Source organism: Salmo salar, chromosome ssa22, assembly GCF_905237065.1.
Source record: "Salmo salar chromosome ssa22, Ssal_v3.1, whole genome shotgun sequence".
In the NCBI taxonomy this organism is placed as follows: Eukaryota; Metazoa; Chordata; class Actinopteri; order Salmoniformes; family Salmonidae; genus Salmo; species Salmo salar.
Genome location: NC_059463.1, coordinates 21,727,830 through 21,965,438, shown reverse-complemented (window position 1 = coordinate 21,965,438; position 237,609 = coordinate 21,727,830). Strand labels below are relative to the sequence as shown.

The following is a 237,609-nucleotide window of genomic DNA, read 5'->3' as shown; positions in this document are numbered from 1 at the left end:
GGACAGCTGATCGTCCTCACAGTGGCAGACCACGTGTAACAACACCTGCACAGGATCGGTATATCCGAACATCACACCTGCGGGACAGGTACAGGATGGCAACAACAACTGCCCGAGTTACACCAGGAACGCACAATCCCTCCATCAGTGCTCAGACTGTGTGCAATAGGATGAGAGAGGCTGGACTGAGGGCTTGTAGGCCTGTTATAAGGCAGGTCCTCACCAGACATCACCGGCAACAACGTTACCTATGGGCACAAACCCACTGTCACTGGACCAGACAGGACAGGCAAAAGTGCTCTTCACTGACGAAGTCGCGGTTTTGTCTCACCAGGGGTGATGGTCGGATTCACGTTTATCGTCGAAGGAATGAGCGTTACACCAAGGCCTGTACTCTGGAGTGGGATCGATTTGGAGGTGGAGGGTCTGTCATGGTCTGGGGCAGTGTGTCACAGCATCATTGGACTGAGCTTGTTGTCACTGAAAACAATCTCAATGCTGTGCGTTACAGGGAAGACATCCTCCTCCCTCATGTGGTACCCTTCCTGCAGGCTCATCCTGACATGACCCTCCAGCATGACAATGCCACCAGCCATACAGCTCGTTCTGTGTGTGATTTCCTGCAAGACAGCAATGTCAGTGTTGTGCCATGGCCAGCGAAGAGCCCTGGGTCTCAATCCCATTGAGCACGTCTGGGACCTGTTGGATAGGAGGGTGAGGACTAGGGCCGTTCCCACCAGAAATGTCCGGGAACTTGCATGTGCTTTGGTGGAAGAGTGGAGTTACCCCCCCCCTTTGTTCAGGGACACATTATTCAATTTCTGTTAGTCACATGTCTGTGGAACTTGTTCAGTTTATGTGTCAGTTGTTGAATCTTGTTGTTCATACAAATATTTACACATGTTAAATTTGCTGAAAATTAACGCAGTTGAGAGGACGTTTTCTTTTTTTTGCTGAGTTTACTTGCCATGGTACGATCACACCGTAGACATTCAAACCAGGTTTCACACCTGTCTGGTGTGCATTAACAAATTAAAAAACGGACTCAATAAGGACATTTCCGCTTTGTTTATTCCCTGGTAATATTATACATAAAGACGAACTTTGTACCATTCCTAATTGTAAAAAATTGCTGCAAAACCTTTACGCACCACTGCACTTTATATACCATGGTTGGCTGATCTTCTCTAGTCACTCGTATGCTCAGTCACTGGTATACTTTTATTTACAAAGCCATTTTGGGTTTACTATCATTTTATTTGGGCATTTTTATTGTTCAGAAATGTGTTCGGTACTCTCTTCGTTCGCAGGACTTTATCCTGCTAAATGTCCGAACTGAATTTGGTAAAAGGGCTTTTATGTACTCTGCGCCATCGCCTTGGAACGCCTTACAAAATACTTCTGGAAGAACTTGTCCTGATTGGTGTTTTTAAATTACTGATGAAGGATTTTGAGGCTGATTCCATGACCTGTCAGTGTTTTTAATTTGCTGTTTTATGATTTTGTTATACTCTTGTGAATTCTATGGTTTTTACTAGATTCCTTGTAGTTTTTCATGTTGTCTGTCTGTAATTGTGTAATGACTTGGTGCTGCCTATCTTGGCCAGGATGCTCTTGAAAAAGAGATTTCAAATCTCAATGAGCCCTTCCTTGTTATTAAATAAAGGTTAAATAAAAATAAAGTAAATACACATCCCTGATACATTCATGTGCTACACTGTTGCATTTTATCCTGTGTGTATAATTTACAACTTTACTCTGATTTACAAATGTTATCTGAAGACTCAACAAAGGTGCTGGTAAGTGAGTTTGGTTCTCGAAATAGTTTAATAAACTAACCAAAATGCAGTATGACATTATACCCCATTTTGTTGATGGTGAATATACATTCCAGACAAAAGTGAGAGTATGAGACAATAATGACTTTATTTGTATTGGTCTAGTCATGCAGAATGCAAACCCAATCATGGACAGGGGAGGCAACATGCTGTGATGTGCCTTGTCTCCCCAACAGGTATACACTCATCATTTTCCTATCATTGGTAACCTATAGATTCATATTATGTAATTTTGTTGGTATTCATAGTGTAATATGTTTACTTCTCTCTCTATGTGTGTCCATGCTCCAGGAGACCCTCCCAAACCATCACTCTGATATACACTGCTCAAAAAAATAAAGGGAACACTTAAACAACACAATGTAACTCCAAGTCAATCACACTTCTGTGAAATCAAACTGTCCACTTAGGAAGCAACACTGATTGACAATACATTTCACATGCTGTTGTGCAAATGGAATAGACAACAGGTGGAAATTATAGACAATTAGCAAGACACCCCCAATAAAGGAGTGGTTCTGCAGGTGGGGACCACAGACCACTTGTCAGTTCCTATGCTTCCTGGCTGATGTTTTGGTCACTTTTGAATGCTGGCGGTGCTTTCACTCTAGTGGTAGCATGAGACGGAGTCTACAACCCACACAAGTGGCTCAGGTAGTGCAGCTCATCCAGGATGGTACATCAATGCGAGCTGTGGCAAGAAGGTTTGCTGTGTCTGTCAGCGTAGTGTCCAGAGCATGGAGGCGCTACCAGGAGACAGGCCAGTACATCAGGAGACGTGGAGGAGGTCGTAGGAGGGCAACAACCCAGCAGCAGGACCGCTACCTCCACCTTTGTGCAAGGAGGAGCAGGAGGAGCACTCCCAGAGCCCTGCAAAATGACCTCCAGCAGGCCACAAATGTGCATGTGTCTGCTCAAACGGTCAGAAACAGACTCCATGGGGTGGTATGAGGGCCCGACGTCCACAGGTGGGGGTTGTGCTTACAGCCCAACACTGTGCAGGACATTTGGCATTTGCCAGAGAACACCAAAATTGTCAAATTCGCCACTGGTGCCCTGTGCTCTTCACAGATGAAAGCAGGTTCACACTGAGCACGTGACAGACGTGACAGAGTCTGGAGACGCCGTGGAGAACGTTCTGCTGCCTGCAACATCCTCCAGCATGACCGGTTTGGCGGTGGGTCAGTCATGGTGTGGGGTGGCATTTCTTTGGGGGGCCGCACAGCCCTCCATGTGCTCGCCAGAGGTAGCCAGACTGCCATTAGGTACCGAGATGAGATCCTCAGACCCCTTGTGAGACCATATGCTGGTGCGGTTGGCCCTGGGTTCCTCCTAATGCAAGACAATGCTAGACCTCATGTGGCTGGAGTGTGTCAGCAGTTCCTGCAAGAGGAAGGCATTGATACTATGGACTGGCCCGCCCGTTCCTCAGACCTGAATCCAATTGAGCACATCTGGGACATCATGTCTCGCTCCATCCACCAACGCCACGTTGCACCACAGACTGTCCAGGAGTTGGCGGATGCTTTAGTCCAGGTCTGGGAGGAGATCCCTCATCCGCCACCTCATCAGGAGCATGCCCAGGCGTTGTAGGGAGGTCATACAGGCACGTGGAGGCCACACACACTACTGAGCCTCATTTTGACTTGTTTTAAGGACATTACATCAAAGTTGGATCAGCCTGTAGTGTGGTTTTCCACTTAAATTTTGAGTGTGACTCCAAATCCAGACCTCCATGGGTTGATAAATTGGATTTCCATTGATTATTTTTGTGTGATTTTGTTGTCAGCACATTCAACTATGTAAAGAAAAAAGTATTTAATAAGATTATTTCTTTCATTCAGATCTAGGATGTGTTGTTTAAGTGTTCCCTTTATTTTTTTGAGCAGTATATACATTTTTTTAATTTAACCTTGACATTTTTACTTTGTCAGCTTGGAGATTCAACCCAGCTACTTTTCAGTTACTGGCCCAACACTCTAACCACTAGGCTACCTGATGGATTTGGAGAATTGTGTTTCCAATCTCAACCTTGCACATGAGATAGTGATCAACAGAGACTTCGTCTTCAGAGAGAACAGCCCACCCAAAGACCGGTAAGAAGTCAAGCTATGAAACATACAATTCCTGTGTAAATAAATATTTCAGTCACTTTGAAGTCACAGATTTTTTTTTCATTTCCTTTTAGCTTGGAAGGGAGAGTGACTGACATAATCCCAGAAAGCACAGTGAACTGTCTTCGTGAGCAGCTTTCGTGCAGCCCTCCAGACTATACCCATGTAGTCATTCTGCTTCAAGAAGTGAAAACTGTAAGTATGGTCATGTACCCTCCTCCTCAGTTTCTCAGCATTGACAGTGAAAAAGTAGCAACAACTAGATGTTAATTTAAGTGACCCACTGTGTGGTTGTCCCCTGTGTGGTCAGACCGTGCTGTCCCTGCTCCTGCCAGGCCATGTGCGTCTGAGGGCTCAAGTTGAGGAGGTTCTGGACCTTGATCTGATCCAGCAGCAGGCAGATCATGGGGCCCTGGTCCTGCAAAGACTGTCAGGCTACATCATCAATACCATGGCCTCCCTGTGTGCCCCTAAAAGAGACCCAGAGATCAGGACTTATCGGACCCAGTGGAGCTCCTCAGGTGAGGGGCAGACTCAATGAACTCATTTTATGGTTAAAAAAAAGTTTATATGTATCATATCAGATATTGAAATGTAACCAAGTTACCTTGTGAAACCCCACATAAACGGTAAAAAATAGTTATAGTAGCTCATGTTCAAATTTCTCCTCTCCCTCCACAGACAGTTCTGATGGACAGAGCCCGCTTGGAGGCGCTGGAACAGAGACTGAGCCCGCTAGTTCTTGAGGCATCAGTTCTGCTGTTGACCAGCACACAGCGTGGGGACGCTGTTTTTTCTTCGTAGGGCTTTGTAGGTAAACTCAAGATAAGATAATGCTTCAGCATTCTAGAGTAACTACTGCATGAGTACTGTGTTTATCCAGTGATATATGGAGGTCAATATAATCTTTATTGATAGAATTATAAGTCCCATACAGTTGTACAGTTTAGGAAGATATGTAAGTCAGATGGGCGATGCAGCAGGCTGATTTCTCTCTTTGCGTCCCACACATACTGTAGTAGAGAGAGTACAGGGCTACCTCCAGGCCATGCTGGATAGAGGCCCCACTGAAAGGAGTCGACCCATGTCCCCTGATCTGAGGCTGCTAAGCTAGCAGAGCTGGGAATGGCCTTTGGGCGAATGGTCCATATTAACTGCACAGTCTTTGGACCCTTTTACGCCCCCATCCTTAGGAAACTGCTGTTCCCACTGGGAGAGGCCGAGATAGTCTCCCCCCACCCCCAACACCTTGGTCACCTGCATACGCTGCCATTCAACATTTACAGAATGAAGAGTGTATACTGTTTATTTAGAATTGAGAAGGATGTAAATACATTAGCTAAGTTTGTTAAACAAAAACATATGACAGGCCATGAGATAGTGGAATATATAGACAGTACCAGTCAAAAGTTTATTATTCTACAATGTAGGAAATAGGGGAAATAAAGAAAAACCCTTGATTGAGTAGGTGTTCTAAAACTTTTGACCGGTAGTGTATTTCCCTCAAGACATACCGTATGTAATATATAAACATTTCAAATTCCATGTCTTCAACACTGTTTACAGGTTTGGCAACCCTAATAATAATTTTACTCATATCTAGAGTTTGCATGTATGTCAGCTACTGTCTGTACATTAGCTGGAGAATTTTGAGTGGATGTAGGATTGAGTTGCTTCTGAGCATGTTTGATTGGTATGTACTCTAACTTAAAGCACCTACCAAAGATATGTATATCCACTTTTGAAAATGTTAAATACATTTGTATTTTTTTAACTGTACATTACATCATTTGTTGGGGTATTGTTGAGTGAAATTTCCCCAAAAGGTTCATATTTTTAATACATTCTACCCAAGTATGATACTCCTCAAAATGTTATCATAGATACGAAAATAGATTTTGTTCCATTTATCGGATCATCAAGAACTTCAAGGAGAGCGGTTCAAATGTTGTGAAGAAGGCTTCAGGGCGCCCAAGAAAGTCCAGCAAGCGCCAGGACCGTCTCTTAAAGTTGATTCAGCTGCGGGATCGGGGCACCACCAGTACAAAGCTTACTCAGTAATGGCAGCAGGCAGGTGTGAGTGCATCTGCACGCACAGTGAGGCGAAGACTTTTGGAGGATGGCCTGGTATCAAGAAGGGCAGCAAAGAAGCCACTTCTCTCCAGGAAAAACATCAGGGACAGACTGATATTCTGCCAAAGGTACAGGGATTGGACTGCTGAGGACTGGGGTAAAGTCATTTTCTCTGATGAATCCCCTTTCTGATTGTTTGGGGCATCCGGAAAAAAGCTTGTCCAGAGAAGACAAGGTGAGCGCTACCATCAGTCCTGTGTCATGCCAACAGTAAAGCATCCTGAGACCATTCATGTGTGGAGTTTCTTCTCAGCCAAGGGAGTGGGCTCTCACAATTTTACCTAAGAACACAGCCATGAATAAAGAATGGTACCAACACATCCTCCGAGAGCAACTTCTCCCAACCATCCAGGAACAGTTTGGTGACGAACAATAATTTTTCCAGCATGATGGAGCACCTTGCCATAAGACAAAAGTGATAACTAAGTGGCTCAGGGAACAAAACATTGCTATTTTGGGTCCATGGCCAGGAAACTCCCCAGACCTTAATCCCATTGAGAACTTGTGGTCAAACCTCAAGAGGCAGGTGGACAAACAAAAACCCACAAATTCTGATGAACTCCAAGCATTGATTATGCAAGAATGGGCTGTCATCAGTCAGGATGTGGTCCAGAAGTTAATTGAAAGCATGCCAGGGCGGATTGCGGAGGTCTTGAAAAAGAAGGGTCAACACTGCAAATATTGACTCTTTGCATCAACTTAATGTAGTTGTCAATAAAAGCCTTTGACACTTATGAAATGCTTGTAATTATACTTCAGTATTCTATTGTAACATTTGACAAAAATATCTAAAGACACTGAAGCAGCAAACTTTGTGGAAATTAATATTTGTGTCATTCTCAAAACCTTTGGCCACGACTGTACAGTTAAAGTCAGAAATTGACATACACCTTAGCCAAATACATTTAAACTCAGTTTTTCACAATTCCTGACATCTAATCCTAGTAAAAGTTCCGGTCTTAGGTCAGTTAGGATCACCACTTTATTTTAAGAATGTGAAATGTCAGAATAATAATTTATTTCATATTTTATTTCTTTAATCGCTTTCCCAGTGGGTCAGAAGTTTACATACACTTAATTAGTATTTGGTAGCATTGCATTTAAATTGTTTAACTTGGGTCAAACATTTCGGGTAGCCTTCCACAAGCTCTCCACAATAAGTTGGGGGAATTTTGGCCCATTCCTCCTGACAGAGCTGGTGTAACTGAGTCAGGTTTGTAGGCCTCCTTGCCCGCACACGCTTTTTCTGTTCTGCCCACAAATTTTCTATAGGATTGAGATCAGGGTTTTGTGATGGCCACTCCAATATACCTTGACTTTGTTGTCCTTAAGTCATTTTGCCACAACTTTGGAAGTATGCTTGGAGTCATTGTCCATTTGGAAGACCCATTTGCGACCAAGCTTTAACTTCCTGACTGATGTCTTGAGATGTTGCTTCAATATATCCACATAATTATCCTGCCGCATGATGCCATCTATTTTGTGAAGTGCACCAGTCCCTCCTGCAGCAAAGCACCCCCACAATATGATGCTGCCACCCCCATTCTTCACGGTTGGGATGGTGTTCTTTGGCTTGCAAGCATCCTCCTTTTTCCTCCAAACATAACGATGGTCATTATGGCCAAACAGTTCTATTTTTGTTTCATCAGACCAGAGGACATTTCTCCAAAAAGTACGATCTTTGTCCCCATGTGCAGTTGGAAAGCGTAGTCTGGCTTTTTATGGTGGTTTTGGAGCAGTGGCTTCTTCCTTGCTGAGCGGCCTTTCAGGATATGTTTATTTATAGGACTCGTTTTACTGTGGATATAGATACTTTTGTATCTGTTTCCTCCAGCATCTTCACAAGGTCCTTTGCTGTTGTTCTGGGATTGATTTGCACTTTTCGCACCAAAGAACATTCATCTCAGAACGCGTCTCCTTCCTGAGCGGTATGACAGCTGCGTGGTCCCATGATGTTTATACTTGCGTACTATTATTTGTACAGATGAACGTGGTACCTTCAGGCGTTTGGAAGTTGCTCTACAATGTTTTTTCTGAGGTCTTGGCTGATTTCTTTTGAATTTCCCATGATGTCAAGCAAAGAGGCACTGAGTTTCAAGGTAGGCCTTGAAATACATCCACTGGTACACCTCCAATTGACTCAAATGTTTTTTATTTTTTATTTCACCTTTATTTAACCAGGTAAGCTAGTTGAGAACAAGTTCTCATTTGCAACTGCGACCTGGCCATGATAAAGCAAAGCAGTTCGAAACATACAACAACACAGAGTTACATATGGAATAAACAAACATACAATCAATAATACAGTAGAAAAATCTATATACAGCATGTGCAAATGAGGTAGGATAAGAGAGGTAAGGCAATAAATTGGCCATGGTGGGGAAGTAATTACAAAATAGCAATTAAACACTGGAATGGTAGAATGTGCAGAAGATGAATGTGCAAGTACAGATACTGGGGTGCAAAGGAGCAAGATAAATAAATAAATACAGTATGGGGATGAGGTAGATTGGAAGGGCTGTTTACAGATGAGCTATGTACAGCGTGCAGTGATCTGTTAGCTGCTCTGACAGCTGGTGCTTAAAGCTAGTGAGGGAGGTGAGAGTCTCCAGCTTTAGTGATTTTTGCAGTTCGTTCCAGTCATTGGCAGCAGAGAACTGGAGCTGAGATAAGGCGAGGCTTTACCTAGCAGAAACTTGTAGATGACCTGGAGCCAGTGGGTTTGGCGACGAGTATGAAGCAAGGGCCAGCCAACGAGAGCGTACAGGTCGCAGTGGTGGGTAGTATATGGGGCTTTGGTGACAAAACGGATGGCACTGTGATAGACTGCATCCAATTTGTTGAGTAGAGTGTTGGAGGCTATTTTGTAAATGACATCGCCGAAGTCGAGGATCGGTAGAATGGTCAGTTTTACAAGGGTATGTTTGGCAGTATGAGTGAAGGATGCTTTGTTGCGAAATAGGAAGCCAATTCTAGATTTAATTTTGGATTGGGCATGTTTATTGTGAGTCTGGAAGGAGAGTTTACAATCTAACCAGACACTAATTAGCCTATCAGAAGCTTCTAAAGCCATGACATAATTTTATGGCATTTTCCAAGCTGTTTAAAGGCACAGTCAACTTAGTGTATGTAAACTTCTGACCAACTGGAATTGTGATACAGTGATTTATAAGTGAAATAATCTGTCTGTAAACAATTGTTGGAAAAATTACTTGTGTCATGCACAAAGTAAATGTCCTAACCGACTTGCCAAAACTATAGTTTGTTAACAAGACATTTGTGGAGTGGCTGAAAAACGAGTTTTAATGACTCCACCCTAAGAGTATGTAAACATCCGACTTCAACTGTATATACACACTTACATACACTACATGACCAAAAGTATGTGGACACCTGCTCGTCGAACATCTCACTCCAAAATCATTGGCATTAATATGGAGTTAGTTTCCTCTTTGCTGCTATAACAGCCTCCACTGTTCTTGGAAGGCTTTCCCCTAGATGTTTTTTTACCTTTATTTAACTAGGCAAGACAGTTAAGAACAAATTCTTATTTTCAATGACAGCCTAGTAACAGTGGGTTAACTGCCTTGTTCGGGGGTAGAACGACAGATTTTTACCTTGTCAGGTCGGGGATTCGATCTTGCAACCTTTCCGTTACAAATCCAATGCTCTAACCACTAGGCTACCTGCTAGGCTAGGCTACCTCCCGCCAGGACTTGCTTTGCATTCTGCCAAAAGAGCATTAGTGAGGTCGGTCACTGATGTTGGCCAATTAGGCCTGGCTCGTAGTCAGTGTTCCAATCGTTCCAATTCATCCAAAAGTTGTTAGAAATGGTTGAGTTCAAGGCTCTGTGCAGGCCTGTCAAGTTCTTTCAGACCGATCTCGACGAAACATTTCTGTATGGACCTCAGTTTGTGCACGGAGCATTGTCATGTTGAAACAGGAAAGGGCCTTTCCCAAACAGTTGCCACATAGTCGAAAGCACAGAATCGTCTAGCCCCAAACCATTATTCCTCCTCCACCACACTTTACAGTTGGCACTATGCATTGGGACAGGTAGAGCTCTCCTGGCATCCGCCAAACCCAGATTTGTCTGTCGGACTACCAGATGGTGATGCGTCAATCCAGAGAATTCGTTTCCACTGCTCCAGAGTCCAATGGCGGCAAGCTTGACACCTCTCCAGCCAACGCTTGCATTGCGCATGGTGATCTTAGGCTTGTGTGCGGCTGCTCGGCTGTGGAAACCCATTTCATGAAGCTCCCAACGAACAGTTCTAGTGCTGACTTTGGTTTCAGAGACGGTTTGGAACTCAGTAGTGAGTTGCAACTGAGGACAGACGATTTTTACGCGCTTCAGCACTCGGTGGTCCCGTTCCTTGTGCGGCTGAGCCATTGTTGCTCCTAGATGTTTCCACTTTACAATAACAGCACTTACAGTTGGCCGGGGAAGCTCTAGCAGGGCAGAAAGTTGATGAATTGACTTGTTGGAAAGGTGGCATCCTATGACGGTGCCACGTTGAAAGTCACTGAGCTCTTTAGTAAGGCCATTCTACTGCCAAGGTTTGTCTATGGAGATTGCATGGCTGTGTGCTGGATATTATGCAATTGTCAGCAATGGGTGCATAATAATTTGAAGGGGTTTCAACATACTTTTTATATATATAGTGTATCTTATAAAGAACTTCTGAAGTATAAAAGTGTCGGAATAATGCCATATGATCTTGGTTAATAATGTATTATTACACTGAACAAAAATATAAACACAACATGCATTCATATAATGAAATCAGTCAATTGAAATACATTCATTAGGCCCTAATCTATGGATTTCACATTACTGGGAATACAGATATGCATCTGTTGGTCACAGATACCTTAAAAAAAAGGTAGGCGCGTGGATTAGAAAACCAGTCAGTGACCACCATTTGCCTCATGCAGCACGACACATCTCCTTCGCATAGAGTTGATCAGGCTGTTGATTGTGGCCTGTTGTCCCACTCCTCTTCAATGGCTATGCAAAGTATACATTTTACATTTTAGTCATTTAGCAGACGCTCTTATCCAGAGCGACTTACAGTAGTGAATGCATACATTTTTTCCGTACTGGTCCCCCGTGGGAAACGAACCCACAACCCTGGCATTGCAAACACCATGCTCTACCAACTGAGCTACACGGGACCAAAGTTGCTGGATAAGGGTGGGAATTGGAACACGCTGTCACACACGTCGATCCAGAGCATCCCAAACGTGCTCAATGGGTGACATGTCTGGAGAATTTGCAGGCCATGGAATAACTGGGACATTTTCAGCCTCCAGGAATTGTGTACAGATATTTGTGACATGGGGCTGTGCATTATCATGCTGAAACATGAGGTGATGGCAGTCAATGAATTGCACTACAATGGGCCTCAGGATCTCGTCACGGTATCTCTGTGCATTCAAATTGCCGTCAATAAAATGCAATTGTGTTCATTGTCCGTAGCTTATGCATGCCCATGCCATAACCCCACTGCCACCAAGGAGCGCTCTGTTCACAGCGTTGACATCAGCAAACTGCTCGCCCCCACGACGCCATACACGCTGTCTGCCATCTGTCCGGTACAGTTGAAACTGGGATTCATCTGTGAAAAGCACACTTCTCCAGCATGCCAGTGGCCATCGAAGGTGAGCATTTGTCCACTGAAGTCGGTTACGACGCCAAACTGCAGTTAGGCCAAGACCCTGGTGAGGACAATGAGCACGCAGATGAGCTTCCCTGAGACAGTGACAGTTTGTGCACAAATTCTTCAGTTGTGCAAACCCACAGTTTCATCAGCTGTCTGGGTGGCTGGTCTCAGACAATCCTGCAGGTGAAGAAGCTGGATGTGGAGGTCCTGGGCTGGCGTGGTTACACTTTGTCTGCCGAGGGTGAGGCTGGTTATTAAATGTTCTGCCAAATTCTCTAAAACGACATTGGAGGTGGCTTATGGTACAGAAATGAACATTCAATTCTCTGGCAACAGCTCGTAGTGGACACATTCAAAGATGCCAATTGCACACTCCCTCATAACTTGAAACATCTGTGGCATTGTGTTGTGTGACAAAATGGCACATTTTAGAGTAGCCTTTTATTGTCCCCAGCACAAGGTGCACCTGTGTAATGATCATGCTGTTTAATCAGCTTCTTGATATACCACACCTGTCAGGTGGATGGATTATCTTGGCAAAGGAGAAATGCTAAATAACAGGGATGTTAACAAATTTGTGTAAAAAAATCTGAAGCCTCCCGAGTGGCGCAGCTGTCTAAGGTACTACATCACAGTGTTGCGGTGTCACTACAGCCTGGGGTTCCATCCCAGGCTGTGTCACAACTGACCAAGGGTCCCATAGGGCGGCGCACAATTTGCCAAGTGTCTTCCGGGTTAGTGGAGGGTTTGCCCGGAGGGGCTTTACTTGGATCATCACGCTCTAGCGACTCCTTGTAGCAGGCCGGGCGCCTGCAGGCCAACTTCGGTTGTCAGTTGAACGGTGTTTCCGCCAACACATTGGTGCAGCTGGCTTCCGGGTTAAGTGAGCGGGTGTTAAGAAGTGCCGTTTGGCAGGTCATGTTTTGGAGGACACGTGACTCGACCTTAGCCTCTTCCGAGTCCATGGGGAGTTGCAGTGATGAGACAAGATCGAAATTGGGGGTAAAAATAATAGGTTTTAAAAATAAAAATAAACGTTTTACATGAATAGAATTGAGATAAGTAAGCTTTTTGTGCGTATGGACCATTTCTGGGATCTTTTATTTCAGCTCATGAAACATGGGACTAACACTTTACATGTTGTGTTTATATTTTTGTTCAGTATATTATGCCATCAATGCTCATAACAAAAATTAAAGGGTGCCTCCCAGCCTGATGGAATACAGCATGCAATTGACATCTAATTGCAGAGGTAAACATTATTATCATATAGCCAACTTTATTATCGGAGGCCTTAGCCTGGTGCAACAACCCTTCTGAAATTCACTACATACATATTGTAGTATGACAGTATTTAAAAATCCCAGAATCTGCTGTACACCCTTTACCTACCGGTACATGATTTAGACCTACAATACCATGCTAAGATCTCACACGCTTAAGTAAATAACAGACACTACAGCCTGTAGAAGCTAAACTCAGCAAAAAAATAAACTTTCCTTTTTCACGACCCTGTCTTTCAAAGATAATTCGTAGAAATCCACATAACTTCACAGATCTTCATTGTAAAGGGTTTAAACACTGTTTCCCATGCTTGTTCAATGAACCATAAACAATTAATGAACATGCACCTGTCGAACGGTTGTTAAGACACTAACAGCTTACAGACGGTAGGCAATTAAGGTCACAGTTATGAAAACTTAGGACACTAAAGAGGCCTTTCTACTGACTCTGAAAAACACCAAAAGAAATATGCCCAGTGTCCCTGCTCATCTGTGTGAACGTGCCTTAGGCATGTTGCAAGGAGGCATGAGGACTGCAGATGTGGCCAGGGCAAGAAATAGCAATGTCCGTACTGTGAGATGCCTAAGACAGTGCTACAGGGAGACAGGATGGACAGCTGATCGTCCTCACAGTGGCAGACCACGTGTAACAACGCCTGCACAGGATCGGTATATCCGAACATCACACCTGCGGGACAGGTACAGGATGGCAACAACAACTGCCCGAGTTACACCAGGAACGCACAATCCCTCCATCAGTGCTCAGACTGTGTGCAATAGGATGAGAGAGGCTGGACTGAGGGCTTGTAGGCCTGTTATAAGGCAGGTCCTCACCAGACATCACCGGCAACAACGTTACCTATGGGCACAAACCCACTGTCACTGGACCAGACAGGACAGGCAAAAAGTGCTCTTCACTGACGAGTCGCGGTTTTGTCTCACCAGGGGTGATGGTCGGATTCACGTTTATCGTCGAAGGAATGAGCGTTACACCAAGGCCTGTACTCTGGAGTGGGATCGATTTGGAGGTGGAGGGTCTGTCATGGTCTGGGGCAGTGTGTCACAGCATCATTGGACTGAGCTTGTTGTCACTGAAAACAATCTCAATGCTGTGCGTTACAGGGAAGACATCCTCCTCCCTCATGTGGTACCCTTCCTGCAGGCTCATCCTGACATGACCCTCCAGCATGACAATGCCACCAGCCATACTGCTCGTTCTGTGTGTGATTTCCTGCAAGACAGGAATGTCACTGTTCTGCCATGGCCAGCGAAGAGCCCGAATCTCAATCCCATTGAGCACGTCTGGGACCTGTTGGATAGGAGGGTGAGGGCTAGGGCCATTCCCCCCAGAAATGTCCAGGAACTTGCAGGTGCCTTGGTGGAAGAGTGGGGTAACATCTCACAGCAAGAACTGCCAAATCTGGTACAGTCCATGAGGAGGAGATGCACTGCAGTACTTAATGCAGCTGGTGGCCACACCAGATACTGACTGTTACTTTTGATTTTGACCCCCCCTTTGTTCAGGGACAGATTATTCAATTTCTGTTAGTCACATGTCTGTGGAACTTGTTTAGTTTATATCTCAGTTGTTGAATCTTGTCATATTCATAAAAATATTCACACATGTTAAGTTTGCTGAAAATAAACGCAGTTGACAGTGAGAGGGCGTTTCTTTTTTTGCTGAGTTTACATGTGGAGAAGCTTCCAGGTTTTTTCAAGGGTACAGAGTTTGTAAGTTGCATTTTCTACCTAATTTGAAACAGTTGTTTCTCCATTGAATAATGTATTTTAGCCTACCTTAGTTAGCCATATGAAAATAATGTATTTAAAAAATGCATCAGTTTATTTCCACCATATTTTCTGTTCTAAATGTCTGCTAGACAGGGAATATGACTTTGTACACTCGTCTGCCAGTCCCTGGGCTAGTCTTTGTGACGAAGAGATGCAGTTAACTCTCATAGAATATATTGTCTACCAGCTCCATCAAACTCTCATGCAAGGAATATGCCTTAAGACACAACCAAATACCTTAAGAATAACATTTTCCATTGTACTATTTAATTTCAAGTATATTTTGCTTTTAATTGGAATAAATAAACATCACATAATCATTGACAAACTATACTCTGTCCACAAATACATGGGCATAGCACTTTATGCTGGTACAGTAGTGCTACATTTGATGAATGTACTCTCGTTGACTCTCCTAGATCCTTACAGTAACAACATGATTATCTCAAATAGACCTAAATCAATAAAAATTGTCATTACTGACCCAGCATTGTCTATATTCTGTAGATTACAGTACCTACATGAAGTAAGGAGTGGAGGTAAAGACAGTCAGTGTGAGGCCAGGGAGGAGATTTCAGACTGAACTTTCTCGAGATAGGAGTGAGAGACAGGCCATGCCCAGTTGAGACAGACAGCTAGTGTAAGGTTATCCTTTATCTGTTACTTTGTATTCAGGTGGGGTTGTAGAAGGCAGCAGACCTTATCAAACAGTCATTCATAGACCCGCTGCATGCGTCTCTGTTTGTCTCTCTGTCTCTAGTCTACACACACGCAGACACTCACATTGGCTGCTCCACTTCAACTCACAGCTTGGTGTCCGGAAACTTGAACGCTGGAGTGAGCTACACAAGGAAAACACTGGTGTTAAAAAAGACAGAAACATGCACAGCCAAATCATGCCACCACATTGTGTCTGCTTAAAATAGCTTCTGCTCTCTAAAATGTAAGGCATTTATATGCACCCAAACCAGAGCAGGTTGAATGTGTCTTCATGATTTCAACACATAACAGGGAAGAACATACTTAGTGCACGAGAAATGACAATGCTGGAGAATGTAAATGAGATGAGGTGCTGTATTTGTGTTATAATAATGGATAAAGTAAAACAAAAGGCAAACGATAAGAAAAAACTAAACAGACACTGCTACATATGTACACCTCAATGGGCCAAGTGCATCAGAGGACGAAACACAAATACTGCCACATGCATCAGTGGTAGCTACAGTATCAGTCAGAACAGAACAACGATGAGACACAACTACAGTACCACACAGAGACTGTCAAGTCTTAACACTCATTCTCCAGTCAGCCATCCTGTGTCATTTGGAGAGAGGCTAAACATAACATATCCTGCAGCAGGGGACACAGAATGAGGACAGAGACAGAACAGGCCATCCTCACAGGAGGACACAAACACAAGGCAACACAGCACACAAAATAGGTTGAGCAAAACACAAATAGATAGAACCAACAGATAGCTCCTGTAGACCTGCAGTATTAGTCACAGTGAAAGCAAAAACAAGAATGCCGTTTCAAAGATATTTTCAGCCCAAAGTAAATTTGCATAATAAAACCATATCTAATTATATTTGGATCCCTCAAATTTAAAGTTCAAACTATAAGTAAGCCTGAATCCTTGGCACTGTTGTTCATTTTCTAGTGACACATTTTACCTCATGCTGAATCAGTGGCATGGATTGCAACCCACATAATGTTGACAAGATGCTAGGAGTCCGGCAACACAACCTGCCTTGCCTCATATAATTTTTTTTAAGCAATGTTATTGGAAATATCTTATACCTTTCACAATGAATTGGCAAATTAAATTATTGCCATCAAATGTACCTTCATGAGGTGTTTTGGCAACTTGTCATGAATTTTTATTTACTATGGCAATACATTGTGGTGTTGCTACGATTTCCCTTGGTTTCTCTCACTAAATACATTTCAGGAAGCCCAGTTATTTTTTAAAAGCATTCCTTATTAATAATGGTTAAACAAAATACATACTGTATAATTTTGAAACAAACAAAAATGTTTTAAAGGGTATAGTGCCATGTTTTAACACAGTGTTCTCTGATGAGCCGAACTGTCTCTCTTGGTAATAAAAGGACTGGTGAGGCACCATGCACATTGCGGAGCTACAGAGCATCATATACATTATTATCTGGACAAACCTGTACCGTTACAACACCTTCACTGCAGCTCAGCCAAAGTGTTCATGTGTTGTCAACTCAAAAGTGTTGTAAGTATTTTAAACCACGAAAGACGCGTGCAGCAGTCAGCAAGTGTGGAGAATGTGTGATGGTGGCAAGGATGCTCAATTGATTACATTTAGATTTAAACTGATAGATTGCCAGATTGAAGTAAGGCTACTACTGTTCTTGGCAGAGCGATGGAAGAGTTTTCCTGTCCATTTGTGCACAGAATCACACAGGAAATGTAGGTTCAGTTTTTGATCCATTATCAATGGAAAGGGAAGATTCCTTGACGATCCATCATTGTACGATTAAAAATGCATAGAAAAAAGTTGGTTCATTGTTTTTTGTCTTATAGATTTTGTCCTTCATGCATCCCAGGCTAGATATGTCTCCTCACAGTGCCTCACAGTGGTAGATGCCTGGTAAGACAGGACAAGCTACAGATAGGGAAAGAAAAATATTAAACTTGCCTGAGGGGGAAAAAGTGAAATACAAAAATAAACAGCATTAAAAAGATGAGAAAAATTGTTAATCCCTTTGGGAAGGGGATAAAATATTGTTTATGACTGAGGAGGTTGTTTGGAAGGATAGGCTGAGTTTGGGACATGATAATGTTCTTTATTCCACTCTGCATGGGACCAAAACTCTGTGGATAATAGCCCAAGAGCAGTACTCCTTTGGTATTAGATAAAAAGAGGAACTTATGAAGGTTTGCAATTTTCTTGTTCACATTGGCAGTACAGCCAATGCAAATCATGTTACTGTCAGGTAAAAATGCAACAGGTAGCTCAGCAGAAAAAAAAGTCAGGATTGTTTCGACTGAAGGGAGTCACTTGGAAAAGAATAGCATGACAGGAAGAGAACAAAAAAGCCACAATCTCTTCAATGATGATAAACGTAATAGGGGTGGATGCAGATGAGTAGTTGGGGGGAGGAGGAGGAGGAGGCAGTTTGGTTGAGAGAACAGGGCCATTGTAGGTTCACTCCAGGTCCATCCACAAGTCAAGGGGCCCCATCAGCGGCTGCAGCAGTGTCAGGAGGAGTAGGGTAACGGGCTGCCTAGGGGTGAGAACAGGACAGGAGAGAGGGCTGCAGGGATGTGTGATGTCAGAGCAGTGCAAGGTTTGTGTAGGTCAGGGCAGGGCAAAGGAGAGGGGGCAGCCCAGGGGGATGCTACCATCACAGTGAGAAGGCACAGGGCTCATGAGACAGAGAGAGAGGGTGGTGGAGGTCAGGGGGCAAACTGGGTGCTAGGACAGGGTGAGGTCGGTGCAGGGGATCCAGCCTCAGAATATGGTGGTCTCGTACTTGGTGCTGACAGGGCGCTTGTTGGAGTCTCTCTGGTTGAAGAGCCAGGTGGCGCTGCCCAGGGATTGCATGTCTGCGTCCATCTCCAGAGGGTCAATCTGCCGGGGGGAGGGGGGACGAGAGACGGGCGTGAGACTGCAGGAGTGGTGGAGGCCATTGCACACTCAAGTCCTCAGCCCATGTGCAAGTGGATTAAAGGCACAGTCCAGTGATATTAGAATCACAGACACCAGGGCTCAATCCACAACATAGAGATGTCTGATAGCAAAACAGGCTGCTGGAGACCTAACAGACCACACACAGTCCCATCTGTCTCTTAATCTGGGTTTTAAATTAAGTGAAAACTTGAAAACACCATAAGGATCCAAACATGCGCTCATAACATGCTCTCACCCAAACAAAAGTCTCTGTTAACACATGAACAGCCATACACACGTTATAGCTGTTCCATGTGAATAAATTAATTTAAATTAGTAGTCCTGTATGTCTAATTACATGAAACACCACTGATACACCCCAAGTTAAAAACATTGTGGCAATGCAAAACTCGGGTGTACAAGGCCATCATTCAATTCTAGCTGTCCAATATAAGACTCATCAGAATCCAAAAGCTTAGTGATATAGGAGGACTAAGACTCAATAGGCCACCTCAAGCATGTTGCTATTTATACTGATCACACAGCTATGCAATTAAAGCACTAGATCATTAGCAGCAGAACTGCAAAGCCATGAATCTTCCATAGATGGTTAAGTCTAAGCTAAGGTATAGCCTACTTATCCTCAGGCAAGAATAATGAGAAAGAACTTCTTATATTAAATCAGCTCAAATGGAATGACTATGAGAATGTGGCAGAAATTCAGTGTAGGCTATGTCATATCAAAAGGGCAAGTATTGTGTAGCTAGATGAAGTGCCTGGAAGCAAACCAAAAAGTGGACATGGAATGATGAGAGAGTTAGAGGTACGTCAGGTAGGTTAGCAGATGGATGATGAAGGATAGCGGAAAGGAGGAGAGAGCAGGACCTGGACTCCAGGGCTAACAGAGTGCAACGGGAGGAAGGAGGGGCGGTGGGTAGTACACGTGTGACAGTAACAGCAGCGGCATTCTAGCAGAGGGGCACCCTGGGAAACAGGAGGACCAAGAAGACAAGAACAAAGAAATGTTAAACAGGGAAATAGAAGGATAGAGCATTTATAGTGGCACTGAACTGACCATAGTGGTGGAAGATATAAAAAGTGAATAACCTAGGTAATTTATCACAACCTACTGGTGTAGACAAATAACGTTATAAAGATTTATCTCAGAAAAAAATGTATACTTGACAGCAGCTGGCATAGCAGGGCTTTATCACATCTGTCAACTAGACTGGACTGTACTAGCCAGGCTCCTCCCGTATCGAGACACATCCAGTACAGCACAGTACAAAGTGATCAACTGCACAGTGATTTATGCCACTATTTACATTACCGTTCAAAAGTTTGAGGTCACTTAGAAATATCCTTGTTTTTGAAAGAAAAACACATTTTTTGTTCATTAAAATAACATTACTGTCACGACTTCCGCCAAAGTCGGCTCCCCTCCTTGTTCGTTCGGCGGTCGACGTCACCGGCCTTCTAGCCATCGCCGCTCCATTTTTCATTGTTCCATTTGTTTTGTCTTGTTCCCCGCACACCTGGTTTACATTCCCTAATCACACGGCATATATATATTCCTCTGTTCCCCCCATGTCTTTGTGTGGAATTGTGTTGTTTTGTGTTTGTTGTATCGCGCCAGTCTGGGTTTTCACCCTGGGCATTGCCTGTACCCTATTTGTGGAATTATTGGTGAACCTTATGGTTATATTATTGACGGTATTTTGCGCTTGTCACTTTTGCCGGTTGGCTTGAGTTGTAGCTGTTTGCGCCCGTCTGTTTGTTGCTCTTGGCTAATAAAGTCGCCTGATCACCTATTCTCTGCTCTCCTGCACTTGACTCGAATGACCAGCAGCTAAAAACCCTGACAATTACATTGATCAGAAATACAGTGTAGACATTGTTAATGTTGTATATGACTATTGTAGCTGGAAACAGCTGATTTTAATGGAGTATCTACATTGGTATACAGAGGCCCGTTATCAGCAACCATCACTCCAGTGTTCTAATGGCACTATGGTGTTAGCTAATCCAAGTTTATAATTTTAAAAGGCTAATTGTTGATTAGAAAACTCTTTTGCAATTATTATAGCACAGCTGAAAACTGTTGTGCAAATTAAATAAGCAATAAAACTAGCCTTCTTTAGACTAGTTGAGAATCTGGAGCATCAGCATTTGTGGGTTCAATTACAGCCTCAAAATGGCCAGAAACAAAGAACTTTCTTCTGAAACTCGTCAGTCTATTCTTGTTCTGAGAAATGAAGGCTATTCCATGCGAGAAATTGCCAAGAAATGTAAGATCTCGTACAACGCTGTGTACTACTCCTTTCACAGAACAGAGCAAACTGTCTCCAACCAGAATAGAGAGAGTGGGAGGCCCCGGTGCACAACTGAGCAAGAGGACAAGTACATTAGGATGTCTAGTTTGAGAAACAGACGCCTCACAAGTCGACAACTGGCAGCTTCAGTAAATAGTACCTGCAAAACACCAGTCTCAACTTTATAAGAGTATTTTTAAGATAAATACACAATGCAGCGGACGAGAGGACTAAAAACTAGAGTACTAATGCTCAATAGAGAATTGAAAGTACGAGTTGGGTTTCAGTTCAACAGCTGTTTAGAATCTGTGGAATGTCACTCCTGAACTCAGAACTACGTGTGCTACGTTCCGTACATTGAGTCTGGAGCAGGATACTGGTTATTTGGCCATTGGCCTAGTTGTACTGCAAGGACTTCTAATTGGTCAACCCCAGGCTAAGGTGGGGGGGTTATAAACGGCATCCTGTTCCTTTGGTCTGTGGAGAAAAGCTGAGGACAGGGGAGACTGAACATCTACATACCAGCATAACATCTATGATTTGTCCTTATCAAATAAACCAATTTTTCTCCCCCTGATTTGCTTTGGAGTTTATGTTATTGAAGAATAACATCAACTGCTAATAACGTCAACAATGAAGAGGCAACTCCGGGATGATGGCCTTTTTTCATCTTAATCTTTTCTTCTGATTGGCCAGTCTGAGATATGTTTTTTTCTTTGCAACTCTGCCTAGAAGGCCAGCATCTCGGAGTCGCGTATTCACTGTTGACGTTGAGACTGGTGTTTTGCGGGTACTATTTAATGAAGCTGCCAGTTGAGGACTTGTGAGGTGTCTGTTTCTCAAACTAAACACTCACTCTAATGTCCATGTCCTCTTGCTCAGTTGTGCACCTGGGCCTCCCACTCCTCTTTTTATTCTGGTTAGAGCCAGTTTGCGCTGTTCTGTGAAGGGAGTAGTACACAGCATTGTGCGAGATCTTCAGTTTCTTGGCAATTTCTCGCATGGAATAGCCTTCATTTCTCAGAACAATAATAGACTGACGAGTTTCAGAAGAAGGTTCTTTGTTTCTGGCCATTTTGAGCCTGTAATCGAACCCACAAATGCTGATGCTCCAGAAACTCAACTAGTCTAAAGAAGGCCAGTTTTTTGGCTTCTTTAATCAGGACAACAGTTTTCATCTGTGCTAACATAATTGCAAAAGTGTTTTCTAATGATCAATTAGCCTTTTAAAATGATAAACTTGGATTAGCTAACACAACGTGCCATTGGAACACAGGTTGCTGATAATGGGCCTCTGTACACCTATGTAGATATTCCATAAAGAATCTGCAGTTTCCAGCTACAATAGTCATTTAGAACATTAACAATGTCTACACTGTATTTCTGATCAATTTGATGTTATTTTAATGGACAAAAAAATGGCTTTTCTTTCAAAAACATTGACATTTCTAAGTGACCCCAAACTTTTGAACGGTAGTGTACATCGGACCAAAATAGTGCATACCTGGCAAGAATGAAAGTACATCGGAAAAAAGGACAGGTCATCTCAAAATTGTGAAATTAATCTACATTAAAAGCTTCAAATGGAGTTCTTTTGTTTTAGATGTTCCTAGAATTCCACTGCCTAAAACTAGATAATAAATACTGCCAACCCTGTGCATTATGCAGCGAACTGATTACCTCATAATATATTATGTTTTATAGCAGATAATAAAGCATAGTGATTTGCGTGGATGCATAAACATGTTGAGCAGTGTGCATGCACGATCCAGACGGTCCAGCTTTCTCAGGTGACTGTGATCACTGAGTGTTCATTATTCAGGGTCCTGAAAGGCCAATACATCCATACATGGCCCAGGGCATACCTAAACATTTATGTAACATTCTCAATCAATATACTGTGTATCAGTGGAGGGGCCGGGCGACCAGCAGAGAGATGCACAGTTCTCCCTCTCTCTCTTTATTTCCAGATTATATCATACGTATCCTGCCTGTTAGCAAAAAATAAGACTATTCATTCATCAAGTTTCGCATACTGTATGGCTGCAGGAAATTCTACTCCGATCTGAGTGACTCAGAGTCGGGGAGGTGAGATTGGTAGCAAAGTAATGAGTCATCACTTTCATCGCACTACAAATCTTCCTTTTTTTTATAGTGTGATCAGTGGTTTAAAATCAGGAGGAACGTTTGGTCACGAGGACTGTGGAATATCTGATTGTGCATATTTATGCATACATGCCTACGCATGTACACATACATACGTAACGGAACAAAATAAAGAAAACACTTGAGTAAATGAGGGATACAAAGTATATTGAAAGCAGATGCTTCCACACAGGTGTGGTTCCTGAGATAGTTAAGCAATTAACATCCCATCATGCTTAGTGTCATGTATAAAAATGCCCAGTTGCCCATTATTTTGGCTACCATGGCTGGAAGAAGAGATCACAGTGACTTTGAAAGAGGTCTTAAAAGAGCATAAGAGGTTTAAAGTGTGTGTGTGTGTGTGTGTGTGTGTGTGTGTGTGTGTGTGTGTGTGTGTGTGTGTGTGTGTGTGTGTGTGTGTGTGTGTGTGTGTGTGTGTGTGTGTGTGTGTGTGTGTGTGTGTGTGTGTGTGTGTGTGTGTATGCGCACGCGTGCGCATCTCAGTCAATCCAATTGAACACTTATGGGAGATTCTGGAGCGGTGCCTGAGACAGCGTTTTCCACCACCATCAACAAAACACCAAATGATGGAATTTCTTGTGGAAGAAGGGTGTCGTATCCCTCCAATACAGTTCCAGACACTTGTAGAACCTATGCCAAGGAGCATTAAAGCAGTTCTGGTGGATCGTGGTGGCCCAACGCCCTATTAAGACATTTTATGTTGGTGTTTCCTTTATTTTGACAGTTACCTGTACATACTGTATACACAAACACAGTATGCACATAATTTAGAAACACACACACAGCTACATTTTTTTGTTTGTGGTCAGTGTGTGGTACTCACTGTTGATCTCCTCATGCTGCTCCATTGTTGTGACGTGGGCCGGCTGGATTTGGTCTCAATGACCTCTGACCCCAGAGACGATGGGGGGACTGGGACATACTGCCTGGCCTTGGTCTGGAGAGCCAGCTGATAGGCCACCTCAAATGCCTGTCCCAGTGTCAGGATGATCTCATAGGTCTGAGTCTGTACCGAGGGAGAGAGTAAAGAATGAAGAGACAGTTGCAGTAGTGACTGACAGCTACTTTGAATGAGGCACAATCTGCATTTTTATCATTGAGTTGTCAATCATAGCAGTGGAACTATGTTAATCGAATATTTAATTAGATAATCAAGATGTAGCTGTGTCGTGTGCCAGGAATGTTTGGCACATGGCTTATAAAAGAGACTAATCAAGATATTATGTTACTTCCATGACAGCAGGTGCATTACCTTAATCAAGACATTAAGGCAATTTAATTTATCAAGAAGCTGCATGCAGTTTTGTCAATAAAGTTTTTCCTTTCAAGATTCTTTTATGATATGATATGGCATTTAGAAACAAATTAATACAAATCAGAGTACTTTAGGTGGGAATTGGGTGATTGTATTTTGGCATAGTCTTATGGAATGATTGATTGAGGGGTTTGGGCTGGTGTCATCATTGTGTTCCTCACCACTTCCACAGTGCTGAAGACATGGCAGAAGTGGTGGTCACTCTTACTATCCTTGGTGATGTAGGCGAAGGTGCAGAGGTCATCAGGGTCCTGGGCCGCACAGGAGATGTTCCTGATCTCATGCTCGGCTACTATTGTCTGGTGAGAGGACAAAAGAACAGGTTGGAACTGAGGAGCAACAGGAACAAAACCATCGACCAGTAACAACCGCTGACTTCATCCGAACCAACAGTGCTATCTTTATTGTAGGGGAAATAATGTGAGAACGCGAGAGAGAAAAATAATGCAGTTGAGCTCATCATGCATCTCTCATTGCCAACAGGCTCCGATTACCTTAGTGGCGGCATCAATGAACTTGACCCCTTTATAAGTGATGGAGAGGATGACAACAGGACCCTTTTTCGAATGGTCCTTTGACTTCTACAAATAGAAAGAAAATGGCGAGGGGATCCATATTAATATGGAGTGCTAGAATAGAGTGATTGAATATTGATCTGTAGTATGACAGTGAGACTTACCCTAATTTTAGCACAGGCTTCTTGAGTGGACTCAATCCCCCTTAGATCCCTGATAATCATTGATCCCATATACTGGAAAAGAAGCAACAAAACAACCTATTATCTCTGAACTCAGTGGGTACAGACGTCAATTCAATGTATATTCCAAGTTGGTTCAAGGAAATGACGTGGAAACAACGTTGATTCAACCAGTTTGTGCCCAGTGGGAACTATCAATTCTTGATACATCAAGCGACTATCAAACACGGATTGAGGACTTTTCTAGTGGCCGAGATTCAAGGGGACTTCCATTGACACAATACGACAGGAGATTGACCATTGACATGACTTACACTGGCCTCATACCCACAAGACTCTAAGATAAGTTTCTCAGGCTGGTGATGCCAAGCAGAGACCGTGGTGTACGTGGCAGACTGGCTCGGCGGCCGGAGGGTCAAACGGGGTTCCCTGTGTCGGTCACTCTGCCTGTCCTAGAAAGACAGATAGACATGGATTGATGCTGTAGTGTACAAATATTTTATGGCAGAACATTTAGTCACAAAATATTACAGGATTCTAAAACTAAAAAGATGCTGTAACACTTTGACTGATCAAAGGTTGTCTGGATGTCCTTTGGATGGTGGACCATTCTTGATACACAAAGGAAACTGTTGAGTGTGAACAACCCAGCAGCTTTGCAGTTCTTGACACAAACTGGTGCGCATGGTACTTACTACCATACCCCGTTCAAAGGCACTCACGTGTTTTGTCTTGTCCATTCACCCTCTGAATGGCACACATGCACTATCCATGTCTCAAATGTCTCAAGGCTTAAAAATCCTTCTTTAACCCGTCTCCTCCTCTTCATCTACACTGATTTAAGTGGATTTAACAATTGACATCAATAAGGGATCATAGCTTTCACCTGGATTCACCTGGTCAGTGTATGTCATGGAAAGAGCAGGTGTTCTTAATGTGTTATATACTCAGTGCATATTTAATACAAGCATGGAATGACTTCAATAATCTGTTAAACACATAACAGCTTCTGTTTCAGATCACCCCAGCAGCAGATAGCTCTCTTAATAACATGATTATCCCAAGCACACCACAGAGACACATACTGTATTTCTGTTACTTCATGAGGTACAGGTAAAGACAGCGTTTTGGCAGGAGGACTAACGTGGGAGCGGGGTCTCTCGCTGTAGGAGCGCAGGGACACGCTACAGTCCTGGTCCATGGCTCTCCTCCTCCTGCCTGCCTCTCCCAAGGGCAGGAGCATATCCATGGAGCGACTGGTGGAAGGGTCCATCTGACTCAGAGGAGAGGTCCCTGTCTGGGACAACAGGTCCTGAAACTGCCACATACAGATTGATTGATCAGATTGATGACTGATTGGATGTGAAAGATAAGAAAACATAGTGACACAATACAGATTTCAATAAGATATTAGAGCATTATGTAGTGGCATACAGTACAAATGAGATCCCAGCTAGCACATAATGTTCTGAGAACCATGTTTCTTAGAGCTTGATTGTTCTATGGTTATTTTGCATACTACCTTCCCACAACTTTCTGAGAATGGTGCAGGATAGTTGCTTGGCTTTGAAACATTCTCAGCACATTTAAGGAACTTGACAAAAAAATATATATTTTCTTTGTATTTCATTAACAGAACATTTCCTAAAAATTCAAACATGGTTACATTTAATTGCTCCGACATTTTATGGTTGCTAAAATTCTAATAATTCGCCTAATTTCAGTTTATGTGACAAACATAGTGAGAAAATAGTATAGTGAGAAAATCATTGTACCATCTAAAGTGCTGTAATATATCCATAATCAGAAATATTGTATTTTCAGCTGTTTGAAGCTGGTGTACGGAACCTAAAGTAGAAGACGCAAAAACGAAACTTAAAAACGGGAGGATTAGAAATAGCGCACATAGAACAGATCTACTGATTTTTAAACTTGCTTTCAATGAGAATGACAGATCTATAACTCACATTTCGATATGGATATTGTCGGGTCACCCAAAAAGTTACATATTGCAGCTTCAATTTACATTTTGGTAATGTTCTAGGAATGTTCTCCAACTGGTTTGACATTAGGAATGTTTAAATATAGTTCAGAGAACTTTAAGAAACAACATTCTTCTGTGAGAATTTCAGTACTTCAGCATAACGTTTCTTACAGGTTTCCACATGGTTCTATTTAAAGTCATGTTCTCAAACTGTTCCGAGAACATTATGAAAACTTTCCATAAAAACCACAATAAAACTTCAGTAACATTCAGAGAACATTCTAAGAATGTTATTAAAAACATACATTCCATTCTCAGAATGCAAACAATTATCATTATGAGTCGTCCTCCCTTCAGCAGCCTCCACCGATTCTGTTCTCAGCATCAACAAACTCTCTCTATTCTCTATCGTGTTAACTGTGTTCAGGTGTATGGCCTCGACAACTAATTGGACACACCTCATCTTAATGAGTGCTTGTTTCCTTTGAAAAGGGGTCTGTTTTAATATACTAAAAGGAACAGCTTTGTATGTGTAATAAAACATGGCATGCTAGCTCCATCCTGGTGGTGCAGTGGACTAATCCCATGCATAGAGAGCAGAAGATTATAGGTTTGAAGCTCACTGATGCTGTGTCACAATTCAAAATAAATAAGTTTGCATGATTAATGCCTAAGGAAATTCATTTCTATCTGTACTTGGATTAAAAAAATTTAATACAAAATAAGCTAACAGTGTTATTAAAAGTCTTATTGAAACATTCAGTAGTAGTTTTAAGGAAGTTATTATAAAAACTACAAATAATAATTTTTGTTCTCAGAGCTTTAATAAAACTTCCCAGAAAAACCTTCAAGGAACCAGATTAAAACGTTCTCTGAACCTCCCTGCAACCTAAAAATAAATGTTCACTTCCCTTTAACCAGTCAGGAAACTTATGGCTTCGTTTCCAGATCCAGTGGGAAACCAAAAACGTACGTTCCCACAACTTCCAAGGAACCAAATGTGCTAGCTGGGATTATTGTTCAACTGTAAGACCCTGAGGACTCTTACTAACCCTGATCTGTGAGAGACGGTGAGAGATCTGTGATTTGGTCGGGGCCTCCTCATAGGGCCGCTCTGCCAGAGACGCTATGATCCTCTTCCTGTGGCCCAGAGGGCTGATTTTCAACACCTGCAGAGACGGGCACAGATAAGACACAATGATAACTACTAGACCGTACATAGGACTATGTTCATATGAACAACACAGACACTAATATTGACAAACAAGTACAAACCAACAAATATGAATGGAAAATTTTCATTATACACTCAAACTGACTGTATACAGTGAGTCTGACACCCATGCTGGCACTAGACAAGCAGACAGAATGGACTCTCCTCAATTATTCAGCTCAAATCTGTTTTGCCTTAAGCTCAGTACAGTGCTGTCTCTTCCCTGAGGCACTACATAATTCACTAACAAAACATTGGCCTCACATTGACAATCTCCAGCTCCCATAGATTCTTCACACAGTCCAAGGTACGGTAGCCACTGGACAGGAAGTTAGGCAGGTACTCCTGGAGGCCTAGCACATCCAACCAGGTGGACAGAGAGGTGCTGCCATCACAGCCCAGGGCTTTCACCTACAAAGAGGGACAGAAAGGAGATCAAATTACATTGAAATAAAAGCAGGATTTCATCATTTCTTTCAAGATTTTTAAACCATACCCAATGTCAAAAGGCTTGTTCACATGATTGCTATTGCCACACATAGCTACAGACTAGATCAAAGCTACTTTACAATACATTTCATTATCATGATTGAAAATACTGTGCACAAACATAGATAATGCACACTCCTTGACACCTTGATGTACGGTGGCTTCTTAGACAGGAATGAATGGTCAACCAGGCACAAGGTTGCAGGCAGTGCCCTGGACTGATGATAACTACTGTACCTTGGGCAAGCTGCGTGCTGCACGGATGATCTTCTTTCTGTGGCCAGGGTCAGTGATTCCCATATCTCTAAGGTCCATGTCCTCCATCACGTTACTGCCCTACACACGCATCAACGCACGCATGCACACGCATAAATTAATTACACAAGTACCACAAACTGCAGACACTTCCCAAAGTCCACAGTATACCGAAACATTTATAAATCCCTTAAGCTAACTATTAACATAGACATTACAACATCTCCTACACACTATAGGTCCCTATATGCAATCAATAATACACACAGACACAGACACATACACACGAACACAAATGAACACACAAGTAAAAGCACACACACACACTTATTTATGTCCTCAGACAAACAAGAATTGGAGGACATTGGAGTCAAATAAATTGTGCATGCCAAAGGTAATCAATCTATTTTAATGAAAAACCACCAAGGAAAAAGCTATCAAAACTGCAGCAGCTTTTACATCTGAGCTGCAATGTTGCAATGAGACATTACATTTGCTATGAGGGAAATGTTTAGGACTACGCATCTGTGTGTGTGTGTGTGTGTGTGTGTGTGTGTGTGTGTGTGTGTGTGTGTGTGTGTGTGTGTGTGTGTGTGTGTGTGTGTGTGTGTGTGTGTGTGTGTGTGTGTGTGTGTGTGTGTGTGGTGTGTGCACCTGTATGCAAACAGCTGTGGTGTTGGAGACAAGGAATGAGGATTTCACTGCATATATAACTTAACATTTCCTATTTTCCTTTACAGTAATGATTGACAACAATACATGTGCACCATTTGTTTTACGTAGTTCTCCATAAGAGGCACAAGCTTCGTCATCTAATTCAGGTTTATGGGGGGAATAAAGATACAAGGAGACCCTTAAAAATGTGGAGCTCAGCATTTTCCCAGTGGACTGCTGCAGATTGATTCTTCCTGGCCAAGAATGTTAAAGTGGAGCTAGTCTTTTCTAAATATGGCATCACTGCTTGTTTCTGGAGCACAATGCAGCAGTTACAGTAACAAGGGATGACAGTAGGAAATTACACACTGATTATCACTAGAACGAGGATCAAACTAATGCAGTGACTGACTTCAGGAATAGCCTGAAATAGATATTTCAACTAAAGTCATTGTTGGATGTTCCAGGAGGTCCCATGGGAGCTTGTCATTTATACTTCATCAGGAAAATATGATTAAGTAATGAATATCTATTTTTGTCCATATCTATAACTGCTTATTACATAACTGCGCTACATACAGTCCCTCATCACAAAGGAGGAAGGTGTCATGAAATGAGGAGGCTCTAAAAAACATGTATTTTATGATTTGCAATATAAAAAGCACCCAAAACCCCATAAGGGAAAAATGGTAAGCCATATGAGACATGAGAGACCAATTTATGGTTGATGAAAGCAACAAAAAATTATTATCATCTTGTAAAAATTTGGAAAATGGGGATACAGCGGTTTATTATTTATGATCCCTCAAAAGCTGCACTTGAAGCAATCATCCCATGCAGAGACAAATCCCTACAGAGTGTATGTGAGCCTGTGTTCTCTGATGGTAGTCATACTGTATCTACAGTTATAGGTCTGAAGGGTAGTCTAACTCTGATTTCTCAGTAATGAAGAATTTGTTCTATGACACTCTTTCCTTTGGGGTCAGCAGGAAAATGAGGCATTCAGATTACTCAACTGAGCTTTAGTATAAAAGAGAGAGAGGATTTGATTTCTCTCCTATTTCTTTAATGAAGATGACATCTTTATATTTGCATCTTTCAGGTCAGTTGTTCACCAACTAATGTGCATCTCTGGCACAGTCACCATTACCTTTGCTCCTCATGGCTTCATGATATTGTATTTATATGTGATTTATAAATTCATTTGATGATAGGGTTGAACAATATCTCACAGAGAATGTCAACTATTCAACAAAAACGATGCAGGGCAAAACCCAGCACACCACCTCTCCTGATCCAGAATCAGCCCACCAAGCAAATAAAATAATTAACACATCAGCTCTGCAGTGATGCAATGAATTTGGCAGACAGACAGTTCAATAGGACACCATTGAACCTTTACAACATCTCTCTGACTGCTCTGACCTTTTCAGACACAACCTACAAGTCCTTGTAAGTATCTGAGGATAATATGTCCTGCAGGGAGCTAATCAATTATCTGCTTGGTGCTTCTACACATCAGACACATTAGTCAAGTGATTAACATTAACATCACAATGCTAATGACACATTATCCTCATCCTATTATTACCTTATTAAAGAGATTCTCCGGTACTTGTGTATGGTTTTTAGCCAGTAGGTCTGAAAGTAGGCCTTATGGTCCCTGAAAGTTTTACTCTCTTTTACTCTCTGTTCCGAACGTACTAGATGACCAGTTCTTATAGCCATTAGCCGTACCCTCATCCTACTCCTCCTCTGTTCCTCTGGTGATGTAGAGGTTAATCCAGCCTTGCAGTGCCTAGCTCCACTCCCATTCCCCAGGCGCTCTCATTTGTTGACTTCTGTAACCGTAAAATCCTTGGTTTTATGCATGTTAACATTAAAATCTTCCTCCCTAAGTTTGGTTTATTCACTGCTTTAGCACACTCTGCCAACCCGGATGTCCTAGCCATGTCTGAATCCTGGCTTAGGAAGGCCACCAAAATCCCAGAAATTCCCATCCCTAACTATAACATTTTCCGACAAGATAGAACTGCCAAAGGGGGCGGAGTTGCAATCTACCGCAGAGATAGCCTGCAGGGTTCTGTCTTACTATCCAGGTCTGTGCCCAAACAATTTGCGCTTCTACTTTAAAAAATCCATCTTTCCAGAAACAAGTCTCTCACCGTTGTTGCTAGCTATAGACCACCTTCTGCCCCCAGATGTGCCCTGGACCCCATATGTGAATTGATTGCCCCCCCATCTATCTTCAGAGCTCGTACTGTTAGGTGACCTAAACCGGGACATGCTTAACACTCCGCCCATCCTACAATCTAAGCTTGATGCCCTCAATCTCACACAAATTATCAAGGAACCTACCAGGTACAACCCCAAATCCGTAAACATGAGCACCCTCATAGATATCATCCTAACCAACCTGCCCTCCAAATACACCTCTGCTGTCTTCAACCAGGATCTCAGCGATCACTGCCTCATTGCCTGCGTCCATAATGGGGCTGCGGTCAAACGACCACCCCTCATCACTGTCAAACACTCCCTAAAACACTTCAGCGAGCAGGCCTTTCTAATTGACCTGGTCCGGGTATCCTGGAAGGATATTGACCTCTTTCCATCAGTAGAGGATGCCTGGTTATTCTTTAAAAGTGCTTTCCTCACCATCTTAAATAAGCATGCCCCATTCAAAACATTTAGAACCAGGAACAGATATAGCCCTTGGTTCACTCCAGACCTGACTGCCCTTGACCAGCACAAAAACATCCTGTGGTGTTCTGCATTAGCATAGAATAGCCCCCGCAATATGCAATTTTTCAGGGAAGTTATGAACCAATATACACAGACAGTTAGGAAAGCAAATGCAAGCTTTTTAAAACAGAAATTTGCATCCTGTTCCACAAACTCCAAAAAGTTCTGGGACACTGTAAAGTCCACGGAGAAAAAGAGCACCGCCTCCCAGCTTCCCACTGCACTGAGGCTAGGAAACACTGTCACCACCGATAAATGCACGATAATTGAGCATGTCAATAAGCATTTTTCTACGGCTGGCCATGCTTTCCACCCCCCATAGCAACTTGCCCAAGCCTCCCCCATTTCTCCTTGACTGAAATCCAGATAGCTGATGTTCTGAAAGAGCTGCAAAATCTGGACTCCTACAAATCAGCCGGAGTAGACAATCTGGACCCTCTCTTTCTAAAATGATCTGCCGAAATTGTTGCAACCCCTATTACTAGCCTCTTCAACCTCTCTTTCGTATTGTCTGAGATCCCCAAAGATTGGAAAGCTGCCGCGGTCATCCCCCTCTTCAAAGGGGGAGACAATCTAGACCCAAACTGTCACAGACCTATATCTATCCTACCCTGCCTTTCTAAGGTCTTTGAAAGCCAATTTAACAAACAGATCTCCCACCATTTCGAATCCCACCGTACCTTCTCCGCTATGCAATCTGGTTTCCGAACTGGTCATGGGTGCACCTCAGCCACGCTCAAGGTCCTAAACGATATCATAACCACCATCAATAAGAGACAATACTGTGCAGCTGTATTCATTGACCTGGCCAAGGCTTTCGACTCTGTCAATCACCACATTCTTATCAGCAGACTCAACAGCCTTGGTTTCTCAAATGACTGCCTCTCCTGGTTCACCAACTACTTCTCAGACAGAGTTCAGTATGTCAAATCGGAGGGCCTGTTGTCTGGACCTCTGATAGTCTCTATGGGGGTGCCACAGGGTTCAATTCTCGGGCCGACTCTTTTCTCTGTATACATCAATGATGTAGCTCTTGCTGCTGGTTATTCTCTGATCCACCTCTACGCAGACGACACCATTCTGTATACATCTGGCCCTTCTTTGGACACTGTGTTAACTAACCTCCAGACGAGCTTCAATGCCATACAACACTCCTTCCGTGGCCTCCAACTGCTCTTAAATGCAAGTAAAACTAAATGCATGCTCTTCAACCGATCGCTGCCCGCACCTGCCTGCCCATCCAGCATCACTACTATGGACGGTTCTGACTTAGAATATGTGGACAACTACAAATACCTAGGTGTCTGGTTAGACTGTAAATTCTCCTTCCAGACTCACATTAAGCATCTCCAATCCAAAATTAAATCTAGAATTGGCTTCCTATTTCGTAGAAAAATGCTTATTGACATGCTCAATTATCATGCATTTATCGGTGGTGACAGTGTTTCCTAGCCTCAGTGCAGTGCTGCCAAACATATCGTCGTAAAACTGACTACCCTGCCGATCCTTGACTTTGGCGATGTCATTTACAAAATAGCCTCCAACAGTCTACTCAGCAAATTGGATGTAGTTTATCACAGTGCCATCCGTTTTGTCACCAAAGCCCCATATACTACCCACCACTGCGACCTGTATGCTCTCGTTGGCTGGCCCTCGCTTCATATTCATCGCCAAACCCACTGGCTCCAGTTCATCTATAAGTCTTTTCTAGGTAAAGCCCCGCCTTATCTCAGCTCTCTGGTCACCATAGCAGCACCTACCCATAGCACACGCTCCAGCAGGTATATTTCACTGGTCACCCCCAAAGCCAATTCCTCCTCATGCCGCCTTTCCTTCCAGTTCTCTGCTGCCAATGGAACGAATTGCAAAAATCACTGAAGCTGGAGACTCATGTCTCCCTCACTAACTTTAAGCACCAGCTGTCAGAGCAGCTCACATATCATTGCACCTGTACATAGCCCATCTGTAAATATCCCGTCTAACTACCTCATCCCCATACTGTTATTTATTTATTTTATTTGTTTGCTCCTTTGCACCCCAGTATCTCTACTTGCACATTCATCTTCTGCACATCTGTCACTCGTGTTTAATTATTACATTGTAATTATTTCGCCACTATGACCTATTTATTGCCTTACCTCCCTTATCTTACCTTATTTGCACACACTGTATATAGACTTTTTCTATTGTGTTACTGACTGTATGTTTGTTTATTCCATATGTAACTCTGTGTTGTTGTTTGTGTCGCACTGCTTTGCTTTATCTTGGCCAGGTCGCAGTTGCAAATGAGAACTTTTTCTCAACTAGCCTACCTGGTTAAGTAAAGGTGAAATATATATATCTTTTAAAAAATTATGTATTACATCACATGTCCAGATATGTGCACCACGTCATTGCTCTTTCTCTCGCTCTGCTGTGTGTGCATCTTGCTAGTTGTCACTCAAATAGCGAGGAGCTGAACCTCATTGGCTAGAACCCTAATTGCTAGGGGGCTGGCCCATGTGGGGGGAAATGTAGGGAAAATGGCACTACACAGCTTCCAGTAAACAGTCACTTTCAAACTAGGGATTTTGTGGCTAATAGAGTTTAGACAGTAATTCAGATCATAGATTAAGCATGTATGAACTACAAATTGACACATCCATCCCAAAGCGGGAGGCTTAAAAAGACTTACTAGTCGCCAAAGTTCCGGAGCATGTCTTAAACACCTTATGGTATTGGTACACTGGACTGACTGACTAGCTATTCCCAGTCCATACTCAGTATATCAGACCTCTTCCATTGGTTATGTGACCTCTCTAAAAGGTGCAGTCAGTTGCCCCTGACCAATCTCTCATCTATGGCAACCTCCTGTATACTACAGTACTGAAGTAGCTGTGTTGTCAGATCGATTGTGTTTACTTTAAAGACCATGTTATTCACCCTTTACAACAGCTTTTTCAGAGTTACGCAATCAGTGGAAATGTAAGTGTTGTTTTGTACATTCATAATTCCAGAGACTTTAGAACAGCACAGCCAGGTGAATCTGTCTATGCTTTTCAAAAACAAGACACATACAGATGAAGGATCTTAATTTGAGCCAGTTTGCTACAGCAGGAAAATAATCCTGCAGCAACAGGAAATGTGAATTATTATGTGGATTATAATGAATGGACATTTTTGTAGGGATTGAAACATTTTTTTGTGTATCAAGTCTGTGTAAATTGTGTAAATTACAAACTTTAGAAGCCTTTTTAAAACTCAAATACACTACACCTTTGCATTTCCTGCTGAGTAGGAACATTCTCAGCAACAAAAGAGTGATCAAATTAAGATTCTGCATCTACAAGAAGCACAAAGATTTTTCAGGACTACAAAAATGTCATTTTTTAAAATCAGTATACAATTTGACCATGACATCACAATAGACAGTCACTACAGCATGATGTCACTACATCAAAAATTATTCATGCCTCTGAAAAATAATCTTAACTTTTCCACAATATATCTCATAGAATTGCAGTTGACGTTAGCAGAAATTGAAGTAACATCCATACTGTGGCCTCAACAGAGCCACTTGTCGTATCTGCTGATGATTGGGTGAGCTATACTCTGTATGCTATCTGGCTAGGCCAGCATGGGGGTTGAGGTTGTAGAACATAAATCAGCCTGCCAAGATAGTTGGGATGGTGGTGACTGGAATTTTACTGTAAATGAGATGGCATGTTAATAGGTTTTGTTGTGTCATAGAAGGGAGATGGAAACTGGGAGAGAGAGAATAAGATGGATGGAGAAAGTGAAGAGGGAGAAAAGGAGATGGAGAGAGATGGAAAGTAGAAAATATCTTAGACATGTTGACTCACCATGTAGCGTAGGTCGTCGAAGCCATTAAGCAGCAGCTTGCTCTCGTACTGTGGCAGCCCCACATGCTCCAGCCACTCTCCCACAGGCTGGTCCAGGGCTTTGCTGCAGGCCCCATCTGCCGAGAGAGGGAAGCGCTTCAGCAGGGAAAAGCCCTTCAGCCGGTAGCAGCGGCACTCCGAGGACGAGACATGGCATTGCCACATCATCCTCGGCCAGCACAGCCGAGTGCAGGAGCACCAACAGGGCAGAGGAGACAGGGTCCAGGCTGGGGGAGGGCAGCTCCCACAGAGCAGGAGGGGCCCGGTTACTCTTACACTGGAGATATAGTGGTGGAACCAGCCCGCCGTGATATACTGTACACCCACTGTCGTTACTGTGAGTGTCAATGTCAGGCAAGGGTAGAGGTAGAGTTGGATATGTAGACCCTTTGAATATTGATAACCACGTTCAATTGACTGAGCCAATCTGGCATCTTCCATAAAAATGTTTAGCTAATTACTGACATGAAAATTGATCCCTTTGGTAGGTACATCCTTGACTACAAAAAAGTGTTTGTTACTTTGCCTATGCCAAAAAATGTGTCAATATTTCCAGTACACGAAGCACTAAACAAAATAACTTTCAATGGCACACAAAAATGATACAGTATTACTGGATATCACCTTCCACATTGTGTCCTTTGTCCTGGTTAAACCATCATCATAATCATCATCCTTGAAACAGATAATATTCCGCTAAGGTATGATAAACCACAGTAAGTTACAGCTCCACAGAGTACACTTTGTAGCACTTGGTCACCTCTGTCTCAGTCCCATGGCTTAAGTGGACAACCTGTCTGAGAGCTCTGACGTGGCTCATTGAATAAAGGTAGAACCATGATAAGGTAAGGTATTAATGTAATCTGGATCATGATATTCTCTATAGGATTATTTTCTTACTCCACAAACGGAATGAGAGTCCAATCTCATACATCAAAACTCAGGTCTCCCTTGTGGCTCCCGACTGTTGATGAAAAACTGATGGAATCAAATCAGAATTCAATTACCAGCCCATTGATTAAACTCCAGCGCCTGCCCACCTGCTTGCCTGTGAAAAGAGGCTCTATGTCCTTGGTGTTCCCAGAGATCCTGGTGGTAAACCTGGTGCTTCCCAGCATATAGACACTCCTCTGGAGGCTGGCTCATTCAGAGAACATTCTTATCATATCTCACACGAGTAAATCCAAGCTCAGTTCCAACAGAGCGCAGGTGAGCCTCTTGACTCTTGGCTGAGATTTCCACAGGACCACCTTGGTTCAGTTTGCCCCCTCCCCATGCGATAAGCCCCCTCCACCCACCTGGCTCTCCCCCGCTGTGGATACAGCTAGCTCCAGAAGCCCCTGTGCTCTGGGCAGAGTTTTGCTGCATCCCCTGTCTGATGCACGTACTGTCACAAAGAAGCTGCTCTCGGCTCACACTCTCCCCACACTGCTCCCCTCACAGGGCATAACGTCCTGATGCTGGATACTCACGAGCCCAGAAAGCAGCCTCAACCGTGCCCTTCCTGCATCCACAACAGGCAGTCATCCCCTTTCCCAAATCCCTCAAGATTTCTCTTACCCTGTCCCTCTTGCTCTCTCTCTTCTGCTCTCTTTCTTGCTCTCTATCACATTCCCTCATTCACATAGTCTCAGTGCACTGCAGGGCTGCCGTATGTTGCCTGACGGAGCAGGGTACAGCTCCACGTATCAGCTCTCTGTTCCTTCCTCTATCTCTCTCTGCCTCACACTCTCACTATATCAATCCCCCTCCCTCTCTCTCTACCTCACAGTCTCTCGCTCTCTCTCACCCTCCCTCTCCCTCTACTCATAGCCTCTCTCCTCTCGCTCACAGCCACTCTTACCCTCCTCCCTCTACCACATAGTCTGTCTCTCTACTTTACCTCTACCATACAGTCGTTCTCTCTTCCCACCCTCTGCACTGATTAGAATTGCACAGAGGCCCTCTGATCTTGCTAGTGCAGAAAGGACACCACCATCAGAGGCAGGGAACAGATCTGGGAGCCCCAGATCACAGACCTCTGTATGGAATAAATATGGTATGTAGGTTTTTCCCCTTCTCCCGTTCTAAACTCAGCAGAAAAAGAAACATCCTCTCACTGTCAACTGCGTTTATTTTCAGCAAACTTAACATGTGTAAATATTTGTATGAACATAACAAGATTCAACAACTGAGAAATAAACTGAACAAGTTCCACAGACATGTGACTAATATAAATTGAATAATGTGTCCCAGAACAAAGGGGGGGTCAAAATCAAAAATAACAGTCAGTATCTGGTGTGGCCACCAGCTGCATTAAGTACTGCAGTGGATCTCCTCATGGACTGCACCAGATTTGCCAGTTCTTGCTGTGAGATGTTACCCCACTCTTCCACCAAGCAGTATGGCTGGTGTCATTGTCATGCTGGAGGATCATGTCAGGATGAGCCTGCAGGAAGGGTACCACATGAGGGAGGAGGATGTCTTCCCTGTAACACACAGCATTGAGATTGCCTTCAAAGACAACAAGCTCAGTCCGATGATGCTGTGACACACTGCCCCAGACCATGACGGACCCTCCAGCTCCAAATCGATCCCGCTCCAGAGTACAGGCCTCGGTGTAACGCTCATTCCTTCGACGATAAACGCGAATCCGACCATCACCCCTGGTGAGACAAAACCATGACTCGTCAGTGAAGAGCACTTTTTGCCAGTCCTGTCTGGTCCAGCGACGGTGGGTTTGTGCCCATAGGCGACATTGTTGCCGGTGACGTTTGGTGAAGACCTGCCTTACAACAGGCCTACAAGCCCTCAGTCCAGCCTCTCTCAGCCTATTGCGGACAGTCTGAGCACTGATGGAGGGATTGTGCATTCCTGGTGTAACTCGGTCAGTTGTTGTTGCAATCCTGTACCTGTCCCGCAGGTGTGATGTTCGGATGTACCAATCCTGTGCAGGTGTTGTTACACGTGGTCTGCCACTGTGAGGACGATCAGCTGTCTGTCCTGTCTCCCTGTAGCACTGTCTTAGGCGTCTCACAGTACAGACATTGCAATTTATTGCCCTGGCCACATGTGCAGTCCTCATGCCTCCTTGCAGCATGCCTAAGGCACGTTCACACAGATCAGATGAGCAGGGTCCCTGGGCATCTTTCTTTTGGTGTTTTTCAGAGTCAGTAGAAAGGCTTCTTTAGTGTCCTAAGTTTTCATAACTGTGACCTTAATTGCCTACCGTCTGTAATCTGTTAGTGTCTTAACAACCGTTCCACAGGTACATGTTCATTAATTGTTTATGGTTCATTGAACAAGCATGGGAAACAGTGTTTAAACCCTTTACAATGAAGATCTGTGAAGTTATTTGGATATTTATGAATTATCTTTGAAAGACAGGGTCCTGAAAAAGGGATGTTTATTTTTTTGCTGAGTTTACATGGACAGTGATTTCAAATCTTGGCTTCCCAGTGCTTAACAAGGGATATTAAAACAAAGACAATTTTCAAGCGCTAGCTTATTAGCAGCTGGCTTTAACTCATTTACATTTCTCTTTGATGATAGGACTTGGGGGCAACACTTATTCAAGTCAGTGCAGCGCTCACTCACACATGCACACCTGCGCACACACTCGCACGGACGCACACCCGCATACACACAGTGCTTAAACAGAGTGACTCTCATACTGTCAAACATAGTGACTCTCAAGTCCTTGTCATTAGATACCCCCCATTCTACAAGATGACCGGAGAGACATATTCCATGAACTTCTGTTTTCATGTTAGCACATATCACAAACTGTTTTTGGAATAAAACAGTTGATGCATGAAGTTTACAGGTCAGATTACTGCTGGAATCATACAGTGAAATGCAACAGGATGATACAAATGGGCACACAGACTTCTATTGACATAAATCCAAATAGGCATTAGCACCCACCTACGCAGGGCTGCTTACTGCTTCCATCACTAGTGTTATCTGGATGCAGCTGCAGGCATAGGGTAATTATTCAGGCTTTCAGTCTGCCTGTGAACACCTCACACATCACATCCCCAGCCAGCTGGCCAGAGGAGGAGAAGTGATGGTTACAGAAGCAAAGTGAGGAGCAATCGATTGAGCTCCTGCCATAATTGGCCAGCTGTGACCCAGTTGCTGTGCCTTAACGATCAGGCAAAGGTCAGGGCCCAGATTCACAAAACCTTCTTAACTGCAATATTTTCTTAACTATAGACTTAGAAAGTTGAGCAAAGTTCCTATTCTTCAAAAAGGTTATTGGAAATGTTCTTGCGTTATTTCTTATGTTTCTCCTTAAGCAAAAAGTTAAGAAGAAATTCGATTCTTGAAAAGAAAGCTCTTGGATTTGCTCTTGGAAATGTTTTTAATTCCAAGATAGCTAAACCCTTGTCATAAACTCAGGGCAGTGAGAAAATAAGCTAATGAAAGCAATTGTTTAATTCACTCACAAACTTCATCTGAAAGATTCAGTATTAATATTTGAAAATCAAGAGCATGTTTTAGAATTGTAATCTCAGAATGAAATATGCTAACATGATTGCCATTGCTAGCTAGATAGCTAGCTAAATTGGTTGCCAAGCGAGAATCATCTTAAGAAGATATTTAAGAAGTTTGTAAGAAGATATTTGAGAGGTTCGTAAGAAAATCATGAAATCTTAAGATATTGTGGAGGAATTGCACTTACAAACAATCTTATGAACTGCTTATTTTTTTTCTTAAGAAGCTTCTTAAGTTTTAGCCTAAGAAGTGTTTTGTGAATCTGGGCCCTGTCTTTGTGACCACACATCCAAGCTAAGAGCAAGAGCTAATGCTTATAATTCATAATCAAGAACAGACAGCCCTCCTATTAGACACACTCTGAGATAGAGAGAAAGGGAGGGGGAGAGAAAAGGAGAAGACAGAAAAGAGACACACAGAAGAAGATGAATAGTGAAGGTGATGAAATGTGCATGTGGGGGAGATAAGATGGTAATGAAAAATAGGAAAGATTGGAGAACACTCATTATGTTTCCGTCAGACCCCTCTCCTTTCCCCCTTCCCCCCAAGCTTCACCCATGTCAGCTCCTTTACTATATCACTCAAACAACGCCTGTATAAAATACCAACCCTCACCACCCAATTACAGCCATTCATTTGGGACGACAACCCCTCCCAGGGACCAGCGAGCCTAATTACTGACTGACAGAGGGTCACTCCATCGCTCCTGTTACTGTTAGGGGGAACTGGGTCACCAGCTCAGCCTGGTAAATGGGTCTTGACATCCAATTTGGGCTAGTGTGCTTTGCATAGGGAAAGAGAAAGCTACCTAGGTCTAGACTTGGCTCAGAGGGAAACCAGACAGACCTATTTAGGGAGAGGTAAATGCTCTACTGCCTAGATGAAGCACTGCCTATTTTATCAGCGTGAGAGGAATATTTGCTCCCTGTCAACACATCAACAACTCTACCAAAATGAGCCGCAGAGTTGAATTAATTCACGGGAATGGAAGACGGACTCTATTCCTTTGAACGTCAGAAGAATGGCATACACAAACTGAGCTGCAGGATGTCTCCTCTGTGTTGTTAGGAAAGCGCTCTCTCTCTCCCTGCTCCCTTTAAGCTCATTTACTCAATGCTCATGTAACAGACAATTGAAGCACCTTCAAACCACAAATGCAAACAGCACAATGCTTAAGCATTCAAAATGCCACATGGAATTGCAGGGATGTTTCTAGAGGCAACTTGGCACAGCAGTCTCATATTAAAAAATCGTATAGTTTAGAATTAATTAGCACAACTTGGCTCCAGGCCATCCCTGGGAAATGATCTATGGAGAGAGGGGGATGGGAGGAATGGGAGAGAGAGGGATGGAAGGAATGGGGGGAAATGGAGCTATTTTACAATGGTGGGATAAGGGAGGGTAGAAGAGTGACAATTTAGCTTCTCCCTCCCTCCCTCATTCTCTCCCCCTCTCTCCCTTGGGGTGGGGGGGGGGCATTGTCCCATCCCCTCTCTCCCCCTCTCCAAGTCCAATGACAGAGTAATAAGCCTGAGTACAATCAGGAGATAAAATCAGCAAGCTATGACTCAGCTAAATCTGTGACAGGTTCCTGCTAAGTCCTCTGTATGACAAACGTAAATACAGAACTAGTCTAGTAGCACCATCTACATCAACAATATCCAGTGGTATCAAGAAATTGGGATAAAATATATATTTTTAAGTGAAGGAGTGTTACGTCCTGACCAGTATAAGGGGTTATTTGTTATTGTAGTTTGGTCAAGATGTGGCAGTGGGTGTTTGTTTAGAGTGTTTCGGGGTTTGTTGGGCTATGGTCATATTTTAAGAGGGGTGTTTGTTTAGTGTTTCGGGGTTTGTTGGGCTATGTTCTTTGTTAGTCTATTTCTATGTTAGTTCTAGTATATCTATTTCTATGTGGTGTTTGTTGGGTTGACCTTCAATTGGAAGCAGCTGCTCCTAGTTGCTTCTAATTGAAGGTCCTATTTAAGAGGGGTGTTTATCTATGGGATTTTGTGGGTAGTTGTTTCTTGTTTAGCTGTGTGCCTGACAAGACTGTTATCGTCGTTATTTTTGTATACGTGTGTTATGTTTTGGTTTCCCTTCTTTCTGCCGAATAAAAGAAGATGAGTACACACATTCCCGCTGCATTTAGGTCTAATCCCTACGACACCCGTGACAGAACTACCCACCACAAACGGACCAAGCAGCGGAGGAAGGAGCAGCAGCAGAGCTCTGTGGAGTCATGGACATGGGAAGAGATTCTGGATGGGGCAGGACCTTGGCACCAGGCTGGGGAGTATCGGCGCCCTAAGGAGGAGCTGAAGGCAGCCAAGGTGGAGCGGCGCTATTATGAGGCATTATACGTACCGAGAGGCAAGTGCGAGAGGCAGCCCCCAAAATTTTTTGGGGGGGGCACACGGGTAGTTTGGCTGGGCCGAGGGTGAGCGCTAAGCCAACTCCCCATGCTTATTATGGGGAGCGTATGGAGTGGAGAGCACCGGTGTATACGGAAGTGCGACACGATCTCGCCCATGCGCACGCACAGTCCGGCGCGAGCGATCCCAGCCCCTCGCAAGTGCCGTGCTAGAGTGGGCATCCAGCCTGGAAGGAGGATGCCTGTGCAGCACATCTGGCCACCAGTGCGCCTCCTAGGCCCAGGCTACCCTACGCCTGCTCTACGCACGGCAGCCATCAGGCCTCTGCACAGCCCAGTTCGCCCTGTGCCAGCACTCCGCTCGTGCAGGGCTACTATTACCATCCAGCCAGGACGGGTTGTGCAGGAGGTGCGCTCCAGACCTCCAGTGCCTACTCATGGCCCGGTGTATCCAGTACCTGCTCCTCGCACTAGCCCTGAGGTGCGTGTCTCTAGTCTGGCGCCTCCAAAGCCAGCGCCACGCACCAGGCCTCCAGTGCGTCAGCCCAGTCTAGTACGTCCTGTTCCCACTCCTCGCACTAGCCTTGGGGTGCATGTCTCCAGTCTGGTATCTCCACTACCAGCCCCACGCACCAGGCCTCCAGTGCGTCAGCCCAGTCCAGCTCGTCCTGCTCTTGCTCCTCGCACTAGCCCTGAGGTGCGTGTCCCTAGTCTGGCACTTCCTAAGCCAGCCCCATGCATCAGACCTTCAGTGCGCAGTCCCCGTCCAGAGCTTCCGGCAACAGTGCCCTGTTCAGAGTGTCCGGCGACAGTGCCCTGTTCAGAGTGTCCGGCGACAGTGCCTCGTCCAGAGTGTCCGGCGACAGTGCCTCGTCCAGAGTGTCCGGCGACAGTGCCTCGTCCAGAGTGTCCGGCGACAGTGCCTCGTCCAGAGTGTCCGGCGACAGTGCCTCGTCCAGAGTGTCCGGCGACAGTGCCTCGTCCAGAGTGTCCGGCGACAGTGCCTCGTCCAGAGTGTCCGGCGACAGTGCCTCGTCCAGAGTGTCCGGCGACAGTGCCTCGTCCAGAGTGTCCGGCGACAGTGCCTCGTCCAGAGTGTCCGGCGACAGTGCCCCGTCCAGAGCTTCCGGCGACAGTGCCCCGTAGAGAGACGGCCCACAGTCCGGAGCCAGCAGAGACGGCCCACAGTCCGGAGCCGAGAGAGACGGCCCACAGTCCGGAGCAGAGAGAGACGGCCCACAGTCCGGAGCAGAGAGAGACGGCCCACAGTCCAGAGCAGAGAGAGACGGCCCACAGTCCGGAACCGAGAGAGACGGCCCACAGTCCGGAACCCGAGAGAGATGGCCCACAGTCCGGAACCGAGAGAGACAACCCACAGTCCGGAACCGAGAGAGTCGCCCTGCAGTCCGGAATCGGCGCAGCCAGAGTCGCCCTACAGTCCGGAGCTCCCAGAGTCGCCCTTCAGCCCGAGGTCTCCAGCGACGTGCATCAGCCCAAGGTCTCCAGCGACGCACATCAGCCCGAGGTCTTCAGCGATGCGCCATAGCCCAGAGACTTCGGGAGGGGTAAAATTTAATAAGTATTTAGCGGGGGTGGACAAGAACACCCACCCTCCCTTCCCTCCCTTTAGTTTGGAATTATTTTTGTTTTGGGTTCATTTTGGGGTTTTTGTTTAAGGTGCATCCGGGGTCTGCACCTTTGGGGGGGGTACTGTCACGTCCTGACCAGTATAAGGGGTTATTTGTTATTGTAGTTTGGTCAGGACGTGGCAGGGGGTGTTTGTTTAGAGTGTTTCGGGGTTTGTTGGGATATGTTCATATTTTAAGAGGGGTGTTTGTTTAGAGTGTTTCGGGGTTTGTTGGGCTATGTTCTTTGTTAGTCTATTTCTATGTTAGTTCTAGTATATCTATTTCTATGTGATGTTTGTTGGGTTGACCTTCAATTGGAAGCAGCTGCTCCTAGTTGCTTCTAATTGAAGGTCCTATTTAAGAGGGGTGTTTTTCTATGGGATTTTGTGGGTAGTTGTTTCTTGTTTAGCTGTGAGCCTGACAAGACTGTTATCGTCATTATTTTTGTATACGTGTGTTTTGTTTTGGTTTCCCTTCTTTCTGCCGAATAAAAGAAGGTGAGTATATACATTCCCGCTGCATTTTGGTCTAATCCCTATGACACCCGTGACAAGGAGAGGAAAAACTAAATTGCTGAGTTTCATGACAGTGGTTATGACTAATGATAATAAATTATGTATCAAGGACCTTTTATGGACGTTATGACTGAGGCCTGTTCAGTGTAATGGGCACACATCATCAGAGGGAGGCATCTGTGCTGTATGATGTTATGAAAAAGACCCCAGCACAGTGAGCCTACAGTAGGTAGCTAGCTATTTCTGCAAATTAATTCATATGATACTGTACATTAGACCCACCTACAATACATGTTACAACATTAAGCCTAAAGAGTGTCATTATCAATATGAGTTTACAAAAAATCATCATAGGAAAATGACCCATAATTCACTGAGGTACATAGTCTTATAGAGGGATCTAAGCGAGGCTGTTACGCAATGGAGATACCATATATCAAGTTGGGAATGTAATCTTAACAAATTCAGCCATTGCCAGTTGGCTTCCCCCTGAGCGCAGCCTGAAGGACAGACTCGATGAAGCAGAGCATCAATTCAGCCACTATTGAGACACAGCACAGGAAAAATGACAGTCAAGTGAGTTTTAAATTAGATTTATTTTAAAGTGTTAATACACTTCACCCCACAAAAACCCCATACAGATGACAGAAGTTGCACACACAACTAATGACACATTGGCTTGTTTTCGATTTATGGGGGAAACAAATCTTCGTATTATTTTTTATTTTATAGTACTTTTTTGGGGGCGGAGGGGGTAGATCAGCTTTAATATTTCAGATTGTGGGTACTATCAATTTAATCGTTTGCATCATTTCTAATCCCAATATATATATATTTTTTAAAATTATTTATACTTTTTTTCCCCAACCCTACCAACCCCTACCCTGATTGGAGTAAACTAACAGACAACAATACTTTTACTGCTACTGACAGCTATTTTCACTCACATTTAAGGTACATAAATACATATATATTCCTAATTTCCTTTTTTTCAAGTTCTGGATTTTCACCCACTGCGGCCAGTCCACCAATCATTGTGATCTTAACTCCAACCCTCCGATGTCCACAGATGAACCCATCTGTCCCAGTATATTGCAATTTTGCTATTTCCTTTTGCAATACATCCCTCCATTTCACTGTGATGTCTTACGATGGTCCTGAACCTCCCTATTTGTTTGTTTTTTTACAGATATTGCCCTGAAAATAAATACTTTAACCAAGAGTATAATGATATTTCCCATTGACTGATCGTGTTTTTTCAGATCCCCTAAGGAATACAGTTTGCAGACCCTGATATTACGGCATAACAACCATTCCTGGACCTGACTCCAAAAGCGAGCTACCGATGGACAGTACCAGAAAATATGCTCTGTTTCCTCATGGTTCAATGCCCCATATATTGAGCATTCTTTTTGGAGCAAGTATTTGATATAATAGCTTAAATTGAAACGAACAGATTTATGAATCAATTGTTGTTTTATATATCAGTTCATAGACCCGATGCCAACTTGAATTTTATACGACATTGGTATAAAACATTTTAAGTGAAACTGATACATTTTTCGATTTATACTAATCATTTTAAGCCTTTAATGACTTTTAATGGGTGGCAGAAAAACAAATTCTTTAATTTCTTCTTGAAGTAATTGTCTCTTCCAATTTTGTGGAAGAGCCGTGATGAGCTGGTTAGAATTTTGTCTTATACCTTCATACACTGTTGTTAGTTGCTTGTGTGACATAATTTTACCGTCCTTGTTTACACTGTTCTTCATAAATATTATAAATAAAGGGAACACTTAAACAACACATCATAGATCTGAATGATAGAAATATTCTTATTAAATACTTTTTTCTATACATAGTTGAATGTGCTGACAACAAAATCACACAAAAATAATCAATGGTAATCCAATTTATCAACCCATGGAGTTCTGGATTTGGAGTCACACTCAAAATTAAAGTGGAAAACCACACTACAGGCTGATCCAACTTTGATGTAATGTCCTTAAAACAAGTCAAAATGAGGCTCAGTAGTGTGTGTGGCCTCCACGTGCCTGTATGACCTCCCTACAATGCCTGGGCATGCTCCTGATGAGGTGGCGGATGGTCTCCTGAGGGATCTCCTCCCGGACCTGGACTAAAGCATCCACCAACTCCTGGACAGTCTGTGGTGCAACGTGGCGTTGGTGGATGGAGCGAGACATGATGTCCCAGATGTGCTCAATTGGATTCAGGTCTGGGGAATGGGCGGGCCAGTCCATAGCATCAATGCCTTCCTCTTGCAGGAACTGCTGACACACTCCAGCCACATGAGGTCTAGCATTGTCTTGCATTAGGAGGAACCCAGGGCCAACCGCACCAGCATATGGTCTCACAAGGGGTCTGAGGATCTCATCTCGGTACCTAATGGCTGTCAGGCTACCTCTGGCTAGCACATGGAGGGCTGTGCGGCCCCCCAAAGAAATGCCACCCCACACCATGACTGACCCACCACCAAACCGGTCATGCTGGAGGATGTTGCAGGCAGCAGAACGTTCTCCACGTCTGTCACGTGCTCAGTGTGAACCTGCTTTCATCTGTGAAGAGCACAGGGCGCCAGTGGCGAATTTGCCAATCTTGGTGTTCTCTGGCAAATGCCAAACGTCCTGCACGGTGTTGGGCTGTAAGCACAACCCCCACCTGTGGATGTCGGGCCCTCATACCACCCTCATGGAGTCTGTTTCTGACCGTTTGAGCAGACACATGCACATTTGTGGCCTGCTGGAGGTCATTTTGCAGGGCTCTGGCAGTGCTTCTCCTGCTCCTCCTTGCACAAAGGCAGAGGTAGCGGTCCTGCTGCTGGGTTGTTGCCCTCCTACGGCCTCCTCCATGTCTCCTGATGTACTGGCCTGTCTCCTGGTAGCACCTCCATGCCCTGGACACTACGCTGACAGACACAGCAAACCTTCTTGCCACAGCTCGCATTGATGTGCCATCCTGGATGAGTTGCACTACGTGAGCCACTTGTGTGGGTTGTAGACTCCGTCTTATGCTACCACTAGAGTGAAAGCACCGCCAGCATTCAAAAGTGACCAAAATATCAGCCAGGAACTGAGCATAGGAACTGAGAAGTGGTCTGTGGTCTGTGGTCCCCACCTGCAGAACCACACCTTTATTGGGGGTGTCTTGCTTATTGCCTATAATTTCCACCTGTTGTCTATTCCATTTGCACAACAGCATGTGAAATGTATTGTCAATCAGTGTTGCTTCCTAAGTGGACAGTTTGATTTCACAGAAGTGTGATTGACTTGGAGTTACTTTGTGTTGTTTAAGTGTTCCCTTTATTTTTTTGAGCAGTGTACAATACCATTCAAAAGTTCGGGGTCATTTAAAAATGTCCTTGTTTTTGAAAAAAATATCTACATTTTTGGTCATTAAAATAACATGAAATTGATCAGAAATACAGTGTAGGCATTGTTAATGTTGTAAATGACCATTGTACCTAGAAACGACAGTTTTTTATGGAATATCTACATAGGCGAACAGAGGCCCATTATCAGCAACCATCACTCCTGTGTTCCAAAGGCATGTTGTGTTAGCTACTCCAAGTTTATCATTTTAAAAGGCTAATTGATCATTAGAAAACCATTTTGCAATTATGTTAGCACAGCTGAAAACTGTTGTTCTGATTTTCACCAAAGCCCCATATACTACCCACCACTGCGACCTGTACGCTCTCGTTGGCTGGCCCTCACTTCATACTCATCGCCAAACCCACTGGCTCCAGGTCATCTACAAGACCCTGCTAGGTAAAGTCCCCCCTTATCTCAGCTCGCTGGTCACCATAGCAGCACCCACCTGTAGCACGCGCTCCAGCAGGTATATCTCACTGGTCACCCCCAAAGCCAATTCCTCCTTCGGCCACCTCTCCTTCCAGTTCTCTGCTGCCAATGACTGGAACGAACTACAAAAATCTCTGAAACTGGAAACACTTATCTCCCTCACTAGCTTTAAGCACCAGCTGTCAGAGCAGCTCACAGATTACTGCACCTGTACATAGCCCATCTATAATTTAGCCCAAACAACTACCTCTTTCCCTACTGTATTTATTTATTTATTTAGCTCCTTTGCACCCCATTATTTCTATTTCTACATTGCACTTTCTTCCACTGCAAATCTACCATTCCAGTGTTTTACTTGCTATATTGTATGCACTTCGCCACGATGGCCTTTTTTGCCTTTACCTCCCTTATCACACCTCATTTGCTTACATTGTATATAGACTTATTTTTCTACTGTGTTATTGACTGTATGTTTGTTTTACTCCATGTGTAACTCTGTGTTGTTGTATGTGTCAAACTGCTTTGCTTTATCTTGGCCAGGTCGCAATTGTAAATGAGAACTTGTTCTCAACTAGTCTACCTGGTTAAATAAAGGTAAAAAAAATAAAAAATAAATATATATATATATTGTTTCTATCAATAGATTAGAGTTTAGCCATATTATTAGCTGTAATATTAGATATGCCTTTTCTGGAGGATGAAATTGAAATTGTACCCAACTCTGTATGACTTATTATTAAAAGGACGATACTTTAAACAGGGATCCATTGTCAATCCACCTAAAAATTAAAGTTTTCATCTGCAAAAAGGCAAAGAGCCCAATCTTAAACAATGGATGGGCCTCTCTTAGTCGAAAACCAGTTTGGATTTAGATACATTGTTGGTACAATGGAGGCTTTATGAGAGAGATTTAAAGCCTTAATATCAAAACTCCTTTTCATTATGTAAATATGCTCGTTTAACTTAATCTGGTTTGCCATTCCAAGTAAAGTGAAATAGTTTTGTTCTCGCATGGTTTGAAAAGGACTCTCCTGGAGTCATTAGAGCCATGAAGAAATATGTAAACTGTGATAGCACTAGAGAATTAATCAGGGTAATCTTCCAGTAAATGGATAGGTGTTTCCCTCACCACGGTTTCAAGATTCTATCTATTTTGCTAAGTTTTCTATCAAAATGTATTGTTGCAACTTCGCTCAACTTTTCCAGGATATGTACACCAAGCATATCGACTTTACCATCCACCAATTTAATTGTAATTTTTTATTTCACCTTTATTTAACCAGGTAGGCTAGTTGAGAACAAGTTCTCATTTACAACTGCGACCTGGCCAAGATAAAGCAAAGCAGTGTGAGACAGACAACAACACAGAGTTACACATGGAATAAAAAATAAATAAGCCAATAACACAATAAACAAGTCAATGACACAGTAGAAAAAAAGTCTATATACAGCGGGGGGAAAAAGTATTTGATCCCCTGCTGATTTTGTACGTTTGCCCACTTACAAAGAAATGATCAGTCTATCATTTTAGTAGTAGGTTTATTTGAACAGTGAGAGACAGAATAACAACAAAAAGATCCAGAAAAACGCATGTCAAAAATGTTATAAAATGATTTACATTTTAATGAGGGAAATAAGTATTTGACCCCTCTGCAAAACATGGTTTAGTACTTGGTGGCAAAACCCTTGTTGGCAATCACAGAGGTCAGATGTTTCTTGTAGTTGGCCATCAGGTTTGCACACATCTCAGGAGGGATTTTGTCCCACTCCTCTTTGCAGATCTTCTCCAAGTCATTAAGGTTTCGAGGCTGACATTTGGCAACTCGAACCTTCAGTTCCCTCCACAGATTTTCTATGGGATTAAGGTCTGGAGACTCGCTAGGCCACTCTAGGACCTTAATGTGCTTCTTCTTGAGCCACTCCTTTGTTGCCTTGGCCGTGTGTTTTGGGTCATTGTAATGCTGGAATACCCATCCACGACCCATTTTCAATGCCCTGGCTGAGGGAAGGAGGTTCTCACCCAAGATTTGACGGTACATGGCCCCATCCATCCGCCCTTTGATGCGGTGAAGTTGTCCTGTCCCCTTAGCAGAAAAACGCCCCCAAAGCATAATGTTTCCACCTCCATGTTTGACGGTGGAGATGGTGTTCTTGGGGTCATAGGCAGCATTCCTCCTCCTCCAAACACAGCGAGTTGAGTTGATGTCAAAGAGCTCCATTTTGGTCTCATCTGACCACAACACTTTCACCAGTTGTCCTCTGAGTCATTCAGATGTTCATTGGCAGACTTCAGACGGGCCTGTATATGTATTCTTGAGCAGGGGGAGCTTGCGGGCGCTGCAGGATTTCAGTTCTTCACGGCGTAGTGTGTTACCAATTGTTTTCTTTGTGACTATGGTCCCAGCTGCCTTGAGATCATTGACAAGATCCTCCCGTGTAGTTCTGGGCTGATTCCTCACCGTTCTCATGATCATTGCAACTCCACGAGGTGAGATCTTGCATGGAGCCCCAGGTCGAGGGATATTGACAGTTCTTTTGTGTTTCTTCCATTTGCGAATAATCGCACCAAATGTTGTCACCTTCTCACCAAGCTGCTTGGCGATGGTCTTGTAGCCCATTCCAGCCTTGTGTAGGTCTACAATCTTGTCCCTGACATCCTTGGAGAGCTCTTTGGTCTTGGCCATGGTGGAGAGTTTGGAATCTGATTGATTGATTGCTTCTGTGGACAGGTGTCTTTTATACAAGTAACAAACTGAGATTAGGAGCACTCCCTTTAAGAGTGTGCTCCTAATCTCAGCTCGTTACCTGTATAAAAGACACCTGGGAGCCAGAAATCTTTCTGATTGAGAGGGGGTCAAATACTTATTTCCCTCATTAAAATGCAAATCAATTTATAACATTTCTGGCATGCGTTTTTCTGGATATTTTTGTTGTTATTCTGTCTCTCACTGTTCAAATAAACCTACCATTAAAATTATAGACTGGTCCTTTCTTTGTCAGTGGGCAAACGTACAAAATCAGCAGGGGATCAAATACTTTTTTCCCTCTCTGTAGAGATGTCATCCCTGTGACTGACAACCCCCCCCCTACACATGGATCCTAGGGCCCTTAAGAGGTTGGGACACTTGAGAAGAGCACAAAGTGCCACTTACAGTACAAAACCAGTTTAGTAGCCATAAGCATGTCCAACCCTTTCGCCTCGGTTATACTATCTCTAATTATATAATTTTTATACGCATACATTAATTCCTATCCATAATTGAAAAATAATAATGTAGGCACTTCCTACAAAGGATTGTTATCTTTATCAAGGACAAGCAGTAGAAAATCAACATTTAGGCATGCAGATATTATTTATTTTATATAACAGCTTGTGATTCCATCCTTTATGGTCCCTAACATCATTACCCTATAGAAACGGCTGTTTGATGGATACAAGCACACGCCCCATCCACATCTACACCTCTCCCCTTCCACCAATACTCCCACCTACACACTCACACAGGCCCTCACGCACACACATACACAAACAGTTGTTCCATCCCCAGAGCCTAGCTCAAGAGTAGACATGCTATGTGAATGCATATACCATTGTAGTTGTTTGAGAGGCTTAACAAAATTGAGCAGGGATGGGAAGATTTGATAAGCCAATGTATATTCCTGGCTGATGGAGCTTGGATACCCCCCTTCCCCCAACACACACTCATGCTGGTCCCCTGTGGAGACCCTTTTACCGCGGCACCCCCTGTGCAGTCAGACCATTATGATGCTGTGCCGCCAAGGCCACAGTATTCTGCCCCCTCCCTGATTGTCAGAGTGTGATCATCCCCCAAAGGGTTACTGCAGCCAGTGTTGCCAGCACTGCCACTACCTTGGTGGGGTACTCCACCAAAATCCCCACCGGCTATCATTTATGTCTTAGATAATAGGGTTGTTGGCTGTTAGTGAGACTGTACAGTGAAGACACATTCTACCTGTAATGAGGTAAAGGTTAACCCTTTACCAGAACACTCTATCACAAGGCTGACATATAGCTTACTGCAGCATTTACCTACATGAAGGTATTCAAGACAATGCAAATAAATAACATTTACCTGGGGATACGCACTGCTTGTCATTGGACGATTCGATGCCTGCTCCAATCAGGTTCATTATCTTGTCAATCTGAGGAGGAGGAGCAGAACAAACCAGATATGGTTACCCCAAGATTCAACAATAGCAGTATTAAACGTATTCATCCTTTCCATAACACAAGTAAACGTAATATAGTATATTTTCAGAGTCTGTAACCTTACCCTTTACTGCTAACATTTCTTAAGACAGGCTAAATCATTGATTAATAAGCTTCAACATTTGCTCATACATCTTGTGTCTGTATGTTTACAGACAGTATAATGTTGATTGAACATGGAGGCTGACTGAGGAGGAGGGCTGAAAATGGAGGAGGGTTGTTTAAGAGTAACATGCTGACCACACCGCTCGTGTCTCATGTGCGAGCGTTGGAAAATAAATGTACACAAACATGTTATTCAATCATTGCTCCCACACTGCTTGCGCGCATCAACAAGTGTCTACGTAGCCAGGCGCTAAAATAGAACTTGTTTCTATTTGTGGCACTTGACGTGCTGCAAGTCCCGCCTCACCCATCTCCTCATTGGTTTTTATGAGCATATTCCCACATGGGTGATTGAAAAATGAACTGAGGTCCACACTCCAGTCCAGTTGGTGGTGGTAATGCACTTTAAAGTTGGTTGCCAACTGCCATACAAAGTCCAATGAAGAAGAAGAATCCTAAAGGAGAGATTACTAGAAACAAACTCGGTTTACTTTTTTATCTGTGGATTAATTGTCAGGGTAGAGGACCTTGTGCATTTCAGGTAAAATAACAACCCAATGTTTATATCCCAGGACAAATTAGCTAGCAACAGCAAGTAGCTAGTTAAATTGCCATAAATGTTTAATGCTTTTCAACCTGCCACCAAATTAATATAGTTGGTTCAGAGTTCATTTTGATATTCCAACCTGCGTGTCCTGATTGCATCTGGTGTGGGTGGACAAAACCAACATGCGCGCGATGTTGCACACGGACGCACGTGCGCAAGCGGTCTGGTCAGCATTTACACAAAAATGTTGGTAGGGTTTCAATGGTCATTCACACTCCCTCCACCACTCAGCAAAAACACAGCAGGGTAATAGGGTCACTCACAATTTAAAGCGTTTGAACCTTGTGTGCACGAAGCCCAGGGGAAAGTGGCAGGCCAAATAGCGTAAGATCTCTGCAAAATTACCTTTATGAGATTAAATAAGGCTCTCTGCCCCATCTCTGAACAGAAAGGGAAAACATGCAGTATACAGAGAGAAACAACAAGCCTGCCTGGAGGTTAACACAGAACAATACAGCACATCATGGACCTAAAACCTCTTCTCTCTTGGAAAAGAATGGATCAAAATGTATCTTATAAAAGCAAAGTCAAGAAGAATATTGCAGTAATATTGTACAATTCAGCCTTGTATTTTTGTGTGAGAATTGGTGTGACAATCTCCAGCACCCTTTCCTCTTGACAGACTGGGATTATGGGAAGAGAGCTTCTCAGAGCCATGGAGGGAGCTAACTGTACACTAACTGTTCAAGTGGTAGCTAATGGCATAATACAGTTCTATCCTGTGATTAAATCTGTATTTTCTACAACTATAAGAGGATGAAAATCTGAATTTGCTTTCACTAATTACACTGAAGACAAAGAAAGGGCTATTTGATGCAATATTTAGTATTTGAGAAGTCCTATGCACTTTGCTAGTGGCATCAACACTCAGGAAAAGCCTTGATTCATTTAGAAGTCAGACACGTGGGAAGCATGGCAGCTCCCTCCAGCGATACAGACCTCCCATATTCCACTTTGAATTAACCCAGTTACATTCTATATCACACACTTACCAGCACCACATTGCCCATAGTGCACCTTATCTCGGCCCAAAAGCTGCTTTTTGAGGAATTCCATCTCATTACAATTAAAGAGGTAGATTATTTCAGCCTGAGAGTAATACAATGAAGGCTACATAACTGTCCCACATCATCACACTTTCCAGATGTACAGGACATCAGTTGAGAACAAATCGGTGGAAAATGTGTACAAAAAACTAGTCAGTGTAACCATCATAATGCATCACATAATAGATGATTTTTCAAACTGAATTGTGAATTGTCTTACAGTAGAATGCACATATGCACTATTTTCCAGTAAGCTCTTGAGTGGCAAGCCTTTGATTAGTACGACAGTGAGTGGGAATAATCAAGTATGGTGACCACAAAGAAATATATATTATAGCACAGTTATGAAGTCAAGGGCCTGTTGATGGACTCTGTTAAATCAATTGTTCTCTTCTTAAAAGTGATCAGACTGTATTCAGATGGGATCTATATGCTAATCCTCTTACTGGGCACATCAATCTCTGCTGCTGATGCCATGCTGCTGTCACACTGTTCTGTTACCCACATCAAGGACCCAGGGAGAAGACCTGTTGGGAAGCTTACCCTAACCAGGGCCTCTCATGGGTCTATCGCTCAGGATTAAATCTGTATAGTAATGTATAGTGTCCACATTAATGGGAATTCAACTCATTTAAGACAGTCAAGACACAGCCATTAATTTAGCTAAGTCCCCATATGAACAAAAGTTAATTAGTTAATTATACACTCATCTGTGTAGATCATGACGAATCACTGTCAGCTATAAGCTTTGAGCTGGATAGCCATTAAACTACTTTACCAATTTGCAATTAGGAGCCTGGACTGTAAATCCCTTTGCCAGATTGAATAGCAGCCGCTCTTTATGGAACTTTTCTCCTGCCTTTCTCAGTATCTAGGCACAATAACAATGTGTGGTCCATAAGTATTGCCTTTTCACTGCAGGTACACTACTGTTCAAAAGTTTGAGGTCACTTTGAAATGTCCTTGTTTTTGAAAGAAAAGCAATTTTTTGTCCATTAAAATAACATAAAATTGATCAGAAATACAGTGTAGACATTGCTAATGTTGTAAATGACTATTGTAGCTGGAAACGGCAGATTTTTTATGGAATATCTACAAAGGCGTACAGAGGCCCATTGTCAGCAACCATCACTCCTGTGTTCCTCTGTCCAGTGTCTGTGTTCTTCTGCCTATCTTAATCTTTTCTTTTTATTGGACGGTCTGAGATATGGCTTTTTCTTTGCAACTCTGCCTAGAAGGCCAGCATCCCGGAGTTGCCTCTTCACTGTTGACGTTGAGACTGGTGTTTTGCGGGTACTATTTAATGAAGCTGCCAGTTGAGGACTTGTGAGGCATCTGTTTCTCAAACTAGACACTCTAATGTACTCACTCTAATGTCCTCTTACTCAGTTGTGCATCGGAGCCTCCCAGTCCGCTTTCTATTCTGGTTAGAGACAGTTTGCACTGTTCTGTGAAGAGAGTAGTACACAGCATTGTAAGAGATCTTCAGTTTCTTGGCAATTTCTCGCATGGAATAGCCTTCATTTCTCAGATCAAGAATAGACTGACGAGTTTTAGATGAAAGTTCTTTGTTTCTGGCCATTTTGAGCCTGTAATCGAACCCACAAATGCTGATGCTCCAGATACTCAACTAGTCTAAAGAAGGCCAGTTTTATTGCTTCTTTAATCAGGACAACAGTTTTCATCTGTGCTAACATAATTGCAAAAGGGTTTTCTAATGATCAATTAGCCTTTTAAAATGAGAAACTTGGATTGCACAATGTGCCATTGGAACACAGGACTGATGGTTGTTGATAATGGGCCTCTGTACGCCTATGTAGATGTTCCATAAAAATTCAGACGTTTCCAGCAACAATATTAATTTAGAACATTAACATTGTCTACACTCTATTTCTAATCAATTTGATGTTATTTTAATGGACCATTTTTTTTGCTTTTCTTTAAAAAATAAGGACATTTCTAAGTGACCCCAAACTTTTGAACTGTAGTGTATATTACACATGAATGGTGAAGTTTAGCCATCAGGAGGTAATATGAGGCAGGGATTAAGCCAGATTGGTATGTAACAGGATCACTAATTCAGGACAGGCCACAGTACAGACTAATAGACTGATGGTGGAACCAAGAGGACACCTCAAAGACGGGAGTTTTTTTATGGATCTCATTGTCATTCCTGTTTCACCTTTGGAATATGTTCACAGCTGAACTGCCCATTGGCTCCATGCCTAGATGACGAGAGGAGAGACTTTTAATCAGATGTTCAATCAAGCATGTTTGCTCACATGCCCGACACAGCCTGCTCTCTGTCAGTCTGGCACAGTGGGATGGGGACATCAGGTGGATGTGTTTCGCTGGGTGAGCCAATGCAGACCCAATCTGTCAGGTGAGTTTGTCAAACTAGATATTATAAATAGATCTCTGCCCCAGCTAGCCACATAAATTATGAAATGACTTAAACCAGCATATGTGCTGAACATGTTAGTCTTTCCAAGCTGAAATTACTTTCAGCCAGCTTCCCAATAGACTAGAGCAATGTTAACACAATGAGGGAAATGGACGAGAGCATGCCACAACACACTTATACGCACGCACGAGCAAACACACACTACAACCAAAATCATCTCTCTGATATAAAAAGGTAATTTGAAGTACGCTCACTAATGAATGGAGATATTCAGAGTATCACTAATGAGTGGAGGTATGGAGATATGCAATCTTTAACATGTCTGGTTTGGACACTTGTGCCTTTAAAGAATTTAACAAATGTACTCAAGATGTAAAGCTGTTGATAATAGATGTCATCATACCTTTCATTAGCATACCGTGTGATGATCCCTTGCTTGCTAGAGTGCTTTCCTGCATGGAGGAAAGCTTAAATGCCCTCAATATAACCCTTACATCAAATCAAATAAATGGGACAAGCATAGGGCGGGCTAATGACAAGAAATTACAAATATACTGGTAAATGACTTCAGACAATTATGAACAGTGTGTGTGTGTGTGTGTGTGTGTGTGTGTGTGTGTGTGTGTGTGTGTGTGTGTGTGTGTGTGTGTGTGTGTGCGTGCGTGTGTGTGTGTGTAATAGACCCGGGCTCTGGACTGTCTGAGGGGGACGGGCCGTTGTTAAGCTCCTTATGAGTATGTCTGAGTAAGTATTTGTTCCTGCGTCCTATCCCCCATCCTGCTCCAAATGAATCCCTAAAATCTACACGAGAAACAGACACACGGGGGCAGCTGCAAAACAGGATGCCCTTGAGAACAGGACACCCCACCCAGCAGGGCCTGAGTAAACAGTACTGTCAGGGAGCAGAGAAGAGAGGGGAGAGCAGAGAGAGGGCCAGGGAACTAGGGAATAACAGGGGGAATGGCCAAGGGGGGAGACTGCTGAGCCAAAAGAGGCAATAACCTCTATCTAGACTAGAGTTCAGCACAATGCATCTTTAGACCAGGATGGAATCTGTATACATACAGTAAGTGCTGAGGCTGGGGCTGCGGCCTGCATTAGCCTTCCAGAGAGCAGGAGAAACAGTGTGAACAGGGGAGACATTAAACCATGCATGGGCTGACCCCTGGGAAGCAGTCTGGCTGTATCTAGAGTGACAGTGCAAGCCCAATTAGCCTTTTGTGCCAGGGCTGCTATGGGGTATTGGTGGGAGTGATCAGGCCACTCATGCGTTCAGCATTTGCCTGCAGGCATTCTGCAGTGACTGTATAGGTAAAGTCAGCGCCACTGCTGCCCCTTCCCCTCCTGCCTCTCACTCTTCTTCCTTCCTCTCTTTATCCCTCATTACAATACTCCCCCTCCTTTACCTCGAGCCCCTATAGGAGTTAAAAAGCTCTATTGGTAGCCTGTCTATGCATTAACTCTCCCAGTGTCAATCCCTGCCTCTCCTCCCACCCGAGAGCCCAGAGTATTACCTCATCCCACTCTGAGGCGAAGGAGGGTGATCTCTCCATCCGTTTTTTCCCAGAGCTGCAGTTGGTCACAGACTCACAGTGGCCATTCAGACCCCCATCCTCCTCACTCAGGGAAGATACAAACAGGTCTGAGTCTGACTTGGAGAGGCTGCGGGTCAGCTTCAGGTCCACCGGAGGCCTCAGCCTGACTGGAGGTACAGCTACAGCACCTGGTGACTCCCATGCCTTGGCCTTGGCAGTGTGGACAACCGTGGCATAGATGGGATCAGCGTCCAAGAGGGAGGCTGACATGACTGTTGAGCTGCCTGTGTGGCAGTGTTAGAATCTTAGCCTCCCTGTTCTCAGGCCTCAGGCAGCAGGTTCTCCTCCTATTCCAGCGGCCACTGGTAAGAGTAGAAAGTCCTGTAAAACACTGCAGGATCCAGGAGTCTCAGTCTGTGCCGAATTGTTGTTTTCTGGGTGAATTCTGAGAAAAAGCCAGACAGAAGGGATGATGTAAGAAACTGTGTGACAGAAAATCGCCTACTACATCCATTCCTGTTTAAAATATATAAAATCTATTCCTGTTTAAAACATGACATCTATTCCTGTTTAGGGAAAGGGAGTATGTAAAAGAGAGGCTATGTGTGTCCATGGCTCAGATACAATCATCAGGCGCCACCCACTAGTTGTATCCGGCTGCCCTCCCCTTAGTGACTGCTGCCTCAAAGAGTCTTTTTTTATGTTTTCCTTCCCCTCCCTGCATGTCTCTCTCTTGCTTTTGCTCTCTCTCTTCCTCCTTTCTTATTCTTAACTAACATAGTATTGTTCAAATGGATTTTAAACAAACATGGCTAGAGAGACTATTCCCGACAGGACATACACAGAGTTTACAAAACATTAGGAACACTTTCCTAATATTGAGTTGCACTCCCTTTTGCCCTCAGAACAGCCTCAATTCATCAGGGCATGGACTCTACAAGGTGTTGAAAGCATTCCACAGGGATGTTGGCCCATGTTGACTCCAATGCTTCCCACAGATGTGTCAAGTTGGCTGGATGTCCTTTGGGTGGTGGACCATTCCTGATACACACAGGAAACTGTTGAGCGAGAAAAAGCCTGTAGCGTTGCAGTCTTTTTGTCTTGCCCATCCACCCTCTGAATGACACACATACTGTACACAATCCACGTCTCAATTGTGTCAAGGCTTAAAAATCCTTATTTAACCTGTCTCCTCCCCTTCATCTACACTGATTAAAGTGGATTAAACAAGTGACATCAATAAGGGATCATAATGTTCACTTAGATTCACCTGGTCAATCTATGGCAGGTGTTCTTAATGTTTGTATTCTTAGTGTATGGCTGAAAGTAGCCACTAGAGTGAAAAAACAGGAGGAAAATCCCAAAACACACACACACACACACATTGGTTTTACTATCCAAGTGGGCAAGAAAACATTTATTCCCATTCAAAATCTTATTTTCCCTAACCCCTAACCATAACCCTTAACCTAACCCTAACCCTAACCCCAACCCTTAAACTAAAGCTAACCCTAACCCTAACTCCTAACCCTAAACCTAACCCCTATGCCTAAAATAGCCTTGTCAGAATCTTCCTTGTTTTACTATCCTTGTGAGGTCTTTTGGAACCCAAAATGATAGTAAAGTTAGACCACACACACATACAGAGAAAGAAAGAAAGAAAGAAAGAAAGAAAGAAAGAAAGAAAGAAAGAAAGAAAGAAAGAAAGAAAGAAAGAAAGAAAGAAAGAAAGAAAGAAAGAAAGAAAGAAAGAAAGAAAGAAAGAAAGAAAGAAAGAAAGAAAGAAAGAAAGAAAGAAAGAAAGAAAGAAAGAAAGAATAAAATGATCCCAATAAGGCACTAGAATAGAATCAGATTCCACATTTTTCAAGAATCGAGCTGCTTTTGACTGTTCTAAAATGGATGCTCTCTCTGTGCTTGTTATTCTAAAACTCATCAAACACAGCGACAGTTAGTAAGTAATTTGACAGTTAGTACTTCATTAAAAAACAGCTGCTTACAGGAACTGTAATAGCTTTCAAAAGACCATGTGAAATCCCCATTCATAAGCTTTCCCATACCTGCAAACTTTGTCTTGACTGTATCCTGAGAGGAGCTGCCGTCCCGTTCTTCGCCTGTACTCTGACTCCCTATCGGAGGACTTAGTCTGTCCTGTCCTGATCCGTGGTGGGGATCTAAGGCCTGGCCTAATTCAGACTGACAGCTGGGGTGCCTGCCTGTTCAGAGGGAGGGTTGTCTGGGAGTATTCCTCCACCACAATGTGTGCTGTTCCACTGGGTCTTGGATAAGCCCCTGCATGAATTAGTAGAGTATATTTTCTAGTCAAGATATTTGCTCCATTAGGCATTGCAATGGTTAAAATGGACAAACAGACTTGATGACTTGAGAAGAATGCTGTACAGATCCCACACACTCTCAAATACTGAGCAGTCTATTCATCAGGGGTGGATTCTGACAAAGGGCTCTCTTTTAAGGCGTGCTTAGCATTCAGCAGTGCCCGCTGTTCTGCACTGTGTACGCCTGCCCTGTAGTGCCCTCAGCCAGCCAAGTCCCTGGCCTGCCCACCTCTTCCCTTTGGGTAGGGCTGGTATGTACAGTACAGTTGAAGTCGGAAGTTTACATACACCTTAGCCAAATACAGTTTTTCACAATTCCTGACATTTAATCCTAGTAAAAAGTCCCTGTCTTAAGTCAGTTAGGATCACCACTTTATTTTAAGAATGTGAAATGTCAGAATAATAGTAGAGAGAATGATTTATTTCAGCTTTTATTTCTTTCATCACGTTCCCAGTGGGTCAGAAGTTTACATACACTCAATTAGTATTTGGTTGCATTGCCTTTAAATTGTTTAACTTGGGTCAAACGTGTCGGGGAGCATTCCACAACCTTCCCACAATAAATTGGGTGAATTTTGGCCCATTCCTCCTGACAGAGCTGGTGTAACTGAGTCAGGTCTGTAGGCCTCCTTGCTCGCACACACTTTTTCAATTCTGCCCACAAATGTTCTATTGGATTGAGGTCAGGGCTTTGTGATGGCCACTCCAATACCTTGACTTTGTTGTCCTTAAGCCATTTTGCCACAACTTTGGAAGTATGCTTGGGGTCATTGTCCATTTGGAAGACCAAGCTTTAACTTCCTGACTGATGTCTTGAGATGTTGCTTCAATATATCCACATAATTTTCCTGCCTCATGATGCCATCTATTTTGTGAAGTGTACCAGTCCCTCCTGCAGCAAAGCATGGTGTTATTTGGCTTGCAAGCCTCCCCCTTTTTCCTCCAAACATAACAATGGTCATTATATCCAAACAGTCCTATTTTTATTTCATCAGACCAGAGGATATTTCTCCAAAAAGTACGATCTTTGGCCCCATGTGCAGTTGCAAACCGTAGTCTGGCTTTTTTATGGCGGTTTTGGAGCAGTGGCTTCTTCCTTGCTGAGCGGCCTTTCAGGTTATGTCGATATAGGACTCGTTTTACTGTGGATATAGATACTTTTGTACCTGTTTCTGCCAGCATCTTCACAAGGTCCTTTGTTGTTGTTCTGGGATTGGTTAGCACTTTTCACACCAAAGTACGTTCATCTCTAGGAGACAGAACGCATCTCCTTCCTGAGCGGTATGATGGCTGCGTGGTCCCATTGTGTTTATACTTGCGTACTATTGTTTGTACAGATGAACGTGGTACCTTCAGGCGTTTGGAAATTGCTCCCAAGGATGAACCAGACTTGTGGATGTCTACAATGTTTTTTCTGAGGTATTTTGATTTTCCCATGATGTCAAGCAAAGAGGCACTGAATTTGAAGGTAGGCCTTGAAATACATCCACAGGTACACCTCCAATTGACTCAAATTATGTCAATTAGCCTATCAGAAGCTTCTAAAGCCATAACATCATTTTATGGAATTTTCCAAGCTGTTTAAAGGCACAGTCAACTTAGTGTATGTAAACTTCTGACCCGCTGGAATTGTGATACAGTGAATTAGAAGTGAAATAATCTGTCTGTAAACAATTGTTGGAAAAATGACTTGTGTCATGCCCAAAGTAGATGTCCTAACCGACTTGCCAAAACTATAGTTTGTTAACAAGAAATTTGTGGAGTGGTTGAAAAACGAGTTTTAATGACTCCAACATAGGTGTATGTAAACTTCCGACTTCAACTGTAAATGACAACTTCAGACTAATGACAAAAAAATCTGTGTAAAAAAACAAAGAATTCATAACCATTATATGAATTTAGAAAGGTTCTGGATGTATAATAAATGTTTACAGAGATGTAATGATGCCTTAACGGTATATTAGAGGAACTACAACAAGAAGAAATACATCTGCTCCATCATCTGGCTGCAGAGCCCCAGGGCAGAGATGATGACTCATGAACACGGTCCTCCAACCAAGCAAAGCACTGCCAGCAAACACAGCAGCACCATGTTGTAAACACATGCAATGCAAGCACCTCTCCGTGTTTCAGTTTGTTGTGTATGCTCTGACTCACAATGGCATTTTAGATTTTGGGGTTCCTAGGGCATTTGGTCTCGAAGGTACTTTGCACCCATGTATCCCCAGGCCCTCAATTTACATTTTCATAACACTGCAGAAATTCCATTACTTCCCTTGTGCTTGAAATCATTACTTCTCTCTGCAAACCTCGTGCTTTACATCATCTGGACAGGCCCCAGATGACCTGCATTCATTCTAAGAAGTGAAAGGGTGCCATTGTGTTATAAAGATATTCAACCAGAGATGTTATTGCCTTCTGTGAAGCAAGCTGTTTGGCTTGAATACAAATCTTAGAACCAAGCTAATTCATACTAGTGAAACAAGGGGGGAAACAGGAAAAACACTGCCTAATGCCTACCTCTCAGAGACGCTTTGTATAAAATGAAACCACACATTTCATTGCAGTTTATTAGAGGGTTATTATGCCTGTATGCTAAGGATGAGAAGTCCATCCCTTTGAATAATGAGAGAATTCCATGAACTCACATCAAGCCTCAATAGGGATTTGGAGAATTTGCCTGGGCCATGACACTGACTCTCAGCCTCTTAGAACGTAGAAGCTCTTACAAAGTCAACCTGTCACATGTACTCTATCTCAGCACTTTCATGTATAGCCCTGAATGTGGTGCGGTTGAAAATACACGTTCAAATGTGAAGCAGTAATTCAATTATGATCTGTAAGAGTTCTGTAGGCTTATAATTACTGTTTGAACTGAAACACATTTTTCAAATAATGGTAAATGATTCAACATTGTAAGGAAAATAGTAGGCCTATTGTCCATCGGAAAACAAGATCAAATGACTCTAATCTACAGAAACTCAGACACACACAAAACATAAAAGATAATGGTAACTGACACTAAGACTATGAAGTCGGAGGTCGGCACAAATACAAAACAAAAGACATCTACCAGCTCACAGAGCTCGTTCAAGATGGACAGGCAGTCCTGAAAGGCTCATAACCGTCACAAATGGACCTGACCTCCCAGCAGAGGAATGTGAAGGAGAGCACGCATGGCTGACTGAAGACCCAGCACAGGATATCTATCAGTGTCCTTTCATCCCAGGGTAGAGACGAGAGGCGACAACCTAACAGACCGAGACTGTATACCATGCCACAAATGTCTTTCCTCTACAAAAAGGGGCTGGTCACCTCTGAAAAACTTGTGAATATGTTCATAAACAAAGAGAAGTAAACTGTGGAACTGTGGAAGAGACATACAGTACAAGAGAAAATGATATACCCGATGTAAAGGTGGACACACACTGATCTTCACAAGGGTTTGTAAACCTTTGGTTTATTCCTCCTTCCAGTCATCAGAACCTGATAGGGATCCTGTTTAAGTGGCTTAACTGGACAGGTATTGGAAGCAATCTCTTTCATTCAAACTGTACAGTAAAGCCAGATGGCCCATCAGACTGGCATGCCTGGAAACTACACCAAATACTGTATCAGTCTCAGACAATGAGATCATAGCCACTATTTTAGTCACACTAACTACTTTAATTTTAATCGACTTGGATTCATGTACTGCTGTTATTGCTTCTGGACAAATACCGATCTTTATTTTATGTATTTTTTATTTAACCTTTATTTAACTAGGCAAGTCAGTTAAGGATTTTTTGTATATTTACAATGATGCCTACCAAAAGGCAAAAGGCCTCCTGCGGGGGGCTGGGATTTCAAATTGTAACATTTTAAATACATAAATATAGGACAAAACACACATCACGACAAGAGAGACAACACAACACTACATAAAGAGAGACCTATAAGACAACAACATAGCAAGGCAGCAACACATGACAACACAGCATGGTAGCAACACAACATGACAACAACATGGTAGCAACACAACATGGTAGCAGCACAAAACATGGTAGAACATTATTGGTCACAGACAACAGCGCAAAGGGCAAGAAGGTAGAGACAACAATACATCACTCAAAGCAGCCACAACTGTCAGTAAGAGTGTCGATGATTGAGTCTTTGAATGAAGAGATTGAGATAAAACTGTCCAGTTTGTAGAGTTAGCATGCAGCTTCTACAGCAAAATGGAACTCAAAGCACAGCATGGCACCATACCATCATGCAGAAAGGAAATGAGAGGGATAAATACACTGCTGAGGGGGAGATCTGCATGGGCTATACTCGGCCTTGTCTCAGGGTAGTAAGTTGGTGGTTGAAGATATCCTTCTAGTGGTGTGGGGGCTGTGCTTTGGCAAGGTGGGTGGGGTTATATCCTGCCTGGTTGGCCCTGTCCGGGGGAATCGTCAGAAGGGGCCACAGTGTCTCCCGACCCCTCCTGTCTCAGCCTCCAGTATTTATGCTGCAATAGTGCATGTGTCGGGGGGCTAGGGTCAGTCTGATATATATGTCTTATCTGATGTCCTGTGTGAATTTAAGTTTGCTTCCTCTCTCTCTCTCTCTCTCTCTCTCACTCTCTTTCTTTCTCTCTTTCTTTCTCTCTTCTCTCTGAGGACATGAGCCCTAGGACCATGCCTCAGGACTACCTGGCCTGATGACTCCTTGCTGTCCGCAGTCCACCTGGTCGTGCTGCTGCTCCAGTTTCAACTGTCCTGCCTGCGGCTATGGAACCTTGACATGTTAACCGGACGTGCTACCTGTCCCGGACCTGCTGTTTTCAACTCTCTCTCTCTACCGCACCTGCTGTCTCTAACTCTGAATGATCGGCTATGAAAATCCAACTGACATTTACTACTGAGGTGCTGGCCTGTTGCACCCTCTGTTGCACCCTCTGTGATTATTATTATTTGACCCTGCTGGTCATCTATGAATGTTTGAACATCTTGGCCACTGTTATAATCTCTACCTGGCACAGCCAGAAGAGGGCTGGCCACCCCTCAGTGCCTGGTTCCTCTCTAGGTTTCTTCCTAGGTTCCTGCCTTTCTAGGGAGTTTTTCCTAGCCACCGAGCTTCTACATCTGCATTGCTTGCTGTTTGGGGATTTAGACTGGTTTTCTGTATAGCACTTTGTGACATCGGCTAATGTAAAAAGGGCTTTATTTTGATTGATTTGATTGATTGAGTATAGTAAACATGAGGAACTTCCTAACTTCCTAATATTGAGGGGCATGAACTCTACAAGGTGTCGAAAGCATTCCACAGGGATGCTGGCCCATGTTGACTCCAATGCTTTATACAGTTGTGTCAAGTTGGTTGGATGTCCTTTGGGTTGTGGACCATTCTTGATATACGCGGGAAACTGTTGAGCGTGAAAAACCCAGCAGCATTATAGTTCTTGACACAAACCTTTGCGCCTGGCACCAACTGCCATACCCCATTCAAAGGCACTTCAATCTTTTGTCTTGCCCATTCACCCTCTGAATGGCACACATACACAATCCATGTCTCAATTGTCTCAAGGCTTAAAAATCCTTCTTTAACCTTTCATCTACACTGATTGAAGTGGATTTAACATGTGACATCAATAAGAGATCATAGCTATGACCTGGATTCACCTGGTTAGTCTATGTCATAGAAAGAGCAGGTGTTCTTAATTGTTTGTATTCTCAGTGTATTATATGTGAATGGATGACTGTGACTATGTGTTTGTTTTAATGTGTGAAAGGGCCAGCAAAGAGCAGAGTTTCCAGTGTAAATTCATGCTTGATTCTGTGCCCTATGAAAACAATACTAGGCACAGTTTCTTGTTTGTGGATTTCCCATTAGGAGCCAGTGATGACAATGGCTAGTGACAGATTCCAGGGCTCTCCAACCCTGTTCCTGGAAAGCTACTGTTCTGTAGGTTTTCACTCTAACCCTAATCTAGCACACCTGATTCTAAAAATTAGCAGGTTGATAAGCTGAATCAGGTTAGTAAAAACTGGGTTTGGAGCGAAAACCTAGAGAAAGGTAGCTTTCCAGGAACAGGGTTGGAGATCCCTGGATTAAACACATTCCCTTTTATATTGCACTTGGCACAGGATTTGAGGAACAACACCACAAAAATGAAAGAAATCTAAAACAGTGAAAAATGTAAAAATGAAAAAGAGAAACAAATCTGATTAACTATTCTCTTTGTTGTCCTGTCAAATGCTCTTCCTCTGAGCTTTTTTTCAGAACAATGCCAGGTCCACCCTCAACACGTTTTGCTGAAATCTATATTGAACAAACTGCACCGCACAATCCCAATTTAGTTTAGTGGTAGTTTCATTGGTGGTATATTTGAGATAGAGAGGACAGATCTAAATCCAGATAGAAGTAAAGAGAGATGGAGCGAAACAAGTGAAGAGACAAAATGAAGCGCTTGAAGGTATGAGTGATAAAGCAGGGTAATTAATCCATACATATTGCTGACGGTTGACGGCGAGGTCACTTTACAGTGATAGATGCCCTTGACAACATGTCATTGATCAAGTGCCTGGAGGAGATATTAAAATGGTGATAATGATATTGGCCACCTTGCATCACTATCACTAAGGTGGCTGCTACATATTGCTGCACAGATCCTCTCCCTTGCACAGCTCGATAAAAGTAGTTTCACACATTTCGATGAGCAAAGTGCTTGTATTTTCAATTTCACTCCAAACGGGTATTGATTGACAGAGAAGTAGAAATGTACATGCTCTGTAGAACAGAGAATAAATGTCGCTTGACTGAGAATAAGTGTCAGTCATTTAACAGGGAAACTCATTCAAAATCTCAGGCAAAAATGGTGTTAACGATGCGTTTTTCTTTTCTTTTTATCTGGTCAATGCTAATGTGACAGAGGGTTGGAATTTCATAACCAGTAACAACCATCATAATGAAAAGTGTACCATCAAGAGATGATGTGAAGGAACAGTATCCCTGTTGATCCATGCATGAGTGAGAAGGGTAGGGCTAACCAGATCCTCTCTAGTGCTTATGAAGAGAGGAGCTAGGAGACATTGAGAGCATGTGAACTGGGTCAGAGGGAAGAGGCCCAAATCCCACTGCACTCACACTCTAACCCCCCAGTCCCAGGCGCTGTGGGCTAGGCTAAAAAAAGCAGTATATGTGTGCGTGACTATGATCACAATCAATTGGATTGTGTGCTTGTCATTGTGGCCATTTCAATGCATTTCCGCTGAGGAAAACCTAAATGTGAAGTCATGAAAAGTCTTGAAATACAGGCCAAGTTCAAAAGGAAAGAATGGTTCAGAATAGATGGTGAAGAGAGCACAGGAGAGGAAGGATGGGGTTGAAAACCTAAAAACAGCCATTTCCTGGATTTGCTGGTAAGAATGTGATAAGAGTGAATAGGAAGTATCTGTGTGATGGCTCAGGCTGGCCATTTCGCAAGGCAGGAATTCACTCACAGGAAGAAACTCGTCATAGCTACTTGTATACAGAGAGGACAAAAAAAACATATGGCACGATGTGATAAGGACCTTGATAAAAAATTCAGGTCCTTCCATGACGTGAGTTCATATGAAAATTTTATTCAGTTAAGTTGTTCAAAATAACAGGGACACTTTTGAATTGAGGACAGCAAAACACTTACAAAGCACTATACAATTGTATGAGAAGCAGGCTTGGACGGTATACCATACATACCATATACCAGGATATTTTCGAATACCGACGGTATGATTTTCAATACCGTCAATTTTGTAACAAAAAAATATTATGGTTTGGGGTGCAATAAAGCTAGGGGGGGTGCTTGCTACACCACTGGTTATAACTATAAGCTAACTATCTAAGATGTGGCAAATAAATTATCTCCAGCTCAGGTCTCCAGCTATGCATTTGGTTTGCTAACTTGCTAGCTGAGTGGCTAGATGTCAAGATCAAGCTTTTTGGTTACAGGGATCAAGATCCTTGCTGCCTACATGAATTGAATTTCTTACATTTCTAAAGAAATAGCGCCCCTTGGGTGCACTGAATGACAACACAAGTTGTCATTCAGTGAAATAAGGTAGGCCACTTGATTTCAACATCTGAACAAATGGACAGGCTAACATGCTTTTCAAACAGTTGGAGAAAGTCAAACAGTTGCTTGCTGTTTGGGGTTTTAGGCTGGGTTTCTGTGTTCATAACAATTCAACTGTTCAAACTTGTTAGTTAGAAAATAGATCCAAATTGGCTAAACTTGAAATATAAAGATTAGCTGGCGACGCACTAGCACGCGATTTATATAGCCTAATGCCTGCTACAAGAACTTAGTCATTATTAGTGACTGTGCATTATGAATGGTTCTAGTAAAACTTGCAACAAAAAAGGGCATTTTCATAAACTTGAAAGCCAGATCAGTGATTACTGGGAAAAAAGCAGGTTAAACTATTTTGATAAAATTATTTCATCATTAGTGGGTCTTATGGTTGCGGAAGGCTTATATTTAGCCTAGGTATAACTTCACAAGCCCTGAATTAAATAGACTTTTGCTGACAGTTTGAAAATCTGTGTAAAACTGAGATATACGATACCAGTCAAAAGTTTGGACTCCAAGGGTTTTTCTTTATTTTTACTATTTTATACATTGTAGAATAATAGTGAAGACATCAAAACTATGAAATAACACATATGGATCCATGTAGTAACCAAAAAAGTGTGAAACATATCAAAATATATTTTATATTTGAGTTTCTTCAAAGTAGCCACCCTTTGCCTTGACAGCTTTGCGCACTCTTGGCAAATATATTTAGATTTCTTGAAATGCATTCCAGGTGACTACCTCATGAAGCTGGTTTAAGAGAATGCCAAGAGTGTGCAAAGCTGTCATCAAGGCAAAGGGTGGCTACTTTGAAGAAACTCAGATATAAAATATATTTTGATTTGTTTAACACTTTTTTGGTTACTGCATGATTCCGTATGTGTAGAATGGCGCAGGAGGGGATGGCTGACGTTTTACGTGCTCCTAACCAACTGTGCTATGTTAGTTTTTTTGCATTGTTTGTAACTTATTTTTTAACCTCTTACATCTAGACGTTCCGCTAGCGGAACACCTGCTCCAATATCCAATGATAGGCGTGGCGCGAATGACAAATTCCTCAAAAATACAAAAACTTCAAACATATGACTATTTCACAGCATTTTAAAGACAAGACTCTCCTTTATCTAACCACACTGTCCGATTTCAAAAAGGCTTTACAGCGAAAGCAAAACATTAGATTATGTCAGCAGAGTACCAAGCCAGAAATAATCAGACACCCATTTTTCAAGCTAGCATATAATGTCACAAAAACCCAGAAGACAGCTAAATGCAGCACTAATCTTTGATGATCTTCATCAGATGACACACCTAGGACATTATGTTATACAATACATGCATGTTTTGTTCAATCAAGTTCATATTTATATCAAAAAACAGCTTTTTACATTAGCATGTGACGTTCAGAACTAGCATACCCCCCGCAAACTTCCGGGGAATTTGCTAACAATTTACTAAATTACTCACGATAAACGTTCGCAAAAAGCATAACAATTATTTTAAGAATTATAGATACAGAACTCCTCTATGCACTCGATATGTCCGATTTTAAAATAGCTTTTTGGTGAAAGCACATTTTGCAATATTCTAAGTACATAGCCCAGGCATCACGGGCTAGCTATTTAGACACCCGGCAAGTTTAGCACTCACCAATATCAGATTTACTATTATAAAAGTTTGATTACCTTTTGTTGTCTTCGTCAGAATGCACTCCCAGGACTGCTACTTCAATAACAAATGTTGGTTTGGTCCAAAATAATCCATCGTTATATCCGAATAGCGGCGTTTTGTTCATGCGTCCCAGACACTATCCGAATGGTAAAGAAGGGTCGTGCGCATGGCGCAATTCGTGACAGAAAAAATCTAAATATTCCATTACCGTACTTCGAAGCATGTCAACCGCTGTTTAAAATCCATTTTTATGCCATTTTTCTCGTAAAAAAGCGATAATATTCCGACCGGGAATGTCCATTTAGCTAAACAGAGGAAAGAAAACAAAGCTTTCGGTCAACGCGGGTACGAGCCTGAGTCTCACAGTACTGTAACCAGCCACTACCCAAACGCGCTACTTTGTTTCAGCCAGAGCCTGCAAAGCCACGATTCAGCGTTTTGCCGCCTTCTGAGAACCTATGGCAGCCGTACGAAGTGTCACGGGACAGCTAAGATCCTCACTCTTCAATAAACAGAGACAAGAAGAACGACACCATGTCAGACAGGCCACTTCCTGCATGAAATCTTCTCAGGTTTTTGCATGCCATATGAGTTCTGTTATACTCACAGACACCATTCAAACAGTTTTAGAAACTTTAGGGTGTTTTCTATCCAAAGCCAATAATTATATGCATATTCTAGTTACTGGGCAGGAGTAGTAACCTGATTAAATCGGGTACGTTTTTTATCCAGCCGTGAAAATACTGCCCCCTAGCCATAACAGGTTAACTTATTTTGTACACAATGTTCCTGCTACCGTCTCTTACGACCGAAAATATCTTCTGGACATCAGAACAGCGATTACCCTTGGGAATGGACCCAAATCCTGGTCATTTGGGTGAAGAAAAGACTGAGAAAAAGGGGGCGGAGGTTGGACTGCCTTCTGAGAATTCGTAGGCGAGTGAGAACTCCCACTGCCATCCGTTCTATTGGCCAACGTGCAATCATTGGAAACTAAAATGGATGACCTACGATTAAGATTATACTACCAATGGGACATTAACAACTTAATATCTTATATTTCAGAGTCGTGAATGAATGACAACATGGATAATATAGAGCTGCCGGGATTTTCCATGCACCGGCAGGACAGAGAAGCTACGTCTGGTAAGACGAGGGGCGGGGGTGTGTGTCTATTTGTCAATAACAGCTGGTGCATGATGTCTAATAATAAAGAAGTCTCAAGTTATTGCTCACCTGAGGTAGAGTACCTTATGATAAGATGTAGACCACACTATCTACCAAGAGTTCTCTTCTATATTATTCATAGCCATCTATTTACCAGCACAAACCGATGCTGGCACTAAGACCGCACTCAACCAAATGTATAAGGCCATAAGCAAACAAGAACATGCTCATCCAGAAGCGGCGCTCCTAGTGGCCGGGGACTTTAATGTAGGCAAACTTAAATCCGTTTTACCTAATTTCTACCAGCATGTCACATGTGCACCAGAGGAAAAAAAACTCTAGACCACCTTTACTCCACACACAGAGATGCATACAAAGCCCCTACTCGCCCTCCATTTGGCAAATCTGACCATAACTCTATCCAAATGATTCCTGCTAACAAGCAAAAACTAAAGCATGAAGTACCAGTGACTCGCTCATTACGGAAGTGGTCAGATGACGTGGATGCTACGATACGGACTGTTTTGCTAGCACATATCCCAACCAGAAGCCATGGATTACAGGCAACATCCGCATCAAGCTAAAGGCTAGAGCTGCTGCTTTCAGGGAGCGGGACACTAATCCGGACGCTTATAAGAATCCTGCTATGCCCTCCGACGAACCATCAAACAAGCAAAGCATCAATACAGGATTATGATTGAATCCTACTACACCGGCTCTGATGCTCGTCGGATGTGGAGGTGACAAATGAAGTTTGATTTGATTTCATAGTTTTGATGTCTTCGCTATTATTCTACAATATACAAAAACGTTTGACTAGTACTGTATATCGTGAATCGCCCATAAGTTAGAAAAAATCGAGATGGGGCTGGGCAATATGGCCTAAAAATCCTGTTTAAATTGAAAATAAAAAAATATTTAATGAAGGTTAACTAGGCAATGTGCAGTATAGAAAGACCTAGCAAAGTTGCAGTTGGCTCAAAACAAAGCAGCATGCCTTGCCCATAACAGCACACATAGAGCTAACATCAACAAACATGTTTTAAGAAACATTTGTGTGTTGAACATGCCTCACCACTTGTATAATCTATTTACGTACACTTCAAACAGACATGCATACCCCACCATACACACCATTATGGATTTCTTCATGTACCCAAACCCCAAAAAATGTGTCGCTCAGTAATGTATAGAGCCATGTCATCGTGGAATGCTCTGCCACCAGAGGTGATTCAGGCAAAAAGCAAGTTTAGCTTTAAAAAACAGATACAATATATTTCTTTATCACAGTGCTTCTCATCTTTCTAAAGATCAAATGTAACATTATATAGTGAAATATATATATATATGAATAGTGTGTAAATATAATTTTAGTTGTCTCGGTGTCTTTCCAATATAACTCTTATTTTTTCATTTATTTTTTATGTTAACATGTTTTGTGGGGGAATTTGTCCTTGTCTATAATGGTTCTGTACTTTGTCATGTATTTGTACATTTTATGTGGACCCCAGGAAAGAGTAGCTGCTGCATGTGCAGTAGCTAATGTGGATCCTAATTGTAAGGGGTGCGTAATCGGTGGCAGGGAAGTCAGACGCAGGAGAGCAGAACTTGGTAATAGCCGGAGCAGTTTAATAGCAAAACCCACTGCATAAAAATAACAAGACATTTGGGTACAAAAACCCGTCGCGCACCAATCAACACGTGCACAAGCACTTACAATAAACAATCCCACACAAAGACATGGGGGGAACAGAGGGTTAAATATACAACAAATGATTGAGGGAATTGAAACCAGGTGTGAGGAAAAACAAGACAAAACACATGGAAAATGAAAAGTGAATTGATGATGGCTAGAAGACCGGCGACGTCGACCGCCGAGCGCCGCCCGAACAAGGAGAGGACCCGACTTCGGCGGAAGTCGTGACACTAATAAACTAAACTAAACCCGACCATATCAGGCACAACCCATTTTATCTACCTCTTTAGGTAGTTACAGTTGTTAAATATTTGTGCTATAAAAGCAAACTGTTTACCTGTCCCTTTGACTTTTCTAAAAACAGGGCTGAGGTAGAAAATCAGTTTCATGCAAATTTTGACACTGTATGTTTAATAAGCCCATCTATAATACATGGAGATACACAAGGCAGAGGAGCAGGTGTAAGAGAATCACTTTCCCCATAACGTGGCACTGTCGGTGCACACGTCTATTCCATCAACTCCGAAAGATGAGAGCTAGCAAAGTGCTGTCATCACTTTACTGGGTGACATTGATTGTTCCCCCTTTGGTGATCAGATACTGTTTAAGCATTCTGATTTTGAATCAATGAGAGCGGAAGATGAGAAAAATCAGTTTTTAATGGCCCACTACTAATTTGATCTGCCTTAATCAAATCAACCTTGATGTCATTCAAATGCTAAATGGATACAATACAAGTGGAAAGGCCTATATGCATTGGACATCTACGTAAAAGAGATCCTGCTGTAATTGAATGCCCAGCCCTATGTAAATATTTGGAAACAATTGTGTTTGACCAGATACAATGCTATTTCACAGTAAACAAATTGACAACAGACTTTCAGCACACATAAAGGGAAAGACAATCCACAAGCACGGCACTTACACAAATGACTGATGAATGGCTGTGAGAAATTGATGATAAAATGATTGTTAGACTTCAGTGCAGCTTTTGACATTATCAATCATAGTCTGCTGCTGGAAAGACGTACGTGTTATGGCTTTACATCCCCTGCTATAATGTGGACAAAGAGTTACTTGTCTAACAGAGCACAGGTGTTCTTTAATGGAAGCCTCTCAAACATAATCCAGGTAGAAGCAGGAATTCCCCAGGGTAGCTGTTTAGGCCCCTTGCTTTTTTCAATCTTTACTAATGACATGCCACTGGCTTTGAGTAAGGCCAGCGTGTCTATGTATGCAGATGACTCAACACTATACACCTCAGCTTGTAATGAGTATGATGGGAGACAGAGTGCTGGTTTCAAGCGCAGGGCGCAGCAGGTGTTTATTAGTAAAGGACCACAGGAGGAGGCAGGTAGCTGGGTCCAGGGGCAGGCAGAAGGTCATACACAGGGACTCCAAAAAGGTAACAGTACAGGCAGGGAAAAGGCTAATAATGTAGTCCGGGAGATCAGGCAAGAGGTTGACAGGAAATCTGAGTACAAGCAGGGAATAGGCAAAAAAGCGTTGTTATTGAGGTTGGCAAAAAAACTACGATACACGGGAGGACTAATATGGAAATAAACAGAGCTCCGAATAGAAAGTGTATCAAAACAAACAATACCTCACAATGATGGGGTGCAAAGAACTGAACTAAATAGTATGTGTAAATGACATACAGGTGATCAGAATTCAGGTGATTGGGATCTGGAGAGTAAGGGGATCTATGTGTTTGAGAGTGTGGGCTGGAAAGTGAGCTGCGTTCAGGGGATCGATGTGTTTGAGAGTGTGAGTTGGAAGCAGATGTTACACAGCTACTACTGCAACTGAAATGGCTGAAACACTGAAGAGCTGCAGTTAGTTTCGGAATGGGTAGCAAGGAATAAGTTAGTCCTAAATATTTCCAAAACTAAAAGCATTGTATTGGGAACAAATCATTCACTAAACCCTAAACCTCAACTACATCTCGTAATGAATAATGTGGAAATTGAGCAACTTGAGGTGACTAAACTGCTTGGAGTTACCCTGGATTGTAAACTGTTATGGTCAAAACATATTGATACAACAGTAGCTAAGATGGGGAGAAGTCTGTCCATAATAAAGCGCTGCTCTTCCTTCTTAACAACACAATCAACAAGGCAGGTCCTACAGGCCCTGGTTTTGTTGCACCTGGACTTCTATTCATTCGTGTGGTCAGGTGCCACAAAGAGGGACTTGGGGAAATTACAGTTGGCTCAGAACAGGGCAGCATGTCTGGCCCTTAAAAGTACACGGAGAGCTAACTTTAATGACATGTATGTCAATCTCTCATGGCTCAAAGTGGAAGAGATTGACTTCCTCGTTACTTATTTTTGTAAGAGGTGTTGACAAGTTGTAGGTTCCGAGCTGTCTGTTTTAAAATACTAGCACACAGCTCAAACACCCATGCATACCCACAAGACATTCCACCAGAGGTCTCTTCACAGTCCCCAAGCCCAGAATAGACTATGGGAGGCTACACAGAGCCATGACTACAGGTAACTGATGCTTTTTAAATCTCATTCTACTGCTTGCATGGAAAAATACACCTTATAGAACATATATAGAATTTATAGAACAATAACACAAACATAGGCACAGACACATGCATACAAACACATGATAACATACGCACCCTACACACATGTACACATGCTATTGCATTGTAGATATGTGGTAGTGGAGTATGGGCCTGAGGTCACACACTTAGTGTGTTGTGAATTCTGTAATTAATGTATTGTAATGTTTTTAAAATTGTATAACTGCCTTAATTTTTCCGGACCCCAGGAAGAGTAGCTGCGGCCTTGGCTGCAGCTATTGGAGATCCATAGTAAATACAAATACCAACTCACTGAATTACATTATTATATGAAGAATACCAGTATGTGGCATTCAAATGTGATTATATACACATTATAAACCGGCTCCAGAGTTCAGACAACTTCATATCCATGTTTGTGTAATCCAGTAACACACATGAGAGGTCACACAACGCAGAGTGCATGAGCGTCAAATGTAAGCTATGTGTTCTCCTCTCAAGCTCTGTGTAGCCTTGCTGGCCCAGGGGAGACGGCTGCTGCCGGCTCATTGGCTGATAATCCTGCCACTGTGAGAGAACAGCAAATCAAAAGGCCCTCCCCAAGGCCCAGGAAAATGGATATTGATCCTGAGCCATGACGAAATGGATTAAATTACAGAGTAGTGCTGGTAGTAGCAGGGATGGAGAGGGAGGGATGGAGAAGGAGGGAGGGAGGGGAGAGAGATATGGAGGAAGGGGGGTGTGGGGGGATTGGAGGGGACTCTGCCAAGGCTTTGGCTGCCCATGTCTGGCAATGGTAGACAGCTCACTCCCTCTTCTCCCTGTAATCAATACTATAATCAATCGTTCCCTCCAACTTCCCCCTGCATGAAAACAGTTCCTAGAACACGCTCAGTCTCTATAACATTTGATTGAGACTGAGTGTGAAAGTGTGACGAAGGTATCGACTATATATTGGAGAGAGAAGATACATCACAGACACATTAGGGGAGACTTGACTAACACTGTGTCAACGTTAGTGGGTAAAGCTGGGTGGGAGAAGTCATTCACTAACCTACAGTCACTAGTCGTCTTGTATGAGCAGTGATCTGTGCATGGAGTACTCCAGGGTCTTCACCCCTCTGTCTCATTCACACCCTTTTTGTTCATGGCTTGAAGAGAAGAGAGGGAGAAGGGTCTGAGTGGAGAGGATATCTAACAGAATACTTTCCCTGCATGTTCTAAGCTTTAATATTCTGCATATTAATGTGTCCAATGCCACGACAGGAATATCAAAGAGTGGAGTGCTCAAGGGTAGCTCTGTCATACTTTTGGGCCCATAGCCTTATGGTTTGGCCCCTTAAATCTTTTATGGACGGTTTCCCAGGCACAACGATGGTCATATGACACAAAAATAGAGCTCTTTGGCCATGCACACCAACGGTGGGTTTGGCCTTTGAAAGAACAATGCTTACTGTATACAGAAATTACCTAATCTCTACTGTAAAATATGGTGGTGGATCTTTCATGTAATGGGGCAATTTTGCTTCGAATGGTCCTGGGGCCCTTGTCAGGTCAACAGCATCATGAACTTTTACCAAGTACCAGGACATTTCAGCCAAAAACCTGGTTGCCTCTGCCAGAAGGCTGAAACTTGGCTGCAAGTGGATCTTCCAGCAAGACAATAACCCCAAGCACATATCAAAATCCACAAAGAAATGGTTAATTGACCACAAAATCAACATTTTGCAATGGCAATCTCAGTCTCCAGACTTGAACCCATTTCAACCCAAAAGCTGTTATATGAATTGAAGAGGGCAGTCCATAAGTGCAGATGAAGGATATCAAGGATGTGGAAAGATTATGTTTAAGATCCCTCCCAATGTGTTCTCCAGTCTCATAAAACATTTTTGAAAAATGCTGTGTCATTATTCTTGCAAATGGAGTGTGCTGGAGTATTGAAAAAAGGGGAGGGGATCCAATCATTTTGACCCCTATCTTTTTGAGAATTTTGTTTGTTACTTTTTACCTCCTTTTTCTCCCCAATTGGTAGTTAGTCTTGTCCCATCGCTGCAACTCCTGTACGGACTCAGGAGAGGTGAAGGTCGAGAGCCATCGTCCTCTGAAACACAACCCTGCTAAGCCGCAGTGCTTCTTGACACACTGCTTGCTTAACCCGGAAGCCAGCTGCACCAATGTGTCAGAGGAAGCACTGTACAACTGGCAACCGAAGTCAGACTGCATGCGCCCAGGCCTCCATAAGTAGTCGCTAGAGTGCAATGGGACAAGTACATGCCAGCCGTCCAAATCCTCCCCTAACGATGCCAATTGTGCGCTGCCTCATGGGTCTTCCGGTCGCAGCTGGCTGCAGCACAGCCTGGGATTGAACCCAGGTCTGTAGTGATGCCTCAAGCACTGCGATGCAGTGCCTTTGACCGCTGTGCCACTCAGGAGCCTTTTTGAGATTTTCTATGTATTACTTGTTAAACAAAATCTATTTCTCTGAGCAATTGTATTAGTATAAAATAATATACTTTTCCCCCCAAAAAATTGCATACAATATAGCTCAGTATTTGTATTTATTTTATACAGGATTTTTTGCTAATTTTTATCACGGTATCCAATCATTCTGGACCCCCACTGTATGTAAATGTACATTAAAACACTGTCCATTTCAGTGCAGTGATGTTCAAATCCCTTTGAGGAAGAGTGTGCATCACGGGTCCTTAGATTGACAGTTAAGTACTCACTCCATGAGTACTATAAGGAAAACTGACATGGTTTTATTACTTCCTTTGATGAAAGAAAATAGTATACATTTTTTGGGCAATACTGCCATGCTAAATCCATAAAATTTACATTTGCACACAACCGGTAGTCTAAGCCAATTTTGCTAGTTTTGTAGACAGATCAGTCATCCAAGAAATGTTAAGAAATGGAAGCTCATTTACTGCATTTCTATACAATTTAAAAACTCTAAAATGATATTAGTAGAACAGGAAAAACAAGCTAAAATAACCCCAGCACATTGGTTGCTGTATCTTAAATTCAACTCAGCCGATCTACAAACACATAGCCTATAAGCTATACAGTTAGCCGCTACACACGTTAATTCTACAGATTTTGCCATGACTTATGCCATGTTAGTATGTTAGCTGAGTGAGAGTGGCTAACAAAATCAATGGGGGCTCCCTAGAGGTCAGGGCCCCTGGGCACTTGCCCAGTTGGTAATTCGGCGATGATTACTACAAGTTTAGATAGGTAGCTAGACTCATTTACTAATTTATCAATAAATAAATAAATTACTGACATGTCCTAATGTAGTGACTGTCAGTGAGTGACATATAAAAAGAGAAAAACTGCTGATGACAACCAAGTTTCGAAATTCCTCCTTGTGAATTGTACAGACGTAGGATCTTAAAATCCTGCAGCAACAGGAAATATGAATTATGTGGATTATAATTATTAGACATTTTTGTAGTGGTTGATACATTTTTCTTTAGGGCAAACCAAGTCTGACATTTTTAAGTGGAAATTACAAACTTTCAAAGTCTTTTTAAAACTCAAATACACTACAAGTTTGCATTTCCTGCTATGCAGGAAAATTCTCAGCAACAAAAGAACGACTTAAGATCCTACATTTGTACTATTCTAACTGTCAACAGTAAATTGAGACCCAGACTGAGTTCCTAAATACACTGCTCAAAAAAATAAAGGGAACACTAAAATAACATATCCAAGATCTGAATGAAATAATCTTATTAAATACTTTTTTCTTTACATAGTTGAATGTGCTGACAACAAAATCACACAAAAATAATCAATGGAAATCCAATTTATCAACCCATGGAGGTCTGGATTTGGAGTCACTCAAAATTAAAGTGGAAAACCACACTACAGGCTGATCCAACGTTGATGTAATGTCCTTAAAACAAGTCAAAATGAGGCTCAGTAGTGTGTGTGGCCTCCACGTGCCTGTATGACCTCCCTACAACGCCTGGGCATGCTCCTGATGAGGTGGCGGATGGTCTCCTTAGGGATCTCCTCCCAGACCTGGACTAAAGCATCCGCCAACTCCTGGACAGTCTGTAGTGCAAAGTGGCGTTGGTGGATGGAGCGAGACATGATGTCCCAGATGTGCTCAATTGGATTCAGGTCTGGGGAACGGGCAGGCCAGTCCATAGCATCAATGCCTTCCTCTTGCAGGAACTGCTGACACACTCCAGCCACATGAGGTCTAGCATTGTCTTGCATTAGGAGGAACCCAGGGCCAACCGCACCAGCATATGGTCTCACAAGGGGTCTGAGGATTTCATCTCGGAACCTAATGGCAGTCAGGCTACCTCTGGCGAGCACATGGAGGGCTGTGCGGCCCCCCAAAGAAATGCCACCCCACACCATGACTGACCCACCGCCAAACCGGTCATGCTGGAGGATGTTGCAGGCAGCGGAACGTTCTCCACGGCGTCTCCAGACTCTGTCACGTCTGTCACGTGCTCAGTGTGAACCTGCTTTCATCTGTGAAGAGCACAGGGCGCCAGTGGCGAATTTGCCAATCTTGGTGTTCTCTGGCAAATGCCAAACGTCCTGCATGGTGTTGGGCTGTAAGCACAACCCCCGTCTATGGACGTCGGGCCCTCATACCACCCTCATGGAGTCTGTTTCTGACCGTTTGAGCAGACACATGCACATTTGTGGCCTGCTGGAGGTCATTTTGCAGGGTTCTGGGAGTGCTCCTCCTGCTCCTCCTTGCACAAAGGTGGAGGTAGCGGTCCTGCTGCTGGGTTGTTGCCCTCCTACGGCCTCCTCCACATCTTCTGATGTACTGGCCTGTCTCCTGGTAGCGCCTCCATGCTCTGGACACTACGCTGACAGACACAGCAAACCTTCTTGCCACAGCTCGCATTGATGTGCCATCCTGGATGAGCTGCACTACCTGAGCCACTTGTGTGGGTTGTAGACTCCGTCTCATGCTACCACTAGAGTGAAAGCACCGCCAGCATTCAAAAGTGACCAAAACATCAGCCAGGAAGCATAGGAACTGAGAAGTGGTCTGTGGTTACCACCTGCAGAACCACTCCTTTATTGGGGGTGTCTTGCTAATTGCCTATAATTTCCACCTGTTGTCTATTCCATTTGCACAACAGCATGTGAAATTTATTGTCAATCATTGTTGCTTCCTAAGTGGACAGTTTGATTTCACAGAAGTGTGATTGACTTGGAGTTACATTGTGTTGTTTAAATGTTCCCTTTATTTTTTTGAGCAGTATATATACAGTACCACTCAAATGTTCGGACACACCTACTCATTCAAGGGTTTTTCTTTATTTTTTATATTTTCTACATTGTAGAATAATAGTGAAGACATCAAAACCATGAAATAACACATATGGAATCATGTAGTAACCAATAAAGTGTTAGACTGTCACTTCCTGACCATAGAGTGCTCTTGTTTTCTATGGGAGAGTAGGCCAGGGCGTGACTGGGGGGGTTTATCTAGATAATTTTTTCTATGTTGTGTTCTAGTTTATTTTTTCTATGTTGGGTTTTTTGTATGATTCCCAATTAGAGGCAGCTGGTCATCGTTGTCTCTAATTGGGGATCATATTTAAGTAGTTGTTTTTCCCACCTGTGTTTGTGGGAGATTATTTTTGAGTTAGTGCATGGTGCACCGCTGTCGTCACGGTTTGTGGTTTTGTTTATAGTTTGTCTTGCAAAGTTTCACATTCAAATAAAAGATGTGGAACGATACTCACGCTGCGCCTTGGTCCGTTCCTACACACATGCGTGACATAAACAAATAAAAAAATATGTATTATTTGAGATGCTTCAAGCCACCCTTTGCATTGATGACAGCTTTGTACACTCTTGGCATTCTCTCAACCAGGTTCATGATGAATGCTTTTCCAATAGTCTTGAAGGAGTTCCCACATATGCTGAGCACTTGTTGGCTGCTTTTCCTTCACTCTGCAGGTAGCCTAGTGGATAGAGTGTTGGGCCAGTAACCGAAAGGTTGCTGGATTGAATCCCTGAGCTGACAGTTAACCCACTGTGGATGTCGATTATGGCAGCCCCCCGCACCTCTCTGATTCAGTTGGGTTAAATGCAGAAGACACAGACACAGTTGAATGCATTCAGTTGTACAACTGAGTAGGTATCCACCTTTCCCAAACCATCTCAATTGGGTGGAGGCCAGGTCATCACTCCATCAGTCTCCTGCTTGGTCAATTCGCCCTTACACAGCCTGACAGCTTTGCACACTCTAGGCATTCTCTCAACCAGCTTCACCTGGTATGCTTTTCCAACAGTCCTGAAGGAGTTTCCACATATTCCACATATAAGAAGGGCTTTATAAATAAATTTGATTGCAATTTGATTGATTTGTTGACTTCTGTAACCGTAAAATAATATGTTTCATGCATGTAAACATTAGAAGCCTCCTCCCTGAGTTTGTTTAATTCACTGCTTTAGCACACTCCGCCAACCCGGATGTCCTAGCTGTGTCTGAATCCTGGCTTAAGAAGGCCAACAAAAATCCAGAAATTTCCATCCCTAACTATAACATTTTCCGACAAGATAGAACTGCCAAAGGGGGCGGAGTTGCCATCTACTGCAGAGATAGCCTACAGAGTTCTTTCATACTATCCATTTTTTTTTAATCCACCTTTCCAGAAACAAGTCTCTCACCATTGCCGCTTGTTATAGACCCCCTTCAGCCCCCAGCTGTGCCCTGGACACCATATGTGAATTGATCGCCCCCATCGATCTTCAGAGTTCGTACTGTTAGGTGACTTAAACTGGGAATTGCTTAACACCCCGGCCGTCCTACAATCTAAGCTTGATGCCCTCAATCTCACACAAATTATCAAGGAACCTACCAGGTACAACCCAAAATCCGTAACCATGGGCACCCTCTTAGATATCATCCTGACCAACTTGCCCTCTAAATACACCTCTGCTGTATACAACCAGGATCTCCGCGATCACTGCCTAATTGCCTGCGTGCGTAATTGGTCCGTGGGCAAACGACCACCCCTCATCACTGTCAAAAGGTCCCTAAAACACTTCACCAAGCAGACCTTTCTAACCGACCTGGCCCGGGTATCCTGGAAGGATATTGACCTCATCCCATCAGTAGAGGGTGCCTGGTTGCTCTTCAAAAGTGCTCTCCTCTCCATCTTAAATACACATGCCCCATTCAAAAAATGTAGAACTAAGAACAGATATAGCCCTTGGTTCACCCCAGACTTGACTGCCCTTGACCAGCACAAGAACATCCTGTGGTGTTCTGCATTAGCATCGAATAGCCCCTGCGATATGCAACTCTTTAGGGAAGTCAATATACTCAGTCAGTTAGGAAAGCTAAGGCTAGCTTTTTCAAACAGAAATTTGCATCTGTAACCGATATGAAATGGCTAGCTAGTTAGCGGTAGCGTTTCATTCGGTGACATCACTCGCTCTGCGACCTTAAGTAGTTGTTCCCCTTGCGCTGCAAGGGCCGCGGCTTTTGTGGCGCGATGGGTAACGGTGCTTCGTGGGTGTCAGTTGTTGATGTGCGCAGAGGGTCCCTGGTTCAAGCCCAGGTTGGGGCGAGGAGAGGGATGGAAGCTATACTGTTACACATCCTGTAGCACTAATTCCAAAAAGTTTTGGGACACTGTAAAGTCAATGGAGAATAAGAGCACCTCCTCCCAGCTGCCCACTGCACTGAGGATAGGAAACACTGTCACCACCGATAAATCTATGATAATACAAAATTTCAACCATTTATCCACGGCTGGCCATGCTTTCCACCTGGCTACCCCTACCACAGCCAACACCTCAGCACCCCCCCCGCCACCGCTTCTCCTTGACCCAAATCCAAACAGCTGATGTTCTGAAAGAGCTGCAAAATCTGGATCCCGACAAATCTGCTGTGGTAGACAATCTGGACCCTCTATTTATAAAATTATCCGCCGAAATTGTTGCATCCCCTATTAATAGCTTATTCAACCTCTCTTTGGTATCATCTGAGATCCCCAAAGATTGGAAAACTGCTGTGGTCATCCCCGTCTTCAAAGGGGGCGACACCTTAGACCCAAACTCTTATACACCTATATACATCCTGCCCTGCCATTCTGAAATCTTCGAAAGCCAAGTTAATAAACAGATCACCGACTAGTTCGAATCCCACCATACCTTCTCCACTATACAATCTGGTTTCCGAGCTGGTCATGGGTGCACCTCATCCATGCTCAAGGTCCTAAACGATATCATAACTGCCATTGATAAAAGACAGTACTGTGCAGCCGTCTTCATCGACCTGGCCAAGGCTTTCGACTCTGTCAATCACCGCATTCTTATCGGCAGACTCAATAGCCTTGGCTTCTCAATTGACTGCCTCGCCTGGTTCACCAACAACTTCTCAGATAGAGTTTAGTGTGTCAAATCGGAGGGCCTGTTGCCCGGACCTCTGGCAGTCTCTATGGTGGTGCCACAGGGCTCAATTCTCCGGCCGACTCTTTTCTCTGTAAATGTCAATGATGTCGCTCTTGTTGCTGGTGATTCTCTGATCCACCTCTACGCAGACGACACCATTCTGTATACATCTGGCCCTTCTTTGGACACTGTGCTAACAAACGAGCTTCAACACCATACAACACACCTTTCGTGCCCTCCAACTGCTCTTAAATGCTAGTAAAACTAAGTGCATGCTCTTCAACCGATTGCTGCCCGCACCCTCCCGCCCGACTAGCATCACTACTCTGGACGGTTCTGACCTAGAATATGTGGACAACTATAAATACCTAAGTGTCTGGTTAGACTGTAGACTGTAAACTCTCCTTCCAGACTCACATTAAGCATCTCCAATCCAAAATTAAATCTAGAATCCACTTCCTATTTCGCAACAAAGCCTCCTTCACTCATGCCGCCAAACATACCCTCGTAAAACTGACTATCCTACCGGTCCTTGACTTCGGCGATGTCATTTACAAAATAGCTCCCAACACTCTACTCAGCAAACTGGATGTAGTCTATCACAGTGCCATCCGTTTTGTCACGGTTGGCACTGTGATACACAGCAGCACTACAGTGTAGGCCTATACATGACATTGGCTTATAGAGAGAAAACTATTCTATGTGCCATTGTAAAGATGGGGTTGGAATTACTCAGTAAGGTCTGTAGAATCTAAACTCAGCAAAAAAAGAAGTGTCCCTTTTTCAGGACCCTGTCTTTCAAAGATAATTCGTAAAAATCCAAATAACTTCTCAGATCTTTATTGTAAAGTGTCCCATGCTTGTTCAATGAACCATAAACAATTAATGAACATGCACCTGTGGAACGGTCGTTAAGACACTAACAGATTACAGACGGTAGGCAATTAAGGTCACAGTTATGAAAACGTAGGACACTAAAGAGGCCTTTCTACTGACTATGAAAAACACCAAAAGAAATATGCCCAGGGTCCCTGCTCATCTGATCTGTGTGAACGTGCCTTAGGCATGCTGCAAGGAGGCATGAGGACTGCAGATGTAGCCAGGGCAATAAATTGCAATGTCCGTACTGTGAGACGCCTAAGACAGTGCTACAGGGAGACAGGACGGACAGCTGATCATCCTCACAGTGGCAGATTACGTGTAACAACACCTGCACAGGATCGGTACATCCGAACATCACACCTATGGGACAGGTACAGAATGGCAACAACAACTGCCCGAGTTACACCAGGAACGCACAATCCCTCCATCAGTGCTCAGACTGTCCCCAATAGGCTGAAAGAGGCTGGACTGAGGGCTTGTAGGCCTGTTGTAAGGCAGGTCCTCACCAGACATTACCGGCAACAACGTCGCCTATGGGCACAAACCCACCGTCGCTGGACCTGACAGGACTGGCAAAAAGTGCTCTTCAACTGACGAGTCACATTTTTTATCACCAGGGGTGATGGTCGGATTCGCGTTTATCGTCGAAGGAATGAGTGTTACACCGAGGCCTGTACTCTGGAGCGGGATCGATTTGGAGGTGGAGAGTCCGTCATGGTCTGGGGCGGTGTGTCACAGCATCATCTGACTGAGCTTGTTGTCTTTGCAGGCAATCTCAATGCTGTGCGTTACTGGGAGACATCCTCCTCCCTCATGTGGTACCCTTCCTGCAGGCTCATCCTGACATGACCCTCCAGCATGACAATGCCATCAGCCATACTGCTCATTCTGTGTGTGATTTCCTGCATGACAGGAATGTCAGTGTTCTGTCATGGCCAGCAAAGAGCCCAGATCTCAATCCCATTTAGCATGTCTGGAATCTGTTGGATCGGAGGGTGAGGGCTAGGGCCATTCTCCCCAGAAATGTCCGGGAATTTGCAGGTGCCTTGGTGGAAGAGTGGGGTAACATATCACAGCAATAACTGGCAAATCTGGTGCAGTCAATGAGGAGGAGATGCACTGCAGTACTTAATGCAGCTGGTGGCCACACCAGACACTAACTGTTACTTTTGAATTTGACCCCCCCTTTTTTCAGGGACACATTATTCCATTTATGTTAGTCACATGTCTGTGGAACTTGTTCAATTTACGTCTCAATTGTTGAATCTTGTTGTTCATACAAATATTTACACATGTTAAGTTTGCTGAAAATAAACGCAGTTGACAGAGAGAGGACGTTTCTTTTTTGCTGAGTTTATATATGGTGTTATTTCATGGGGGGCTGAGGTCTAAATGCCCAACAGCACTTTCTACTCCACCCACTCCATTCAATGCAATACACTATAGGCCTATAAATTACATACTGGTTTATAGAGAACAAACTATTCTAGGTGCTGAAGTAAAAGTGGGGTTGGGATTACTCAGTAGGGTGTGCAGAATCTATATATGGTGTTATTTCATGGAGGACTGAGATATAAATACCCAGCAACACGTTCTACTCTTAGGCATTATATTGGTCCCAATGCAACACACTGTAGACCTATACATTTCATATTGGCTTATATAGAAAAAAGTATTCTATGTGCTGATGTAAAAGTGGGTCATTTGACACACCGGTGTGTCAATCTAAGTAACATAATACAAAAATTCCCATAAAAATCTATCAATTTTAACTAGATATATCAGGTTGCATGTGCTGCGTCTCAATCCACCGCTTCCGCCTATGGTGATCTACCGCATCTGCGGTGGAAGGCGGCCGAGCTACAGCGGTGTTTGTCACACCATGAGACATCCCGAAAATCGGTCTTCTCACAAAAACGTCTATTTGCTCTACGACCCCCACAAGTGTCACTGTACTCATCTGAAGTCAATAACGCTGATGTGCCAACTTCTGTTTGTAGCGACGGAACCGTTTGGGATTTTCCACTGTGGAAAGGGGAGATAATCTCTGTTTTGCTCTACAACCCCAACAAGTGTCACGGGACTCGACTGAAGTTAACTCTCAATTGAAGATTAAACTCTCCTCAACCAATAGGTTTTGTACCTGAGCCTCATTTACATTCTCTGTTTGTACCCTTTTGTTTAATTTCACCTTGTTGTCACTATCAATATAATGTATAAATGTGTCACAGACCCCTTTAAAACATAATCCATTTTGCAATGGATGTAATTGATCTCTACATGATTCTGAGTTGCATAGAATAGTAGCGGAGTCTACATCCTTTTTACAACACAATCAAAGTGATACCAAATTGCACAGATATCACATTCTAGCATTGCACGTTTACTGTTATGGAGTAGAACGTGTTGGGTATATAGACCTCAGTCCCTCATGAAATAACACCATACATAGAGATTCTACAGACACTACCCACTGGGCACAGACATCAATTCAATGTCTATTTCACATTGGTTCAATGTAATTTCATTGAAAGGACGTGGAAACAACGTTAATTCAACCAGTGTGTACCCAGTGGGATAGTGAATAATACCAACCCCACTTTTATTTTGGCACCTAGAATAGTTCTCTCTATAAGCCAATATGTAATTGATATGCCTATAGTGTATTACAGTGTATTACGTGGGGTACTTTTATTTAGGAAATGCCGTGACCCGGAACTACTTTTTTTGGTGTTGCTGACGAGACTCCGACAGCTAGCTCCTGGTTCCACGTGCAGCAGAATTTTGTAGTCGCATTGTCAGACCTATAGCACTGCAATGAAGCGTCCAGGTAAGTGTAGCTAAAGTCTTTATATTTGGCTTGAACATTGGTTTTTCTGTATTAATTACAATTAATGTAGTATTTGTTGAGGTTCAGTTGAATACATTTCCATTGCCAGTTAGACTGCCAATGCTGGCTACACAGTCATAACGTTAGCTCTCTAGCTAGCATTAGGTTGTTAGGAAGCCAACCCTGGCTAGAATTTCGTTCATGTTTTTCAGGGTTAAAGAAAGCAAGTAAACGCGTGTCTTGCTCCAAACGTTACAAAATACAGAAAAAGGTAAACATTGTGAATTGCACTCATTACTGTCACCACTCTCTTTAAGGCGACTCCTAGCTGATGTCATACATTGCTAACGTAAAAAAAAATATATACATTGTTAACGTTAGGTATCCAACGTTAACTCAGTTGGAGATAATCTGATTTTGAAACTATTGGTCGCATACAAATATTTGGTGGGTGTAGCAAAAGCTTGTAAGTTGCTTAGGAGATAGAGGCAAAGCTGCCATGTCTGTCGACGCCATCTTGTTGTATAACATGTGCATATATAATATGTATGAATGTAAGCGATTTTGTCTTGTCATGATTTCTAATCTAATTTGTTTGTTTTTAGGTCCGGGAACACAACAAAAAACTAAGAAAAGATGCAAAAAAGAAAGGAGTTGGCAAAAAAGTGAAAAAGGATATTGGAGTTCCCAACAAAGCACCATTCAAAGAGGATATTCTGAGGGAAGCAGAACAGAGGAGGTCAAAGGTGAGGCCATTAACTGTTTTGGGGATAACATCCAGGTACATGTGTGGGCTCATCGCTTCCATATTTTAGGGGGCAAAATAATTTGGTCTATCATTTTGTTTTTACCTTCTCTCCAACCCAGCTTGAAGAAGAAAAGGAGAAAAAGAAGCTTGCCAAGCAACAAGAACGGGCTCAGAAGAGGAAGAAGGAAAACGCTGCCGGCAGGGATGCAGACCCTAAAGCGAAGAAAGCTCGAAAGGTAAAGGTAATGGGTGCGTCAAAGATCATGCCCTCCGTGTAGCTTGACACTATTTTAACTCCACTTTTTAACTCCACAGGAGTTACCATCACAGGAGGACCTTGTGAAACAGATGGTGAAACAAAGTGACCCAAGGAATTCGAAGAAGCACCTTTGTTCAGAATTAAACAAGGTGAGATTATTACATCAACATGTCTCAGTTGGCATTAAGTCCCAGTTAAGGAAAGGATAGCTCTTGTCTGGCTGAGTTGCTCTGCAAGACAGAAGCTATCATGAAAACATGCCCTACCTGAGTGTCCCAATGAATCAATATTCATTAAGCTACTCTAATATTTACTCCAGGTGATCGATGCCTCTGACGTCATAGTTGAAATCCTAGATGCAAGAGATCCCCTTGGCTGCCGATGCCCACAGCTAGAGGAAGCTGTGCTGAAGAGGGAAGGAAACAAGAAGCTACTATTCCTGTTGAACAAAATAGGTAATAACCTTATGGGATAACATTCTTTCATGTCAATTATATTTTAAGTTTAACTTCAAAGAGTAGTTAAACTTTTTAATACCTTAAATTACATTTTCCATCCTTCAGATCTTGTCCCTAAAGAGAATGTGGAGAAGTGGCTACAGTGTCTTCAGCTTGAGTTCCCTGTTGTGGCGTTCAAGGCATCCACACAACTACAGGACAAAACAGTGGTATGTAAATGCTGTACCAAATATTTGAATGGGATTAATTTCACTGACTACTTGGGGGGATTCCATATTGATGACCAGCTTCAGTCACCTGCGCAGAATGTAGAATATGGGTCCTTACTGTGTAAACTATTAGAATATTGATAATTAATGCATTTACATTTTTATTTTTTTAAACAGCAAGAGAAGAAGGCCAGATTTGCAACTCTTAACGGAGTAGTAGACCAGACCAAAGGAGTGGCCTGTTATGGCAGCAGCAGTCTTCTCCAGCTCCTGGGGGACTATGCAAATGCAACAGGGAGAGAGGGCTCACTAAAAGTGGGCTTAGTCGGTAAGGAAATTACTACCCTAACCATTACTCAAACATGAACAGCATCTTTTCCATTGATTAGTATGGCTCTCAAGTGGTGTTATTAAAGAGTTGTGGATGAGAAATGATGAGGATTTATGTGAACTACTGATGTCTGTGAAGACTAATAATCCAACTCTGATCTCATACATGGCAATCAGTGCCCTGTTGGGTACCCTATGTCTGATCTCTTATTTGTGATCTTTCAGTTTATTTGATCAATTATATCATGACTGCATGCCCAAATCAGCACGTTATGTCTGCTATATCAGGACCCCTTGACAATATGATTAATCTTTAAGGGTTTATCCTGCACAGTATAATACCCGTTGTCTATGACTTCCACCTCTGATGCCCTCCTCTGTCCCCTCAGGGTTCCCAAATGTGGGGAAGAGCAGTCTGATCAACAGCCTGAAGGGCTTGAGGGCCTGTAATGCAGGAGTCCAGAGAGGGATCACCAGGTGAGCAAAGCTGAACCATTTTAATAATTCATGATAGTGATGGGGTCCGTTTTATTCGCAGATGGTGAGGAATTGTATGAAGCGTGATGAAGTTGAAGATCTGACAAAACCGTGGAGTCTATATTCAATCCAACACTGAGCTTCATACACTTCATCTGGGTCTTGCCAATTAGGGCAAAACAGTCAAACACTTGGCTATGTCTGTTTTCCTGAATTTGCTCAATGCATGACTGTCATTTGAAGCTTCCCACCTAACACACCTGATGTTTGACCCTTGCAGGTGCTTCCAAGACGTCCACATATCTAAGAATGTCAAAATGATTGACAGCCCAGGGATAGTGGCAGCCCAGTCTAACCCTAAAGCTGCCATGGCGCTGAGGAGTCTCCAGGTGGAGGATAAGCAGGAGACTGTTCTAGAGGCCGTCAGGACCCTGCTCAAACAGTGCAACAAGCAACAGGTGAGACGAGGGAGATCCCTGCTACTCACTTGGGCTCCCGAGTGGCGCAGCGGTCTAAGGCAATGCATCTCAGTGCTAGATGTGTCACTGCTGACCCTGGTTCGATCCCAGGCTGTATCACACCCGGCTGTGGGAGTCCCATAGGGCGGTGCACAATTGGCCCAGCGTCATTAGGGTTTGGCCTGGGGTGGACCGTCATTGTAAATAAGAATTTGTTCTTAACGGACTTGCCTAGTTAAATAAAACTAGTGTAAGGACATTTTCCTGCCAAGTTTAAGATCAAGCCCTAGCACTGCTGAGCATACTGATAGGTAATCATGGACTTTGTCTTTCAGGTAATGCTTCAGTACAATGTTCCAGACTTTAGAAACTCCCTGGAGTTTTTATCCTTTTTTGCCAAGAAGCGTGGATTTTTGCAGAAGGGTGGAGTCCCCAACACAGAATTGGCTGCCTCTACCTTCCTCAATGATTGGACAGGGTAAGTGTTGTCATCGTAACAATATGTTACCCATTTATATTCAGGCTAGCATGGGAAATGAGGATAATTAACGCAATTCTTGATTTTAAGTGAAGACTTCTAATCCAACTCTGATCCCACTGTTGAGTCAGACTGAGTACCTTGCCTGGAAACTAGAATGATATTTATTTTTATTTTTTATATACCAAAAAATGATATATTTTCAGTGCAAAGCTGAGTTACCACTGCAAAGCCCCTGAGAAGCCATGCCTTCCCCCATACCTCTCTGAAGACATTGTAAGAGAGATGCAGAATGGGTGGGACTTGGACAAGTTGCGGAAAGGCAACGAGGAGACTCTAAGAAGTATGTTAATTCTATTAGAGAAAATACTAAATTGTCTCATTTTACAGTAAGGCGTGTATTGTGTGATGATGACTGACCCACTCTCCTCCCAGGTGTAAAGTTCCCAAACCAGGCCAGCAGCATTGTCCTCCTGTCTAAAGGCCCCACCGCTGGAGTGCTGAGTGACGTTATTGAGGACAAACCTGCTCCAGAGCCCACTGAGGAAGATATGGAGGGTAGCTGTGAAAACCAAGAGGTATCTGAAAATCTTTAGCTTATGTTTCTAACCTGATGAATCAGATAAAAGTAGGGTCAGTCTGTGCTATCATGGAAATGAGGACAAAAATGAGTCTGATTTTAAAGTGAAGACTTCTAATCCATTACATCACTAAGTGTGCCTGTAATCAATAATCAAATGCATTTTTTGGTAAACACCTAAACCAAATGTCTTTTCAGGGCAAAGCTGAGTTACTACTGCAATATCTTCCTCTTGATTTCAGGCTGGTGGGGTTAAAGAGGTGTCTGAGGAAGTGACTGCAGAAACAGATGAACCACAAATAAAGACACCAGTCACAAGTAAATCAATATAAAAGAGAACCAGCTTCATTCCTGTTACATGCCTAGTTAATGTAGTCAGTCTGTGGAAATGAGGACAATAACGCAAGTCTGAATTTCAAGTGAAGACTTCTAATCCAACTCTGATCCACTGCTGAGCCAGGCGGAGTACCTTGCCTGGAATCTATTATGAAATTAGATAAATTTTTTTGTATTTCAGGGCAAAGCTTAATTCCTGTTACATTCCAAAACAAGTGTATTGTCAATGTCACTTAAGAAATTATTTTTCCTTTGCAGACAAACAAGCCAAGGTGAGGTTACAGGTTCCTGTCCCAGTCAACATTGACCTCTCCTCAGTCCACACAGATGACACCTATGACTTCAACACAGATTTTAAATGAACATCTGTCCTTTTTGTTTCTCAAGTCTTTTCTTCGTCACGTCACCATCTGTTCTGTAAACCTGTGATGGAAAATCTTATTTTAGTGGCTTAAATAATCCTTGGTTCCTGCCTGTGCTTGGTAAAGAGAGTCATGTCACACCCCCCCATATAAGGACCATCTGGCAGAACACGTTCTAGAAGTTAGGATAGATGTTGCCCAAACCAACCCAATGAACTATGCAACGTGTCTGTAACCAAACAGGACTGCCCCGAGAGTGCCTGACAGACGTACGATGATGCATCAAGTTTGTTAGAACCTCTCCAGTTTAATTATTGATTGGCTTATTGTCCCTGTGTAGAAATTCCATGACACTTGGTTACAGGTGACTGTTTAAGGCCTGTGTGTAACCTGTATAAGGAGTTGGTAAATGTTTTGCCTTTTGAGTAAAGGTCCATGATCTGTACATGTTCAATGTGAATTAGTGTATATAGCCTCAATAAATAAATTGATCCATAATTTGCCCCAAGTTGTGCTTTCTTTCCAAATGCGGTGTTTTAATTTGACATGGTGTTGATAACATAACCAAGACTCCAGCTAGTTGACTTGGTTTTATTAAGCTTATTTTACAAAAGGATGACACAATTTGAATATTTATATCTGCTAGAATAATCCTTTGTACAAAGCAGAGTATAAAAATGAGCAATCACCACATTCAGGAGGCGTAGAGCTTGAGAATACTTTAAAAATAAAAACCACAGAAGTTGGTCCCATGTGACTGTTGGTAGAGCATAGTGGGTTTAATACCCACGGGCAACCAGCACGTATGCACTCTAGATAAGTGTCAATGATGTAAATAAGCTATTCGACACATGGTTATCCCATATCCATTTCAGCTATTGCACATGTATTGATACCATAGTGGTTTGTGTATACCATTATATCCATCCTTTGCAAAATGCAATCGATAGTAGGCTTCAAGCTGGTTTATAACTATTTGTTGTGTAAAGTTTAGTGTTGTGGTAGTGATATACAAAAGTTAAAGTGCGAGACAACCGGCAGTAACAAACATTGATCCTTGTTCTGACAGAATAATGAATCAAAGTAAATGTCTAAGGAAAGAGGCAATCTTGGCAAATTGTTAGAGGGATAGTTCCTGAACACAGGCACATGATTATCGTCTCATGAAGCTAAGCATAGAACCATTGGTGCATCTCAACAGTCTTATGTAGCTGCATCTGCATTGATGTGAAAAAATAAGACAGAAGACCACTAGACTATTGAGATGTATCCATAACATCCTATGGAACATGCCCCTGTCTCTGCCTGAGATCTACAACACTGCTGCATGGTAAACAGACATATCACTGGAATGGGCTTGCATCACGTTAGGGTTCCTGAGAAGTCACTCTGGGAGGACAGACAGGCAGACTCATCTGGTCACATCCCTGCTTTAGTCTACTTGTCCCCTGCATGTTTCCGAACTGGATGGAATTTACGCATGGGGTCCTGAATATACCACTTGTCCCAGACTTCGGTGAATGAAGAGGTCCTGGACCATGGTTTGTAATGTCCGTTCCAATGGAGGAGTTTGGCAGCTTTCACAAACTGGGGAGAGTAGCGGTTTCCAGCACCAGTAGCCCCTGAAAATAGAGCAATACTGAGTGTTTCTATGCAAACAAAAGGGCAATGATGATACTGTAATAATAACCTTTGTTTGTACTTTATTATCCAACATTACATCACTAAGTGTGCCCGGGCTGTCTGCAGCTCATTGTTTGGGAAACATGGAGACAGACAGCAAAGCGCACCCCCCCCCCGTGAACGGTTCGTCCTTAGCAAGCTTAACTTCTCTTACGTGTGCTCTCTCTTCACTGCAAGTGCAAACACATTGGTGGGAAAACAGCTGTTGGCTCAGTGGGGAAACTCGCTACATTATATGAAGTCTATCTAATCAAATACACATTTCTCGACAGACCATAGTAACAGTTCTTACCTAGGTGTCTGACGTGCCACATGGGGTCGATGCTGGAGTGGTGTTTGTAGAAGACAATGAGCAGGGGAGGTGTGGTGATACTCTCTGCCAGGGTCTTACTGTAGAGGTCCTCTCTGACAATGGAATAAATTTAAAGCAAATGAACTCAAACTGAATGCTTTACAATCGTCTACAATCTGTGTTTTTTTGTTTGTTTTTTTATCTCTGGAGGTCTGTGGGAATTCTGCCACTGTGGCTGTGTGGCCCTCCAGCTGACTTACTGTGCGTTGAGCTCCATCCAGTGTTCCAGTTGGTTGGTGATGTTCTGACGCTTCCACTCCGTCAGGTTGGCCACGATCACTCCGGGATTAAAGGAACACGTGTTAGCCCTCATGCCCAGCTTCTTGATGGCCTCTTTTTTAAAGTCCAGGAAGCCAATGTAATTGTTCTAAAGGAATACATACTTGAGATGATTAAAATATTGCCAATATTTGATATATGACACAAAGTACAAATAAATATGCTTTCATATCATTCGTTTTAATACAAAGGCTTTAATCACTCGTTTAAAAAAAAATAAAAATAAAAAATGAGTCTACAGCTGGCGTTGTGTACCTGGTTCCCGGCCCCTCGAACGATGCCCTTTGCGGATGCAGAATCACAGTCGTCTGAGAACGCAGCTGCGTGACCTGACTTTAGGCTTGTGTCAAAAAGCTCTTGGATGTCCCCTGCAAACATATGTTTACTTTTCATTCTTTATTCTCTTTCAGTTAAGAAATAATCTTACTGTGCCAAACATTGTCATGTTCAGTTAAGAGCTACCTTGTACAATGATGTCATCATCCAAATAAATGGCCTTTTCTGCATCTGGTATGAATACCGGCATGTAAAATCTGGCAAAGGTCAACTAAAACAAAACAAACAAGTAGTATTAATATTAACAGCAGTATGTACATTGTGTCATTTTGGTGTAACTTCTATTGTAAATAAGAATAGAATAAACAGTTCTCCCGATATGGATGAAAATACCCTCAAATTGAAATAAAACTGTTTGTCACATACCATGAAATGCTTACTTACAAGCCCTTAACCAACAATAAGGTTCAAGAAAGAGTTAAGAAAATATTTACCAAATAAACTAAAGTTAAAAATAAGAATTAAATATGATAGTCTGCACTTAACCTCACAGTCATTGTATCATTTCAAATTCAAAGTGCTAGAATACAGAGCCAAAAGAAATTGTCACTGTCCCAATACTTTAGGAGCTCACTGTATTATCTATGAATATCAACATCTATAACACTGATAAAACATGTGGTCTGCCTCACCGGTTTCACAGAGTCAAGCTTCTGAGGATTTTTGGTAATCTTCCCATTGAGAAGTTGGGGCTCAAATATGATGATCTTGTACTTGACATTGTTAAGCTTAGTCTTAGTCATCCACACCCTGGGGATTGAAATGGGCATTAAAAGCGCTTACATCATTCAGCCTCAAACAAGTCTCTGCTGTGCTTTTTATTAACAGCATGGCAGAGGTAACGTGTTAATCACTCACTTGAGGTGATCCACAGTGTCATTCATGGTCACAATGTTGAACACAATGTTGGCTTTGCTGTTCTGGTAGACACTGTTCATGGCAGCCACCACAGCTCCCAGTCTCTCCTCTGCAGCAGTAATGACCACTGGGATCTTCTCCCCAGTTCTCACAAGGTCTGGTCTGAGCTCAGGAGAAAACTCAGACTCAAATGGCAGAATCATACCTGGCACTGCATCTGTAAGAAGAACATTCAGTTCAATTCACTTCAGTTTAGATCAGGGTGATCTGTAATGCAGTCAGTGGTATAAAAACCACACAATGCAGAACACTACACATTATCCATCAGCACCCTAAATGTTATTTGAGAAAACAGTGTTGAAGAATTACCCCCACTACCAGATATGGAAACATTTACCTGGATTCTCACTTCTAAGGAAGTCATTGAGATTCAGGAGATTCCGTTGCACGATGATCAGAAATGCTACTGCCAGCAGCACAAGGATGGCCACATTTACTGAAAAATACAGAGCAGGGAGAAGAAAGGATGAGAACATCTTAAGAGACAGCCCTAAGGCCAGAAGATGGCGATATTGAGTCGTTTCATCTTGCATAGCCTTTGGACAGTAAGATGAAACGACTCAATATCGCCATCTGCCGGCCTTTGGACTTACTCTTTAGATGTTCTCATCCTACTGAAGAAAAGTGTTCCCTACAGTTCAGTCACGGATCCCCTTCCTGACAACACTGAACACTAATTATAGCACCATAGAAATAAAAAATATATTTTAAGCTCCTTGAATTGTTTGCCCCCTCATGTAATTCTCACAGAAGCCACTTTATGTCACAACAAATGATTCCAACACTTTCCTTGACTGCTGTAGGATGATTTGGCGTGAAAATGAAAAGAGGGTCCTCACAAACCACATTTCTAGCCACAGGTTTTAAGAGAGTAAAATCATACCATATAAAAAAAATTACGACAGCTGTGACGGAAACAGTCATTTTCTTTACAATTTTAAAAATGCCAACAGATCATTTGTTCGTTTGACATAGTGGGATCTTTTTGTGTCTGTAAAATTAATTATGCGAGAAATGGCAGTGGAAACACCTTTTTGCGCAAATATTGATATACTGTAACAACCATCATATCAAAGTAAACTTGGAATTATGCAATGACATGGTGTGTAGTCGTCCCACTATGACTCGGGAAACCATGCAGTTTATTAGGCTACAGATGAAATAAATTATGATGAACTTCACATGGTGGTGAAAGTGCATGGTGATCTTGATGCTCCTTTTCAATAAATATTGAGAGTCATATTCTGGTGACATCATTGGTGGGAAAAAGTATTCAAACTTGAGTAAAAGTAAAGATAACTTAATAGAAAATGACTCCCAGTAAAAAAAGTCACCTAGTAAAATACTTCAGTAAAAGTCTAAAAGTATTTGGTTTTAAATATACTTAAGTGTCACAAGTAAATGGAATTGCTAAAATGTACTTAAGTATCAAATGTAAAAGTATAAACCATTTCAAATTCCTTATATTAAGCAAACCAGACGGCACAATTTTCCTATTCTTTTCTATTGACTTGGGGTGGCAGGTAGCCTAGTGGTTAGAGCGTTGGGTCTGGTTTCTGGATCGAATCCCCGAGCTCACAAGGTAAAAATAATTTGCACAAGGTAAAAATAATTTGTTCTGCCACTGAACAAGGCAGTTAACCCACTGTTCCCTGGTGGGCTGTCATTGTAAATAAGATTTTTTCTTAACTGACTTGCCTAGTTAAATAAAGGTAAAAAAATAAACATTCGGACAAAATTTACAAACGAAGCATTTGTGTTTAGTGAGTCTGCCAGATCAGAGACAGTAGGGATGACAAGAGATGTTCTCTTGATAAGTGAGTGAATTGGATCATTTCCCTGTCAAAATATAACGAGCATTTTTGGGTGTCAGGGAAACAGTATGGAGTAAAAAAGTAAATTATTTTCTTTAGGAATGTAGTGAAGTAAAAGTCAAAGTTGACAAAAATATAAATAGTAAAAGTACAGATAACCCCTCAAAAAACTACTTAAGTAGTACTTTAAAGTATTTTTACACCACTGGGTGACATGATTATCTTGAATCCAAGATGGCGTGGCAGTCAGACGTCTTTGTCCTTCGTCTTGTCGTGTCCCATGTATATATAATTTTATATATTTTTCTTCGCATATCTTTTATATATTTTTCTAAACCTCAACTTCAAAATACTCTCCTGCAAACCGCCTCACCCAATGTGGTGTGGATCTGTTTTTTCTAAAGTATTTTTATTTACCTCGGAACCAGAATCCCCCAACAGAAGCTAGCCAGCTCACTAGCTAGTAGTCAGCTAACCACTGCTAGCGGTCATCAGCTAACCTTTAGATCGGAAAGCTCTCGCCAGTTTGTACAACGCGATTCATACCATACCGGACCTATTTTCTCTCCATATCCCCAGATTCCTACCGCAAGCTCTGAACCTTTTCACCTGGATCATCGCAGCTAGCTAGCTGCAATCCGAGTGACTACTCCTGGCTAACGTCTGTCCCGAAGCAAGCTCCAATTAGCCTGGAGCTAGCCCATGCTAGGCCCATCTCCCGGCTAGCTGAAGAGGCCCATCAGCCACTCCTGGGCTACAATACCCGGACCCCTTCAACTGCCGGTACGGGGCACGGAACCCCGCTGATCCTTCACGACTAGCCAACCGACGTAATCTGCTTGAGGGAGTGGCCCCTACGTCAACTGGCCCCTACGTCGCGACGTCCCCTGAATGCTAGCCTGCTAGCTGTCTAGAGCATATCGGACTGTTAGCTAACAGGCCCATTGGCCAATTTCTCGGGCCACTATACCTATTTTGCCAATTGGCCTGGGCCCCTTTTCCTCAACGAAGCCCTGCTTATCCATCACGACTGGACTACCGACGTTATCTGCCCAAGGTTTTTTTTGCCAACAGGCCCCTCCGTCGCGACGTCCCCTGAATGCCTATCTGCTAGCCTGCTAGCTGTCTAGAGCATATTGGACTGTTAGCTGAATAGATCCATCGGCCTATTTCTTGGGCCACAATACCCATTTGGACTTGGACCCCTCTGCTACTCGGAACCCTACTAATCCATCACGACTGGTCTATAGACGTCATCGCACGCGGAGGCTAAAAGAGACTTTCCTCCGTCGCGACGTCCCTCTAAGGCCCTTCTGCTAGCTTGCTATCCCCGGCCTGCTAGCTGTCTGAATCGCCGTGTCTCCAGCCAGTCCAACCACTCACTGGACCAATATGATCACTCGGCTACGCATGCCTCTCCCTAATATCAATATGCCTTGTCCACTACTGTCCTGGTTAGTGATTGTCTTATTTCACTGTAGAGCCTCTAGCCCTGCTCAATATGCCTTAACCTACCATTTAGTTCCACCTCCCACATATGCAGTGACATCACCTGGTTTAAACGTCTCTAGAGACAATATCTCTCTCATCATTACTCAATGCCTAGGTTTGCCTCCAATGTACTCACATTCTATCATACCTGTCTGTACAGTCGTGGCCAAAAGTTTTGAGAATGACACAAATATTAATTTCCACAAAGTTTGCTGCTTCAGTGTCTTTAGATATTTTTGTCAGATGTTACAATGGAATACTGAAGTATAATTACAAGCGTTTTATAAGCGCCAAAGGCTTTTATTGACAATTACATAAAGTTGATGTAAAGAGTCAATATTTGCAGTGTTGACCCTTCTTTTTCAAGACCTCTGCAATCCGCCCTGGCATTCTTTCAATTAACTTCTGGGCCACATCCTGACTGATGACAGCCCATTCTTGCATAATCAATGCTTGAAGTTTGTCAGAATTTGTGGGTTTTTGTTTATCCACCCGCTTCTTGAGGATTGACCACAAGTTCTCAATGGGATTAAGGTCTGGAGAGTTTCCTGGCCATGGACCCAAAATATCAATGTTTTGTTCCCTGAGCCACTTAGTTATCACTTTTGCCTTATGGCAAGGTGCTCCATCATGCTGGAAAAGGCATTGTTCATCACCAAACTGTTCCTGGGTGGTTGGGAGAAGTTGCTCTCGGAGGATGTGTTGGTACCATTCTTTATTCATGGCTGTGTTCTTAGGCAAAATTGTAAGTGAGCCCACACCCTTGGCTGAGAAGCAACCCCACACATGAATGGTCTCAGGATGCTTTACTGTTGGCATGACACAGGACTGATTCTAGCGCTCAGCTTGTCTTCTCTGGACAAGCTTTTTTCCGGATGCCCCAAACAATTGGAAAGAGGATTCATCAGAGAAAATTACTTTTCCCCAATCCCTGTACCTTTCGCAGAATATGCATCTGTCCCTGATGTTTTTCCTGGAGAGAAGTGGCTTCTTTGCTGCCCTTCTTGACACCAGGCCATCCTCCAAAAGTCTTTGCCTCACTGTGCGTGCAGATGCACTCACACATGCCTGCTGCCATTCCTGAACAAGCTCTGTACTGGTGGTGCCCTGATCCCGCAGCTGAATCAACTTTAGGAGACGGTCCTGGTGCTTGCTGGACTTTCTTGGGCGCCCTGAAGCCTTCTTCACAAAATTTGAACCGCTCTCCTTGAAGTTCTTGATGATCTGATATATGGTTGATTTAGGTGCAATCTTACTGGCAGCAATATCCTTGCCTTTGAAGCCCTTTTTGTGCAAAGCAATGATGACGGCATGCGTTTCCTTGCAGGTAATCATGGTTGACAGAGGAAGAACAATGATTCCAAGCATCACCCTCTTTTTGAAGCTTCCAGTCTGTTATTCAAACTCAATCAGCATGACAGAGTGATCTCCAGCCTTGTCCTCGTCAACACTCACACCTGTGTTAACGAGAGAATAACTGACATGTCAGCTGGTCCTTTTGTGACAGGGCTGAAATGCAAATGAACTGAATCCCCAAAAAACATTTCCACTGCATGGCAAAGAGGGACTTTGCAATTAATTGCAATTCATCTGATCACTCTTCATAACATTCTGGAGTATATGCAAATTGCCATCATACAAACCGAGGCAGCAGACTTTGAAAATTAATATTTGTGTCATTCTCAAAACTTTTGCCCACGACTGTACATATGCCTTGAATCTATTCTATCGCGGCCAGAAACCTGCTCCTTTTACTCTCTGTTCCGAACGTACTAGACGACCAGTTCTAATAGCCTTTATCCGTACCCTTATCCTACTCTGTTCTTCTGGTGATGTAGAGGTTAATCTAGGCCCTGCAGTGCCTAGCTCCACTCCTACTCCTCAGGTGATCTCATTTGTTTACTTCTGTAACCGTAAAGACCTTGTTTTCATGCATGTTAACATTAGAAGCCTCCTCCCTAAGTTTTTTTAATTCACTGCTTTCGCACACTCTGCCAACCCGGATGTCCTAGCCGTGTCTGAATCCTGGCTTAGGAAGACCACCAGCAACCCTGAAATTTCCATCCCTAACTAACATTTTCCGACAAGATAGAACTGCCAAAGGGGGTGGTGTTGCAATCTACTGCAGAGATAGCCTGCAGAGATCTGTCTTACTATCCAGGTCTGTACAGAAACAATTCGAGCTTCTACTTTTAAAAATCCACCTTTCAAGAAACATGTCTTTCACCATTGCCTCTTGCTATAGACCAACCTCTGCCCCCAGCTGTGCCCTGGACACCATATGTGAATTGATTGCCCCCCATCTATCTTCAGAGCTCGTACTGTTAGGTGACCTAAACTGAGACATGCTTAACACCCCGTCCATCCTACAATCTAAGCTTGATGCCCTCAAACACAAATTATCAATGAACCCACCAGGTACAACCCTAAATCCATAAATACGGGCACCCTCATAGATATCATCCTAACCAACTTGCCCTCCAAATACACTTCTGCTGTTTTCAACCAAGATCTCAGCGATAACTGCCTCATTGCCTGCTTCCGTAATGGGTCTGCAGTCAAACGACCACCTCTCATCACTGTCAAACGCTCCTTAAAACACTTCAGCGAGCAGGCCTTTCTAATCGACCTGGCCCGGGTTTCCTGGAAGGATATTGACCTCATCCCGTCAGTAGAGGATGCCTGGTTATTCTTTAAAAGTGCATTCCTCACCATCTTAAATAAGCATGCCCCATTCAAAAAATGTAGAACCAGGAACAGATATAGCCCTTGGTTCTCTCCAGACCTGACTGCCCTTGACCAGCACAAAAACATCCTGTGGCATTCTGCATTAGCATTGAATAGCCCCGTGTGGGTTCGATTCCCACGGGGGACCAGTACAGGAAAAAAAAAAAATGTATTAAAACTTATGAAATGTATGCCTTCACTACTGTAAGTCGCTCTGGATAAGAGTGTCTGCTAAATGACTAAAATGTAAATGTAATATGCAACTTTCAGGGAAGTTAGGAACCAATATACAAAGGCAGTTAGGAAAGCTAAGGCTAGCTTTTTCAAGCATAAATTTGCATCCTGTAGCACAAACTCAAAAAAGTTCTGGGACACTGTAAAGTCCATGGAGGATAAGAGCACCGCCTCCCAGCTGCCCAATGCACTGAGGCTAGGAAACACTGTCACCACTGATAAATCCATTATAATTGAGAATTTCAATAAGCATTTTTCTACGGCTGGCCATGCTTTCCACCTGGCTACCCCTACCCCAGTCAACAGCCCTGCACCCCCCACAGCAACTCGCCCAAGCCTCCCCCATTTCTCCTTCACCCAAATCCAGATAGCTGATGTTCTGAAAGAGATGCAAAATCTGGACCCCTACAAATCAGACGGGCTAGACAATCTGGACCCTCTCTTTCTAAAATGATCTTCCGAAATTGTTGCAACCCCTATTACTAGCCTGTTCAACCTTTCTTTCATATCGTCTGACATCCCCAAAGATTGGAAAGCTGCCGCGGTCATCCCCTCTCTTCAAAAGGGGAGACACTCTAGCCCCAAACTGCTACAGACCTGTATCTATCCTACCCTGCCTTTCTAAGGTCTTCGAAAGCCAAGTTAACAAACAGATTTATGACCATTTCGAATCCCACCGTACCTTCTCCGCTATGCAGTCTGGTTTCAGAACTGGTCATGGGTGCAGCTCAGCCACGCTCAAGGTCCTAAACGATATCATAACCGCCATTGATAAGAGACATTACTGTGCAGCCGTATTCATAGACCTGGCCAAGGCTTTCGACTCTGTCAATCACCACATTCTTATCGGCAGACTTGACAGCCTTGGTTTCTCAAATGATTGCCACGCCTGGTTCACCAACTACTTCTCTGATAGAGTTCAGTGTGTCAAATCGGAGGGCCTGTTGTCCGGACCTCTGTGGGGGTCTCTATGGGAGTGCCACAGGGTTCAATTCTCGGGCCGACTCGCTTCTCTGTATACATCAATGATGTTGCTCTTGCTGCTGGTGATTCTCTGATCTACCTCTACGCAGACGACACCATTCTGTATACCTCTGGCCCTTTTTTGGAGACTGTGTTAACCAGGTATGCTAGTTGAGAACAAGTTCTCATTTACAACTGCGACCTGGCCAAGATAAAGCAAAGCAGTTCGACACATACAACAACACAGAGTTACACATGGAATAAACAAACATAGTCAATAATACAGTAGAAAAAGTCTATATACAGTGTGTGCAAATGAGGTAGGATAAGGGAGGTAAGGCAATAAATAGGCCATGGTGGCGAAGTAATTACAATATAGCAATCAAACACTGGAATGGTAGATGTGCAGAAGATGAATGTGCAAGTATAGATACTGGGGTGCAAAGGAGCCAAATAAATAAATACAGTATGGGGAAGTGGTAGTTGGATGGGCTATTTACACATGGGCTATGTACAGGTGCAGTGATCTGTGAGCTGCTCGGACAGCTGGTGCTTAAAGCTAGTGAGGGAGATATGAGTCTCCAGCTTCAGTGATTTTTGCAGTTCGTTCCAGCCATTGGCAGCAGAGAACTGGAAGGAAAGGCGGCCAAAAGGAAGAATTGGCTTTGGGGGTAACCAGTGAGATATACCTGCTGGAGCGCGTGCTACGGGTGGGTCCTGCTATGGTGACCAGTGAGCTGAGATTTGGTGACAAAACGGATGGCACTATGATAGACTGCATCCAATTTGTTGAGTAGAGTGTTGGAGGCTATTTTGGAAATGACATCGCCGAAGTCGAGGATCGGTAGGATGGTCAGTTTTACGAGGTTATGTTTGGCAGCATTAGTGAAGGATGCATTGTTGCGAAATAGGAAGCCAATTCTAGATTTCATTTTGGACTGGAGATGCTTAATGTGAGTCTGGAAGGAGAGTTTACAGTCTAAACAGACACCTAGGTATTTGTAGTTGTCCACATATTCTAAGTCAGAACCGTCCAGAGTAGTGATGCTGGACAGGCGGGCAGGGATCGGTTGAAGAGCATGCATTTAGTTTTACTTGCATTTAAGAGCAGTTGGAGGCCACGGAAGGAGAGTTATATGGCATTGAAGCTCGTCTGGAGGTTAGTTAAATAAAGGTGAAATAAATAAAAAACAAGACGCTTGACTGCCGTTTGACAAATACAAATATTCTCTCTCTTATCCATAATAATCTCATCATGTATACTAGTTTACCCGTACAGCATACCTGCACTGTATCTGAGAGCTGTTGGCTAGAGCGCATGTACCAAGACCAAAGTAGGTACAATTCCTATTTAATGCAACAGTTTGTGACAAGTTCTCCGCACCATGCGCTCTCACCACTGGTGTCCCCCAGGGCTCTGTTCTAGGCCCTCTCCTATTCTCGCTATACACCAAGTCACTTGGCTCTGTCATATCCTCACATGGTCTCTCCTATCATTGCTATGCAGACGACACACAATTAATCTTCTCCTTTCCCCCTTCTGATAACCAGGCGGCGAATTGCATCTCTGCATGTCTGTCAGACATATCAGTGTGGATGACGGATCACCAGCTCAAGCTGAACCTCGGCAAGACGGAGCTGCTCTTCCTCCCGGGGAAGGACTGCCCGTTCCATGATCTCGCCATCACGGTTGACAACTCCCTTGTGTCCTCCTCCCAGAGTGCTAAGAACCTTGGCGTGATCCTGGACAACACCCTGTCGTTCTCCACTAACATCAAGGCGGTGACCCGATCCTGTAGGTTCATGCTCTACAACATTCGCAGAGTACGACCCTGCCTCACACAGGAAGCGGCGCAGGTCCTAATCCAGGCACTTGTCATCTCCCGTCTGGATTACTGCAACTCGCTGTTGGCTGGGCTCCCTGCCTGTGCCATTAAACCCCTACAACTCATCCAGAACGCCGCAGCCCGTCTGGTGTTCAACCTTCCCAAGTTCTCTCACGTCACCCCGCTCCTCCGCTCTCTCCACTGGCTTCCAGTTGAAGCTCGCATCCGCTACAAGACCATGGTGATTGCCTACGGAGCTGTGAAGGGAACGGCACCTCCATACCTTCAGGCTCTGATCAGGCCCTACACCCAAACAAGGGCACTGCGTTCATCCACCTCTGGCCTGCTGGCCCCCCTACCTCTGAGGAAGCACAGTTCCCGCTCAGCCCAGTCAAAACTGTTCGCTGCTCTGGCACCCCAATGGTGGAACAAGCTCCCTCACGACGCCAGGACAGCGGAGTCAATCACCACCTTCCGGAGACACCTGAAACCCCACCTCTTTAAGGAATACCTAGGATAGGATAAAGTAATCCTTCTAACCCCCCCCTTAAAAGATTTAGATGCACTATTGTAAAGTGGTTGTTCCACTGGATATCATAAGGTGAATGCACCATTTTGTAAGTCGCTCTGGATAAGAGCGTCTGCTAAATGACTTAAATGTAATGTAAATGTAAAGTTGAAAATGCGATGAGAAGTGTTTTGTTTTATTTTTTACTCCCCATTTTCTCCCGAATTTTTCCATATCCAATTGGTAGTTACAGTCTTGTCTCATCGCTGCAACTCCCTTACGGACTCGGGAGAGGCGAAAGTCCAGAGCTGTGAGTCCTCCGAAAAACAACCTGCCAAGCCGCACTGCTTCTTGACACAATGCACACTTAACCCGGAAGCCAGCCGCACCAATGTGTTGGAGGAAACACCATACACCTGGCGACCACGTCTGCGTGCATGTGCCCGGCAACACGATGGGACAAGGACATCCCTGCCGGCCAAACCCTCCCCTAACCCGGAAGACGCTGGGCCAATTGTGCGTCTCCTCACGGGTCTCCCAGTCGCGGCCAGCTGCCCGGTATCAAACCAGGATCTGTAGTAACACAGCTAGCACTGCATGCAGTGCCTTAAACTGCTGTGCCACTCGAGAGGCCCTCGGTACATGAAAACGTAAGCGAAAAAATACATGTGGACTACGTCATCCCACACTGATTTTATCTGCAACAAGTCAGTTCGGTGGAAACACCTTGGTGGGATAATGTGCATATTCTCTTTATGCAGATTTTGGAATATTCACATGAACATTTGTCACCAATTGGAAGGAAACCTAGTTACTGTGAGGATATTAATAGTGAGATGTGCAATGCCATTTTGTTTCAATATTTGATTTATTTACTTGGGAAAAACATCCCTTTTCTAAAAATGACATTTAATTAAATAACTAAAATAGTGTAAACTCCAGCCACTTATTTCCCTTCATAGTTTATTTGCCTAAGCATGATCATCATACACACACCAAATTTTACCAAACATGGCTTTTTTTTCTTCTTCAGTAAATGGACATTTTTCTTGTGTGTGTGTGTGGGGGGCTAGTTACCCCACATTGTTGCAAATGTATGTAATGTAACAACACTGACCTCTCCGTAATGACATCGCGTCGTCATCTGCTGCTCTCCTTGTTAGCCTGCACAGAAAGTAAACGAAGTAATGAAGCAGAATATGTAATAATGATCCCTACAGAAAACGAAGTATTTTGATTTATAACGGATAATTGACCACCGTCTCACAAATAAGCACATGCACAAATGGGATGGATCCGCTATGAATAAACCAAGTCAAATTCGTTTTAAAATAATATATAAACACATGCCTCCTACTCACAGACATAAAAAAAAATTACCATCAAAAGCCAAAGTGCCAACTCAACATCAACAAGTCTGTCGCCCGTTAATGGTTGTCACTAGTTAATGCAGCCACAAAGTCGTAAACCCCGCCTATTTCTACAATTTCTCTTCTTAAAATATTTTAAACCTAGCCCAAACCTTAACCACACTGCTAACCTTATGCCTAACCCTAACCACAAATGAAGACCAAAAAGCTCATTTTAGTTTTTATGAATTTTTAAAGGCAATTTTGACTTTGTAGCTGTGCTATCTAGTGAAAAACTCCGTTCCCTTGAATGGCCGGTAAAGATAGTTGCCTACGTATTTGCCTGTATTTAAATCGCGAAGTCTAACGTAGAATAATGATACATTCCAAAGGAGTTAAACTGTCACAACATCAGTTTAACGGTGAATTTGATCAGTATTTAGATATTTGTATGTCGTATATGAAGTGGGATTGCTTGATAAACGGACGAGAAGCACAGTTTGAAGCTTCACAAGCATCGCGCATCAATCAGGGGAGAACGACTGCCCCCCTCATTAAAGGCAACGGCATTACTGCAGGGTACTACATTGTTCGCAGAAAAGAGTATCCCCGGTTATAGTGAATGGACAAATGTCGATCTTCGTATTTTTTTTTTTTAAACAAACATGGTACCAATAATTGCTTCTAATAAACCAGATGTATGTCTTTGAACCGATTATTTTAAAATCCACACGTTCTGCTCGCTTGAGTTAGAATATCTCTTTAGAGTTTAATATATTTTTCGTGTCTATTTACCACGACAAACCATTGCCGGCGCTAAGACCACACTCAACAAGCTGTTTACGGGCCATAAGCAAACAAGAAAATGCACCTAGTGGCCGGTGATTTTAATACAGGGACTCTAACCCCATTCGATGCTTTGAACGGATGTGGGTGGAGCTATGTCTACATATGGGTGCTAATTTAAAAAATATCTGACAAAAGCTCTGATGAAAGCCTTGAGGCCGATATATCAAGCTTAATAAAGAGCAGTGATACTAGCAAAAACATATATATATATAAAAAAAATGCTTAATTAAGAGCAGTGATACTAGCAAGAGTACTGTGCAGGTTTCTTATTTTTTCTTATCTAATGCAGGGAAACAGACATCGTTTTAACTCATTTCTACCAGCATGTCACATGTGCAACAAGGAGACAAAACTCTAAATCACCTTTACTCCACACACAGGAACGCATAAAAAGCTCTCCCTCACCCTCAATTTGGCAAATCTGACCATAACTCTATCCTGATTCCTGCTTACAAGTAAAAACTCAAAAAGGAAGTACTGTAGTACCAGTGACTCGCTTAATAAGGAAGTGGTCTGGTGAAGCGATTGCTAAGCTACAGGACTGTTTTGCTAGCACAGACTGGAATATGTTCCGGGATTCATCCGATGGCATTGAGGAGTTTACCACATCAGTCACATCAGCTTCATTAATAAGTGCATCAACGATGTTGTCCCCACAGTGACCGTACATATCCCAACCAGAAGCCATGGATTACAGGCAACATCCGCACTGAGCTAAAGGCTAGAGCTGCTGCTTTTCAGGAGCGGGACACTAATCCGGATGCTTATACAGAAATCCTGCTACGACCTCCGACGGGCCATCAAACAGGCAAAGCATCAATAGAGGATTAAGTTCGAATCCTAACACGCTGGCTCTGACGCTCGTCGGATGTGGCAGGACTTGAAAACTATCACAGATTACAAAGCGAAACCCAGTCACCAGCTGCACACTGACAGGAGCCTACCAGACAAGCTAAATGCCTTCAGTGCTCACTTCGAGGCAAGCAACACTGAACAATGCATGAGAGCCCCAGCTGTTTTGGTTGACTGTGTGATCATGCTGTCCATAGCCGATGTGAGTAAGACTTTTAAACAGGTTAAAATTCACAAGGCCACAGGGCCAGATGGATTACCAGAACACGTACTCAGAGCATGCGCTGACCAGCTGCCAAGTGTCTTCACTGACATTTTCAACCTCTCCCTGACCCAGTCTGTATCCACCACGCTGACCCAATCCACCACGTTGACCCTCAACATGGGCTGCCTCAGGGGTGTGTGATTAGTCCTCTCCTGTACTCCCTGTTCACCCATGACAACGTGGCCACGGATGACTCCAACACCATCATTAAGTCTGTTGACTAAACAGTATGGTGGAAGGACAACAACCTCTCCCTCAATGTTAGCAAGACAAGGAGCTGATCGTGGACTACAATCAACAAAGGGCCGAGCACACCTCAATTCACATCGACAGGGCTGTAGTGAAGCGGGTCGAGAGCTTCAAGTTCCTCAGTGTCCAAATCCCTAAGGATCTATCTGTCACACCCTGATCTGTTTCACCTTTTCTTGTGATTGCCGCCACCCCCCTCCAGGTGTCGTCCATCTTCCCCATTATCCCCTGTGTATTTATACCTGTGTTCTCTGTTTGTCCGTTGCCAGTTTGTCTTGTTTGTCATGTCAACCAGCGTTTTTGTTCTCAGCTCCTGCTTTTCCCAGTCTCTCTTTTTCTCGCCGTCCTGGTTTTGACCCTTGCCTGTCCTGACTCTGAGCCCGCCTGCCTGACCACTCTGCCTGACCCTGAGCCTGCCTGCCGTCCGGTACTGTTGCCCCACCTCTGGTTTACTGACCCCTAACTGCCTTGACCTGTCTATTGCCTGCCCCTGTTGGAATATTAAACCATTGTCAATTCGATGTGTCTGCATCTGGGTTTTACCTTGATTCCTGACAGTATGAACTGGACATGACTGACCCAGCAGACCCGGGCCAGCTACGCAATGACATCTCCACCCAGAGAGCCACAATCAGTAGGCACGAGGAATTGGTTCATGGCCTTGTGGAGTGGGTCCAAACGTTGTCTGAACGCCATGACCGGGTGTTGGACAGTTTGCTGGAGCAAATCCACGGGTTGTCTGGGAGGCCACCTACCACGGTGGTAACCCCACTCAGCTGCTAGCAGCGCGGTCTCATCGGTCACGCCATCTTCTTTGGGAGCCCCGCTTACCTCCTCCCGGAATGCTTCAATGGAGAGCCGAGTACCTGTCAGGCATTCCTAGCTCAGTGTGCCCTCGTCTTCGAGCTTCAGCCCTCCTCCTCCTCCTCGAATCACTCAAAGAAAGCCTTCCTCATCACGCTGATGTCCAGGAGGGCTCTCACCTGGGCTGCTGCCCGTGTGGGAACAACAGCGCTAGTCTGGAGGGGTTTGTGGGAGAAGTGAGGAAGGTTTTTGATGCCACGTTCTCCGGGCAAGAGGCCACCCGGAAGCTAATCCAGCTTTGGCAGGACTCCCGCAGTGTAGCTGATTATGCGGTGGATTTCCACGCGTTGGCAGCGGAGAGCGCTTGAAATCAAGAGGCACTGTTCGATGTGTTCCTGCACAGCGTCTCGGAGGAGGTCAAGGATGAGCTTTCCTACAGAACTTGATTCCTCATGCCTACCGATGAGTTACCTACAGAGCTTGATTCCCTCATCGCTTTGACCATCCGTATCGATGGGCGATTACGGGCATGATGGAGGGAGAGGAGATTGGATTTTGCTCGCACGGCCAGAGATCCCACCTTGCCTCCAAGTCATCCCGGAAGCTCCCGACGGTCTTGTTGCCGAGAGAATCCGAGGCCTCCCGACCTGCCCCGAGGGCTGCCGAAGACGGCCGAGTCACCGCTTCCTGAGCCTACAGTATGCCACTAGGCAGAGCTGAGCTGTCGCCAGCGGAATGGTAATACAGGATCAACACCCAGAGTTGTCTGTATTGCGGGACTCCCCAAACTACCCTCAGCAAAGGAGATGGCCCAGCTCATGGTGCAGCACATCTTCCGGATCCATGGACTGCCCGTGGACATGGTCTCCGACCGGGGACCTCAGCTCTCGTCCAAGTTCTGGAAGGCGCTCTGCGCCCTCATTGGGTCGTCTGCCAGCCTGGCCTCTGGGTTCCACCCCAAGTCCAATGGCCAGTCAAAGCGAGCCAACCAGGATCTTGAGACTACTCTGCGCTCCCTGGTCTCCGCCAAACCCACTTCCTGGAGCCAGCAGCTGGTGTGGGTCAAGTACGCCCACAACACCCTTCCCTGCTCTGCCATGGGCCTATCTCCATTGAAGTGTTCCCTGGGGTATCAGACCCCGCTTTTCCCTGAGCAGGAGGAAGAGGTCGGCTTCTGCCCAGATATTTGTCCGCCGCTGTTGTCGTACCTGCAGGAGAGCCCAGTCGGCCCTCCTCAAGACCACCTCCAAGTATCGATGACAAGCGGATCTCCATCAGACCCCGGCATCATCTCAGGCAGAAGGTATGGCTAGCCACCCGGGATCTGCCCCTCAGGGTGGAGTCCCACAAACTCTCCCCCTGGTTAATCGGCCCATTTCCTATCTCCAAGATTATTAGCCCCTCTGCTTTTCGTATTCTGTTGCCCCGTACCCTTCGTATACATACCACCTTTCATGTGTCCAGAATCAAACCTATGTCTCACAGCCCTTTGTCTCCTGCCCATCTTCCCCATTATCCCCTGTGTATTTATACCTGTGTTCTCTATTTGTCCGTTGCCCGTTCATCTTGTTTGTCAAGTCAACCAGCGTTTTTGTTCTCTGCTCCTGCTTTTCCCAGTCTCTCTTTTTCTCGCCATCCTGGTTTTGACCCTTGCCTATCCTGACCCAGCCTGACCACGCTGCCTGCCCCTGACTGCCGTCCTGTACCTTTGCCCCACCTCTGGATTGTTGACCTCTGCTTAAATTGATCCTGAGCCTGCCTGCCTTCTGGTACCATTGCCCCACCTCTGGTTTACTGACTCCTGCCTGCCTTGACCTGTCTATTGCCTACCCTTGTTGGAATATTAAATCATTGTCAATTCGAAGTGTCTGCATCTGGGTCTTACCTTGATTCCTGATACTATCATGGTCCACACACACCAACACTCGCCGTGAAGAGGGCCTCATCCCCCTCAGGATGCTGAAAAGATTTGGCATGGGCCCACAGACCTTAAAAAATGTCTACAGGTGCACCATTGAGAGCCTCTTGACTGGCTGCGTCACCGCTTGGTATGGCACCTGCTTTACATTCGACCGCAAGGCGCTTCAGAGGTAAGTGCGTACGGCCCAGTATATTACTGGGGCCAAGCTCCCTGCCATTCAGGCGGTGTCAGAGGAAGTCCCTAAAAAGGGTCAAAGACTCCAAACACCCAAGTCATAGACTGTTCTCTCTGCTACCTCACGGCAAACAGAAAAACCTTATTTAAATACGTTTTCAGACCCTTCGCTCTGAGACTCGAAATTGAGCTCAGGTGCATCATGTTTCCATTGATCATCCTTGAGAGTCCACCTGTGGTAAATACAATTGATTGGACATGATTTGGAAAGGCACACACCTGTCTATATAAGGTCTGACAGTTGACAGTGCATGTCAGAGTAAAAAACAAGCCATGAGGCCGAAGGAATTGTCCGTAGAGTTTCGATACAGGATTGGGTCGAGGCACAGATCTGGGGAAGGGTACCAAAACATTTCTGCAGCATTGAAGGTACCCTAGAACACAGTGGCCTCCGTCATTCTTAAATGGAAGATGTTTGGAACCACCAAGACTCTTCCTAGAGCTGGCCGCCAGGCCAAACTGAACAATCGGGGGAGAAGTGCCTTGGTCAGGGAGGTGACCAAGAACCCAATGGTCACTCTGTCACAGCTCCAGAGTTCCTCTGTAGAGATGGGAAAACCTTCCAGAAGGACAACCATCTCTGCAGCACTCCACTAATCAGGCCTTTATGCTAGAGTGGCCAGACGGAAGCCACTCCTCAGTAAAAGGCACATGACATCCTGCTTGGAGTTTTCTAAAAGGCACCTTAGACTCTCGGACCATGAGAAACAAGATTTTCTGGTCTGATGAAACCAATATTGAACTCCTTTCCCTGAATGACAAGCGTCATGTCTGCAGAAAACTTGGCACCATCCCTACGGGAAGCATGGCGGTGGCAGCATCATGCTGTGGGGATATTTTTCAGTGGCAGGGACTGTGAGACTAGTCAAGATCGAGGGAAAGATGAACGGCGCAAAGTACAGAGAGATCCTTGATGAAAACCTACTCCAGAGTGCTCAGGACCTCAGACTGGGGAGAAGGTTCACCTTCCAACAGGACAACAACCCTAAGCACACAGCCAAGACAACGCAGCAATGGCTTTGGGACAAGTCTCTGAATGTCCTTGCATGGCCCAGCCAGAGCCTGGACTTGAACCTGATCGAATATCTCTGGAGAGACGTGTAATATTCATATGTGTAAACCTACTGAATTGTAATTGGATGCATTTTACCTTTGTATCATACTGTGCTATGATTGGTTAATACCACCCAGGTGGTGAGGCCATCTTCAGTTGATTATGGTATGAGACACGTGAACATGCCAGTTATAGCTAGCTAATAAAGAGCTACATTTAGAAATATCCTGTTGTACTGCAATTTATTATTTTGTACAAAGCGTGCAAATCAAGACATGGTGTCAGTAAAAGGACTAAAAGATGGATTTTGCAGGAGTTCATTCACCTCGAATGGACTGGGAGTCTACAAACTTACCTGATGCATGGTGCAAGTTCAAACAGCATGTGGAGCTAATGTTCACGGGTCCTCTGAAGGAAACAGGAGAAGAGGAAAAGTGCAACTACCTGCTCCTCTGGATCGGTGAAAAAGGGAGATATTTACAACACATTGACACTTACCGAGGCTGAATCAAAGGTACTGAAAACATACTACGATCGTTTTGAAGCATATGTTGTGCCAAAGACCAATAGGAATTTCGCTAGGTACAAATTCCATGAGAAAGTACAGGGAGCTAGCGAATCGTTTGAACAGTTTGTGACTGAGCTGCATCTGCTTGTGAAAAACTGTGATTATGAAAACAAGGATGAGATGGTCAGGGACCGTATTGTATTTGGAATACACTCACCGCGAGTGAGAGAGAAACTTTTGAATGTTGGGTCTGAGCTAATGCCGGACAAAGCTATCGACATAGCCATATCAAATCAAATCAAATGTATTTATATAGCCCTTCTTACATCAGCTGATATCTCAAAGTGCTGTACAGAAACCCAGTCTAAAACCCCAAACAGCAAGCAATGCAGGTGTAGAAGCACGGTGGCTAGGAAAAACTCCCTAGAAAGGCCAAAACATAGGAAGAAACCTAGAGAGGAACCAGGCTATGAGGGGTGGCCAGTCCTCTTCTGGCTGTGTTGGGTGGAGATTATAACAGAACATGGCCAAGATGTTCAAATGTTCATAAATGACCAGCAGGGTCAAATAATAATAATCACAGTGGTTGTCGAGGGTGCAACAAGTCAGCACCTCAAGAGTAAATGTCAGTTGGCTTTTCATAGCCGATCATTGAGAGTATCTCTACCGCTCCTGCTGTCTCTAGAGAGTTGAAAACAGCAGGTCTGGGACAGGTAGCACGTCCGGTGAACAGGTCAGGGTTCCATAGCCGCAGGCAGAACAGTTGAAACTGGAGCTGGACCCAGACAGGAAGACCACATCAGTGACTCAACCCACTCAAGTGACGCACACCTTCCTAGGGACGGCATGGAAGAATACCAATAAGCCAGTGACTCAGCCCCTGTAATAGGGGTAGAGGCAGAGAATCCCAGTGGAGAGAGGGGAACCGGCCAATTAAGTTGGAAAAATAGGATGATCGAGCAGCAGTGAGGGCTCTTCGATACTGCACGGTACTGTCTTTCCAAGCTAGTCGGAAGACTTCCAGTTTGGTGTGGCGCCATTTCCGTTCCAATTTTCTGGAAGCTTGCTTCAGAGCTCGTGTATTTTCTGTATACCAGGGAGCTAGTTTCTTATGACAAATGTTGGACTACTGCAATGCTCTACTTTCCGGCTACCCGGATAAAGCACTAAATAAACTTCAGTTAGTGCTAAATACGGCTGCTAGAATCCTGACTAGAACCAAAAAAATTGATCATATTACTCCAGTGCTAGCCTCCCTACACTGGCTTCCTGTTAAGACAAGGGCTGATTTCAAGGTTTTACTGCTAACCTACAAAGCATTACATGGGCTTGCTCCTACCTATCTTTCCGATTTGGTCCTGCCGTACATACCTACACGTACGCTACGGTCACAAGACGCGGGCCTCCTAATTGTTCCTAGAATTTCTAAGCAAACAGCTGGAGGCAGGGCTTTCTCCTATAGAGCTCCATTTTTATGGAATAGTCTGCCTACCCATGTGAGAGACGCAGACTCAGTCTCAACCTTTAAGTCTTTACTGAAGACACATCTCTTCAGTAGGTCCTATGATTAAGTGTAGCCTGGCCCAGGGGTGTGAAGGTGAACGGAAAGGCTGGAGCAACGAACCGCCCTTGCTGTCTCTGCCTGGCCGGTTTCCCCTCTTTCCAGTGGGATTCTCTGCCTCTACCCCTATTACGGGGGCTGAGTCACTGGCTTATTGGTGTTCTTCCATGCCGTCCCTGGGAGGGGTGCATCACTTGAGTGGGTTGAGTCACTGACGTGATCTTCCTGTCTGGGTTGGTGCCCCCCCTTGGGCTGTGCCGTGGCGGAGATCTTTGTGGGCTATACTCGGCCTTGTCCCGGGATGGTATGTTGGTGGTTGGAGATATCCCTCCAGTGATGTGGACGCTGTGCTTTGGCAAAGTGGGTGGGGTTATATCCTACCTGTTTGGCCCTGTCCGGGGGTTTCATCGGATGGGGCCACAGTGTCTCCTGACCCCTCCTGTCTCAGCCTCCAGTATTTATGCTGCAGTAGTTTATGTGTCAGGGGGCTAGGGTCAGTCTGTCACATCTGGAATATTTCTCTTGTCTTTTCCGGTGTCCTGTGTGAATTTAAATATGCTCTCTCTAATTCTCTCTTTCTCTCTTTCTTTCTCTCTCGGAGGACCTGAGCCCCTTTGAAATGTACAGCTGTGTGTCATCCGCATAGCAGTGAAAGTTAAGATTATGTTTTCGAATGACATCCCCAAGAGGTAAAATATATAGTGAAAACAATAGTGGTCTTAAAACGGAACCTTGAGCAACACCGAAATGTACAGTTGATTTGTCAGAGGACAAACCATTCACATAGACAAACTGATATCTTTCCGACAGATAAGATCTAAACCAGGCCAGAACTTGGCCGTGTAGACCAATTTGTGTTTCCAATCTCTCCCAAAAAATATGGTGATCGATGGTATCAAAAGCAGCACTAAGATCTAGGAGCACGAGGACAGATGCAAAGCCTCGGTCTGACGCCATTAAAAGGTCATTTACCACCTTCACAAGTGCAGTCTCAGTGCTATGATGGGGTCGAAAACCAGACTGAAGCGTTTCGTATACATTGTTTGTCTTCAGGAAGGCAGTGAGTTGCTGAGCAACAGCTTTTTCTACAATTTTTATGAGGAATGGAAGATTCGATATAGGCCGATAGTTTTTTATATTTTCTGGGTCAAGATTTGGCTTTTTCAAGAGAGGCTTTATTACTGCCACTTTTAGTGAGTTTGGTACACATCCGGTGGATAGAGAGCCCTTTATTATGTTCAACATAGGAGGGCCAAGCACAGGAAGCAGCTCTTTCAGTAGTTTAGTTGGAATAGGGTCCAGTATGCAGCTTGAAGGTTTAGAGGCCATGATTATTTTCATCATTGTGTCGAGATATAGTTCTAAAACACTTTAGTGTCTCCCTTGATCCTAGGTCCTGGCAGAGTTGTGCAGACTCAGGACAACAGAGCTTTGGAGGTATACGCAGATTTAAAGAGGAGTCCGTAATTTGCTTTCTAATGATCATGATCTTTTCCTCAAAGAAGTTCATGTATTTATTACTGCTGAAGTGAAAGCCATCCTCTCTTGGGGAAGGCTGCTTTTTAGTTAGCTTTGCGACAGTATCAAAAAGAATTTTGGATTGTTCTTATTTTCCTCAATTAAGTTGGAAAAATAGGATGATCGAGCAGCAGAGAGGGCGCTTCGATACTGAACGGTACTGTCTTTCCAAGCTAGTCGGAAGACTTCCAGTTTGGTGTTGCGCCATTTCCGTTCCAATTTTCTGGAAGCTTACTTCAGAGCTCGTGTATTTTCTGTATACCAGGGAGCTAGTTTCTTATGACAAATGTTTTTAGTTTTTAGGGGTGCAACTGCATCTAGGGTATTGCGCAAGGTTAAATTGAGTTCCTCAGTTAGGTGGTTAACTGATTTTTGTCCTTTGATGTCCTTGGGTAGGCAGAGGGAGTCTGGAAGGGCATCAAGGAATCTTTGGGTTGTCTGAGAATTTATAGTACGACTTTCGATGCTCCTTGGTTGGGGTCTGAGCAGATTATTTGTTGCGATTGCAAACATAATAAAATGGTGGTCCGATAGTCCAGGATTATGAGGAAAAACATTAAGATCCACAACATTTATTCCACGGGACAAAACTAGGTCCAGAGTATGACTGTGGCAGTGAGTAGGTCCAGAGACATGTTGGACAAAACCCACTGAGTCGATGATGGCTCCAAAAGCCTTTTGGAGTGGGTCTGTGGATTTTTCCATGTGAATATTAAAGTCACCAAAAATGTGAATATTATCTGCTATGACTACAATGTCCGATAGGAATTCAGGGAACTCAGTGAGGAACGCTGTATATGGCCCAGGAGGCCTGTAAACAGTAGCTATAAAAAGTGATTGAGTAGGCTGCATAGATTTCATGACTAAAAATTTGCTATCGTAAATGTTAGCAACACCTCCGCCTTTGCGGGATGCACGGGGATATGGTCACTAGTGTAACCGGGAGGTGAGGCCTCATTTAACACAGTAAATTCATCAGGCTTAAGCCATGTTTCAGTCAGGCCAATCACATCAAGATTATGAACAGTGATTAGTTCATTGACTATAACTGCCTTTGAAGTGAGGGATCTAACATTAAGTAGCCCTATTGTGAGATGTGAGGTATCACGATCTCTTTCAATAATGGCAGGAATGGAGGAGGTCTTTATTCTAGTGAGATTGCTAAGGTGAACACCGCCATGTTTAGTTTTGCCCAACCTAGGTCGAGGCACAGACACGGTCTCATTGGGGATAGCTGAGCTAACTACACTGACTGTGCTAGTGGCAGACTCCACTAAGCTGGCCGGCTGGCTAACAGCCTGCTGCCTGGCCTGCACCCTATTTCATTATGGAGCTAGGGGAGTTAGAGCCCTGTCTATGTTCGTAGATAAGATGAGAGCACCCCTCCAGCTAGGATGTAGTCTGTCACTCCTCAACAGGCCAGGCTTGGTCCTGTTTGTGGGTGAGTCCCAGAAAGAGGGCCAATTATCTACAAATACTATCTTTTGGGAGGGGCAGAAAACAGTTTTCAACCAGCGATTGAGTTGTGAGACTCTGCTGTAGAGCTCATCACTCCCCCTAACTGGGAGGGGGCCAGAGACAATTACTCGATGCCGACACATCTTTCTAGCTGATTTACACACTGAGGCTATGTTGCGCTTGGTGACCTCTGACTGTTTCATCCTAACATCGTAATTTACGAGCTAGCACAGGTTCAGATGAAAACCATTTCGGGCGAAAGCACGAGCGCATCACGTGAACAAGCAGTGCACACAGTCAGGCAGACATCAAAGCACACCTCTAGTGCCCAGAGAGTGTGCATCCTTGTTTCAAAGTCTGTTATGTTGATTTAGTTGGTGCAGTATAAATGGTTACTTACCCTGAGAGCATGTATTCAATTGTACAAAGCGTGCAAAACAAGACAAGACCTGACAATAGCTGTGCAGCAACGCTCCCCATCCAACCTGACAGAGCTTGAGATGATCTGTAGCGAAGAATGGAAGAAACTCCCCAAATACAGGTGATCCAAGCTTGTAGCATCATACTCAAGAAGACTCAAGGCTGTAATCGCTGCCAAAGATGTTTTAACAAATACTGAGTAAAGGGTCTGAATACTTATGTAAGTGTGATATTTCAGTTTTGTATTTTTAATAAATATGTAAACATTTGTAAAATCCTGGTTTTGCTTCGTCCTTATGGGGTATTGTGTGTAGATTGATGAGAAAAAAAACAATTTAATCAATTTTACAATAAGGCTGTAATGTAACAAAATGTGGAAAAAGTCAAAGGGTCTGAAAAACTTCCCAAATGCACTGTAGCTCCATTCTTGTGTATTTTATTTTATTCCTTGTCTTAGTATTTTAAAACTCTGCATTGTTGGGAAGGGGTAGTAAGCAAGCATGTCAATGTAAAGTATTCACCAGTTGTATTCAGCGCATGTGACAAATACAGTTTGATTTAGATTTGAATGGTGTCACGTGATCGAAGACTTTCCACTTTCCATTTACAGTCTACGGCTCAAACAGCAATGTATCATGGGTAAAATGTGACTGACTGATCTACAAATAATAATTTGACGTTATTTATGATGCAAGTTGATTTGTAGATCAGTCAGTCGGCAGTCGCCTGCGGTCAAGTTGATGCTCTCTAATACGGCCATTAGCTTGAATGCATCAACAGTCTTAGGTCCTTCGAAATACTACGTATGCTTTTTGAAACCGGAAGTCTAACCAGACACATTGTATGCAGTTTTACTTTAAGCTGATTAGCTATCTGACGTAGAAAGATGTTGTCAATATTTAACTCCATTCCAACACACATGGTAAGAATTTTAATTATTACTGAATTCACCGACTGTTGCAAATGGCTACAAATTTAAAAAGCATGAGTAGATTAATCAAAGGCTAGCAAACGTTTGCTACAATTTCAAGCAGTTGCAGTAAGCTAGCTAGGGAGCAATAACGTATAAAGTAATTAGAACTTAAATTCGATGCAAAAATAATATTGAACATTGTTAAGAGTATAATATTTAGCCAACTGTTCATCCAACCATAAATCCATGTCATATTGTTGGAATCAAACATTGATCATCGTTTGGATGCTAGCCAGCTAGATGCCCATATGCACATCTATGAACCGCAAGATAGATCCCATGTGTTGTTGTGGATGCCCTAGAGTTCTAGTAGTTATAACCAAATGTATAAATGCATCCCCAATGACAAAGCCTATAATAATACTACTCTTCAAGGCACCACTTCTGATGAACCTTCTTGATCTGTCTTGATTATTGACACGTCAGATATTAGTTTTCCAGTTGTGATGTAACAATCTACCAGTCTTGACTCAAAAATGATAAACTTTGCATGGCTTGGTGATGTTTTAGGATTATAAAGGACAAAAGCTGGCGGAGCAGATCTTCCAAGGAATCATACTTGCCTCAGCGGTGAGTGGCCTGACAAACATGCCTATTAAAATGTACTTTTCAGTGTGTTGTTTTTACACTAGGTTTAATAACCCTAGCCGTTGATCATGACTCCCAGTTCCATATGGTTAGGGTTCCCACATAGCCATATTTCCCAGCCTGGTCTCAGACTAGACGTAACATAGTAAACGTAAATCCGAGACACTCATTAGTATATGTTATGTTTGGTATGGTTACACAAGACAGATGGTTACTTAAGGAAAAATAACGTGAACATCTAGCAACCCAAAGGTTGAATCTCATCCCGGACAACTTTAGTATTTTAGCTAATTAGCTACTTTTCAACTATACTGAAGAAAAATATAAACGCAACAGTTAATGATTTTACTGAGTTACATTTCTTATAAGGAAATCAGTCAATTTAAATAAATAAATTAGGTGCTAATCTATAGATTTCACATGATGTGTAGGCCCACCCACTTAGGAACCAGGCCCAGCCAATCAGAATTAGTTTTTCCCCACGAAAGGGCTTTATACCAGACAGAAATAGTCCTCAGTTTCATCAGCAGTCCGGGTAGCTGGTCTCTGACAATCCCGCAGGTAAAGAAGCCGGATGTGGAGGTCCTAGCCTGGCATGGTTACACGAGGTCTGCGGTTGTGAGGCCGATTGGACGTCTCTAAAACGTAATGGTATAGAATGGACATTCCTGCAGTCAGCATGCTTCCTCAACTTGAGACATCTGTGGCGTTGTGTGACTAAACTGCACATTTTAGGATGGCCTTTTATTGTCCCCAGCACAAGGTGCACCTGTGTAATGATCATGCTGTTTAATCAGCTTCTTGATATACTACACCTGTAAGGTGGATGGATTATCTTGGCAAAGGATAAAATGCTCACTAACAGGGGTGTAAACAAAAACATTTGAGAGAAGCTTTTTGTGCATATGGAACATTTCTGGGATCTTTTATTTCAGCTCATGACACCGGCACTTTACATGTTACGTTTATATTTTTGTTCAGTTTTCTTACAATTTTTTAGTTAATTTGCAACTACTTAGCATGTTAGCTAACACTATCCCTTTAACCTAACTCCTAAACTTAACCTTAAAACCAACCCCTAGCCTAGTTAACTTTAGCCACCTAGCTAGAATTCGTAACATGTTTTTACAAATTTGTAACATTGTAATTTTTGCTAATTCTAACATATGAATTGTAATTCGTAACATACCATACGGAATGGGTGATGGAGATCCACAAATTAATACACACCATATGAAATGTAACATATCATTCTAAATTTGGCTCTCAGATTTACATACAGAAGAATACAAAATGCTCTGAGACCAGATTGCATTTCCATGCTACAGTGCTTGTTTATCTAAGACAGAGTGGACTACCTGTACTAATTAGCCATCTGTCTCTGAACACCTGTTTGTAACAGAAGATGAACGCCATAAACATGTCACAAAAAAATACTGTCGGCTGCAGCTGTGTTAAAACAGTGTGTATGCTCCATTTTTGAAATTATTTGAAAGTAGAGGGATTTATGTTTCTAGAACCTACTTGACAATCGATTCACGTTTATATGCATTTGGCTGTTTTGGCTTCCAAAGCCAATTTGTCTTTAAACAGAACATGTAATATCTTGGAATGGAAGGAGTAAGATTAGGCTCCTTTAGTCCATTATTACGCTAACCCCTTGCATTACCCTCCAGGTGATCGGATTCGCTTATGGCCTCATCATTGAACAGTTTGGGTGGACTGTGTACATAGTGTTAGGAGGTTTTGCTGTGTCTTGTTTGGTGAGTTAAGTTTCATTCCATCCTCCCTGAATATGTGTATTTGACGTTGTGCCAAGCAGAAAATGTTGCACCTGTGCAAAGAGTGCACCCACAGACCAACCTTGACACAGGTTTATTCAAAATGTATACTCTGTAGTCATTACATTCTAATCTGCAATGTAAAACATTTTATGGGACCAAACTAACCCTCTTCTCCTCAACATCTCTCCCTCATCCCATGTCTCCTCATCTCTCCACCTTCTCTGTCTCAGCTGACCCTGCCCCCCTGGCCCATGTACAGACAGAACCCCCTCTCCTGGCAGCCAGCCCTACCAGAGACTACAGGAGAAACCCTGCAAAAGCCTCAGGAGAATCTGAAGAAGAAGAAGCACAAGTAGCTCATGACTGTATGTACCAGTTTGCCCAAGATACGTTTTGTGACTGAAAATAACCATATGTCTGTACAATAAATCCTTGTTTAAAGGAAGCCTTTGTTACAGGGTATTATGCCAAACAGTGGTGGAATGTCAATGTACAATAAACAGATTTGCTACTGTGGATACTTTGTAGACTGCACTCACGTTGTCATCCCAACTGTTTAATAATGTGGATATAAGAATCTATGTAATGTAAGGATAAATAAAGAACTTATAATAAATAATTTAAAAGTCAAACAAAGGGGTTGGAAATATCTACAATACAGTACTTCTACGTCCTGCAACTTATATACAATCAGGAAATTAAGAATTTACTATATAGTGTTTATAGGTACAATTATTGTTGCACTAGTTTGCATTATAAATATTTCACTACAATAATCAATATACCTGACAGGTAGGAAAACAGTAACAGACTCTCATTGCATATTGTAACCTTTATGGAAAATTTGTTTATGTATATATATTTAAAGTGAGGTTTAAAAATAGTCTACATGAACTTGTACATAGGATATGGAGATGCGATTGTCTATACAAAAGTATTGCATTGTTCATTAGCTGAACTTAACCCTTGAACAAAATATCCTCAAATAACTTTAGCTGCCGCACCATCAGAGCATATGACTGGTACTTGTCCTCTCCCATCTGCTCCCGAAGACACCGCTGTGTGTGGAGAAATAATAAAACGGAGATTACAGCCATGTCTAACTGGAAGCACTCTGTATCATGGATGTCATTTTGAATCCTAACCTCTCGTTTGTCCTCGTCATCCTCCTCCATTATGTCCAGGACTCTGTCCAACAGCTTCACCCCCAGTCCCTTCACCACATTTGTTCTCAGGTGCTCAATGGCTCTATGGACCTTCGCCGGTCCAGATGTGGTGCCTTGTAAGAGGTGGGTTGAATACCAAAAAAATTGAATCCACTTATTTCTTATGTAGAAATAAATTGATTTCTCAGTGATAAACCAGTCACCAGGGCAATATTGCATTGAAACACACATTGAATCTGCTAAGGATGCTCAGGCAGACTGTTTTGACAGAGACTGACCGTTGGGTAATTCACCGAAGTGGAACTCCTGCTCCTCTCTAGCTTTCCCATGCAGCACCAGGGTGTCCCGGTACTTCCTGTTCAGCTTAAACTCAGCCAGTGGAGTAGAGCCAGATCTACTACCACCATCCAGCTCACTAACAGCATCTCTGCCATCCATTCGCAATGTATGGGCCATCATCTGAACCAGGTCCTGCATATCACCAGATTCACTCTTTCTGCAATAATTTTTTTGTTGAAAACAAAACGTGTCAGATTTAAATGTGCATATTTCCAGCAACACTTAAAGGGCTTTGTGCTTCTATGGGTGGGGGGGGGCACTGCTCCCAAGGAGCCAGAACAAGTTGTTTTTACCCGTCTTTGCAGTCCCTCTCTGAGCGATCAGTTGAGCTGGTGGAGGAGCTATATTCATCGTCGTCAGACGGTCGCCCCAGCAACCTGTCCTGCTAGAGGAGAACACATAGACTGAAGCCATATATAAACCGATTTAGCTTACTGTAACAGTAAGACAATGGAGATCAACCTATAGTTACCTTGTTTGTTTCCTTGCCCATGTCAGATACAGAGTGAGTGACAGTGGGGTTCTGGAACTCTGGCTGCTTATTATGTAACGAGGCAACATCATTCGACGCCCTTCTTACTGGATTGACAACTGCAGGAAAGAAGAATACTACAGTGAGCAATACAAAGCATAGCTACCACTTTATTGTTTAATATGACCAAATTCTGTCTGGTCCTATGGTCATATGATATATTAACAACACAGGGCAGAGGAGTTAACCTGGTTGGCTTGGGTTCTCCTGGGACTGTCTCAGTCTTCTCCTCTCCCTGGCTGACAGAGGACGCTCCTGGAAGCAGTAGAGATATTAAACTTTACCTGCCTATGTAATTACCATCTAAATACATGGGCATTAAACTTATTGTAAAGTTGGATCAACTTTATTTCAACAAAAAGGAAACATAATTGACAATATACAATTAGCAGTATACACTGAGTATACCAAACATTAGGAACACATTCATAATATTGAGTTGCACCCCCTCCCTTTTACCCTCAGAACAGCCTCAATTAGTCGGGAGCATGGACTCTACAAGGTGTTAAAAGCGTTCCATAGGGATGCTGGCCCATGACTCCAATGCTTCCCACAGTTGTGTCAAGTTGGCTGGATATGTTTTGGGTGGTGGACCATTCTTGATACATGGTGAAAACATATTTTTGCAGTTCTTGACACAAACCGGTGCACCTGAACCTACTACCATACCCCATTCAAAGGCACTTAAATATTTTGTCTTGCCCATTCACCCTCAATGGCACACATGCACAATCCATGCTTCAACGGTCTCAAGGCTTTAAAAAAAATAATTCCTTAACCTGTCTCCTCCCCTTCACTTACGCTGATTGAAGTGGATCTAACAGGTGACATCAATAAGGGATCATAGCTTTCACCTGGATTAACCTGGTCAGTTTATGTGATGGAAAGAGGTGTCCTTAATGTTCTGTACACGCAGTGTATATTCAAGACCTCAACCCTATGTTTGAGCAGTAGATGTTTAGTGCATTGACCTCACTTGTGTCAGTGGAATGTTGCTGTCCTTGGAGGAGCTAATGGTTGTTGAAGAGTTTGTTGTGGCAGCCCTCTTCTTCTTCTCCACTACCATTGCATCAACAGGAGGCGGTGGTAGAGGTCTAGGAACTGCCACTGTACACTGGGAAAGAACAAGCAAGGGTTGAAGAGTCTTTAGGTTCCAAAGCACTTTGACAGCCCAAAGCCATGATAAAGTCCCCCAGTCACTGTCCTCACCTTGTCCGGATCACTCTGTATCCACCTCCTGTCCTTCTGCCTGCGTTGCCGGGAGACAAATGGCTCAGAGGAGGAGGGCGTACACAGAGGGAGCGTGTCCTGCTCTGGGACTGGAGAGAGGGGCTCCATGTGACAGGGTTCCTACATACACAGATAAAACATAACTAGCATCAATTACCTCTAAAGGATGCGCTATATGGAGTGTGATAGCCTACAGAATAAACTAATTCCCACAATATGAGAACAAACTGGTTCTTACCAGTGTTATAACAGGAGGAAGGGGCTCTAGGAGCTTTTCTGTGGATTCCAAGCTCTCCTTTAAAGACAAGACAATTACACAGGGGCTTACAACTATTACAACTCTCATTCACAGAATTTACTTGCACTGTGTGCAGCACGAGTATCATTCCCTATCCACAAACCAGGCACTTACTCTGACATCTGCAGGATGTTTTTGTGTGGGATCCTCCTTCAGAAGATTCATAGTGTCATCTTTGTTATCGATATTTACTTCAAAAGTCTGTCCAGTGGATTCCACTTTGAATTCCCCTGCAGAACTTGATTCAGGCAAGCTGGTGGAAACAATCAGACTTACGGTCTGTTCAGGAGCAGGGCTCTCAATGACCACATCTTTGAGTAGCTCCATTGTGTCATCCTTATCATATATGTGTACGGTTTTCTCTACAGAGGTTCTGACTCCGTCTCTGTGATTCAAAGCACACTGCATTAGAGGTCCATTGGCGGTCCTCCTCTCCTCTACCCTGCTACTGACACCTGATAGCAGCCTGCGAGGGGGAGGCCGAGGGTGGGAGGGATCCTGTATCCCTCCCCTCAGCTCCTCTATGGGTCTCTGACACAGAGTGTCATTATCTGAGCTGGCGTTAGGCACGAACTGGGGTGGATCCCCTCTCTGGGCCCTTCTCTCCTCTTCCTGTGGCTGGATATCAATGTCAATGTTACTGATGGTTGCTAAGGATGCACCAGTGGTGTTGAGAATGTCTGATGCAGGGAATTTGGGTGTTAGATATGTCTGGGGTGGGGCGTCCTTTATGATTCCATTGTATCCATTACGCCTTTGCGAGTTCATCTCCTCCTATGAATGAGAACAGAAATAGAACAAACACACCACAATGAAAACAATTAAGACACTTGTGTGACTTGATGAGCATAATTGTTACTTTATGGCCTTTCTCTCTCACAGTCTCGCTCTCGAACAAAAATATAAACACAACATACAACAATTTTAATGAATTACAATTCATATAAGGAAATCAGTCAATTGAAATAAATTCATTAGACCCTAATCTATGGATTTCACATGACTGGGCAGGGGTGCATCCATGGGTGGGCCTTCGAGGACATAGGCCCACCCACTGGGGAGCCAGGCCCAGCCAATCAGAAAGAGTATTTCCCCACAAAATGGCTTTATTACAGACAGAAATACTCCTCAGTTTCATCAGCTGTCTGTGTTGCTAGTCTCAGTCAATCCCGCAGGTGAAGAAGCTGGATGTGGAGGTCCTGGGCTGGCGTGGTCTGCGGTTGTGAGGCCGGTTGGACATACTACCAAATTCTCTAAAACAACATTGGAGGCGGCTTATGGTAGAGAAATTAACATTCAATTCTCTGGCAACAGCTCTGGTGGACATTCCTGCAGTCAGCATGACATCCGTGGCATTGTGTTGTGTGACAAAACTGCACATTTTAGAGTGGCTTTTTATTGTCCACAGCACAAGGTGCACCTGTGTAATGATAACTGTTTAATCAGCTTCTTGATATGCCACACTGTCTGTCTCTGTGTGTGTGTGTGTGTGTGTGTGTGTGTGTGTGTGTGTGTGTGTGTGTGTGTGTGTGTGTGTGTGTGTGTGTGTGTGTATGTATGTATGTATATATATAATGGCTGATTTTTAATGGCATATCTACATAGGCGTACAGAGGCCCATTATCAGCAACCACCACTCCTGTGTTCCAATGGCACGTTGTTTTAGCTAATCCAAGTTTCTAATTTTAAATGGCTAATTGATCATAAGAAAACCCTTTGCAATTCCGTTAGCACAGCTGAAAACTGTTGTTCTGATTAAAGAAGCAATAAAATGCCTTCTTTAGACTAGTTGAGTATCTGGAGCATCAGCATTTGTGTGTTCGATTACAGGCTCAAAATGGCCAGAAACAAAAAAACTTTCTTCTGAAACTCGTCAGTCTATTCTTGTTCTGAGAAATGAAGGCTATTCCATGCGAGAAATTGCCAAGAAACTGAAGATCTCGTACAACGCTGTGTACTACTCCCTTCACAGAACAGCGCAAACTGGCTCAAACCAGAACAGAGAGGAGTGGGAGGCCCCGGTGTGCAACTGAGCAAGAGGACAAGTACATTAGAGTGTCTAAAAACACCAGTCTCAACGTCAACAGTGAAGAGGCGACTCCGAGATGCTGGCCTTCTAGGCAGTTTCAAAGAAAAACCCAGATCTCAGACTGGCCAATAAAGAAAAGATCAAGATGGGCAAAAGAACAGAGAAGGCCAGCATCCCGGAGTCGCCTCTGTATTTCTGATCAATTTGAAGTTATTTTAATTTTAAAACAAGGACATTTCTATGTGACCCCAAACTTTTGAATGGTAGTATATATGTGTATATGTATATATGTTTGACAGAGTGATGGAGTGCTACATCAGATGACCTGGCCTCCACCATCACCCGACCTCAACCTAATTGAGATTGCTTGGGATGAGTTTCACAGCAGAGTGAAAGAAAAACAGCCAACAAGTGCTCAGCATATATGGAAACTCCTTCAGGACTGTTAAGCATTCCAGGTGAAGCTGGTTGAGAGAATGCCAAGAGTGTGCAAAGCTGTCATCAAGGCAAAATGTGGCTACTTTGAAGAATCTCAAATATAAAATAGATTTTGATTTATGAAACACTTTCTTGGTTACTACATGATTCCATATGTTAATTCATAGTTTTGAATGAGTAGGTGTCCAAACACCCACCCACCCACCCACCCACCCACCCACCCACCCACCCACCCACACACCCACACACACACACACACACACACACACACACACACACACACACACACACACACACGTTTTCCCAGAGTATTTTAGTGCTGTTCTATTAGCTGTTCACTCTCACCCTTTTCCCTTTGGTGTTTAGGTCTGGCTGGGGACATTGAGGGGGGGGCTCAGGCCTGGGCTTAGACGAAACCATAGACGCTGCACTGGGTCTGCTACTACCACCAACAGCTTTCTTTCTGGACTTGGCAGTTTTCCTAGAGTGATTTGAACAAACAAGATATCCAAGATGACATCAATCCTACACACTTAATTGACTAAATATTTGTTCCAACATACAAAGAAGTGAGAGAGAAAGAAAGCGTTAGCCAGGTGCTACAACAGATGAAGCCACCTACTCTTTGGTGGCCTCTAAAAACATTGCGATTTGTCGTTTGATGTAGGGCTGACGTAGGATATGTTTGACATCAGGTCGGTCCTCTGGTCTCTTACACAACATGCTCTTTATCAGCTCTCCCATCTGAGGGTCGTACTTACTCGGCATCTGAGGCAGCTGGATGACAGGAAAATAGATCAATGAATCTAGTAGCAAACAAATAATCTGTCATCATGACCAATGTTCCTTCAAAAAAAATTCAGCACTGAGCAAATTTCAGTTCTACTGAGCGCAAACTTTTAACATTTTGAAAATTGTGTGAAACTTCTGTTGCGCTTTTACTGTGAACACTGAGTCTGTATCAGCTTTAAGTTACAGTTATAACAGTGGCCACGTAGGATACTGTGGCTAACTGATCATAATGTAGGCCTATCAGAGTGGCCTACCATTAAAAAAAAACTATGGAGAAAATGCATTACATAACATTTTAACATAGCTGTTCTATCATTCAGCCTACAGTAGCAGCCAATGTGTGGTGTTCAATGTAGACCTACATTCCACAAGACATTAACCGTTTTATCCACTTGTCCTTCAGACAAGGAGGTGACTGAAAATGTGTTGTTTGATGTAAGAAACCACTTTCCAAAAAAATAAAAAAACATTATTATTCCCATACCTTTATTACAGAGATTCAGACAAATTATGCTACCCTTTGCCTATTGGCTACTTAGCTTATTCAAGACTGTCTCAAAATACAACACTGACCCTTTAAGACAGAAAAAAAAGCTATTTACCTGACTCGCTTTTCAAAGATAGCAAAAAACGCAGACATTTTGTGCTCTTGTGGAAAGCAACCACTCCCCCATTGAGGACTAGAAATGAGCTATATCTGGGATAATAACTCACTTACTAGCAAAGCATATGAACAAATGTGCACACGTGGCTACATGCAGCTCTCACTTTGATCTCAAAACAAGTGCATCTACTCACGACTACTCATGCTGTAAACACAATCCAGTTCAAAGGGAATGGCACAGATCCATATATGGCAATGGTCTATTTGCATATAGGTCTACTGCAGCTCTGACTGGTTATGCTGCACTGGTCTGTGTAGAATATGGGCCTAAGTCCCGCCTGTCAATGCAATAGAATCCTACTCCAATGCGTTCTGCCAACAAGAAAGTCTCTTGCATAGTTAGTTTTGCATACTAAGTCTTGCATAGATTATTTTGTTTCGGTATGTTGCATTGAAAGTGGCTAATACTGCGTTGATTAGATCACAATTCCCACAGTAGAGGGAAGCGTTGATAATGTTAACCAAAGGGGAAAACTAGAAAGTTCAATATTGTGCTTCTCTGCGCAGGCAGATATTTCTTCAGCGTGGCAGTCCCGGGGAGCGCACAACTTAAGAGGGAACACTGATCATGACTACTCCTTTGGGAAAAGATGTAAGGGACTGACCTTTCCCTCTACAATGCGGTACACCAGTGAGTTCATGTCCTTGGCATTGAAGGCATGTTTCAGGGTGGACATCTCATACACACAGCAGCCCAGTGCCCACACGTCAGACTGGGGAAAAAAGGAGTGTTTAATTTGGCAATGGAAAGGCCTAGTGCATACAACAGCAATCTCCTCAGATTGTGTCTGGATCAATAGAACTGCTGCTCTAAACAGTGATGATCTCAAGTATTGATCTACTAAGTACACCGTACCTTGTGGTTGTAGGGTTTGTTGGAGAACAGCTCCGGGCTCATATAGTATGGTGTTCCTATGAGGGTGCTGGCCATGTCATTCTGATTCTCCAGAACACGGGCGATGCCAAGGTCCCCCACTTTGATGATGTTAGTCTTGGTCAGAAAGATATTCTGGGTCTTCAGGTCCCGGTGCAAAATACACTTCTCATGTAAATACTACAATTCAACAGAGAAAAAAAGTCAGATGTCACTAACTCTCCTGTACTTAAGCCTCAGCCTCTGCCAAAACGAATGGAAAGAGGCAGAGTAGATGTTGCTACAATCTCAGCTATGATTTGATGCACTTCAATGTACCTGGAGGGCCATAGCTATCTGGACGAACCACTCCACCACCTGCCTTTCAGGTAGGAGTTCCCCCTTCTGTTGCTTGAGTCTATGGTACAGGTCGCCTCCCTCGCAGAAGCCCATGACGATGTAGAGCTGGCAGTCTTCTCCTTCCCACGACTCCCTGTATGTCACGATGTTTGGGTGTCGTAGTTGCGAGAGAAGCTGAGCCTCTTGTTCCGCGGCTCGCCGCTCACGTTTCGAGGACGTGGTCAAGTTCAACTTCTTTATGACATACTAAGGAAAACAGGAGAAACGAGTTCGACTCCGCGCAACATATTTCACTCTGCAAACATTCTGTCTAAACGCATGTGGCCAACGTTCTGTCTAGACAGATGTCACAAATGCGTCTAGACAGAACGTTCACAACATTTGCCGCAGTTTTTTTATTTCTAAATGGCAAACGTATCTACCTTGTAGATCCCATAGGCAGTAATTTGAACGTTGTTTAGTTAACGTTAGCTGCCTAGCTAACTTTTAGTTTAACTAGCTAGCTAGTTGCTAACTTGTTGTGATATCGAGGATTCAGGGAAGGGAATACATGTGTCCGAGTCAAACAAACCTATTATAACGTTTTTCAAACCATGTATTGAAGTGGATTGTTGTATTCTTACCTGCTTACGGTCGGTTTTGTGTTTCACCAGATTCACCTCTCCATAACTCCCCTTTCCAACAACTCTGATAAACATGTAATTATTCATGACTTTAAATCGTACAGTCTAACTGTTAGCCCAAATGCAAAGGGTAGAATCTAGTTAACTAATTGACGACACGGCTGTGAATATCTCCCATTTTCTGCACACTATAAATTCAGATTTATAACTTATTTAGCGCAGGGTAATGTACCAACAAGACGATTTTCAAAACACAGGAAATCATCACTGGCTTTTTCGTCACTAGGCAACTGGCACATGAAAGTCGACGTTGGTTAGAGGGGTGTACGAACCCGTAAACAAACGCCCCCATTTATCCCATAGCCCCATCTAGGGTAGAAAAAGAGCATAAGCTGTTTGTTATAAATGTTGTTGTATGATGTTCCCCGGACATTGCATAAATATTTTTTATTGTCTGTCTGCCTTTCACACATCATGGGTTACATCGATTTCCAGAAAATGTTTCATTTCAAACAGTGTTGTTTATAATCATCCCAACCTGTATTCAATAGCCTACATTTAGTCCCTATAATGTAATTGACGGATGCATGAATGAATGGGGATTTGACAGAGGGATGGAAAATATTGAGTAATTGATGGCTAAGGTAACTCCACTAGAGGGCAGATGATACTAACAAAGTTGGTAGTGCAAGGAGTTTGTTTGATTGAATTCTAATTTATGTTGCCTATTCCTTCTCACACTGTCCTTGACAGTGTGTCAGTCTATAGTGGCAAAGATGGGAGAGCATATTGAATAAAATTCCAGAGGGAATGAAGTAGCCTACTTGTGTATGACTTGTCATCATTGCAACACAGTAACACAATTATTTGTTGGGTTTTTTAGTAGGCTTTACTTTCTTGGATGTTTTTATTATTTATCTTGATAGCCTATTAACACTTTGACCAAACGATTAAGCTAATCAACTGGGACAATTTACCCTGTCCGTAGGCCTTGGATAGAGAAGACACCTACCTTAAGCAGAATGTTAAAAAACAAAAAAACAATAATGAAGCAGCATGCTTACCTTTGTGCCACAAACAGGTTGTTCATTGATGTTGGACGAGAATGATCTGGCCCCTTGTGTTTGCCACTCCCTCCGCCCACTGCCCTGACGTCATGAGAGTGCAGTTGTAGGTGTCGAATCCAGTTTTTCCGCGAGCGACGCGAGTCCAACATTGGTGAAACTGTAAGAAAGGAACAACCTTTGAAATCGTACAATTCACAGGTAAGAATTTCTGTTATGTTGATTAGAACATTGTGTGGACATTATTATAATGACTGGCATAATTCAAATGTATAATTCAGATGTAGTCGCTATATGGAAAAATGCCCTGAATGCGAGAATAGTTTACGTTTCTGGTCTGCCTGATTGACAATATAAAACTGAAATGTTAAACCATAGCCTACATAGTTTATTGCTTTTATAACTATAGTTTCGTAATAGTTTAAATTAATAATGTTTTGAAAGTAATTGTTTCGCAGCTGGTTAACCTCTCTGAAACAAGCTACGAGACAGACAGTGCCCCATCATATGGAACGTTCATTCATATTAATATACATGCTAGTGTTTAACATTAGTATTTACAAAGCCCAGATACTAAAGAGTTGCGGGCATATTTGTTTATGGTACTAAGCATATTTTTCAGTAGAGATCAGAGGCCACTGATGGAGTGTGTGCAAACCAACAGAAAGAGTATAAACTGATAGTAGTGTTTAATTTTCCATCAAAGTTATCATTGACATTTTAGAGTGTAGGTCCTCATAAATGTATTATAACTTATTGTAACAATTTTCCCATTTTAGTGTCTTACTAAACTAGAATGCTTGAGGTATTTTTGTCTTCTGCTTCCATTCTCTCCCTCTCTCCTTCGAGCGCTCATAATTTTTTATACCGTCTATTATACCCCCCCCCCCACACACACACACACACACACACACACACACACATACATCCTTGCTCACGTTCCATGAGCCAGCTCGGAAGGAGAATGCGGCTTATCAGTTAAAAAGCTCATTTTTAAAGGGAGTTGCTTAGTGTCATGACACCGGTGTCCCAGATGAGCTTGTGGTTCAGATCAATATGTTATCATGACAAGGAGAATGTGATATTTGTGAGTGGACAGTGAGATGTTACTGTAACACAGAGACACTGTGATGTTCCAGCTCTCAATGTGGAGGTATCAGTTAGGCTAGCCTGCATGCTCTTGACCTTTTGTCATAGGGTGTAAACAGGTTTTTTTTTTTGGGGGGGGGAGCATGGTCTTATTTCTATTACAGGATATTGGATGACTGTCATTCATATTCCATTCACACAGCTTAATGTGAAATTGATAGGTTTAGGCTACTACATGATACTAACATTTTACCTACTGGACAAATGAAGGTATGCTTATCCCCGTTTCGTTTGCTTCCATTTAAGAAAAGTTTTTCAACAGAATCGGTCAGAATGAATACACCCCTGATTACCGCACACACAGTTCACTTTCATAGCAGCCATATACAAACATCATGAGCACTTTACTCGTTGTATAATTCCTTCTCACATCTACGCGCTCTCCTCCTCTCACCTTTTCCCTTCGCTTGTGGACTTCAGTGCAACCGGAAGTGATTGGGAGTCCCATAGGGTGGCGCACAACTCGGCCCGGTGTCGTCTGGGTTAGGTTTTGGCCGGGGTAAGCCGTCATTGTAAATACAAATTTGTTCTTAACCGACTTGCCTAGTTAAATATAAGTTAAATTAAAAAATAACAGCTGTCTGTGACCAGGCTAAAAAAAACATTCTAAGCAAAACCTTCATACCATAACTTCTAAACGGTACACACAGCCTACACCGTTGTCACCATATTAGCTAATATCATAGTCAACATAGCTACTAGAACTAAATGCGTTAGTAAACCCGCTACAATTATGCAGTACAGTGTATTATGCAAGCAGTTTAGTAGTTACACTGGAATTCCCTGGTGGCAATAAATGAATACAACTAAATCTTACCTTGACTTGGAAGAGTTCCAGCTAGCTAACAATCCCTCTCTGTTTGAGCTGGGTGTTTGAGTAAGATAGAGTAAGATTAGCCTCCTAGGTTTTGTAGCCTCAACAGCACACTCTGGGGTAGCACCATTGTTTAGCCGTAGGACAGCTAGTTTCTGTCCTCCCCTGGCTACACCATGGTGCGACCCCAGAGTGTGCTGTTGAGGCTACTGTAGACCTTCATTGCAAAACAGTGTGTTTTAATCCATTATTTGGTGACATGAATATATTTAGTATAGTTTTATCTAAACAGGATAACCTATTTTTTATGAAATTCACTGAGGAGGATGGTCCTCCCCTTCCTCCTCTGAGGAGCCTCCACTGGGTGTAAAGTTATATCAATAGACCAAACATATGAAGGTGTTTGGTCTAAAAGCGACTGGGGATACACCATGGATTTTCTCAAGGTTTGTCTGGAGTTGCTATGTTAGGCTAGAGCGATTGTGAAAACGTATAGTATGTACATTGCCATACAAGATTTGAAGGATTTTTATATTTTACCATGTTTTTAACCAGATTTGTTTTATTTTTGTTACTTTGTGTAACCTCAATTGCCATTGTTCTTCTGCACACCTCTGTCCCTATTCTCTGTTGGGGGCCAATGTCATGTGACCTCTGCTTTGACTGGTCCTCGGATTCACACACACACACACACACACACACACACACACACACACACACACACACACACACACACACACACACACACACACACACACACACACACACACACACACACACACACACACACACACACACAAAGTAGAAAAGCCCATTGGCTCATCACCCATTGGCTCATCTTCAGTGCATTGCACTCATCTCACTTATAAGCTCTCTTGCTTAATAAGCCTTCAGTAACATGCAATGCAAACTAATTTATCTGAACCTCATCACTGAGTGCAATCTGTCTTTAAAGATTTTCCAGCTTATTGCTCTTTATTGTATAAAGTCATCACTCACTTACTGATACAGATCCTTTCCTGATTACACACTTTCCATAAATGATGTGTGTTTAGTTGTCATATCAATAAAGGCACAGTAGTGGATCAGAATGCCAAAGGACATTTGGCACAGACCAGCTCCACCATCCAGCTGTGTGTGTGTGTGTGTGTGTGTGTGTGTGTGTGTGTGTGTGTGTGTGTGTGTGTGTGTGTGTGTGTGTGTGTGTGTGTGTGTGTGTGTGTGTGTGTGTGTGAGAATCCGAGGACCAGTCAAAGCAGAGGTCACATGACATTGGCCCCCAACAGAGAATAGGGACAGAGGTGTGCAGAAGAACAATGGCAATTGAGGTTACACAAAGTAACAAAAATAAAACAAATCTGGTTAAAAACATGGTAAAATATAAAAATCCTTCAAATCTTGTATGGCAATGTACATACTATACGTTGTGTGTGTGTGTGTGTGTGTGTGTGTGTGTGTGTGTGTGTGTGTGTGTGTGTGTGGTTTGAGTTCATCTAAAATGGCACTCCTTATCTCTTTTTCTGCAAGCCTGTGAGGTCACAGGTTTCAGATAGTCCCAGTTTGTCAAACCTCCTCATACATGACAGCACTTCTCTGTATGTGTGTGTTCCTTCTGTCCACTGTGCAGCAATGGGAAACCAGTGAGTACAGCATTTCTCTCAATAAGCTTAACAATGGTGAATGCTGCATGTCAACTAGCTCTTAGGAATGAGGTTATGGTTATATGTTTATATCCATAAAGCCTGCTCGATCCTTTGACCTCCCGGATATGTCGCTGGGCCTCTTGAAATTTCCTGATAAACGCAAATGATCTAAACAAACAGAAAAGCTTGTTCCTCTCTGAATCTTGTCATCAGCTCTACCTGCATGTGCTCTCCTTCAACTTCCCTCTATTACTGGGCTCCTATCTGCTCCTGTCACCTCCTATGCAAGTCTCAAGCACTACTGTTTCGATATGAAAGAATTGTTGCTTGTTTTAAGATACACTATATATACAAAAGTATGTTGACACCCGTTCAAATTACTGGATTCAGCTATTTCAGCCACACCCGTTGCTGACAAGTCTATAAAATTGAGCACCCAGCCATGTAATCTCCATAGACAAATATTGTCAGTACAATAGCCTTACTGAAGAGCTCAGTAACTTTCAACGTGGTACTGTCATAGGATGCCACCTTTCCAAAAAGTCAGTCTGTCATATGGACACCGAAACACATTGAGACATTACTGTAACAGAGGAGAAGTTAACCCTTAACTACTAAAGCTGGAATATCAATGATCATTGGTTCTGGAAAATGAATGCTCAGTTTGTCGTGTGTGTCAATGCAGTACCACGTACTGCTAGCAGCATTTTAGCCAAAGACTGTTATACTAGCTGTCTAGTCTGTGTTTTATAAATGTGCAATAAGCATACAAATATGCATTTGTATAAGGAATTGGCAACTCGTTTTCATTCTGAAAAATAAGGTAGGCCACTTGATTTCAACATCTGGACAAAGTGGACAGGCTAGCATGCTGTTCAAACAGTTGGAGATGGACAGAAGGGTGTGTTCATGACAAATTCAGCTGTTCTGCCTTGTTAGCTAGCAAATAGATCCAAGTTGGCTAAACTTGAATATAAAGATTAGCTGGTTACTCACTAGCACATGGGCTTGCGCTTGAGAGATTGTTTCATGAGACCTATGTTCATTTTCTATAACGCATGCAACAAGAAGTTAGTCATTATTAGTGAATGTGCATTATGCATGGTTCTGGTAAAATCTTATAACAAAAAGGGCCTTTTCATAGACTGACTTGATCGGTGATTATTGCAAAGAAGCAGCTTAAACTATTTTGATAAAATAGTTAAATTATTAGTGGGTCCTGTGCAGTGGCGACCCGTCATTCAGAGCTGCTTGTCTAATAAATTTTTCGGTAAAAAACACATTTATTTAAGCAAGTCAGCCATATCAGCTATGTTTTTTTTAAATGCAGTCAATGAGGATGAATGAACTGTTTCGCTGCCAGACAAGGCTCCGCTGATAGCCAGGTTTAGAGGTGGTAAGGATCCACTAAATGATGCTTAAAAGAAAGCTCTGTTGTTGGGACAGTTTTCTTTAGGTCGTAACAGTTTGTGGGCACAGTTTGTCACCATTATAGTGCAATTAATGTATTGTTTATTGTTGTGTAGTGGCTTTGCTGGCATTCTTCTAAAAATAGTTTTTGAGTTTGCCCTGCCAAGATTAACATGCTAAAATCGCAACTGGTCCTATGGTTGTGGAAGGCTTATATTTAGGGTTGCAAAGGGTCAGAAACTTTCCGGTAAATTTCCGGAATTTTTCTGGAAATTTTTCTTGGGTAGTTAATCCCACGAATTTTGCTTAAATTCATAAAAAATGTAGCTTATAACATTGAACCTTTTTTTGTGGGATACACATGAGGCAATTCTAGGTCTTGTGGCATATTTTGGTTAAACTATACCCAATTCAATGGAATTGCAACCCTCTGCATGCACAGTGCATTCTTCCATCACATGTGCAGTGCAGTCTTCAATCACATGTACATCTGATTCTCAAGATCTTGCAAACTAATGAGATGCTATTGAGCCCACATTACTACACTGTCTGAGCCAAGGACTACATGCTTTCTGGTAAGTTTTGATTACAGTACTAGGTGGGGTGAATATATTTTATATGACATACAATAATTTTTGTTAACTAGTAAATAGTAGCCTACAGCAAAGTGTGTTTAAATCATTTCTAACTTGTTAACAATTTCTGTTAGTTAGTTTTTGCTACCATGTGGGTTTTAGCTTGCTTGAGCCTGCTAACTGAGGAGTGTTACTTCACCTGTTTCCATACATGTTTTATAAAAAAAAAAGTATCTTACAAAGGAGTTGTTTAACCTCTCTAGGGCAGGCGGGACGAATTCGTCCCACCTACGTAACAGCCAGTTGAATCCTGTGGCGCGATATTCAAATACCTTAATAAAAATCCTATTACTTCAATTTCTCAAACATATGACTATTTTACAGCTATTTAAAGACAAGACTCTCGTTAATCTAACCACACTGTCCGATTTCAAAAAGGCTTTACAACGAAAGCAAAACATTAGATTATGTCAGCAGAGTACCCAGCCAGAAATAATCAGACACCCATTTTTCAAGCTAGCATATAATGTCACAAAAACCCAGAAGACAGCTAAATGCAGCACTAACCTTTGATGATCTTCATCAGATGACAACCCTAGGACATTATGTTATACAATACATGCATGTTTTGTTCAATCAAGTTCATATTTATATCAAAAAACAGCTTTTTACATTAGCATGTGACGTTCAGAACTAGCAAACATCCGGGGAATTTACTAACAATTTACTAAATTACTCACGATAAACGTTAACAAAAAGCATAACAATTATTTTAAGAATTATAGATACAGAACTCCTCTATGCACTCGATATGTCCGATTTTAAAATAGCTTTTTGGTGAAAGCACATTTTACAATATTCTAAGTACATAGCCCAGCCATCACGGGCTAGCTATTTAGACACCCGGCAAGTTTAGCCTTCACCAAAATCAGATTTACTATAACAAAAATATTATTACCTTTGTTGTCTTCGTCAGAATGCACTCCCAGGACTTCTACTTCAATAACAAATGTTGGTTTGGTCCCAAATAATCCATCGTTATATCCAAATAGCGGCGTTTTGTTCGTGCGTTCCAGACACTATCCTAAAGGGTAAATCAGGGTTACGAGCATGGCGCATGACAACAAAAATTGTAAATATTCCATTACCGTACTTCGAAGCATGTCAACCGCTGTTTAAAATCAATTATTATGCAATTTATCTCGTAAAAAAGCGATAATATTCCGACCGGGAATCTCCTTTTCGGTAAACAGAGGAAAAAACACAAAGACGGGGGCGGCCAGTGCACGCCCCTAAGCCCACTGTCCCTTGATCGGCCACTTGAGAAAGGCGATAATGTGTTTCAGCCTGGGGCTGGAATGACGACATTCAGGTTTTTCTCGGGCTCTGAGAGCTTATTGGAGCTGTGGGAAGTGTCATGTTACCGCAGAGATCCTAAGTTTTGGAAAGAGATGTCAAAGAAAGACAATAAATGGTCAGACAGGACACTTCCTGTAAAGGAATCTCTCAGGTTTTGACCTGCCATTTGAGTTCTGTTATACTCACAGTTTTAGAAACTTTGGAGTGTTTTCTATCCAAAGCCAATAATTATATGCCTATTCTAGTTACTGGGCAGGAGTAGTAACCAGATTAAATCGGGTACGTTTTTTATCCAGCCGTGTCAATACTGCCCCCTAGCCCTAAGAGGTTATTCTAACTGCATAACTATTTATCTGTACATGGAATTGTATTTGTTTAAAAAAAAAAAAAAATTCTGGTCTTGACAGGAAAATGTCACGGTCACTATCTGATGTGTGGAGACATTTCACTGCAGCTAATGTAGAAGGAAAAGCTGTGTACATGTGCAAATACTGTGCCAAATCATATGTGAAGAATGCAACAAAGATGCAGAATCTTCTGGCCAAGTGCATAAAGTTCCCTCAGAGCTCACAACAAGCAACCTCTGATAAAAGTCCCTCTACTTCTATTCGAGGTGAAAATTATGAATCAGACACCTTATCGATAGCAACAGCTCATGGTCCTCCTGCAATCAGAAGTTTTTTTTGACTCAATTGAAGAACGTATTCAGAGAAATGCTGATGAATGTCTTGGTTGAGGTGTGGATGCAACTGGTTCCCTCTGATGCTCACAGGCAATGTATATTGGAAGAGATTTTTCAATGTTCTTCGCCCAGCATACACCCTTCCAACCAGACATGCTTTATCTACTAATTTGCTGGATGCAGAATTCAACAGAGTTCAAGTGAAGTTCAAGCAAATCATAGAGAAAGCAGACTGTATTGCAATCATCTCTGATGGGTGGTCGAATGTTCGTGGGCAAGGAATAATTAACTACATCATCTCCACCCCATAACCAGTATTCTACAAGAGCACAGACACAAGGGACAAAATACACACTGGTCTCTACATTGCAGATGAGCTGAAGGCAGTCATCAATGACCTTGGACCACAGAAGGTATTTGCACTGGTGACAGACAATGCTGCGAACATGAAGGCTGCTTGGTCTAAAGTGGAGGAGTCTTACCCTCAAATCACACCCATTGGCTGTGCTGCTCATGCATTGAATTTGCTCCTCAAGGACATCATGGCACTGAAAACAATGGATACACTCTACAAGATAGCCAAGGAAATGGTTAGGTATGTGAAGTGTCATCAAGTTATATCAGCAATCTACCACACCAAGCAAAGTGAGAAGAATAAGAGCACCACATTGAAGCTGCCCAGCAACACCCATTGGGGTGTTGTTTGCATCATGTTTGACAGTCTCCTGGAGGAGAAGGAGTCTCTCCAAGAAATGGCCATATCACAGTCTGCCGATATGGACAGCCCCATCAAGAGGATCCTACTGGATGATGTATTTTGTGAGAGAGTGGTAAGCAGCCTGAAACTCCTGAACCCTATAGCAGTAGCCATTACACGGATTGAGGGAGACAATGCCATCCTGTATTATGTTCAGACTCTGCTTGCAGATGTAAGAGAAGAAATCCGTACTGTCCTGCCCACTTCACTGTTGCTCCAAGCAGAGGAAACTGCAGTTCTGAAATACATCAAAAAGCATGAAGACTTCTGCCTGAAGCCCATACATGCCACAGCGTACATGTTGGGCCCCAAGTATTCTGGCAAGAGCATCATGTCTGGTGCAGAGATCAACATGGCATATGGTGTCATCACTATCGTGTCTCGCCACCCTGGCCTGGATTAGGGAAAGGTTCTTGGCAGTCTGGCGAAGTACACTTTAAAGCAAGGGCTTTGGGATGGAGATGCAAATATGGCAGTTGTGTCAACATATCTCATCAGCCACCTGGTGGAAGGGACTTTTTGGATCTGAGGCTCTTTCCACTGTTGCCTCCATCATCCTCCAAATCCCACCAACATCAGCCGCCTCAGAGTGCAACTGGTCCTTGTTTGGGAACGCACACACCAAAGCACGCAACAGGCTGTCCAATAAAAGTGTTGAAAATTTGGTGGCCATCCGGGCAAATTTGAGGCTTTTTGAGCCTGACAACAAGCCATCCTTAACAAGGTTGGAAAGTGACAGTGAAGATGAGGCCTCAGAGTCTGATGTTGAAGACGTGGACATTGAGGAAGTCCAGGGAGAAGACATGGAAGCCTGAGAGGAAGACACCTAAAGCTTTAGTTTCTAGACTATCATTTTATAGATGTATGTTGCAAACGTTTTTGGGAGATGCAATGGATCATTGGGGATCATTCAATATTCCCTTTCTTTTGTTGTTCAGTGAAATCGTCCCATGTGAAGAGTCAACTCATTTAATTAAAGTCCAACTTTATTTCTATTGGAAGGATTTAATCATTTGCAATTATGTCCACTTATGGTGAGGTAAAATGTTTGTTTCTGTCTCCATATGATATGGTAAATATATCCAATGCAAAAAGCATCTACATTTAAATGGTATTAATATTAATTTGTACATATTTCCGTTAATTCCCATATATTCCTGTTAATTCCCATATATTCCCGTTAATTCCCACAGAAAGTTTCCACCTCTGAATATTCCCCAAAATGTGCAACCCTACTTATATTTTTCTGATGTTCACGAGTGTAACGCCCTGGCCATAGAGAGGGTTTTTTTGTTCTTTATTTTGGTTAGGCCAGGGTGTTACATTGGGTGGGCGTTCTATGTTCTTTTTCTAGGTTTTTTGTATTTCTTTGTTTTGGGCCGTGTGTGACCCCCAGTCAGGCACAGCTGAAGTTCGTTGTTGTTGATTGGGAGTCACACATAAGGAGCAGGTTTTTCCTTTGGGTTTTGTGGGGGATTGTTTTCTGTTTTGTTCAGTTGGGACCAGACAGGACTGTTTGCTGTCGTTGCTATCGAGTGTTTTGTTCATTTTTGTAGTGTTCTCTTGTTTTTTGAATTAAATATCAAGATGAACACACAACCTCCGCTGCATCTTGGTTTTCTTCCGACGACAGCCGTTACAACGAGCCCTGAATTAATTTGATTATTGCTCACTGTTTGAAATGCAGTGTATTTTACCTTGAATAGTACAGCAAAGCTTATTTAGAGAAAACATTTTTAAAAATGTAGATATGATTTTTAGGCCACATCGTCTAGCCCTACCTCTGCACCTGTGTCAATTAAGGGCACATAACACCGGCACTCAAAGTACATGTCCACCATGTTAGTGCAGACGAGGGAGAGGAGAAGAGGAGAGCGTAGAAGCCACTAGACCAAGGATGGGCAACTTTGAATGGGATAGGGGCCACAAAAAATCGGAAGTCATCATGAGGGCCCCCCACACACACACCCATTGCGAGCAAAACATTTTAGTGGCCCCTATTGACAGCGGATAGAAATGTCACTTTTATAGTTAATTTTGTGCAATTCTACACATTTTGCCATGGTTGTAGAGAAAATGTTGCCGTTTTAGAGCAAGTTTGCTGCAATTCTACACATTTTGCCAGGGGGCAGAGAGAAGATTTTGCAATTTTATAACTAATTTCATGCAATTCTACTCATTTTGCCATGGGGCGGAGCGGAAAATGAGTTCTCTTACAGCTAATTTCCTGCAATTCTACACATTTGGACTGACATAGAGAAAGACTGCTGATGCACAACAACATTTCGAAATTGCACCTTGTGTATTCTACTATTCTAACTCGCAACAGTAGGTTGAGACCCTGACTGAGTTCCTAAAATGTGTGTAAAAATGTTTTGGGGGGAATTAGTTGCCCATCCCTGCACTAGACTATTAAGATGCAGGACATGCTACCAGACCAGAAAGGCCCAGATGACTTCCTGTGTTACTAACATGAATAACTGACAGGGCTCTCTCTCTGTCACACATTTGACTAGACTTCCTCTTACTGCTTCCCCAAGCAGATTGCTTTACATGCTGGTCTATGATGCCTACTTCTTATTTCTGTTCCTTTCATTTATATAGCCTTTATTTGTTTACCACTTTTTTGGGTACTACATGATGCCATATGTGTTATTTCATAGTTTTTATGTCTTCACTATTATTCTACAATTTAGGAAATAGTAAAAATAGGGAAAAACCCTGGATGGGTAGGTGTGTCCAACCATTTTACTGGTACTGTACATACAAATATCTGTTGATTAACCATTTAAAAAGGGTGATAAACATTATTCAAACCTCTTCAATGTTCCTCTTTTATAAATCGTATCCTGTCATGTTAAAGGGAATATTCAAGTATTTTCAGTGAGGATGTGATGCCTTTCTCACTCTCACATCCTCACTTGCAGAATTACACACAGCTCCTCTGTAATTCCATCACTGGTCATGGCCTCACAAGTAACCAATAGAGTTGGGACCAATTACATTACCAACGTGAGTTGGAATTTAGAACAGATAACTCTGGTAACCACCTATTTTTTACTGGGACTTTCCTGGCTGTGACATTGGCCAGAGTTGTGACTAAAGGCCAAGGCACGGCCCTGAGGTATCTGTTGATGTGCCCACCTCTGTGTGTGCGTTCACCACGCATTGACACCATTCACCGACACCAATGTGACTAAAATAAACACTACTTCAGCTGACATTAGCCATTAGACCTGGTGCAATTTGGTTCTGCAGATACCAGCATACCACTCTGGGGTTTCCATGGAGACATGCAAGAAGCCAACTTCAGACGAGGAAGGAAAGGCACCTCCGAACGAACCTCTGTCTGTCTGTCTGTCTGTCTGTCTGTCTGTCTGTCTGTCTGTCTGTCTGTCTGTCTGTCTGTCTGTCTGTCTGTCTGTCTGTCTGTCTGTCTGTCTGTCTGTCTGTCTGTCTGTCTGTCTGTCTGTCTGTCTGTCTGTCTGTGTGCGCACCTGCGTGTGTGCGTGCGCCTAGCAGCAGTATCATTAGCTGCTGGTGGGGGCTGGTCATGACAAGAAAGAGGCAGACATTACGATTCCTAAGGGTTTCATGGGGTGGCACTGATAACACCATGCAGCAGTCACCTTCTGTACCCCATCACATCTACGTGGGTTTAGCACATGCTGTGAGACTCCCTGTTTATACGAGTAACAAGGTTGGGGAGTAACTGATTACATATAATCAGTTACATGTAATCGGATTACAAGAAACTAACTGTAATCGGTTACGTTACCAGCAAAAATAGTGTAATCAGATTATAGATACTTTTGAAAAACTAGATGATTACAGTTAGTACTTGGATTACTGTTAAATTCAGAAATTATTTTTGAAGAAAAAAATACATTTTCTCAATGACATTGAATTCAGAAACAATGTATTATATCATCCTGCATGGCTCAGACTGACAGGGCTTATTCTCACTGAATAGAGTTATTAGGATGACATTTTACATAATCGGTTAAATAGTGCCTTCAGAGTATTCATACCCCTTGATTTATTCCACATGTTGTTGCTACAGCCTGAGTTCAAAATTGATTAAATTCACAAGGAGTTGATATGTTGAGCTGTTCTATATGGAAGCCAATTCCAAAAATAAAATACATAGACAGTAGATCATACATATAGGTTATGTTTCTTCATTTATAGCATTGTGTGGCGATTTCCATCTATCCACATTGCAGCGATCAGCACAGCACGGCCGCCGGCAAACATGTGGCGAGTTGGCATTTGTACCAGCACTTCTAAAAAATATTGACAGAAAAGTGTTCAAGAGGGATAAGTACTGTTGTTTAGAATGATTTGATTCATAATTTTCTTGACAGGACTTTATTGTTGTTTTCATCCAATCTAGGCCCAGAAGTTTTTTCAGAAGTTTTTTTAGGGTCCCATGATAGCCCAAATCAAAAAATAATTACAGCAGATTCTTTACTATGTCATACCCCGAGTTTAACCTGGTTAGGTTAGCCTACCAGATCAGGAAAAACTTGGCCCCAGGAAAACTGTTCCCCCCCCACCACTTTGGGTCCTGTAGTGCCACCCTAGGGAGAATCAAGGCCGACTGTGGTAATGCAGGCATTGTTAGCAGAAAACATGATCCCCCATTATAGTGAATGGAAAAATGGTGATCTTCCTGGCCAATCTTCGTGTAAATAAATTTTTTTTTTAAAGAAATGTCATTGTTTCTAATACACCAGATGTATTTTCTTTAACTGATTTTTTAAAAAATGACACAAGAAGTTAGAATGGATAATTAAGTTACCCAGCAGCGGCTTGGTCGTTGGCTCCTTTCGCTTTCTCTAGATCTGACGGGGCACTGCCTGCTGTGGAAGGTCTGAACCTATCGCCGGTAGCAGCGGGCGTACACTATCCTGCTTCTTGTGGGCCCGTGAAACGCTCAACAAATTGTGTGAGGGGTGGGAATTGGCAGATTTCTCAATTCGCTTCTCCGGACGTTGTATTGGGCAGTTCAATGGTGAGAAATGTCTCAGCCCCTGGAGCAAAAACAAAGTGCTATCCAGGAGCACACGACATCAATAAGCTGCTCACAAACATTTTAAACCAACATCAGGAAATTGAGTGTATCTGACTTGCCTTGTTATATATATAAAATATATACTGCTCAAAAAAATAAAGGGAACACTAAAATAACACATCCTAGATCTGAATGAATGAAATAATCTTATTAAATACTTTTTTCTTTACATAGTTGAATGTGCTGACAACAAAATCACACAAAAATAATCAATGGAAATCCAATTTATCAACCAATGGAGGTCTGGATTTGGAGTCACACTCAAAATTAAAGTGGAAAACCAACTTTGATGTAATGTCCTTAAAACAAGTCAAAATGAGGCTCAGTAGTGTGTGTGGCCTCCACGTGCCTGTATGACCTCCCTACAATGCCTGGGAATGCTCCTGATGAGGTGGCGGATGGTCTCCTGAGGGATCTCCTCCCAGACCTGGACTAAAGCATCTGCCAACTCCTGGACAGTCTGTGGTGGAACGTGGCGTTGGTGGATGGAGCGAGACATGATGTCCCAGATGTGCTCAATTGGATTCAGGTCTGGGGAACGGGCGGGCCAGTCCATAGCATCAATGCCTTCCTCTTGCAGGAACTGCTGACACACTCCAGCCACATGAGGTCTAGCATTGTCTTGCATTAGGAGGAACCCAGGGCCAACCGCACCAGCATATGGTCTCACAAGGGGTCTGAGGATCTCATCTCGGTACCTAATGGCAGTCAGGCTACCTCTGGCGAGCACATGGAGGGCTGTGCGGCCCCCCAAAGAAATGCCACCCCACACCATGACTGACCCACCGCCAAACCGGTCATGCTGGAGGATGTTGCAGGCAGCAGAACGTTCTCCACGGCGTCTCCAGACTCTGTCACGTCTGTCACATGTGCTCAGTGTGAACCTGCTTTCATCTGTGAAGAGCACAGGGCGCCAGTGGCGAATTTGCCAATCTTGGTGTTCTCTGGCAAATGCCAAACGTCCTGCACAGTGTTGGGCTGTAAGCACAACCCCCACCTGTGGACGTCGGACCCTCATACCACCCTCATGGAGTCTGTTTCTGACCGTTTGAGCAGACACATGCACATTTGTGGCCTGCTGGAGGTCATTTTGCAGGGCTCTGGCAGTGCTCCTCCTGCTCCTCCTTGCACAAAGGCGGAGGTAGCGGTCCTGCTGCTGGGTTGTTGCCCTCCTACGGCCTCCTCCACGTCTCCTGATGTACTGGCCTGTCTCCTGGTAGCGCCTCCATGCTCTGGACACTACGCTGACAGACACAGCATACCTTCTTGCCACAGCTCGCATTGATGCGCCATCCTGGATGAGTTGCACTACCTGAGCCACTTGTGTGGGTTGTAGACTCCATCTCATGCTACCACTAGAGTGAAAGCACCGCCAGCATTCAAAAGTGACCAAAACATCAGCCAGGAAGCATATGAACTGAGAAGTGGTCTGTGGTCACCACCTGCAGAACCACTCCTTTATTGGGGGTGTCTTGGTAATTGCCTATAATTTCCACCTTTTGTCTATTCCATTTGCACAACAGCATGTGAAATTAATTGTCAATCAGTGTTGCTTCTTAAGTGGACAGTTTGATTTCACAGAAGTGTGATTGACTTGGAGTTACATTGTGTTGTTTAAGTGTTCCCTTAATTTTTTTGAGCAGTGTATAAAACAATAAAATAAAAAATAAAAATCATAGTTCATGAAAAGATTTGCCATGGTTCCTCAGATCCTCCAAAAATTGTTTGGCCTACAGAGGGTAGTGCGTATGCCCGGTACATCACTGGGGCCAAACTTCCTGCCATTCAGGAACTCTATACCAGGCGGGGTCAGAGGAAGGCTATAAAAGTTGTCAAAGACTCCAGCCACTGAAGTCGTAGACTATTCTCCCTGCTGCCACACGTCAAGCAGTACCGGAGCGCCAAGTCTAGATCCAAAAGGCTTCTTAACAGCTTCTACCCCCATGCCATAAGACTCCTGAACAGCTAATCAAATGGCTACCCGGACTATTTGCATATCCCACTACCCTCATTTTTACGCTACTGCTACACTCTGTTTAATTATCCAGGCATAGTCACTTTATCTCTACCTACATGTACATATTACCTCAATTACCTTGATTAACCTGTGCCCCAGCACATTGACTCTGTACCGGTACCCTCTGTACATAGCCTCGCTACTGTTATTTTATTATTGCTCCTTAATTATTTATTTTTCTTATTTTTTATTTTTTTATTTTTACTTCAGTTTATTTTAGTAAATACTTTCTTAACACTTTTTTTTCTTAAAACTGCATTGTTGGTTAAGGGCTTGTAAGAATGCATTTTACTGTTGTATTCGGTGCATGTGACAAATAAGATTTGATTTGCTTATTGACATTATGAAGGGCAGCTCAGAACAGCTGAAGACGGATTTTAAAGAACTGATTGGGTCTCTACTTGACACCACCAAATGCCCCATAATATCTGTCCCTCTGCCCTCCCAAAATCGTGGCATTGAGAAGTTCAGCAGACTTCTAGCCCTACATAACTTGCTATGAGACTATTGCAGCTCTGTCAGTGTAACATTTATCGACAGTTTTGATACCTTCTGGAAACAAAGCTCGTATTATAAGGAGGATGGGATCCACCCAAATAATTTGGGTTCCTGGATTATTTCACAGCATTCGTTATAAAGCTGCGTTGAGACAATGATTTATCAATGACTCAAGCCCAATTTATTTAATCCGAACCATTGTGGTGCTGAGTTGTCATAATGCTTCAGCAAATGTACATTATCCCAGGGGCGCTGGAAGACACATTGCAAGTAACCTAATTTATATCCCTTTTACTGCCCTGAATGCCTCTGCTGATCTTCCAGCTATTGTATGCAGTAATCATGTGCCTATGAACCAGAGTTATACTGTTAGCACTGAGGAGGTGTGCCCTAGCAGGAAATCCACTGTTTGCAGCTCACCCTGCACTAACATACAGTGCATTCGGAAAGTGTTCAGAGCCCTTGACTTTTTCCACACTCCTTAGTAAAGGGCACATGAATGCCCACTTAGAGTTTGCCAAAAGGCACCTAAAGACTCTCAGACCATGAGAAACAAGATTCTCTGGTCTGATGATACCAAGATTGAACTCTTTTGCCTGAATGACAACGTGTCACGTCTGGAGGAAACCTGGCACCATCCCTACGGTGAAGCATGGTGGTGGCAGCATCATGCTGTTGGGATGTTTTTCAGCGGCAGGGATTGGGAGACTAATCAGAATCGAGGGAAAGATGAACGGAACAAAGTACAGAGAGATTCTTGATGAAAACCTGCTCCAGAGTTCTCAGGACTTCAGACTGGGGCGAAGGTTCACCTTTCAACAGGACAACGACCCTAAGCACACAGCCAAGACAATGCAGGAGTGGCTTCGGGACAAGTCTCTGAATGTCCTTGAGTGGCCCAGCCAGATCCTGGACTTGAACTCAATCGAACATCTCTGGAGAGACCTGAAAATAGCTGTGTAGCGACGCTCCCCATCCAACCTGACGGAGCTTGAAAGGATCTGCACAGAAGAATGGGAGAAACTCCCCAAATACAGGTGTGCCAAGCTTGTAGCATCATACCCAAGAAGACTCCAGGCTGTAATCGGTGACAAAGGTGCGTCAACAAAGTTCTGAGTAAACGGTCTGAATATTTACGTAAATGCAATATTTTTCTTCTTTTAAAAAAAAATACATTTGCTAAAATATTTTTTTTAATGTTGCTTTGTCATTATGGGGTATTGTGTGTAGACTGTAAATATTTGCACCATAAATAACCTCTCTAGGGTATGTGGGACGAAATCGTCCCACCTACTCAACAGCCAGTGGAATCCCGTGGCGCGATATTCAAATACCTTAGAAATGCTATTACTTCAATTTCTCAAACATATGACTATTTTACACCATTTTAAAGACAAGACTCTCGTTAATCTAACCACACTGTCCGATTTTAAAAAGGCTTTACAATGAAAGCAAAACATTAGATTATGTCAGCAGAGTACCCAGCCAGAAATAATCAGACACCCATTTTTCAAGCTAGCATATAATGTCACATAAACCCAAACCACAGCTAAATGCAGCACTAACCTTTGATGATCTTCATCAGATGACACTCCTAGGACATTATGTTATACAATACATGCATGTTTTGTTCAATCAAGTTCATATTTATATCAAAAACCAGCTTTTTACATTAGCATGTGACGTTCAGAATTAGCATACCCACCGCAAACTTCCGGTGAATATACTAAATTACTCACGATAAACGTTCACAAAATACATAACAATTATTTTAAGAATTATAGATACAGAACTCCTTTATGCAATCGCTATGTCCGATTTTAAAATAGCTTTTCGGCAAAAGCACATTTTGCAATATTCTGAGTAGATAGCTCGCCATCACGGGCTAGCTATTTTGACACCCACCAAGTTTGGCACTCACCAAACTCAGATTTACTATAAGAAAAATTGGATTACCTTTGCTGTTCTTCGTCAGAATGCACTCCCAGGACTTCTACTTCAATAACAAATGTTGGTTTGGTTCCAAATAATCCATAGTTATGTTCAAATATCCTCTGTTTTGTTCGTGCGTTCAAGACACTATCCGAAGGGTGACGAAGTGTGACGCGCCCGGCGCGTTTGGTGACAAAATTTTTTAAATATTCCATTACCGTATTTCGAAGCATGTCAACCGCTGTTTAAAATCAATTTTTATGCGATTTTTCTCGTAAAAAAGCGATAATATTCCGACCGGGCAACCCTGTTTTCGTTCAAAGACTAAAAATCTAAAATGGACTCTTCTCGTGCACGCGCGCCCCAGTCTCATTGTTCTCTGATCGACCACTTACCAAATGCGCTACTGTTTTTCAGCCATGGCCTGCAAAGTCATCATTCAGCGTTCTGCCGCCTTCTGAGAGCCTATGGGAGCCGTAGGAAGTGTCACGTTACAGCAGAGATCCTCAGTTTTCAATAAAGAGAGTGTAGAAGGCCAATAAATGGTCAGAGAGGGCACTTCCTGTAAGGAATCTTCTCAGATTTTTGCCTGCCATATGAGTTCTGTTAAACTCACAGACACCATTCATACAGTTTTAGAAACTGTAGGGTGTTTTCTATCCAAATCAAACAATTATATGCATATTCTAGTTTCTGGGCAGTTGTAATAACCAGATTAAATCGGGTACGTTTTTTATCCGGCCGTGCAAATACTGCCCCCTACCCTAGAGAGGATAACCTGAGCATGTCTACCTTTGCTAAGTTTCCCAGTAAAGCAATAAAAACAATCAACCATCCAAGAAAAGTGCTAAAATAGCTCAAGTTAACATATGTAGTTTAAGAAACAAGGTTCATGAAATCAATAATTTGCTAGTAACAGATGACTTTCATATTCTGACAATCTCTGAAACTCACTTAGATAATACTTAAAAAAATAAGAACGTATTTAACCTTTATTCAACTATGCATATCCTACCTTCTGGGTCCGAGAAGCAGGCAGTTTAATTTGGGCACATATTCATCTGAATTTCTGAATACTGCCCCCTGTCACCAAGAAGTTAATCCCCCTGGATTGATGACGAATTGAAAAATGGTATGGTTGAGAGGGATGAGGCAAAATAAATGGCAAATAAGTCTGGCTGCACAACCGATTGGCAAACGTACTGCAAATTGAAAAATCATGTGACTAAACTGAATAAAAAGAAGAAGAAACTACACTATGAAACAAAGATAAATGACATAAAGAATGATAGAAAAACTTTGGAGCACCTTAAATGAAATTTTGGGCAAGAAGGCAAACTCAACTCCATCATTCATTGAATCAGATGGCTCCTTACTCACAAAAAATATTGCCAACTGCTTTAATGATTTTTTCATTGGCAAGACTAGCAAATGTAGGCATGACATGCCAGCAACAGACACATGCATACAAACACACAATATGCACTATACACACACACTGTTACGGGTGTGTAAGGGAGGTGAAGTCAGGTGCAGGAGAGTAGCATGTAGTAACAGGCACATTTTTTTCCAAAAACGACAGCACAGAATACAATAAACGTTCCCAAAACACGGAACATGAACAAAATACAGGCGCGTGGTAAAATACCCACATAACATACAACAATATCAAACAAAGACATGGAGGGGAACAGAGGACTAAATACATGCAGTGTGATTAGGGAATGAAAACCAGGTGTGTATGGAACAAGACAAAACAAATGGAAATATGAAAAATGGAACGGCGATGGCTAGAAAGCCGGGGACGTCGATCGCCAAACGCCGCCCGAACAAGGAGAGGAGCCGACTTCGGCGGAAGTCGTCACACACACGTACACATGGATTTTGTGTTGTAGATTTTTGGTAGTAGAGAAGGGCCCTGAGGGCACACACTTTATGTGTTGTGAAATCTATGTTGTGCAATCTGTTGTGAATATATTGTAATGTTTTTAAAATTGTATAACTGCCTTAATTTAGCTGGACCCCAGGAAGAGTATGGGGATCCATAATAAATACAAATACAAATGGCAGTTTGCAGCTCCCCGGTCAACCTTAAATTTGAGTTACTCAATGAGACGGGGCAGCACTGGGCTAGCCTGCAACTTCACTTCCTTGAGTAGCACAAACTGCGCATGTTATGTTTCCATGAGACGCAGTCTGACCGACTTCATATGGCCAATGCACTATTGAGTCTTCACATTGGAATGAATGGTGTCACGTGATCAATGGCTTTGTTCATTCATATATAGTCATTGGTGCCATGTCTGAAATCACCACACAATGTTACAAATTAAAAAACATATTCTATGTATTATCTAGTCTGACTTGCGTATCTAAAATGTTGAATTACATATCTCTACATTTTGAGATAGTATCGGAAATGGCCTTCCATTGTTTTACGTGGCTCAGTGAAGCCAGCAGCTACTGCCACAATTTCATGATGTAAGAAGCTGTTACTGCAATTTCAGATAAAAACTCAATAAAACAAGTCTCAAATACAGTGCCTTCAGAAAGTATTCATACCCCTTTACTTATTCCACATTTTGTTGTTTTAGCCTTAATTCAAAATGTATTCAATATATTTTTTTTCTCACCCGTCTATACACAATACCACATAATGACAGTGAAAGTGAAATCCAGTTTTATTTAATTTTTCAAATTTATTGCAAATTAAATACAGATATCTATTTTACACAAGTATTCACACCCCTCAGTCAATACATGTTAGAATCACCTTTGGCAGTGATTACAGCTGTGAGTCTTTTGGGGTACGTTTCTATGAGCTTTGCACACCTGGATTGTAAAATATTAACACATTATTATTTTTTAAATTCTTCAAGCTCTTTCAAGTTCATTGTTGATCATTGCCAGACAGCCATTTTCAAGACTTGCCGTAGATTTTCAAGCCGATTTTGAGTTAAAACTGTAACTAGGCACTCAGGAACATTCAATGTTGTCTTGGTAAGCAACTCCAGTGTATATTTGGCCTTGTGTTTTAGGTTATTGTCCTGCTGAAAAGTGAATTTTTCTCCCAGTGTCTGTTGGAAAGCAGACTGAACCAGGTTTTCCTCTAGGATTTTGCCTGTGCTCAGTTTCTTTTTATCTTAAAAAACTCCCTAGTCCTTGCCGGTGACAAGCATACCCATAACATCATGTAGCCATCACCATGCTTGAAAATATGAAGAGTGGTTCTCAGGGATGTGTTGTGTTGGATTTGTCCCAAACATACAACTTTGAATTCAGGAAGTAAAGTGAATTTCTTTGCCACATTTTTGTTGCAGTTTTACTTTAGTGCGTTATTGCAAACAGGATGCATGTTTTGTAATATTTGTATTCTGTACAGACTTCCTTGTTTTCACTCTGTTATTAAGGTTAGTATTGTGAAGTAACTACAATGTTGTTGATCAATCAACAGTTTCTCCTTTCACAGCCATTAGACTCTAACTGTTTTTTGATAGTCACCATTGGCCTAATGGTGAAATCCTTGAGCGGTTTCCTTCCTTCCTCTCCTGCAACTGAGGTAGGAACGATGCCTGTATCTTTATTGTAACTGAGTGTATTAATACACCATCCAAAGTGTAATTAATAACTTCACCATTCTCAAAGGGATTTTCAATGTCTGCATTTCTTTTACCAATCTACAAATAGGTGCCCTTTTCGCAAGGCTTTGGAAAACCTCCCTGGTCTTTGTGGTTGAATCTGTGTTTGAAATTCAATGCTCGACTGAGGGACCTTACAGAAAGTTGTATGTGTGGGGTACAGAGATGAGGTAGTCTTAAAACCTGTTAGGGACAGACATTCCGCTAGCGGAACGCCTCACCAATATCCAATGGTATAGCGTGGCGCGAATTACAAATACCTCAAAAATGCTATAACTTCAATTTCACAAACATATGGCTATTTTACACCATTTTAAAGACAAGACTCTCCTTTATCTAACCACATTGTCCGATTTCAAAAAGGCTTTACAGTGAAAGCAAAACATTAGATTATGTCAGGAGAGTACCCTCCCAAAAATAATCACACAGCCATTTTCAAAGCAAGCATATATGTCACAAAAAACAAAACCACAGCTAAATGCAGCACTAACCTTTGATGATCTTCATCAGATGACACTCCTAGGACATTATGTTATACAATACATGCATGTTTTGTTCAATCAAGTTCATATTTATATCAAAAACCAGCTTTTTACATTAGCATGTGATGTTCAGAACTAGCATACCCACCGCAAACTTCCGGTGAATTTACTAAATTACTCACGATAAACGTTAACAAAAAACATAACAGTTATTTTAAGAATTATAGATACAGAACTCCTTTATGCAATCGCGGTGTCCGATTTTAAAATAGCTTTTCGGTGAAAGCACATTTGCAATATTCTGAGTACATAGCCCGGCCATCATGGCTAGCTAATTTGACACCCACCAAGTTTGGCCCTCACCAAACTCAGATTTACTATAAGAAAAATTGGATTACCTTTGCTGTTCTTCATCAGAATATACTCCCAGGACTTCTACTTCAACAACAAATGTTGTTTTGGTTCGAAATAATCCATAGTTATATTGAAATAGCTCAGTTTTGTTCGTGCGTTGAGGTCACTATCCGAAGGGTGACACGCGAGCGCATTTCGTGACAAAAAAAATCTAAATATTCCATTACCGTACTTCGAAGCATGTCAAACGCTGTTTAAAATACATTTTTTATGCTATTTTTCTCGTAAAATAGCGATAATATTCCAACCGGGCGACGTTGTATTCATTCAAACACTGAAAGAAAAACATGGAGTCGTCTCGTGCACACGCACTCCAGTGTCATTGTTCTCAGCCTGACCACTCACAAAAACTAGTTCTGCTTTTCGCCCAGACTGGAGAGCTCTCATTCCACTTTCTGGTGCCTTCTGAGAGCCAATGGAAGCCTTAGAAAATGTAATGTTACAGCAGAGATGCTGTATTTTTGATAGAGATGCCCTAGAAGGAGAACAAATTGTCAGACAGGGCACTTCCTGTATAGAATCTTCTCAGGTTTTGGCCTGCCATGTGAGTTCTGTTATACTCACAGACACCATTCAAACAGTTTTAGAAACTTTAGAGTGTTTTCTATCCAAATCTACTAATTATATGCATATTCTAGTTTCTGGGAAGGAGTAGTAACCAGATTAAATCTGGTACGTTTTTTATCCGGCCGTGAAAATACTGCCCCCTATCCCAAACAGGTTAAAACAATATTGTTAAACACAATTATTGCACACAGAGTTACTCTATGCAACTTGTTATGTGACTTGTTAAGCAAATTTTTACTCCTGAACTTATTTAGGCTTGCCAGTACAAAGGGGTTGAAAAATGATTGACTCAAAACATTTCAGATTTTCAGTTGTAATTTATTTGTAAACATTTTGAAAAACACAATTACACTTTCACATTATGGGGTATTGTGTGTAGGCCAGTGATACAAAATCTCAGTCAAGGGGTGTGAATACTTTTTGAAGGCACTGTGTAAGGAGAATCGCTATACATTTCAGCTGTTTCAAAAACATTGCTGTGCAATTACTGTTAATACTGTATGAGTGTTGAGCTCAATGACACAAATCTGTTTATACTGCCCTGCTTGGAAGGGGGCAACTGTTGGGCGAGTGTTGTGCGCGATCTCCGGAGGTAGCGCTCGGTACGTGATCGTTTTGCAAGTTTACCCAACAGTATTGTCTTGAGAATCGATACCTCTCGAAAATACAATGTGAAAACGTTCTGAGACAGTGTCAACAAAACAGGCTGCAGGCAGTCTGTGTTTTGGTGATGGCAGAGGGGTTACTCTGAGAATAGTGGAGTAAGCTCTGATATAACATTTTTGTCAAAATGGTCTGTTGGGATTTGAAATGTGATAACAGTAGCCCACTTGCAGCTAGGGGAGAGATTCTGTCTGCGAGATCTAATTAGAAGTAAAAAACATTGTATAATGTTTGACCTGGTTGTTTTATTGGTTGATTCATAACCACATCTACTGCTGTTTAAAAGTCTGCATTGTTATGGACCTGCAAAACTAGTCTGTCGGATAGTAAGTGTTACACCATAACACTTTAATTTCCCCTAGTTAAAAAAAGCCACTTGCAACTGAGAGTGCGAGTGAGTATGTCAACTATATTTACAAAAGTGACTTATTTTTGGTGCACAGACTGGTAAGAATAGCAATAAGAGATGTTGAAGGGAAGCTTAAATTATGTTCATTCAGGATTATGAGGTAAAGGAAGAGCAGGACTGACCGCAAACCCTCGTCACCTGAAGCGATTTGTAGAAGTTTGTACATTTTTGGTGACATTCTAATGGTTTTAAGTGTCTGACAGCTCACTTTATCAGACTTAGTTTCCAGGTAAGTCTAAACCATTTGTGTGTCAATCAAAAGGTGCCAAAATATGTACAGTCCAGTTACATTTTTAGTCATCCATTATCTCTTTGACTTTTAAACATTTTTAATTTAGTGTGGAATGACAAAGCTATTCTGTTATCCTCAAAAACAAGAACCCTTATTCTTTCAATTACAATTAATACCTAGACAAATATTTGGGTACACAGCTATCCAGAAAGAGTGTTTGTCTGACCAGTTTTTCCCCCATGTTGAACAGTGAGTGATTTAAGTTTCCCTCCTCTTCTCTAGTATTGTATCCAATCACCGGAAAAGAAAGATGCCTTTGGGTGACGATGGACATTCCTGGAAGAAGAAAACATCAGATGTTAAGGAGAACTTCGACTTCAAGGAGATCCTGGGGACGTAAGTGTTGAAATCATATCTCACTAAGGGGCCATTCTGTTGTTGAGGATATAGTTGAATAGTGAATATACAGTATAACTAGCATGCATGGGTCTGAGCCTTTTGCTATCTCTCTGCTCATTAAAACACCATAAGAGTTCACATGGAACGCTTAGCAGTGTTATTCAGATTCAGGCTACAACACTATAAATACAGAAGGACATTTGCATGTGTTTTCTGTACCTCTACCTTTTTGCATGTTTAACACAGACTGACGACCTCTTTAGGTATATTGGTCATGTTTAATGCAGGCGTGTGGGTAGAAAGTTGCTAATAGAGTCTATTAAAGTTTGAGTGATTGGGGGATATTCTCTTCACTAAGAGCCCTTTGGCTCTGAATGCAGTGAGCTCAGATCAGGACTCTACCTTGACGACATGCCCATGATTGGTTTTTATTAATGCTGAGGTCTACTAGCCTATTGAAGAAAATTCCCCCATGGTTTTAGATTACACTGTTGAGGTGTTTGTGTGTGTGTCTAGGCTCTCATGTGTCCTTAGTACGAGTCGGTCTGGTCCAGTTGATAATGTATTCTAACATCAGAACCTGCCTTGCTCTGAGCAGTACTTTGATGTGTTACATGTCTTTTCACTGAATTAAAAATGGCCCGGGGGGATTTTGCACTTTTGCTTTTCATATTTAGCTTTTTGTTGTTGTTGTAGTTTCCAGAGTGTGTTGTGTTTCATGTCTGTATGTGTTTTGAGTGGAAAGGACATCACTGGCGTGCTAGGTATTCTGGGCCACATCAAGTATGAAAGTGCAAGCTAAAATACTGTACATTGTCAGAGATGTTACATTTTGATAGAGTTGACATCAACTGTGCTATTTTGACATGGTCCCTGGTGGGTGAGAACATTCTTCAGTGATGTTGTTTCCCTGCTCAGTGTGTGTGTCTGTCGACGTGTGAGCTGACCCTTGATCCAGGAAGCAGTTAGCAGAGGGACTTTGGTGCCCTTTCCCTGAATTGGAGCATGAGAGAGAGAGAGAGAGAGAGAGAGAGAGAGAGAGAGAGAGAGAGAGAGAGAGAGAGAGAGAGAGAGAGAGAGAGAGAGAGAGAGAGAGAGAGAGAGAGAGAGAGAGAGAGAGAGAGAGAGAGAGAGAGAGAGAGAGAGAGAGAGAGAGAGAGAGAGAGAGAGAGAGAGAGAGAGAGAGAGAGAGAGAGAGAGAGAGAGAGAGAGAGAGAGAGAGAGAGAGAGAGAGAGAGATTCAAACTATATTCAAACTATATTCATGCTGGGACCACTTATAGTGAGGAACTATACATTAATACATAAAAAGGCCTTACAAGGGAAATAAATATTTTATCAATATCTTTGCTTAGCTCAGGCCATTGCTAAAGAGGAATGAGAGGTTGAGAGAGACTGAATGCCTAACATATACGAGGAGCAGACAGAGAGAAAAGACGGAAACATGCAATCAGGGGGCCAGCTGTAGCTCCATACAATCAGGTGTTCAGAGAGACATCCCGTGCTTGGTCAGTGCCAGTTGTAGCTTGAAGTCTGTCCTTTCAACAGCTCTGTGTTTATGTTCGAGGGGGTCGGCCTTCTACGCTAAAGTGTTGACTAATCCAGTGGACAGAGCCTTTCATTTAGCCCCGAGTGGTGGATGGGTGGCTCTGTTTCTCCCATCAACAGTGATGATGAGAATATTGTTCCCTGTGTGTTTGTGGGTCTGTCTGCGTGTATCTGATCTAAAGAGGGTTTTAAACCTGCAATGTTTTTTCCTGATTCTACATCTAATTGATGTAAAAGAGTGGTTAACAAGCCCATGGATGTACACAGAGAGCTAATATTAATAATATGTATGTCAATCTTTCCTGGCTCAAAGTGGAGGAGAGATTGACTTCATCAAGTCCAAAACAGACTATGGAAGGCGCACAGTACTACATGGAACTCTATTCCACATCAAGTAACTCATGCAAGCAGTAACATTTGATTTAAAAAACAGATACAAAAAACACCTTATGGAACAGCGGGGACTGTGAAGCAACACAATCATAGGCACAGGCATATGCATACACACACATGATAACATATGCACTATACACACACGGACACATGGATTTTGTACTGTATACAATTGAAGTCGGAAGTTTACATACACCTTAGCCAAATACATTTCAACTCTGTTTTTCACAATTCCTGACATTTAATCCTAGTATAAATTCCCTGTCTTAGGTCAGTTAAGATCACCACTTTATTTTAAGAATATGAAATGTCAGAATAATAGTAGAGAGAATGATTTATTTCCGCTTTTATTTATTTCATCACATTCCCAGTGGGTCAGAAGTTTACATACACTCAATTAGTATTTGGTAGCATTGCCTTTAAATTGTTTAACTTGGGTCAAATGTTTCAGGTAGCCTTCCACAAGCTTCCCACAATAAGTTGGGTGAATTTTGGCCCATTCCTCCTGACAGAGCTGGTGTAACTGAGTCAGGTTTGTAGGCCTCCTTGCTCGCACACGCTTTTTCAGTTCTGCCCACAAATTTTCTATAGGGTTGAGGTCAGGGCTTTGTGATGGCCACTCCAATACCTTGACTTTGTTGTCCTTAAGCCACTTTGAAACAACTTTGGAAGTATGGTTGGGGTCATTGTCCATTTGGAAGACCCATTTGCGACCAAGCTTTAACTTCCTGGCTGATGTCTTGAGATGTTGCTTCAATATATCCACCAAATTTTCCTTCCTTATGATGCCATCTATTTTGTGAAGTGCACCAGTCCCTCCTGCAGCAAAGCACCCCCACAACATGATGCTGCCACCCCCGTGCTTCAAGGTTGGGATGGTGTTCTTCGGCTTGCAAGCCTCCCCCTTTTTCCTCCAAACATAACGATGGGCATTATTGCCAAACAGTTCTATTTTTGTTTCATCAGACTAGAGGACACTTCTCCAAAAAGTATGATCTTTGTAACCATGTGCAGTTGCAAACCATAGTCTGGCTTTTTTATGGCGGTTTTGGAGCACTGGCTTCTTCCTTGCTGAGCTACCTTTCAGGTTATGTCGATATAGGCCTGGTTTTTACTGTGGATCTAGATACTTTTGTACCTGTTTCCTCCAGCATCTTCACAAGGTCCTTTGCTGTTGTTCTGGGATTGATTTGCAATTTTCACACCAAAGTACGTTCATCTCTAGGAGACAGAACGCGTCTCCTTCCTGATCGGTATGACGGCTGCGTGGTCCCATGGTGTTTATACTTGCGTACTATTGTTTGTACAGATGAACGTGGTACCTTCAGACGTTTGGAAATTGCTCCCAAGGATGAACCAGACTTGTGGATGTCTACAATTTTTTTATGAAGTCTTGGCTGATTTCTTTTGATTTTCCCATGATGTCAAGCAAAGAAGCACTGAATTTGAAGGTAGGCCTTGAATTACATCCACAGGTACACCTCCAATTAATGTAAACTTCTGACCCACTCGAATTGCGATACAGTGAATTCTAAGTGAAATAATCTGTCTGTAAACAATTGTTGGAAAAAATGACTTGTGTCATGCACAAAGTGGATGTCCTAACCGACTTGCCAAAACTATAGTTTGTTAACAAGGAATTTGTGGACTGGTTGAAAAACAAGTTTTAATGACTCCAACCTAAGTGTATGGAAACTTCCGACTTCAACTGTATCTGTGGTAGTGGTGGATTAGGAGCCCGAGGGCACACGGTCTGTGAATGTATTGTAATGTTTTTAAAACTGTATGAACTGCCTTAATTTTGCTGGACCCCAGGAAGAGTAGCAGCTAATGGGGATCCCGAATAAATACAAATACAAACAGGCAGTAAGACGCCTTGTGAGGAACTGTATTGCGATGCTGTTTAATAAAGGGTGCGTCCTCAGCCCCCTCCTGTACTCCCTGTTCACCCATGGCTGCATGGCCAAACACGCCTCCAAATCAATCATGAACTTTGCAGTAGTAGGCTTGATTACCTACAACGATGAGACAGCCTACAGGGAGGAGGTGAGGGCTCTGGGAGTGTGGTGCCAGGAAAATAACCTCTCACTCAGCATCAACAAAACTAAGGAGATGATCGTGGACTTCAGGAAACAGCAGAGGGAGCACCTCCCTATCTACATTGATGGGACCGCAGTGGAAAAGGTGAAAGCTTCAAGTTCCTCGGCGTACACATCACTGACAAACTGAAATGGTCCACCCACATAGATAGTGTGGTGAAAAAGGCGCAACAGCGCCTCTTCAACCTCAGGAGGATAAAGAAATTTGGCTTAACACCTAAAACCCTCAGAAACTTTTACAGATGCACAATTGAGAGCATCCTGTCGGGCTGTATCACCGCCTGGTATGGCAACTGCACTGCCCACAACTGCAAAGCTCTCCAGAGGGTGGTGCGGTATGCCCAACGCATCACCGGGGGCAAACTTCAAGCCCTCCTGGACACCTACAGCACCCGATGCCATAGGAAGGCCAAACAGATCATCAAGGACATCAACCACCCGAGCCACTGCCTGTTCACCCCGCTATCATCCAGAAGGTGAGGTCAGTACAGGTGCATCAAAGCTGGACCGAGAGACTGAAAACAGCTTCTATCTCAAGGCCATCAGACCGCTAAACAGCCATCACTAGCACATCAGCTGCCTATAGACATAGATTAGAAATCGCTGGCCACTTTTAGAAATGGATCACTAGCCACTTTAATCATTTTTACGTATCTAGCATTACTAAACTGTACTCCACACTATTCTATGATATTGTAGTCGCTTTTAAATTGTGTTTACATATTGCATCACCCATTTCATATGTATATACTGTATTGTATTCTATACTACACCACTTGCTGTTAAACAGCCATCTCGATAGGCTGCTGCCTATAGACATAGATTAGGAATCACTAGCCACTATAATAATGTCTCCGTATCTTGCATTACTCATCTCATATGTATAAACTGTACTCTATACTATTCTACGGTATCTTAGTCACTATAATTGCGTGTAAATTTTGCATCGCCAATCTCATATGTATATACTGTATTCTATACTATGCCACTGTATCTTAGTCCAGTGCTGCTCTGACATATATGTATATATATTGTTAATCCATTCCTTACTTAGATTTATGTGTATTTTGGGTATTTGTTGTGAAACTGTTAGATATTACTTGTTAGATATTACTGCACTTTCGGAGCTAGAAACACAAGCATTTTGCAATAAGATCTGCTAAACACGTGTATGTGACCAATAAAGCCTGTCTTCAGACTGCTGAATAATCTGTGTTCTGATCTCTTCCTGGTGCCTGGATAATGGAATCAGGCTAAACCTATTATCCAGTTGAGCTGTTTAAAAGGCTTTGGTGTACCAGTCTGCACGTTTCAACATGCATTTGAAGCAATGACACTTGGGAATGTGTTAAAAAAAAAATCTGGATCAAAAAGGGGGTTAGCTGAGAGAAAATGTTGCAATTTTAAAGCAAAATTCCCCCAAATCTACAGTACATATTCTGCCATGGACCTGAGAGAAAATGTTGCAGATTTAAAGCTAGTTTCCTGCAATTCTATGCATTTTGCCATGGATAATGCTGTGTTCTTTTTGTCAAATATAATAAAAAAATGAATACTGCTAAATTCATTGTTTTGGGAATTTTCAAAAGGCCAGCATCCCGGAGTCGCCTCTTCACTGTTGATGTTGAGACTGGTGTTTTGCGTGTACTATTTAATGAAGCTGCCAGTTGAGGACTTGTGAGGCGTCTGTTTCTCAAACTAGACACTTTAATGTACTTGTCCTCTTGCTCAGTTGTGCACCGGGGCCTCCCACTCCTCTTTCTATTCTGGTTAGAGACAGTTTGCGCTGTTCTGTGAACAGAGTAGTACACAGTGTTGTCTGAAATCTTCAGTTTCTTGGCAATTTCTTGCATGGAATAGCCTTCATTTCTCAGATCAAGAATAGACTGATGATTTTCAGAAGAAAGTATTTTTTTCTGGCCATTTTGAGCCTGTAATCGAACTCACAATTGCTGACGCTCCAGATACTCAACTAGTCTAAAGAAGGCCAGTTTTATTGCTTCTTTAATCAGGACAACAGTTTTCAGCTGTGCTAACATAATTGCAAAAGGGTTTTCTAATGATCAACTAGCCTTTTGAAATTATAAACTTGGAATAGCTAACACAACGTGCCATTGGAACACAGGAGTGATGGTTGCTGATAATGGGCCTCTGTACGCCTATGTAGATATTCCATAACAAATCATTTACAACATTAACAATGTCTAAACATTGATGTTATTTTAATGGGATTTTTTTTCTTTAAAAAACAAGGACATTTCTAAGTGACCCAAAATGTTTTAGCGGTAGTGTGTATATATGTGTGTATATATATATATATATATATCCATATATTTGACACACCTACACACCTACTCATTCAAGGGTTTTTCTTCCTTTTTACTATTTTCTACATTGTAGAATAATAAAAACTATGAAATAACACATATGGAATCATGTAGTAACCAAAAAATGGTTAACCAAATCAAAATATATTTGATATTGGAAATTCAAAGTAGCCGCCCTTTACCTTGATGAGAGCTTTGCACACTCTTGGCATTCTCTCAACCAGCTTCATGAGGTAGTCACCTGGAATGCATTTCAATTAACAGGTGTGCCTTGTTAAAAGGTAATTTGTGGAATTTGTTTCCTTCTTAATGTGTTTGAGCCAAGCAGTTGTATTGTGACAAGGTAGGGGTGGTATACAGAAGATAGCCCTATTTGGTAAAAGACCAAGTCCATATTTATGGCAAGAAAAGCTCCAGTAAGCAAAGAGAAATGACAGTCATTACTTTAAGACATGAAGGTTAGTCAATCCTGAAAATGTCAAGAACTTTGAAAGTTTCTTCAAGTGCAGTCGCAAAAACAGTCAAGCTTATGATGAAACTGGCTCTCATGATGACCGACACAGGAAAGGTCATGGAGGAGGAGGTGTGATGGTGTTGGGGTGCTTTGCTGGTGACACTGCCTGGGATTTATTTTGAATTCAAGCCACACTTAACCAGCATGGCTACCACAGTATTCTGCAGCGATACACCATCTCATCTGGTTTGCACTTGGTGGGACTATCATTTGTTTTTCAACAGGACAATGACCCAACACACCTCCAGGCTGTGTAAGGGCTATTTGACCAAGAAGGAGAGTGATGGAGTGCTGCATCAGATGACCTGGCCTCCACAATCACCTGACCTCAACCCAATTGAGATGGTTTGGGATCAGTTAGACTGCAGAGTGAAGGAAAAGCAGCCGACAAGTGCTCAGCGTATGTGGGAACTCCTTCATTCCAGGTGAATCTGGTTGAGAGAATGCCAAGAGTGTGCAAAGCTGTCATCAAGGTAAAGGGTGGCTACTTTGAAGAATCTAAAATCTGAAATATTTTTTTTATTTGTTTAGAACTTTTTTGGTTACTACATGATTCCATATGTGTTATTTCATAGTTCTGATATCTTCACTATTATTATGCAATGTAGAAAATAGTAAAAACGAAGACAAACCCTTAAATGAGTAGGTGTGTCCAAACTTTTGACTGGTACTGTATTTTTTTTTAACTCTGTTTACAATGGCAGAACAATTCCTGGTGTTATCTCTACACTGCATGTCTCTTATTTGACACTATTTGCATCTGTCATGCCCTGACCGTAGAGATCCTTATTATTCTCTATTTTTGGTTAGGTCAGGGTGTGACTCGGGTGGGAATATCTATGTTTTCTGTTTCTTTGTTTTTGGCCGAGTGTGGTTCCCAATCAGAGGCAGCTGTCTATAGTTGTCTCTGATTGGGAATCATACTTAGGCAGCCTGCCAGCGTCTATGCCTGACGGAACTGTTTGCTTTCGTTTTGTTTCTTTTGGTTAGTTTTGTTTGAGTGTTTCTTGTAAATAAATATCATGAACACTTACCACACTGTGCTTTGGTCCACTTCTCCTTCAACTACAAACGACAAGCGTTACAGCATCCTTTACATTCATAGCTTTGTCAGTTCTAGCTTGAGCCTACTCTATTTTGTGCAAGTGTCATGTTTTTTTGTGAATCACAAAGAAACCAGGAGGTTATTAGCTATATTTTATTATTTAAAGAATGTCCTTTGCCATGCAGTTTCTATTCTAAATATCAAGTAAATGTTTGCCAAATAAAGGATAACAATATGAGTATCTCCTCGTATGTCTGGTGACAGTGCACACACACTGGAACGGTTAGAATTGGCTTCCTATATCGCAACAAAGCATCCTTCACTCATGCTGCCAAACACACCCTCGTAAAACTGACCATCCTACCGATCCTTGACTTCGGTGATGTCATCTGTAAAATAGCCTCCAACACTCTACTCAAGAAACTGGATGCAGTCTATCACAGTGCCATCCGTTTTGTCACCATAGCAGCACCCACTCGTAGCATGCGCTCCAGCAGGTATATCTCACTGGTCACCCCTAAAGCCAATTCCTCCTTTGCCGCCTTTCCTTCCAGTTCTCTGCTGCCAATGACTGGAACGAACTGCAAAAATCTCTGAAGCTGGAGACTCATATCTCCCTCACTAGCTTTAAGCACCAGCTGTCAGAGCAGCTCACAGATCACTGCACCTGTACATAGCCCATCTGTAAACAGCCCATCTATCTACCTACCTCATCCCCATACTGTATTTATTTATTTATCTTGCTCCTTTGCACCCCAGTATCTCTACTTGCACATTCATCTTCTGCACATTCTACCATTCCAGTGTTTAATTGCTATATTGTAATTACTTCGCCACCATGGCCTATTTATTGCCTTAACTTTCCTCATTTGCACTCACTGTATATAGACGTTTTGTTTTCTTTTGTTCTACTGTATTATTGACTGTATGTTTTGTTTATTCCATGTGTAACTCTGTGTTGTTGTATGTGTCGAATTGCTACGCTTTATCTTGGCCAGGTCGCAGTTGCAAATGAGAAATTGTTCTCAACTAGCCTACCAGGTTAAATAAAGGTGAAATAAATAAATAAAATAAAATAGCCTTATTGATACATTAGCACTGAGCGATGAACTGTTCCAATGAAACAGGATGTTTACATAAGGTGCACTGACATTAGACATACATTATTTGAAGTTTCCATTAAGTACACACTTGGATCCTTGTTAGTGAGGATTTAAACATCATCCATAACACAGTTTACCTAATGTAGCCCAATGATACCTTGTGTTCCCAAGGCTCCTATGTTGGTGCTGGTATAAGTATTTAATTGGAATATTTCTACCACAGTGCTTGTCTCATTCCTATCATCGTGATGTTGGTCAAACATTTTGGGTAAACCCCCTTTTCTCTTGACTTCAGTTGTTAGACATTTTTTAGATAAAGTTGTGTATGTGACGGGTATGTTTAGGTTTCCTTTCCTCCATATCCCCTGGTCTGCCGATGGGGTTGTCCGCCTGTTTATGGAAAGATCACCAGCTCATCACGTTGTCAGCTAAGAGTTCTCCATTGGCTGGTTGTCTTAGCAACAGGAGGAGACACTTTCCATATGGACGCTAACAATCACTATGGAAACAAAGTTTGTATTTGCTATTAATAATCCTGGTGTGTGAATATGTGAGCATTGTGAGGGGCGGTGAAGTCCCCTCATTGTATACACTGTTGAATATCTCTGCTAGGAGCAAAGTTGAATTCCTGGAGACTCCCTCTTTGACGTTCTTTCACAAATAGGCCTTATAAGGGATGTGTGTGTGTGTGTGTGTGACTCCCCTCCCACCCTCCACCCCCCCATGCCATCCCTTTGTAGCAGAAATTCTCTGATCATGGCCTCAGTTTGTGTCGTCGGCTGTGTTTTGATCTTATTCAGCCCCACTCCACAACACAATAGCTGACTGATCAATCTGCCCTTAACAAGTTCAATGAATAGATGTATCTATTATGTTTCTCATTCATAGTAATGAAGCACTCTAATGACAAAACATTTAAATAATAGAAATTATAATTCAGGGCCTTGTCTACCACCTACCCAATGATGTATTCTGTCACACAGAGGGAGGCTGATGAGGCTTATTGGGGAGAACAACTTTCTTTCTACTCACTGTCTTCGTCCACATTGATACAGGCACTGATGTGCCTCTATTAGGATGGAATGAGTCCCATTAAGTAAATATTTGTGACATACTATTAAAGTACACTCCTGGGAATGAATGTGACTTCATATAGAGTTTGTTAAGGTAACTTTGAACAATACCTTTTCCATGATAAACTGTGTGTGTTAATGTGTGTTGTTGTGTGCATGTGTGAGTGTCCTGCTGCTGCTGCATCTGGTTCTATAATTAAAATGGATCTGGATAAAATATCACCACAACTGCAATCAACTAAAATCATCTCCCCTGTGAATCTCCTTGTCTTTTCTTTCTTTTATTCTCCTTATCTTAATCACTCTCCTCTGCAGTTGTCTCTCTTTCTATCATTCCCTCTATGTCCTCTCCTCCCTTTCAGTCAGTCAACTTTGATACAAAATCCTATGTGGAGTCGCACGCTCATGACTTTGGTTGAAGGATCTACAATGATGCCTGAGAAGGCCAATGAAATCTGCGCCTCGCTGGAAGCTCCACCTTCCACAGGTGATAAGCGTGAGGCTCGGATTAATTCCTTCAGTTATTCAGCTCTCCCCTCGGTAGGGGACAAGAATGATTCCCGCTACTAAAACAAAACATTTGAAAATGATACTGTCTGTTACATTGCGCCAACTAAACTGTCCCATAGTGGTAGAGCATACTCACCCCCTGGTAACCTCCATGATAATGTTTTTTCCCTGCGGCTATTTTATATGTGTGCGGTCCAGCGCTCGGTGACAGCCGGTTACTGGAAGGCATCTTACCACCTAAACCGAGTGAGGTTCGTTGTGACAACAGTACCCCCAAGTCGCCGGAGTCCGTGTGCCCAGGTGGGCCAGGCTTTAGGCAAACCTTGGCATATAAAAACAGTTTTTTCATCCGATATCCACAGTCTTCACTGGTGTTAAAAGTGTTGATTCCCGTATGTGAGTTTTATGAAAAGTGTTCCTTCTCCATGTTCAGACACATGGTTGTCAAGGGTGGTGGAAATGGGAGAAGAACCACTCTCTCCCAGTCTACAAGGTGGTATCCCGTCACTTCACGGGAATCTCGCTGTCTGCTCCGACCGATAGCGCACATGCGCAGTGTCGCCCTGGATCATGCGAACAGTGACGTCAAGGAACAGGCTACAATTTGTTGTGCGTATCGGGCAGCGTCATCACATCGACTGTTCCCGAGGCCTCAGTGCCCGTTTTGAGGGTGGAAATATCCTCCCATCACCAGAAGCAGGCAATCTGTGTGGTTCCTATGTGGAAGATCATGGACTGCCTTGTACAGACGGTATTCCTGGTTACGAAAAGGGACGGGACATTGCATCCCATTCTAGACCTAAGTGCTCTCAGCAAGCACCTCAGAGTCTACAAACTCAGAATACTCACAAGCAGCTGGCTATTACAGTGATTGGCTGGTGGAGTATGGTTGAGGGGACAAGCAGAGTTACACACATCCATGCTACTGTCCCGTATTCAGTCTCTAGGCTTCATGAGAAACCGAGAATAAGAGCTCTCTGACATCATCTCAATGCATTCCGTTTCTGGGTCTCAAGCTAGACTCACTCGCGTATCACGCTTTTCGATCCCAACAGAGGGGGTCTGGGTTCCGGCTCCGCTTAGACAAATTTCAGTCGGGTCATACTGTGTGTTTTCACCAGTGCCTATGCCTCCTGTGGATGATGGTGGCTGCATCTCGCTGCCTAAGCGGGTCGCTTTGGGCCATGGCCTTGTGGTGGGTCCCTCGACTATTGTTAGGGGGCTCCCATGGGCTGAGTTGTGTCCAACAGGGTGATCATGCCAGACGCATCCCCCGAGGGTGGGGTGCGCTGTATGAAGGCAACTCGATTCGGGGGGTATGCACACTGGTGCAAAGCACACTGCAGGTCAATTACCTGGAGTATCTGGCGCTCAGGGGCTTCGCCCTGTTTTTGCCAGGCCAGCTTGTGCTGGTCAGAACCGACAATATGTCAGTGGTGGCATCAACAGATGGGGACAGACTCTGTCTCTCATCTTCTTAACCTTGGCTTGCTCCCTGTTGCTAGCTTTCGTTTTGGGCGACGCATGTCCCCGGTTGCCTCAACTCGGGGGAAGATCTTTTATCCAGCTGGGACCCTCTCAGGTGTGGAGGCACTGCCAGATATGGGACATTTTCGGCAGGGCCGACGTAGATCTATATGCATTGCGAGACAACATGCAGTGTCTTCTATTTTTCTCGATGAGGGACCTAAGTGAACCGTTGAAAATGAACGCTCTGGTGCACAAGTGGCTTCGGACACAGCAAACCTTCTTGCCACAGCTCGCATTGATGTGCCATCCTGGATGAGCTACACTACCTGGGCCACTTGTGTGGGTTGTAGACTCCGTCTCATGCTACCACTAGAGTGAAAGCACCGCCAGCATTCAAAAGTGACCAAAACATCAGCCAGGAAGCATTGGAACTGAGAAGTGGTCTGTGGTTTCCACCTGCAGAACCACTCCTTTATTGGGGGTGTCTTGCTTATTGCCTATAATTTCCACCTGTTGTCTATTCCATTTGCACAACAGCATGTGAAATGTATTGTCAATCAGTGTTGCTTCCTAAGTGGACAGTTTGATTTCACAGAAGTGTGATTGACTTGGAGTTACATTGTGTTGTTTAAGTGTTCCCTTTATTTTTTTGAGCAGTATATATCGGCCCTCAATGTGAGAAAGACAAAACAGCTGATTGTGGACAACAGGAAAAGGAGGACCGAGCACACTCCCATTCACATTGATGGTGCTGTGGTGAAGCTGGTCGAGAGCTTGAAGTTCCTTGGCGTCCACATGCTAATAAACTATCATGGTCCAAATAAACAAAGATGTGAAGAAGGCTCGACAACGCCTCTTTTCAGGAGACTGAAAAGATTTGGCATGCGTCCTCAGATCCTGAAAAATTTCTACAGCTGCACCATCGAGAGCATCCTGACTGGTTGCATCACCACTTGATATGGTGCTACAGAGGGTAGTGTGTACGGCCCAGTACATCACTGGGGCCAAGCTTCCTGCCATCCAGGACCTCTATACGAGGCGGTGTCAGAGGAAAGCCCTAAAAATTGTCAAAGACTCCAGCCACTCTAGTCGTAGACTGTTCTCTCTGCTACTGCACGGCAAGCGGTACCAGAGCACCAAGTCTAGGTCCAAAAGGCTCCTTTACAGCTTCTACCCCCAAACTGCTAAATAGTTAATCAAATGGCTACCCAGATCACTTTATCCCTACCTACAGTGGTTCCTCCTTTAAAAGTTGCGTGCTTACACCGCGGGACTTAGTGGTATCCAGCGTCATGGCTTCATTGCTCCAGACCACCACAAGGTGGAGTTAGAGCACTAATTATGCATTTGGGTCCCAAGGTTTTTATATGACCAATCATATCGAGTGGTTCCAATGACGAATTTGACGTGAGTCACTGGTCCCTGCGTGAAGATAGCTGACAAAACATTACGGCGAAACTAAATGTAAGTAGTTATAACGAGTCAAGCAAAACATTTACAATTGAGAGGAATATGTTAGTTAACCTCTATGGGCTAGTCCCACCTACTCAACAGCCAGTGTAATCCCATGGCGCGTTATTCAAATTCCTCAAAAATGCAAAAACTTCCATTTTTCAAACATATGACTATTTTACTCCATTTTAAAGACAAGACTCTCGTTAATCTAACCACACTGTCCGATTTCAAAAAGGCTTTACAACGAAAGCAAAACATTAGATTATGTCAGCAGAGTACCCAGCCAGAAATAATCAGACACCCATTTTTCAAGCTAGCATATAATGTCACATAAACCCAAACCACAGCTAAATGCAGCACTAACCTTTGATGATCTTCATCAGATGACAACCCTAGGACATTATGTTATACAATACATGCATGTTTTGTTCAATCAAGTTCATATTTATATCACAAACCAGCTTTTTACATTAGCATGTGACTAGCATGTCACTAGCATTCCCACCGAACACTGCCGGTGAATTTACTAAATTACTCACGATAAACATTCACAAAAAACATAACAATTATTTTAAGAATTATAGATACAGAACTCCTCTATGCACTCGCTATGTCCGATTTTAAAATAGCTTTACGGTGAAAGCACATTTTGCAATATTCTCAGTAGATAGCCCGGCATCACAGGGCTAGCTATTTAGACACCCAGCAAGTTTAGCACTCACCAAAGTCAGATTTACTATAAGAAAAATGTTATTACCTTTGCTGTCTTCGTCAGAATGCACTCCCAGGACTTCTACTTCAATAACAAATGTTGGTTTGGTTCAAAATAATCCATAGTTATATCCAAACAGCGGCGTTTTGTTTGTGCGTTCAAGACACTATCCAAAAGGGTAAATAAGGGTGACGAGCATGGCGCAATTCGTGACAAAAAAATTCTAAATATTCCATTACCGTACTTCGAAGCATGTCAACCGCTGTTTAAAAACAATTTTTATGCCATTTTTCTCATAAAAAAGCGATAATATTCCGACCGGGAATCTGCGTTTAGGTAAACAGACGAAAGAAAATAAAGCATTCGGTCGACTCGGGCACGCGCCTAAGCCCATAGTACTCTGATCGGCCACTTGCCAAACGCGATAAAGTGTTTCAGCCAGAGGCTGCCTCGATATCGTTCAGCTTTTTCCCGGGCTCTGAGAGCCTATGTGAGCCGTAGGAAGTGTCACGTTATTGCAAAGATCCTCAGTCTTCAATAAAAAGAGCCAAGATGAAACACAAATTGTCAGACAGGCCACTTCCTGCATGGAATCTTCTCAGGTTTTGGCCTGCCATATGAGTTCTGTTATACTCACAGACACCATTCAAACAGTTTTAGAAACTTTAGGGTGTTTTCTATCCAAAGCCAATAATTATATACATATTCTAGTTACTGGGCAGGAGTAGTAACCAGATTAAATCGGGTACGTTTTTTATCCGGCCGTGTCAATACTGCCCCCTAGCCCTAACAGGTTAATGTAGAGACAAATGCTTGTGCATATTTTTTTGTCATAAAGTTAATTTACGAAAATCGCTATTTATTTCTCTATTTAGCAAGTTATCTGACAAGCTAACATTAGTCAGCTAGCTAGCTAGTGTTATGACATGAGAATGAATTTGTAATTCGTGTTGTTTAATGTTATAGGGACTCCTGAAAAAAACAGCATACCAGGCTGTCGTCTTGTGAAACAGTGAATGTGAAGAATCTAGCTAGCCAAAGCATTTACTGCAAATTGAATGTACAATTGTGTAAGCTTGCCTTGCAATGCAGCTGAAGTAACATAGCTAGCTAATTATTTACTTGCTTAGTGTAGTGGATGATAAAAATAACTGTGTGCCTATGGATGTGTGGCAGCTACAGTATGTAGCCGATCTGTGTATGGACCCTAAAACGTTTGGTATGAATATTAGTTCAGAACCTATCATCATCATCAGCTATCATAGTTGTATTAGCTATCATAGTTGTATTAGCTATCATCAGCTATCATGTTGTATTAGCTTCAAGTCTGAATGGAATTAATGAAGGCTATGGATAGAGTAGAATATAATAACTTTATTTTGCCATGTATGCAACTCCTATATACATGTACTGTAGTTATTACCACACATGAGATCCCCACATTGTAGCCTGTACATTGAATATATTCACTGATCATGTACTCTTCCTTGGCAAATAAAGGTGGGGTTCAGGTATGAATCTGAGACATTATTTTTCAGTCATATCAAACTCCATTCTTTGAAGGATGCTGTGTCTGCATGTATGTATTACAATTATACACTTCAACAGTGTTTACCACTCTTGCTCCTGGGACATCAATGATTACACATTGTAACTATGCAATGGACTAGAAACACAATTTAAGTAAAGGCTGATTTGTAATTCATATATACAGAAATATCTAACTCCCTTCATCTGCATTAATCTGAGGACACAGAATAGTATTTCAATGAGATACTTAATTTCAACCAGTGGAGAATGTGAAACGCTTTATTGAAAGAAGTTCATTATCCAGGTGTTATAAATACATGCATTATAATTATGATAATTGTAATATTATAAATACAAGTTCAATCTGTACGTCAATGCACATATGGTGTTCATTATAAAACAAGGAGGAAAGTCAAGGCTGGGAGAGAGGTGTAGAAGACAGAAAGGGAAAGAGGTAAGAACAGAGGCAGACAGCATATGATTAATGAATTACAGTGCTACCTTAATATTCTCTCAGTTCATCACAGTTACAGTGTCTCCTAACCAGCCTTGGGCCCCCAGTTGGCCCGAAGGTTATCTTAAGAGCGGGTGAGGTGGCGATGACGGGACTGGCTTCCTCTCTCACATCAAAACATACCTGCAGACGAGAGACAGATGGAAAAAGAGAGAGCATGATTAAGCCTTGTTTTTTTATTCTAACACGGTCAGTCATCATAATCATCAAGAGGTGAAATGCAAAACTGACCTTGGATCATTAACTCTGGGACCACTACATCGCTATCTGTATTTCAATGTAAAGCATCTCTTTAATAATACTTCCTGTTGACCCGACCAATTGACCTCTCACCTGTGATCATGCTGTGCCCTCTGTGTTTGCCAGTTTAGATGCGGGAGGGGTTCACCAACACAGCTGATATAACCTAGAGGATTTAGGGAGAAGGGGGAGAGGGATGAAGTGAAGGAGAGAGACAGTTATTGTGTGCGTGTGTGGTCTCACCTGATGTCCACACTAAGTGGCTACAGAGTACTTTATGCTAAAAAACAGACACATGAGGACAAACAATAGAAGATCATGTCCATAGAAGATACTGTATGTGACGCAGACACCTATCGGAGTGTACTTGAAACATTTAAATATAGAGGGCTATGTGTCTCACCACTTGGTTATTGCAAGGCTAACCCCCAGGGAAATCATGACTTGGCAGCAACAGATAGCCCAGTGAAAATGGCTGTGTTTATGTGGTATAAATCTGAAAATTAGCAGCTGACATCTTAATAACCTCTTACATCTAGACGTTCCGCTAGCGGAACACCTGCTCCAATATCCAATGATGGGCGTGGCGCGAAATACAAACTCCTCTAAAATACAAAAACTTCAATTTTTCAAACATATGACTATTTCACAGCATTTTAAAGATAAGACTCTCCTTTATCTAACCACACTGTCCGATTTCAAAAAGGCTTTACAACGAAAGCAAAACATTAGATTATGTCAGCAGAGTACCAAGCCAGAAATAATCAGACACCCATTTTTCAAGCTAGCATATAAGGTCACAAAAACCCAGAAGACAGCTAAATGCAACAGTAACCTTTGATGATCTTCATCAGATGACAACCCTAGGACATTATGTTATACAATACATGCATGTTTTGTTCAATCAAGTTCATATTTATATCAAAAACCAGCTTTTTACATTAGCATGTGACGTTCAGAACTAGCATACCCCCCGCAAACTTCCGGGGAATTCGCTAACATTTTACTAAATTACTCACGATAAACGTTCACAAAAAGCATAACAATTATTTTAAGAATTATAGATACAGACCTCCTCTATGCACTCGATATGTCCGATTTTAAAATAGCTTTTTGGTGAAAGCACATTTTGCAATATTCTAAGTACATAGCCCAGGCATCACGGGCTAGCTATTTAGACACCCGGAAAGTTTAGCACTCACCAATATCAGCTTTACTATTATAAAAGTTTGATTACCTTTTGTTGTCTTCGTCAGAATGCACTCCCAGGACTGCTACTTCAATAACAAATGTTGGTTTGGTCCAAAATAATCCATCGTTATATCCGAATAGCAGCGTTTTGTTCGTGCGCCCCAGACACTATCTGAAATGGTAAATCAGGGTCGTGCGCATGGCGCAATTCATGACAAAAAAAATCTAAATATTCCATCACCGTACTTCGAAGCATGTCAACCGCTGTTTAAAATCAATTTTTATGCCATTTTTCTCGTAAAAAAGCGATAATATTCCGACCAGGAATCTCCTTTTAGCTAAACTGAGGAAAGTAAACAAAGCTTTCGGTCGACGCGGGCACGAGCCTGAGTCTCACAGTACTGTAACCAGCCACTACCCAAACGCGCTACTTTTTTTCAGCCAGGGCCTGCAAAGCCACGATTCAGCTTTTTGCCGCCTTCTGAGACCCTATGGCAGCCGTAGGAAGTGTCACGGGACAGCTAAGATCCTCACTCTTCAATAAACAGAGACAAGAAGAACGACACCTTGTCAGGTTTTTGCCTGCCAAATGAGTTCTGTTATACTCACAGACACCATTCAAACAGTTTTAGAAACTTTGGAGTGTTTTCTATCCATATGTAATAAGTATATGCATATTCTAGTTACTGGGTAGGAGTGGTAACCAGATTAAATCGGGTATGTTTTTTATCCAGCCGTGAAAATACTGCCTCCTAGCCATAACAGGTTAAGGGTTTTTTAATTAATACATGTGAGACAGGTTCCATGTACAACAAAACAGGCAGAGAGGAAGTGAGAAAAAGTACACAGAACAGTTTAATTACCTCTGTTTATGGACACTTTTGCCAGCAATAAAGCTTCCATGGCCTGTTCCTCGGACAGTGAACATCTGGCAATGTCTACATTTTCGACCCCTTGATCAGCTCGCTCTCTGAAAATAAAGAAAATTGCTTATTTTTTGCAGATATGAAAACAATAACTGAGATATGACCGTTCAATCTAAAGCAGCAGATGTCATTTTCAGGATACGTCAATACAGCACAGAAAGCTTAACACCAGACTGGTATTGTGGTTGTTCATTAGGTGATGGGAAATATGCAATGATACCTGCACCATCTACACACTGCAAAGACTCTTCTCTATTGTACACGATGACCCAATGCTCTGAGACTTCTTTGACCATTCTAAAGTCTGCATGGGGCATCCTTGCCTTAAGGTCGCTGACTTTCTGTTGTAACTCTTCATCTGACATATCAGAATAGCATTCCCTGACAAACATATTGTGTTCTGTCATCCTTCTGTAAAGAAAAGCTAACTGTTACACTGTCATGAAATATGATTATCTATATATATATATATCAACTATGAAACAAATGTGACGTGGCCTGCTTATGAGTTGCCATGAAAGAAAGTTAGATTAATTCAACTGAAAATGGCGAGAACAGGAGTTCGTAGCTAAATGCTTTTGGTTAGCTTGAGAATAATAATTGCATGATTTATGTATGTATGTAATGTAGTATAATGTTATGAGCCGACACTGAATCGTAGGAGCTAACTACTAGCAATGTAAAAGTTGGACAGAAGAACGCCCAGTGCTGCTTACCTGAGATGTCATCATCACACAGTCCTTCTTCGTAGGTGTCCGCTATGACTTCCATTGTGTCGGAAAAAAGTTGCTTTCAGAACAATTATTTTTGATATAATTTTTTTGAAAGTTTTGCTCTCGACAAAAAGTCAACTGTACCTCCATAGTATATAACAATTTGCCTGTGAATAACCACACCTTCATACAAACGTGCTACTGTATGCAGAATTCTTGACACACAACCGAAGATGCTGCCATATCCTGTCACGTCCTGACCATAGAAGCTTTTATTTTCTATGGTAGAGTAGGTCAGGGCGTGACGGGGTTTTGTCTAGTTTAGATTTTCTATGTTGTCATGTTCTTTGTTTCTGTATTTCAATGTTTTTTTTTTTGGATGATCTCCAATTAGAGGCAGCTGGTCATCGTTGTCTCTAATTGGAGATCATACTTAAGTAGTTGTTTTTCCCACCTGGATTTGTGGGAGATTTAATTTTGAGTAAGTGTATGTTACACCTCTTCGTCACGGTTTGTTGTTTTGTTTATGAGTTTATTTGTATGTCTTGCATAGTTTCACAGTTTAAATAAAATGTGGAACGATACACACGCTGCGCTTTGGTCCCATTCTTCAGACAGCCGTGACATATCCTGCCAGCATGCCCACAACCGAGCCACTCAAGCACAGAATGATGACGCATGGAAGAGGGAAAGGAACGAGATGGGAACAACAACAATTTGTTGCAAGCTGGGGAGGGGGGCTAATAGCTGAACAATAGGACTATTCAACCTTTACTAAAGAATAGTCTAATAGCTGAGCGAGGTGTGAAACCCCCCACCCCCTCCTATCACAGACCAGATTTGCCCTAACGACCAAGGGGTTAGCTTGCTACTCAATGTAATAAAGTAATGACTTTTCAAATAAGTTACCTTACACGTTATGTTGGCTGACAATTTGTTAGCTACGCTGTCCTTGCCAACCACATAGCATATCATTGCAGCAGTATGTACTGGTATGTTAGCTAGCTACCGAATGTTAGTAGTTATACAGCTAACTACTCAACGTTTATTGACTTGATTATTCCCGTCATTCTTAGCTTAGGTAAATGGTATAGTCATTGTGTGTTCTCAATGGACATTCGGGTGCTTGCGTAAATTCGCTCTGGCTATCTACACCCATTTCAGAGCATTCTCGTCTGAGTGTGCCAGAGCGCAGAATAATTAATTTACAAGCGCTCAACACCCGTTGAATATTGCCGTTGTCAGTAAACGTTGGCAAAAAAACATAATTCAATTGTTTTCAGCAGCACAGTTACAGTCACCAACGCTCTGGTTAACATAAACACTGCCTTACCAGCTCTGCTAGGGCGAGTTAAAGCAAGTCCCAGTCAAAAGTTTGGACACACCTACTCATTCCAGGATTTTTCTTTATTTTTACTATTTTCTACATTGTAGAATAATAGTGGAGACATCACAACTCTGAAATAACACCGGTCTCCCGCCTTTCTGTAGTACAGACATGGCCTGCTCTCCCTTATGTAAGGAATTAGGCACTTTCTCTATGTTTACTACAGTATGTATTGTAGACTGCACAGTAGCCTAATAAACTTATACACATTTCGTTAATAAAATAAATGATAAAAAAATACTTTCAAAATGCAGATTTTGATTTAGTTATGGATCCATAACGAATTACTACGGGAATAAATATCACTGATTTACAGAAATATTGGAACAAAGTTGTCTAATGAAGGCAAACAATTTAGAATCCTCCAATCCTGTAGCCTACTCCCGACCGTCACGTTGTACAGCACCATATTTTCCATTCCATCCTAATGGAAACCCTGAGGGTTTCGTTTTTCTCTGAATAGAAACACCATAATATTAACCAAATTAATTAAGCCAAATTTCTTAAAATCAATCCCATATACTATGTTATTACAAAAAAAATTACATTCTCTGGTAATGCCCATATGGAATTCTATCAAATGCTTCTCAAAGATGCCCTCTGGTTGTCAAACTAGCAATAACTTGCAATAACAGAAAAAAATGGCAGACTATTAAATGACATGCCACAGAATGCTGCTGCAGCACGCAAGGTGTGCCGCAGTATGACAGAACTTTTAAAGGAGGAACGACTGTACATGTACATATTACCTCATCTCGACTAACCTGTACCCCCGCACATTGACTCGTTACTGGTACCCCCTGTATATAGACACAATATTGTTATTTTATTGTGTTACTTTTTTTCTTAATGTAGTTTATTTTATTTTAGATATATTTGCAAAACAAATGTTTTCTTACTTTAAAAAAATTCTGAATTGTTGGTTAAGGGCTTGACATCTAATGACTAACTTCTTATAGCAGGCATTAGGCTATAGAAAATGAGCACTGGTCTCATCAACAATCGCTCAAGCCCACGTCCTAGTAATTAGCCAGCTAATCTTAATATCTGAAGTTTAGCCAACTTGGATCTTTTTGCCAACTAACTAGGCTGAACAGTTGAATTGTTATGAACACATCCTTCTGTCTGTCTCCAATTGTTTGAAAAGCTTGTTAGCCTGTCCACTTTGTTCAGATGTTAAAATCAAGTGGCTTACCTTATTTCTCAGAATGAGACTTTTAGTTGCCAAAATTCCTTATATAAATTGTGTTTTATGCTTATTGCACATTTATAAAACACAGACTGGACCGCTAGTATAACAGTCTTTGGCTAAAATGCTGCTAGCGGTAGCCCAATGACACGAGTGACAAACTGAGCATTAATTTTCCAGAACCAATGTTCATTGATACTCTTGTTTTGGTAGTGTCTGCTCTGAACGCAATTTGAGTAGTTGAGACATAAAAAGGGTATCGTTAGAAAAAGTAACTTCTCCTCTATTACAGTAAAATAAGGTCCCAATGTGTTTTGGTGTTCCATATGACCGATTATGTTGGACTTAACCTCAAATGCAAATAGCCAGTTGAAACCGCTTGTCAGAGAGGAAGATGTGAGCTCTCAACTATGTTGGCGTGAGAGGCAGGGGGAGAGGCTTAGTGTGTGTGTAAACCATAGAGGAAGAGGCAAAGCGTTAAAATCTGTCCAAAATAAGCCCTATGTGTTTCTATGGGCTTTGTTAGGGCTGCATCTCTTCATTATATACAGATCTCTGGTGTAAATGGGAAGTTGCACATAGCACAGAAGGAGCAAAGGAGAACAAGCGCAAATAAATGCTCATAAAAATGAAAAATAACCAAACCTCGATTCTTGTGATACAGGCATTTGGAATATCGTGCAAAAACAAAAATTCTAATTAATATTTCCCAGCCCTTACCCAACTCCAATCAACTAAAATCCTCTCCCCTGCACTATGTTCATCTCTTTCTCTTTATTTTGTCTCTCTTCTCCTAAGTTGCCTCATAATCAGTAGCTGTTTTCACACTGGGGTTTATATGCCACTGGGCCCTGGAGTGTGCTGTGTAGCTAAAATCGGAGCTCCAGTGCTGTAGGCTACTGTACAGGCTGATGGGAGCAGTGAAACATAAAAACACATACTGATAATTTCCATAGCTGACAGACTGACTTTATGTAGGGTGAGTGTTATCCTGAAATAGACAAGTAGGATAGGCAAGAGTTCAATGGAAACAGAAGCACACTGACACACACGAACGTACGCATGCACACTAAAAATAATTGAAAATGTTTAGACCCCTCAGGCAATTTCCAAAGAGGAATATTTGAATGATCCATGAGCAAATATGATTAATTGATCGCCATTTACATTTTTTGGCAGAATGTCTTGGTTGATTATATGGTATTTTAATAGCTGTGTATCTTTCATTGTTGTTACTTTCTGATGACACAGTGACCTACAGTGGGGGAAAAAAGTATTTGATCCCCTGCTGATTTTGTACGTTTGCCCACTTACAAAGAAATTATCAGTCTATAATTTTAATAGTAGGTTTATTTGAACAGTGAGAGACAGAATAACAACAAAAAAATCCAGAAAAACGCATGTCAAAAATGTTATAAAATGATTTTCATTTTAATGAGGGAAATAAGTATTTGACCCCTCTGCAAAACATGACTTAGTACTTGGTGGCAAAACCCTTCTTGGCAATCACAGAGGTCAGACGTTTCTTGTAGTTGGCCACCAGGTTTGCACACATCTCAGGAGGGATTTTGTCCCACTCCTCTTTGCAGATCTTCTCCAAGTCATTAAGGTTTCGAGGCTGACGTTTGGCAACTCGAACCTTCAGCTCCCTCCACAGATTTTCTATGGGATTAAGGTCTGGAGACTGGCGAGGCCACTCCAGGACCTTAATGTGCTTCTTCTTGAGCCACTCCTTTGTTGCCTTGGCCGTGTGTTTTGGGTCATTGTCATGCTGGAATACCCATCCACAACCCATTTTCAATGCCCTGGCTGAGGGAAGGAGGTTCTCACCCAAGATTTGACGGTACATGGCCCCGTCCATCGTCCCTTTGATGCGGTGAAATTGTCCTGTCCCCTTAGCAGAAAAACACCCCCAAAGCATAATGTTTCCACCTCCATGTTTGACGGTGGAGATGGTGTTCTTGGAGTCATAGGCAGCATTCCTCCTCCTCCTCCAACCACGGCGAGTTGAGTTAATGTCAAAGAGCTCCATTTTGGTCTCATCTGACCACAACACTTTCACCAGTTGTCCCCTGAGTCATTCAGATGTTCATTGGCAAACTTCAGACAGGCATGTATATGTATTCTTGAGCAGGGGACCTTGCGGGCGCTGCAGGATTTCAGTCCTTCACGGCGTAGTGTGTTACCAATTGTTGGTGACTATGGTCCCAGCTGCTTTGAGATCATTGACAAGATCCTCCCGTGTAGTTCTGGGCTGATTCCTCACCGTTCTCATGATCATTGCAACTCCAAGAGGTGAGATCTTGCATGGAGCCCCAGGCCGAGGGATATTGACAGTTCTTTTGTGTTTCTTCCATTTGCGAATAATCGCACCAAATGTTGTCACCTTCTCACCAAGCTGCTTGGCGATGGTCTTGTAGCCTATTCCAACCTTGTGTAGGTCTACAATCTTGTCCCTGACATCCTTGGAGAGCTCTTTGGTCTTGGCCATGGTGAAGAGTTTGCAATCTGATTGATTGATTGTTTCCGTGGACAGGTGTCTCTTTTACAGGTAACAAGCTGCGGTTAGGAGCACTCCCTTTAAGAGTGTGCTCCTAATCTCAGCTCGTTACCTGTATAAAAGACACCTGGGAACCAGAAATCTTTCTGATTGAGAGGGGGTCAAATACTTATTTCCCTCATTAAAATGCAAATCAATTTATAACATTTCTGACATGCATTTTTCTGGATATTTTTGTTGTTATTCTGTCTCTCATTGTTCAAATAAACCTACCATTAAAATTATAGACCGATCCTTTCTTTGTCAGTGGGCAAACGTACAAAATCAGCAGGGGATCAAATACTTTTTTCCCCCACTGTATAGCCTGTCAGTTGCTTTACTGTTTATCAGTATATTGTTCACACTGGGCATGGCCCACAAATTACATAGCACTCCCTAACCAGCCTCATTCTCCGCCCATAATGTATTGTGTAGTAGTGGTTTTCTTTAAACGTTCCCAGCTGTGTTCAGGGAACAGGCAGATCCTGGGTGTCTGTTCCCACACTCTCAGTGACCTCTCTGGGTAGACTGGGGTTTCTCAACAAACTGTATACTGTACAACTGCCTTTGTCAGTGCCATTTTTACTTCTAAATGGCCTAGTAATACATAGAAAGGACAGTCCGGGCCCTGGCAGTAAACCCAGGCTTACGAAGGGAAAATATTTCACAGCACTTCAATATAGCTATTCTGTACAATCCCAGAATGCCTGGCAAAGCAGAGAGAAGGGGAGCAGGAAATGGAGCGTGTAAGGAGATGAGGGGGAAGCGAAGAGGAGACAGGGAGGTAGGGAAAGCACTGGAATAGTTTAAAATCAATGAAGCTGGGATTGTTTGAGAGTGAGCTGTGTGTGTGTGTGAGAGAGTGAGATATGCTCTGAGAAAAGCCTGAAAACACCAGGTCAGCACATGCAGTGGGCCTGTTATGGATACGAAGAGACATGGGGACATTGTCTCCGCAATACATTTACATTACACATTTAAGTCATTTAGCAGACGCTCTTATCCAGAGCGACTTACAAATTGGTGCATTCACCTTATGATATCCAGTGGAACAACCACTTTACAATAGTGCATCTAAATCTTTTAAGGGGGGGGGTTAGAAGGATTACTTTATCCTATCCTAGGTATTCCTTAAAGAGGTGGGGTTTCAGGTGTCTCCGGAAGGTGGTGATTGACTCCGCTGTCCTGGCGTCGTGAGGGAGCTTGTTCCACCATTGGGGTGCCAGAGCAGCGAACAGTTTTGACTGGGCTGAGCGGGAACTGTGCTTCCTCAGAGGTAGGGAGGCGAGCAGGCCAGAGGTGGATGAACGCAGTGCCCTTGTTTGGGTGTAGGGCCTGATCAGAGCCTGAAGGTACGGAGGTGCCGTTCCCCTCACAGCTCCGTAGGCAAGCACCATGGTCTTGTAGCGGATGCGAGCTTTAACTGGAAGCCAGTGGAGAGAGCGGAGGAGCGGGGTGACGTGAGAGAACTTGGGAAGGTTGAACACCAGAAGGGCTGCGGCGTTCTGGATGAGTTGTAGGTGTTTAATGGCACAGGCAGGAAGCCCAGCTAACAGCGAGTTGCAGTAATCCAGACGGGAGATGACAAGTGCCTGGATTAGGACCTGCGCCGCTTCCTGTGTGAGGCAGGGTCGTACTCTGCGAATGTTGTAGAGCATGAACCTACAGGATCGTGTCACCACCTTGATGTTAGTGGAGAACGACAGGGTGTTGTCCAGGGTCACGCCAGGGTTCTTAGCACTCTGGGAGGAGGACACAATGGAGTTGTCAACCGTGATGGCGAGATCATGGAACGGGCAGTCCTTCCCCGGGAGGAAGAGCAGCTCCGTCTTGCCGAGGTTCAGCTTGAGGTGGTGATCCGTCATCCACACTGATATGTCTGCCAGACATGCAGAGATGCGATTCGCCACCTGGTTATCAGAAGGGGGAAAGGCGAAGATTAATTGTGTGTCGTCTGCATAGCAATGATAGGAGAGACCATGTGAGGATATGACAGAGCCAAGTGACTTGGTGTATAGCGAGAATAGGAGAGGGCCTAGAACAGAGCCCTGGGGGACACCAGTGGTGAGAGCACGTGGTGCGGAGACAGATTCTCGCCACGCCACCTGGTAGGAGCGACCTGTCAGGTAGGACGCAATCCAAGCGTGGGCCGCGCCGGAGATGCCCAACTCAGAGAGGGTGGAGAGGAGGATCTGATGGTTCACAGTATCAAAGGCAGCAGATAGGTCTAGAAGGATTAGGGCATAGGAGAGAGAGTTAGCTTTAGCAGTGCGGAGAGCCTCTGTGACACAGAGAAGAGCAGTCTCAGTTGAATGACCAGTCTTGAAACCTGACTGATTTGGATCAAGAAGGTCATTCTGAGAGAGATAGCAGGAGAGCTGGCCAAGGACGGCACGTTCAAGAGTTTTGGAGAGAAAAGAAAGAAGGGATACTGGTCTGTAGTTGTTGACATCGGAGGGATCGAGTGTAGGTTTTTCAGAAGGGGTGCAACTCTCGCTCTCTTGAAGACGGAAGGGACGTAGCCAGCGGTCAAGGATGAGTTGATGAGCGAGGTGAGGTAAGGGAGAAGGTCTCCGGAAATGGTCTGGAGAAGAGAGGAGGGGATAGTGTCAAGCGGGCAGGTTGTTGGGCGGCCGGCCGTCACAAGACGCGAGATTTCATCTGGAGAGAGAGGGGAGAAAGAGGTCAAAGCACAGGGTAGGGCAGTGTTAGCAGGACCAGCGGTGTCGTTTGACTTAGCAAACGAGGATTGGATGTTGTCGACCTTCTTTTCAAAATGGTTGATGAAGTCATCCGCAGAGAGGGAGGAGGGGGGGTGGGAGGAGGATTCAGGAGGGAGGAGAAGGTGGCAAAGACCTTCCTAGGGTTAGAGGCAGATGCTTGGAATTTAGAGTGGTAGAAAGTGGCTTTAGCAGCAGAGACAGAAGAGGAAAATGTAGAGAGGAGGGAGTGAAAGGATGCCAGGTCCGCAGGGAGGCGAGTTTTCCTCCATTTCCGCTCGGCTGCCCGGAGCCCTGTTCTGTGAGCTCGCAATGAGTCGTCGAGCCACGGAGCAGGAGGGGAGGACCGAGCCGGCCTGGAGGATAGGGGACATAGAGAGTCAAAGGATGCAGAAAGGGAGGAGAGGAGGGTTGAGGAGGCAGAATCAGGAGATAGGTTGGAGAAGGTTTGAGCAGAGGGAAGAGATGATAGGATGGAAGAGGAGAGAGTAGTGGGAGAGAGAGAGCGAAGGTTGGGACGGCGCAATACCATCCGAGTAGGGGCAGAGTGAGAAGTGTTGGATGAGAGCGAGAGGGAAAAGGATACAAGGTAGTGGTCGGAGACTTGGAGGGGAGTTGCAATGAGATTAGTGGAGGAACAGCATCTAGTAAAGATGAGGTCAAGCGTATTGCCTGCCTTGGGAGTAGGGGGGGAAGGTGAGAGGGTGAGGTCAAAAGAGGAGAGGAGTGGAAAGAAGGAGGCAGAGAGGAATGAGTCAAAGGTAGACGTGGGGAGGTTAAAGTCACCCAGAACTGTGAGAGGTGAGCCATCCTCAGGAAAGGAACTTATCAAGGCGTCAAGCTCATTGATGAACTCTCCAAGGGATCCTGGAGGGCGATAAATGATAAGGATGTTAAGCTTGAAAGGGCTGGTAACTGTGACAGCATGGAATTCAAAGGAGGCGATAGACAGATGGGTCAGGGGAGAAAGAGAGAATGTCCACTTGGGAGAGATGAGGATCCCAGTGCCACCACCCCGCTGACCAGAAGCTCTCGGGGTGTGCGAGAACACGTGGGCAGACGAGGAGAGAGCAGTAGGAGTAGCAGTGTTATCTGTGGTAATCCATGTTTCCGTCAGCGCCAAGAAGTCGAGTGACTGGAGGGTAGCATAGGCTGAGATGAACTCTGCCTTGTTGGCCGCAGACCGGCAGTTCCAGAGGCTGCCGGAGACCTGGAACTCCACGTGGGTCATGCGCGCTGGGACCACCAGGTTAGAGTGGCAGCGGCCACGCGGTGTGAAGCGTTTGTATGGCCTGTGCAGAGGGGAGAGAACAGGGATAGACAGACACATAGTTGACAAGCTACAGAAGAGGCTACGCTAATGCAAAGGAGATTGGAATGACAAGTGGACTACACGTCTCGAATGTTCAGAAAGTTAAGCTTACGTTGCAAAAATCTTATTGACTAAAATGATTAAAATGATACAGTACTGCTGGCTGGTGAAGTAGGCTAGCTAGCAGTGGCTGCGTTGTTGACTTTGTTTGAAGTGTAGCTGGCTAGGTAACCTCGATAGTTTCAGTACAACACCTTATCATGATACAAAGGCAACTATGTAGCTAGCTTACATAACACTAATCAAGACGTTCCTTTGTAATGTATTTAGTTTCTACAATGTTGCTCGTCGGTAATAGTTGGCTAGGTTTGGAAATGGCGTCGCGGGGGACGAAAATAGCTGGCCAGCTAACCTTGATAATTACTCTAAACTACACAATTATCAAACTATGACAAACTATGACAAAGACAACTTATTGACTAAAATGATACGGTACTGCTGGCTGGTAAAGTAGGCTAGCTAGCAGTGGATGCGTTGTTGACTTTGTTTGAAAGTGTAGCTGGCTAGGTAACCTCTAGTTTCAGTGCTACACCTTATCATGATACAAAGGCAACTATGTAGCTAGCTAACACTAGCTAACCTGGCTAGGTAACCTCGATAATTACTCTAAACTACACAATTATCTTAGATACAAAGACAGCAAAGACAACTATGTAGCTAGCTAACACTACCCTAATCAAATCGTTCCGTTGTAATGTATTAGTTTCTACATTGCTGCTAGTCGGTAGAAGTTGGCTAGCTAGCAGTGTTGACTAAGTAGGAGAACGGTGGAGCGGCGGACGAAAATAGCTGGCTAGCTATCCTCGATAATTACTCTAAACTACACAATTATCTTAGATACAAAGACAGCAAAGACAACTATGTAGCTAGCTAACACTACACTAATCAAATCGTTCCGTTGTAATGTATTAGTTTCTACAGTGCTGCTAGTCGGTAGAAGTTGGCTAGCTAGCTAGCAGTTGTTGACTAAGTAGGAGAACGGTGGCGCGGCGGAAGAAAATAGCTGGCTAGCTAACCTCGATAATTACTCTAAACTACACAATTATCTTTGATACAAAGACAGCTAAGTAGCTAGCTAAAAAATTGCTCAGATCAAACAAATCAAACCGTTGTAATGTAATGAGATGTAATATTACCTGCGACTCAGGCAAAGGGTGGCTACTTCACAATAGATAATACCCGCAAAACAACAGTCTCAACGTCAACAGTGAAGAGGTGACTCCAGGATGCTGGCCTTCTAGGCAGATTTGCAAAGAAGAAGCCAAATCTCAGACTGGCCAATAAAAAGGAAAGATTAAGATGGGCAAAATAACACATAATCTGGACAGAGGAACTCTGCCTAGAAGGCCAGCATCTCGAAGTCGCCTCTTCACTATTGACGTTGAGACTGATGTTTTGCGGGTACTATTTAATGAAGCTGCCAGTTGAGGACATGTGAGGCATCTGTTTCTCAAACTAGACAATCTAATGTACTTGTCCTCTTGCTCAGTTGTGCACCGGGGCCTCCCACTCCTCTTTCTATTTTGGTTAGAGACAGTTTGCGCAGGTTAGAGACAGTTCTGTGAAGGGAGTAGTACACAGCGTTGTACGATATCTTACATTTCTTGGCAATTTCTCAAATGGAATAGCCTTCATTTTTAAGATCAAGAACAGACTGACAAGTTTCAGAAGAAAGTTCCTTGTTTCTGGCCATTTTGAGCCTGTAATCGAACCCACAAATGCTGATGCTCCAGATACTCAACTAGTCTAAAGAAGGCCAGTTTTATTACTTCTTTAATCAGAACAACAGTTTTCAGCTGTGCTAACATAATTGCAAAAGGGTTTTCTAATGATCAATTAGCCTTTTAAAATGAGAAACTTGGATTAGCTAAGACAACGTGCCATTGGAACACAGGAGCGATGGTTGCTGATTATGGGCCTCTGTTCGCCTATGTAGATATTCCATTAAAAATAAGATGTTTCCAGCTACAATAGTCATATACAACATTAACAATGTCTATACTGTATTTCTGATCAATTTGATGTTATTTTATTGGACAAAAATGTTTACTTTTCTTTTAAAAACAAGGACATTTTTAGGTGACCCCAAGCTTTTGAACGGTAGTGTATGTATGTAACATTTTATTTTGTTTTATTGAAATTATTTACATTGTCTTCTCTTTACAGGTTCTAATTTTCAGAGTAAATAACTCACAGACACTAGAGAAGCTTTAACCAAGTTTAATTCTTCCCAAAGGGTCGACACAGCTGTATTCAGGCCAAAAACATTTTCCCATCATCACAAGTATATATACTCCACTTTAGACACCCCTCCTTCTCTCTAATCCTTACATGTTATGGTTCGACAGGAAGAGGGTAACAGGATAATAAACCATTATTTCTCCCTTCAGGGGATCTGACGTGACCTCCTAACCTCCTCAACCCCTAATTCGCCTAATCCACAGATGTCCTCTCGTATCACCTATCGCACTCCCGTGACTCCCTCCCGTCCATCCAGCACATTCCACAGCCACTCTCTCTTTCTACATAGAACCATTAACTTCTCACTCCTTTATACAGTATATTATGCATCTGATCTATCATGTCTTTAATATCTCAATGTTCAAAGTTTACCCTGAATCCAACTCAGCAGTAGCCATTTGCTTTACAAAAGATGTTTTGCAGCAATTGTATTTTGAAATATTGCGATATGGCTGGGCCTCTACTTTTTTTTTTCCACTGACAGTCGGAACTTAAGAATCATCTATTTGGTTTTTGCACGTTGCCAAAAATTGGGGCTCTTCCGTCTGTAGGAAATCTGATTTAAAACAATCCACAGTTTATTTTTTTTATAGAGAATCAGAGAAATTATGCTACCCTCTGCCTATTGGCTACTTAGCTTAGTCAAGCCTGTCTCAAAATACAACACTACCCCTTTAAGACTTTTACCTGACTGGCTTTTCAAAGATGTCTAGAAATGTACACATTTTGTGCTCTTGTAGGATGCAGTCCCTCCCCTATTGCTGACTACAAATGATCTACAGTATAACTGGGCTAATAACTCACTAACTAGCAAAGTATATGAACAAAATGTGCACATGTTGCCACATGCAGCTCTCACTTTGATCTCAAAACAAGCACATCTACTCATGACCACAGCTGTAAACACAGTCCAGATCAAAGTAATTGGCACAGATCCATATATGGCAATGTTCTATTTGCATATAGGCCTACTGCAGCTCTGATTGGTTATGCTGCACTGGTCTGTGTAGAGTATGGGCTGAGTTGTGTGTGTCAATGCAATAGAATCCTACTCGATGCGTTCTGCCTACAACAAAATCTCTTGCATAGTTCGTTTTGTTTCGGTATGTTTCATTAAAAGTGGCTAATATTGCATTGATTCCATCACAATTGCCACAGAAAAGGGAAACGTTGATAGTGTTTACTCAACTTTGTGGAGTTTTCCCTGTTAAATTCAATCTCCTGCTTCTCTCTGTGGGCTTATACAGTATTTATTCTGCCCAGCAGCACGCGCGCAGTTTAGAGGTAACATTGTCCATGAGTTTATTGCTAAAATTCCTAACTATCCCTTTAAATAAAACAATGCATAAATGCAAAACAACAACAAACATTTCAGCTTCGACTTTCTCTCGTTGTTGTTGACTGCATCACATTTGATTTACAGATGATTAACATTAGATTTTTATTTTTTATTTCACCTTTATTTAACCAGGTAGGCCAGTTTAGAACAAGTTCTCATTTACAACTGCGACCTGGCCAAGATAAAGCAAAGCATTGCGACAAAAACCACACAGAGTTACACATGGGATAAACAAACGTACAGTCAATAACACAATAGAAAAAATATAAAAAATCTGTATACAGTGTGTGCAGATGAAGTAAGGAGGTAAGGCAATAAATAGGCCAATAGTGGCGAAGTAATTACAATTTAGCAATTTACACAGGAGTGATATATGTGCAGATGAGGATCTGCAAGTAGAAATACTGGTGTGCAAAAGAGCAGAAAAACAAAAACAAATATGGGGATGAGGTAGGTAGTTGGTTGGATGGGCTATTTACAGATGGGCTGTGTACAGCTGCAGCGATTCGTAAGCTGCTCTGACAGCTGACGCTTAAAGTTATATACTGTGGCTAATATACAATATACTGTATATAGAGAGAAAGGGAGTTTGACAGAAGGGAAGAAAAGAGACTAAGAAGGGTGATATAAATAGTCACTTGTGAAGGTGAGAGAGGGATGAGCTGAAAGGTAGGAGAGAGTTGGATGAGGGAGAGACAGAGAGATAAACACACAGAGGACAGAGGGAAAACTAGAATCAGAGAGAAGAAAGGAGGAGTGTAGATACCTGGGTTGTTTACTCTGGCCCTAGGCAGCTCCTCCTGTTAGTAACATGTTTTGGTAACAGGAGGATTCTGAGGGATAGACCTGCACATGCACACTGTAGTGACAGCATGGGCCCTGTTGTTGTGGCTTCAGAGAATCAGTAATGACACCATTGCATGCAAGCAGTGGGCTAAGTTTACATTAAATAAAAAGGTCAGGTCAATCGGTCATCTGTCCTGTGAGAGGAAACTAGTACCAATTTAGCCTCACCATATAAAAGGAGGAATAGAAATATCAACATTTGTCTCAGCTAGCTCAGTGCCATTCTGTCTCATTTATTTTTAAGTATTAGGTTTTAATGTAATTTTAACATGCCTGTTTAAATACTACAGCTGAGGAATTCAAGTCACAGTGCATTTTGAGCCTTTTAACTTGATTCTACAACTCCCCCAGAGTTTGTACCAGGATGTAATCATTCAGTGAGCTCATCAGTTGCTAATGGGCCTACCGCCACCACCATAGATCTCTCTTTACTTTGATGTCCAACAGCAATAGCATGGGAAGGATCAGTCAAGAGAACAAAGTGTCTTGAGGAATGCTTTGTGTTCTGACTAACTGCCCCCCCGTGACTCTTTATGCTTTTCTTTAATAAATAAGAAGCCAGTCATTAGCTGGGTCCTGTATGGTGGCTCTGCTGGATTTTTTCTGGGTGTAATTGGCTGTTCCCCAGATTGAGTAACAGGGATAAGAGTCCCATTCTAGGTCTCCAGCTGGTTGCGGTCAGCAACATATGACCAGACCGCCCATCTCTGTGGTGGCGACCTCACTTTCTGTCCATTATCACTGTGGTAACTGGATCCTGGAGATGGAAGGTTGTAGAGGGGATGGTGTGTGTGTTTGTGTGGGGGGGTGTTAGGGTTCCAAAATCCCAAACTATCCCTTTAAAGAAAACAATCCACAAATGCAAAATATCAACAAGCACTTCAGCTTCGACTCTGCTTTGCATATGCAATTTTTCTGATTGTTGTTGACTGCATCACATTTGGTTTACAGATGACGAGTATTTGATATATATAAAGAGAAAGAGATTGTGACAGAGAAAAGGAGGGAAAGAGACTGAGAAAGGGTGATATAAATAGTAACTTGTGAACGTAAGAGAGAAGTGTGCTAGAAAGTAGAAGAGAGTTGGATGAGGGAGAGGGAGAGAGACAGAGAGAGAGTGAACACACAGAGGACAGAGGGAGAGATATAGGGAAACAGAATGAGAGAGAGAAGGAGAAAGGATGAGTGTAGATACCTGGGTTGTTTACTCTGGCCCTAGTAAGCTCCCCCTGTTAACAACATGTTTTGGTAACAATAGGAATCTGAGGGAGAAACCAGTGTTCATTTTGGCACTTTTTAAAAAACTCAAATATCAATAAGACTTAGTCACATTTTTTGTCATTTGAATAATGCTTTTGTCTAGTTATTGTCAAAATGACAAAAACAGTGGGCCATTTTAGTCACATCAGTGATTTATGTTTACTATACTGTAGGGTAATGAGGTAATACAAATGTGACTTCTAAGTGCACAAACATATATAGCTGTCATGCCTTGACCTTAGAGAGTCTGTTTTATTCTCTATTTGGTTAGGTCAGGGTGTGACTTGGGTGGGCAAATCTATGTTTATATTTCTTTGTTGGCCTAGTATGGTTCCCAATCAGAGGCAGCTGTTTATCGTTGTCTCTGATTGGGGATCATACTTGGGCAGCCCTTTTTCCCACCTGAGATTGTGGGATCTTGATTTTGTATAGCTGCTGTGTAGCCTGCAGAACTTTACGTTTTTGTATTTTGTTGTTTTTTCGGTGTCATCAATTAAAGTAAGATGTACGCCTACCATGCTGCACCTTGGTCTCCTCATTCAAACGACGAGCGTAACAATAGCCTTGTCCTACCAACATATTTTTCTGCATAACAGCCTATTCTCTTCCCAACAGCAGAAATATGACAAATATATATAATATATAAGAATGATCTAGCCATGTAAATTCCTAATTCAGCCTACATACAGTGCATTCGCAAAGTATTCAGACCCCTTGACCTTTTCCACATTTTGTTACGTTACAGTCTTATTCAAAAATGTATTTTTTTATATATATTTTTATCAATCTACACACAATATCCCACAATGACAAAGGAAAAACAGGTTTTTAGAAATGTTTGCAAATGTATTAAAAATAAAAAACAGATATAACATTTACATAAGTATTCAAACCCTTTACTCAGTACTTTGTTGAAGCACCTTTGGCAGCGATTACAGCTTCGATTCTTCTTGGGTATGTCGCTACAAGCTTGTCACACCTGTATTTGGGGAGTTTCTCCCAATCATCTCTGCAGATTCTCTCAAGCTCTGTCAGGTTGGATGGGAAGCATTGCTGCACAGCTATTTTCAGGTCTCTCCAGAGATGTTTGATCGGGTTCAAGTCCGGGCTCTGGCTGGGCCACTCAAGGACATTCAGAGACTTGTCCCGAAACCACTCCTGCATTGTCTTGGCTAGGTACTTAGTGTCGTTGTTCTATTGGAAGGTGAACCTTCTCCCTGGTCTGAGGTCCTGGGTGCTCTGGAGCAGGTTTTCATTAAGGCTCTCTCTGTAGTTTGCTCCGTTCCCTCGATCCTGACTAGTCTCCCAGTCCCTGCCGCTGAAAAACATCCCAACAGCATGATGCTGCCACCACCATTCTTATCCGTAGGGATGGTACCAGGTTTCCTCCAGATGTGACGCTTGGCATTCAGGCCAAAGAGTTCAATCTGGATTTCATCAGACCAGAGAATTTTGTTTCTCATGGTCTGAGAGTCCTTTAGGTGCATTTTGGCAAACTCCAAGTGGGCTGTCATGTGCCTTTTAGTGAGGTGTGGTTTCCATCTGGCCACTCTACCATAAAGACCTGATTGGTGGAGTGCTGCAGAGATGGTTGTCCTTCTGGAAGTTGTTCCCATCTCCACAGAGGAACTCTGGAGGTCTGTCAGAGTGACCATAGGTTCTTGGTTACCTCCCTGACCAAGAACTGCCCTTCTCCCTCGATTGCGCAGTTTGGCTATGCGGCTAGCTCTAGGAAGAGTCTTGGTGGTTCCAAACCTCTTCCATTTAAGAATGATAGAGGCCACGGTGTTCCTGTGGACTTTCAATGCTGCAGAAAGGTTTTGGTAACCTTCCCCAGATATGTGCCTCGACACAATCCTGTCTCGGAGCTCTACGGACAATTCCTTCAACCTCATGGCTTGGTTTTTTCTCTGACATGCACTGTCAAATGTGGGACCTTAGGTAGACAGGTGTGTGCCTTTCCAAATAATTTCCTGTAACAAAATGTGGAAAAAGGGAAGGGGTCTGAATACTTTCTCTCTCTCTGCACACACAAGCGCAGAGAGAGAGAGAGACAGGGAGAGAGCAAGAGAGAGCGAGAGAGAGACAGTCACTCAATCACCAGATGGTGCCACAAATTATTGTAAAAGTAGTATGGGTTGCACCTCCGTCACTCGGTTGTGTCATTGCCATTGTTATCAACGTTTCCACAGACAGCGCAGCCACATTGATGTCCAGAAGTAGAATAGGGACTAATCATTGTTGAGAGAAAAACGTAGCTAGACTGTTGTTAAACTCAATGCTGCTATTGTTTTACATTTAGTAAAGCAGCTTGTGTTTCTTAACCAAGGAAAGTGTAGCTAGCTAGAAGGCTGGTGGTGACTGGTTAGTTACTGGGAAGCAAGAAAGCCCTCTGCGCGATGTGTATAATCTGAGGCGGAGCCAGAGCGGAGCATGTCTGCCTACACTCATCTCTTGCTACCCCGCAGCTCACCAGCTGATGTAGGCTGTGTGGCGGGAGTGGTGCGTCCTTCCCACTGCTGAAACAGAACTGTTCTCCACATTTGTGCTGCTTATATTAATTTTACTTATCACTGAAAAGCTCTCAAACTCTCCGAAAACTCTTGTCCAGCACTTAATAGTCAGATTTTAGCCACAGAGAAAATGTAGTCTCGTTTTATTCAACTGAAATGAAAATCATTTTCGTTTAGTTATAGTTTTTTCTGGGTCTATTTAGTCAGTTATATTCTTGTCTTTCCACAGAAAAATAGGTGTTTGATGAATGTTTTAGTCATTATTTTTGTTGATGAAATTAACACTGGGAGAGACCTGCACATGCACACTGCAGTGACTGTATGGGCCCTGTTGTTGTGGCTTGTGGCTTCAGAGAATCACTAATGACAGCATTGCATGCAAGCATTGGGTCATGTTTAGGTTAAATAAAGAGGTCAGGTCATCTGTCCTGTGAGAGGAAACCAGTACCAATTTAGCCTCACCAGAGCCTCACCATATGAAAGGAGGAATGGAAATATACATTTTTGTCTTAGCTAGCTCAATGTCCTTCTGTCTCATTTATTTTTAAGTATTAAGCTTTAATGTAATTTTAACATATTGTTTAAATACTACAGCTGGGGAATTCAATTCACACTGCCTTTTGAGCTTTTTAACTTCATTCTCTGAGACTGGTCCCCTAACTCCATTCTAACAATTCCCCCAGAGTCTGTACCAGGATGTACAGTGGCTTGCGAAAGTATTCACCACACTTGGCATTTTTCCTATTTTGTTGCCTTACAACCTAGAATTAAAATAGATTTTTGGGGGGTTTGTATCATTTCATTTACACAACACAACACTTTGAAGATCCAAAAATATGTTTGATTGTGAAACAAACAAGAAATAAGACCAAAATACTGAAAATTTGAGTGTGCATAACTATTCAACCCCCAAAAGTCAATACCTTGTAGAGCCACCTTTTGGAGCAATTACAGCGTCAAGTCTCTTGGGGTATGTCTCTATAAGCTTGGCACATCTATCCCATTCTTCAAGGCAAAACTGCTCCAGCTCCTTAAAGTTGGATGGGTTCCACTGGTGTACAGCAATCTTTAAGTCATGCCACAGATTCTCAATTGGATTGAGGTCTGGGTTTTGACTAGGCCCTTCCAAGACATCTAAATGTTTCCCCTTAAACCACTCGAGTGTTGCTTTAGCAGTGTGCTTAGGGTCATTGTCCTGCTGGAAGGTGAACCTCCGTCCCAGTCTCAAATCTCTGGAAGACTGAAACAGGTTTCCCTCAAGAATTTCCCTGTATTTAGCGCCATCCATCATTCCTTCAATTCTGACCAGTTTCCCAGTCCCTGCCGATGAAAAACATCCCCACAGCATGATGCTGCCACCACCATGCTTCACTGTGGGGATGGCGTTCTCTGGGTGATGAGAGGTGTTGGGTTTGCGTCAGACATAGCGTTTTCCTTGGTGGCCAAAAAGCTCAATTCTAGTGTCATCTGACCAGAGTACCTTCTTTCATATGTTTGGGGAGTCTCCCACATCCCTTTTGGCGAACACCAAACGTCTTTGCTTATTTTTTTCTTTAAACAATGGCTTCTTTTCTGGCCACTCTTCCGTAAAGCCCAGCTCTGTGGAATGTACGGCTTAAAGTGGTCGTATGGACAGATACTCCATTCTCCGCTATGGAGCTTTGCAGCTCCTTCAAGGTTATCTTTGGTCGCTTTGTTGCCTCTCTGATTAATGCCCTACATGCCTGGTCTGTGAGTTTTGGTGGGCGGCCCTCTCTTGGCAGGTTTGTTGTGGTGCCATATTCTTTAACCTCTCTAGGGTAGGTGGCACCAAATCGTCCCACCTACGTAACAGCCAGTGTAATCCCGTGGCGCGTTATTCAAAAACCTCAAAAATGCAAAAACTTCAATATTTCAAACATATGACTATTTTACACCATTTTAAAGACAAGACTCTCGTTAATCTAACCACACTGTCCGATTTCAAAAAGGCTTTACAACGAAAGCAAAACATTAGATTATGTCAGCAGAGTACCCAGCCAGAAATAATCAGACACCCATTTTTCAAGCTAGCATATAATGTCACATAAACCCAAACCACAGCTAAATGCAGCACTAACCTTTGATGATCTTCATCAGATGACAACCCTAGGACATTATGTTATACAATACATGCATGTTTTGTTCAATCAAGTTCATATTTATATCAAAAACCAGCTTTTTACATTAGCAAGTGACTAGCATGTGACTAGCATTCCCACCGAACACTGCCGGTGAATTTACTAAATTACTCACAATAAACGTTCACAAAAAGCATAACAATTATTTTAAGAATTATAGATACAGAACTCCTCTATGCACTCGATATGTCCGATTTTAAAATAGCTTTTTGGTGAAAGCACATTTTGCAATATTCTCAGTAGATAGCCCGGCATCACAGGGCTAGCTATTTAGACACCCAGCAAGTTTAGCACTCACCAAAGTCAGATTTACTATAAGAAAAATGTTATTACCTTTGCTGTCTTCGTCAGAATGCACTCCCAGGACTTCTACTTCAATAACAAATGTTGGTTTGGTTCAAAATAATCCATAGACACTATCCGAAAGGGTAAATAAGGGTGACGAGCATGGCGCAATTCGTGACAAAAAAATTCTAAATATTCCATTATCGTACTTCGAAGCATGTCAACCACTGTTTAAAATCAATTTTTATGCCATTTTTCTCATAAAAAGCGATAATATTCCGACCGGGAATCTGCGTTTAGGTAAACAGACGAAAGAAAATAAAGCATTCGGTCGACTCGGGCACGCGCCTAAGCCCATAGTACTCTGATCGGCCACTTGCCAAAAGCGATAATGTGTTTCAGCCAGAGGCTGCCTCGATATCGTTCAGCTTTTTCCCGGGCTCTGAGAGCCTATGGGAGCCGTAGGAAGTGTCACGTTATTGCAAAGATCCTCAGTCTTCAATAAAAAGAGCCAAGATGAAACACAAATTGTCAGACAGGCCACTTCCTGCATGGAATCTTCTCAGGTTTTGGCCTGCCATTTGAGTTCTGTTATACTCACAGACACCATTCAAACAGTTTTAGAAACTTTAGGGTGTTTTCTATCCAAAGCCAATAATTATATGCATATTCTAGTTACTGGGCAGGAGTAGTAACCAGATTAAGTCGGGTACGTTTTTTATCCGGCCGTGTCAATACTGCCCCCTATCCCCAACAGGTTAAACATTTTATAATGGATTTAATGGTGCTCTGTGGGATGTTCAAAGTTTCTGATATTTTTTTTATAACCCAACGCTGATCTGTACTTCTCCACAACTTTGTCCCTGACCTGTTTGGAGAGCTCCTTGGTCTTCATGGTGCCGCTTGCTTGGTGGTGCCCCTTGCTTAGTGGTGTTGTGGATTCTGGGGCCTTTCAGAACAGGTGTATATATACTAAGATCATGTGACAGATCATGTGACACTTAGATTGCACACAGGTGGACTTTATTTAACAAATTATGTGACTTCTGAAGGTAATTGTTTGCACCAGATCTTATTTAGGGGCTTCATAGCAAAGAATACATACAGTTGAAGTCGGAAGTTTAGAAACACCTGAGCCAAATACATTGAAACTAAATTTTTCACAATTCCTGACATTTAATCCTAGTAAAAGTTCCCTGTTTTAGGTCAGTTAGGATCACCACTTCATTTTAAGAATGTGAAATGTAAGAATAATAGTAGAGAGAATGATTTATTTCTGCTTTTATTTCTTTCATCACATTCCCAGTGGGCCAGAAGTTTACATACACTCAATTAGTATTTGGTTGAATTGCCTTTAAATTGTTTAACTTGGGTCAAGCGTTTTGGGTAGCCTTCCACAAGCTTCCCACAATAAGTTGGGTGAATTTTGGCCCATTCGTCCTGACAGAGCTGGTGTAACTGAGTCAGGTTTGTAGGCCTCTTTGCTCGCACAGGCTTTTTCAGTTCTGCCCACAAATGTTCTATAGGATTGAATTCAGGGCTTTGTGATGGCCACTCCAATACCTTGACTTTGTTGTCCTTAAGCCATTTTGCCACAACTTTGGAAGTATGCTTGGGGTCATTGTCCATTTGGAAGACCCATTTGCGACCAAGCTTTAACTTCCTGACTGATATCTTAAGATGTTGCTTCAATAAATCCACATAATTTTCCTGCCTCATGATGCCATTTATTTTGTGAAGTGCACCAGTCCCTCCTGCAGCAAAGCACCCCCACAACATAATGCTGCCACCCCTGTGCTTCAGCGTTGGGATGATGTTCTTTGGCTTGCAAGCCTCCCCCTTTTTCCTCCAAACATAACAATGGTCATTATTGCCAAACAGATCTATTTTTGTTTTATAAGACCAGAGGCCATTTCTCCAAGAAGTACGATCTTTGTCCGCATCTGCAGTTGCAAACCGTAGTCTGGCTTTTTTATGGCGGTTTTGGAGCAGTGGATTCTTCCTTGCTGAGCGGCCTTTCAGGTGCTCGCCAGAGGTAGCCTGACTGCCATTAGGTACCGAGATGAGATCCTCAGACCCCTTGTGAGACCTAATGCTGGTGCGGTTGGCCCTGGGTTCCTCCTAATGCAAGACAATGCTAGACCTCATGTGGCTGGAGTGTGTCAGCAGTTCCTGCAAGAGGAAGGCATTGATGCTATGGACAGGCCCGCCCGTTCTCCAGACCTGAATCCAATTGAGCACATCTGGGACATCATGTCTCGCTCCATCCACCAACGCCACGTTGCACCACAGACTGTCCAGGAGTTGGCGGATGCTTTAGTCCAGGTCTGGGAGGAGATCCCTCAGGAGACCATCCGCCACCTCATCAGGAGCATGCCCAGGCGTTGTAGGGAGGTCATATAGGCACGTGGAGGCCACACACACTACTGAGCCTCATTTTGACTTGTTTTAAGGACATTACATCAAAGTTGGATCAGCCTGTAGTGTGGTTTTCCACTATAACCTCTTGGCGTTCCCCTAGGATAGGGGGCGCTAAAGCGATATTTGAAAATAATTCGTGCCCATTTTAAACGGCCTCCTACTCAAACTCAGAAGCTAGGATATGCATATAATTAATACTTGTGGATAGAAAACACCCTAAAGTTTCTAAAACTGTTTGAATGGTGTCTGTGAGTATAACAGAACTCATATGGCAGTCAAAACCCTGAGACAGATCGAAACAGGAAGTGGAATTCTGAATTGCGAACTCAACTTCATCACATCACGTTGCCTATTAATCACACCGTGAGCTATGGTTCATTGAGCACTTCCTATTGCTTCCACTAGATGTCCCCAGTCTTTACAAAGTGATTTGAGACTCCTACTGTGAAAACTGAATGAATGAGACGCAGTGGAACGTGGTCACACGGAGAGGGCCATCACCATTATGGTTACCCTCCTGGTTACCCTCCCCTTTCGAAACTTTTTGAAACACAATGCAATCGTCCCCCTCGAATCTTATTGGCTCTTGTTGAAAAACGCCCTGAAGATTTATGTTATACAACGTTTGACATGTTTGAACGAACCTAAATGGGAAAAAAATGAATTTTCTCGAAATGGCTGTCCCGTGGCCGACGGAAGTTTTGGAGCAGCCTTCAGACGCGCTAACAAGAACAAGCTCTTGGAACATAAAGGAGTATTTTTTTCGAACGAAAATACATTTGTTGTGGACCTGGGATTCCTGGAAGTGCTTTCTGATGAAGACAACCAAAGGTAAGGGATTATTGACAATAGTATACAAGACTAGATGTGATATGCGATTGTTCCAAGATGGCGCTGACCTGTAACGTTAGCCTATTTTTCAGAGTATCGCATCCCCTTTCATCGCAAAGTATGATTACCCAGTAAAGTTAATTTTAAATCTGGCATTACAGGTGCTTTCAAGAGATATTCATCTATAAATCTTAGAATGACAATATTACATTTGAAAAATGTTTTCGAATAGTAATTTAGTAAATTGTAGCTCTGTTTCATCGGATGCATTTGAGGGAAAATAGTTAGTCAACGTTACGCACCGATGTAAAATGCTGTTTTTATATATAAATATGAACTTTATCGAACAAAAGAATGCATGTATTGTGTAACATGATGTCCTAGGAGTGTCATTTGATGAAGATTGTCAAAGGTTAGTGCTGAATTTAGCTGTTTTTTGGATATTTGTGATGCATGTGGTTGGTCGGAAAATGGCTATGTGGCTACTTTTACAATATACTCCTCTAACATAATCTAATGTTTTGCTTTTGCTGTAAAGCCTTTTTGAAATCGGACAACGTGGTTCGATTCAGGAGAGGTCTATCTATAAAACGATATAATTTGAATTTTTTTTAAATTATTAAATTTTGTTATGCTAATGGCGATATGATTTTTCGCTGGATGTCCGTCCCGTATGCGGCCGCACAGGGGTTAATTTTGAGTGTGACTCCAAATCCAGACCTCCATGGGTTGATAAATTGGATTTCCATTGATTATTTTTGTGTGATTTTGTTGTCAGCACATTCAACTATGTAAAGAAAAAAGTATTTAATAAGATTATTTCATTCATTCAGATCTAGGATGTGTTATTTTAGTGTTCCCTTTATTTTTTTTAGAAGTATACTTGCGTACTATTGTTTGTACAGATGATCGTGGCACCTTCAGGTGTTTGGAAATTGCTCCCAAGGATGAACCAGATTTGTGGAGGTCTACAATTTATTTTCTGATTTCTTTTGATTTTCCCATGATGTCAAGCAAAGAGGTACTGCGTTTGATGGTAGGCCTTGAAATACATCTACAGGTACATGTCCAATTGACTCAAATGAATCTTCTATAGCCATGCCATAATTTTCTGGAATTTTCCAAGCTGTTTAAAGGCACAGTCAACTTAGTGTCTGTTAACTTCTTACCCACCGGAATTGTGATACAGTGAATTATAACTGAACTAATCTATCTGTAAACAATTGTTGGAAAAATTACTTGTGTCATGCACAAAGTAGATGTCTTAACCGCATTGCCAAAACTCTAGTTTGTAAACAAGACATTTGTGGAGAGGTTGAAAAATACGTTTTAATGACTCCAACCTAAGTGTATGTAAACTTCTGACTTCAACTGTACATGTGGGTAGAGTTATTTAAGTGACTTATGCATAGATAATAACAGAGAATAGCAGCAGCGTAAAAGAGTGTGTGGGGGCTGGGCAATGCAAATAGTCTGGGTAGCCATTTAATTAGATGTTCTGTATTCTTATGGCTTGGGTGTAGAAGCTGTTTAGTGCCTCTTGGACCTAGACTTGGCACTCCGGTACCGATTGCCATGCGGTAGCAGAGAGAACAGTCTAAGACTAGGGTGGCTGGAGTCTTTGACATTTTCTTTGCCCTTTCTCTGACACCGCCTGATATAGAGGTCCTGGATGGCAGGAAGCTTGGCCCCAGTGATGTACTGGGCCGTACGCACTACCCTCTGTAGAGCCTTGCAGTCGGAGGCCGAGCAGTTGCCATTCCAGGCAGTGATTTAACCTCTCTGGGAAATGTGGGACACCCCGCCAACAGCCAGTGAAATAGCAGAGCGCCAAATTCAAAACAACAAAAATCTCATAATTCAAATTTCTCACACATACAAGTATTATACACCATTTTAAAGAAAATCTTCTGGTAAATCCAACCACAGTGTCCAATTTCAAAAAGGCTTTACGGCGAAAGCATAGCATTAGATTATGTTAGGACAGCACCTAGACCAGAAAAACCACAGCCATTTTCCAAGCAAGGAGAGGCTTCACAAAAACCAGAAATACAGCTAAAATTCATCACTAACCTTTGATGATCTTCATCAGATGGCACTAATAGGACTTCATGTTACACAATACATGTATGTTTTGCTCGATAAAGTTCATATTTATATCCAAAAACCCCATTTTACATTGGCGTGTAATGTTCAGAAATGTTTTGCCTCCAAAACCACCGGTGAATGAGCACATCAATTTACAGAAATACTCATCATAAACTTTGATAAAAGATACAAGTGTTATGCACAGAATTATAGATAAACTTCTCCTTAATGCAACCGCTGTGTCAGATTTCAAAAAAGCTTTACGTCGAAAGAAAACTTTGCAGTAATCTGAGTACAGCGCTCAGACATCAAAACAAGCCATACATATACCCGCCATTTTGGAGTCAACAGAAGTCAGAAATAACATTATAAATATTCACTTACCTTTGATGATCTTCATCGGAATGTAACGAGGGTTACTACAGTTTGCGTTACTGTAATTACTGGTAACTCTTTCCTGTTAGCCAAAACTATATAAGGATGTATTGCGTAATATCCGCTTTGTTATAGTTTTGTATGGTGTACACTCAAGTTGGCTTGTCAGGACGATCAAGATATTCCCGCTCTGTCTGAGCTAGAGTGCGCCTACAACTGTAATCAATAAGTACAGAGATTAAACTGTGAGTTCGGAAATCTTACCTGTTGTCGTGCGTGGTTCACGTCTCTGTGTGAGTATCTTATATCTATGAGAGGTCTATTCTTAAGCTAGCAAGTCTTCCTAGCTGTGCCTATCTCCTTCATGTGTGGATTAGAAGATCTCTCCAGTAATAACTAAAAGTACCCCTCTTCTGAAGAAGGCTCATGCCTTAACTTGATCAGCCTTTTCTCTAATAACACGTCTTTAGTTTTAGCCCTGTTTTCTGTGGCTGGCACAAATGTAAGCATTTCGGTCAGCCTGGGTTTATTTTCAGAGACAAAAAGCAGGGGAAGAGAAGCAGCCACTTTGATCAGTCTGGCGGAGGGGTGGAGGATAGGATCGAGGGATGAGGAGAAGAACGGAGGAAGGAGAGAAAGCAGTGGAATGAGTGCGGTCTCTTTAATGAGCTAACCAGGACCATTGTTTCTGTCAGGCAGGTGTACATGTTATTAGAGGTGCTGAGGGAGGTTTGGCATGTCCACCTCAGTAGGGCTATAGCATGGGTGCCAGACAGTGGGTTTCTGGTCTGTCGTCACTGGCTTATGCAGGAACAGACTGGCGCCCCGGGCTAGCTGAGAGCTAACCCTGAGGGGGATTAGTACCACACAGAGAACTGTCATCCTCACTATATGTAACAGGCTGTCACTCATACTGATAAATACAGCTCTATCAAGGTTCTCTTATCCTATCTTTTGTAGTCATGGCTGTCATTTCTTCATATCTCATTTTCTCAAAGTAGAGCTGAGGACACAAGTTCCCGACTGCTGAATTATGAAACATAGCGTGGTTATTTGTTGTTGTTGTAAGAAACGATTGCTACGAATGGCATGGTGGAGAGGGTGTGGTCAGCCAGGTGGTGTTGTCTTGGACATGGAGGTCCTGAGTAGTCCTCTCCCTGTGTGGTACCTCTGAACCAGATGGCTCTCTGTGGGCCTGGTTGACCTTTCCTTCGCCTTGCTTCATTTGGCTCATATGTTCTTGTTTCCTACCTGCTTGGCCAAGAGTCTTAGTTGTACAGATGGCTCGGTTGGTGAATGGTGCAGACAACACCAGGCCCATGTTCAGCAGGAAGGAAATAAGAGCAAATGCCCAAGATGGTGAATTCCTATCCCAGTTCCCCTTACTAATGAGGAGCTCTGTGTCTGCTTCCCAGAATCTTAAACACGAGCAGAGACTGCTCTTATCTTAGCCTGGTACTACTTCATTTGACCTTTATTTCTGCCTCAAGACCACACTCGTTAGTGTGTGTGTGGATGGGTGTTTGCCTGTGTGTGTGTTTGTTTTGTATCCGTGTACGCGTTTTCTGTGTGCGTGTGTGTAAGAGAGTGTGTTAAGCTTTGAATTCCTTTGATGCACAGCAAAGTCATTAAAATCATAGAGCGAGAGAGAGAGAGAGAGAGAGAGAGAGAAGGGAGAGAGACCAAACCACACTCACAGGGGGGTTGCTGTTAGCGACGGAAGCTAAGCAACACCAAGTCTTTATTTTAAGCTCTATTAGCAGACAGAGAAAATGTTCTCTAACACTACTCTGCTGCCAGCCACGTAGAGATTAAATGGCTTGATTATTATAATGTTAGTTTTTTGTTTAATGTAAATCAAATACCCTTTGCTTGTCAGTGTTAATGTGTCATAAGAACAGATAGGAGAAGTGTTTCAACTTCCCCCGTTTTGATAAAGACAAAGCTCTGTGCACATTCTGGCCAGTACGTCCTGTTTTAGTGTATTTTGCTTCTTTGTATTGTGTGCTTGATTCAGTGACTGTTTTATTGGTACATAATAACGTTTCTATTGGTTGGTAATAAGGTATTGTATGACATGATGACTGTGTGATGACTTGGAAAGATACTATGCAAGTCTGTTAGTTCTGAACCTGTAGTTTGCATATAGATTATAGCCTTTACAAATAGTAGGCTATAGTTTGCATGTAGCGTATAGGCATGGACATGAATACAGATACAGTTGTTTGCATAATGGCTGTGAAGCGATTACTTATACACGCACTGTACCATGGCTGTATATAGTATACTGTGTGCATTAGAGCTGGTGTGTATGTTCTGCAGACCTACAGTAGTGAAGGGGTGCTAGCTCTACACTGCAAAAAGTGAAATCTAAGCAAGCCTGAATATCTTATATTAAGTGATAATTTCCTTAAAATGTGTCTTTTCCAGTTTTTCTTACGAAGCTATATTTTCTAATGTCATTGGCAGATATGTGTGCTTATTTTAACCTAGCATAGGCTTAATACAAGTCATTTCTTATTTTAAGATATTTTTAAAGATATTTTACCTTAATCACCTTAATATCCTGAAAACTATCTTGAAATAAGATAAATTACATGTATAAAGCCTTTTTTAGTTTACAATATGCAAAATGATCTAAATATCTGCCAATGATGTTAGATAATTTAATTTGGTAAGACAAAACAAGAAAAAAATAAAACATTTAAGTGAATTATGACTCATTATACAACGGGTGGGTCAAGTCCTGAATGCTGATTGGTTAAAACCGCATTCCAGTCGGTGTCTATTCCACAAGTTACCACCGGCTAACTTGTGGGGGGCCGCCAGGGTGCTGTAATCCCAAATTAAACAGAGGTAGAAGTTTGCAAAACCAAGAAACTGTTGCAACTGCACCCTGGACGTTGGTTGAGGCCAATCCACCACTGCTTTCACCTTTCCAGGATCCATCTGAATATTGCCCTCAGCAATGACATATCCCAGAAAGGTGATAGAAGAGCAGTGGAACTCACTTCTCGGCTTTCACAAACAATTGGTTCTCCAGGAGGCCCTGAAGGACCTGTCTGACATGGAGTACATGTTCTTGGGCAGATCGGGAAAAAAACAGGATGTCGTCCAGGTAGACGAACACAAACCGGTTTAGCATGTCTCGAAACACATCATTGACCAAAGCCTGGAAGACGGTGAGTTCAAATGGCATGACCTGGTACTCATAATGTCCACTGGCTGTGTGGAAGGCTGTCTTCCACTCATCCACCTCGCGTATCCGAACCAGGTGGTAGGCATTACGAAGGTCCAACTTGGAAAACATGGTAGCCCCCTGGAGAGGTTCAAACGCCAAGGAGAGAAGAGGTAGGGGGTAACAATTTTTGACAGTGATATCGTTAAGTCTCCGGTAGTCAATGCATGAGCGCAGGGTCTTGTCCTTCTTCTCCACAAAGAAAAACCCTGTACCGGCAGGAGATGCAGACGGACGGACGGCCCCAGAGGCCAGAGACTCTTCTATCTACTTCTCCATAGCAATGGTCTCTGGTCTGGACAGAGAGTACAACTGACCCCGAGGTGGTGTAGTACCTGGTAGAAGATCAATGGCACAATCATAAGGATGGTGTGGGGGAAGGGAAGTTGCACGTGCCTTGCTAAACACTTCCAGGAGGTCATGGTATTCCGTGGGGATAACAGAGGCATCCACAGTCTTGCTAACATCAAGAGGAAGGCGACTAGGGGAAGGCTGTGCTGCTTGAAGGCAGTGGGAATGGCAAAATGGGCTCCAACCCAGGATGGAGCTTGTGGTCCAGTCAATCACAGGATTGTGTTTTTGTAGCCAGGAAAATCCCAAAACAACCGGAACATGGGGAGATGCAATGAGGAGGAACTGTATGGTCTCACTGTGGTTACTAGAAACCCGTAATTGAACGGGCACAGAACTATGGGTGACTTCCCCTATAGAGCGGCCGTCCAGTGCCCTAGCATCATTTTACATTTACATTTTAGTCATTTAGCAGACGCTCTTATCCAGAGCGACTTATCCATGGGGACAGAGAGAAGCTGAGAGGGAATACCAAGCTCCGAAGCAATAGTGGCATCCATCAAACTTTCATCAGCCCCAGAGTCAATGAGCACTCGGAGAGACTTAGATTGGTCTCCCCACAGCACAAGCAAGGGTGTGCGGGTGATGGGAATTAGAGAACTCCCAGTCTGACTCACCATAGTACTGGTACCCACTAGGGACAAGGGTTTCCTAATAGGGCAGGTCGCTATAAAAATGTCCTGCCCCTCCACAGTACAGACAACAGTTATTATTCATCCTCTGTGTGTGCTCTCAAACTGATAGCCTAGTTCTTCCAACTGCATAGGCTCAGGAGTATCCAACTCACCCATCGTAGATTCACGAGAGAGCTCAGGTGGCTTCAACTCCTCTCGGAAGAGCTGCCTTCGGAAACTTCCAGATTCCATAGGAGGTGAACGTGCCATATCGGGTGCACGAGTGTGGCCGAGACCAGACCTCCTGTCACTCTTGCGTTCCCTTAGGCGTCCATCAATTTTAAGGCGATAAGGGAGTCGAGGTCCACCGGCAGTTCCCGAGCAGCTAGCTCATCCTTTACCACCTCAGATAATACGTGCAGAAAAGTATCGAAAAGAGACTCCGGATTCCAGGCACTCTCGGCAGCCAATGTGCAAAAGTCCATCGCGCAGTCTGCCACACTACGGGAGTTTTGACATAAGTCAAGCAGTTTGCTGGCCGCCTTTCTCCCAGATACCGGAGATCAAAAACCTCTCACCTCTGCCATAAATTCCTCCAAATGACCGCAAATGGCAGATTGTTGTTCCCAAACTGCCGTAGCCCAGGAGAGCACCCTTCCTGACATTAGCGTAATTATATACGCTATCTTTGATCGTTCTGAAGAAAACTAAGGATGGCTGTAGCTCAAAAATAAGCGAGCACTTAGAAAGAAAACCCTGGCAGGTACCAGGATTCCCTGAATATTGTTCTGGAGGAGGTAAGCGGGGTTCATGGGGAGTCGGGATAGGCTGTACAAACTCACCACAGATAGGGAAAATATTACTGGGTGATTGAGGTTTTTCAGAGGTGGCAGACAGTCTCTGAGTTAACTCGCTGATTTTCTCCATAATAGCCTTTGTCGTGGCATTCTGTCAAGGAACTGAGCCCTTCCAAAAGGCCCTGTAGCAACTCCTGATCTCTCCCAATGGTGACTCCCTGCAGGGAGCTGGTCCAAGTCTGCTGGGTCTGTCATGGCCAGTTCGTACTATGGCGAGACCCAGATGCAGACACAGGAGGCAGATGGTTGGAGTCTTACAATATATTAATATTTATTAATCCAATACGGTAAGGCAAGAGAATGATCGTGGACAGGCAAAAGGGTCAAAACCAGTTCAGAGTCCGAAGGGTACCAAAGGGCAGGCAGAATCAAGGTCAGTGCAGGCAGGATGAGCAGGAAACACAGGGATAAATACACTGGGGAAAATAAGCGACACCTGCAGGGGGTGCAGACAATCACAGGAACAGGTGAAACAGATCAGGGCGTGACAGTGTTAGAAGACAATACTTTTTCACTTGGACTAAAGCTTCAATAAAATTGGCTTTGAGTGTATTTTTTACTCCCTCCCCTAGGGACCCTGCCTGGCTATGCTTATGTAAAAGTGTTGGTTTCAAACAGTGAGGATCTTAAGGCTCCGTTGGGACACTAGACTGTCAGCATAGTGACAGACTGTCTTTAGAAGCTCTGAAGCAAAATGTTGATTTTAGAGACTGACTGTGAAGGGACAGTTGGCTGTTAAAATACATTTCTGCTAGGATGCTTGACTATGTGAACATTTGGCTGTTTTAACTGTTGACTGACTGAAATACTGTTCACTAATTGTTAGTTTAGTTGACTGTTTGACTAGTACCGTAGTCTGTATTGAAGAGCAGAGCTGTGAACTGTTGTGATAGGTGTGTGTTTGGATAGTGTCTATGTGAGTATGTGCTGGTATTAGTAGTATGTTGAGACAGTTTAGTGTTGAATAGCATCAGGTCCAGGCGTCTTCCCGGACTTCTGTCTCTTGGTGATGATAAGAACATCCTGTTTGGATCAGCTCAGTAAACACACCCACAACTCTGCTCTGCTCCATCTCAGCCAAGACCCACAGCACATCACTGAACCAAAACCACTTGCTCTGTTCTTATGAATTAGTCATCATACTGCATAGACTTGTTTTCTTAACATCCCTCAGGATTTTCTGCTTTAAGAGCGATCGATGTTGTTTGGTTATGAAATACTTATAGGTGATTAAATCTTTGTAGATGTTTTTTTCTAAGGCATCGTTATCAGTCATACATCTAAATGTACTGTTTAGACTAGATCCTGTTTACTGTATGTAATTACTGGCTAATCCTGAAACAGACTGGCAAGCTTATGAGATCATCATTATCATGATTATCATTATGTCATTATCACTGGTCTTTTTTGGAGAATGATTGCACTCTCTGCTATTTCTAGTCTGGTCCCTCCTGGATGGCTTCATAGTTCAGAATGGCAACTGCCCCAGATTCTAGAGAGGAATTTGAACTGGTAACCTCCCCACCCCCTGATGCAGGGCCCAGAATCATAATGATCAGTTTAGAACAGTGCTTCCTAAGTGGTGGACTGTGGCCAGTCCCCTGGGTTGCAGCTGGGTTCCGTTTCCACAGTAGTTAGATCATTGGTTCCCAAACGTTTTCCATCATTGGGGAACATCCTCACTCTCACTTTCTCGCACACACTCTCTCTCTCTCACTCTCACTCTCACTCTCACTCTCACTCTCTCTCTCCCACTCTCTCTCTCCCACTCTCTCTGTCATTCTCCATTGTGTCTATCTTTCTCACGAGTTGACCTATGGTGTTTCCCAGATGATGCATCAGCTGCCAGCGGTATGTCATCATGGCAAAAGCCTCCTGGGTCACGGCCAACAGTGGGTTTAGAATCTGGCCAGAAATATAGTATATTTTATCTAGTGAGACTAGAAAATTGTTTTATTTGGGTAAAATTGCAAAAAAGGTTTTGTAACCGCTGTTTGTTGAGACAAGATTGCGAGAGGTTTTCCAGCTCTTGTTCCACTGACTTCAGAATGGGTACTGGAGCACTGATAATATACATAGTAATGCCAACCCATATCCTCCCAGGCAAATGTCTAGTTTTCTCAGTATTCATTTATTGGAGAAATAAAGAAAATATTTTATTGTATCTAGGCCTCTTAGGAACATTTAGAATGTTTTGAATGGACAATGGGCTCCAACTGTAGAGCTGGGTTCTTTCTGGTTCATAACCTTTTACAAGGACTTTTTCCTCTGTTTTCTCTTGGAGGGATGGCCTGGATTACTGATTAAAATGGTTGCTGAGAAAAATGATGTGAGTAAGATGTGATTGGCAGTCTGTGATGTCTTTGGCTGACCTGTCTTTGTGTTTCAGGGGGGCTTTCTCCGAGGTGGTCCTAGCAGAAGAGAAGAGGACACAGAAACTGGTGGCCATCAAATGCATCCCTAAGAAAGCCCTGGAAGGCAAAGAGAACAGCATAGAAAATGAGATCGCTGTCCTGCACAAGTGAGTGATGAACACACACACATTTACACGCCCTTGTTGCTTATTGATGTTAGGGGAGCAAGTGATTTAACTCTGAGACAGATAGTGACTACAATTGCAGTAATGACAGTCTGGTTAAAATACCTCCCTTTAAAACTGTGGAATTACGGACTAAGCCGGAAACTATGAAACTTGAGGGGCTTAAGCTATTTATAGTGCTCTTGTTACCTGGGTTACATGAGACACAGAGGCCTAGTGAATATACAGGGATATTTCTAGAGCTGAGATGTGGGGACGAGAGAGAGATTGTGAGTGAGTGAGAGAGAGAGGGAGAGACAGAAAGAGAAAGAGACAGAAAGAGATACAGAGAGAGACCTTAAACTCCTAAAAGTCAAATTAAACCAGAATTGTAACATTTTCATTGCAGATCACCTCAATCTTCTAGTAGTGACACAGCCTCCTACTCTTCCCATTAGTGTATTCCCATGAGGTCATGAACTGTCAGAGAAACCTGAAGTGAGATTCTGAACTCTGTCTGTCTGTTTACCCAATTACTCAAGGCAAGATGGCTGCCTCTTAATGACGGTGTAAAACATCTGTTAGAGAACATCACTACTGCATCCATGAAACAACTTGTCTGACGACTCAAAATGAATTCTTCCTCTGCCCTATGTTCGCTACATACTTCAGTCCGAGACTGCCATCGTTGAAGTTGTTTGTGGTGACGTCAAAATTAGGGGTGTTATACAAAACAAAGTCATCAGTGATCGGATCATCTCTAACCAATCAGAGTATCAAAGCCAATGACGAATTTTCAAAATGCAGCTTTGTGTTATTGCTCTGGCCCAACCCATCAGTTTCTGGGACCAATCAGAATGGTTAGAATGTGCTCGCGTTCTAGAAATCGTTGGGGAGGTACTCAGATCCAGACTCATAGCGGAGAAGAAACTAAAGTCCGTGGCCGTGGCATAGCGTTTGGCTGGAGCGAGGATTTTGGGTAGTAAGGCAATGAAACAAGACAAAGCTGCTTAGTCACCCAGAGTTGCATCAGACAGCATGAAGTAAAAAAAAGTGTAGAATATAGTGGATAGTTGGTATCAGTGGGAAGGGTTGTGGATAGTTATCTGTTAACGGTCTGTAATCAACACAAAGCCTCTACAAACCTCTTCATGGTCCCTCATAGATCTGTAACATCACATGGCAAAGTGTTAATCAAGTTTAAACAAATAAGAGGGACAGTTTCTTACTTCTTACTGAGAGAGCGAGATAAGGATAACCCTTTAGAGCTGTTGAAGGGGCTGTGCCGCTAACTTCCCTTACTCTACTCTAGTTTAGCCTACTGTACTGTACTGTATGTATCCCCTCAGAGTCCTGCACAAAACCATTAGTCAGCCCCTGTATGGAGCAATTCATTACCTCTGCTCACTCTCTCAACTCAATAAAACACTTTACAGAGACCATAATGAAATTGAAAGGCTTTTATAATCTCCCTGTTGTCTCAGTTGGATCCCTGCCAATGATAATGTGTTGTGATTTTCCCCAGGCAGCAATGTTTCAGACAGGGCATAGGAACACACGTGATACAAAATTGATACTGCGGTGCGGTTCCATTTTTGTTTTGGCCTCTCTTCGAGCCGTGCCAGTGTGACAAGTGTCTGTCATCACTGGGGTGCCTGCCGTCTCAAAATGTAGTGACACAGATGGACGGACTATCAGTAGCTTAAGGGGAAAGCAATGTATTCTACCTGCGCTGTGCCATGATACTTTGGTGTAGAGAGAGAGACACCTATTGATAGAGGAGCTACTCTGTTGTAGTCATAGGAGGATTTGGCCTTGTGTTAGAGCATTGTTAGCTTTCTACCCCATTCATTGTTCCTACACTCAAGCTGAGCTCAAACCAAAGATTGAAAAATTACAGTAAAGAAGATTGTGAGGAGTGTCTGAGTGAGAGTTAGTGAGTTAGTGAGTGAGTGAGTAGTGAGTGTGTATGTGTGTGTGCATGCACCTACACGAGTGCGTGTCTGGGGGTGTGTGTGTAAACAGTCTTTCTCAGTCTTTGCGTGTAAGATGAAGTGTTTTAGGTGGGCAGCATGGGGCTGATGGAAGAAAGCCACCTCCAGAGCCGTGACTCACCTGCTCAGTGTTCTGTTCTGTCTCCACGCCAATGACTCTCAGGGGGGCGTCAGAATACACTGCTCAACCAATTAGAGAGACGCGTGCCACCACACAGTCTGACAACACTGGCAACACAACTCCAGCTCCAGCTTAAACTAACATTAGTGAAAGTTAGTATCATACATATTGTAATCTCTCGTAGACGGACTGTGTAACCAGAAATGGTACCGTAGAGCTGTCATGATACAATGGAAGATGTGAGATAACGAGCAGCATTAGTTCCGGTGCTTTGGACAAATCACGATTTCGCAGGTGTTAGCATCTTTCGAATTTCAGAAGGGGAGGGGAGATTTTGACTATAGATTTGTCATAACTTGCAAAGAGAGAGGTTGGAGCTCCTCTTTCCTTCTCTTAACATGGACCCAGAACTTAATCAAGCATCTGACCAATTACATGAGACTTTAGCTCTGGGTTAACCAAGATTATATATAACCGAGATTATATATAAAGTACCCTTTTAATATAATATAATACTTGTTCATATAAAGTGCTCCCTATGATGTTTATTTAGATACAGAATTAATGAGAATGATCTCAGAGAAAATCACAGAATGCTATTTTTGATGATCACACGTTGTCAGACAGTTCTGTATTTCTAATGGTAATGTACAATGTTTGTGACTCTCTCTCTCTCTCTCTCTCTCTCTCTCTCTCTCTCTCTCTCTCTCTCTCTCTCTCTCTCTCTCTCTCTAGGTTAAAACATGCCAACATTGTCTCCCTGGAGGATATATTTGAGAGTAAATCCCACCTCTACCTGGTTATGCAGCTGTGAGTGATCATCCCGCTGGCTTTATTACATGCAACTATCTTTTTTCTCTCTCTATTCTCCTTCTACCCATGTTACCCCTTTCTGTCTCTCAACCAACTCACTCTCTGCCTTATGAAGAGGCAGCCTTCAGTTTGTAAACTTTCAAGATTATTCCTCTGCAATGTATGTGTGTTTGCATGTGTGTATTAGACTCCCTGCCTGCGCTGTCTCCCACCCGTTCTCCAATAATTACTCTCTGAGCTCAGGGGCCTTTCTGTTGACTGATCCCAACAGAAGTCAAGTCACAGACTGCCCCCCACCCACACACACACACACACACACACACACACAGCATCGTGCCTGCTGACAACCACTGGGGAATGAATATGCCCTACACCTGCAGCCTCTTTGCCCCCCACCCATCTCTCTTCCTGAAATGTCAGAAGGTGTGGAGTGAATGAGAGACAGAGAGAAAGAGTGGTGTGTGTGAGAGAGATAGAGATTGCTTTTACTGTTGAAAACAGTGGGTGGTGAGATGAAGGGGGGGTTGTGTTCACTTTAGCAACACTGCCGTAAGGGCAGTCAGATTTAACCAAAGAACAGTTGGGGGTTCGCACAAATAAAAATCCCCTTTATCTCTCTCTTTCTCTTTCTTCCCCTCCTTCCCTCCTCTCTCACTATTTTTCTCTGTCCCCTTCTCCATCCTCTGTCTCTTTCTATCTCTCCCTCTCCCTCCCTCTCTCTCTATCTCTCTCACTCTCTTTCTCTCTCTCTCTGGGAGGCAGCATGACATGGCTTTAGCTTGTTGTTAGAGCTGAAACAGAGGGTGGGTTCATCTAGGAAGAAGCAATGCCTCCACCTAGTGGTGATGTAGGCTTATAGCAGGGAGTTAGATGGACATACATTGCAGGTGTACATCACGCCTTCCTCCTCTCTGTCCAGCGTGTCTGGTGGGGAGCTGTTTGACAGGATAGTGGAGAAGGGCTTTTACACAGAGAAAGATGCCAGCAAGCTCATCCAGCAGATCCTGGACGCTGTCAAATACCTCCATGACATGGGCATCGTACACCGCGACCTGAAGGTGAGCCTGGGTCAGGGGTCAAGGGTCAGGTGGCGTGTATGACAGTGAAAGAGGAGATTTCAGTGTTTAACACTGGAGTCATTTACCTTCTTCTTTCTGTCCAATGACTGAATAGTCACAAGACTGGATGTATGATAGCCACTCTATAGGATGAAGACACCAGGTGTGCTATGAAAATTGCAACTTTGAATTTCAACCATTTTACTATTTTGCGATTAGTGTATTACAAATTACTAGAGGTTTAAGGGTGACCTTATAGTATGGAACATGTTTGTTGCCTAGGCACATGATGCCTTTGTCCCAATCATTCTACAGTGCCTTTAAATGAGATTAATTATCTTTACTCCTCTAATGAGCTAATTTGTTTACAGGCAGTTCAGCAGCGTGTCTGTGTCTGTTTATAAAATGTTAGTGAACAATAAAGTTGATTGAATTCTCTGTCTTCTTTTCCAGCCGGAGAACCTTCTGTACTACAGTATGGAGGAGGACTCTAAGATCATGATCAGTGACTTTGGCCTGTCAAAGATCGAGGGATCTGGAAGTGTCATGTCCACAGCCTGCGGAACACCAGGATACGTGGGTAAGGAGGACTGGTACTGATCAGTACATGCCTTTGTGTGTGTCTGTCTATGTTTCAAGAGCATGATTTCTATGATTTAGGGCACTTTTCTATCCGTATTGCGGAAATCCAGCATTTTAGCGTGGTTTAAATTGAAAGGCATTGTTCCCGCGTTAGCGGAGACTGCACTCACTGTAAACGGTTCAATAGGAAATTACCTTTACATTTATAGCGCTACAATCGCATCAGCAATACAGAGTGAAAAGAGCCCTCTGTTTTGAGAGCAAGCGCCCACCCAGTGATCATGTCAGGCTAAATGTGTAATGATGCTGATGAACACACTGCTCTCTTATCGTTGGCAGCCCCTGAAGTGTTGGCCCAGAAACCCTACAGCAAGGCGGTGGACTGTTGGTCAATCGGTGTCATCGCCTACATCCTGTGAGTCATGGGGTTGGACTGGCTCTTTCACTTAGTCTTTCTCCTACCAGTCTTACTGTGTTACACTAGTTTCCACTTCATTGTTTTCAACAATCAACTCATTCCCTAACTCTCACATGATGCCTTTGTGCTCTTATTCTGACGCAGTTTGTGTGGATACCCTCCGTTCTATGACGAGAACGACGCCAAGCTTTTTGAGCAGATTCTGAAGGCTGAATATGAGTTTGACTCTCCTTACTGGGACGATATCTCTGACTCAGGTCCAGTAGACCTATGTTGTCATTATTAGTTCTGTTTGTCAGCAGTTTCATATTATTGGAAATGACTTACCTTGGTCTGGGGTTTGTTATGGTTTGAGTGTTCCTGCCAAGCTGTCAGTGTGTGTGTATGAGATTAACCATAATACACTCACTGGCCATAGAACAATCACTGAGGCCCTGTGAGATCACCATTACATAGAGCTCTGGGGGTCATGGTAGAGTACATAGTCCTGTGGGGAGTTTCTGAAGTCAGGCCAAAGGCACATGGCCAGTTTATGTATTTTACTGTCAAGTCAGTCTGGACAGTGTTTCTGCTGTAGTGAAGCTCCTTTTACTGTAGTAGCCTAGGAGTCTATTTCTGCTTCAGCTACCTTTTTATTCTGTTTAAGAAGCATCATTAGGTATATTTAATGTGTGTTTTAAAAAAGACATTGCCTTTGAGTTAAATATATGACTTTTCATTCTGTGTTTTCAGCCAAAGACTTCATAGTCCACTTGATGGAGAAGGACCCCAGGATACGCTACACATGTGACCAGGCTCTGCAGCACCCCTGGTAGTGCACACCATCTTCTCCTTCACAATACACACACACACACACACAACGCAACTTTATCATGTCGAGAATAACCGACTAAATGTGTACTTTTACCAAGTGTTTACCTGTTCTTGTGACAACCAGCAGAAGCTGTCCTCTCATGTCTTTCTCTGTCCCTCAGGATCGCTGGTGACACCGCTCTAGATAAGAACATCCATGAGTCTGTCAGTGCTCAGATCAGGAAGAACTTTGCCAAGAGCAAGTGGAGGGTGAGTTACTTTTTTTGTGCATCTGGTCCTCGTCAAAATGCAAATACATTTTTGCTGGTGTGCTGTGTTTAGTATATTAGTAGAATACTAAAGATCCTGCAGTATTCAGCTGACTATTATTAAGTCAGTACAGTTGTTATGGCATTTATCATGTATCACTTTTCAAAATTCTGATCTTAATTAATATGTTCTGCCCTGCAGCAAGCGTTTAATGCCACGGCGGTGGTGCGTCACATGAGGCGTCTGCAGCTAGGCACCAGTCAGGAGGCCACCAGTCAGACCACGCTGCCCAGCCCCCTCAGAGCCCACCTGCTGCTTTCTGAGGCCACAGAAACAGAGGACACCACCGGTCAGTGGGTCAAAGCACCGTCACACCACACAAGTTAGGACTATTCAAGTGTAGCAAAACTTATTCGAATCTGTGGAGACACGACCTGATATTGTGAAAAATACTTAATTTTGCTGTTCTGTTTTGTTCATTCATCCCCAGTGGGTCTTGTTGCTAGGTACAGTATGTTTCCAGAAAATAACCAGTCCCCTTCACAGTGTATTAGGCTCAGGATTACGCACATCTCAAAACATTGTCTCACTCAGTAACACTTTGATATGTAATCCTTGCCTAGTGTCCAGGCTGAAAAAGGCTAATAAGAGGCAGATTTATAGTGTAGAGTTTTCAGATCTATGTGTGGTGATCATCCTCTCTCTCTCTATGTGTTCCAGAGTCTCCGTGTGAGGGGGGCTGCTCCCAGAGTGCTGATGGGGGGGCGGAGCGCGACCACCTCTCCAACTGCACCTACCGCTGCCATCCAACCAGCCGGGTCTGATCCCTGCTCACCCGGGCCACGCGGGGCCAACCAATGACTTTCCCATTTACCTCTGGAGACCAGAGAACTCCCTTGTCTGGCCAGAAATACAGAGTTGTTCCAGCAACCCGCCACCAGGAGGGGCAGGCAGGTTATGAATCCAGGGTGGGGAGGAGGGAGGAGGGACTCGATGTCAACAGAGGAGGTCATTTGAACTGATTGGGTGAGAGTGGAAGATGAGATGAGAGGGGAGAGGAGAGGAAAGGAAAGGAGGAGAACATTGAGAAAGAGAGGTGTGGTGCCCAGAATAATCCTGGCTCATATATTTTGGTAGCGGGACAGAGCTTGGACAGGGTTTTACTCATCCTTTTAAAATGTGCGTCTGCTTTTTATATCTCTGCATTTATGTGCATGGTGTTTTCTATCTTCATTGTCTTTCCACTTTGACAGAATCCACGGATGATATCTGCATGATGAGGTGACAGGTCCCCTTGCATGTTGGCAGAAGGTGTTTTATAGCGTGAAGAGTCTATTGCAAAATCGTGTATGGTAGTAATCATTATGTTATAGTTCCTGTACTGCAGATACACATCTTTATGACCTTAATGAATTTAGCGCTTCAGCATTACATTTGTATGGCTTTGTTGTATCTTAATATAATTTTTTATATATAAATGTAGCCCTAGATGCATTCACCTAATACCACATCTGGATAATCAATGTGAGAATACTCCATCCATTGGGCTAGTATACGATAGACCCAGCATTTAGCTAGATCTGTTCTTTCTTTCTTCTTTCTTTCCTCAGCATGGTTGTGTTTCACAACTGTAAGTTTGTGGTTGTGCTTCCACCCCAAGCTTATAACAGAATAAGGCTTTCTGATTTTAATAAATTCAGCACAGGGACTTCTTCTCTATGGTGCCTTTAGAACAATATCAAATGTTTATTTTCTGGTGGCTTTTAGAAATCTGAAGATACATCTCTATATCTCTGCACAGTTAAAGGAGCATTAGCGACTATTTCATTGTATGTTTGTATATATTTCAATGTGGCAATTCTATCGTTAAATACAGACTTTCACCTTGGTCCAGATCTGTCCAGATCGCTTTTCCAGTTGAGAAGTGTAATAACCTGGAGATAGACTTACATACACAGCCATTCATCTTAGTACTAGTTAATACTTCATTTTTTCAAGCCTTTGTACCTGTACAGAGACAACTTAAATTAAAGAATGTAAATATACATTTCATTGTCTCACCTCATCATTTCTTCTCTCTCACCCATCATAATTAAGCAATAAGGCACAAGGGGGTGTGGTATATGGCCAATATACCGCGGCTATGGGCTGTTCAACTGCACGACGCAATGCGGAGTGCCTGGATACAGCCCTTAGCCGTGGTATATTGGCCATACAGTATACCACAAACCCCCGAGGTGCCTTATTGCTTACCAAGGTAATTAGAGTAGTAAAAATAAACGTTTTGTCATACACGTGGTATACGATCTGATATACCATAGCTGTCAGCCAATCAGCATTCAGGGCTTGAACCACCCAGTTTATAAGGTCATTTAGAACATCCTTTTGGTTTCCTAAAAGAGAATGCAGGATTTTAAATCAAAGCATTTCACTTTACTCATGTGTTATTGTTCTTTTGTTTTTTCAACAGTTTAGTTTATATTTAATCCATCATCTTCATACATTTACTGTACTCAAATTAGCTGACGATGCCTCTGCCATATAATGCTCACACTTTTAATAAACACATACTGACTTGATTGAATTCTCTGATGAGAAGGGTACAATGTGTTTCCATTACTAGTCCAGTCCAGTGGGTTGTAGCTCCTACTGTAAGTAAGATTTAGGACTTTTTCACATTCATTTCAATACCCAAGTGAACAAGACTTGGAAGTGTGGCAACGCGAGACTAGAGGGGAGAGGGACATCCTCTCTGTCCTTACTCTAGCTAGTCCAACACACAGGCATTGACTACTTGCCATAGCCTGCATTGCATTCAAAGCTAAATGATTGACACAAATTTGCCTTGACGTTTCCTGTTTCAGTGGCTTTTGTGTAGTGTGTTGGTTCTAAATTCTGATCATTGGCTGTGCTGTTCCGCTTGTTGATATTGAGCTGTCACAACATAGACCTTTTGATTGAGTTTTGCTCTCAGTGTTGTGTACACAATGGTCTATTCTGCACAATGCCCCATCAGTTATTTCATTAAACTAAGAGTAGTGCCATTTTCATGAAGGAATGACTTTCAAATCAAATTACTACAGTGTTAATGGCTAATCACTAAAAAGGTGCCAACATTTGGTTTCATGAGTTGAGATTGACATGTTGGAAACCAATGAGACTGACTACATGTTGAGGTCTTCCAGATAAAGTGGAGGACAGGGACTGATCTCTTTCTGCTCAGTGATGTTCTGAAAATGAAAAGAGAGGCTAACTTGTCCAACCCTAGCTTTCCCCCTGAATGTATTGTTTGATTCTATGATTGTTTCCTTTGTTAAACTACAGTAATAGTGAGTGCGATCTGTAAAAGACATTTAACAATTTTAACTGTAGCCTGTCCAATTGCTGCGTGGTGTGATCAAAATGTGTGAGAGAGAATAAAACATGTATTGTGCAAACACTGCACAAGCTACACACATTAAAATACTTATTTGTTCTGTATACAGTATAGTGAAATTAGGAATCTTCATACCAACAGATGTTTTATTTTAGATAAATTACATTCACCATATTGGATGCTTGACGTGTGGACAGAGACAAGGGCAGTGCAAGTTGTCATATCTTCAAGTGTGACTAACAGTAACAATTGTGAGTAATTCTTTCAAATGTATTATTGGCTTTATCTTGAATTTAATCTCCACTAATTTGTTTGGATAGTGAAGTAGTTTGTGATAGAGTGAAAATGTCCCTAGAGTGTGTGACGGTAGAGTGTCCGAACAAGGTTGGGCAGATTGGAGGAGGCAGGTAACCCTCTATGTCCACTGCCCAGGGCTTTATTCATTCTGATTAGAGAGAAATAAAGATAGAGGGAGACTGAGAGAGGAGAAGGAGGGGTAGAGAGAGATGAAGGAATAGAAACAGACAGTTCTAGAGGATAGAGTTAAGCATAGTTTAGTAGTTTCTTGTAGCCGAATAGTAGATGAAGACTAGAGGTATTTTAGAGAGAACACTATTTGCACATCACAAGAAGACATTCTAGCCTTACATTCTAGTGGTAAACATTCTGTATACAAAATGTATATGAAGGGCTTCACTGTATCTAAAAATGTGATGGTTATTTGATAGCTGATGTTTATTTGATGAGTTTACACATTGACATTTGCTTACTCCAAATTAACAATCTGAACAAGTCCTTTGATGAGAAAAGTGTATTTAATTATATTTTCTGTTCTTTCTGTTTTTTATTGGAAGTAAATTATATAAATGAATATGTGTATGCATAGTGAAGTATATAATATAGTATTTTCTTGTAAAAGCTACAGTACTAATGCATGGATGCAATGCATCGTGAGCTATTGAATATTAACTGCAGAGTATTGCTAAGTATCAAAGCCAATTATTTTTACTGTACTTTGAACTGGTTTGTAAACGGATGGTATATTAAAACTACTCTGTCTATGCATTGTCTGTCTAACTGTGTCCTGCTTTACAGCTTATTGGCCCTTGAAGTCCATCTTGATACTCAGGCTGTGTCCTAAAAGTCTGATATGATTCTGTCGTTGCAGACAAAGTGCACCAGGATGGTGAATTCATTCAAGTTTCACTCACTTTGGTGATGAATATTTTTTTTCTTTGCTGTTTGGATGTTCAGGTTTCCTGCATAACTACCAGCCATGTAACTTTCCCTCAGATGTTAGTGGTTTATACCCCACTAACCTCAGCCTTCTGAAACTCATCATTCTTCCCCTTATGTAACGCTAGGGCGTAGTGGGTGCAGAGTCAGGAGCAGGAGGCAGAGAATGCAGGGTAGTGTTATTTATTTAACACAACGGCAAAACACAAGCCGCCCCAACAGCGAACTAGAGCGCACAGCAAAACAAATGTGCCCAAACACATGGGACAAAAACAGGTCGGCGCAACATACGCACTCGCACTTCAAAAATACAAATGAGCGTGCATCCACAAGCAATACAGTACCAAACAATCCCGCACACAGAGCAGGCGGGCCTCCTGGCTAAAATAGCCCAACTAATCAGCCCAAACCAAAAACAGGTGCACACATTCAACAAAAAGGGGGAAAAGGAAATTAGTGGCAGCTAGTAGGCCGGCGACGACGACCGACGACGACCCAAACAGGAGGGGGAGCTACCTACGGTAGGAGTCGTGACACCTTAAAAGGGATGGGGAGACTTGGTGGCTTGAATGAAAACCCTAGATTAATGTCAGCAATGTGAAATTATGACCCTGGGCCGGGCTGGGAAGCTGAGTCCGAAGTACAGAGGGATGATGAGAGTAAGGAGAGAAGAAGGAAGGAGAGTGAGGGGGAGTGGGGTGATAACTGAGCAAAATCAAGTGATAATTCAACAAATCAATTTTATTTCAGATAATGCAAAGTGCTCAATGGCCCCCTAGGGAGAACCTTGGGTAGAACCAGAGACTCTCTGTGTGGTCTCACCCTAACCCTACATCTCTGCCTAACAATCATTCCCTCTCTGCATCTTTTCACTCTCTCACCTTCATCATCGTTCTGTCCCTGAACAAGGCAGTTAACCCACTGTTCCTAGGCCGTCATTGAAAATAAGAATTTGTTCTTAACTCACTTGCCTAGTTAAATAAAGGTAAAAAAATAAATAAAAATCCACATCGTCCCACTCTCTATTTTCAATCAGTAAAATTTTCCTGGCAATACCACCATAATTCCTTCCCTATGAGTTATCTTCTGAGACTGCCAGACCCCTTCTGTCTATCTGCAGTAGTCTTCCCCTGCCTCATCTCACCACAGCCTCATTTACCCAGCATTCCTCCTGTCTGGGGGAGAGAGAGATCGACAACAAGAGAGACTGAGAGGAAGAGAGAAAACAGAGGCCACCACACCTGCCCTAGTTCCAACCCGACCAATAGGGACAATAACAATAAAGCTCCTAAGCCCTTGCTAGAACTCTCTCCGATCACTCCATTGGTCTTTAATACATTGTACTCTCAGCATTAACCCTAGCCATAAACCTAACTCTTACCCTAGCTTCATGTCCACATCTTAACCCTAACCCTCAACCACAACCCTAACCCCCACAATAGGGCTGCCTCACCTCCCAGTTCCCCATTTAACACGTGGATATATCCAGTTAAGACTTCCTCTTAAATCTTCTACTGTTCAGACAGGATCTCACACGGTTGGGGTTTTGGAGTGACGCGATCAATTTGAATGCCCTCAGCTCCCTCCCTTGTTCTTTTGTTAGTAGAGTCCTAAAACCTGTTCTAACAGGGAATACTTTATCACCTGAGTGTAAGCCCAGGGGAAACTTGTTTGGTTTCACCTGCTGACCTGATGGACTGAAGATTTGACCTGAGAATTTGACCTTGGACCTCATATAAACTCTGACCAATGACCACTCATTCATAGCCGTGTTGCTGATAAATGTTATTTTTCTCTCACAAAATTTGCGCACTAGGCCTTTATTGCTTCTATAATTAACTGTTACTATTCAATATCCAAGGTTATCTTGCTCAGAGTATGTCAAAGGCCTGAGCCTGGAGTGTATTGGAATAAATTATATGTTTCATGGTGTACACACACACACACACACACACACACACACACACACACACACACACACACACACACACACACACACACACACACACACACACACACACACACACACACACACACACACACACACCCCATGTCATTCTCACTGCCCATACGCCTGTCGTCAGCACCCCATTGGGTCCGTGTCTGCCAGCGGTGCCGAGAGTTACATGTACCCCCTGTGTCCATCAACACTTGGGGACTGAAAGTGCCTGGGCACTGGTTCTATATTTCTATCTCTACCACCATAACTGTAACCCTAAATCACCCTAAATCCTCAAATGTGTAGTTACTTCACTGACCCATCAATCAAATATCTTATGTTTATTTTTTAGAGGTTGGTTAGAGCTGCGTCACCGCGCATTCACGCCACCTCAGTTCACAGGGCTGTCGAACAGGACATGGTCATGTTTTCAAATCAAGTCAAATCAAATTGTATTGGTCACATGCACGTGCTTAGCAGATGTTATTGCGTGTGTAGTGAAATGCTTGTGCTTCTAGCTCCTACAGTGCATTAATATCTAACAAGTAATATTTAACAAATTTCACAACATACTGTATACCCAATACACACAAATGTAAGTAGGAATTAATTAAAACCATATACATATGGACGAGCGATGTCAGAGCTGAACGGACTAAGATACAGTAGAATAGTATAGAAAACAGTATATACAAATGAGATGGGTTCCTGGTCCGAAACCTGGAACGTTGTGCTCCGCAAGGTGCCAGAGCAACAGTGAAAAAGGCTGGCTTGTGAACGGAAAACCTTTCCCATTAATAAATGCGCCTCTTCATTTTTCTCTAGACAAAAAATATTCCTTTGGCCTAGATATTGTCAGCCGTCCAATGTTGGATCCAAAATAAATCCAGAGCCTTTACAAGTAGGTTTCTGAAAGGAGAATAGGGAGTTGGGAAAATGTGTGAACTGTCTCTCTGTCGGTCTATTTGCCTGCCTGCCTGTGTGCCTGTCTGTTATGATGAGTACGTCTGTCAGTCTACACATTTATCTTTCAACCTGCTTACATTGTAGTCTATCTATCTGCAGGCGGATGTTTGCTGGTAAATCTAACAGAAACCATCTATCAAACTACTTGTTGCAGTCAAAACAGATGGATGAGAGAGAGAGAGAGAGAGTGACCGCAGGAGAATGGGTTATTTTTCCACTTTCAGGGATCTATGTCCCATCAGAGTGGATCAAACCCTGCCAGACACTTGACATATGCTATTTGTATTACTGACAGGTTTGATACCCTACTCTTTATGAAAACTGGAATTATTACAAAACTCTCCCATACACAGGCAAACAGACAGCCCAGAGCTCCCAAGTGAGTGTCAGAAATAGAGGGGGAAAATGGAGGTTATGAAGAGAGCATGGAAAGAGAGGGATAGAAAGAGAATTATGAATGAGTGTTTTTTTCCGTACCTGTAGTCTTACCTCTTTAGAATGCAATTCTTCTCAGAATGCTTCCATTGGAACAATGGATGAAAGGACCAGAGAGAGAATGGAATTTCAGGGCCATGGGTCGTTTGAGTTCCTCGGGGAAATGTGTACACAGACAGGAACACCTTCTCATTGATTGGACAAGCTGGGTTATACACACATATACATACAATATGCACACACACACCCGCACACACAAACACATTTAGCTGTCATGCAAGTACCTTTTAAAATGTGCACATTTAGTATAGTGTAAATCAACAGCAAATGCCAAATGTAATTAGTTATAATACTTTAGTCTTGACATGATGTTTCCTCTGTGACAAACACACTCAAACACACGTTACACAGTAACAAACATTGTCTGTCGTTTACAGTCACATCCATCTTAATTTACGATATCTGTGTTTAAATAACCCTAGCCCACACAGAATCCTTCCATTACCTTGTCTTCACATTGTTCTGTGTCTACAGGCCATTCAGACCTTTTTTCATTGGGAGCTTTTACTGGTGTTGTAGAGAGGGGAAAGGGAGAGTTTCCCAGAACCGAACCGATCAGCGCTCACAAAGGCAGGCCAGACAGACGACCCACTGTTTGTGAGAGCGTGCATTGTGTGTGTGAGAGCGCGCGTGTATGTGTAGGTGCGTGAGTGAGTGAGTGTGTGTGTGTGAGAGGTGCTCTGGGTTTAAGGCCTGGGATGGGAAAAGAGGTGCTGCTGCCAACCGTCCTGTGAAGGAGAATTTATGTGGCGTTCAGGTCTCATAAATACACAGACATTTTGGGAGAGCTACAAAGGAGGAGGTGCATGAACGAGCAAATAGTGTGTGTGTGTGTGTGTGTGTGTGTGTGTGTGTGTGTGTGTGTGTGTGTGTGTGTGTGTGTGTGTGTGTGTGTGTGTGTGTGTGTGTGTTTAGAATATGCAGAAGGTGTTTCTCTAGGACTTTTCTAAATGCTGTGATCTAAATAGATCCGTGTTGAAGTGGTTGTTTTAATCATTCTACCGTGCTTCCTGTGTTTATGTGCCAGTTGGCCAGGTATTTATCACAAATTACAAATCTGTTGTTGACAATAGTCTGAAGATAAAGTTGAATAGGCATTGTAGGTTAATAGATTTCATTGATGGACCAAGACCAATACAAATGGGAAATAATTTATATGGCATAGTGTCCCTGAACAGGACGGAAGAGTTAACTATAGTTCACACTGGACATGACCACATTGGACAAAATCAGGTGCTGATGCTGATGTCAATGTACAAACTCGGGCGTGCTCCGCCCAGAATCCTGAATCCTTTTCCAGGGTCCCATCCAGAATGATTCATGCTTATCCCAGTAGTAACAGCAGGATAACATGTTTGGTGTGTACACATTGATGCTTCATGGCAGACAACAACGCCTTTTTAAGGATTGCTTTCTCTCCATGTCTGTTACAAGGAGACAGTTACAAGGATTCAAAGTTCTGGTAATGTCTGGTCCTCCCAAAGGTCTGGTCAGAGAGCAGTGTGTCAAATGTACTGGCCATCTCTTCCTGCCATCCATCATACACTGCTATGATTTCACTCTGCGTCCCTCTCTCTCTCTTTCTGTCAATGTTTCTCTCCCTTTCTCTTCTTTCCCTTGCTTGCTGTGTCGTTCACTCTCTTTCTCTTTTCTGTCTCTTTCTGTCTCTTTCTCTTCCTCTCTATGTATCTGAACCTGCTGACCTGATTTGGGAGCGAGAGAGGGAGGGAGGAAGGGAGAGAGTAGGAGGAAGGGGAGCGAGGGAGGGTTGGGAATGAGCACACGATCAGGAGTTCAGTGTGTCCGGTCAGAGTCCCATGTCTCCTCTCTGACTCTCTGGATGAAGCTGCTCTGGCCTCCGGGTCCACAGTCCACAGTCCAGCAGACAGGGAGATCTGACTGCCATTACCTCACCAGCCTGGCCAGGATGAATGATAGTTGGCTAACACTGGGCTGAGAAACAGAGATCAGCATGTGAACCCTTCTTCCTCCCACCTCCCCACAGATGTGTTTGAAGCCCTGTATGAATTATATCATCCCGAAATCGGCTGATAAGTTTCCCCCTAAGCAGCCATGTCCCAACAGCAGTTGGGGAAATTAATCTATAAATAGCCACATTCTGAACATCACCCTCAGATTCCAAGGAAATGTGCCCTTACACAAAAACACATGTTAAATTTGCTGTTTTACATGCTGAGCTTACATTTCACACGTGAAACCATGTTAGCACCACCATTTCACATGTGAGGAGAATTGCAGTTTCACATGTGAAAATCTAATTTGCGGGATCACATGCAAGAAAACTCCACACGTGAAAATATCTCTTTCACATGTGGAATTGCATTTTCACATTTGCAGTTTCATATGTGAAAAACTTCACATATTGTTTACGTGATTGTTTTTCACTTGTGAAAATCTAATTTGCAGTTTCACATGTAAGAAAACTCCACATGTGAAAATATGTCTTTCACATGTGTAATTGCAAGTTCACATGTGGGGTTGAAGTAATGTTATTCTCCTCACGTGAAAATATGGTGTTAACATGTTGCAGTAGCAATGTTTCCACGGGTGGAATTAGTGTGACCACATCTTAAAAGCCCAAATGCGGACAAGGGAATGATTTTGCAGGACATTTGCGGAGCATTGGACAGAAAAAACGTGGCATTATCCGTATACTTTTGATGTGGAAATGCCCCATTCACTTCCATACATTTTAGGTACCGGGTTACCTCCAGACGAGTCCCGTGACACTTGGGGGTTGTAGAGAAAAACGGAGAACACCATTGAGTTCATGAGAGTCTCATCAATAACAGTACAGTATGAAGATAGGCAGAAACTGTTCTCCAATAGAAATCCCTGATCACACTTGTCATGGCGACGTTGGCTAGCTGAGCGCAGAAACACGTCATCGTGTCTAATGGTCGTCTCGTGCCAAACTGCATGCACATGTGTAGGCAATCAGATCAAAGGCATTACTTCAACATAAAGTTGTTTTTGACAAAAGTGAAAATGTGTCAGTTTGTCACTTTCACGAGGTTGGAGTAATAACATGTTCAACTACTTAAGACATTGGCTCGAATCTAGGTTGTGCCTTTAGATTTCAAGAAAACGAACAACCAAAAAAACGTTCAAAAAAACCCAGCCAGGTCTGCTTGGTCTGTTTCGCAAGTGTTTCCGGAATTCTCGAGATGTTGCGCCTCTGGGTTTAGAAACGGTGGTCAGAGGCTACAGACAGAAGTTGGCTCATCAGCGGTACCGACCTCAGACAAAGTTCCGCCACCTTCCACCACAGATGTGGAAGGCCGACATAGCAAAACAAAGTATAGCAAGGAAATCATTTTGAAATGCGAGAACAAATTAATTGTACATGGATGCAAAAAAGGTTCTTAGTGATTTTATTATAAGGTTAATAAATAAAATGCCTCCCTCTTTCCTGCAATGTTCCCGATTTTTGGTTATGTTTTCCTGGCCTTTGCTTTGTTACCTTTTTTACAGTTACAAGTTTTGGCACATTCATTCCAGCAACATAGCACCCTGCATCCCACTGCTGATTTGTCTCTGAAACTAAGCAGGATTGGTCCTGGTTGGTCCTTGGATGGGAGACCAGATGTAGCTGGATGTGGTGCAAAAAAACACACGTCTGAAAACCAAATGTGATTTGTTCACAAGTCTATGGAAAGCAAGTGTGTTTTCATGTTTTTTTGTTTTTTTAAGGGTTGCCTCATTGACGGTCATTTTGTAGCGTAGAGACATCAGAGCAATGATACTCATTACTAATCCTTACTTTTAATCTTTCATTTCATGGCCATGATGGAATAACTAAGGTTGTGATTGAAGCCTAAATTGTAGACCATGAGCAATTGTAGCATAGGTAGATAGATACCTGATGCAAGACAATGTCACATTGGCTTAAGTCAACTCAAAACATACTGACACCCCCAACTACAATCATGGTAACATTAGGAATTCTCCAGTTTGTTATTCTTTCGCCATGAAGAATCATAGGCAATCCTAAACATTATTCAGGGAGAAGAGGGTGTATGACCTGAACTTGTGTTTTGTTTGATTGCATTCTTGATCATGCATAGAATCCTCTGTGCAGTGTGTAATGATTGATAAGATATTGTAACAGTAACAATGAGTTTGTTTTGAATACACCAGGCCTGAGATATACGGCTTTAGTGGTTGATGAGGTGTCGAGGAAGGCCCAGAGGAAAAGAAGGATTGGGCATCGAGCTGAACATTAATAATCAGGAACGACACTGTCCAACATCAATCAAGAAAGGCTTTCTGGTCCGTGCCGTGAAAACACAAGCCACACAATCTCTCACAAGCTCTTTAAACAACTGGGGCGGAAAATATGGGAACGTTAACCTAATTTGTCCCTAGTCAGCAAATAGATTTAAAACACAATTATGCACTGCTAACAACAAACACATGAAGTCACATGCTGCTTATGTTGTGGCCCAGACGAGAAAAGAAAACAGAGATGGAGAGAAGAGAGTGGATGGAAGGCGGTCAGTGAAGTGTTAGGAGAAGGCTGAGTTAATCATGTCATGATGGGACTGTTTGATAATTTGCCAAATGGTAGCAATCAGAGATGTAAAAGAGGTAACTCCTGCACTCTTACAGTAAACTAACTCTGACACACATTAACGGGTACATGTGGAAGCCAAACAATATGTCGTTGAAGTAATTGCTACAATATAGACAATAAACTAGAAGTAAGTACTATCTCGATCAAAGCCTTAACTCATCACCATCAAGTTCTTTCTGTTATTGTACATAAACTCCTCCACAGCAGCCAGTGGCTTTGTTTAGATCTCCCCACAGACAACACTCCTTATTGTGTGGGATGGTGGCTGCAGATCAGAGACACTCTTGGGAAATCTTCTGTGTCATCTTAAGAGTTCAGACGGAAACACAAGAAAAATCTCTTAAATCTTATTGGCTCAAGTTAATGTTAGGGATCCTTTTGTGCAAGTGACCACTGCTAAATAAAGAAACAAACAATACCCCAAACAAACTCAATTTCAAGTACATTTACAAACAAATAAAAACAAATAAATGTACCAGGCCAATACTGCTCAATATCTTCAACATCCAATAATATGCTGAGATGTAAAACAACCACATACACATTACAGACCAGTCATCTGTATAAAAAGCATAACTCTCTCTGTCTCCTCTTCCTTACAGAGGGCTGTTGTGACCTGGCACTGGACCATCCCTTCATTAGGAGAATGTTGTGCTTAGCTCTGCCTGCAGCTCACCGTTTAACATGCAGCCAGCTTAGCTTTTCTTGGCAGTGCACTGCTTTAATTGTCTACAGGAGAGAGGATGGCAGCCTGAAAGTGTACAGTTATGTCAAAGTCAAATAACACATAGACATACTGGCACACACGTTGACAGACACACTGACACACAGACAGACATGCATGCATGCATATACGGTGGACAAAAGCCTCACACATTCTTACATCCTGTTTGTGATCAACTAGCTACATTACTCAGGAGAGCATCCACTGAATGAAATGCTGAAGTCTACTTCTTATTGACCGACATGTCTCTTTGTCTGGTAAAAATGCCCAGGATCCTTCTGTTTGTACAGCTTGATGTCATAGCCAGTGAAAATATTGCACATTTCCCTCCATGGTTATATTAACTTCCCCCACCTGGTTCCAGCTAATTTTCCCCTGCTTTTCTTTGCAATCAATTCATTGTGGCGCTCCTCTGTAGTTTAGCATATATTTACTCTTAACAGTAAGGCTAAATGTGGAGCCTTGGAAAGCAAGGGAAGCAGGGAAATCAAAGGAATGCAAGGGAATTACACATGTGCTGTACATACAGTAAACCTTCACAATGCAGAACAACATACACAAAGACAAATATACAATCCAAGCAGAATCTGATCAATAAAGAGGATTTTAATTAGGATTTTAATTTGATCATCCTGTTGCAGGATACCTTTCCTGCAATGCAGGACATTTTACATTTGTTGTGTATTTGAGGTTTAACAAGGGTTCTGAAGTTTGTCATTTCCACTTTGAATTTTCAGACTTGATTTTCCCTCACGAAAAATGTCAATTAATTATAATCCGCATAATAATTCAATTTTCCTCCTGTGGCAGGATTATTTTCCTGCTATAGCAAACTTGCAAAAATGAAGATCCTACATCTGTAGTGTAAACATTCCCCATGCTGACTGTATATGCTGTAGGCCTTTTTGGTGGTAATCTGGCAGGTGTTATTTAAAAGGAGAAGGGATGAGCACTGAGAAAACAACCGGCATGTGTTATTTTCCTCCGCGGGACTGAACTGAGCTGACCTCTGCTGCTCCCTCACTCCCTCCATGCCAATAACCATCACAGTGTATTTTACTGCTGTGTGCTGGGCATACCAAAACCAATGTGTTCTGAGACTGTGTGTGTGAGACTGGTGTGTGTCATCGGCAAACTTTGAGGGTGTGTACTTTGTCAGAGTTCTCAACGACAGTCCCAGATGTGAGCGTGTGTTTCTCTATGTGTGTGTGATATCCTCACGCGAAGGCACTGAAACTGTCTCCACTGTCTGAGTCGTTTAGTCAGGAGAGAGCACCAGTATCCTACTCTGTAAAGAGAGATACAGCTCAGGTCAGAGCAGCTTTTGTCTCGGCCTGATGGGTATTGCTCTTTTCTTCTCCTTTTAGGAGGCCTGGTATTGTAATCATCATCTGACAGAGAACTATCAGAATGACAGCAGCCTCAGAGGAAAAAGACATACTTCCCTGCTCCTTACTGAAACAGACATAGACAAGCAATGATGGAAATCACCTAGTCCTCGCTGAAACACACTCAGCTGGAAAAGCACTACGATACAGACAAAGGCATGCATGCACTTCAAATCTGAGCTGAGCTTGTCAGGGTTAGGGTTACCATAATATACATTTGCTTAGATTCAAACCAATAATGCTTCATTAGCATGTCTGTATGTAACAACTGACACCGCCAAACTGCACTGTTGCCAAAGCGATTATAAATATCTTCAGGAGGTGATGTATCACAGGTTCAACCATTACACAATGAAACATGTATCAAACGACTTTGGAGCTGTACAAGCTGCCTGCCAGTGCGCCTGAAGGAATGTAGGAAAATCACACTGGTGTGCCAGAGACTGGGGTTTTATTGTAGGGTGAGTGATTAAAAACCTAAAGGAACTGGAATTCCTGTGCATAAAAGGAAGTGTTGGCTCCTATGGTACATATTTGAGTTATTACCAACAGAAGCAGATGTGACCTAGACCAGAGACTGTTCATGTTCACATGGTAGATGTCTCGTAGGTTGGATGAATAAACTATTTATTATATTGAGTTAATATACTTTATTCTGTATGACATAACCAGTAAGTAAGATTTATCTTTGAAGATACGGATGCCTGTTGGAGCAAAGATAATTGTATATGGAGTAAAGCACTTTGAACTTTGTGGTGTAGGTGAAGAGCTGGTTTATTTCCCAAATGGCACCCTATTCACTACGTTGTGCACTACTTTTGACCAGAGCTTTATGGTCCCTTTTCAAAATGAGTGCACTGCATAGAGAAAAGGGTGCCATTTGGGATGTAGCCCTGGTGTTTCCTTCAGTGCTTCAGTGTCACATTTTCTCCTATTAACTAGACAGTCAACTTTATCAATGACACCAACCATCTTTTAAACCACTTAGCATAATTTAGAAGCCATGAAAATGATTCAAACTGTAATTGTCTGCATTTTTTGGGGGGGAGGGAGTTGGTTGAGCCAGTAGAGAGGAATCTTATTGACTAGACACTATCTCTATTTGCCAACAAAATAATTAATCTGTATAATATCTCAATAACCGTATCCCAAATAGCACCCTATTCCCTTCATAGTGCACTACTTTTGACCAGAGGAAAAATACACACTTCCCTGCTCCTTATTGAAACAGACACAGACAAGCAATGATGGAAATCACCTACAGTAGTCTTCGCTGAAACACACTCAGCTGGAAAAGCACTAAGATACAGACAAAGGCATGCATGCACTTCAAATCTGAGCTGAGCTTGTCAGGGTTAGGGTTACCATAATATACATTTGAGTAGATTCAAACCAATGATGCTTCATTAGCATGTCTATATGTAACAACTGACACCGCCAAACTGCACTGTTGCCAAAGCGATTCATATAATATCTTCAGGAGGTGATGTATCACAGGTTCAACCATTACACAATGAAACATGTATCATACGGGGGACCCATAGTGCTTTGGTCGAAAGTAGTGCACTTTATAGGGATCAGGGTGCCATCTCATTTTCTTCAATCATTTGTTTTTCTCAATTGTCTAATAACACAAGGTAGAGAGACCTGAGACAGATGCCAGGAGGAAACAGGAGAGGGAGAGAGAGAGATAAAAAAATATACATAGAAGTGATACATAGATGGTTTGAGAACCTAATGAGGTTCTCACGAACTGTATGTGTATGAATTGTATATTGCATGAAATTATGCCAGGATTCAATCCGATCATGGGCTATAGGCATTGCAGCTTTCAAAGGTAATTTCCGATTGAACCAACCATGAATGGGAACATTTCTTTAAAAACCTTCGTGCCTATAACCTGAGATCAGATTGAAACCCAACCTAGCTATTTTACATAGATAATTAATGCTATATTTCCAAGAGAAGACTGACAGAAACCCCCTTACCGTTTATTATACCAGTAATCAGAATAATCCAACATTTAAACTATATGAAAAATTTTTACGAAGAGACATAAAAACAGCAAAATCCCAAACTACATATATAAAATAAGATAAATAAACCAGGTCTATAATTAGGCTGAACGCCCCAGGGAGGACCATCACAAATGCGGCCATATTGTCTGACATCTGTTTTGCAGCAGTTTGCCGGGGCGCGAGGGTTTTATGTTGAAAAGGCAGCGTATGTACATGTATCATCTTTGGCCCAATTCCACAGGGCTATGACATATTCCTGCAGGCAAAACTGTCTGATGTAGTGCTTTGAGAGAGTGGAGGGGAGAAATGAAGAGAGTTATATTCTGTAACTGTCTCCCCTTCGGAGGTCAACCAAAGCCCGCCAGAGGCCCCAAACAGAGAGAAAGGGCTTGTAAAAGTCCCCCACACTCATATTATCTGTGATATGTCTCCATTTTCACCACTGGAAGAGGTTTACACACTGCAAAATGTGTTTTCAATGTTGTCATTTCTGAGTTTTACTTCCCTTTTCCCTCTCTTTTATGAAACGGCCCCATATGGAAGAGATTGGGTTCAGTTCTCTCCTGGAAATTGTGTTGAAAGTTTTTATAGAAAACGGTCTGCCAAGATTATTCCAGATCGGAAATGATCCTTCCTCCGTCGCTATACCTAACTCCGTACAAAAGGATCTTTCGAGGAAAAGGTCAAAATCTGGGCTGACTATTTCGAATCCTGCTTTGTATTCATGCAAAAGAGATCATGATTTATTCACTTTGTATCACATTGAAGACCCCATAAATGCCAGAAGGAATCTATCACAAGCTGTCACACAGCAGAACAGAGGAAACATCTTGTCTGTTTTTGATTTGAGTCTTGTCTGGAAACAACAAGTCTGTTCTGCATGCTCTCTTTGCAACTAAGTTCTCCCGGTGGTAGCTCTAACATTTGGCTGTACACATCTATGTTGAAATACCAGATCCATAGATAAAAAGAGTTTGGCAAACTATCCTTGTTGGCACCAAACATTCCATGACAATATGTATGTAATCGTTTAGTAACCTTTGGTATCAATATGGTACCCCTTGCAATTCTAAATCCCAAACAAATTCTCCTCAACTGTTTACCAATGGCTCCAGGAAATCCCATGGATTCACTGATCCTCCAGTCTAGTTCTAGGGTTTAGTGTACACCACAAATCTGCTCCAAGTGGCGGGGAGTAGAGGGACAAGACTGCTTTCATGCCTCAGTCTAACATAGAACTTCTTTCACTTCATCTCTGTGATGAAAGCTCTTTGGCTGACTGCGTTATCATATCAGCACTGTTCTATATAGCTCTCTGGGAATAGGAGGTAATAATCTGTAGATAATATATCTAGTTATTTTACTATATATAAACATCTCAAATAACCAACGAGAAACAAAAATATAAACACAACATGGAACAATTTCAACGATTTTGCTGAGTTAAAGTTCATATCAGATAATCAGTCAATTGAAGAAAATTAGTTAGGCCCTAATCTATGGATTTCACATGACTGGGCATGGGTGGGCCTGGGAGGGTATAGGCCCACCCACTGCAGAGCCAGGCGCAGCCAATCAGAATGAGTTTTTCCCCACAAAAGGGCTTTATTACAGACATAAATAGTCCTCCGTTTCATCAGCTGTCCAGGTGTCTGGTCTCAGATGATCCCAAAGGTAAAGAAGCTGGATGTGGTGGTCCTGGGCTGGCATAGTTACACAAGGTCTGCGGTTATGAGGCCAGTTGGACATACTGCCAAATTCTCTAAAACTACGTTGGAGGCGGTGTATGGTAGAGAAATTAACATTCAATTCTCTGGCAACAGCTCTGGTGGACATTTCTGCAGTCAGCATGCCAAGTGCACTCTCCCTAAAAACTTGACACATCTGTGGCATTGTGTTGTGTGACAAAACTGCACATTTAGAGCGATCTTTTATTGTCCCCAGCACAAGGTGCACCTGTGTAATAATGCTGTTTAATCAACTTCTTGATATGCCACACCTGTCAGGTGGATGGAATATATTGACAAAAGAGAAATGCTAACTAACATGGATGTAAACAAATTTGTGCACACAATTTGAGAGAAATAAGCTTTTTGTGCGTATGGAACATTTCTGGGATCTTTTATTTCAGCTCATGAAACATGAGACCAAAACTTGACATGTTGCATTTATATTTTTCAGCAATATTTGTTTTGTCTCTCCTTCCAACCACATACACTACATGACCTTCCAACCACATACACTACATGCTTCCATTCAGCCACAAGAGCATTAGCGAGGTCAGGCACTGATGTTGGGCAATTTTTGGGCGGCAGTTAGCCTAGTGGTTAGAGCGTTGGACTAGGAAGGGAAAGGTTGCAAGATTGAATCCCTGAGCTGACAAGGTAAAAATCTATCGTTCTGCCCCTGAACAAGGCAGTGAACCCACTGTTCCTAGGCTGTCAATGAAAATAAGAATTTGATCTTAATTTGGGCTAGGCGTGCCTCAAGCGACCCACCTCGACAACATCCGGTGAAATTGAAGAGCGCCTAATTCAAATGACAGAAATCATAATATTAAACTTTCATGGAAATACAGGTGTCATACATCATTTAAAAGATAAACTTCTTGTTAATCCAGCCGCGTTGTCAGATTTCAAAAAGGCTTTACGACGAAAGCACACCATGCGATTATCTGAGGACAGCGCCCCACATACAAAAGCATTAAAAACATTTTCTAACCAAGCAGATGCATCGCGAAAGTCAGAAATAGCGATAAAATAAATCCCTTACCTTTGAAGATCTTCATCTGGTTGCAATCACAAGGGTCCCTGTTACATAACAAATGGTCCTTTAGTTTGATAAAGTCCTTCTTTATATCCCAAAAAAGTAAGTTTATTTGGCGTGCTTCATTCAATAATCCACCCGTTTCCCCTCATTCAAAATGCATACAAAATGAATCCCAAACGTTACCAATAAACTTGGTCCAAACATGTCAAACAACATTCCTAATCAATCCTCAGGTACCCTAATATGTAAATAAACGATCAAATTTAAGACGGAAAATAGTATATTCCATACCGGAGATAAATAACCAGAAATAGCGATAAAATAAATCGCTTAACTTTGAAGATCTTCATATTTTTGCAATCCCAAATGTCCCAGTTACACAATGAATGGTCGTTAAAGTCCTTCTTTATATCCCAAGTCTATATTATGGCAAAAACATCTCAAATAACCAATGAGAAACGACAGTCCATCATTACTTCAAGACATGAAGGTCAGTCAATCTAGAACATTTAGAGAACTTTGAAAGTTTCTTCAAGTGCAGTCGCAAAAACCATCAAGCACTATGATGAAACTGTCTCTCATGAGGACCGCCACGGGAAAGGAAGACCTAGAGTTACCTCTGCTGCAGAGGATAAGTTCATTAGAGTTACCAGCCTCAGAAACTGCAGCCCAAATAAATGCTTCACAGAGTTTAAGTTGCAGACACATCTCAACATCAACTGTTCAGAAGAGACTGCGTAAATCAGGCCTTCATGGTCGAATTGCTGCAAAGAAACCACTACTAAAGGACACCAATAAGAATAAAATACTTGTTTGGGCCAAGAAACACAAGCAATGGACATTAGACCAGTGGAAATCTGTCCATTGGTCTGATGAGTCCAAATTTGAGATTTTTGTTTCCAACCGCCGTGTCTTTGTGATACACAGAGTAGGTGAACGGATGATCTCCGCATGTGTGATTCTCACCGTAAAGCATGGAGGAGGAGGTGTGATGGTGTGGTGGTGCTTCGCTGGTGACACTGTCGGCGATACAAATGTAAAAAACACATTTTCCTCATAATCCTGGACTATCGGACCACCATTTTATTACGTTTGCAATTGCAACAAATAATCTGCTCAGACCCCAACCAAGGAGCATTAAAAGTCGTGCTATAAATTCTCAGACAACCCAAAGATTCCTTGATGCCCTTCCAGACTGCCTCTGCCTACCCAAGGACATCAGAGGACAAAAATCAGTTAACCACCTAACCGAGGAACTCAATTTAACCTTGCGCAATACCCTAGATGCAGTTGCACCCCTAAAAACTAAAAACATCTGTCATAAGAAACTAGCTCCCTGGTATACAGAAAATACACGAGCTCTGAAGCAAGCTTCCAGAAAATTGGAACGGAAATGGCGCCACACCAAACTGGAAGTCTTCCGACTAGCTTGGAAAGACAGTACCGTGCAGTATCGAAGAGCCCTTACTGCTGCTCGATCATCCTATTTTTCCAACTTAATTGAGGAAAATAAGAACAATCCGAAATTTCTTTTTGATACTGTCGCAAAGCTAACTTTCACTTCAGCAGTAATAAATTTATGAACTTCTTTGAGGAAAAGATCATGATCATTAGAAAGCAAATTACAGACTCCTCTTTAAATCTGGGTATTCCTCCAAAGCTCCATTGTCCTGAGTCTGCACAACTCTGCCAGGACCTAGGATCAAGGGAGA

The 237,609-nt window shown here is 42.7% G+C and overlaps 6 protein-coding genes and 4 non-coding genes across 19 annotated transcripts; 7 read left to right on the top strand and 3 right to left on the bottom strand.

The window, feature by feature from the left end:
* Positions 1 to 15,071: 15,071 nt before the first annotated feature.
* On the bottom strand, positions 15,072 to 61,278 carry LOC106583011 (ankyrin repeat and SAM domain-containing protein 1A). Of its 5 annotated transcripts, XM_014166739.2 has the most exons (15): positions 60,986 to 61,278; positions 58,905 to 59,370; positions 53,092 to 53,161; positions 36,142 to 36,257; positions 28,886 to 28,984; positions 28,424 to 28,570; positions 27,999 to 28,115; positions 26,107 to 26,280; positions 25,277 to 25,414; positions 24,945 to 25,016; positions 24,760 to 24,846; positions 24,427 to 24,564; positions 23,774 to 23,956; positions 19,358 to 19,456; positions 15,072 to 18,433 (listed from the first exon to the last, which is right to left on the bottom strand). In XM_014166739.2, exons 2-15 carry the CDS (start codon positions 59,193 to 59,195, stop codon positions 18,314 to 18,316), a joined length of 1,851 nt encoding a protein of 616 aa, XP_014022214.1. In that variant the 5' UTR covers positions 59,196 to 59,370; positions 60,986 to 61,278; the 3' UTR covers positions 15,072 to 18,313. The 5 variants fall into 5 exon arrangements, with proteins under 5 accessions (XP_014022214.1, XP_014022213.2, XP_014022215.2 ...); XM_014166738.2 differs by lacking the exons at positions 53,092 to 53,161; positions 58,905 to 59,370; positions 60,986 to 61,278 and having other exon boundaries at positions 36,142 to 37,908; XM_014166740.2 differs by lacking the exons at positions 53,092 to 53,161; positions 58,905 to 59,370; positions 60,986 to 61,278 and having other exon boundaries at positions 15,072 to 15,668; positions 36,142 to 37,908.
* Positions 61,279 to 88,380: 27,102 nt separating this feature from the next.
* On the top strand, positions 88,381 to 93,710 carry gnl3 (G protein nucleolar 3). Its single transcript, XM_014166743.2, has 15 exons — positions 88,381 to 88,517; positions 88,730 to 88,788; positions 89,123 to 89,263; positions 89,385 to 89,501; positions 89,581 to 89,673; positions 89,844 to 89,979; positions 90,088 to 90,191; positions 90,369 to 90,519; positions 90,911 to 90,998; positions 91,279 to 91,456; positions 91,792 to 91,934; positions 92,141 to 92,277; positions 92,370 to 92,512; positions 92,757 to 92,832; positions 93,109 to 93,710. Exons 1-15 carry the CDS (start codon positions 88,505 to 88,507, stop codon positions 93,210 to 93,212), a joined length of 1,683 nt encoding a protein of 560 aa, XP_014022218.1. The 5' UTR covers positions 88,381 to 88,504; the 3' UTR covers positions 93,213 to 93,710.
* On the top strand, positions 90,618 to 90,692 carry LOC123729743 (small nucleolar RNA SNORD19). The gene has a single exon (XR_006761450.1). It is a non-coding gene; the product is annotated as a small nucleolar RNA SNORD19 (small nucleolar RNA).
* Positions 91,072 to 91,147, top strand: LOC123729746 (small nucleolar RNA SNORD69). The gene has a single exon (XR_006761453.1). It is a non-coding gene; the product is annotated as a small nucleolar RNA SNORD69 (small nucleolar RNA).
* On the top strand, positions 91,987 to 92,061 carry LOC123729744 (small nucleolar RNA SNORD19). Its single transcript, XR_006761451.1, has one exon. It is a non-coding gene; the product is annotated as a small nucleolar RNA SNORD19 (small nucleolar RNA).
* LOC123729745 (small nucleolar RNA SNORD19) lies at positions 92,897 to 92,972 on the top strand. The gene has a single exon (XR_006761452.1). It is a non-coding gene; the product is annotated as a small nucleolar RNA SNORD19 (small nucleolar RNA).
* Positions 93,711 to 93,789: 79 nt separating the features above from the next.
* glt8d1 (glycosyltransferase 8 domain containing 1) lies at positions 93,790 to 107,977 on the bottom strand. 3 transcript variants are annotated; one of them, XM_014166745.2, is made up of 10 exons: positions 107,724 to 107,977; positions 107,461 to 107,507; positions 97,118 to 97,216; positions 96,721 to 96,937; positions 96,495 to 96,612; positions 95,989 to 96,073; positions 95,782 to 95,894; positions 95,448 to 95,614; positions 95,188 to 95,300; positions 93,790 to 94,834 (listed from the first exon to the last, which is right to left on the bottom strand). In XM_014166745.2, exons 2-10 carry the CDS (start codon positions 107,474 to 107,476, stop codon positions 94,650 to 94,652), a joined length of 1,113 nt encoding a protein of 370 aa, XP_014022220.1. In that variant the 5' UTR covers positions 107,477 to 107,507; positions 107,724 to 107,977; the 3' UTR covers positions 93,790 to 94,649. The 3 variants fall into 3 exon arrangements, with proteins under 3 accessions (XP_014022220.1, XP_014022222.1, XP_014022219.1); XM_014166747.2 differs by having other exon boundaries at positions 107,705 to 107,792; XM_014166744.2 differs by lacking the exon at positions 107,724 to 107,977 and adding an exon at positions 107,694 to 107,714.
* An 11,958-nt stretch (positions 107,978 to 119,935) lies between these two features.
* Positions 119,936 to 123,246, top strand: LOC106583016 (signal peptidase complex subunit 1). The gene is made up of 4 exons (XM_014166754.2): positions 119,936 to 120,307; positions 120,869 to 120,928; positions 122,623 to 122,709; positions 122,961 to 123,246. Exons 1-4 carry the CDS (start codon positions 120,272 to 120,274, stop codon positions 123,084 to 123,086), a joined length of 309 nt encoding a protein of 102 aa, XP_014022229.1. The 5' UTR covers positions 119,936 to 120,271; the 3' UTR covers positions 123,087 to 123,246.
* On the bottom strand, positions 122,960 to 133,288 carry nek4 (NIMA-related kinase 4). 3 transcript variants are annotated; one of them, XM_014166750.2, is made up of 16 exons: positions 133,119 to 133,288; positions 131,411 to 131,677; positions 131,075 to 131,272; positions 130,824 to 130,931; positions 129,385 to 129,539; positions 129,108 to 129,243; positions 126,410 to 127,069; positions 126,236 to 126,292; positions 125,977 to 126,117; positions 125,744 to 125,881; positions 124,956 to 125,022; positions 124,708 to 124,826; positions 124,529 to 124,620; positions 124,175 to 124,392; positions 123,876 to 124,009; positions 122,960 to 123,788 (listed from the first exon to the last, which is right to left on the bottom strand). In XM_014166750.2, the coding sequence occupies exons 2-16, from the start codon at positions 131,522 to 131,524 to the stop codon at positions 123,690 to 123,692; spliced, it is 2,436 nt and encodes an 811-aa protein (XP_014022225.2). In that variant the 5' UTR covers positions 131,525 to 131,677; positions 133,119 to 133,288; the 3' UTR covers positions 122,960 to 123,689. The 3 variants fall into 3 exon arrangements, with proteins under 3 accessions (XP_014022225.2, XP_014022224.2, XP_014022223.2); XM_014166749.2 differs by lacking the exon at positions 133,119 to 133,288 and adding an exon at positions 132,055 to 132,369 and having other exon boundaries at positions 124,529 to 124,617; XM_014166748.2 differs by lacking the exon at positions 133,119 to 133,288 and adding an exon at positions 132,055 to 132,368.
* camk1b (calcium/calmodulin-dependent protein kinase Ib) lies at positions 133,187 to 218,439 on the top strand. Of its 2 annotated transcripts, none has more exons than XM_014166753.2 (12): positions 133,187 to 133,319; positions 157,719 to 157,832; positions 210,213 to 210,344; positions 213,192 to 213,266; positions 214,189 to 214,327; positions 214,781 to 214,907; positions 215,249 to 215,324; positions 215,472 to 215,584; positions 216,060 to 216,138; positions 216,302 to 216,389; positions 216,591 to 216,738; positions 217,110 to 218,439. In XM_014166753.2, exons 2-12 carry the CDS (start codon positions 157,747 to 157,749, stop codon positions 217,211 to 217,213), a joined length of 1,167 nt encoding a protein of 388 aa, XP_014022228.1. In that variant the 5' UTR covers positions 133,187 to 133,319; positions 157,719 to 157,746; the 3' UTR covers positions 217,214 to 218,439. The 2 variants fall into 2 exon arrangements, with proteins under 2 accessions (XP_014022228.1, XP_014022227.1); XM_014166752.2 differs by lacking the exon at positions 133,187 to 133,319 and adding an exon at positions 136,535 to 136,721.
* The last annotated feature ends 19,170 nt before the right edge of the window (positions 218,440 to 237,609 follow it).

What these genes read in the sequence shown, in the direction of transcription:
- LOC106583011 (XM_014166738.2), bottom strand. Translation starts at nt 36,621, where the DNA reads ATGGAAGATGCCAGATTGGCTCAGTCAATTGAACGTGGTTATCAATAT. An exon ending in CTTGTGGGTATGAGGCCAGT is followed by an intron (nt 25,017 to 25,276) that starts GTAAGTCATGTC and finishes CTTCTTTTCCAG; the next exon opens with TATATGGGATCAATGATTAT. An exon ending in AAGCCTGTGCTAAAATTAGG is followed by an intron (nt 24,847 to 24,944) that starts GTAAGTCTCACT and finishes TTCTATTTGTAG; the next exon opens with AAGTCAAAGGACCATTCGAA.
- glt8d1 (XM_014166744.2), bottom strand. An exon ending in GACACTGTGGATCACCTCAA is followed by an intron (nt 96,613 to 96,720) that starts GTGAGTGATTAA and finishes TTCAATCCCCAG; the next exon opens with GGTGTGGATGACTAAGACTA. An exon ending in TGATGACATCATTGTACAAG is followed by an intron (nt 95,895 to 95,988) that starts GTAGCTCTTAAC and finishes ATATGTTTGCAG; the next exon opens with GGGACATCCAAGAGCTTTTT.
- LOC106583016 (XM_014166754.2), top strand. Translation starts at nt 120,272, where the DNA reads ATGTTGTCAATATTTAACTCCATTCCAACACACATG. An exon ending in ACTCCATTCCAACACACATG is followed by an intron (nt 120,308 to 120,868) that starts GTAAGAATTTTA and finishes GTGATGTTTTAG; the next exon opens with GATTATAAAGGACAAAAGCT. An exon ending in GTTTTGCTGTGTCTTGTTTG is followed by an intron (nt 122,710 to 122,960) that starts GTGAGTTAAGTT and finishes TCTCTGTCTCAG; the next exon opens with CTGACCCTGCCCCCCTGGCC.
- nek4 (XM_014166748.2), bottom strand. Translation starts at nt 132,141, where the DNA reads ATGAATAATTACATGTTTATCAGAGTTGTTGGAAAGGGGAGTTATGGA. An exon ending in AGATAGCTATGGCCCTCCAG is followed by an intron (nt 131,273 to 131,410) that starts GTACATTGAAGT and finishes GTTGAATTGTAG; the next exon opens with TATTTACATGAGAAGTGTAT. An exon ending in GGAGAACCCAAGCCAACCAG is followed by an intron (nt 124,827 to 124,955) that starts GTTAACTCCTCT and finishes TCTTTCCTGCAG; the next exon opens with TTGTCAATCCAGTAAGAAGG.
- camk1b (XM_014166752.2), top strand. An exon ending in GGACGATATCTCTGACTCAG is followed by an intron (nt 215,585 to 216,059) that starts GTCCAGTAGACC and finishes CTGTGTTTTCAG; the next exon opens with CCAAAGACTTCATAGTCCAC. An exon ending in CAGGCTCTGCAGCACCCCTG is followed by an intron (nt 216,139 to 216,301) that starts GTAGTGCACACC and finishes TCTGTCCCTCAG; the next exon opens with GATCGCTGGTGACACCGCTC.
- gnl3 (XM_014166743.2), top strand. An exon ending in AACAGTGCAACAAGCAACAG is followed by an intron (nt 91,457 to 91,791) that starts GTGAGACGAGGG and finishes TTTGTCTTTCAG; the next exon opens with GTAATGCTTCAGTACAATGT. An exon ending in AATAAAGACACCAGTCACAA is followed by an intron (nt 92,833 to 93,108) that starts GTAAATCAATAT and finishes TTTCCTTTGCAG; the next exon opens with ACAAACAAGCCAAGGTGAGG.